The sequence below is a fragment of the Triturus cristatus genome, chromosome 10, assembly GCF_964204655.1.
Source record: "Triturus cristatus chromosome 10, aTriCri1.1, whole genome shotgun sequence".
NCBI classification, from domain to species: domain Eukaryota; kingdom Metazoa; phylum Chordata; class Amphibia; order Caudata; family Salamandridae; genus Triturus; species Triturus cristatus.
The window spans coordinates 386,349,956-386,638,313 of NC_140593.1; the positions used below are offsets into that span (position 1 = coordinate 386,349,956).

General features: G+C 43.5%; 1 protein-coding gene across 2 annotated transcripts; it reads right to left on the reverse strand.

Annotated features, from left to right (window-relative positions):
• Positions 1 to 11,455: 11,455 nt before the first annotated feature.
• Positions 11,456 to 219,796, reverse strand: SNX10 (sorting nexin 10). Of its 2 annotated transcripts, none has more exons than XM_085631647.1 (8): positions 219,679 to 219,796; positions 134,156 to 134,235; positions 44,178 to 44,226; positions 37,695 to 37,781; positions 36,534 to 36,634; positions 34,214 to 34,312; positions 13,603 to 13,815; positions 11,456 to 13,231 (listed from the first exon to the last, which is right to left on the reverse strand). In XM_085631647.1, the coding sequence occupies exons 3-8, from the start codon at positions 44,199 to 44,201 to the stop codon at positions 13,087 to 13,089; spliced, it is 669 nt and encodes a 222-aa protein (XP_085487773.1). In that variant the 5' UTR covers positions 44,202 to 44,226; positions 134,156 to 134,235; positions 219,679 to 219,796; the 3' UTR covers positions 11,456 to 13,086. The 2 variants fall into 2 exon arrangements, with proteins under 2 accessions (XP_085487773.1, XP_085487772.1); XM_085631646.1 differs by having other exon boundaries at positions 13,558 to 13,815.
• Between the last annotated feature and the right edge of the window lie 68,562 nt (positions 219,797 to 288,358).

A 288,358-nucleotide genomic window follows, 5' to 3' on the forward strand; every position in this document is an offset into this window, starting at 1 on the left:
TTGTACAGCCTGCGCCAGGCACCCTAGTGAATCACTAAACCGCGCCTTAAACGAACAGAACATGTTCTCAATTTATAAAATAGATCGATAGAAAGAAAGCGCTTTTAGAGCGCGAGAAGGAGTGCAACTCCGCAAAGAACGGAATATGCTTGTGCTCGGAAATGATGTTATTTCCCTTGTTGTGGGTTCTGTTGCAACTCTTTATTCCAATGCATTATTCATAAGAAGGCGGGGTTCCTTTCAATTCATTGGCCCTGCCTGTCAGTCCGAGGAAGGAGGCGGGCGTGACGCATTAGAACAAAGGTTCCGCATGCATAAACACAACCTGATACTCTGACAATAATCATTAGAAAACAGCGGCATTGTTCGATAAATGTTAAAACAAAACCATGCTTTTACAATCACAAGAAAGAGCAAAGAAAGCAGAATGACTTGAGAGATGCACTAACATGCATATAGAAGAAATGTCTCTTGTGTGCACAGGAGAAATCAAGAAACCTTTGAATTCCCAAAAAATAAAATGAACGTGTGCTAAAGTATTACAAAATCAGCTAGGCACGTAAAATCTGGGCAAGCAAAAACAGCGTGTGGCCCAGCTCATAGGTGAAACTGGCTCGTCTCCCTCCTTCCTTCATTATGCATTTCCTGAGACATGGCCACCATAACTCACCCACCCCACGTACAAAGGCCAGTTCATTGCCTCCTTTCATAAAAGGGACCACTTCTTTAGAGCTGGTGGCTTGAACGAGGTCTTAGTGAACATTCTTCAACCCACCCTCATACAGCAAAGCACGTAAAGCATATATAGATGATGCAGTTTGAGGTGAAAGTGAAAACGCGTGGAGGCGTGCACTACCATGCAAACCATGGTACTAGCACTAAGACCATGGCCCTTGGCCGAGGCCCACATCTACTACCCCTGTTCCTATATACCTTCTTCCAATCATGCCATGCCCTGACCTCTTGACAGGGACCTTCTGGGAAGTCCTCACAATGTCGCATCAATTCCATACTTCGATTGACACAAAGCCTCCTATGACTAGTATGTGTTCTACAAGAGAGTAGTAATTAGGGGTACATCAATCAAACCTCTGACTCCATAGTAGGTCACAAAGATCAAGATGGTCATGCTATGAGGGGCATTCGGAAGACATTCATATCTGTCCCTTTATCAAGAAGTGCGGTGGACAACCGTCCAAACGAGGTTTGTCCTTTTCCCAAGATCTGACCACCCCCCCCCACCCCCGCCCCCAGTATTCTCAGTGGTTCCAGTCGCTCTGTGTCCTTGAAGTTACCATCAGCCTATGCACCTAGTGAGGGGTGCGCTTGTTGTGTCTTGCTGAGAAACCATTAGTTAAAGGACCGGCTGCTGCTGCTCCTTCCACTCCAAGCATGCCGAAAGTGTTGCTTGTTTTTCCTACTAATCCTAGTTCCAACCCAGTGACATTGCAGACTACAGGGATGAATAGGAATCCCTGGTAAGCACCGAGGATTTCTTTGAGCGCATTCTCACCACCTCCCATTTATGACATCACACTGCACATAGTGGTGCAAATTCATAAAACTGGCAAAGAATTGTAGACTTACATCACAGTGCTAGTGCCTTTGATTTGCATGATATGACTCATTTTTGAGATTCATAAACAGACACCAATACACGTGGAAAACTACTACTGGTGTATCAGTTGTATGCTTACCAGCTGGGACCCCATTGCCAGTACTTAATTTGACCCAGTGTTTACCATTGCTGACAAATGGGGGTCATTTTTGCTTTTACTGTGGTAGTATATGCTGTCTCAGGTAAGTGCTTAATGTACACACTTGCACTTACATGAACACAGCAGTTCACAATAAAAAAGCTAAACAGTTGTTGAGATTACTGCGTTACCACACAAGGATGAACAATTAGTAGCTGCGTGCCTCCCAGGTCTCAAAAAAAGCCACACCCCCCAAAGCCCTCCCACTGGCTGATCTGGGCAGCTCGTGCACTTTCTTTTCCTAATTCAAAGCGGGAGGTGTGCCTAAACAAGGACACTCCTACTCGTGTGCATCATCGAGCACCACAGCACATTAGTGGCCCATCCTAAGGAAAATCCTTTGTCCACGGCCTCAGCTGAGGAGAGGTGGCTAGAATCATCCTAAGGAAGTGGCTGTCAAGTGGCGGAAGTCCCCCGAGGAAGTGCTTGCACCTCCCTGGATAAAGCCACTACGTGTTCCATCAAAAGTGGCGATGGCAATTTACTGCTTAATAGAATGCTAAAAAAACCAAAGATGGATTACTCAAGTGTTGATTGCACACAGTGGCGGCTCCTCCGCTAAGGAGGAGGAGCATCGCCCCACTGCTCTGTGAGCAGTAGTTAAAAAACTACAATGATAATAACTAGAGTTATTATAATTTCAGTTTGCCTTTTCTGGTGCAGGGTGGGACTGGGCTGCCAGAGCAGGGGAAGAGAGGTTTGTCCACTCCAAAGTGCGTAATGAGATTTTGACTGGCCCTATCGAGTCGGCCAAACCGTCATGCGCACTTTGCATGTTCTGCACCCAGGCTGCACAACAGCCTGGGTGCAGAACATGCCCCAGGCTCTCATTCCCAGTCGGAGTGCCGATCCACTGCACTCAGACCAGCAGCGCTGTGATTGGCTAGGGGAATCAGGAGCCTGGGTGTTTCCTGTTCCTGCTTCCAGGAGCAAGAGATGGCAGCGGCAGTGAGCAGACCAAGAGGTGGCGGCCTGCCGGGTGGCTGGACTGAAGGCAAGTGTGTTTTTTTTTTTTTTCATTGGAACCCTCCCATCCACCCGCCACACCCCGCCACCCCCTGTAAATAGCACCCGCCACTGTTTGCACATCTTGCCAGATGCAGTGAAGCAGCGCGGTTACTAGTTTCTTTATACTTGGTGGTAAAAGTATGTGGAGAAAAAAGCAGCCTACATGGATCTGGTTCCTCTCTTGCGGAGCCATGAATGTTTTATCCAGAAATTAGCTGGAAACAGAGTTGTTTAAACTTTGCCTTAATTAACCTTAGTCCCTCCAATCTTTGTACCAGCACTGACCACAGCTTTTCACCTTCTACGCGGATAATCTACCATGCACACTTAACTCTCCTTGCACCACTACTGAAAATCCCCATTCACGACACCCCAGCACAAACGACATGGACTTCCTTTAGCGCCCTGTCACACTGTGACGCTACTTTCACACCAACCCTACCACATCCACACTAACCCTACCACTCTCGCCCTTTAGACTTCCTTCACCACCGTGTCAATGTTGACACTACTTCCACACTAACCCTGCTATAACCACACTAACTCTACCACTCTCCCCCTCTAGACTTCCTTCACCACCATGACACACTTTTACACTACTTTCACACTAAGCCATCTACACTAACCTCAGGGCTTTAAGTGGGATGTTATAACTGGGGGTCTCTCAAAGGGTCGTAGCCGATGTAATTAAGGGCATGGCTTAACAACACCTAAGATAAAAATCTCTGCTTAGCATAGTTTGCTGCCCGGCTGGTATTTTGTTGTTTCTGTCACTGCATCCAAATATATAATACAAGTAACATTATACCTACAGCAATCCAGGACTATTGACTTGGTCAATGGTTGTTAGTGGCATAAGATAAATAAGGAACAACTATTATGAGGATGTAAAAGAGCTATAACGAGTCTCTTTGAAGTTACATCAAAGGCAGTGAAGTGTGGTACTGCTGCAGAGCTAAAAAAAAGTCCTCCTGGGAGGAGGGCAAAAATAGCGAGCCCGATAGGAACCTGTCTCAGCACGTGCTTTTTAGAACTGCCAGTGCTGAGCACCGGTGGGACCCGGCCCACTTAAAGCCCTGACTAACCATAATACGTTCACCCTCTAGACTTCCTTCACCACCATGGCACACAAAGATGCCAACTTTGGAGCTAGGAAACCAGGTTCGAGTCTCAACGTGGGCTCAACAGCCTGTGTTTCTGGGCAAGTCACGTAATCTCGTGCCTAAAAATGAATGTGTCCTTGTGTAACGTAACTGGTGTTCATGCAAAGTGCTCCAATACCTTCGGGTCGAGCTCGCGCTATATAAAACTGCAAAAAAAAACTAGAATTACCTCCACGCTTTGTTCGAGCGTGCATCATCTCTTATCTACTCTAACAGTACTGTTTGAACTGTGTTTATTCTTTGATAAATTGAATCGGAAGTTGTATTACACACTGTTCACTACTGTAAACTGTTCTGTGTAAGAGAAACCTTACATCTCACTGCTGTTGCTTGCACAGCGTCATTACACCCTTTGGTTACGTGCACTCTGTAAGAGGAACCGCCAGGTAGCCAGCGGGGAAACCAGCCCTGAGGGAACACACACGTATTGCTTGTAGTTTCCCCGGCCTCTTGCACGAAGACTCGCGGAGAAAGTAAAGATCGCGTGCTACAAACACTTCGGACACTAGGGGGCAGTAGAAAGCACCAGCTACTTTGAGTTCCCGGTGCATCGAGCCACACTGCATCCGTTGCCAGAATTGCTGCTGCTCCAATCAACGTGCAGTGTGACTGCCGAGGGTTCTGGATGCACGAAATGAGGAAAAGGCCACATTATTAGAAGTATGTTAGCGCCAAGGTTTTAAGGCCACCTCGAGTCATGCTCCAGGGTCGAAGACACCGACCTTGCCGTCCTACCGATTTGAGAAGGTCTAAGATTTTAACCCAAAAAAAGCAGCTGAATGCAGAGCATTCAACCCCTTGCACACAATCATATCTCCGATCATTCCCCGAAAACGATCAAATGCCTCAAAACGACAAACATTCTCCTGTGTGTCTTCTAGTCTCCTGGCTTCTAGTCCTTCACGGGAGGCTAAATTCCATAGCAGAGATTTGTAAAGGAAAGAACACGCCATGATTCACAGGGATCACCTAATGTGCACTGATAAAAGAAGCCTTGTTAAAGTGGCCTGCCCAAGATCACACATTTGGTCCAGGTGGATCCAGCAAAAGTAATTCACCTGACAAAAATCTAGCAGCTAACTAGATCACGTCTTCTAAATGCAGTTTTATTCGAAAAGCATCACGACTATGTTAAAAGAAAAGGAAACTATTTCAGAATCAAGAGATCGGGGTGAGTTGAAGGAGTTCAATAGTGCTATAAGTTTAGTAGTCCACTTTTCTAATGAGGGACTTCTAGTCAGTGTCAGAAAGGAGATAAGTGTGGGCTCTGGCACTTATTTGGTTACTAATTATTTTCTGCCCAGTATTGCATATTGCTAAGCTAACAAATGTTGCATTTGTCACTCCAAGTGGGACGGGTATGTACAAACATGGGTCACGTTCTCTCCATGCCACAGGAGTCGTTAGCCTGGCTGATCAGGCATGAAACCCCGAAACCGGTCCCAGGATGCTTATTTCCAGTCCAGGGAGGTGCTGGCCTGGCAGTTCGGGCTGGACATGGGGAACAGGGTCAAGACTCATTTGCATATGGCTGGATTTAAACTGGAATGCCATGGGCAGCAAAACAACGATGGATTTAGGCCCAAATCTCTGTACTCGTGTGAATGTTTGACATTGTTCAGCATTCTGTCCATCACTTGTTCTTTTTGCAATATTGCATATTGTCCGTAGAATGGAAAATCATCAGTCCTAGATTAGGATACATATACATGCAAATGCACCTTTTTTCTATTTTGTTCTCCACAGTGAAAACTTTTCCATGACAAAAAACCCTTAGCCTACATCAACAGAACCCTCGGGTATCCACGCCCTTTTCCACCGTTGCTCGTCACATATGCTTAACACACAACTTTAGGTGTAAAATGGAGGGTTCAGTTAGGGTGAGAAATTAATTGCAAATGTTAGAGAAAACCAAGTTCTGAATGTGTGCACTTTCTCGCCATTTGCATTGGTGCTTCTTAGGCAAAGTCAGAGTTCTCACCACTATTTCTCGAGAGAGTGGCATACTGCAGCGGAATAGTACACCAGCATGGAATATTGCCCAATATTACACCAACATGGAATACTTTCCCCAGTCTCGCTCTGTGCACCTATACGAATCACTATATCCTAGTGCGTAAGTGTCACTAAGGAACACAAAACTGGCACCACACGGTTTCCTCAAAAGTCATGTAAAACTTACCGCTGCAGTGATACATTATTTGTAAATGTTAATAAATAACCACTTTGTACATACACCAAGAAGTACAAAAGGGTAGGAATTTGAACAACAGTATTCGACTTTAGTCGCAGCCAATGCAAACAATACTTCACTGATTATATTAGGATTTAGGAAGGGAGGGCTCAACAGGTCAGTGGTGGCTTCTGCAAGTGGGCTCAATTTGTGCCCTGGCCCGGTGTTGTAATGTGTATCCCAGACCTCTACACAATTTGCTGGCAGCACGGGGTTCATTATTTCACGTCTACGCAAATAACACTCTGGCACTGTTCTGAATGTGGAGTTTGAGATGGCCTCTCGGGTAGGGACTCAAGTGGTTAGGGAGGTGGACCAGCTATCTTGCCTTGAATATAACCAAGACAGAATTAATTTTGGAAGGCTGGCTTGCTCTGGTTAGGAAACTTAACTAGTAGTAAGTGATAACCTAAGGGTTGCTCGAACATCGATTTAGAGGTGAAACCTACAATGGTCTCTTTTCACAGGTTGATAAACATGGAGGGCTAAACTCCAGCTGTTACAATATTCCTCTGCTATCAATACCACACGCTTGGCTGGCTGAAGAAAATAAGTTGCAATCACCAGAGCTATATCCAGGCTTGAGTACTGCCCTACTTTGTACGCGACGCCAAAAAGTCATAAAATGGCTTAAGAGTATTCAGAACTACGCAGCGAGAGTTGTAATTGGGCATCATGGTCGAGACCACATAAGTCCAAACCTTTAACTGGGCCAATGGCGAGCCATAGTAAATGCTGTATTCAATTCTGAACCTTGGCAATGGTATTTAAGATACTCCATCAGTGTGCTCACAGCCAAGCACACCTCCAGCCCCACGCCCCAACTAGGACCCTAACATCCTCAGGAAAAGGGTGGCATGATCAATCAGAAAGGTTGCATGGGGGGGGCATAAAAGGCAGGTTGGAGACTCAGTTCCTCTAGTCCTGGGTATGCTCTCTTTGATGGCCATTTCGGGAAAAACTTTGGCGACCATCGGGTCTGGTGTGACTTACAAAGGTTAAGAAAGGGTATCGGGTTGGTGCATCTCATGGATGTTTGTGGCCAATGTATGTATAAAAATGTATTGATAACCTTGAGTCCTCAAAGACAAGGTACAAGTAGCAGTGCACTTGCTGTCTGTTAGCAGTAGTGAGTGTGGGACGTTTCCCTACAATGCTAATCTGCCATGTGCCTTTTCTACTGGAGATCTCACATTTTTCAGTTGACATGCTAAAATATTTGGAAATTATACAGCTTTCAAGGTCCTAGCTGAGCTTTCATAAACACTGCTTAAGCAAATAGATGATATTTGGGTACTGTTTTCCTTTGTTGCCAAATCTCGTGTTTCTTTGGTGGGCGTGTGTGGTGTATCAGATCTAGAATTGATACTGAAAAAAGATGATCAAATAACAGGACAAGAAAGTGAATGGTGTAAAAGTGCCATTCCTGGTTGACACAGGAACAACCTCATTACTCCTGACTGACGAGGAATTTGATAGGCTACCCGAATGCACTCTACACAAGCCATCTGGCAGAAAGATTGTGATTATACTTCCGCTGTGCTAAGCTGGACATCAACTAAATGCGTAGTCTCCACCAGCCAGTATTGAAACATGTGATAAGCACGTGCTATAATATCTCCCGTGCAGGGCCGGCTTTGGGGTTGTGCGACATGTGCCACTGCACTGGGTGCCGAGCTCGAGGAGGGGCTGAATTTTGAAATATCCAATGGAATTATAGGCACCTGCTACATAGTTCCTTGTATGGCCAGTAAATTTTAAGGTAGTGATAACAATGTCAAGATAACTCCGGTGATTAATGCATCTCCTGGAGGGATCTGAGTTTTGTCTAGTTGCAGTTTTGACTGATCATAAAGTTGTGCAAAGGGTTGATATGCTTGCTGCAAAGCACATGTGCCATGCAGATCACAGAATGTTACCTTTATGCATATAGCTCATTGGATTACTGCTTCTCTCACAGAGATCCTTCGGTTACTTGCAGTTCATAAATTGCAATCCTACTATAGTGCAGTGAGCTATGAACCATCATCAAATAGCAGCATACAAACCACAAGGCATGGGTTTATCACCTTATGTTTCAGTCGCGGCTGCTCCCATGAATCAGCAATGGGGCGGCGAGGAGGGTAAGGGGGAGAAAATTAAAATTAAAAGAAATCACTTGCCTGCAGGCTGGCCAGCCGCAGCCTCTCTTCTGTCCTCTGCCTAGCTTCTGCATGAGCAGGAAACATGATAGGCTCCCCTAAGCCAATGACAACGCTGCAATGCAGCGTTGTAATTGGTCTGAGCGCCATGGTTCAGAGCTCAGATGGGGAATGGAAGCCTGGGTATGTTCTCCCCCAGGCTGTAAAGCAGTCTGGGTGAACATGCAAAGTGTGCATGAATGTTTGCCGGCCCAAGTGGGCCTGCCAAACATTAATGCACACTTAGGAGGGTGCCACCACTCCTCCCTCCTGCACAGCCTAGCCCCGCCCCACACAACTGCCCCAGCACAGAAAAATAAATGAAAATAACATCTCGTTATTATCATTTTATTTCTACTTGTTTGCCATCATAAAAAAAGCCAGCGGGGCAACGCTCTTCCGCCTTAGCGGAGGAGCTGCCCCTGTATGTTTTGTTCCCCAGTCTTTTGTTGCTAAAAATGGTTTATTTGGGTAGAAAGAAATTCTTATTAGAAAAGAAAACTTCTGATTTACGTTTCAAATACGAAGTTTGTGCTTCCGGATCAAACACTCTTAAAATATACTGCCTACTATTATGGATAATATATGGCACCTACACCTTGTAGTCCTCATGGTCTTATGTGACATTTCCTATATATCGATTCACACACTTGTATGATTTGTTGTCTTTGTGCAATGGGTGTGATATAAAATTCTCTGAAACCCTACATTGGTACGAGAAGAAGGCAATTGGGGGCGCCATCAAAGATTGTTGCAGTGGGCGCCACCAGCACTAAAGACGGCCCTGCTCCAGTGGAACAAAGCCCAGTGAGTTAAAAAGTCAAAAATCACCAATTTTGAGTTCAGTCTACTCTATACCGAACTATCAAGAAATATATGCAATCAGTGAACCACTCTTTTGGAGGGGTGAGCATGAACACATCTCTGTGAGTGGCAAACTGGATTTAAAATATGGTTAGTTGCATTCACCCATTTCGTTTTTATGTGTGGTGTTTTAAAACCATTTGGGCAACGAAATGTGATAGTGCAATTTTAATGGTTATTAAACGAAAAATGTGCAACAACCTGCGAATAGGAGTATCGATAAAATGGGGAAATATTCTAGTACGTTCCTGCTTCCAAAAACAGACGAACTGCTTCATTTTTCTCCGTTTATTTGTAAAACGGTTATTGTTCTACACGCCTTCAATGGTTCAGGCAAAAGTAAAAACTTTGTAAACCAAAACATTTGTTAACATCTGCTAGAAATTATCAGCCTGCTGAAACATTCAACACGTTCACAATAAGAAGCAATATAACAGCACACAAAAACGTGGTGAGATCACGTAGCTCTGGGATCTGCTGCTTTTGTCTGAAAAGAGGCGTGGCTTATTTTCCGAAGACAGTCGAAAATCAAGAACTACACACATTCCACGGGATCCCAGAATATTGTACAACGCCGGCGTCTGCTGCTCTTCAGGTTTGTGTATTTTTTTTTATTGTATTTGAAAAAGATGTGTTTGCACTTTGAAGAAACGCAGAATGCACCCTGTGTGATGGTTGTGTAAACGTTGCATGTTCAGAAAAGGTGGCAAACATAGCAATGCATGGTTTTAGCTCTTCTCTAGCAATCCGTAGTCGTGTATTAAAAAAAAAAAAAATCTTTCCACGAAGCACAAAGCTCTGCGCGCCATGACAATATATTCATGACAAAAATACGTTACGCCGTTTTAAATATAGCAGTGCGATGCATTCAAATACACATTTGTAAAAAGAGTAAGACTTGATCCACTTTGTTTCCTGGTTAGTGGCAGGAGTACTTTGTGGGCAAGTAAGAGGAAAGGGGCTTGGCTAGTTATTGACAGAGGAGTAGACACTAGACCACATTTATTAGTTGAGCTTTTTCATTTCCTGATAAATTAAATGTGTCTGCTAAAAATGGTGAACAGCTGATACTTCCCTTAAACCCTCCAATTTAAAGTTTTGGACGTTTTTTCCCCCAATTCACAGAGTAGCATTCAGTTTTAAATTATGCATGAACTTTTAGCCACAATTCAGTTCTCGCCATGTCTCATTCAGTGTTATTAAGCCTAATTCACTGCTCACCTTCATTGCAAAGCACAGTGGACAGCTATACATATACTGCAATAGCTCTTGTAGTTGCACGGGGTTTTAAATGGAATTGTTTTTTCTATTTGTTTGCTCAGATATGTAAAACACGGTGTATCATTATTGTACATTAACATGGGTCAAAACCTGATCGTTGACATGCTCGCTCTTTGGAAGTTTACAATGATAACATTGCATTACTTTCCTCAAAACGAAAAAAAAACCTGACTTAGTATGTCCCTGTGGGTCGCTCAAAATGTCCTTTAGTAGCACGTTGATTAATAGTGTTCTGAGCAATAGCATGTGAGGGAATACTTGGGAACACTGGCAATATTTGTGGCTTAAAGGAAACGTTTTTGCACCCCCCCTCCTCCCCCCACCCCCCCCCCCCAAAAAAACAAAAAAACATTGGAAATATACCAAGTTGGGTGCAAGAAACATGCTGGAAAGGAAACTAAACAAGGCAACTCTGTGGCTGAGTCAAATTCAGAGGTAACATGGACAGCAGCAGACAGCATCTGAAGCTGGTTTCCCTGTGGGCTAAAAATTCTCCTAAAAAAACGGAGCTACAAATGTTCGCACTAACACAGGGTATCATGGACCCCAGCACTATCATATAGATACCTCTGTCTCGCAATCTTCTCCTCTGCATACCAAGCTTTTCTAAGGCATAGGCTACTAAAGGCTCACGGTGGGAACACGTTTTAGTAGCACAATTGAAAATCCAAATTTTCTGGTTTGTTGGCACTTCTATGAAGTGCATTTATCTAATATACTTCTATATACTCCATCATAAAACCACTAACAGCAGCCAGACGTGGCTTGCTCCTCGGGTCTGAACAGGCTCGAGTTAGATGTACATTCTGCGGCTTTGTGTGGGGATTTGCATTCAGTTGCAGGCGTTGCATAACAAGCTCCTCCAGACACCGCTTAAACTTGCACTTCAATACAATTATTGTGTTCACTAGAGAAACGAGCTTCGATAGCAAACAAACGTATATGAACGAATACAGGTGCACACACTAGCACTGTACAAAAAAATACTTTATTTTTGCCTAATGTACATATCAAAAAATACCCAACATTGAAATTAGGCGGTACTGTAGTACATGCTTGGTTGGAGTGGTTGGGTACAAAGGCTTCAGAGCGAAAACATCTTTTGAAGCAGCAGTTAAGAAAATGCACATTTAGCCACAGCGCAATGCACATCACTTTAGGGCACTCCATACCCCTCCGTCCCACGCACACACCCACCCCATTTAAAATCTGTTGTATTTTGTCTTGACAACAACAATCCCCATTTTCAGTCACATTAACTTAAACCTAGTGCACACAGTGAAATGAGTGCGTGCAAAGGCAGCACTTTAAAAAAAAAAAAAAACGTATTTGCAATTTCGGCCCTTCGGCAATTCTACGCTTATCTGCTGTTCTGCGTAGCAGTGTGTGCTACAGTCAGCTATGCAAGTTAAGGTCCAGTGTTGTATATTAGACATGGTATGGGGTTATCCTGTCTATAAGACAACCCCTTACTGGCAGACATGGGACAGCAGGAATTGAGGCATAGGGAGAGAATGCTCACACAATTTGCAGAAGCGAGGTAGGTGCAATAAGTAACCAGATATACCGACCTCGCAACCAATTTTAGAACCAGCTGACACCTGGCAGTGTCTTTACACACAGCTAAATAGATTTCAAGGTGTGTGTTAGGTAGAAACCACATCTTTACCAATAAAGGATGCGGCACAGAGCAGCAGGCTTGGTCCCTCACCGCAAGCAATGCAGCGTGAGTGTGAACCCGGCTTATTCTGTTGCCCTTCGTTGAAAGGCCAATCTTACTAGCTGTTTATTTTTCCAAAGGGCAACTTTTAAGATTGCTTACTTCATGTAACAGGTCCAAGTGGCCCCTGGGAGTTTAACCATTTCACATTATGTGGGGAGGTAGGATCCTACTTCCTATATCTCAAAGTACACTCGCAAAGGCAACTACAGGTGAAATGCACCTATGACAATATGTAGTCAATTTCACCTGATCAAACTGGACAGGTTCACGCATTCAAAAGCCTCAAAACCCAATCACCACCGCAGTTAAGCATTTACTTTAACATCTAAAACCTTCTAGTCTTAGAATTGTGATCCCTCCTTTCTTTACAGTGTCTGGTAATTGTCATAGTAGGTCCATTTTATGGTGGTTGCTTGGACGTCTCACCCCTTAATATTGCAAAGAATCTGATTCTGCTAAAAATATGGAAAACAAGCTATATATATATATATATTTTACACACAAACACACACACACATACAGGCACATACACACAGAGCTAAATCTAAAAGACATTTGCAAATGAAAATGAAGAGACAGTGGTATTCCACCTCGATTCTGCATTACCAAAAAAAACACCAGGTACTAAAACATGAAAAACAGTAGTACAACGTGGTATTTCGCCTCCATCTTACATTCAGCAAACAAGAGATAAGGTTCCGCGCCAGGCTGTCTGGACATCCGTATTACAAAGTGTTCCGGCTGAAAGCCTGTAGTGCAAACATATGAGCCCAAAATATAGGCGAACCTATTCTAGAGTGTACTGTAACTGGCAAAACGAACCAGCCAGAAACTAAATCATTTTGCAGTGGCTATTTTTTTTTTTTTAGCAAACAGTTCACCATTCTGTACTGCTTTTGTCTCCTCGTGGCTGATTTACTGGGGCGGGAAGGCTGGAATTATTCTTCAGTTCTTCGTGACCTTTGTCTGAGCTGCGTCCCTGGGAAATGCTGTCATCGCCGTGCCCGAGCCCGGAGGATGAACTGCAGAAAGGAAGGGGGAAAAAAAGGAAATTGGTTTTCACAACACACTCAAAGCCTGAGTAGCAGAGGAGAACTTTAATTATCTTTAGTCACAAAGACAGGAAATTTGGACTTTTAATTAGCCATTTGGAGTGAAGTTGGCTATTTTTTTAGCTCGATAATTTAAACGCAAATAATTCAAGTCTGACTAAATGAAATTCACGTAATCAGAATGCAGATAATTGAATTTCCACGGCATTCATTAATTCGGTGTGGAGGTGTGTGAAGAACTCTGTGATGAGCTGTCACAGCTCAATAAAGTCCCAGTCAATTATTTTTTTCATTACCACATCTGCACACTGCGAGGGCATGCGCATGGCTCGGCGCAGTACCTTTCCGAATCGGAGTCCGAATAATTCTTTATTGGGCCTTCCCCGTTTTCCGCAGGAAACCGTCGATTCGAGTAGGCGAACTTGCGAATGGCCTGGGCGACCGTGTATTTGGTGTGTCCCGAGACGCAGGCCTCGATGTCATCGGTGCTCAGCTGGCTTTGCAGGAAGAGATGGAGCCTGCTGTCCGAGAGGAGCAGAGGGCTCTGCAGGACCCTGGGAGGGGAGAGGCAGCGTAAGGAAGAGGCAGGTACACGCAATAACTTTACAGCACACATGCAGTTTTTAGTAGGCCCTGCAATTACCCATTTTACACAGTCACAATGATACTTATGGCTAATACCACCTAATTGCTTTCGGATTGTATCAGCTAAGCCAAAGAGGGAATATTTACATCCCACTTCAGATAATGAACTGATAAAAAAAAAAAAAGGAGGATTAGGAAGGCGTGCAGTCACCTCAATTTAACGCTAGTATTAGCCAAAATGAAACACAATTTTACAGAAAAAAACATAAGATAGAGTAAACGTCAGAATATGTGTGATAGGGCTAAAAAAAAAATGCAATCTATTAAAGACCAATATTTTAACTGTGTGCTTTCGTCTCGTGTTTTTTTTCCCTACAGGCTCCATGGGTACGACGGCAACAAGTCATCTTGTACATTCAATTTGTGAAAACAACACTTCCTTAGTGGTGCTTATTTATGGCATTTTAGGGACCTATGCATCAATCTCGGGGGCACGTACAGTAACAACACCAACTAGGAGAGCCTGGCGAATCCGCACATCAGCTGCCCAGGTCCATGTGGGGCCTACATGGGTGGGTGGGTGGGGAACCCCCTCAACATTACATCCTTAAGAGGTGCTATAAAGGTGGGTAACATACGCTGTTGTCAGCACCTACATAACATTCTCTTGGCAGAGCACACTTGCGTAGCGACACTGAACACACATGTGATGCTGGCATCCAGCTGTCAATCAATCCGCCATCCAACAGAAGATGTCTGCTTGAACTGAAGGGGAACGCAAAATCAGGCGTTGGCAAGGAGTAGTCGCCACGGCATGTAGGATTCCAAACGATGAAGCTCCTGAAACCTCCATTTCAAAGCCCTGCTTTCTACATCTGTCCATGCCACACATCGCATCCCAAAGCACTTCCTTCGACTTCCCGTAAACTTGTGCTATGTTTATTTGTAAAACGCACTATCACCGGTGAGGCTATCCTGGTGCGAAGCAGGTGGGTAAGCTTGCATTACATTTTTTTTCACTAAAACAAGACTTTCACATAAAGGCTTATTAAGGATGCTCTTTTGCACAGCATATTCAGACCTGCAGCGAATGGCAATTGGATCAGCTCTGAGGCCCGGCATGACGCCGTCAATGGTCCCGGCAGCAGTGCGCTCGGCATTTATTTTAGGCCAAAGTCAATCTTACATAGAATCAAGGCAGGGAAATCACTGGGGATGCGCTGAATGAAGTGCAATCTGGGGGAATATAATTCCAGCTAGCATGCCAAACATACCTCTCTAATCTACACAATTGCATAAAAGGGGCTGCCATACAATTCTTGAAAAAAGCATACAATGACTTTAAAATCATTAGTAGTCATAGAAAGTGTAATATTGGCTGCAATTTGTAGAGAAAGTATTTAGGATTAGGTAACAAAGTTTTTAGGTCTTGCCCACAGACAAAAGTCAGCTGTTTGTTGTTGGAAGGACTCAATGTGGACAACACCAATACTTACAGTGGGCTTTAGGTCAGCCCGCTGCTAATCACTGGTTGTTTTTTTTTTTTACAATCTCTCATGCTTGCTTTTATTTGATGGCTTTTCTTCCACTTCATGTATTTGTCCCTCTCTGGAGCATAGCATCTTTACCATCATTTTGGTTGCACGACTTGTATCCTTAAACTGGTTGCATTCAGGAATTATTTTTATTTTGCTGTTTGCACTCCTTGGCAGTGCATGTGCTTTCTTGCTCTGGGAGTCTTTCCTCTCTGTGCTACTTCTCCCTTCACCCAGTCTCTCCTTTGCTCAACATGTTTCTTTCCATCCCGAGCTTGTTGTTGAATCCTTCACCTCTTTTACTCCGCTTTTTGGTATAACTCCCCAGGCCCTCTGTAGCTCCCAGCTCACAGCTGCAGCTCATTGGCAGCGTTGACTTGCTCCCCCATGCCCTTTTCCAAGGTCTGTCATTTTGTACGAGTGCCACTTCTTTTTGAAAATGCACTTTCACATCCCCTTATTTATTTTTTAACAATGTACTGCTCCAAAAGCATTACCCATTCTAGATCAGCAAATAATAAAAAAAAAAAAGGCCACAGCATCAGGATGTTTGCATACAATCGGGACCATTAAACGGACATGCATAATGATGCTTACAAGTATCAACATCACACTTTTTTGCCAATGCTGTTCAGCATTGACAATAACCATTTTGATTTTTACATGTATCCGATGCTAAACAGGATCATCAGAACACATTTACAAAGGCAAGGGCCTGCGCATTGGCACAACTACAAGGCAAAAGCTATTGGCTTTGCCAGTGTTTGTTAGAAACTGTAATGTTTGCTTTTTACAGCGCCTCTTGGAGCGCAGAGGGCTGTATCGGTAAGTACAGGGTCACCTGCTGATTAAGAGTTTCCCTACGAAGGAGGGCTCATAGGGATGTCCGAATGGGATTTACTTTGAGTTGGTGTTTACTGTTGGGCCCACTACCTCTAATTTTTGGGGACAGGACTTATTTCTAATTCATGAGACTTTGACCCAGAACAGGAAAGAAAGGCAGAAAAGGGGAAAGCAGGAGGAAGAAAATGACGGAAAAACAGGGATGAAAAAAACCTGCAGGAGTGAGACACTAAGATACAGGGGAAAGGGGTGCAGGATGGCGGACGAAAGAGGCATGGGATCGAATGAAGGTTTGACCGCATTGGGTATTCAGCATTCCAGACAATCAGCATACACGCCTGGGGGCTTCTGAGGAAAAAACTTGGGCACCGGTACTTGTTCCTCTACACATGAAACACTGCAGCGTATGATTTGGAGCGGCGACCACCCTCAGCTTGACAGCAAGGGAAGTCAGAGGTTAGCAGTGCTAGCATTGGGGGCTTCCACACTGTTGCGTCTGGTGATTACATCCGAGTCTGTGTCTCCTTTTCTCCAGTGTCTGCCATGAATATCCCTTCCATGTCCGCACATTTTAGAAGTCAATTTCTTCAGCCTCTTGCATGTCTTTTGGCCACAGTGGCAGAGTTTGCGTCTTTTTGACCCAGAGTCTCTGGTGCCCATCTCCCAGCATCTGTGTCTCCCTGCTGCAGTGTGGGAAGCTTGTGCTTTTATGCACACAAGCCATCGTCCCACTTGTTGCTAGAGAGGTGGCTTGTGTGAGGGGAAACGTGCTGTCCGCTGGCAGCGACTGGGAGTGGAATTACAGTTTTTAGTGGGAGAGTGGCTTACGCGAGGCGGGAGAGCACTGGGATCCAAGAGAGATGGGAGATTTGTAGACTGCCAAGGTCTAGGCCGGCTGCTTCTCCAGCCACGCCAGAAAACAGATGATCAGTGGTAAGAGGTGATAAAAGTAAGGTAATGATAGCAGGAGAACTGCAACACAGCAGGGACTGGGGCGCGCACAGTCAGTTCATAGCTGGGGGGGTTGTGAGATGTGGTTCAGGTTGCGTCAGTGGGCGTTTGCCAAGGTGTGGGGATGAGAGGTGGGCTGGCCAGTGGCTATACAGCTCACCCATGTGATAAGCAGCACAGCTGTGGGACTTTTTACTTCTAGGCCAAAATCTTAAAAATCACACTGTCAAAGGTTTGTATCCCTTGAAGGGATCCTTACAGAAGGAATTCCGCCAAGGTCACGTGACTTCATCTCGAGCACGAACCACTTTCTGGCATGGGACATCTTCGTGAATGGTGGAAGAGGTAGGTGCAATAAAGTAACGACCTCTAGCCTTGGGAGAGCAGACCATGTTTGTGAATGACCCCAGCCTCATTTCATAAGACCACCCTCACAAAACTTCATGACTCGCTGTTCTGTACATAGGATTACAAGTCCCAGATTCTAAGTGTTGCATATCCTGAATTTAAAGTGACTTGATTCATATGTACACCTCTGAGAGAACACATTTCCCAGAATGCACTCCATCTCTCCCAGTGCATGAATCCACACAGGTCTACATGCCGCAGAATGCTCCCTCTTCCTGCATTACAGGTGCCGCACAAGGGCACCCATCTCGGAAAGGACACCATCTTGCTCGGAGTATACCCTCTTCTTACCCTGCCCCCTTCAGCCTCAGGTGAACATGTGAAGGAGGCGGTCTTACAGAGTCCTACACCATCACCCGTTGGAGCCAAAATAAAGAGACAATTTTACCTTTGTCACGCTTTGAATAACTAGACTCAAAATGAACAAAACAGGTTGCATCTCAATTATTTGGAAACCTACGGAAGTTCTTTAATTCAGATTGTATACCAACGTAACTAGAATGAAGTGTGCGTGCTGATATTTAAATGTGTACTTTGACCCCCACCCGAAGAATGCAACTGCTGCGAGGCTTGGGGGGGCAAAAGCTAAGAAACCCTTGTGTTTAAAAAGACCATCACACGTTTTCAGACAGCACAGATTCAGACAATACCAGTAGGATTTACAAAATCAAATGTATTACACCAGATGGTTCAAGTGCTTATTTGCTAACTGTACACGTTCACAGATTTTTTTTTTTTTTTTTTTTACACATTTTTCCCCAGCCAAAGGTTAAACACCAGAATGACAGGGGGGAAAAAGGGTAATCGCCACTAAGGATATTATTAAAATCGTTCCGTAATCTAATGGATTCCGTAACTGAAGGCACCATCAGGATTACAGGTGATGCATGAACACCATGGCATGAACAGCTCATGGAAGGAAGGGAGAAGGGTTCATCGCAGAGAATGCCCAAATCAGTGAGGACACTCCGATGTGCAAGTTTCTGCAACTCCAGAGACCCCGAAACTCATTTGTGAAAGGTTACTTGTTGACATCTGTGGAAGTGTGTTTTACATAAGTTAATACCTTGCAAATTTTTATATTTTAAGTATACCTGGCAAATTTGTATATTTCAAGTGATTTTCGTAACCTTTACATACAATAATATGTTTTACAGCACGCGTGTATGTACCTACCTAGTTCAAATCACATATTTCAGTGCAAACATAATTGTTTGAACTAAAAACAAAACAAAAAAACCCACAGAAATTCAGCAATTATAGTTAGCTGAGCCAACTATAAATTGAGCACCCCTCATGTGGTCCGCTCTTCCCCAAGCCTTATTAGGCCCCACAACACCATCCCGCAGGGTTGATTTGCATAATTAAGGGGAGGGGTGTGCATTCCCCGTCCCTGAGCCTTCTTGGGCACCTGGGACCAGGGGTAGGTGCCCAAGCGGGGTATCCACAAACCACAAGTCGGGGGGCGCCCCATGGCTCCAGGCTTCCCTGCACAGTGCGGGAGCCGGCATTGCTCTGGCCCAAGGGTAACAACTTTCTGCTTACTCCCTGCGGGCGGGAGCAATATGTGTTTACTTACCAGCACTGTTCCCACCTAACAGCAGCATGTTTACATTTCCTGCCAGGTGAGAGCAGACATGCCTTTCCTGCACGCTCTGCTGAAGGCTGGAAGGCATGTTTGCCCCGCCTATCGGGAGATTTAAAAATGCTCCCACAAGGCAGAAGCAAACATATGTTCACTGCCCTCACTGATGTGAGCAAGGAATCTACTGTCTCTGTCAGAACAGGGGGAAAAATTCACCGAGTCCTGTAATGGCTGCCAGCAAAACCTTTCTTCATGTTGCTGGCAGCCAATCAAAGCTCTCGCAGGATCGAAGCGCCCCAAGGGAAAAAAGCTCCCTGGGCCAATCAGAATGCTCAATTTTTAACACTTGGGTTCAACCGACTTTCACGAGAGGCCCTCGAACCAAACAGCCCAGATATACAAATATTTTTAACCTTCATTTCTCAAAAACTACTGAACAGATTTACACCAAATCACAAAAAGCATGCTTTCTGGCCCAAAATCTAGCTTCCTGCTAAATTTGGTACATTCCATTCAGCAGTTTTTCAATAGTGCTTCTTAAAAAAGTCTATGATAAATGCATGGGGTTTTCCGTTTTGGGACCCTCATATTTTCTTGGTGCCGCATGACGGATCCCCCCGTAACTTTCTATTCAAGAACTACGCAACAAGCAGCCCTTTTTTTGGATAGTGAAGATTAGTCAAACGGTGCTAAAGTTATAAGCAAAGCACAGATGTCATTTCCTATAGAAATGCAGGTCTAATTATAAATACCCAGCAGCAACTGCCACCGATTAATAGTGCATAAAAAAACACCAGGCCAGAAAAAAACACGGTTAAAGGGATGTTATAGTCAGGTGAAAATGTCAGTTAAAACATACCGTTTTAAACTACCAAGAAGAGGAAATAATTTTGGGCGATTGATGTGTTAGACTGCTAAACAAATTAATACACACCCCGGATTGGATTTGTGGTGAGTTTGGTTACCTCCAGACCATTTGAGTCACAATGTAGTATTCAGGGCACTGTGACCTTCCCTTTAAGGTCTACCTTTTGGAGCGGTATGATTGTTAACAACGATGACCTACCAGTCATGTGCACAGCTAGAGATTTGGCCGTTCCAAAATGGTCCGGAGGCAGACCCTCTTGAATGATATCTCACAATATTACTGGAGTCAAAACATCGACAAATTAAGTATCTGTGCTTACATCAGCTGGCAGCTAATACAAGAACTAATCAAAGCTTGCCTAGCAAAAAACTTTTTACAAATGTTTGGAGATGGACAGACTTCAGAAAAAGTAGACAATTTAAAAAACGCTGTACACATTGGATAATGCGCACTCTATTACAACGAGCACGTTTGCACTTCAAATGTAGCACCCTACTTTGTTGTAGTGATTACGTAGTGAATTTAACTACTATACGGCAATATTCATATAACTTATTTCTTTCCAACCATTCTTAAGTGTCTGATATATTCAAGTGGAACAATTATCATCCGTATAGGGAGACCGGATTCAGCCAGCACAAATGTAACAGATGCAAATGTGGCCACCATGCACAATATGGAAACACTTTCCACATAATTTCAAAGGAAAGACACCTTTCCTCCAACCATATACCGGTGTAGCGTGGACAAGCACTTCAGTACTTCACATACTGCTTGTATTGCAAAAATACCGGTCATTTTGGAATCCATAACTCAAGGGCATATCATACCTGTGAGGCTCTGAATTATTTGCCATAATGCAAAGAAATGACTTAACCTCAATTAATGATTTCAATCGTTGTACAGTCAAGATTTCTTTTACAAAAACTATGAAACAGCAAATAAAATTGCTAGTCAATAATTGTGACTTGGAATTATGGTGACATCACAAACAACTTTACCTTTGGTTTTATTGTGTTATCCAGTCATAACAAGTACTAAATGGTCTCATAAACCAATAACACAATGTAACCGTCACGCGGCCACTCTCCCTCGTAATCTCTTTCCTACCTAGTCTCACTCGCTCTCTCCCTTTCCCACACTGCGCTCTCGCTCTCTCTTTGCCCTTCCTTTAATCCCCTTCTAAAGTCTGAGTTTCTGAATGAAAAAAATATATATATTGGACACATTTCACTTTGTTTATATTTTTCCCAGGCTATTTTACTAATCACTACAATACCACAACAGCATTTGTTTGCTGAGAACCCATCGCACCGGAAGAACATAACAGGTGGAAGTACAGCAGGCTCTTCAGAACCTCAAAGGCGCTACAATTCATACATGCATCCCTCACCAAACCCTCCCACAGTAGTGAGAACCTGGCTTGGTAGTTCGGCTGGACTGTTCCCGTTGGGCGCAGGGTCAAGACTGATTTGCATATGGCTGGGTTCAAACTGGGAACGGCATGGTGAGCAAAAAAAACGATGGATTTAGGCCCAGATCTCTGTACTGGGGTGAATGTATGACATTGTTCTGCATTCTGTCCATCAACTGTTGTTTTTGCATTTGTCACCCCGAGTGGGAAGGGTATGCCCAGATGTGGGTCCCGTGCTCTCCATGCCACTGGAAGTCAAGCTATCCTGGCTGATGAGGGTTGGAAACCCGAAACCTGTCCTAGGATGCTTGTTTCCAGTCCAGGGAGAACCTGGCTTGGCAGTTCGGGTTAGACTCTTCCCATGAGGCACAGGGTCAAGACTGATTTGCATATGGCTGGGTTCAAACTGGAACGGCACAGGGAGAAAAAAAACGATGGATTTAGGCCCAGATCTCTGTACTGGGTGTATGTATGACATTGTTCTGCATTCTGTCCATCAACTGTTGTTTTTGCATTTGTCATATAAAGGCTACCTTACGATGTGCAGGAAATTCTTGCATATAGAATACCAAAAGGCAACCTGAACAAACCAAGAGGAGCAGAGTGGCTGTGACCATGTTTAGCAGCAGTAAGGATTACACGGTGGAATATAATGTCGCCATTCCAGAACCAATGCATCATGGAGCACTGGCCACCCCACAATATTATGCAGCAGAAAAAGAATATGGCTCACTTAAAATGAGCATTGATTTTGATTTGTATTCTACAAACCTTTTGTGTCCAAGAAAGAACTCCAGTCCATCAGAAGAAGACAAAAGAAGGAATTTGCTTCCAACAAACTACTTCAACTGCAATATGTTCAGTAAATTATTTTTAGAATGGGGCGTGTCAGGCTTTTCTCCTGTCCCTGAAGCTGCATGGACAATCAATACAGTGCATGAGGATACCGGTCTTCCCCACTAACAAGACTCTGGGTACTGAAAGTGTATCAGAAACTTGGTACTCCAAGCCCAGTGCCACTGGAATTATGCGGCAGGAAAAGGGCCCAATCATGCGTCAGGGTCGAGTAAATTATGCGGCAAGAAAAGGCAACTTATGCAGTATAATGTGTTGCATTTTGTAATAGCATTAATTCATTATTTACTCATTTTTAAACTCTGTAACGCTGTCTGGGCATTTGCTGCACCTTATTGGGACCAGTTTAACAACTAAATATAGCACTAAGCAACAGAAAGGTGACCAGTCCAGCTTTGCAAATGGCTTTCCGCCACAAGGCAACATGTGTTGCTGCATTTTTAGTAATTTTTAAACCGTTTGAGCTAGAAACACATTTGTTCTGTTAAAATCTGCAGATTATGCGGCAGATGGTGGAGTATGTGGCAAATTTATAATCATGCGATCATCACCGTGGCCACACAATCACATAATTCCAGTGGCCCTGCCCAAGCCCCTTTGACTTGCAAGTAGCTGTAGAAAAGAAGTCAATGCTTTGGTGAAAGGAAGTTGAGTTGAGTACAACGCTACATGGTTATTACATATATAATAAAGATGTGAATGTCCAGCCAGGATTATGATGTTTTGGTAAGGACCCACTTTAATAAGATCTAAAAATATATAAATTCATGTACAGAAAAGATGAAGGTCACAAACTGGAGCACACTCAAGTACATCTTCGAGTTTTCTAGGTCTCATGGCACATTGGCACCAGAGTGCAAAACCTCTGCACGAAAGGCACAGTCACAGTATTCCAAAAACAACAAAAGGTGGGCCGTGGGGCGAGTGTGCTGGTCAGGCAGTCCGCACCCCGCTCGTATGCACTTAGCGATGTTGATTCTTGCTGCAGCCCGGCAAACAGTTTCAAAATGTGAGGGTACAGACTTGGTATCGAACACAATTTTAGTCTTGAAAACAAGTATTTAAGAATCTAGGAAACGTTAAAAATGTGTGAATGTCCAAAACCATACTATTTATGGACAAGCTTCTGGCCCAGTTCTGAAATGCCCCCTCATTTGAGATCTCCTCCATGGAGATCCAACAACAATGGCGTGGAAGTATTCTCGCTAACTAATCTGTAGGGATTAAGGTTCTACAATGGCCCCGCCAATTTCAAATCAAGCAAGGAGGAGTTGCATTTCGGGGGGAAAGATTTGATTGCATACTTGAACATTAAGGTTACAAAATGACAGTGTCCTGGGTTTTCATATAGCCAACAAAATGCCTTCTGGGCGTTGTAGTACTGGTACACTTCAGCTGATGCAATTGAATGAACACACCTAGGAACAATGATTTGTAAAAGAAATGACCAGGTCATAACAAACTGTCTATGGTGAAGTAGAGTCATCTGGTGACCTTAATTAACAAGGTATCCTGAGGATTCTTTTACTCTAGTTACACAGTTTTCTTCAACAAGAAATTTAAAAATAATTGTTTCCTAAAAATGGAGGATGCGCCTCGTCAGCCATTTTTGTGTGTACCCAGACCAACTTAACCCTTCAACTCTGTTCCATTTTAAAATCAACTTTGTTTTCAGATTTCATTTCCCTTCAAGACATTTCTCAATTTTTCGCTCTCTTAATCTGTCTACACCTCCTTCGCGCCCCTCTCAATCTGGTCTTCCTAGGGTTCCCGACCAGGTCAATCGATGCTTCCATTTTCTCCTTGAAAACCAGATCCTGTTTGTGACTCTGTTTAGCCCTGCTTTCCCTTCTAGGGTCTCACCTTGGCATCCCTCTCCTTTGTGGCAATTTCCACTCTATTACCCCCTCCTTCACGTTCCTAGTTTTTGGCACCACCCTGATCGATAGCCCTTCAAATCGGTGTCCTATCTTTTCCTCAGTTTTATTTTCTCCACTATATTTCACTTCAGAGAGCCATTTAGGTGCCAGCGAATAAGTACTACGCTCTACCCTTCGGAGACTTCCAAAGACGAGTTGAATGAGATACTGGTACCCAACTCAAAAAGTGACACAGATTGGTCAATCTGCTTAGGAGACATGAAGCCTCCTGGTTATGGCAGTTGTGACACCTATCTTTGATCAGACAGTGTTAATATTTTGGCTATTTTAAGATGCCACTGAGAAGGACATTGATCCGAAGCAATGGCTACTTAACGGACATAACCACAGTTACTTTACAGATCTGTCTTGAGAAAAAAGGAGCAATGAGTGGTCAATTACAGCCAACTGTATAAGGTGAACTGCTGAGAAGGTGAAGAGGTAGAGGCAGACATCCACAAATGAATATCTTTTGACTTTCTGTATTTGCTTTAAACATCCTTTTGGCTACTCTTATGTCAACACTAAGAGTTTCAGCATTGAACAAGTGCGCCCTTCTTCGAAGGTGGAAATCTTGGTGTCGAAGATATTAATCTTGGCCTCTTGATCATCATATTTCTCAGGGCAATCAATCATGGCAGGAATATGGCTGCGTGTGTTCTATGTTTACTTTAACCGCTTCGACGCGGCTGGAATTCCCCCGCTGTGTGTGAGAATTCCCCGCATGTGCGGAACGGACGGATCGTGACTGTCCTCCACACACGCACACCGTGACGTCAGACTGTCCGACGCATGGAAGAGGTTATTTGAACCCGTTATGGAGGTTGGTGGTAACAAATGGTCGCAGGGTATGCAGCCAGAGTCGCCAGCTCCTGTAGGTTTTTGTTTCGACCGAGACCCAGCAGCAGACTCCTAGGAGGCTCTTGGGCAAGGTTTCTGACCTATGAGGGAGGTTTCCTCTCTTCTCATGGGGTTACTTTCTCCGAGTTATTTCCTTAAATGGAAGGCACTGCACATAGAGTGAAGGCATGAAATAATGTGAAACTGGAATACAAATCTGGCTGAAATTTAGTCTAAATAATATGAACATGGGCACGGAAAAGGAACTGGCTCATCAACTACCAAAGAAGTGTCTGTGGCGGGGGAAGGTTAGTCTGGCAGCTCAAAGGTACAGTGCGCTTCCCTTTGTAAAGCTTGGTTGGCTATTTGTCCACTCCCTTTCATTACAAAACAATTCGGAGGTTCCGGAGTATAAAAAGTGTCATTTTAAAGATTTGACGGATTTGTTTTTAATTAAAAACAAAAGGAAAGAAAACTGCACCTCTAGATAAGCAAGTGCTGAGTGAAAAGATCTCTCTTGAAAAGTGTTCCTTTATCTCATACACTGGCACAACTATCAAGTGTTCCAGAAAGTATCAATTATTGTGGTCCTGTGTGTAAAGCTGATATTTAACTACGTAAATTGTTAGTTTACCTTGTAACCTTGGTAACTGTTCGCATGTAAACTGCTTGCGTGCAGTAGTAGCCGTTCCTGTGTAAAGCGCTCAGATACCCTTTTGGATCTCGTTTGCGCTATATAAAATTGCAAATAAAAAAAATAATAAAGCTGCCGGAAACTCAGCTGTGGCCCTGGAAGAGCGCGCTTTGTTACCAAATGGGTCCTTAAGCTATAAAAAGGTCAGTTTGATTTGATGAGTGTCCGTGAAAACCCTCGATGGCGAGACATGCGGACCATTAACATGTTGCTTTTTAACTGCTGCTACAACCTCTTTTACAGGACTACCTTATGCAGACCTGCCTTGGCAGGGAAGAGTTTGCAGCACGGGGAATGCAGGGCATCCATTCTACTTTTGCAGTAAGATCAGGTATTCTATCCCTCGAGAGTGACCTCTCCGAACGCCAACTGCCCAGGAAATAAAGTGTCCGCTCTCCCGTCGCCTGCATGGCACCTTCAGACATACTTCATCAGTCTTTTATCATTTGAAGACCTTCTCAAGAACAGAATAAAACCGCAACAAACTGCAGTTTTTTATTTTACCCTTCCTAAGTGCTGTAAACAACAGGGGTCACTGTTAACCAATTTAAGAAAACGCAGTTATCGACCTCAAAAGCATGAATGGCTGAGTTGGCCTTGACTTGATTGCCCATATTAGCCTGCGTTTAACACCGGATGCATACAGTGGGCCCTTACATTACAGATCCTTCATGAAAGCAAAACAGCGAACTGAGGTTTCGTCTAATGCTTATGATAAAAAAAATCTTTTAATGTTTATATTTTTTTTATAAACGGTTGTTCAAAATGTTTAAACTCATAAAAGGCAAGGTTACAGATTTTAAAAAATGTATTTGCAACTGGTATTAATGCACGCATATGAGTATACACACAGCATGTTGTATGGCAAGAAGCAAACTGCTGGCCAATTTCTCATATTAGCCAAATCATTAAACTGTGTCTCTCATTGTCCTACCGAATAAGGATTTCTATGTGTGCTGTGGCTTATACTTTGATCACCTGCATGCTGGAAAATAAAGCCTGCAGCAGTGTTCTGGTGCCCTCTGTTGAACACACACTGAATCCCACGATGTTTTCTGTTGATACTGTAATGGTCCGGATCTGTGCAAACTCGGGAAGGTATAAAGCAAGACTGTCTCTCAATTACGAATCGCATTCATTCCTTTGCAAAGTACTACCTGAAATTCTGATAAAGCGGCTAGGTTACAAGTCGCCCCCCATCCATAGAGCCAGAATGAATGAAACCTACTCCACTACTCTTTCGCTACCTCAACTGTACCCTGGCACAGCCATGATTCAGACCCTATGCAGTGCCTGCAGACTGGCTCAGTGGGGTCGGTGCTCGCCCGAGTGATGCAGTGATCTCAAGGTCACAAGTTCGAATCCGAGTAAGGAAGACTCGACCTCTGAAACGATAGGGCGTTTTTGAAGCTGGAAAGTCTGACGTAAAAATACCAGAGTCTGATAGACATTTAATGGTGCCATGTAGGAGTCTGCCCCTCAAAGTCCACTCAGTGATTGAAACTGTTTTTCGTTCGGTATTTAAATGCATAAAGAAAATTTAAAGTTTGCAAAAGTGCATAGTTGCATTGATAACGTCTAGTATTCTAATTTACATAGCGAGCAGCTTGACTTCCATAATTGGACTAATCCTGGCCAATGCCATATCCATTCTGAATTGTAACTGCACCCAGTGCTTAATTTGTAAAAGAAGAAGGGCCGGGCCCAAAGTCTGGCTCAGAAGCCCACGGCCGGCACTATCTAATATCGGGGCTGCTGAATACCAAGGTTTCCTAGTCTTGATTCCACCTCATGCCTCTTTAATCCAACACCAGGCGCTCCTGCCTCTATCTCATCCTTTCAAGGTCTTTTCCATCCCTACTTTCACCCTTTGTTTGTTTTTTCATCTTTCTCTACCGCCTTTAGTGTTTTTCTATCTCTTGCTCTGGGTCAAAGTCTGTTGAGCTAAGTAAGTGACAAATGCCAGCCCCTTCAGCCACAGTTCTGCGTCACCCACCTCCTTAAAGTATTACAACTACTGACACTGTGGGCCACTCGGTTCTGAAACAACGACTGGCCGAGACAGGAATTGGGGGCTCTGCTCTCAACCCGCTATGCTCCTTCCTCAGTGAAAGGGAGCACGCAGTCTCTCTTGGGGATTCCACGCCTGAGCCTGTTCACTACCTTATCACTTCCAACAAGTGTCTTCCTTAAGTCCCACGTTATTTAACATTTATGGGCTCCTCTTTGGAAACTCATCAGGACTTTTGGATTCTCGACAACCTCCTATGGCAAGGTCTTGCCACCAAAAAGCCATACATTGGAATTCAGTGTACACCTGCCCAATTTCCAAAAGTACAGAAAGGGACTACTTTTGAATCCTATAAATCAAATTAGGTTTATTGGTGTATTATGCAATCACTTGTGTACAGGACACCCCACGTTTTTCGTTCTTTACAGATCATGAGGATATTTTTTTTAAAACAGAACCATGGATTGTAGGGCATTATTAAAGTGTTCAGATCGTTTTGAGGAAAACCTTAAGTCTCAAACAAGGCTTTTAACCCTGGTCTAGTTCTACTTCCTGGATCCTGATCTAACAATGAATAAAAGCAAGCAGTTTAAACACACACTGAAATGGAGATATGTAAATAATACCCTTGTAGAGTGCCCACAGTCCACAAGAGCGTCTGTAAATACGATTAACTTACGCAATCTGACAGTGACCGTTCCCCTACTTGGGGACTGACTTAATGATTGAAATTCATCATACATTAAATGGCATCCGGAAAAAAAAATGATAAATGTAAACGTAAGTTATAGGTGCGTACACGTTGAAATGTTCCTGCAGGACTCTTCCAATTTGTCAAATGAATGCCACCATGTGCTGCAACAACCTTTCCGCAGCATTAGGCAGGATCCGTCACGGGCACCAGAGTCTATGTACTTTTGATATGTGTGTCAGTCGTTAATATTTACAAGTGTGCTTGTTAAACATAAAAGTTCCTTCATGGGACATACTATTGAATCCAATTATTAAACCCTTTGAAGAGGTTATTAAATGTCTCTTCAAAGGGGTTCATTTAATTGGTGTATTTTTAGTCCAGGTTTGTGATTCTTCTAAATGCAACTCTGAATGCGACTTCTGTTCCTCGATTAATCATCCAGATATTTTTTCATGGTCCATGTCGGATTCAGGTTCTGGTCTCAGCAGCTCCTTTGACTGAGGTTTTCTAAAAATCTGCAGATTTGGTTGGCTTCTCAAACGCAACGGTATTTGGTTCCACAGCTGGGAAGTAACAAATAAAACTTCTGCCTCCCAAAGAAGTTTTAAGAAGTTTTTTCGCTATTGTGGCTAGAAGGCATTTTTTAGAATGGTACCATGAAAAATCTGTGTTGAGAAGTCGGGATCCGTGTGGTTAAGGGCTTTATGTGCTGTACAGAGCACCTTAGATGCTACTCTCTTATTAATGAGAAGCTGATGTAGTTCCTCCATTACTTTCAAAACTGGTTCACACTTCCTAATGTTCGTAAGAAGGCGGACACAGCTGCATTCTGAAGTTTTTTCAAAATGCCTTCTTGCACCCAGATATAAAGGGTGTTGCAGTAGTCTAGCCTCAATAGAAACAAAGGTGTTTTTTGCAGGTCGTAATGAATAAACCAAAATACTTTCTTCCTTTTAAAAACATTGAAGAAGCAAGAAGACGACAATCTGTTAGTCTGATCTATTAAAGTAAGTTTGGAATCAAAGATGATACCCAAATTCCTTACTTTCAATACTGGCTTTGGGTGGATCTGTGGTCACCAAAAAGGAAGTCTCGCTTCCAAAAAAGAGCACCTCCATCTTTTCGGAATTAAGTTTGAGACAATAGCTACTCATCCAGCTGAATATCGCTGTCATACAGTTGTTTAAATTAGAGGCCACCCCCTTCATGCTACTAATAATCGACACCACAATTTGGGTATCGTCCGCATAAGTTGTTTAGGTGGGGAAACGGCCACTACAACGCAGCAGTTTCCATTCCTAACAATAACCACGCATGCATTACAACGCATGCGTGGTTACAACGAATAGCCTTTACCACGCATACCTTTACTACGAGATACGCAGTAAAAGCATGTGTGTTAAAGGTTAAAAAAAAAAGGGGGAGGGCTTGGGGGGTCACCCCCCCCCCCCCCAAAAAAGAAAATAAAACATGGGTTAAAAAAAAGGGGGCTTGGGGGGTCTCCCCCCACAAAAAAAAAAAACGCACCTGAATTACGTTATTTTCAGAAATTGAAGAAAAAAGATGAGGAGGCAATCGGCGTGGTAAGAAGAAACGGAAAGACACTTCTGCTTCCTCTTTACGAAGTGAAACGTAAATAGGAAGTGCTTGGAGTGAAGAGAACGTAGAGAGGTAAGGGGGAAAGAGGGGGTGGTGTCGCACAGGGGTTAATTATAAAGGTTAAATTTAAAGGTTAATTAGTAGTGATGGAAGATATCCTATAAAATGAAAACGCCATTAACATGCATAGTTTAACAACGAATATCGTAGTAAAAATGTGCGTGTAAAAGGCATTTCCGTGGTAAAGGATATGCGTGGAGAAAGCATTCGCATTGTAACGCATGCATGGTATAGGCATGCGTTCCAACGGAATGCGTAGTAACGTCATACAACCGTTTAGGTGGAGAAAAGGAGGCCATGAGTAGGCTTTTACAGTGATCTGATTTTCTAGAAGTGAATGAGTGAGCGGCTCGGCCTGCGAAACTGGGGCAGAGTGTGCATTTTCTTAATACTGAGAATCTAGCTGCTCTAGCTGTGGTAGAAATAAAATAATCTAGAAACCTCCTTAAATTGAACATCCCCAAACTGTCAGAGAGAGTAAGTATGTGGCACAGAATTGCATGAAGGTCCTGGAGTTCATAGACTAACCTTGTTGGGGAGAATTTCTCTTAAAATGATAACCTTTACGCTTATAACATTTAGATCACATGAAACAGGTATTTCAGAAAGACAAAGGCATTGTTAGCATGACCCAAGACCATGCTTAAAACTGACAGAGGTCTGTTTCTGCAAAGTATACCTGCTATGGTAATACGTTTGAAGAGCACCAGGCGCCCTACGGTGAACACTCAATGTAAAGTCACAACAATGTTTAGATCTCAGGGAGGAGGTACGCAACTCGATGTCTTATTTTACACAGTCTGCCCACCACACCGTCTGACATTAAGGGGCACTGTACAATAACAATGCATCACTATTTCTCATTCTATTGATGTTGAAGGTTGAAAGGCGGAGCCAGCAATGTTAGATCTCAAACGTTTGATCTCCTGGTTATGTGTCAGTCTCAGCAGCAAGGACCCAAGCACTTGTTCACACGGCATCAACCACCTCAGCAGCATTTCCGTAAGCACCAACATCTCGGAACAAACTCCAACAGGTACAATTTGTAATCTTTTTTTGCTACTGATCATCTTATTAAAATCAAGGCAATAAAGGGGGTGTTTCACATACAGACAGATGCATGACACTTAAATATGCATCTTACTCATGAGTCTCGACAGCACATTAGAATGCATTTTAAGGCAGAGTTAGTAAGGTAACCATGTGGCTCCTGGTCACCGCCACATCACAAGTCTAATCCTGGGGTTTTCAGAACTAATCATTCCTGTTAGGTACATCCGTCATAGTGGATCAATGCAGAAAATCAAGAGAACGGCTTGCAGGTTCTGTTTTTATGAAAGCCTAGTCCTAGGAAGATGCACTACCACTGAGAAGATGGTTCAACTTTAGTGTGAATTACACAAAGACAATACATTCATTACTAAAATAATTGCAGGAACATTCATCAACACGTCATCCTGCTTAAATTCACCCACTAGCCTCTTGATGACGGTTTTATTCTTCCAAGGATTGAGGATTTACACATTTCAAATTTCTCATTGACAGGCAGCCTGTATTTCGAGGAATCCTCCCTATATCAAGGCAATAACATTTTATTCCATCATGAATATTTATCCTTAGGACTCTAATTCCTGACTACACATATCTGTGATGACACCTACATGAGGCGTTTAAATTTGCTCCCCGCTTCCAACGTATAATCTTCTAAACAAGTTCCTGGTTTTAGTTGGAGGAAGCAGTGAGGCTACGATTCTCGAGTAAATAAACTAAAACTTGCTAACAATTATATCAATAACCTTGTATGGACAGAACTCTGCTTATTCTCAACGGTGCCCTGAAAGACACTGTCAGTGCTAGTAAGGTAAGCATTCTTTTGCCCAACTTTTCATGTTAAAAACAATTAAACACAGACTTCAACCTTCTTAAGAAGCTGGTAGAAGGCCCACTCTGTTAAAGTTCAATCCTTTGCCTCAGCAGAATCTATCAAACTCCGTGCCAGCTGTGACAGAGAGGTTTAGACTCTTGCATAATAGCAGTGCTTAATTTGTGCTGTGGGTGCAGATGGTGGACACTGGCACTCAATTTTGGGGACCACAAGGTTTTTTTCATCATCAGGCTGTCTATTTGTTGCGTCTGTTTTTCTTGCTTTGGGCCAAGGAAAGCGGTTGAGAGAGATGAGAGATCAGTGCCAAAGGGGAGAAAGCAGTGGAGAAAAAAAACATGCAACAGTGAGGTAAAGCGTGTCGGGTGATGAAGGAAGGAGGCATCGAGTGAAATCAAGATTAGGTGCCCTTTACAGTTGGTAAACCTTTTGAAGCCTGTCCTTATTTCATATTATTATTAATACACAAATTAAGCGATGGATAAGTGGGTCAATGCTCTTACACGTTTTCCCTTGTTTTGAGGCATCTTAAACCCAACTGTGATCACTTTAAAAAGAGTCCAGTGTGAACAAGCGGCGAAGAGGTTACACTGTTACCTTTTGTTTTTTTAAGGCTGCAGGTATGCAGCACGTTGATTCAGTTTATCACACAGTACCAAGAAAGTGCACTCCATTCTGGTGACATCATCTGCGGCACTGTGGAGTTTTCTGCCAGCATAGGTCGAGAACCTCCACCACCTTATCATATCAGTCTGGTGAAAAGTTTACCAGCAATGCACTAAGGGGCAACCACTTTTTTTCTAGAGGTGGGACAGATACTGAAAACTCAGGCCAGTCTTAAGCCAGATTCCTAGATCTGACTTAGTTTACGGTCTTCTTGGACCCTCAAGCCACAAACAAGCCGAGCTCACGTGTGGTTTCCTTCTGCTGCCATTTTCTAACCTTGTGCACCAATAATTTAAGAGAAAGCAATAACCTTTGATGTAAAATGGAATGCAGGACAAGATAGTGGCTGAACTGCACAGGGTTGAAACTAAAAATCTGTGAGCAATCCTGGCTTCCCTGCTTGCAAACTGTGTGACCCTGCCTACTTTATTTCACTGAACCTCCGTTTTCTTCATTGTCACATATGAGGGCACTTTCAAATATGGGAGTTCAGGATGAGAGCTGTACAAAAAACTCACGTTTGATTTAAAAGTATATAATGCTACGTATCATAAGAATCTAGGAACAATTTACATTACACATGACGACTGACTTGCCTCTTAGTTCACTTGTGGCACTGTCGGCAAAAGCCGGGGGGCATGAATGTTCTAGGTTTCAGTTTAAAAACGGTCACTTTTAATATAAATACCTATCAATGCGGTCATTTAATCAGATATACTAAGGGTAAATGCTCTGCACGTTAATGATATACACTTCGTTTGCATTTTGAAGAGACTATCATATTTGTTCACATTTGTTGCATGATTTACATGCCAAATATTTTCACGCCTCGGCTCGTTCACAGGCTCTTTGGACCTCCTCTCCCCGTTAATGTTGTGGCTCGCTCACCTCTACTTTCTCCCACTGCGGTTTGTATCCTACTGCGTGACCCACACTGCACTATTGGGCATGACCCAATAAGATGACGGTTCAACTAGCGCCGAGTCACAAACCACAGTACAGTCAGTAACCACCCTACATCTCCCTAGAAATGGCTCCAACTTGCTTTTGGTGCCCTGAAGGATTTGCAATCTGGCATTTCCGTGTATAAACATATGAGGAATTGTAGCACAGGCGTTTTACGTAATCTAGCGCCTGCTCCCCACACCCCCAAAACTTTCAGTCCACCACTTTCAACGGGATGGCAGATTTTTACAAAAAATGCCACTAAATCACGTTATCAAATCACAGGAATGCTTTGCTTTAACAAAAACAAGAAGCTAAAACGCTTTTCGAAACACTACGTGAATGACTTTTAGATCTGGCTCACGTTAAAACTGAAGAGGGGTGAACTGTGGGTAAAATGTGTCCAGAAACGATCAGAAGTGTCCGAATCGGTTTGCAAAACGGTCTTTTTAACCGCCGAGGCAGCGTCAAAAGGAATGAAAAGAATGCGGGTTTTATTTTTCAATACATGCTTTTAGCCACAAGATGGCTCTCCCATACAAGACAAGGCATGGTTTGTAGCGCCCCAGTTGTCTTCCTGAATGTCATGCACACTTACTTCTCAAGGAAGCTTTGCAAGCCTTGCCGTCGCTCGTCCATCTGTTGTGCATTTCCGGGTTTAAAAAACGGTGACTTGGGAGGAAGTTCTGGTAATTCGCTTTAAAAAAGAAAAAGAAAAAAGCTACTGATCAGAAAGAAGCAAGTCAATTACTAAATGTAGCCAAATACGTTATAATTGTTAACCGATTTCATAAACGTTCTTCACACTGACGTCTGTAAACATATTGCTAAAGGCATTTCAGAGGTCTGTACATGAAGGATTACTTGTCAATCTGCTAAAGTATGCATTCCCAACTGTTCAATCTTTTGAAATGAATATGATTTCATGATAACTGTTTGCAGAGCACCAGGAGTACCCCCATTCCAATATGGCTGCTGCTGTTGGACTGTAGTTAGGACCTCCCCATAACACATCCAAAAGTTGTTTCATTCATTCTAGGAGAGTGAACCTTCAGCCTAGGTCAGAATGCGAGTGAAAGGATCCCGAGTGACCTGGAATTGCTGTTCATGAAGCAAACCTACGTGTGATTGGCACTGCACGGAGGACCCCTCGCATCAACAAGCCTTGGCATCCAAGCTCAGAGTTCCAAACGTACCGGAAAACACCCATTGTGAATGTGTTTAACAGTATATTTGCCACTGTTGAACATGTCAAATATGCACATATAATTCTTAGGTGACCTAGAAAATAAAACCGACTTATTCAGGACTGTCGCCATGTAGGAACAAATTACTCTTATTAACTACAATGTCGGCGCCAAGTGCAGTGCTGTGTAAACAAAGCAAACACAAGGAGATGATGGACGGAGTGTTGAAACTTTTCAAACACTCACCCCCAGTCACAGATCTGGGTTGAATCCATCATCATTCTTTAGCTCACTTTGCCACCCCAGTTCAAACACAGCTATATGCAAATCAGTCTTGATCCTGTGCCTCATGGGAACAGTCCAGCCCGAACTGCCAAGCCATGTCTTCCCCGGACCGGAAACAGTCATCCTGGGACCAGTTTTGGGCTAACAGCCCTCTTCCGCCAGGCTAGCTTGAATCCAATGGCAAAGTGAGCAAGGGACCCACGTCTGGGAATACCCTGCCAACTTAGGGCGAACAAAGCAAACACAAGGAGATGATGGACGGAGTGCTCCCATGAGGCACAGGGTCAAGACTGATTTGCATATGGCCAGGTCTAAACTGGGGTGGCATGGTGAGCAAAAGAATGATGGATTTAACCCAGATCTCTTGACTGGGGGTGAATGTTTTGATTTGTTCTGCATTCCGTCCATCAATTGTGTCTTGTGCTGTGTAAACAGGCATAGGGCACAGATTTGACACAACCTGTTAGAGGAGAATACATATATCACAGGATCTGGAAACATGCCCATGCTTACAGAAGACACAAATAATCCAAGCTACAGACTTCACACCAATGATACAGCAACGGCTGAGGAACATCATATATCGCTTTGCACACGCAGGGGAAAGATCACACTTAGGCAGAGATAACGTTTCCTACAACTTTTAGTTTAACTATTTCACGTTTGTCTCCAAAAGAGCAATACCAATAAGATGCAATAGAGAATCGAAAGTACTATAAACTTAAATGGGGCAGTGGTACAGAGCACCAGATGGTCAATGACCTCCAATGAGGGTTTAAAGGTAAAAGAGTAAACGCTAAATGTAAGTGAAGCAAAACAATAAACAAAACTAATCAAGGTTTTTCATAGGGAATTAAAACTCTAAGAATTAATTTTGAAGGCAACGGCCCCCCACTACACACCGAAAGTGCGGCACAAAAAAACCACCAGGGCGGAGAATTCCTGCTGCTCCTGAAGGCCACGGGTTTAAGACAATATTAAGCGGAGAGCAGATACCAGGGCTTTAGAACCACCTTGAATTAAAAGCAAAATCTGACCAACCGCCACAGCGCGTCGCAGGAATAACATTCATAGGCAGACGACACGCTGCATGGATCTAACGCTTTAATATAAAAGTCAAATGCGCACTTGAAATCAAGCACGCATGGGTCAGAACCCTTGTCATGGCAAAGAGTTGCGATTGTGCACCCTAGGAACACATGAGGTCAAGGCCGAGATTGGCTACTTGTTCTTATTTTCAGTGAGCACACCACTGGCAAAAATGGCCTCCAAAAAGGTGATGAAGTTCACCTGCACATTATTTTGGACAAATCACTGTTGAGCAACCCACATCTACTGGCGGCAAGTGTGTTAAGGTCAAGTGGATGTGACCAAAACACAAGTGTGGAGACCAGGACGTGTTTCTGTGAAGTACCAAATTAAGCCAGAAATTGTAAAACTACTCACATAAGTCGAGCATTGTTTTGAAGTCTTTCCTTCAGCCACACAAATTCTCTGAACCGCCTCCTAACACGAGAGGTCTTTTGCGTAAAGCACATGCTGTTCGTCTGCAGAGAGGATTCAGAAACAAGATTCAATATTAAAAATAAGTCAATGGAAAAAAGCAATGGATCTGAGCATGCATGCAGGCACACCACAACGACACACTCTGTTTTAACGACACAAAACACCTTTGTGAGTTGTTCTTTACATATAGGACACAACTGAAATAGCTATAAGCATGAGCAAGGTTGGTCTACTCTACACACACCCAAATGGCATCGTTTTGCTTTGCAAGAGTTGACAGTCTACTCCTCAAGAGTAAATCTCTTTCCAGGCTGCGAAATTGAAAAGCACACCTGTAAAACTGGCAGGTGTGTTCGCGGAAAGGGTTCTCCAGAGAGGAAAACTCACCGAGAAAAGAAAAAAGAAAAGTTAGGAAGTACATTGGCAAATGGGCACCATTCTGCTTGCATATCTGCTCATACGAGAATGCAATTCTCACGTTTTCCAGCAGTGTGCCCTGGAAACCTGGATTGCCACTTATTTCCAGACATAACCTGGAAACCTTTGAATTGTAAAAGGATGAGTAAACACACCCACGCAAACTCGTAAAACCATGTGGTGCAGATGGACTCATTTTTTGAGCATAAGTCTTCAAATGCTTCAAACCCATTATAGAGGAGACTGTTTTTCAAAAATAACTTTAAAAAGCAATTTAAAAACTCTGCAGCAGTAAGCCTTTATACCCATGAAATCCTTATCTTAAAAATGTACACTCTTTAAGGGAGTTTACTTGGGGTAAATGTAATGGATTAGAGGTCTGCACCTCCAAATGAAGGTACTAAACGTGTCTGCTACATCTGCACGCATGCGAGATCACCCCTCACCTGCAAGAAAAGCCTTCTATTAGGCGATGACATACAAGTGATATTACCCAGGTCCTAAAGCCATGCCCAGCCTGGACTTCAATATGCATATGGGATATTGTTTCCTTTCCCCTAAACCTTCCAGTGAATTTATTGTGGACAAGTGCCACACAAAATTGTAAAAAAAAATAAAAAAAATACACATTCATTACGTAGTCAAAATAGTTTAATTGTGAATTGAAACGTGCAGTCTACTCACGTGAACACAAATCTCGTAGTCTATGTACGAGTGCCAGTAATCTTCCTTCTGTAGCTGCGGATCTCGCACCCAGACTCGGATCTCTTCCTGTAACGGCATGACAGACAGACACTTCAGGGTCCGAGCTGCTCCCCAGAGACGTGACTGAAGGGCGCAGTGAGCGGTTCTGCTGCCCCGGATTTGTAATGGTGAAAGCGGAAGTAAGCTCGCAAGCAAAGAAGCTTAAATAGCCTGTCTGTAACCCAGGCCCCTCCCTCCACCGCTGGTTTTGCCGCAGGTTACAAGTGCGGTCTCACAATGGAATGGAATTTCTCAATTTAGGCAATGCGGAACTTCCCGATAGAAATACGGGGTTTGCCCTTCCAGAGACAGACTTCAGATATCACAAAGCTAAGAACAAATATGGACACAGCGAATTAACTGCTATCAACTTACCGTAAACAAATGAACACATTGCCAAAACATTACTTTTTTCACATTATTTTTCTGTATAGCGCTTGTGTTGTCATTTGGCCGCTCCAAAAGACGTTGGTTACACGGGGCCTGATTAAAGAGAAAATAACGAGAGAAAAGAAAGCAGAGGACAGGACCGCAGCTCGGGGGCCTTTACGCCTGCACGCATGGAGACATTTGCGATGTTTCACTCTGTAATGGCACTTTTGAACTCTGCCTCCAGGGAAACGGGGAGTTCTAGGCAGTTCCATAGAGTTACGCTTTGTGACTGAAGGGGTCAAGTGGATCTCATATATAAAACTTAGAAGTTTTATCTAGCGCTCCTGCATTGGAGAGAGTAGTCAATGACTCTACTGAGAACTTAGTAATGCACACGATGATGGCAGTAGAACACTGGGTAAATAAGGCTGTAACAGAAGGTCATGGTTACACACACCCTCCCCCACTGAGTTTCTAATGACAATCTTCTTTGGATTTGCTTATAACGCCAGTGAAGCTTGATGAATCAGCACAACATTAGGTACACAGTTTGTCCACTAATGTTCCCATGGCAAGGTGCGTGCGGATCCGTGTGGGAGTGGGGAGGGGAGAGTTATAGAGGCGGAACAAACCCCCCACAGGAAAGTATGCCCGAAACAACAGCTTAACAGAATTACACCAAACTCGCCGCGGCACTAGCCCTTTACTCACAGTAGTGCCTTTAAGTGGCATGGTGTACATCTGTTCAGTAGTGTTTGAGCTATTTGTATCACAAAAAGGTGTTAGGAGGGCATCAAAGGGATAATCAGCTGGAGACTTTGGGCCAAATGCAAAGGGTTTTGCCCATTCTGTGTCTATGGGAAGATGTGTTGATGCATATGGCCCTTTGCATCTCTTGATCACATCTCTTGCTAGTTCGAGGACACAGATGCAAGGGAAGTTTAAGGAACAAAACCTGCGTTTTATTTATTTATTCATTTAAACAGACGCCCTCCCCCTTTAAAAGGGGGCCCGGAACCCACACTCATGCCCATGAACCCGAGGACTCTGAATGGAAGTAATACACAATTGTGGCTGAAGTGCCTACATCAGGATACCAAGTGTACCAAACCCTTCCTCCTGCGAAGGAAGGGTTAATGGATGTCTGGGGACTGGATAGGAATTTCAGAACACAAAAAAAATCCCCCAAAAATAAAAAGATCCTGGTTTTATCACCTGGTTTAAAGATTAGGTGGCCGATGACCTAGACTATGATTGTTTTGTGTGAACCGTTGATGGAGCACAGATGTTATCATGCATCCATCTTCACTAATTCCCACCTGTGACAAGTCGATTTACGACTTGTTTAAATGGATGAGGCATACTAAATGATATCTTGAACTGCTGAGAGAAATTTCATCTGTACACTCATGTTTAGACACTGCATCGTAAAAGCATGCAGAATGTTAGAATAAATAATCATGTGGCAATGACAAACTATGGTACGAAAACAACAATGTTATGCTGAAGCATTCACATATTTTATGAGAAAAGATGGAAAAACCAAACTGCAACTTTGAGAATTTAGAACGTCACAATATTAGAGTGTAATGAAATAACGTATTTTGTTTTACTGTATTAGTACATGTGTATTGACATTAAATGAACGTAAAGAATGCATTTAATAGAGAACTGAAATAAGATTTGTAGAAGGTTTGACTGTAATGAGAATAAATGAAACACGCATTTTAAGGTAACCAGTTGAAATAAGCTTACATGGCAACGTATAGAAAATACTGACCTGCTACTGAAAAGAAAGACCATTTTAAGTACTTAATATTGACATTAATTTAATGTGAAACCATGCTCCTGATTAGTTCGACAAACTAAAATGTTTAGAAATGTGTAATGTTTAAATATTGAAATTCTCTAATTTGGCTGTTCCCTGCTTAGGCCTCAAAGGCTTTCTGTACTTAGCCAGCGTTGAATCATGTGAAAGCGGTTACCCAAGTCCTATGAAAACTTTCTGTAAAGTTTCCATTTGCGTTCTAGTTTTGAATAGTCTCCCTTCACACTCGTAGCATATTCGATAGAAATTGTGGCAAAGTTTTGAAACATCCCAGCGAAATGCGCTTGGGAACTGACTGACGGCAGATGACTAAAGGTACCGCCTACTTCCAAGAGTGTTACTAGACTCCAACCAAAGGGAATAGAACGATTCTAAAGAAAACGTGAGAAATGGATTACTTCATTCTTCCGGATTTGTACAATTTACCGATCACCACATAACAGCCCATCGTATACGACCAATTTAATCCATGGACTGATGGAACAGATACTTTAAGGGGTGTGAACTTGAACATATTGGATAAAATTGCCCAAATTAAGGCGTCGCCGCGGGCTGTCTGTCGGATTTACCTTGCTTTCCCTGCCTGGCATGCGGTTGGTTTTTCCTTTGATCCACGCATGTTGCTATCACAAGTTTTTCCTTTGCTTGCCCCTTACCACTCACTTGGAGTGGTATAGACTCTAACAAACTGAACTCTTGCGAACTGAGACTTCATCCTGCGTCATTGCGGCTGGCAAGCGTGTGTGGGAAATAGCCTTTCGGCTGAGAGGTTATCTGACTCCTGATGTGGTAAGATCAACGCTGCATAACGGACACAAACCGATTACTTGAGGACAGATTGTGGAAAACAACAATTGGTTTGTATGAGCATCACAACCTGTAATTTCATGTACTGTGTGGTTTTCTTTGCATTAACCCCGTTATTAAATCTGATTTTTAACTGTATTTCTGTCACTATCTGTATTCTTGAGGCATTAGATAAAGGTTTTTACTGAATTATCTTTATCGATTCGGTCTCGTTGTCTCAAGGATTTTATACTAATAGCTGATAAAGGTGCTAAATTCTGCTGAGTCATTAGTGTGAAGTTAAGAATTCTCTATTCCAGGTCCCCCTAGGATAATTGTTCATTTCCGGACTATTCTAGTCCCTTTTAGCTCAAAACAAGATCCATCGGAGGACCTAAGAAATGGCACATGGTAGCAGCTTTGTAAGGTGATCCAAAGGAGAAGGGACACAAAACGAGAACGATTGGGTTATGGGACTAATAGTTTGAGTACATGCTAAAGAAGTTGGGAAAATTAATTATTTATGAAAAAGTCCCCCCACAAGTTTCTGCTGGATCACATTGAAAAATAAATAAATCAAAAAACGTAAATTCAAATAATGTGGGCATGACGGCTGGTAAAGGGTCTGTGGACAGAGTCCCCTGTGTGATTGCACCAAGCAATTAGGTGCTCAGAAGTTGTGAGCAGGGAATGACGGAAGCCCTGAGGACAACACAGCCCTGAGGACAACACTGCTGTGCACAGGTAAAGGTGGAACGGGGCTGGGCATATGCCCAGAGACCAATTTCCACCGCGCACCACCAAAGTTTGTGCATTACAGGGGCTTGGTGCATGGGCCATTAGATACAGTGTTTAGCCGTAGCAGCTACGCCTAATCTCTTGCATGCATGGCCGAAAGTCGCGAGCAACAGAGATTGATTGTAAAGGAGGTTGAGCATATCCCCCAAAATGAAATAACTATTGGCCGTAAAAAAACAGGCTGTTTCTGCATTTCATATGTATGTGTCTGTGGTGTTTCTGGACAAACAAGAGACTTGCTGCCAACTTATGAGGCCCTGAGAATATCTATAAACTGACAAGGAGTGGCTTAATGAATTTTCTCAGTGTCTCCAGCTATTCTCCAACATCTAGCTTAAACATTACACACTCACGTCACCGAGTGCGTCCCCATATTGGGTGGGACAAACTAATTTCTGCTGAAAATCTTGGCTTAAAAGTTGCTGAATTTCTTTTTACTTTTAAAGTGTTTTCCCACCAGCAGCAACTGTAACAGTCACCACAAGTAACAAGTCCATTCTCAGGTGGTGGGCACTACTAGCAATTGACTGCCTGCTGATTTCATTTAATATCTTGGCCTTTATAAGACTGAGTTGAGGTAAAAGTCCTCGTGGGCAAGAACCTGGATGCCTAAACCACAAGGAGTTAATGGAGTGTAAAAGGTTCCCATTCCGTTGGCGTTGTCCACTGAGTAGGGATTGTTCCAGAGCCTAAAATGTCTCCATCCACATTTGACAAACCATGTTCAAGAGTTAAATCCCCAAAATAAAATAAAAAATGTGTTACTCAGGTGGGGTGCACCCTATCTCAATATCCAAAGCAGAAGCAGACCCTTCCAGGGGCATTCAAGGTTTGTCGTCATCAGGTGGAAGGACGACTGGCCACTCCAAAATACTGCCATTCAAACAAACAAGTCCTCAAGAGCTGAATATAAAAGTGCCTACAGTAAATATAGATTTCCATGACTGGGCTAGCAACAGTCTTATGAAACACACAGCTAAATTCACAATGGGATGACCAGCCTCTTCGAAGCAGTATCTTGCAACCAACATGAAGTTGAAATGCTCAACAAGAAAAGATTTGTAAGCTGCCAGCCTAAACCTGGACTGTGGGGTCAAGACCAGAAATGTGGCTGTCAATGGATGGCAGCCTACACCATCTGCTGACCCAGACATGGAACAACACGTGCCTAAACGGACACGTGACAGCTGTAAAGACAAAAGGGCTTGGTCTGAATTCTAAAGATTTCACCAGCGAGAAAATTATAATTTCATTAATATATCACATATCAAGAACACGGGCCTCTGGAAACGTAGAATTCCCAGTACTGCCTTTCTTCCGGGCATAATGAGAAATTCGCTTGGCCAGGGTCTTGTGGATTTCTTGAAACTGAAGGAGGCCTCTCTATTAATGGTAACTTACCCGTCCTCTCCAACAACGAGGCTGAAGGGGTTTGTCGGATATTGCGTTCTCTCCGTTTGGTTTTCTGTGTTTCAAAGAAAATGATCTTTGAATTTATCTAACAAATTATCTATTTAAGGAGGGTGATGAGAATATTTACAAAGGAACCTGGAAAGACTTCTTAGATTAGCATAGCTAATGTGTCATGCACATATGGCCCGCTTATAAGTAACATGATACAATAAGTGCCTTGTGATTTTATGAATTATTTCTACCAGGTTTGTTTTCTCCATAATAAAAAACCCCAAAAGAATACAATCTTTTGTGCCAGAGTTTAAACCCTCTGTTCACACCTATGTCTTTTATAGTCGTAATATTTGCATAGGCCACAAGAAAGGGCTTAGTACTTGGCAATAAATATTTAAGGCTGTACTTGCCTGGCATTTTAGGGTGTGACACAGACACACACACACACACACACACACACACACAGAGACACAGACACAGACACAGACACAGACACCCCCCCCCCAGAAAAAACAGTGGGATGAAAGAAACGCCTCTGCACCCTTCTGTGATACGAATGGACATAATATATGGGTTAACAGTGCTTGGGAAAAGTATACTCCGGGCGTTGGATTTCGGAATTGCACAATAACGCTAAGAACACAATTGTTTGATAGTGGAGTTAATCTGAAGCAACTGAAGTGCAATTAATACATCTCAAGTAATATCAAACTGCAGTTAGCATTCTTACACAGGTTTAATGGCATATTTCGATCAAAAGTTTTTGTTTTTTTCAATCTATAGTTAGAGGTTCATGTAGAAACATGGAAGTGGTTTGTCAGTAAACTAGGAATTGGGCCCTCCCATATTGGAACCCATTCGACATTATCTAAAATGAATATTTTCTTGTGCAGGTACAGCAGCAGCTGTGATCACGATTTACTACACCGGCCCAACCATGAACATCAATGCTTCCGACAAAAGTTGCAAATAAACTGGCCATTACCAGTTGTTGCATCATTCTGCATGCATTAAGAGGGGCACGGTCTGGTTCTTTGTGCAACTTTCAGCTCCCTTTATAGAACCTCTTAAATACACTGTGGAGCGTTCACTTGCTTATCCACTCTAACATAGTGAGCCAGGAGTATTTCAAATAATTATATTTTCTTCCATTTAAACTAAAAATCTAGGTTCACATAGTACTACAGTCTTTTAACGCTCTGTTGACAGGACTAGTTTCTGCAATTACATACCTTTGCAAGCTCTCTGGGGAGCATCTTCACACTTGTGTGGGTCGACGATCTAGAAGATAAAGACAAGCCCAAAATGAAGAACATTTTTTTGTAATTCTCTTACACAATGAAAAAGCTCGCTCATCTATATTTTACAAAGTGGAAGTCTTCTTGGGAAACAGTGTAAATATCGAAACTTCCGATAATAGCCCCTAATGCATGTTTATCCTTAAATGTAAAGACAGAGGAACTTCTTGTTTACAGTTTGCAACTGATAATTCTGTGGTCCAAACCCGCCATGGCTTAAGAAAACCACTTTCAGGTGACGTGAAAGAAGGGTACCTTCAAAACAAAAGCTGTGTTTTTGCATAAACATTCCATTCACTGAATCTGCTTAAAACATTTGATAAAATACACACTAAAATACAGAGACTAAAATGTGTAAACCAAGAAGGAGAGGCAGAAAGAGTTGTCAGAATTTAGCAATATATTTTTTTTAAATTTTGCTCCAGATAATTAAAACTGAGGGTCTTCTCCAAGCAGATGTAGCCGCAAGAAGCCACTGCGCCTCTCCGGCTTCGAGACTACGCCCCATGGTCTGAGGCCAAAAGTGTATGGTGGGGTGTGTTTGGGTGGTTCACATCTCAAACAGATCCAATACTGTGCGTTCAAGCCCAATTCATCTGGAGAATAAATTAGATATACTGAGAAATGAGACCAAGGCCACCAAATTGCGAATTACAGGTGTTCTTCTCCTCTCTGAAGTAACCTGAAAACAAAGGTTCAGCAGTTTCTGAAGTCATTGGTTTATGCGGACAATCCAGTTTAACCGATCTTGGATGCAAGAAGTTCAGTGGGTGAAAAAAACAGACCATGCTGGCATGGTTTTTGTGGATCAAAAGAACAAAGGCCTGAACAGAGGTCAAGAACAAAGACCTGACGCTGGATGGCTCCAAAATGCAAGGATCTTTTGCCAGTAGGGATTGAGGTCTGAATGTGCATCACAGCCACAGTCGTGGACTGTGACAATGGGTGGGAGGGAGAGTAGGGTATTTACACTTGCAAACCATATTTACAACAAACAGGGGAAAGGAGAAATTAAATGAGACTCGACACCTCACAAATTGTTAGATATACCGCATGAAAAGAGATAAGATGCCTGCTCATTAAAGGATAGTGGGGGAGTGGTCCTATCTAGTTCCAAAAACCTTGCTAGGGGAAATCCTTTTTAGGCTTTTATAGGGAATTTCACCCACGGATTATTCAAGGCAAGTACTCTTTATTTGGATTTTCAGTGTGTGTAAAAACCTACTAAAACATTCATACACACTTACATACATTCCTTCTAAGGGAACCAGTGAATTGTCCATGATTAGGTCAATTCATTGCCCCATACAATGCATGAGAGGACCGTCTACGGGTCACACATTCTTCAAAAGTCATTGTAGGTAGGCACGCCTAATTTCATTTTCGTTACAGGGATGTTCTCTTCGTAAAAATCTCCAAATAGTGAATCACTACCAGATTTAAGTATTGTTGATCGGGATCTTCTTGGTCCTGACAAAGGCAAACTGACCTGTACTGCCAATGAACGGCCATAACATGTAGACCAGCGAATCAGAAGCACCAAGTAGCTCCCAGAACCCACCAGCACCACCCTTTTTTACTCTTAGGGGTAAACCCCTTATAAAGCAAGAACATGGGTATACTCTAGATAATTTTATTTTCACCTGAACCTCACAATATCAACAGCTCCCTCAAGCAGGTTGAGGCCATTCAGATGCACAGTCATTCTGGATGAGAGACTAGATGATGAAGTATGCAACCAATAATCTGTGGATGAGAGTCCAAATAAAACCTTAGAAGGGTTATCTACTTCAAACATAGGGGTGCTTTCCCGTTATCCTTTAAACATCAGACCATATTTTATTTGAAGAGCACATTCTCAAAACATAAGACTACCAAAACGTTTCTTAAGTCAGTTAAAGGAGTGGAGTGTAGTCCCAAGTAGGGTTACACATAGAAGTGAGTGTAGAGGTAGCAGGAATCTTGGCAACTTCTTCCTGCAGGACACAGTTTAAACTTTCTCCCGATAGGAAGACAAAGCCAATCTGATTCAAGCGTACTTCTACTCGATTATGATGCATCACTACTCTGAAGGTTTCCAAGCAGAACATTTTGAGCTCTATTGGTTGAGCTGCTTGTGTCTTTTTCTTTACTCAAGCCCCCTTTATCAGAAGAAAAGCCTTTTTGGTGGGGCAGAATACTAATAAACTTTGGGTATAGCATGAAGAACAAAAATTAATTATTTCATCTCTACTCTTGAGAGATGGCAGTATGCTTACAGAGAATGTAAGTGGTGTATGGTTTCCAGGTATTTTTTTGAAATTCTGAAGTGTGTTGAATCAATGATGTAAACCTAAAAATACCAAACATGTCAAAAGGAGTAGAAAAGGAAAAGTTTAAAAAAAGCAAGCAAAACAAGAACATGAAAGCATGACTTTCACATTGTAACTAGACTTTTCCTTAATCCAGTCTAGTTCCAATGTTCCCAACAGTAAAGTTGGCATTTCCTCAAGCACAGTGTTCTATACAACAAGACAAAGTGCTGTACTGAATGTTCCCAAGCTATAGGGAACATTCTATTGTGAGGTGTCGGATTTTGGATGGAGTGTTACAGGGATTTTGGGTTGATCAGTTGGTGGCGGATTGGTTCTCTGCTCGCTTGGGTTATCCCTGTTAACTTAATAAAGAAGTAACTCTGCAGAAAGAATTCCTGTTAAACGCTAGCGACAAGCAGAGCCCCAGCAAAGGACCCCACATACATATTTATTTATATGGGAAAGCTACAATTTTCCAGCAAGCAAGACCTCACTTATTTAGAGATCGTTTGGTCAGCAGCCACCCAATCAGCTTCGATCACAATCCTTGGGAGTATCGTTCTGCTCCCTCCTGGGACCATAAAGGGAAATCTCTATTGAAGCAACGTTGAAGAACCGTTACTGCTTCACACGGCCACAACAGTAAGGGTAACGCTGTGGCTCGCATACTTCCATTATCACAATTCTTTGACAATGTCATTCTAAATGATGAGGCATGCATGTGCTGGAGTCACAGTGAAAATATTTGTGTCATTTTTCCTCCACTTGTCTTATTTTTGGGGTACAATGTGAGCAGCGCAGGCTTGATCATTAATTCTACTGCAAACACCCTTTTTCATTTCCTGAAGAACCACAAATAAAGTAGCAAGAATGAATATCTTAGGAAATGTAACTCCGCTACTTAGGATAACACCAGTGCAAAGTTCAATCCCATCAGGGGAAAAAGACCCTTACATACCCTTGGTCTTGAAGGTCTAAGAATGTACAACCGGATGGAGAAAAAAACATTAGATGAATCATTGAAAAGGATGCGTTTTTCAAGGCATTCGGTGACTTGGGCAATAATTCAATGCTTTCAATCGGTGTTGCTGTGGATCGCTATAATGGTTTTCAAAAGCATCCAAGACAATCTGCATCTGTAGATCAAGATGTTGCTGCATTTACAAAGTTTGCTTTTTCATGCCAATTTGCCAACTGCCAATCATCCAAGACCAAATAGTCATGCACCAGTAACTCTGGAGTACAAGACAGTTTGAGGTGGAAGGTGACTTGTTGAAAAGATGCTGTAGCTATAGTCAAGAAGGCAAAACTGACAAAGATGTGATAAAGCTGCACTGGGTAATGCTTCTAAGGATTCCTTAATACAAAGTGACCCATGCAACATCTTACTCTACTAAGAAAAAGGACAGAAACCTTTTTGGTGTTTAACAGTGGCTTGGCTCAAATCTCATAGGCAGAATAACATGCAGAGTCATCGTTCAATATGCTATAGATGTGGCAGCAAGGATCATTAGCTCCAAGTCAACGATGTACCAACTGGGACATTGTGGGACACTTTTTGAAGGTGTCTAGGTAGGGGAAAAAGGAATGAGATTCAAATTGAAAGTGCTGAAGAGAATTCAAGCTCCTCTTCTGAGTGTGTTGAGATTAATGAAGTGTGTTGTGTCCTAAGTGTAGATACAAAGCAAACAAAAGGAGATGATGGAAGGAGCGCTGACACTTTTCAGACATATGGCTGGGTCCAAACTGGGGTGGGACAGTGAGCAAAAGAACTATGGATTAAACCCAGATCTGTGACTGGGGGTGAGGGGTTGAAAAGTTCCAGCACTCCGTCTATCATCTTGCTGTGTTTGCTATGTTCGCCCTAAGTGGCCAAAGGTATGCCCAGACGTGGGTACCATGCTTGTGTGCCACTGAATTCAAGCTAGCCTGGCTGATGAGAGGTGATACCCAGAAACTGCTACCAGGATGCTTTCTTTCGGTACAAGGAGGACCTGGCTGGGCAGTCCGGGGTGGACTGTTCCAATGAGAAACAGGGTGAAGACTGATTTGCATATGGCTGGGTCAAAACTGGGGCAGTATAGGTAGCAAAAGAACAATGGATTAAACCCAGATCCGTGACTGCGGGCGAGTGGTTGAAAAGTTTGCATAATCTTGTTGGCACTGTTTGTTACTCCCTGCTGATCTAAGATCTGTTATGGGAATCTACCAACTAACTTCGGATTTCAGTAATGTAAGCCGATCCCATATAGGGCCATGTGCATGATGAGAAGGGCCTTATACATGGATCACTTATGAACCCGCAGTCGATGCAAACCTTTCAGTGCTTCTGAAATAGATTGATGTTTTGAAATTCTCAGAATGTCTTGCCGCCACATTCTGAGACACTTGCAGTCTTGCACCAAATGTTTTAACTTTCAAATAAAGGGAGTTAGAAAATCCAGGCGTGAGGCTAAATTCTGTGCGCTTGCGACCACATGTTAGGAGAGTTGTCATATATAAGGACTTCTGTCTTCTCTCTGTTAAGTTTTAGACAGTTAGCCCTGATCCAGTATACACCTCATTCATGCAGCCCTAAAACTTAAGGCTACCAGCATGAATCCTTAGAGATGTTAATCACAATCTGTGTGTCATCAGTGTAGGATGAAACTATGACGCCGTATCATCGCATCAGCTCTGTCAACAGTACCATGTAGAGATTGAACAGTGTTGGACTGAGAGATGAACCTTGCGGTTCACCACAAGGAAGAGAGATTGATCTAAATAGCTTAATTAAAACTGATTGAGCTCTGCCTGTAAGAAAGGAGTAGGGAAGCCTTATCTTTGGGGACCACTAACGCATTGGTGGCCACAGTGCCGAAAGCTGCACACAGGTCCAACAGGATCAAGGCAGCCTAGCTTTCCTTATACAGACTCACTCTTCACTAATCAGCTACAGTCACCAGTACTGATTCTGTACTATGTCCTTCCCTTGAACGAGCATAGGAAGTATCTAAAAGATTGTGACTCCCTCTTCTCTCAGGAAATGTTGTTGTAGTGGACAGTATCCACTACAGAATTATGTGAATGGAGTGTTTCAAACCGTGGCACACAAGATGTGTAACATTCCTCTTGTAGTACTAGATGAGATTGTTGAGGAATTAGAAAAGCTGGAAAAAGAAGGCATAATTTACACTATAGAGGATCTGGTCGGGGCCAGAGAGGCTAATGACAAATTTAGGCTTTGCAAAGATTTGAGAAATCCGAACAATGGCATTCTTGTTAAAATGATTCTTCTGCCCGAAATCAGTGAAATGCGGACAATGACAAATGGAGTTAAATGGTCCTCCTATGTCGACCTAACTTCGGCCTATCTCCAGATTATGTTTCATCCAGATAGTAAGAGCTAGACAGCATTCATCACACTCTTTGGGCGTTATCCATTTGTACGGATGCTCTATGGGCTAACTTCGTCAGCAGCCGTTTTCGAGCAATTAATGTACCAACTTTTTCAATGATCAAGTTGAGGTCATTTTTTTTCAAGATTACTTTTTACTCATGGGACGAAATGGGGAAGAGCATGATTGTTGATTAAAGTGTTGGGTGCGTTAAGCAAAAAGGAGTCGACTGCTTAATTTAAAATATGCAAGTTTGCTGTGGTTTCAGAGAGCTACCCTGTGGTGAGGTAGGTAAAAATGGCGCGTTTCACAAAAGAAAGATTGTGGAAGCAATTAACAATGCTCAGCTCTCCCCCAATCCCCCCACACCTACCCCCACTTCCAAGGATGTGAGCTCCTTCCGTGGATTAGAGTTTCACGCCAAGTTTGTACAAAAGTTTTCTTCAAAAACCTATAGTCAGACAACTACAAAAATATGCAGAAAGGTTTGTAAAGCAAAGATCTACAGTAGGTTTTGAGAGTGTTAAGAGTAACAGGTGCAAAGAAGTTTCCTTTCAAGATTTTGACCCGAATGTTAGGAGCATTATTATTAAAAGCGGGAATTGGTTAGGAGCTGTAGGCAATGGTCGTGAAAACTTATCTCCTTCTCATCAGGCTCTCTTACTCCACCAGAAGAAACATTTTCTATGCTAAACAGAGATAGATAGATAGATAGACAGACAGACAGACAGACAGACAGACAGACAGACAGACAGACAGACAGACAGACAGACAGACAGACAGACAGACAGACAGACAGACAGACGTTGGCCAACGTATGTGGCATGGATAGATTCATGAAGTATGTGTGGGGTTCTGAGTTTTTAATTCGTACTGATAACAAATGACTCACCAATATTTTAATGACCAGTGGTATGTTGAGAGCCACTCCACACACTGCCAAGATGTCTCCAAGATTACTGGATTCCAACTATCGGGTTCAGTATTTTCTAGGAGCCAACAACAAGGTTGTTAATTTCATAATCGACCCCTATTGTTTGCGAGTGGCCATAACCCTGATGTATGGGAAGAGCTTTCTGTGGCTGTTGTGGAAGTTGACAGTATGGAGGCTACTACGAAGGCGCAGTGGGGTTATGGCTGTAGCATGGATGCGTTTTTTGTGTAGTGAGCATGAGTTTACATGGCCTTGCAAAAAGATTTTGAGGCAACTGTGAAGAACGTTTGAGAAATTAAGGATACATTATCTGTGGACAGTAGAGGATTCTTGTTACAAGGTGCCAGAGTTCTTGTTTGAAAGCCAGAGTTCTGGAAATTAGCATAGAGGATTACATAGGCATTGTAAGAAGCACAAGACGGGTTAAAGCATTTTACTGGTGGCCTGCTGAATGTCGAGCGATTTGGTGGAAATTCAAGACTGACAAAACACAGCTAATCTCTAGGCCCCCTTTATGTCTGTTAGAATGCCCAAAGAACCTGTGGGAGGAGTTGGCCACATCCCTTAATAATTCCCTTACAATACCCAGAGAATCTGTGGGAGGAGTTGGCCACATCCCTTAATAATTCCCTTACAATACCCAGAGAATCTGTGGGAGGAGTTGGCTACAGAAATTTTAGGGCTTGATTTGGATCACGATGGTGTGGCGAAATGAGTCAGTGCGATGTTGGATTTATTTTCAAAGTGGCCAGAAATGTCTATTGTTGAGGAGCAGTCTGTCCGCTATTGTCAAGTTTTTGGATGAGTTATTCCTGCATGAAGAAATACAGAACCCTATTCTCGGTAACTAAGGACCACAATTTGTATCAGAGTTAGTCAAACGTACTTGTTCGCTAATGGTGTTAAGCAAAAACACATCTTTATATCATCCTTCTGGGAATGGTGCTGTTGGGTATTTTAACAGGGTTATTTGGGGAATTGTACAAATGGCCATCAATAGTAGCAATAGAAGGAATTATGAGGTGATCTGGACATTGTGTCTCATTCCCAAATTAACAAGATATATACTCTTTAGATTATTGAAGGGGATACAGCCTTTTACTGAGGATAATATCGCATGGGTGTTTGGAAAGAGACATGTAGATTGGTCCCCCAGTGTCAACGCCACGAAAACTCAGGTACTCTACAAGGAGAACTTTGCCCGGAAACATGACTCCAGAGAATCAAAATTGGAGATAGGTTGAATGAGTCAAAGTGAGAAGGCAAGTTGGGTGTAGGAAGGACAGTAGAACGTTTTGTTAGCCTTCAAAAGTTGAGCAATTGTTTACTAAATGTGTCAAGTTGAGTGATGCAAACAGTGGCATCTCAGAAAGACTTCCAGATTGGGGTGTGGATTTGTGCAATGTAATAGGCAGTTATATCAGGCGATGGCTAGAAGAGGAGGCAGATGTTGTGGAAGATACTAGAGAGGGTTTTGGTGCTCATCGGGAATAGGGGTTGGTTGAGTGAGTCTATGTCTACTGAGGAGGTGTTTCAGTCGAGCCTACTTCCTGATGGAGGACATTTCACAATTAAGTAAACGTTAAATTCTACAATGATCCAAGAACACGCCTTTCCAAAACGCAACACTGACGTGTCCACAGTTAAATTTTTGTCTGGTACTAAACAGTTAAGTAACAGCAATGCGAGTGTTTAAGCAAAGCAAGCAAAATCTGTCCAAGCACTCTTCAAAACAAAGTGAAACAGTAAAAAAAAAAAAAAAAATCTGTTTGGCACCATAAAAGCAGAAAGCAGATAACAACCGTTCAAGATAAAGAACAAGCTAGGGCTAGAGAAATTGCTCACAAAGCAGGAAGTAATAATGCCCATTTGAACTTGAAAGCGCAGCTACAGCAAATTATGTATACCCAAGACTATACCAACTGTGAAAACAAATGGAGAGGAAGCAAACATTCAGAGTTGGAGTGTAAACGCTGGGGTTTTTGTACCATGTGCACAACTCCTACACTGCTAGGGGCATTGCCCAGGAGGTTGCCTCCCCCTTCAACTAGAGTAAAAACTAAGACAGACACTCGGTTTTTCCCGAATGAAGCAACCGAAAAGGTGAAATTAACACCCAAACTAAAAAATAACCTCAACGAGGCTGATTTAGCCGGCCACCACCCACCGTAGTAGGTTATTAAAGCAACATTTAAAAAATTAATCTAAATCCTTCCCTCTTCTATGAAGGAAATTGTGAAACAATATGACAGTAAATTTATTCATTTATCCGAAAATGCAATACCCAAGAAGTGACCAAGGAAACGAGTAAGGTTTCAAAGCATGTAAGGAAATTCCAGGGTCAAGAGGATATTACCAGGGCTTTCTTTGACTGTCCTGCTAAAAGCATCAAGGAGGATTGGGAATCTGAAAATGAGATGCCGCTCATCCCTCACATTTAGTTAGGGAACCATGTACAGATCCCCCTGGAGTCATTTGCACCACACCTTTTCTATGGTACCTCTTGGTCACTCCCCGAGAGACCGGGGAACTGTTCACGTCCCAGTGTATCGAGGTTATGCCAACTACTCGCTAAACACGCCTCTGATTTCATTGGACATTTGCACCAAGTCCTTCCTTTACAGGGCTTTCCACTTCCACCTCTCTATAGTTTGCAGAAATGAATAACTAGTCCTCCGCGGCAGCTGCTAAAAGAATCGGAAATTGGGCTTTACAAGAAACTCCTTTGATTTGTAGAACGCAGTGGCAGTCCCTCGGTTTTACAGCTCTGAAACCTAATGATAGGTTAGCTATGCAAAGTGTTATGTCACTGGGTATTTGTACAGCACATCATTTGCGTGGGGATTTTTCCCAGCAGAGGTTCTCCACAAGGCAATTCATTTCAGAGCTTCCTTTGAAGTGGGTATGTGGGTTGTCGGTGTGAAAACCACGTTTCTATGATATGGACATGATGTTTGATTGGATACGCTGATCATCATTACCTGTTGATTAGTAAAGATGCTGTACTTTCCCAGTCTTTTTTTGTTGCAAAAAGAGAACTTTGCAATGTCTTAATCTTGAAATCCTAATCAAGCAAAACCTTTACTGAGTGACTTAACTCCAAACAGGAGCCTGCAGTGACCAGTGCGGCTCTGCAACCCTTGGGAGTTTTTAGAGAAACTCATGATCATATGGGGCACGGGAAGTTCTTTGACTGGAATTGATGAAAATAGCTCCCCGAATGGAAAACTGATGAGTGTTTCTCTGAGACACATCCATGTGAAGGGTTTTCCATGGGAATAAAGGCGACAGGCTACCATAGCAGTTCTGCAGTGAGATGCTTTCTCTGGTCTGGTCCTAGTTCAGTGAGGCTTGATCACGTCTGCGGTTGGAACATGCTTCACCGGGGAGTGAGCGGCTTGCCAGTGCCTGCGCAGATAGAGCCGTGCCTGAATAGTAGCACTAGGGTCTTTACCTAGCAGAAGCGAAGCATACAGATCTAGTGGTTGAATTGCACAAATGCGAAACCAGAAAATCTGGGAAAGCCAGCTTCCCCACTTGACCAAATTGTAGATCCATAGCAATTTTTGATTTCACTTTCCCTCCTTTTTCCATCACATATAAGAGGGCCTCAAAAAACATTACTTCAGGATGTGCGCTGTACGAAACCTTCTCCTGTGTTTGATATAATCAACTATAATATTGTTCTTGTATAATAAGAACCTAGGCCACCCTAAAGAATACATTACAACTGACTTGCCTCTTAGTTCACCATCAGCATTGTTGTCCGGGGGGGGGGGATGAATGATTCTAAATTAATATTTGAAAACTATCACTTTAGAAAATACTTCTCAATGCACTGTTAAGTTGTGATATACAAAGGTGAAATGGTTCTGCATGTTAATAAAATACACTTTTTAAATTTTGAAGAGACCTTGTCACATTTTTGCACTTTTGGTGCAAGATGGCTTTGAAAATTAAGGTGTTCCTAAAATTAAGTGGTGCTGGACAACCTAGTTACCTCTTTTCTTTCACTTCAATTAACCTCCACATACAGGCTTTCCTGTATATTTAACATCATTTTAATGTTAGTGCTGAGTCGAGTCAACGGCAGCCCAGTGCTGCTGTTGATCAGGGGGCCACATGTAAAGGTCAGGGGAGCCAAATATGACCTCAGGGATGTTCATTGAGTATCACTGGTGTATAGAAACCAGAGGGCATATACATGTATTGCCCCAGAACTCTAAGTGTATGCATGCAGTGCCTGTGGAAGCACACGTCAGTCAGCAGCAGACATGCCAACCTCCTAAAACAAGTAAAAGTAATTCCCAGATATGTACCTGGGGATACCCAATGCACTACAAAAGACACTATCCAGTGTGACTATATAACATACATTGACATTGAGTTAACATACAGTACAAATGAAACACATTAAACAATGAAAAACAACAAATGTGCGCTGAATCACAAAGAATCCAGTGGACGTTGAGTGTTGTTTGAGAGCAATTCTTCTTTAATTACTGAAAAGCACCAATGTTCAAGGTGACTGTAGCCAAAACTGGCTTTTCTTGTGAATGAAAATCAAAGGCGAGAATTCAAAGTGAAATAAATGTCCAAATTTACAAGTCTCCCAATGCATTTCGGGCTATAAAACAAAAGCCCTTCGTCAGGGGAATCTGCAGAAAACAGATAACAATGATATGTATACAATAAGAAATACAACATAGGTTTATGCAACATGGCTCATAGAGGACAAGAACCGAATTGACCAAAGATTGCTTAAGGGTCGAAAAGAAACCATACACAAAAGGAAATAAAAATATGCCCACAGGAGAAAATAAAGAAACCATACACGAAAGGAAATAAAGATGTGCCCACAGAAGAAAAAGCCATCACCCAAAATGATAGCGACCTATAAATGTGTCCGCGAAAGATGAACCAACACCAAAATTCTAACCACCTGTGAATCTGTGTGTCTTTAAGTAACCAAAAGACTATCATACCTTAAAGTGAACAAAGTGGCCATATCGGGTATAATCGAAAATATACCAAACAACTAAGCGAGGTGAAACCTCCTAAAACAAGCATTGGTAGTAGGGTAAGTGGACTAGAGTAGAGGGGAGTAGAGTGGAGAAGGCATGTTTTAGAATGGAGTAGCGTGGTATATAGAGCAGTGGCATGTTGTAGAGTGGCGTGGAGTGGCACAGAGCGGCATAGAGTAGAGTGGAGTGCTGAAGTGTGGAGTAGGCATAGTGTGGTAGTGAACTGCCATTACAGATAACACATTTCAATTGAAATGGCCATTGCATTTGCACAGACATACAGTTTTACAGCACAGAAATAATGTGTGGAAATATCATCACTTAGTCTAGTGATGAGCTTTGAGACCATTCTAATATCTGTTTCCACCACATGTCAAAATTACTGCTTCATTTGTACTTTTCAGATTCAGATATATTCTAAAATATCAGCACAGTTCATTTACAGGCATTTACGTTTTGTTGTGTGTTAGAGAAAAGACTTTCCTTATACAGTAAGACTGTCACATAAATTCTCTCACTTTGAAGTCCGAGAAAGAAAAGGAAACACCAAGCTCTCTCGGAAAACAGAGCCTGCATTTAACCTCGGTCTTTGAAAGCACAGCATATGACACAAGATGAGAACAAGATTTAAAGGCCTGTTTACAGAAAGCGAGCACTCAAATGAATACAGTAAAGAGGCACTGCTCCATGGGAGAGACAAAGAAAGAAATAAGAAATAGGAAGGAAAGAAGGGATAGAAAGCAAGCAACTGTGAGATACAAACCACAAAGCAAATGGTAAGCAATGGGCAGAATGCATTCCCATGAAAGCCTTCAGAATATCCACAAGTTGTCATTAGCAAACCAGACAGCTGCACTGTCCAGTAGACTTTGAACTAAAAATTCACCATGTGAAACGTAGGAACAGGAGGGATGGGGCCTTAAGCCTATTATCTTCCAAGTCCTGAAAGGGTTTCTGAGGGGGTATGGCTATCGTGGTAGGTGCGGGGCTTAGGATAGTCACTGCTTCCGCTGATGCCTTTGAGAAGGTTGCAAAGCTCTGAAGACATCAGCTGTGCTCAACCTTGCAGACAATGTGAGTTGGAAATGCTCTCTGTAGGACAAGTGTCACCAACCAGTTGATCAGCCCTTAGTTCCTTTTTTAAAAGAACTGAAATAATTAAGTGTTGCATTTTCCTTTTAAAGGAAAGGCTTGGTTTATTTTACATTATCAGCCTGCAAATAGCAGAGCCTGATAATGAGAAGTGATCCACTCAGATTTATGACCCATGTGGGTCACAGAGGTTCAGAACTGAAGTATTTAACTCTCAAATAATAAAGGCTCACAATTCAATATTGGAGCATGACACCAAAATGATATTTCTGAATGGTTTTAAATGAGAGAAAATTAAAATGAAGAGTTAACTTAATGATTTAGTTCTTCATTTTTAATTTCTGTCCTTTCAAAGCTGTCCTTATAACTGAAAAATAGTCAATTTCTTTTAAATTCGAGGAATTAAAAGTGAAGAAAAACGTTTTGATGAAACATTGTCTTAATGTGTTTCTCTATTTTAAATTAAGCCAATTAAGTCCTAATGTTTTATGAAGCATGTTTCTTCACTTTAAATTCCTCATATTTAAACATATGACTATTTTATCTTATAAACATGGCATCATGTACACAGGACACTAGGAGTAATATGCCTGCTGTCAGTAAATACACTTTGACATGGGAGAAAATTAGAAAGAGGAGTTTTATGTAATGCATCTAATCATAAAGTTAACTCTTCAGTTGAAATGTCTCCCATTTCAAAGTGTTGCATTTACACACAGCTGACATCTTGCTCCCAGTGGCTGGTAGGTACGTTGCCATATTTATAACTGAGAAATAGTGTTTTTTTGGGTTATTTAAATGGGAGAAATGTAAAGTGCAGGCAAATGTTCCCTCAAGTGCAGACATTTTTTTCCTTAATATGAACATTTTTGCATAACATTTTTCTGCACTTTAAGTTCTCCCAATTAAAAAAATGGTTGAATGTTTGTATTGCACATGTAACAGTGCCTTATATGGCAAAAGTATGTTCTGTGCTGCAAGTACATATGACACAGGCTCTCAGTCACCCACACATATATACCCCATTCATTCACAAACATGTTTATACATCCCCACAGACTATGCACTCAATTACGCAATGGCAGCCCTATCATAGTCCCCCAAGTCACAGTATTTTTTTCAAACCATGGACATTAGGTTATAGTCATAGAAGCTGGGTGAGGAGATGTCTGATAACAATGAGCGAGTAAATTGGCCTTCAGTAGCTCATGACGATTTTCAGTGATCAGCAGCAGTAGCTCTCATTACAGAAAGGTCGGAGACCCCTGCTGTAGGTTTTTTCAATTCACATTGTCTACCACCAAGTGAGATCAGCTCCTCACTGGCTGGGTGACAGTGTGAAAGGCGCAGATATTGTGTGACACATGGTATGTTGGCGCCGCACGGGTGAGCAGTGTGCAGCAGTAAACACGAGAAGGCGCCGGCCTGGAGCAACCGAGAGCACTCGGCAAAGAGAAAATAAGCAGCCACTCACACGGGAAACCCAAAGTTCTCTGCTTGCGCATACAACAACACCCAGAGCTCACAGCATGAACATTCAGCAGGCCAAGAATCAGGTTTCAAGCAGCAGAGGCCACGCGGGGTTCACAAGCATGTGGTCTAACCCTAAAGTAATTCAAACTTCGCAAATGGGTTTAAAAGTCTCAAATTATAGTTGTGGAGATATGGTTTTCATAAACTTCACTGCGCGCTCCAATATTTTAAACCTGAGAGCCCAAAGACTGGAGTGGGGATAAGGGTTCAATAATAGACACAGAATAAATAATAATACAAGTGTGAAGAGTAATGCAGAATGGAGAGAGCCCGGGGATATGGTGAGGGAGGATGCAGTACAGGAATGGAAAAGGAAAGCAGATCACAGAGGATTAGGGTTTTTTGAAAAACAAATGACTGTTCCCATTATTTTTTTAACCTAGGCAGTTGAAGTCAGATTTACAGAATGATACATGGGTGGTCTGTGGAGAAATGGTGGCGTGGGTAGAGGGAGTAACAAGCATTGGTAAAACCAATAGGTCTCACCCATACAAGAGCTTTTGGCTTTGCCAATATGTTTTAGCCATGCTGTACACTAGCGTGGCTGCTGTTCAGCATGACTTGAAGTGAGTGGCGTGGAGTGTCGTAGAGTGGAATTGCGAAGAGTGCCTCAGAGTACAGGTGCATAGAGTGATGTTGAGTAGACTATAGTGCCATAGAGTGCAGTGGCATAAAGTGCAAAGGTATAGAGTGGAGTGCTGCAGAGTACAGTGGCGTAGAGTGGAGTGATGCAGAGTAGAGTAGGGTAGAGTGCATTGGCGTAGAGTGCAGTGTTGCAGATTAGAATGCTATAGAGTGCAGTGGTGTAAAGTAGCGTATAGTGTATTGGCCTAAAGTGCAGTGGCGTAGAATGGATCAGCATAGAATGCAGTGGTGTATAGTAGAATGCAGTGGCATAGTGTGCAGTGGCATAGTGTGGAGTGGTGCAGGGCGCATAGGCATAGAGTGCAGTAGTGCCGAGGAGAGTAACCTAGAGTCTAGTGACTTAGAGTGCAGTATAGCAGAGTAGTGTGTCGTGGAGTGCAATGGCGTAGAGATGTGTTGAGTGCAGTTGAGTGCAGTAGAGTAGGGTGGCGTAGATAACAGTGGTGCATAGTAGAGTGCAGTGGCGTAGAGCACAGTGGCGTACAGCGCAGTGGCATAGAAAGCAGTAGCGAAAAGCGCAGTGGTTTATAATAGAGTGGAGCAGAGTGCTGCGGCGTAGAGTAGATTGTTTCAGAGTAGAGGGAAGTGGCACAGAGTGCAGTGGCATAGAGTAGAAAGGCACAGAGTGCGATGACAAAGTGGTGTAGAGTTCAGTGGCATAGAGTGCAGTGGTGCAGAGTAGATTAGAGTGGTGCAGAAGGGATTGGCTTAGAGTGCTGGGGTGTAGAATTGAGGGATACAGAGTAAAGTGTATTGGCGTAGAGTGAATTGGCATATAGTGCAGTAGTGCAGCATTGCAGAGTGGCGTGGATGGGAGGTGTGCAAAGCAGTGACGGCCCGTGTAGGGTGTTTTACTGGGGCGGTGACGTGGCACAGAGGAGGGGCAGGGTGGGGGGTTGCAAAATGCAGCAACTGGCCGATTTCAGGTAAGTTACGAAAAGAATTAATAAAACGAATTTCGTTGCGAGCGCTGCATCGCATTTGGCGATGCAGCGCGCACAACGAAATTCGTTTTATTAACTTTTTTTCGTAACTTACCTGAAATCGGCCATTTGCCGCATTTCGCAACCCCCCACCCTGCCCCTCCTCTGCGCCACGTCACCGCCCCGGTAAAACGCCCTACACGGGCCGTCACTGGTCCAGAGTAGACTGGAGTGGCCTAGATCAGGGGCGTAACGCAGGCCCCTGCAGCCCCAAGCTCCAGGGGGCCCCATCAGCAGATCATTTTGCACAGAATTACCAACCTTTCCAGCCCATGTCAAGTCAATAAATGGCCTCGAGGTGTCACTGTGCTATGCACCGTATCCGACATCGTGAAACCTAATCCTGTGGTCCGGATATAAACACCGAGGTGAAAGAAGATGGGAAACAGACCATAGGTTTCACACACCACTTAACCTTTTCGGGGTTACTGATTTTGCAACCAGTACTAGTCACCCCAGTTCAATATTTGAGATAGTTTACTCTTCAGCCATTTCCAATGTATCATAGTAGATAACTTGCATTTTCATAAAGATAGTAGTGTAACAAAAATACCCGTCCCTGGGGGTACTCGAACCACCAACCTTTTGGTTACAGCCGAACGTGCTAACCCATTGCGCCACAGATACCAAATATGATTCTTTGAGTGTAGGGGTGTCAAGGTGTTTTGGAGTTGCTGTGGGCCGTGTTTTAACAATACCAAATATTGTTAAGTGCTGATTGGTGCACAGGGATGTCTTAATCTAAAAGGGCTCTTGCTCCGGATATGTTCGTGTCACATCCTGTTCTGGATGCTGCGAAAGCACTGCCTCGTAAGTGATCTTATGTTTGTTGTGTCCGGGAGGGGAATTGGTGTTGGGATAAAAAAATACAAATAGGCAACACATAATGCACCTTTTATTTAGAATCTTTCCTGTGCTCAAACACCTACAGGGATAACAAATATATCACAATGTATTACCCGAATGAAAGATTGTTAGCAATGCATACATTGTAAAGTCGTGTTGAAACCAAAATGTGTGCATATTTTTGTACTTGTAGTTTGCAATAATTGCTACGGTTTCACAATGCAGACTATTTTGAAAAGTGGGTCCTTCCTACTTATCAAGTACCGATGGGTGTGAGAAACACTCAGCCCTTTTATACAGTCCCTGCTACCCTAACTGCACTTTGAATTCAATCACCCGAAGGCACTTCCATAGTATACTCTGGCAGATATGAGTGAGATATGCCACAGGCAATGCTTTTCTATGGCAGACATTAGGCTGACATCTACAAGTCAACAAAGGGCAAAGCAAATTCATCTGTCAGATCTGGTGAAATGCAAATGTGCAGTAATCATGATCCAACATATGTATTAAAGTATAGAGGAATGCCCAATCACAAATCAAAACACTCCTTGGCTCTTTTAATCGAACTAATGTTGTCTCTGTGGGCGAAGGGCGGAAAAGGAAATAGACTCATTTCAAAAGACCCCAAAGCTGCAAACAGTGGATGCTATGTTTTTTCGGCTGTATTTCTCAAGGTTCAAAAACCTATAGTACAAATGGAAATACAAAGAATCCCAAACTCGATATTATCCAATTTACCAAATTGGCGCAACATAATAATTTTAAAGTGATAATATGGATTATCAAAAGTTACCAGGATGTATTGGATCTATATAAATTGAGCAAGCATTGAAAGTAAAATTTTGACAAAGCCTTGATAACACTTCACATTTGTATGGAACACACAGTACACATCGAGAACATGTACATGGAGGAAAATATTTCAGCAGACCAAACTAGTAGGCGCATAAAATAAATAAGATACATGTTCAGCTGGAAATTGATCAGGCAGACATGGACACAGCAGAGACAGCATTACCACATAAAATTCATTTTACCGTGTGTACACTTCCAATAATTAAGGAAAGTAATTGAAACTGAAATATGCTTTATTGTCCGGGTATCAGATACAGTGCTAATGCATGTTTGACTATATGGGAAAGGGAGGAAACGTGTGAATATTCGCGGCACCCTACGCAGTTATTCCATTCAGAAAATTAGAAACAGGTATGTTCACAAGTAAAAGAACATGATTTATTTTAGTTCAGAACTTCTATTGTTTTAGAACTGCTATAAAGTGTGACACCTCGCATTAAAATCCCAACGCACAAGAAAAAACCATGGGTGACACATCCTTCTCTGCTCAAGTAGCCAAACTATGGAACTCTTTACCCCCAACATAAGATCCACGGATAACCACCTTATCTTCAGAAAACTACTGAAGAATTAGCACTTCCCCACATAACCACCATACGCAAACAGAAATATACAGCATATCCCTCTGTATATAAGCTTTTATTTGGACTATAGATATGTACCTATATATGTGTATTGCTTTGTATAAACCAGTGGCGTAACACAGGTGCCCGCAGTCCCCGGTGTGCAGGGGAGCCCCGAGCTGCTGGGGCCCCCATGGCACAGTACTCAGGCCTGACAGCTCTAGATTAAATACAGAGCGGGACCCCTCCATGTACTTTGCAGGGGGGCCCCCTCAACTTTTGTTACGCCACTGGCCTAGACTAGAGTGGTGTAGTGAAGAAGAGTTCAGTTGTGTAGAGTGTCAAAGAGTGGAATTAGCACAGAGTAGAATAGAGAAGCGGATAGTGAAGTGGTCCAGAGATGAGTGGTGCCAAGTACCATAGATTGCAGTGGCATGGAGTGGTGTAAAGTGGAGTGGTGCAGAGTAGAATGCAGCAGCGAGTGTGAAGTGTGCATGGTGTGGTAGCACATTGCCATTACAGGCAACACATTTTCAATTGAAAGGAACATTACATTTGCCCAGATATAAAGCTTTACTAATAATGCTACACAGTGCACAAATGATATTGTGTGGAAACTGATCACCTAGTGTATTGATTTTTTTTATCATATTAAAATATTCGTTTCCAACATACTTTAGAACTAACATAAAATGTGCTCTATTGGTGCATTGCTAATTCTGGTATTCACTGAAATACTTGCACAGTTAATTAAAATGTTGTTCTGTGCTAGAAAACAATTATTTCCTAACCCCGGTATCCAGCATGATTGTCACATAAATCCTCTGACTTTGAAGTCAGACAAAGAAAAGTAAATACCAAGCTCCCTCAGGAGACAAAGCCTGATATTTGACCTTGGTCCTTGAATACAGAGCATATGTGATAAGATAACAAGATAAACAGGCCTGTTTACAGAAAGGAGCACTTGTGGAAGAATACATGGGGAGTTGGTGGGAAAAGGCTATGCTCCTTGGGAGGGACAAACTCGCCCTAGACAGCCTAAAACAATTAAAGCCAGCATAGAGAAAGCCAGAAAGTTGGAGCTACAAACCACAAGGCCAATGGTAAGCAACGGGTGGAATGCATTCCCAGGGAAACTTTATGAATGTCCCTAAGATGTCTTTGCAAACCAGACAGCTGCACTGCCTGGTAGGCTTCGACCTAAAAATAAATTCTGTTGACCTGCAGCAAGAAGGGGTAGTGCAGAGGGGGGAATAATTCATACAAAACTGGGCAGTTTTGCTCTCATTCATGCTGCAGGGGATGAGGGAAGGGAAAGGCTTCTTTAATCCTCAATTGCATCTGCAGGAAGTTGATGAGATTAGCAGGGTTAGAGGAGACTCTGGACAGGAAGTGAGAGCAAATGTACCCTGCACATGGAGGAAGCAGAGAGAACCACAAGGGCAAGAGAGAGCAAAATGAGATCAGGTGAGGAGGGGGGATGGGGAGAAAAACACGGGGGAGACAGTTGGAAAAACACACACTCTTGTGGAGCAAAATGAAAACAAGTATTTCCCTAAAAGTGAGCAGTGAAAGGACAGCAGTAAAGAGGCTATACTCCGGGGAGAGACAGCCAATATGGGCAATACAAGCCACTGAATGAGCAAGTAAATGAGAGGGACAGTAATGCCAACAATTAGAAAGTAATGGTCAGGCTTTAGATCCACTGCAAGGTATGATAGATAAACTATCAATAACCTAATGAACTGGGGGTCTAGCATCAAAGTACCAACAAGTGCCTAGGGCTACATGGGACAGAGGTAAAGAAACAAAAAGAAAAGAATATTGTGAAAGCATAGGGACCCTTGAGCAGAGCTTGGATTCCCATCAATTGTCTACGTGATCAATCTTATCATCTGGTCATCCACCCAATCGAATGATATGTCTCTTGATCATAGAGACTATCTTCAAGGGAAAGCTCTCTCGTTAGAGTCAGCGAGGGAGCGCCAGACAGTGAAATAAATAGCAGTTATTTGTTAATACTGCTTTTAGCACTGTTTTTGGTTTTATTTAGAGTGTGAGGCGATATCTTTAATAAACTGTGTTTCTCTCCTTACAACTCTATTTTAAATACTGCACTCACTTTTTTATGCACTGCACGATGTTTCCATGTGATCATTAACTAAAGATGCATATAATCTGTTTTTTCACTGTCTGGCGCTCCCTCGATGACTCTAACAAGAGAGCTTTCCCTTGAAGATAGTCTCTATGATCCAGATTATATCATTCGACTGGGTGGATGACCAGATTATAAGATTGATCACGTAGACAATTGATGGGAATTCAAGCTCTGCTCAAGGGTCCCTATGCTTTCACAATATTCTTCTTTTTGATTCTTTACCTCTGTCCCTTGTAGCCCTAGGCACTTGTCGGTACTTTGATGCAAGACCCCCAGTTCATTAGGTTATTGATATTGTATAGATTGGGGAACAGAACTGTGGCAGGTCGTTAAAACTTTCCCTTTGACCCTACTATTCTCTGCGTGTTTGGTTATGCTAGATAAGCTGACAATAGGTCTTGTGAAAGCTGTGCTGTCTCGAAGGCTTGACCTAAAAAGTTAGAAATTGCAACAACCTCTTTACCACATCATCTGAAGCAGAAGTGAACACTGCAGCATTAGGAAAAGCTGACGTACTGGGGCCACAATAATGATCAGGTCTGCAAAAATGAAGCACGTGTTTTGAGATATATTCTTCATCCTGCTGAAAGAAGGATTCTAACCACTAAAGTTGTCTCTCCAAATAAGCATTCTCTAATGACATTCCTACCCAATGGAGTTATATTCTTGGTCTTCATAACCGTTATGGCTTTAACTTGCAACGTTTGGCTACTTCTGCACCCACCAAGAACATTAGCATATTGTCGTTTCTGAAACTGAAAAAGAAAATGAGTGAAAGAGATTGTCAGAAGAAGTCTCCGATAGTGTTGCGGTCTTTGGGTTAGGAGAAAGGCTGGAACGTTATGGAAATAGAAACTTGCAAGCAAAAAGCAAGTGAGAGCGATAGTCTTTCTTGAGACGATGGGGAAAGGTAAATACAATCGTAGGAAGCAGAGGAGTTTAAAGGAGGATGAGGCTCCTAAGAAGAGGGTGGGAAGTGGGTGAAGAAAAGGAAAAAAATTAAAGATTGGAGTAGAGAGGGAGAGACAAAAGCTAAAAAGAAACTCATGGTGCAAAAAGCATCATGTTAGAGGGAAAGAAACTAAGAGACAAGGAGGCTTGAGAAAAATGTGATGGGAGAAGAGAGACAAAAGAAGTAGGAAGACAAAAAGACGGGATGGGATACAAGGGTAGTAATAGTAACAAAGATGAATAGACAACATGAGAGAGAGGAAAGAGACAGAGGGATAATAAGAATACAAGTGGGAGAAACTAAAGGGAAAAGAAATACTGAGTGGGGAGGAGGGGGAGAGCTTGTCAGTCCGAGCGTGAAATAAGGGAGAGAAAGTGGGGAGGAGGGAGACAACAAAAGGGGAGAGAGAGAGAGAGAGAGAGAGAGAGAGAGAGAGAGAGAGAGAGAGAGAGAGAGAGAGAGAGAGAGAGAGAGAGAGAGAGAGAGAGAGAGAGAGAAATGGGACATTTAAAGATGGAGACAGAAGAGGAAGAGAAGTTGATGTCAAGACCGTCCTAGTGTGGAAAAATAAAAATAAAAAAGGAATACTGGATTGTATCTTACATCTTAGATCCGCTGTGGTCCACCAGTCTAGAAACCTGATTTAGTGGTGGATCCTAATGCAGAATCCTCATACCCGGAAGATGTGATGAATCTTGTAGATGACCCACTAGTTAATTTTGCTTCCCCACAGGAATACTAATGCAAAGGAAATACCAGTGGATTCTGCTAATTTTAACACACTCCACGGACATCTGGGGATTTCCCATTAACAGACAATTCCAAATCAGGACCTAGTCCTGCCTACAGACAAAGATAAAAAACAGTCCCCTTCACTTCCTTGTCTCACTTCAGGCAGGATGAGGAACTCAAGTCGCTTGTAATACAAAAACAAGCATTGGCAAAGCCAACAGGTTGTGCCTATGCATAATCTTTTCGCTTTCTCAATGATTTTTTACATGTTGAACAGCAGCGCGACCTGCTAAGCAACATGACTAAAAGTTTAAAAAACACAAAAAACACTATGACGAGGCCAGCACTGACGTGTCATATCACTTTTTAAAATTTTACTTTAAGCCATGCTGCACCGCAGCATGTGTAGCTGTGCAACATGAAAGCAACATGTGGGTGGGGAGGGTGTTTGATGGGGTCAAGCTACACGAGAGAGGAGGGTGGGAAAAACATGGGAGAGGGGGAGGAGGGGTTGGGTGAAGCCATGGGGGGAGGGGGTTAAAAATGGAAAAAAAGGGGGGTTTTGTAGGCTTAAGCAGCACCAGGGAGGAGGGTGGGAAAGACATCAGAAAGCGGAGGGGCTTGTATCAAATCAATAAAAAAGTAAAAACAGTTCCTCTTTTTAATTTTTGCAAGTACACAATAAAATTACAGATGGGAGAAATCATTGCTTAAAGCCATTTTACATTATATTTTTAACTTTTTCCTCAAATGAACAGGCTAACTGCTAGGTGAGCTTTCTAAGGAGGGAATACTTTGCTCTTGGCTCTGTTCCGGAAACCACACCATACAGATGGAAAGAGGATGTGGCGTAATGGCCATAGCTGCCCACTTTGGACCTGGGGAACCAGGTTCGAGTCTCGGAGTCTGCTCAAAATCCTGTGATTCAGGGCAAATCACTTAATCTCCCCGTGCCTACAAACAATGAATAGCTGGTGCTCGTGTAACATTCAATCAAAGCTCTGCCATCAGAGGATGCTTAGTACACCCCTATGCAATACGCTGCCTTCAAACAAATCACCAACAGAGCAGAAAATCTTTCCTCACACAACACAGACAAGGCTGCATTTGCTTGCAAACGGCATAAATGGGCAGTCATGTCATCGTACACGGCCTGGGGCACACAGCACTACTTGTCCTCTTACTTTTCTGCGGCAGGAAACATTATTTGATGCTTGGCGTCTTCCCATCCAAGGACCTAGTCCCTTCCTGGAAGCAGTCTTGGCCCAACAACCAGTGCCTCCTTTGCAAGGATACCAACAAAACGCTGCCCTACCCACTATGGGCGTGTCCGGCCTAGCTACAGCACAGGCGAAATCTCTTATGTCCTACCTTAAGATCATTACAAGTTAGAGCATGTCACCCAGCAGTAATAGCCCTGCTCAAGGGAATCCTCCGGTCCAATCATCATGCAAGGCTGTGCGGTGTCTCAACTAAGTTTCCAAAACGCTGGAAGGGCACAACAACTATATTATTGTGTTACACATAACTGCCTTGCTGTGTTACACAAATCTGATTTGCCACTTGTCATTCTGAGGGGCTATCTTAGCTGAACTTTATCATTTTGGCAGAAACACAGCCCGGTTTCAACCTCACCTTAGGTTGTCACAGTAACACATTAAACACTTTATCTCGGGACTGGTCAAGTGCCGTTATATTGATGCAAAAAGTATTAAGCACTATATACTAGACTGTCCTTCACAAGCTCCAGCACTTCTCCCTTCAACGAGTACTTATTCTAATACTGCTGGTCTATTTTATGTGAATTATTTATGCAATGGATATAGCGGTCCGTGACTGGCTCCACTTTAACCCTCAAATAAGTTTCACCCTTATTAGGTCTCGCCTAGCGATGCAGCGCATGCGCTGCTCGCCTTGGCGAGATCTATTGTCGTCGACTTGGTTCATCCTTTCTAGTTTATTTTAGGTAGCGCTTGATTGGCCAGGTCAGAATATGGACATGCTGCTCTTTCAGGCGCCGTCTTCCCTCAGGCAGCATCAGCCAGGGCATCTATCACACACACACAGGTGACTGTTAGCCTGCCTCCGTCTCCCTGACAGCAAACACTTCCGGCGGGAGAGCATAGTGGCATTTAACAGGTTTCATTTTCAGTTGTTCTCAGCAGTGTGTGCAACCAAGGATACAGCTGAGATTTAAAGTTGATGCAGGAGAGATGTTTTGTGTTCTGTACTGCTTTAGGTGCCCTTGCATTGTAGCCTATTTGACTTCATCCGCTACCCTGCACCCACCTCATCTTACTGGGATGTCTGCACCCCTCGTATCTCCTAGCAGTCCTTGCTGTTGAAGCTGTGTGCGCTCTGAGGGGGCAGCTGTCACGGCTACCTATCCGATACCAGTTGTGGGTGTACCATTGGCACTGCTGATTAAACAATGTATGCTATGTTTTTGTGGGGGGGGGGCATTTTTCACTGCTACAGCCTATTACTACTATGTATAAGTTTACATTGCTGTGCAAGGTGAGTGCAGATGTTGCTGATACCCGTTGTGTGTATACAGTTTGCGCTGTTGTCCAAGCTGTGTGCTTTGAGGTCAGTGCTCCTTCCTGTCCCTCCGTGTTTCCATCAGGCCCCTTCTGCATTCATTTGCTACCCGTTTGCTCATACAGTACTGCGCCTTTAATCCTGCTTTTGATAGATCAGGCTAATTTTTACTGCCTTAATACACAATAGTGCCTTACCATACAGACTTTTGTTAGACCTTTGTTCGCTCTCTGTTTCCCTTCCCATAGAGTCTCTCCACCCTCCATTCTGTGACAAGGCTGGCCAAAGCCAAACGTTGCTATGCACGGACACTATGTGTTTCAAGCCACTATTAAAAAAAAATACATTAATATGCATAGCACGCGTTCAGTTACTGTGTCTAGCCACAGTGCTGCCATAATCGTCTTGCAACACAGCATTATCCTACTGGGCGCTCCCTCCCTGTCTCCATCAGTCCCCTTCTGATTTCATTATATGCCGCTGCTACAACTCTTGCTCTCTCGCTCTCTCCCTGTCTCCATCAGGCCCCTTCTGCTTTTATTATATACCGCTGCTTTTCGCTTTCCCATTTGCTCGCTCACTCCCTCCTTCCCTTCCCATACAGTCTCTCCACCCTCCATTCTGTGCCAAGGCTGGCCCAAGGCAAACGTTGTTATACACGGACACTGTATGTGTTTTAAGCCACTATTAACAAGCATTTGCAATGCAATAGGTCTCGCATTTACGCAAGTTTGAGCTATTGACATTGCAAATAACAATGCCTTTTATATTTGTTTTCGTTTCAAAAAAATAAATAAAAGGCATTGTCATTTACAATGCCAATAGCTTTAACTCGTGTAACCGCGAGACCTATTGCATTGCAAATGCTTGTTAATTGCCTGTTCATGTTTATTAATGTATGTTGAAAAGATTTTGATTAATCAATCATAAATCATCTTCATAAAAATGACCCCTCTCTCAAACGACAAACCACAAAAACGTGGTGCAATCAAACTACTTGCTGCAGGCTGTAAATTGTGTTTTTTAAGCAATGACGGGCTGTGTTTTGCGTTGTATCCCTTGGTGGTTAGAACTTTTTAGCGCTGTGTAAAAGCTTGGGTGGACGGGTAAACAGAATGAAATAAGTGCGATTTGGTTCGAAGCAGTGCTGCATGATAAAGCAGCCTTTTCTTGGCACTCGCAGCAAGATCCTGCTGCTGCTGAAAGCAAAAATTCCAAATGGGTTGAGTTTCATTTTGGAAGGAGGGGGCGGCAGAGGCCATAGAGGGGTCCGTGTGAGAGCAGTGCAAGATCCAAGGATGAGGATGCAAAGATGATGGGGAAGCAAAAAGAAAAAGCATTGGCATAGCCAATAGGTCTCGCCTTTGGGACCTTAAGTGTTTAGCCATGCAACGGTTTATGTTGTTGTGCCCAGGGTATTGTGCTGCATAACAAAATACTTATAAGGTCACAAAAGCGAGACCTCAAACCCAATAGTAACTTTTCTATGCACCTATAAGAATCCTATTTTTCTATGATCTTTATTAAAACTAAGAAAGGTTTCTATGGATGTTTTATGCACAGTTGCCTAATAAAAAGTACCCATAATGTTATATTAAAAATATATGTGATAGTTAATTAAGATATATATATATATATATATATATTACCTACTGGCGGTCGCCAGTAGGTAGTTATAGTTAGGACCACGTTTCCATAGGAAATTCGCAACATTCTATTTTGAATAACTTTGGCGCCGGTCGACGAATCCTCGCAAATTTTTCAAAATAGGTGGGGCGCTACGCTCCGCTCCTACCCTGAAAGTCTCGGGGGGATTCGTCAAGCGGGGGCTGAGATAAAAGGGGGGTCCCAAAACGCGTTTTTCCCATGCATTTTTCCATAGGACCTTTAGACAGGGCTACAGCCCGAACGGCTGAACAGAATTTAATGAAATTTGGCAGAGAGGTAGTCCCTAGGTCAAGGAAGTGCCTTTTGTAGGTTTGGTGTAAATCTGTTCAGTAGATTCTGAGAAAATAGCCTTTAAATCAATATATATATCTGTGGCAGCTTACGGTGTGCTTACCGTGCGCTTACCGTAAGCTTACCGTACGCGTACGGTGGCGTGCGCGAGCGCGATTCTGATTGGCTCTTAGATCTTAGTAAACATTCGAATCGGTCGAAACCAGGAAGCGGCGGCCGCCATTTTCTCTCTCGCTTCCTGAGTTGGGCAGCAAAAACGAACCCCCAAAATGTGTAAAGAGGCAGTTTCATGAGATCCTAACCACCCAGCATTGATACAGGGGTCCCCAAACCACCCCCAAGCCCAAAAAAAAAATAAAAAAATTTTTCGGAAAATCGCCGATTACGCTTACCGTACGCGTACGGTAAAAAATTGTAAAAAAAAAAACAATTATCCACATTCTCCCCACCCCGTGTGCAAATGGTGCCCGAAGGGCACCATTTGTGCATGGCATATAACATCTAAGAAGTTAACAAAGAATACATTTCACAAAGATGCGCAAAATATGTCCCCCATGTGCGCACGGTGCGCGAAGCGCATCGTGCGTACATGGCCCATCCCGCTTAATGTGGGCACGCGGTGCGCGCTGCGCACCGCGTGACCACTGTGCGTGCACGGCACTAACTGCGTAAAGTGGGCGCGCGGTGCGCGAAGCGCACCGCGTGCTCACTGTGCGCGCACGGTGCGCGAAGCGCACCGTGCGCGCACGGAACGAACTGCGTTAACTGGGCGCGCACGCCATGAATGGCGTAAAGTAACTTAGCATTTAAAAAACCTTGCAAATTCACTGAAAAAACCATAGGTTTCACACATGTTATAGTTAGCTGGACATTTTACTGATAAAAAACCAATGAAATTCCCCCGTTATAGTTACTGCAGGCAACTATAACTCACGCGACCGCAATCTTCTGCTGATGACATATGTGTCTTTATGAAAAAAAAATATTTGTAATATATGTAAAGCTAAAATTTAATGGAAGAAGACATGGGCAAATAAGTGTCTAAATACAGTATTAGCATCAGCAGAGGATTGCGGTCGCGTGAGTTATAGTTGCCTGCAGTAACTATAACGGGGGAAATTTCATTGGTTTTTTATCAGTAAAATGTCCAGCTAACTATAACATGTGTGAAACCTATGGTTTTTTCAGTGAATATATATATATACATATATATTATCTACTGGCGGTCGCCCGTAGATAGTTATAGTTAGGACCGTGTTTCCATAGGAAATCCGCAACATTCTATTTGGAATAACTTTGGCGCCGGTTAACGAATCCTCGCGAAATTTTCAAAATAGGTGGGGCGCTCCGCTCCGCTCCTACCCTGAATGTCTCGAGGGGATTCGTCAAGCGGGGGCTGAGAAAAAAGGGGGGTCCCAAAACGCGTTTTCCCGATGCAATTTTCCATAGGGACCTTTAGTCCAAGGTACAGCCCGAATGGCTGAACAGAATTACTTGAAATTTGGCAGACAGGTAGTCCTCAGCTCAGGGATGTGCCTTTTGCATATATGGAGTCAATCTGTTCAGTAGTTCCTGAGAAAATTGCAGTTAAAAGCACATACATATCTATAGCCGCGCACCGTGCGCGCACCGTGCGAGCATCGTGCGAGCACCCTAACGTGCGCGAGCGTAATTCTGATTGGTGGTTACATGTTAGTCAACGTTCGAATCGGTCGAAATCAGGAAGTGTCGGCCGCCATTTTGTTTGTTTTCAGTGCGAGCGTGAAAAAGGAAGGTGGCGAACGTGAAAAGGGGGCAGGGTGGAGAGTTCCTGACCCCCTAGCCTTTGTCATGTGGTCCCTGAAGGACCCCGAAGGACCCCGAAGGCAGAAAAAAACAATAAATTATTATTTAATTTTTTTTTAATCGCGGGGGTGAGCGCACCGTGCGCGCACGGTGAAAAACCAAAATATATATATATATATATTCAATGAAAAAACCAAAGGTTTCACACACGTTATAGTTAGCTGGACATTTTACTCGTAAAAAACCATTGAAATTCCCCCGTTATAGTTAGTTAAGCTAACTATAACTCGCGCGCCCGCAATGCACTGCTGATGACGTCACATATTACATCACTCATGACATGGTCAGTGACATCACTCATGACATCACTGATGACATCTCAAATGACATCACTGATGACATCATCCCGTGAATGTGTGTTTTTCTGAAAATTAAATATGTTTTATATATGTATATCTCAAGGTCGATGGAAGAATAAATGGGTATATAAGTGTCTAAATGGATGATTTGTTTTTGAAAAATTGATTGTGTAACTGACTGATTAAGTGTATCTTAGTGAATACATGGCTTAGTGAGTAATGTTTAAATATGTAAATATCTGTGTCAGTCTCTCACTTTGTGTATAAGTGGCTGCATGGGTTGGTGAGTAGCTACTTGAGTGTCTATATAGGTTATTAGTTGGTTTTTTGAGTATCAGTATAAGTGTCTGATGTCTGTATGGTTCGATGGGGGGTATTACGTAGTGCATAGGTGCATGAATGAGTGACTCACTGTTTGTATGTGTTGAAGATAGTATGTGTGCAGGACTGCATGGGTGGATGAGTGTGTGTATGGGTGTGTTAGTGAGTGAATGACTGTCTCTACAGTGTCTTTATGAGTAACTACATATGTTTTTAACTAGTATATGTGACTATTGGTGTATATAAGTGAGTATATGTGAGAGTGAGAGATTGAAAGAGTTCCTGTGTGAATAAGTATGTGTTTCTATAAGTGATTGTTTAAAAGACTAAGTATGTGCAAGTTTCCGTAGAAGTAAGTGTGGTGGTGTGTGTATAACTGTATATGCAAGTAAATGGATGTTTGATTCTTTATTAGCATGAGTGACTATGTGTGTGAGTAACTCTACGGATGAGTGGCATTGTGTAACAGGATGTATAGGTGTATGAGTACATATGATGAGTGAGTACATGTATGAGTGACTGTATAGGACTGTTGGTGAATGAGTGGATGTGTATGTGGATCTTAGAATTACTGAAGAGGTTGTTGTAACTGGTATTGGTATGTCCATTGTTTTGAAAAGTTTAGTCTCTATTTATGAATGTGTGTATCAAAGGTTATATTAGGGTGAGAGGAGGTCTGCCACTCTATCACAAGGATGATGTCATCAGTGATGTCATCAGTGATGTCATTTGAGATGTCATCAGTGATGTCATGAGTGATGTCACTGACCATGTCATGAGTGATGTAATATGTGACGTCATCAGCAGTGCATTGCGGGCGCGCGAGTTATAGTTAGCTTAACTAACTATAACGGGGGAATTTCAATGGTTTTTTACGAGTAAAATGTCCAGCTAACTATAACGTGTGTGAAACCTTTGGTTTTTTCATTGAATTTCTAAGGTTTTTTAAATGCTAATCCCTAACTATAACGTGTGTGAAACCTATGGTTTTTTCATTGAATTAGCAAGGTTTTTTAAATGCTAATTCCTAACTATAACGTGTGTGAAACCCATGGTTTTTTCAGTGAATTTGCAAGGTTTTTTAAATGCAAATTTTTTTTTTTCTTCTATTTTTTTAAACATATTTTTAATTTAATGTTCTAACCTTTTATAAAGACTATGATTAAATTTTTAAAATTCTTTAATATGTTTTTTTAAATATATTTCATAAAATAAACATGTTATAATTTTTTCCAGTACATTTTTTCCTTTTTTTTTTTGTACGCGTACCGTAAGCTTACGGTAAGCGTACGGTTAACGCAACGCCCGTAATTTATCTACGCTGTTTGCGTATAGTTACGCAATTTGCGTAGCCGCGCGTACTCCGCGTGGGACGCGTACGCGTGTACGCTACACGCGCACGTTACGCGGAAGTGTCGGGTAGTGACTTATGCGCATGCGCGCAAGCGCGTGTCTTTTTTACGCGCATGCGCACTTTTGCCGTAAGCGTACCGTAAGCGTACCGTAAGCGTACCGTAGGTCATGTGATCATGAAACACAACTTTTGATTGGTTGAAACTACTTTCAGTTCTAGAACTCTCCTACACCACACCCATTCCCCTCATTTCTGCTTGTGATCCCTTAGGAGAAGGAGCTGGGTTGTCTTTGTGATACGATGGCAGAACAGCAGAGCTCTTCTGAGAGTGAGGCTAGCACTAGCAGCACTACCTTGAGGCAGAGAGCGAGGAAACAAAAGACCTCTTATGTATGGGATTATTTTACTTTTCCTGAAGGCCAGCTAAAGGTAAATGCACCCTTAGTGACTTGCAAGCTGTGTCAGCGTGTACTTTCAAGAGGTAATCCTGACAGGAAGTATTCCTTTGGGAATCATACCATGATGAGGCACCTCAGGGATGTACACAGAAGGACACATGCTCGACTTTTTGGAGGTAACCCTTCAGAAAGTCAACCAAGCACATCCACAGCAGCTCAGCCTGGACCATCATCTGCAGGGCTGACTCCTTCTTCTGCAGGTCAGGTGAGCCCTTCATCTGTGGGGGGAGCATCTCCTTTTGCTGGCCCTCTGGAAATTAACCCTCGATTTCTGAGGGTTGATATTTGATGTGCCTCTTGTCATGATCTAATTTGTCATAGGGAGACCAATGTTTCCCTAGTGAACCTCAAAATAGATCAGCACACTTGTCACAGAGACTAATTTTCCCATTCTTTCTTTCCTCTCTCCCTGCATGAACACAACGGCTCTTTTAAGAGCCAACCTTATCTTTCATCTTTTTTTTATAGATGTTTTTAAAAAATTTTTTTTTTTTTTACCGTACGCGTACGGTGCGCGTAATTTTTTTTTTTTTTTTTTTAAAAACACTAAAAATCAATAATCACATTACAAGGACTTTGAAACACTACAATTATTATTATTGACTTACCATACCCACTCAAAAAAATATTTATTCATTTGTTTTTTTTAAAAAAAATTGCTTTAAAAATGGTTCTAGTTTTCGAAAATTTTCTATATCAATCTGAAAAAAAAGAAAAAAGTATTAATATTTTTTAAACATTTTAAAATACAGTACACGTATTTACATATTTACCAAAAAATATTTTTGCCTTATTTTTGCTGTTTTCAGAATATATTGCATTTCACTTTAAATTGTGAAAGCAATTGCATTCATCAATTAACAGCGGGCAAAAAAAAAATAACAATCTCAAAGATTGTATTAAAAAAGCCCAGAATCTCTTCTCACTTAAACTTAACATTACAGAAATGCATAATATTCTTAAAAAATATAATCAAAAATCAATACTTATTTCTTTAAAATACCGTCTGATATTTTTGTTTCAGAAGTATAATCACAATATTATATCTCAAATAACTCCACAATACATCTGATTCCATTTCCTTTAGGCCAAATAGTAATTTTAAAATTTTTTTTGGATTAAATTTCCAATGGTAATCCAATAAAATTCTAAAGTTTAATTTGTCCAGATCTCACCGATTCTCTGTAACATTTTGGTTCACGAAATTTTTTTAAATAATTTATTAAGTCCACAATAGAATTGGTTACTTTTCCGCATGGCCAAATAGTAATTTTTAAAATCTTTTTTGAAAAAATTTCCAATGGCACTCCAATAACATTCCAAAATTTAAATTGTGCAGATGTTACCGATTATCTCTAAATTATTGGTTTTTGAAAGTTTCATTAAAAATTTAAAAAGTCCACATTACAATTGGTTATCTTTCCATTAGGCCAAATGATAATTTAAAAAATCTTTTTTTTAGAAAATTCCAATGGTAATCCAGTAAAATGGTAAAATTATTTTGTCCAGATCTTGCCAAGTCTCTCTAAAATTTAGGTTTCAGGAAGATTAGATAGGAATTTGCTAAATCAAAAGGCAAACGTTGTTTGAAAATCAATTGGGAATCATTACACAGTGTCCAGCCTTTTTCACATTTAAGATAAACTGTGTAATGTCCAGAAGTAACAGTAGGTCCATCATGGAAAATTATTGCAACAGTTACAAAAGTTTTTCCTGAAATTGATAATTGCTGTCCTGTAAACTTCTTTATTAAAGTATCCAATTTTGAACCATCAGCTCTACATCGTTGCATCATTAAAATTACATACTGTCCGTATTCCTTTAAAATTAATGTTGAAAACATGTCAGATTTACACTCACCGCATTTCATGCTATGATTAGCATCTTTAACTAATTTTGCAAAAGTGACTGTTTTACTCTCTGGCAATGTCAAATAAATAAACCTTTCATTATCAACATTAGAGCCACATATATTATAACAGTTTTCACAACTATGTTCCCATTTATAAGAGAGACCAAATAAAATATCAATTGCAACTTCTTCTACTTCCAGTACTTGAAGAAAATACATCAAAAATTCGTGTGCAGGGGGGAGGAGCCAAGATGGCGACCGGAGCAGACGCTTGAGCGCCCGGCTCCGTCGGCCCTTGGCCCCGGACTATCATCCTGATTCCTATCCTTGCCGATTCTCGAGGTGAAACGTGTGCGACGACGCGCTGTCCCCGCCGCCGCTTCCCCGAAGTCTCAGCCCGCCCGGATGCCGGAGTTCTTGGTGCCTTTGTTCTCCGCCCTGGACCCCTGCCGGCCCCCTGGAAGCTCCGCAGTCACCGGACCCGCTAGCGCAAACCCGAGCCCCGCGGTCCCGACCTCACCTAACACCACGGACTGTCGCCAGATGAGCCTGGGGAGGGACGGCCAGACACCTCCTGCACCCTGCGCCTGAAGGGCTGGGGCTGTAAGGTCTCCTGCCCCGATCTGTGGACCGCGCTGTGGGAGGCTGCCGACCCCCTTCTTCTATTGCCTAGTCGGCTGCAAAGAGAATCCGAGGGAAGGGAGGCGACTGTTGGCTTTCCCAGTTGCGGCGCAGACCTGAGGGGAACTGACTCCTTGCTACGACCCCCCCCCTGGCCATTGTACCGTCCGGCGGTAAAACATGGCGTTGTTTGCCTGCTCGCGGCTGGGGGGTGATACTCCGGTCTTGCCCGCTGCCCGCTTCGCCCTCCCTCCACCAGACACCAGCTTCACAGTGCCGTCCCGGATTGCTGCCGATGTGGGGGTGCAGCCTCCGCTGACATGCGGCTCCGTTCTGGCCGTCCTGCGGGACTTTCGTCTACAAATGTGTGCTCGCTTTCAGGCGCTGAGTGAGCAGTTTGACTCCATGCTGTCGGCTGCGGGCCGTGAGCGCTCCGTTTGTCACCAACACGGCGTGGGTCTGCCAGTGCTTTTGTCCTCTTGCGGGGACGCAACGGCTGTGTGTGATCGTGCTACACCGGTGCCTGCATCTGGCTTTCCCGGCACCCAGGATCAATTGCTCTCCAGCTCAACAGCGGATACTTTGTTTCCCCGTTCATTGCTGCCTGCTTCATTGTTGCCTGCCTCACCGCGTCTGCAAGAGTATCCAGCTGAGCAACACCTAACATCCTCGAGGACTCGTTCACGGTGGCCTACTGCTTCTTTTCTGTGGAACTCCTGTACTCTACATGCCATGTCTGGACTTCATGTGGTGCACAAAGGGACCTCTACAGATGGTCGGCGGCCATTTTGTGATTCTACTTCACCATCTTCTCCCAAGCGGCCATATTGTCTTTGTCTGCACGGGATGCGGGGCCTTCATGTAGGGGCTGGCTTAATCTCAAGCCCGCGATCGGGCCAGGGCTAGACTGATTTATATTGCCATGGTTTCACGGATGGGCTGGACTGGGACTGGAACTGTATGTATACTTTGTGCGCACTCGTCGCGATCTGTCTTCCTTCAATTAAATTGTTGTGACAATTCATTTTCACATGACTGCTTTTGGTGTAGTGGGTTCTCAGTGTGTGGAAGCCATAGATGGCCGATGGTTTAGGGCGCTCTGATGATACGTAGGCTCCTCCCCACTTTCTTCTTTTTGGGAGTTTAGATTAGAATAGTCCTATTCTTTTCTCACCCCCTTTATCATAGGTGTACTGTTTTCTTATCTTTCTTTACTCTATTCTTACTCTCTTTCTTGTCTATATTTCGGGTTTATTGGGCGACAGGCACTATGCTGGGGGGGGGGGCAGGCCGTAGCCTCCGCATTGGTGTAGGGTGGGGGGGTAATTTACTGTTTCTAATTAGTTCTATGGGCCTTTTTTTTCTTTTTATGTTTCTGCGCTATACTTGTTTCGATTCTGGGTCCGGGTGTGGGGTTGACTGAGTGGGGGCGGCACAGGAGGGGTGCGTAATTGCTCATGTGACTATCCTGTTATATAACTGCATTGCCTCACTGCCTGAGATTTGACTTCCATTGCTGTTTTAATGATGCTGCTGCTCTCCCGTGTGGTGAAGATATCGTGCGGACTCGAATCTCCTTGGTTCTTATTCTTCACTGACTTTTTCCCTGATAACATTATTTTGAAAAACTTTAAAATTAACCTTCACTTCTCCTTTCCCTGGGGTCAAGGATCTCTCCAGTGTATAATTCATAAATCGTTGCTAATCTTGACCGTTGAAGCACAGGGCCGTAATGTCTGTATCAGTGCTTAACCGTATCGTGGCCGGCCTGAAGGTTGTAGGCCCGTATTTGTTCTTTTAATATGCACGAATAAAGGTTTTTAAAAAAATAAATAAATAAATAAATAAATAAATAAATAAATTCGTGTGCATCTTGCTGTTCATTTTGAGAAAACTGTGTTCGTCCTGAACATATATCTAAAAGTTTTCTAATTTCAGTAGCACTTTCTATTTGAGTTTTATCTTTACTCAGCTTTTGAAAAAGGAGACTCAGCTCAGAACAGAATCTTTTTCCCTGATTTACTATTATCTGCTCTTGCAAACTTTCCAGATAAAATGCAACATTCAGCACTACATTTGCGTAGCAGTTGACACCAGAGCTATTTTCAAAATGACATCCTACAACCTGTTCTTCATTTTCCTTTTTCTTTTTGCTTGCAATTACATCACTCCTCTTTTTTTTCCTCTTCTCTACATCTTCATTACAGATATTCTCATTTTTTCTTTTACGAGAAACTACACGTTTCTCCAACACAGGATACTGACCTAAATGAGGAGCATAGCTTCTTCTTAATCTATTATACTCCTTTACACAGTTTGTATCAGCACTAACTTTTGAATCATCAAAGTCTATCATGAATAAACCTGATAATGTTTTCACTCGTGACAAAGCAACATATGCCATACCTTCTTTGAACACAGTTGAACCAATGTTCACAAATGCACAATCTACAGTCAATCCTTGAGACTTGTGAATAGTTACAGCATATGCTAGAGAAAACGGAAACTGCTTCCTACGTACATATAAGTCTTTCACAAGCATGAAACGAACTGTACAACGACAAATATCTTTAACTTCTTCTATCTGATCAAATTTTATTTTTAAACATTCAATTCCATCTTTTTTCTGATAATTAATAAAACCCACAACTCTTCCCATAGCTCCATTAACTAAACCTTTTTCAACATCCAAATTTCTTCTTAAAAATACTCTACAGTTCATGCAAACATATAGATTTTTTTCTAATCCAGCTGTTTTGGAGATGTTCTTCTCTAGTGAATCCAATTTATTTTTCAGTTTGCCTGTTACTGTGACAGTAATTCTTCCATCCTCAATTTTGTCCACTGCTTCCAATTTCCTGATCTCCTCATTAAATATTGAGCATTCACGTAGAGTTGGCATTAAGCAGATGACACTTTTCTTTTCTGCAATGTTCTTGTATATTCTCTCTGCAACTATTTCTTCCTTTGGAAATAAATTATGTAGCAGCCGACTCTAATGCTTTTTTGCCAACTTTTGTGAGTAGTCCAATTCTGATATCTTTCAGAATACTTCCATATTCTTCATTGCTTGCTTGCCTCATATTAGTAGTAAGTTCCTTGTACTCAAAGAAGGACCAAATATTTGTATTTCCGATGCTTCCCAATGACTTCTTCGTGTCTTCATGTGTGACAGTATTAAACACTGGTTGTCCTTTAACTGGAGTAAGTTGCAAAAGATCTCCAAAAACTATGACGTGTTTTCCACCAAATAACATGTCATAGTCTGTCTTCAAAATTTGCTGCATTCTTAAATGCACAAATGCAAGCATTAAGTTTGATACCATGCTCACCTCATCAATAATGAGAACTTGCATCTTCTTCAATACTCTTGAAACTTCCAAGGATGCTTCTCCAGTTAGCTTGTTGTATTGTATTTTGTTCTCATGCTCCACTGGTAACATTAGCAAACGATGTAAAGTGATTCCTTTTATGTTATATGCTGCTAACCCAGTTGGAGCAGTAACCACACAAGACAAAGTAGAATCTGTTTTTTGCTGTAGGTAGCTTCTGATGACTTTTATAAGGAAACTTTTTCCAGTTCCAGCTTGTCCGCTTACATACATCCTGATTGGATGAAATGATGTGCATGAGCACTCTTTTTTTTCATGTAGAAATCCGTGATCAATTTTGTTTCTGATCTCTTCATAAATTTGTTGCTGCTCTTGATTCAGTTGTCTTTCCAAATTTTCTAAGTCTATAAATTCTTCTTGAGCTTGATTCATAGCCGTTTCCACTTCATTCATGGCTATTGATGCTTCATTTTCAACGATTGGTTGTCCTAGGGGATCTTGACTGAGTGTTCCTGAACTTTGGCTGTCCTGAGAACTGTCTCTAGCTATTTCTGCTGCAATTGTAGTTTCCTGTTCAATTTCTTCATTTAACATTTGCAGATAACTTGAGAATGTACTGCATTGTATGCTGTCTTTGCAAGCATTAAAAGAATCTTCATAGCTTTGAAATTCTCCCAGTAGTTCATCCTCTGTACGCCATGGTTTAAACAACTGTAAAAGAGCCAAGTAGTAAAATTCCTTCTTGTCAGTAGTGTCGCAACTCAGCTTCCTGTGATTTATCAAACTTCCTTTTGTTTGCTTCACCAAACATCCTTCCTCACCAACGACTTTATATTTTCCATTGTTGCTGTCTTCTGCGGCTTTCCGTGAATAAATGTAGTTCTGCAGCACTTCATAGAGACACATGTTCTCCAGATGTTGACTTCTCTTGGGATAATATGTGTCCAACATGTTTGATTTCAAAATATCTGTACTTTCTGGGTCATTCGCGGCCAAATATTCAATTTCTCCAACAGATTTCAGTACCCGATTTCTCATTGCTGCAAGGCCTAAAGTTGCCCAAATTATTCTTCTTGACTTCGAGTAGAGACTTGCAGAAGATAACCTATCTGAACATTCGTAGGATCCAATTTCTCGATGCGATAACATCTTCAAACTGAAACTGTACAGCTTCTTACTGACAGTCTTCTCGTGAGAAATCTCTTCCCACATTTCCTTCAATTCTGTTTTTTCTGATTTCGTAATGTAAGACGTTACATATCGAGCAACAGCAATGGAATTGTCAGCTACATACTGTATATCCATGTTAGCGTTCCACATGGATAAAATGACTGGGTTGTAGTCATTTATATTTTTTGATTCTTCTTTTCTTTTTAGGTTGTAGGTATTCTTAGGTGATTTTCTTGTGATAGTAGGTCTCACAGCTGACATAAAACTGTTGACTCTTCCATTTGAAAGAACAGGTCTAGGAAATCCAAATCGACATTTAGTGTAGTATTTATCTTTGCTCTTGTATTTCCGTCGACAGTATTTTCCACACCGATGACTTTGGAAACGTAAAACTTGCTCCTTTAACTTTTTCTCTTCTGTGCTTTTTGGTATAGCACATGTTGCATATTCTTCAATGAAAGATAACACTGCTTCATCAGTATCTGTTCCAAACTTTGGGGCATCCTTGATCCACAACAGCATATGAATATGAGGAGCACCTCTTGCCTGGTACTCTTTTCTCCAAAAGAAATCTACTACTTCTCCAAGAGGTGGATTTTTTTTATTGCAGATGAAGGACATCATAGCCTCAAATCTATGATTGAAATATCTGCAAACATTAACCGGATCCAATGAGCACAGTTCTCCTGCTGTCTTGTATTCAATGTTTTTAATGTTTGAATTTGCCTCTCGTAGAAAATCCAGTAAATCATCCCAAGCGTACTCCGCACAGCTTAGGGTAACGAACCATGTTGGTGTTCCTAAATTCCGTAACATGCATTTTAATTCACCATGGCGTCGGTACCAATATTCATTTGTCCCACGCTGACAAGCCATCAGATTGATCAGTTGTGTTTCCAAATGATCATCTCGGTGCTGCACTTTCTCCATAAAATCCTTAGCAGACACATTTTGTAAATGTACTCCACTTTTTAAAATGTGATTTACTGCATAAGACAGTGCAGACAAGTCGCTTTCAAATAAAAGATGGAACAAATAAGGAATACTTTGTCGAAATCTGGGATCTTCAGCATATATCCACAAAATCTCGACAAGAGGGTCTGGAGGGTACCAGTTTACCGACTATACTACCTTCAGTCCCCAGAGCATATCTACAAACACTACATGAAGGTCCTAAGTCGAAAAATAAACAAAATGCCGCATGATGCTGTATGTGCTGTCCCTTACATCAAAACATTAAAGCATTACTGCATCACCAGGCAGGGAGATTAAAGGGTCTATCGGGCCACCCTTAATGGCGGAGCTTCGTCATGTACGACCCTCGGGGATCAGAGTCAGGGCCCCTACTCTCTTGAGCCACCCGGCTCTACTGGGTACCCGTCCCAATGATCCCTAACAAAGGAAATCTCCTGCCAAAAGTGTGCAACAATATTTCAAAGAATACAAAAAAGTGCAGTGCGATAATGTGATAGTGTACTAAAAATGACTACGTGGTCAAAAAATATGTTTAATGTGAATTGACCAGGTGTCATGTCTAAAAAACCAAATTAGTCAAAAAACTTATAAATGACTACTTCCTGACTTGGTCTGTCTAGGTCGACATGTTTCAGCCGATCTGGTTGTTTTACCCGGCTTTCTTCAGGACCTATTAATTGATGTTAAAAAAAGGGCTACTGCAGGATCAATTTGGTAAACAATGGTGTAAATCAAATTCAAAGGATTCTCGTGAAAAAATATTATGTGGCCAAAGCCACCCTACCAGACTAGCATAGTTTATGCTTTGATTAGGTATAGTCACCTCTTCTTCTTTCCTAAAAGAGAAGATAGTAGGGGTCACAAATGATTTATGATGGGGTTTACACAGAACAAAACAGCATCAGCGACTAATGTTTAATAGTGCCTCTCTTGGGCACTACTTAGTTTATGGTATGGCCACCAAATGGTCCACATAAAAAGAGAACATTCTCTCAAAACATGCAGGATTGTAACTCACCCAGCGTTCTGTGGGAGAAAAGCCTCACCTCACCCGGCAGATTGCTCGGTATAGGAGGCACCGCTCTGTTAAAAATAATAAGGACACAAGAGAACGGGTTGTATAAACATATGCCAGTACTCAATGGTCCCTACATACAAGTTAACAATAAACCAATCAACTCTTGACTCACAGACCAACACACCCAATGCCTGACAAAACTGTGCCATGCACATTATTTCACTTAGAGTTTGCTTGCTGGTAATATCTTCCAAAGCATTATTCAAATAAAATCTAAACATATCACCATCTTATATGGTCATTTCAAATCAACAGCATACACCTCTGTTTAATGCTCAAAGTGTACAGGTTGGGATGGTAGAAAAAACCGAGGGTAATGCTGTAACAAAGACCCAATCACAGAGGTTCAAAGTTCACCCATGCTGATAATCTCGCATGTATTATCTTCAAAACAATCCTAAATCAAGGTACACAGTTACTCAATGCCTTACCTATCCGTCGAGACCTCAAACTGGACCTCGAGCAGTCTGGGAGGTAGTGACGTCTAGGCAAAGGCTCCTTAAATAGCGGCTCCAGTTAATTAGGATTCGCGCCAAACCGCAGGTGTTGTGTTTCAAACTCTGCTGAAGGTAAATCATTACAGCGACGCGCATGCGTGAATACAGCGTCGCCACTCCCAATAAACAGGGTTGGCCACAGCAAGCATGCGTCGCATAGTGTATGTTGCGCGTGTATTGAGACACTAACGCCGTTCTGACTGCGCATGCGCAGCCCGAAATGTCACCAACAGCTGCGCATGCGCAGTAACTCCAAACAATCACGGCAGTGGTTCGTGAAAACAACATAATGTCCACTAATACTCCCATAGGAACTACTACAGAGTACGCGCCAGTGTTGACACAATCCCGGAATCACGAGTTCCAGGACGGAAACATAAAGAGAACAAGGCAGAAAAAACCAGGCAGTAATCATCTTGGTCGTTATTATACAATGTATAACCACCCTCATACAAGCCAAAAAGCCACTACACACCGCGCATGCGTAGTGATACAAGCCAAGCAGAGCATACAGTGTGTCGACACTGTTCAATCATGCAACGTACATTCAAGAAATCTCAGTGCATGTAGTACCAAACAATGGGCAGCACGCGATGTTTTCACTGTTGGCAAGCACATCGTGTTGTTTATTTTGACACTATGCCATAATATATCTCCTGAACATTGTGACTTGTACGCTAGTCTGAACCTGGTGTAAGACTTGGAGGGGAAGCCTGCCCAATAACTTCTCCAAATTCTAGATCGGAGGTTATACTACCTCAGTCCGTATTAGGTAAGCGAGACTAATGTCGAGGTATTATTTTGAAAAATAGGGTACAACATCTCAGTTAAATTACCCAGGTCTATTGGTGGAACAGGGCCAAACGGGGCTAAAATATTAATGTAAGTATCCTACCTCTTAGGGTAAATGTACTAAATCCCAGAGCAGTATCGATACCTATCAGGAACAACATAAAGTTATTTGAAGCAGGATTAGGGAACTGTAACGTATGTTTTCTCCCTAAGTAGGTATACAAGTCCAAATCTCTCTACTGGTGTAGTCCTAGTTGTAGTCAATCTAGTTGGTCTCATCTAGATCTGTTAAAAGTGGGTATTTTCATGTTGTAATTAGAAATAGACCAGGTCATCATAGATGTCCCAATCCATTTAGTCCTACGTGTCACACTGCCCAATGGCCCTCCAAAATCTCTGTGGCAGAATGGCAATGTATAAGGTAGTCTATTCACTGGTAATCAGTTACAGAACGAAGCCATTTTATATGTCTCGTGGAGTTGTACACATACAGTGGCCATTCGGAAGGCGAGAGGTTGACAATCAAATGGATGTCCACGGAATGTTGTCGTGGAGTCCATGTGTGTCCGTTTTCATTTTAAAAATCCATTTCTGCTCTTTCACAAATAGAAATTTTGAGATGTCACTCACATGTGAGGGAATGAGCGGTCGTTCAAGCACAATCCATCTCATGTCGTCTGCTCTATGATGCTTTACAAGAAAGTGGTCTGTCAGACATGTAGACTGTTTTCTGCACCGGATCGTGCTCTTGTGCTCGCTGATACGGAGCTTAATCTTCCTTGTTGTGTGGCCAATGTAATGCAGAGAGCAAGGGCACGTGATCATATAGATCACGCTCTCTGAATTACAGTTCGTATGGCTGGTCAGAATCCAAGGCCGTGCCGTACCTATATCAACGGAGGTGGTTTTAGAAGTCTGAGGGCAGACACTACATGACCCACATGGGTAGTGTCCCCTTACTGGTGGTAATGACCACAACGTTTTTTCACCCCCTATGTGTTCAGTCCGTGGTCGTGTGTGGACTAGACTGTTGCGCAGACTGGGACCTTTTCTGAAAGCGAACAGAGGAGACGGAATGTTCTCTGCGGCCACGTTCAAAATGTGCCAGTGCTTCCGTATCATCTTCTGCAGATTGTTTGAAAGGGTGCAGAAGGTAGTCACAAAAGTGAGCCTCTCATTAGGTGTCCTCATTGTGCTATTATCCAAGAGGGCATCACGATGGTTATTGGACGCTCTTTTCCAAGCCTGTCGTACAAGTCTCCTGGGGTACTGGCGTGATTGCAAGTGATTAGCCAATACTTCTGCATGCTTGTGAAAGAGGTCTTTAGTGGAACAGTTCCGTCTGACACGCAGAAACTGACCCACCGGGAGGTTCTCTCTTAAGGCCCTCGGATGGTGACTATTGAATGACAAGAGAGAATTCCTGGACATTGGTTTTTTAAACAGCTCACAGTGTAACGAGTTGCCAATAGGGAAGATTGATATGTCAAGAAAAGACAAGCGTTGTTTGTTAAACTCTATCGTAAATTTCAGGAAAGTGTTTTGCTCATTAAGCCAGGCATGAAAGGCCTGAATCTCAAGGCTGGAGCCCCGCCACACCACCAAAATATCATCTATGTACCTCTTCCACAACACCAGATGTTCAAAAAAAGGGTTGTTGTGGTTCAATACATGTTGTTGTTCAAAGAGGTGTACATAGAGGTTGGCGAGGCTCGGCGCAAAAACACTCCCCATCGATGTACCAGAAATTTGTAAAAAGATCTGGTCCTCGAAACGAAAAAAGTTTTCGGTCATCGCTATTCTAGCGCACTGCATGATGAAAGGGACCGGTGTTATGCTGTCAAGATCCCGTCTTTCCAGGAGCCCTCTGATGGACTCAAGGGTCTCCATTTGCGGGATGCATGTGTAGAGCGACTCTACATCAAAGCTCGCCAGAATGTCAGTTTCAGGATGGAAATCAATATCTGGCAGCAATCTTAAGACATCTGACGTGTCTTTTAGATAAGTTGGCATTTCTGACACCACGGCCTATGGTGTCAGAAATGCCAATTTTACAAATTTCTGGTACATCGATGGGGAGTGTTTTTGCGCCGAGCCTCGCGGTGTGGCGGGGCTCCAGCCTTGAGATTCAGGCCTTTCAAGCCTGGCTTAATGAGCAAAACACTTTCCTGAAATTTACGATAGAGTTTAACCCCTTCAGTGCCCGCCCCTTTCCCCGCCCAGTGCCGGCCGTTGCATTAGCGGGCGGGGTCTATGACGAGCTGGACTCGTCATGGGCACAGCGCCACCGCGGCCCATGACGAGTCCAGCTCGTCATGGGCACTGAAGGGGTTAACAAACAACGCTTGTCTTTTCTTGACATATCAATCTTCCCTATTGGCAACTCGTTACACTGTGAGCTGTTTAAAAAACCAATGTCCAGGAATTCTCTCTTGTCATTCAATAGTCACCATCCGAGGGCCTTAAGAGAGAACCTCCCGGTGGGTCAGTTTCTGCGTGTCAGACGGAACTGTTCCACTAAAGACCTCTTTCACAAGCATGCAGAAGTATTGGCTAATCACTTGCAATCACGCCAGTACCCCAGGAGACTTGTACGACAGGCTTGGAAAAGAGCGTCCAATAACCATCGTGATGCCCTCTTGGATAATAGCACAATGAGGACACCTAATGAGAGGCTCACTTTTGTGACTACCTTCTGCACCCTTTCAAACAATCTGCAGAAGATGATACGGAAGCACTGGCACATTTTGAACGTGGCCGCAGAGAACATTCCGTCTCCTCTGTTCGCTTTCAGAAAAGGTCCCAGTCTGCGCAACAGTCTAGTCCACACACGACCACGGACTGAACACATACGGGGTGAAAAAACGTTGTGGTCATTACCACCAGTAAGGGGACACTACCCATGTGGGTCATGTAGTGTCTGCCCTCAGACTTCTAAAACCACCTCCGTTGATATAGGTACGGCACGGCCTTGGATTCTGACCAGCCATACGAACTGTAATTCAGAGAGCGTGATCTATATGATCACGTGCCCTTGCTCTCTGCATTACATTGGCCACACAACAAGGAAGATTAAGCTCCGTATCAGCGAGCACAAGAGCACGATCCGGTGCAGAAAACAGTCTACATGTCTGACAGACCACTTTCTTGTAAAGCATCATAGAGCAGACGACATGAGATGGATTGTGCTTGAACGACCGCTCACTCCCTCACATGTGAGTGACATCTCAAAATTTCTATTTGTGAAAGAGCAGAAATGGATTTTTAAAATGAAAACGGACACACATGGACTCAACGACAACATTCCGTGGACATCCATTTGATTGTCAACCTCTCGCCTTCCGAATGGCCACTGTATGTGTACAACTCCACGAGACATATAAAATGGCTTCGTTCTGTAACTGATTACCAGTGAATAGACTACCTTATACATTGCCATTCTGCCACAGAGATTTTGGAGGGCCATTGGGCAGTGTGACACGTAGGACTAAATGGATTGGGACATCTATGATGACCTGGTCTATTTCTAATTACAACATGAAAATACCCACTTTTAACAGATCTAGATGAGACCAACTAGATTGACTACAACTAGGACTACACCAGTAGAGAGATTTGGACTTGTATACCTACTTAGGGAGAAAACATACGTTACAGTTCCCTAATCCTGCTTCAAATAACATTATGTTGTTCCTGATAGGTATCGATACTGCTCTGGGATTTAGTACATTTACCCTAAGAGGTAGGATACTTACATTAATATTTTAGCCCCGTTTGGCCCTGTTCCACCAATAGACCTGGGTAATTTAACTGAGATGTTGTACCCTATTTTTCAAAATAATACCTCGACATTAGTCTCGCTTACCTAATACGGACTGAGGTAGTATAACCTCCGATCTAGAATTTGGAGAAGTTATTGGGCAGGCTTCCCCTCCAAGTCTTACACCAGGTTCAGACTAGCGTACAAGTCACAATGTTCAGGAGATATATTATGGCATAGTGTCAAAATAAACAACACGATGTGCTTGCCAACAGTGAAAACATCGCGTGCTGCCCATTGTTTGGTACTACATGCACTGAGATTTCTTGAATGTACGTTGCATGATTGAACAGTGTCGACACACTGTATGCTCTGCTTGGCTTGTATCACTACGCATGCGCGGTGTGTAGTGGCTTTTTGGCTTGTATGAGGGTGGTTATACATTGTATAATAACGACCAAGATGATTACTGCCTGGTTTTTTCTGCCTTGTTCTCTTTATGTTTCCGTCCTGGAACTCGTGATTCCGGGATTGTGTCAACACTGGCGCGTACTCTGTAGTAGTTCCTATGGGAGTATTAGTGGACATTATGTTGTTTTCACGAACCACTGCCGTGATTGTTTGGAGTTACTGCGCATGCGCAGCTGTTGGTGACATTTCGGGCTGCGCATGCGCAGTCAGAACGGCGTTAGTGTCTCAATACACGCGCAACATACACTATGCGACGCATGCTTGCTGTGGCCAACCCTGTTTATTGGGAGTGGCGACGCTGTATTCACGCATGCGCGTCGCTGTAATGATTTACCTTCAGCAGAGTTTGAAACACAACACCTGCGGTTTGGCGCGAATCCTAATTAACTGGAGCCGCTATTTAAGGAGCCTTTGCCTAGACGTCACTACCTCCCAGACTGCTCGAGGTCCAGTTTGAGGTCTCGACGGATAGGTAAGGCATTGAGTAACTGTGTACCTTGATTTAGGATTGTTTTGAAGATAATACATGCGAGATTATCAGCATGGGTGAACTTTGAACCTCTGTGATTGGGTCTTTGTTACAGCATTACCCTCGGTTTTTTCTACCATCCCAACCTGTACACTTTGAGCATTAAACAGAGGTGTATGCTGTTGATTTGAAATGACCATATAAGATGGTGATATGTTTAGATTTTATTTGAATAATGCTTTGGAAGATATTACCAGCAAGCAAACTCTAAGTGAAATAATGTGCATGGCACAGTTTTGTCAGGCATTGGGTGTGTTGGTCTGTGAGTCAAGAGTTGATTGGTTTATTGTTAACTTGTATGTAGGGACCATTGAGTACTGGCATATGTTTATACAACCCGTTCTCTTGTGTCCTTATTATTTTTAACAGAGCGGTGCCTCCTATACCGAGCAATCTGCCGGGTGAGGTGAGGCTTTTCTCCCACAGAACGCTGGGTGAGTTACAATCCTGCATGTTTTGAGAGAATGTTCTCTTTTTATGTGGACCATTTGGTGGCCATACCATAAACTAAGTAGTGCCCAAGAGAGGCACTATTAAACATTAGTCGCTGATGCTGTTTTGTTCTGTGTAAACCCCATCATAAATCATTTGTGACCCCTACTATCTTCTCTTTTAGGAAAGAAGAAGAGGTGACTATACCTAATCAAAGCATAAACTATGCTAGTCTGGTAGGGTGGCTTTGGCCACATAATATTTTTTCACGAGAATCCTTTGAATTTGATTTACACCATTGTTTACCAAATTGATCCTGCAGTAGCCCTTTTTTTAACATCAATTAATAGGTCCTGAAGAAAGCCGGGTAAAACAACCAGATCGGCTGAAACATGTCGACCTAGACAGACCAAGTCAGGAAGTAGTCATTTATAAGTTTTTTGACTAATTTGGTTTTTTAGACATGACACCTGGTCAATTCACATTAAACATATTTTTTGACCACGTAGTCATTTTTAGTACACTATCACATTATCGCACTGCACTTTTTTGTATTCTTTGAAATATTGTTGCACACTTTTGGCAGGAGATTTCCTTTGTTAGGGATCATTGGGACGGGTACCCAGTAGAGCCGGGTGGCTCAAGAGAGTAGGGGCCCTGACTCTGATCCCCGAGGGTCGTACATGACGAAGCTCCGCCATTAAGGGTGGCCCGATAGACCCTTTAATCTCCCTGCCTGGTGATGCAGTAATGCTTTAATGTTTTGATGTAAGGGACAGCACATACAGCATCATGCGGCATTTTGTTTATTTTTCGACTTAGGACCTTCATGTAGTGTTTGTAGATCTTCAGCATATAGTCTTGTAGTCCGATACTCAGAAGCTGGAATCTGTTCTGGACGTTCATCGTATCGTCCTCCTTTTCCTTTAGGAAACAGCTGGGGAAAACATCGAGCTTCCAAGCTCTCCTCCCATACACTCACGGGAGTTCCTTTTGCTTTCTTCATCTGAAAGAGATCAATATTATCTCCCATAACTTCTTTTGAATGAAGAGGATGTATGCTAAAATGTTCATAAATTTCTTCTTCCTTTGACTTGTCCACTTTTTCAATTTGTCCAGTTGGTGTTTGTGTGTCTTCTTGTAAATCTTCTTCTTCTTCTTCTTCTATATAAATTGATTCATACCATTTGTTATTCCTTTTCAAATACAAATTTGCTCTTTGTACTTTCCGCACATCTACCAGCTCCTGCCAAATCTTCTTATTCTTTGTAGGTACACCATTAACCAGAATAACTAATGGTTCAGTTTCCAAAGTATCCGCATCAATAGTTTCCATATTTTTTTTCAAATCCAAGGGCAAATACACCACTCTTCCTTTTAAACCTCTCAGTAAATCAGAAGGAGGTAATTTACCAGTTTTGGGCTCCATACGTACTATGGTCTGGAACGGATGAACACATTGAATGAGTATAGACTCATATGTATTTAATTCAGAAAGTTCGGCAGGAATAGCATCCAATTCTAAATTATTATGTACAGCTCTGGTCGGCATTCTATTTTCCTCTAACTTGTTGTAACAGTATTTACAAATACGCTGATCTTCACCCAAATCAAAACAATTTTCTAGAAATATATATGTGGCAAAATCCTTCCACTTATAATTATCTTCATTTTCACTCTTTCTGTAGAGATCAACATTCCTAGTTTGTTTTCCATAATGAGTTCTGCGGCAACAAATACAAGTAAAATTTGGTCTTTCATTAGAGACTATTGCAAATTTTGTTATGTGATCATTAAATGTGTTACTTACAGAGGGTTCTACATTCTCTTCCACTTCTTCCTCATTTACTGTGTCCTTCTCAGCACTGTTTTGTTCAGGACCAAAGTAACAAAACTGAATTTCATCAACAACCTTCTCTACATCTGATACCGTTCCTCGGAACAGAGCCCTATTCAATTCATTTAACTTTATTGCTGGACTTTTGGCAAAATACAACCGTCTCACAAACTTTCTCATTTCAGTATGATGAACAGCCAGCATCCTAAAATGATGGAAAACACTATTGCACACTTTTCTAGATAGACAAGCCAGAGAATGACCCTGCAAACCAGTATTCTCTCTCACTCTGCATGGATCCAGACTTTGAAGCACCTTAATCTTCTGTTTTATACTTTTTTTACTATATTCTCTTAGAAACTCTCGAAATTTGTCAATAGATTCCTGACGCACAGTGCAAATACTACTACAATTCCAAGTGTACACTGGGGCTTTAGGACGTCTCCCCATAGCCTCATCTGCCATCACTTGTACCTCATCTCTTGGAACCATTATCTCCTTCTCCATTATGCAACCATTTTTTACTTCGTAAGAACGACCTCTGGTGTCAACTGCATGCAGCAAACTATTACTTTGAAAATAGCTCTCTTCATTAAAAAAAGGTTCACTACTTGAACTATGCATCCACTTTCCTAAAAACACTTTACAAAAGTTTGTTCTGTTCACTACTCTTTTCCTTTTGCTATGTGATTTCAGTACATTAACCATTTTGTCTAATGTACGCATCCTATTCAAAATTAAAATGAATAGTTTCCTTTTTAATTCTAATGCCTTTGCTGCAATGGCTTCTATTTCTTTTTTTGCTTTTATAAAACTTTGTCTTTTTCTTATATTTCTTCACATCCTTCATCAAATTGGACATAACTCTTCTCTGAAACATTTTTCTACGTATCTCTTTAAACACTGTTTTTCTATTTATATAAATCTTTTCAGTTGCTGAAGGTATATTTGCATTAACTAAATTGTCAATTTTTTCCTCTCCTTTTTTGTTCAAAACATCCTTTCGAGTACAGACATTTTGTACATTTTTCATTCTTTTGAATATATTTTTTAGAAATTGTTTTTTCTGCTTACCAGAAGATTTTTTCTTTTTCCCAACATGAGCATCTTCTACTAACTTTGGTCCTCTAGTTGTCTTCAAATATAGGTTTTTTTGTGCGTTTTTTGAACTCTGGATTTTGTAGGCATCTTAAATTTTGTCCACTGCTCTTCAGCAATACCTGAAAAAAACTAAAAAAAAATTCCTTTATTTTATTTAAATATATTACTACATTTCTTTTCACAATAGTCACAAAACGTAATTTCTTTGCCAATTTGAATGCACACTTACTGCTCTTTTTTTTTGGCAAGTTAAAATCACTTTTACAGACTGACACATTATGAAACCACTTTTCAGTTTTTTTAAAAAGCCCATGTCCAGACTGCTTTTTCAGACCACCACCATGTGTATCCTCGGTGACTGCCTACACTCCAGCAAGGGCAACCAGCCTTAGTGATGCTGAATGTATTTGCATTACAGACTGAAACCTCAAAACCCCACTCGCTTCTAAATACTGTGCATGATTATACATGGAAAGGAGCTGGGTGTGTGCTAAGAGTCTGCTTCTTCCCCCAAAAAATCGCTCCCCCTTTTTCCTACTAATGCAACTGTGAAATCACCACAGCAAAACGCAATAAATCTCTGCCTGTAAATCCTATTTGCACACAGAGTCATGTTTTCACATTAGTCACAAAACGAAATTTCTTTGCCAATTTGAATGCACACTTACTGCTCTTTTTTTTTGGCAAGTGAAAATCACTTTTACAGACTGACACATTATGAAACCACTTTTCAGATTTTTTTTAAAAAGCCCATGTCCAGACTGCTTTTTCAGACCACCACCATGTGTATCCTCGGTGACTGCCTACACTCCAGCAAGGGCAACCAGCCTTAGTGATGCTGAATGTATTTGCATTACAGACTGAAACCTCAAAACCCCACTCGCTTCTAAATACTGTGCATGATTCCACATGGTAAGCAGCTGGGTGTGTGCTAAGAGTCTGCTTCTTCCCCCAAAAAAATCGCTCCCCCTTTTTCCTACTAATGCAACTGTGAAATCACCAGAGCAAAACGCAATAAATCTCTGCCTGTAATTCCTATTTGCACACAGAGTCATGTTTTCACATTAGTCCCAAAACGAAATTTCTTTGCCAATTTGAATGCACACTTACTGCTCTTTTTTTTTGGCAAGTGAAAATCACTTTTACAGACTGACACATTATGAAACCACTTTTCAGATGTTTTTAAAAAAGCCCATGTCCAGACTGCTTTTTCAGACCACCACCATGTGTATCCTCGGTGACTGCCTACACTCCAGCAAGGGCAACCAGCCTTAGTGATGCTGAATGTATTTGCATTACAGACTGAAACCTGAAAACCCCACTCGCTTGTAAATACTGTGCATGATTATACATGGAAAGGAGCTGGGTGTGTGCTAAGAGTCTGCTTCTTCCCCCAAAAAATCGCTCCCCCTTTTTCCTACTAATGCAACTGTGAAATCACCAGAGCAAAACGCAATAAATCTCTGCCTGTAAATCCTATTTGCACACAGAGTCATGTTTTCACATTAGTCACAAAACGAAATTTCTTTGCCAATTTGAATGCACACTTACTGCTCTTTTTTTTTGGCAAGTGAAAATCACTTTTACAGACTGACACATTATGAAACCACTTTTCAGTTTTTTTAAAAAGCCCATGTCCAGACTGCTTTTTCAGACCACCACCATGTGTATCCTCGGTGACTGCCTACACTCCAGCAAGGGCAACCAGCCTTAGTGATGCTGAATGTATTTGCATTACAGACTGAAACCTGAAAACCCCACTCGCTTCTAAATACTGTGCATGATTCCACATGGTAAGCAGCTGGGTGTGTGCTAAGAGTCTGCTTCTTCCCCCAAAAAATCGCTCCCCCTTTTTCCTACTAATGCAACTGTGAAATCACCAGAGCAAAACGCAATAAATCTCTGCCTGTAATTCCTATTTGCACACAGAGTCATGTTTTCACATTAGTCACAAAACGAAATTTATTTGCCAATTTGAATGCACACTTACTGCTCTTTTTTTTTGGCAAGTGAAAATCACTTTTACAGACTGACACATTATGAATCCACTTTTTAGATTTTTTTTAAAAAGCCCATGTCCAGACTGCTTTTTCAGACCACCACCATGTGTATCCTCGGTGACTGCCTACACTCCAGCAAGGGCAACCAGCCTTAGTGATGCTGAATGTATTTGCATTACAGACTGAAACCTCAAAACCCCATTCGCTTGTAAATACTGTGCATGATTATACATGGAAAGGAGCTGGGTGTGTGCTAAGAGTCTGCTTCTTCCCCCAAAAAATCGCTCCCCCTTTTTCCTACTAATGCAACTGTGAAATCACCACAGCAAAACGCAATAAATCTCTGCCTGTAAATCCTATTTGCACACAGAGTCATGTTTTCACATTAGTCACAAAACGAAATTTCTTTGCCAATTTGAATGCACACTTACTGCTCTTTTTTTTTGGCAAGTGAAAATCACTTTTACAGACTGACACATTATGAAACCACTTTTCAGATTTTTTTAAAAAAGCCCATGTCCAGACTGCTTTTTCAGACCACCACCATGTGTATCCTCGGTGACTGCCTACACTCCAGCAAGGGCAACCAGCCTTAGTGATGCTGAATGTATTTGCATTACAGACTGAAACCTCAAAACCCCACTCGCTTCTAAATACTGTGCATGATTCCACATGGTAAGCAGCTGGGTGTGTGCTAAGAGTCTGCTTCTTCCCCCAAAAAATCGCTCCCCCTTTTTCCTACTAATGCAACTGTGAAATCACCAGAGCAAAACGCACTAAATCTCTGCCTGTAATTCCTATTTGCACACAGAGTCATGTTTTCACATTAGTCCCAAAACGAAATTTCTTTGCCAATTTGAATGCACACTTACTGCTCTTTTTTTTTGGCAAGTGAAAATCACTTTTACAGACTGACACATTATGAAACCACTTTTCAGATTTTTTTAAAAAAGCCCATGTCCAGACTGCTTTTTCAGACCACCACCATGTGTATCCTCGGTGACTGCCTACACTCCAGCAAGGGCAACCAGCCTTAGTGATGCTGAATGTATTTGCATTACAGACTGAAACCTCAAAACCCCACTCGCTTCTAAATACTGTGCATGATTATACATGGAAAGGAGCTGGGTGTGTGCTAAGAGTCTGCTTCTTCCCCCAAAAAATCGCTCCCCCTTTTTCCTACTAATGCAACTGTGAAATCACCAGAGCAAAACGCAATAAATCTCTGCCTGTAATTCCTATTTGCACACAGAGTCATGTTTTCACATTAGTCACAAAACGAAATTTCTTTGCCAATTTAAATGCACACTTACTGCTCTTTTTTTTTGGCAAGTGAAAATCACTTTTACAGACTGACACGTTATGAATCCACTTTTTAGATTTTTTTAAAAAGCCCATGTCCAAACTGCTTTTTCAGACCACCACCATGTGTATCCTCGGTGACTGCCTACACTCCAGCAAGGGCAACCAGCCTTAGTGATGCTGAATGTATTTGCATTACTGACTGCAACCTCAAACCCTTAAAGTATTCCTTATTTTTACCAGTACACCTTAATTTATCATGAAAAAATAGTCCATATTATTTTACATGTTCCTCACATTTAAATTTCTCCCAAAACAGAAAATAATAAACACAACTTCTACAAAAGGAATTCCAATTCTATTATTCATTTCTTAATTTACCATATACATCCCCTCTCAAACTCATAACTCACCTTTAAAATTAGTTAGTTGTGAAAGAAATGTGGCACTCAAACAGCAGATTATCAGAGCCAGGATCTCTGTTCTCTACACCTCTCTCCTCTCAGCAGAACCAGAAAATGGCAAAGTTTCCCTCTATTTTTCCACACATATACATGTAAGTTTCAAATCTCAGTGCTTCCCCCTTTTTTTCAAATGTAATCACACATTTCTATTGGTTGAAAACCAACCCTTTTCTTAAAGTACCCTTCCCCCAACTTGACTTCTGCCTGCTACCATAGCAACACCTCATGGAACACTGCTGTGTGGAGTTAGGTCAGAAGTTCGCCCAACAATGTTTCAATTCCACAGAGCAAGAGTGCTTGACTTTTCAAACCTTACAGCAAATCCATAGTACTGTTCTTTGGTAACACATTTTTCTGTACCAATACAAAACATGCTTCTATCAATTTACACATACAGCCTAGTTTTTAGTGTAGAATGGTATGAAACAGCCAATCAGTTCTTTTTTAAAAAAAAAAAAATATGTATGCCTCCATTTCCAAACTGTTTTTCATTTCTTTTTCCCATTCTACTGAATTACACCTCCTGAGTGCATCCAGATCTCCTTTGAAGATGTTCACAGTGTGGATTGTAGGGCACAGCTATGTCTTCTGGAGTGAAAGGTTTGCAGAGAAAACAGGTATGGTGAGAGACCTTGCTTTGCCAAATGTAGACATTAAATGGATTGGTCAGAGAGGGTTAAAGTGGCACCAATTGATGCCATTGGTGAAATCCTTCATGCAAATCCAACACCCTGACCTCATAATAGTGCACTGTGGTGGCAATGACCTAGGCACTTTGACTGGGGTAGGTCTGGAAATGCTTATGAAGGACACCTTTGCACAACTGTTTTCTCTTTTCCCTAAAACTGCCTTTGTGTTTTCCAACATATGCCAAAGGCAAAAATGGAACTGGTCCAATCATTTCTGTCCGCAAATTGACAAAGCAAGGAAGCACGTCAACAAATCTGTTTCTGCTTTCCTCCGTGACTATGGTATGGGTGCCATTTACCACAACAACTTGCGTTATGACATGCAAGACATTTATAGAGGAGATGGTGTGCACTTCAATGATGAAGGGAACAGAGTCTTCCTCTTGAACCTTAGACTCTGCATCGGTACTTACTTGTAGGTACCACTTAAAAAATCACTTCATAAACACAACGGCTCTTTTTAGAGCCCCCTAATATCTAAACTCTTAAATCTGCATTTCATTTCTTTTTTTATTTTTTTTTTCTTCCGTACGCTTACCGTAAGCTTACCGTACGCGTACCCCGTGATTTTTTTAAAAATCAATAAATGTTTTCTTTGTACTTTTCTGTCCTTCTTTGACCCCCTCACAAATGTAAGGGGGTCTGTAACTCTCCTCCTTGCCCCCTTTTCTTGTTTTCACTTTTTTTTCCTGAGTGAAACACACAAAATGGCGGCCGCCGCTTCCTGGTTTCGGCCGATTCGAATGTTTACTAAGATCTAACAACCAATCAGAATCGCGCTCGCGCACGCCACCGTACGCGTACGGTAAGCTTACGGTGAGCGTACCGTAAGCTGGCTCAGATATATATATTGATTTAAAGGCTATTTTCTCAGAATCTACTGAACAGATTTACACCAAACATACAAAAGGCACTTCCTTGACCTAGGGACTACCTCTCTGCCAAATTTCTAGTAATTCTGTTCAGCCGTTCGGGCTGTAGCCCTGTCTAAAGGTCCTATGGAAAAATGCATGGGAAAAACGCGTTTTGGGACCCCCCTTTTATCTCAGCCCCCGCTTGACGAATCCCCCCGAGACTTTCAGGGTAGGAGCGGAGCGTAGCGCCCCACCTATTTTGAGAAAGTCGCGAGGATTCGTCGACCGGCGCCAAAGTTATTCAAAATAGAATGTTGCGGATTTCCTATGGAAAAGGGGTCCTAACTATAACTACCTACTGGCGACCGCCAGTAGGTAATATATATATATATATAAATAAGACTGGTATCTGTTTGCTGGCATTTCATTCTGGAGCAGATAAGCCTTTGAAAAAGGGAGGATTCCTGAAACGCGTCAGGCTCTGCTGATGCTGGTGGCACCTTGGTTCTCCCCTGAAATTTGAACGCGCTGATCGTGAGTGCTCCCCGCACCTTGGGTGAATGTGGACTTTGATAAATACGGCCGACCCGGCCGGGGGATGCACCGCCGCGGACTTTGGCGGTTCCGCTGCTGGTCTCTGATCGGCGCTGTGAAACTTTCTGGCGTTATTTGGAAAGGGGGAGTAACAGAAGGGTGCACCCGTGATGTAACTTTATTTTCCGGATGTTTGCCATCAGCCCACTAGGGTAGTATTTTGCACAGACTACCAGTCCCATAATTCTTTGCTGATTTGCTACTCACCTGAGAGTTATCGAGTTGAATGAAAAGGGAAATAAGACTGGTATCTGTTTGCTGGCATTTCATTCTGGAGCAGATAAGCCTTTGAAAAAGGGAGGATTCCTGAAACGCGTCAGGCTCTGCTGATGCTGGTGGCACCTTGGTTCTCCCCTGAAATTTGAACGCGCTGATCGTGAGTGCTCCCCGCACCTTGGGTGAATGTGGACTTTGATAAATACGGCCGACCCGGCCGGGGGATGCACCGCCGCGGACTTTGGCGGTTCCGCTGCTGGTCTCTGATCGGCGCTGTGGAACTTTCTGGCGTTATTTGGAAAGGGGGAGTAACAGAAGGGTGCACCCGTGATGTAACTTTATTTTCCGGATGTTTGCCATCAGCCCACTAGGGTAGTATTTTGCACAGACTACCAGTCCCATAATTCTTTGCTGATTTGCTACTCACCTGAGAGTTATCGAGTTGAATAAAAAGGGAAATAAGACTGGTATCTGTTTGCTGGCATTTCATTCTGGAGCAGATAAGCCTTTGGAAAAAGGGAGGATTCCTGAAACGCGTCAGGCTCTGCTGATGCTGGTGGCACCTTGGTTCTCCCCTGAAATTTGAACGCGCTGATCGTGAGTGCTCCCCGCACCTTGGGTGAATGTGGACTTTGATAAATACGGCCGACCCGGCCGGGGGATGCACCGCCGCGGACTTTGGCGGTTCCGCTGCTGGTCTCTGATCGGCGCTGTGGAACTTTCTGGCGTTATTTGGAAAGGGGGAGTAACAGAAGGGTGCACCCGTGATGTAACTTTATTTTCCGGATGTTTGCCATCAGCCCACTAGGGTAGTATTTTGCACAGACTACCAGTCCCATAATTCTTTGCTGATTTGCTACTCACCTGAGAGTTATCGAGTTGAATAAAAAGGGAAATAAGACTGGTATCTGTTTGCTGGCATTTCATTCTGGAGCAGATAAGCCTTTGAAAAAGGGAGGATTCCTGAAACGCGTCAGGCTCTGCTGATGCTGGTGGCACCTTGGTTCTCCCCTGAAATTTGAACGCGCTGATCGTGAGTGCTCCCCGCACCTTGGGTGAATGTGTACTTTGATAAATACGGCCGACCCGGCCGGGGGATGCACCGCCGCGGACTTTGGCGGTTCCGCTGCTGGTCTCTGATCGGCGCTGTGGAACTTTCTGGCGTTATTTGGAAAGGGGGAGTAACAGAAGGGTGCACCCGTGATGTAACTTTATTTTCCGGATGTTTGCCATCAGCCCACTAGGGTAGTATTTTGCACAGACTACCAGTCCCATAATTTTTTGCTGATTTGCTACTCACCTGAGAGTTATCAAGTTGAATAAAAAGGGAAATAAGACTGGTATCTGTTTGCTGGCATTTCATTCTGGAGCAGATAAGCCTTTGGAAAAAGGGAGGATTCCTGAAACGCGTCAGGCTCTGCTGATGCTGGTGGCACCTTGGTTCTCCCCTGAAATTTGAACGCGCTGATCGTGAGTGCTCCCCGCACCTTGGGTGAATGTGGACTTTGATAAATACGGCCGACCCGGCCGGGGGATGCACCGCCGCGGACTTTGGCGGTTCCGCTGCTGGTCTCTGATCGGCGCTGTGGAACTTTCTGGCGTTATTTGGAAAGGGGGAGTAACAGAAGGGTGCACCCGTGATGTAACTTTATTTTCCGGATGTTTGCCATCAGCCCACTAGGGTAGTATTTTGCACAGACTACCAGTCCCATAATTCTTTGCTGATTTGCTACTCACCTGAGAGTTATCGAGTTGAATGAAAAGGGAAATAAGACTGGTATCTGTTTGCTGGCATTTCATTCTGGAGCAGATAAGCCTTTGAAAAAGGGAGGATTCCTGAAACGCGTCAGGCTCTGCTGATGCTGGTGGCACCTTGGTTCTCCCCTGAAATTTGAACGCGCTGATCGTGAGTGCTCCCCGCACCTTGGGTGAATGTGGACTTTGATAAATACGGCCGACCCGGCCGGGGGATGCACCGCCGCGGACTTTGGCGGTTCCGCTGCTGGTCTCTGATCGGCGCTGTGGAACTTTCTGGCGTTATTTGGAAAGGGGGAGTAACAGAAGGGTGCACCCGTGATGTAACTTTATTTTCCGGATGTTTGCCATCAGCCCACTAGGGTAGTATTTTGCACAGACTACCAGTCCCATAATTCTTTGCTGATTTGCTACTCACCTGAGAGTTATCGAGTTGAATAAAAAGGGAAATAAGACTGGTATCTGTTTGCTGGCATTTCATTCTGGAGCAGATAAGCCTTTGAAAAAGGGAGGATTCCTGAAACGCGTCAGGCTCTGCTGATGCTGGTGGCACCTTGGTTCTCCCCTGAAATTTGAACGCGCTGATCGTGAGTGCTCCCCGCACCTTGGGTGAATGTGGACTTTGATAAATACGGCCGACCCGGCCGGGGGATGCACCGCCGCGGACTTTTGCGGTTCCGCTGCTGGTCTCTGATCGGCGCTGTGGAACTTTCTGGCGTTATTTGGAAAGGGGGAGTAACAGAAGGGTGCACCCGTGATGTAACTTTATTTTCCGGATGTTTGCCATCAGCCCACTAGGGTAGTATTTTGCACAGACTACCAGTCCCATAATTCTTTGCTGATTTGCTACTCACCTGAGAGTTATCGAGTTGAATAAAAAGGGAAATAAGACTGGTATCTGTTTGCTGGCATTTCATTCTGGAGCAGATAAGCCTTTGAAAAAGGGAGGATTCCTGAAACGCGTCAGGCTCTGCTGATGCTGGTGGCACCTTGGTTCTCCCCTGAAATTTGAACGCGCTGATCGTGAGTGCTCCCCGCACCTTGGGTGAATGTGGACTTTGATATATATATATATATATATATATATATATATATATATATATATATATATAGAGAGAGAGAGAGATAGATATATATATATAGATATATATATATATATATATATATATATATATATATATATTATTGCAGTCATATGGCTATCAGGTTTCGATGTCAGCATGTTTTCTGGCTGCATTTAATCGGGCAGCATTGTTGGTTTGGTTGCACGGGCACTGTGAGAAATGAACATTTGCTTGGAAAGTTCTCGGGCACACAAGCCTCACAGGAGAGACTAAAGAAGATGCTTGGGTGTTGCCATGAGCAGCAGCAATTAAGATGTCCTTGTTTGCAGTCAAGGCTGTGCTACTGTCAGAGCTACTACGACTCCCCTGCCCAGTGTTTGCAGACACTCAGTTCAGAAGAGCACTGAGTAACGTTCTGCTTCACAGCTGGGTGAAGTTCTCGTCCTGTTGATTTAACGCGCAGTTTACTGTCTATTAAAAGTTGCTCACCGTTTGCCTTGCCATTAACCGGAGGTCGGGACTGCCCTTCCACCCGGTGCAACCACCGTGTGTCACCGGTCGCTCTGCAACATTGAGGAATAGCTCAGACCCCACATGCACTTTAAACATTTCCCTTCCTTTTGCTAGAAAACACGTGGCTTTTGCAAGCAGCTGTCGCGGACTGTGCGCCCGTTTCCTGCCCTCTGAACTCGTCCGATAAACAAAGAAATAAAAATGCGTCTGTGTGTTACCTGTAAAGCCATCGCGGGAGGGGGAGGTGCAAGGAACAGGCACCCTGGGAATGCGTCTGATGAGCAGGAAACGTGTGTTAGCTCAAAAGCGAAAGCTAAAAAAAAAAAACATTGTAAGAAAAAAAAAAAAAAAAAAGAAGATCGTTGGCGCGTTCTGTTCAATTACTTAGAGAAAAGGCGGGACATACACCCACCTTTGGCCAATTGCGTGCTTTCAATTTTGAAAGCCACACGCAAAGGCCAATAGAATGTGTGGAAGTTGAAAAACCACACTGACAAGTTTTGAGAAAGTCTGGATTGACTCCAAGAGGCCTCTCCATAGAGCAACGCATGCGCGCTGCGCTAGGCTCGACCTAAAAAGCCCTTGTTGATGGATGCATTTCAAAGGGAACCAAGCTTTAACCTAATTTTCCCAAACTCACATTACGCCACAACTCAGAGTTGTTTTCAAGTTTCAAAAGTCACCAGCTATAGCCATTGTAGAAGCCACTGTAGAAGTCTTGTTTTGGTGACACATATTATAAACGCTTGAAAATAAAATAATGCTTGCTTGTTAGGCAAATGGTTAGGTAATTTGCAAATTCATTGAGATGAAAGGGCTTCCTATGATGCAGTTGGACGGGGAGTATTTAGGTGACAGGTTCTTGTTACGCCTCTGCATGATTTGTTTAAAGCGCCCTCCATTCAGACAGCTGAAGGAAGCAAGGCTCTGAGAGAGGGGCGAGGATGTGGAGTAACGTCCAGAGCTGGAGATTTTGGAGCTGGGAAACAAGGTTCGAGTCTCAGTGTCAGCTCAACATCCTGCAATTCTGGGCAAAACGCTTAATTTCCCTGTGCCCACAAAAATGAATGTGACTTGGTGTAATATAATCAGTGCCCACATAAATAGCTCCAAGGCCTTCCACACGAGTTTGCGCTATATAAAAGTGAAAAAAAGGGGAAATGATTTGTCTAAAACAAAAAAAATGCCCAAAACCGCACATCTACAAAAACGTATGCAGTCAAAAAAGACCTTGGTACCAAAGAAAAAAGTAGCTCCAGCAACAAAAAAGCAGATAAAAGTCTTCAAAACGAAGGAATGCTTTGTCCAAGTGCCACAGAAAAGAAAACCACATGAGGGCAGATATAGAGAAACCAGGAAATTACACACGATAACCAATAACAAGAAAAACAAGCATTTACAATGCAATAAGTCTCGCATTTACGCGAGGTTAAGCTATTGGCATTGTAAATGATGCCTTTTATTTATGTTTTAAAAACCAAAAGATAAAAGGCAGTGTCATTTACAATGCCAATAGCGTAAACTCGCATAAATGTGAGACGTATTGCATTGCAAATGCTTGTTAAAGGATTGATGTGGTCTATGGCTGCTAAACCCTTTCCAGAACTTTCAGTCATAAACCAGCACCTTGTCGACTCAATCAGCAACACTCCCTCAAAAAGATGTTTCAAACCTGTGCCCATCATTTCATAGTATGGTAGGAGCTGAGACGCATCACAAGGATGGCACTAGGCAATACATAAACTTGCATTCGTCAACAATAGAGCTCCCTTCCTCTCAACCCGTTGCAGGGTGGCAAAAAGGTTAGAGGTCAGTCTGTACAAAAGCTACAGAAGACAGTCATGGAAGAAAGAGAAACAGCAAACCAGATGTTACGAAATCGAATTGAAATGACGTCATACTGGGCTGGGTGGGCAGACGTCAAGATACCGAGCAGGAAGAAGTGAGTCACTAACAGTAACTTACTGCACGGCAGCTCGTGCAGACGGAATGAACACGTGTCAGTGCAGAGTGCCTACACCTCACCTTCTGCCGGACACAGATCACACTGGCTGTCAGTAGAGCACCCTCGCCCCCATGCACACTGGTCATCATGGCCATTTACTGATTGCCACCCCTTCCAGTGCACCCTCCACCCATTAGCAGTGGTGACCGAATTAGAACAGACCCCACAGACCTGGAAGGGGGCAATAGGGACCCAAAGTCCTTAAAGAAACACTGGCAAAGTCAAAATGTTTGGCTACTGTACTGTGCAGACACACAACATACATGCACACAGTCCAACTTACAAAGGCACGAATGTACGCAGGACAAAAGAAGGATGCATACAAGTGGTCATGAAAACAGATCAGTAGACATCTCTAAACAGATCAATATTCATCCAACCACCCATGTACACAGAACACACACACACACACAATATGTATGATTGGACAGACACGAATAATGGGGCAGACTGACACGTTGATAAAAACCCAGTACCAGGGAGATGCAAGTCTGAGCTTTATCTCCTCCTCAGTGGGAATCAAGGGGGAAAAAAAAGAGTAAAGTGCAAATCCATTCGATCATTGGCCACTCCTTGGAGGTCTTCTGTGTGACAAAATAATTGAGGTTCAATCCCCATCCAAACCCTTGGTTTTTTGGAAGGCTCCCCTCCACATAAGAATGAAGTGCCACGCGCATGACTCTTCCATGGCTGTCTTCTATACAGTGAAATGCAGAGCACGCCCCTGTCTGGAGTCAGCACACACACGGTTCAAGATGGTTCCATGTAAGCCACACAGCTCTCATAATTCCTTCCACGAATCATTGTGTCGTGGTAACATTGTTCAGATATTTTTGGCTGCTAAAAAAAAAAAAAAAAAAATTGCAATGCAATCGGCCTAGCTAGCATTTGCGTCAGTTTAAGCTATTGGCATTGTAAATGACAATGCCTTTTATTTATGCTTTAAAAACGAACAACAAAAATGAAAGGCATTGTCATTTGCAATGTCAATAGCTCAAACTCGCGTAAATGCGAGACCTATTGCATTGCAAATGCTTGTTTAGTTAAAAGTGCCTGCCTTTCACCACAACAGAACCAAGCCTCGCGTGACGTGCCTGGCTCTAGCCCTGCCTGTGCCCCTCATCTGCAGGGGGGGAGGGGGGGCGACAGGGGGGGGGGGTTGGGCCGTGGAAGCTGCCGACCTTAATTCATGCACATCCAGTCCCTGGCCTCTCTCCAGACAGAGCGATGGTCAGTTATGCCCGCAGAAGAAAACAGCAAACTAATTAAATATCCAAGCACAGCTGCTAAAGCGAGCGGCCCACGCTGCACATTAATTAAATAAACAAGTGTGGCCGCTAAAGTGAAAGCGGACCGCGCTGCAAATAAAAAAATAAATTAAAAAAATTGTGCTCTTAGCCATGATAAAGCAGACCGTGTAGCATGACCAGTAAAAGGCCCAGTCCTTATGGGAGGTAACACATGGAGACAAGACTGTACCAAGGAGGGACCAAAAAGCCTATTTACCAATCAGAAGAACAAATATGGGTGGAGTGTGGATGAGGTTTTCACAGCATACCCTACTACAGCATGCCTCGCAGAGCAGCACATGCACGCTGCCACTAGGCTCGACCTTAAAACCAAGGAAATCAGAGTGACAAGCAAGCCAACAAATGGTATTAATCGGCGGGCTATAATTCCCCTTTAACATATTTTTCTTTGTTACAAGAGATTTTGCAAGCACAGCACAAGTGCTTTGAATGGAAAATCTAACAACTAGCCACTAAAAGTATAAGGGGAATTGTTCACTTCTACAAAGGTGCATGTCTGTTAATGCAGGCAGTCACTGACTGCTGCTGTGTATGTTTATTTTAGACAGCTTGTCACTAATCATCGATCCTGGTCTAAAATCCTTAATTGGCGCAGGGCCCAGAACTGCACAGTGGAAAGACAATTTTGATACCATAGGTTCCAGGTGACCTATATCCAGTAAGGAAAGAGTTAGTTGGTGATCTCAAAACTTCAGGAGCATTGTATCGGTTTTAAATCAGTTACTAGTTGGTCACAATTTACACAAATTGACCCTTTTTGATGTTACCTCATTACATGAAAATAACTGCTTTCTTGAACTCACTATAAAGTGTCACTGAAAGTGTCACACAATACTCCTGAAAGCACTAAAATTTGTAAATGTCACACATAAGCAAACTGAAAAAGTGGCAAGCTAGTTCACGCTGCATAACACCGCAAAAATAGCTACAATGATTATAAAATGGCCGATATGAGAGCTGCCCTCAGCTGTGGTACAGGTGGTCTACTAATCTGCAAGGCTAGCTGTGCTAACGCCCATGTGTGAGGTTGTGACTAAGCAGTAATAGAGGCCGTGGTAAGACTGTTCAGATAACACTGGCACAGGCCGTATGTGAGGTTGTCATTTAGCTGTTGCTCACTTGTATTTGGAAGTGGTGATTAGGATGTGAATTGTTTTCACAGAATATACTGGCACATGCATCAACAATACCATTTGCGATTCCTTATTAGCGAAAAATAAGGATTCGCTAATAAGGAATAGCAAAAGGCTATGCATGTAGAAATCGCTTAAAAAATTGCGACTTGCAATTAAGGAATACCTCCCCATTCATTCCTATGGGCCTAGACGCCCATAGGAAAGAATGGGAAGACATTCTCAATTTGCGATTCTCAATTAGAGAATCGCAAATTGAGAATGCAATTTCAAGGGTGCCAGGGTGTCAAAAGGACACCCTGTTGCACCCCTGAAATCTGCATACGAGTACATCTTGCACACACACATGCCCCAAGGGCGTAAAATGGAACTTTGAAAAATGCACTTAAGTGCATTTTTCAAAGTTTTGCAAATTACCATGGAGTTCAACTCCATGATAATTTGCTCCCCCTATTAGCGAAATCGCTAATTTTTGTACTTTAATGCATTGCATTTAAGGAATCACAATTTGAGAATCCTTAAATGCAATCGCAATTTAAGTAATCGCAATTTAGAGATAACTTCAATTGCGATTTTTGCATTTGGGATTATGCATCCCAAATGCAAAAATACAGGTCGCAAAGGGGCAGATTCTGAGAATCTGCCAGTTTGCGACCGGTTTTTGCTTTGATGCACGTGGGCCATAGACTTTAAAGTAACAAACATTATGCGTTGAACAGCCTTACTTCAACTACAGACCAGAGAGGCTACAACTAGTACGCACAACTGACAATGAAATGGTCGCACAGCTAACGCGCAGCAAAAACATCGGAAATTCACATCCTTTGCAAAGTCATCAGGATATCAACAGTCAAATCACCTCTGTAGCCCCAAACTACCACATAGTTTCAGTGTAATTGAATTATTTTGCTATCAGAGGAAAGTCAATGGCTTTTTCCTATACACTATGAACCGGCTTAAATTGCAATAAAGCGAGCATCTAAATCGAACATCCCCATAAAATGTCACAGTATAAGACAACTGCTGATAAGGCCTATAAAGAAAGGGGGGGGGGAGGAGGGGTAACGTACCTGGAACTGGAGGGAAGACGTATTTCAAGGATGGTCTGTAAGCTGCATTACATATCAGGTAATGCAGCTTACAGACCATCAGAGCAGAAATCCAGGTCAACTCTTTTGGGCTGTACAATTTTATTACAACAAACACCACATAATGAGCAAGCATTAATCACCAAAATGAGCAAGGAAACCTAAACACTCCATATATAAGCTGCAGTTCTACTAAAAATAATTACATCTCCAAGTACTTTGAATAGTGCAAACCAGCAATTTTGTGTACCCGGCAGAAACGCCTATCAGCAGCCTCATGATACAAGAATCTGCTTGGGATTTCCTGGAATTTATGAAGGCCATAGGTTACCAGCCTGTAAACAACGACCTACCCTTTGTGAAGGTTCAGAGTTCAAAATTAGCAGCAGTAATTGAGGCCTAGGTTGAGCACCTTGCTTTGTATCTACCAGTAGGTCTCTGAGCGTTTTACATTTTTTAATTTTCCGAGGTTCACCAACGCTGAAAAAACAGCACGGTGAGTGATTTCCTACAAAGCTTCTGTGACTGTGTCTCAGTGACCACAGCCAGTGATGCGCTTTTGAGCAGGTGTGCATTTCCCTCACTAAGTGCTCTACACCACCCCCTCTGTGGCACAACGCATAATTGATCTAATTTATATTTCTACCTGCATAGGAGTAGGCACACTAGCTAGCCTGCCTATTCACAATTCTATTCACATTACCAAAGGGATGTGTAAATCCAAGGGTCTTCATTTTGATATGTTGATACAGAAATCCCCTCTCGGTATTTTCCATATGAACACCCTTACAAGATGGCTCCATGCCATACTCTTCATTTATCCATGGTGTGACATGCTTTATCTCAGTGAAACATAGAAAAACGACGGAATTCCTTTAGGAACATGAGTACTCTAAAACCCTTTTTAAACAATAACTTACAATAAAATGACTACTTTCTGTTCAGCCACCCCACAAAACTGTTCAATTCGTTTTTCCATTGGAGGAAAACACCCTCTACCCGTTTACAAAACTGATCCCTTCCATTCATCAGCAGAAACTTATCCTAACAAAGCTACTGTTGAAGAGGTAGTCACATCCACATGCTTAGAAACGCACCTACAAACAGAGCTGCAATGAACCTTAATGAGCTCAGAAGACCTGTGGGTGTGGTGGGAATGGAGAAATGAAGGCACAGACAGAAATATCCACATGTATTGAATACGCACTGTAAATAGAGGAGTTGTTTTAAAGCATGCACTGAGAACTAAAACACCGCAACTGTGGAGGACCAGAACTGAAAATCTTATCTGAAATGCCTAAAGTACCTGCTGAAATCCTACACAAATAAATGTATGCTCATGTATTAGTTCCTTGACCTAACAAAACCAGGAGCACGTGTGGGTGTCTACATTAAATGCTTTATGAAAAGACCTGATCATATAGGTCCACCATGAAGGCAATGAAAATTATGTAATTTATTGTGTTGCACCACTTACATTGTGCGCAACGTTGAACTCAATCCACCATACAGATATTATGAGACCATGGATTCTCTTTATGTTCAATTACTAAACGCTTGAGTACTCTAGCCTTTCAGTCATTCCAGAACGGACACACACAGGCAGCAAGATTGTGTTTAATTTGAAATAACCTAGAGTTCAAGTGACCAGCAAGAAGACTTCTGGTGTACAGACAGGAAGTTCAATCCCCGTCATGTATTTGTACTGTTGCGGGGATTCTGCACCTACACAGAACTATGCGCAGGAAAACTGGACCTCGGTCCTCGGTGTATAGGGGTGTACCAACCTACCACCTTAGAGCACAAAATCCCCAAACTGACTAGCTATAGTGTCTCATTTGGTCTCCTCCAAAATCACGAAGCTACAAATGATTAGAGAACCCAAAACATAACACTCCCGACTCTCTCAGGAATCGCGGTAGCAAGACATACCCTTTCACTCACTCACTCATACTTGTCCACAATAAGAATTGGCAGAGTCACTGTAATAGTTTAAAATATTTATTTTAATTATCGTGCTCTATAATGCAGTATACGAGCCACTACCAGCAGCGAAATGCATAAACTCAAAACAATTAGCATTGGTACAATTCCATAGAATATGAAGGGGGATGTCATTATATATAAACAGTGGAAAAAGGACTATAAGGCCTAACCACCCTCCCCTTGACTGGAAGAAGTTTATTATATAAAATAAGATCTCTGTGCTTTGTCAGCAGACCCCATACCTTAAAGCCTAGATGTAAGGTTTACATCATAGAACAGCTTCTCTATGGAAAGGCCTCTCTCCAACTGTGTGTTAAAATAACATGCATCCCCATAATATCAAAGCACGAGTCTCCAGCAGTGCAGCTGTGTTTAGAATGTTTTGTCTAAGTGCTTGGGACTAACCAGAAAAGAATAACAAGGGGCTTTGTTCATCGACCTTGCACATCGTGTTCAGACTAAACTCCAGGAACTTAGCAGAGAACGCGAAAAGCAGACAGTTCTCATGTGAAAGGTATAAACAGAGTCTTGCAAAATAAAGAGCATGTAGTAACGTGAACAAAAGCAGTATCATGGCAGCAAAACTCATGCTAACTTAGCAATGTCGACAATGACCCCAACGGCCATATAACAGTACATACCGGAAACAATCATATAGTACACCTGCACATCATTTTTTTAGGGCCCAAGTGTTCATCGGGTTATGAATGTTGCTTATTTCTCTACTTCACAATAATTTGAACATGACAAGATGTGTTATGCGTTCACTCCGAGTACCCTCAATATGATTTTGGAACACAAGGAGATGATGGAGGAAGCGCCGAAACTTTTCAGACACTCACCCCCAGTCACAGATCTGGGTTGAATCCATCATCATTCTTTAGCTCACTTTGCCACCCCAGTTCAGACACAGCTATATGCAAATCAGTCTTGAACTTGTGCCTCATGGGAACAGTCCAGCCCGAACAGCCAAGCCATATCTTCCCTAGACCGGAAACAAGCATACTGGGACCGGTTTCGGGCTAACAGCCCTCATCAGCCGAGCTAGCTTGAAACCAGAGGCAAAGTGAGCAAGGGACCTACGTCTGGGCATACCCTGCCAACTTAGGGCGAACAAAGCAAACACAAGGAGATGATGGAAGGAACATTGAACATTCAACATAACTTGTGTATTCATTTTATTATCAATGGATTGCCTTACTCACCTAGTCATTTTGTCTTCTTAATAGGAAAAAGGAATTTTTAACAACGATACATGCAGTGAGTAATGGCCCGCTTCAAGTATCCGACCGCCAGAATTAAGGAAATTAGGCAACTCTCCTGAAAATTAAAGGTTAAAAGATCACAGGGACACAAGACAGGGTTGTTCTATTTGTTAAAAGTTTGTCCTGTTGATGGAGCCTTTAGCTCAGCAGATTCGGGAGCAATCCTTGGTAGAAGGTGTAAAACTGGAGAGCGACCTCTTCAAATATTTGGGGATGACATCTTAGCAGCACTTACCATTCCTGTTATTTCACTGCCTGCTTTAATTACATATATTCAAAGTAGTCTCAGGATCCAAAGTCAACATGAACAATCCAGAAACCTTGAAATTGACCCTACAGAGGAACTGGCTCTATGCCCAGAAACAAAACAAAAATAATTCAACTGGACAAACAAAGCTCTTCTATATCTAGGTGTACAAATAACCTCCGGCATCTAAAATACTTCAGCAATAAATTACAAGAGCCAACTCAATACAATTAAGAAAAAGCTGAGAAAATGGCAAAACCTATCTCTTTAATGAATAGGTAGGGTAGTAGCAATTAAATGATAGTCCTTTTAAACAACATCTATTTTCTCAAGCATCACCTATTCCACTTCAACAACCCCAGGTTCAAAAGCTCTAAAGGTAATGTTAAAATTTATTTTGGGACATACAAAAATACTGTATGATTAAACGGACAGAGGGAGGTCTCGATATTCCAAATTGGAAGTTGTAGTGTCAAGCCATACAGTTCTGATTTATGGTGGAATGGGTCAAAATGTACAGTGGTAAAGCTTCTTGCTTTTTGTTTACAACACTATGACAGAGCAGCCACTCTAGGAGAGCCTGCAGATCAGGGGAATAGCAGAGAGCTGCTTTCATGTTCCACTAGTGGTTAACACGAAACTGAAGATATGGGATAACGTGGTGGATTAAGCAGGAGATTACAAACTTCCCTTCCCCCACCACACCTCGATTTGGAGCTCCAAATTGTCCTCTTGAGTGATTAGGGGTTGGTTTAGTGAAAAGAAACATTTAGTAACATTAGGACTTTCCTAGATACAGCTATATGTGTTTAACCCCTTCGGTGCTGATGACGGCTGGGAGCTGTCTTGGCACACGGTGGGCGTGTGCTCATGACGGCCCCCAGCCGTCGTGACACCCACCCACGGGGGGAGCGCTGGCGCTCCCCCCATGGGACACCGATCTTTGTTCCGGCACCGGGGAAGGCAGGGGAAGGGCTTCCCCTGCCTCCCCCCGCCCCCCCTCCACGTCATCAATGACGTTAGCGCGCGAGGCGCGCTGACGTCATTGGAGGCTTCCCTTAGTTTCCCAACGCGCTGGAAGCCATTTGTTTTCAGCGTGTTGGGAAAGTAAGAGGTAAGTTTTGCCTCGTGGAGGGTGGGGGGTGTATTTCCAAAGGCATCGGAGGAAAGGAAAGGGTTTTCCTTTCCTCTGATGTCTTTTGAAAAATGCATTCCTGCTGCTCGATCGCGCCTGGCGCGCGATCGTGCCGCAGGAATGCATTTTTTGTGTGTTTGTGGGGTTCGGGCTGGTGTTCTAGGCCTTAGGGTTCAAATTTGATAGGGTTCCCGGAGTCTAGGGCTCAGGGCCCGATTCAGGTTTGTGCACAATGGTGTTGGGAAGGTTTTAGGGTGGTTTGGCAAAATTCCATCCAGATTTGGCTGATTTTGGGGTGTTTTTGTGGGTTTGTGGGGGGCGCGTGTTTGGGTGAAAAGTCGTACCCGCTCCAGTGGATGGATTTGTGTAATTCTTGCTGAGATTCTTGGGAATCGCTGGAACTAGTGTCCCAGTGAGTTTGAAGATGATCGAAGCAGTGGAAGTGCCAAAAAAGAGCATTTTTTGGGAAGGCCTGGTTTGCAATGTTATCCAATGGGCGGTATTGGGGTGCGAGGAGAAGTGGTTTTTAGGGGGTTCCAGTTGATCGACAGGAACGGGGCTGCAGTGAGTGGTAGGGAGGGGCAATTGATGGGTGTGCAGGAAGTTTGGGAGGAATCTATCGATGGGAAGGGTGTTTTTTGTGTGTTTGGGGCGCCTTTTGGGGGTAACATTTTAAGTTGGATCTGCCCCCTTTGGAGGGGGGCAGATCCGTTTAGAAAAAGGCCAGAAAAATATTTTTTTTAAAAATTGTGTGTGGCCCAACCGGGCCAGAAAAATATAAAAAAATAATTTGTGTGTGGCCCAACCGGGCCTTTTGGGCAATTTGTTTTGGGGAGCGGCCCCTTGGGCAAGGGTCGCTCCCCTGTGGGGGTAAAATTAAAAGTTGGATCTGCCCCCCTTGGAGGGGAGTAGATCTGTTTGAATAAATAAAAATAAAAAAAAGGTGTGTGGCCCAACTGTGCCTTTGTAAAAAAAATTCACCATTTGTGGCCAATCTGTTTTGGGGAGCGGCCCCTTGGGCAAGGGTCGCTCCCCTTGGGGGGGGAACATGTAGGGTTTCCTTTTTTTGTTTTAAATCTGTGTGTGTGGCCCTTCTGGGCCAGTATGATTTTTTTTTTTTTTAAATGCCCTAGCTGTTTTAGGGAGTGGCCCCTTGGGCAAGGGTTGCTCTCCTTGGGGGGAGCAAAATGTTTTTGGGGAGTGGCCCCTTCGGCAAGGGTCGCTCCATTCTGGGGAGCATTTTTCTTGGCCGTTTCTAACCCCTTGAAGGGAAGATTCAACAATTAATTTTATTGTATGCCCACTAGGCCACCAGGGATTGTTTTTTTGTTGTTGGGAGCAGCCCCTTGCGCAAGGGTCGCTCCCCTTTATGGTTAGTTTGTGGACTAGTGCATTATTTGTATATGTGATTGTAATGTTTTATTTCTCCTTTTTATTCTAGTGTAAAGCTTTTGATTCCTATTTGCGGTTTCGGCAGTGGTTGTTTTGCAGTTTTACGTAGTTGACTTGTTTTGGTAAGAAAAACCTTTTGTTGTATTTACTCCAAATCAGTGTTATTGTCATGCATGAATGAATTTTTTTGTAAGTGGTTTCGTAATGGCAGCATATTTTGTTAGTGTTTTGAGCATGTGTTTTGTAATGTCTTATGTGTAATTTTCTTTTCTTTTTCTTTTTTAGTGGGATATTGTTGATCCTTACTGCGTCTGTGCAGAGTAGGTGGTGGTGAGTCTAGCTGCTTCTGGCACGTGAGTGGTATCGTTTTGGAGTATTTAGGTCTTTGTGATAAAGAGGCATTTTGTTTATAACTTATTTTTCAAAGTGTTTGTTGTTGACTGGTTTGACAAGTTACCTTTATTAGTAAGGATTATGGCTAACCGTAGAATGACCGCTCAGCAGGTTGTTGGTATGCTGCTTGAATCTTCCTCTGAGCAGGATTATGAGACTGACAGTGCGTCTGAGGGAGAGGAGGGAGGGGAAGATTCAGGCAGTGAGTTTTCTCTCCACATGGAATCATCGGATGATGAAGATACTCTCAGTGCAGATGAAGCTACTCTCAGTGCGCATGAAGTGCCTGTTTTAGAGGAGGATACTGCTGTGCCGATGGTGCAAGAGGCTTCTGGATAGCAGCCTGAGGTTGCTAGGCTTCCTACTGGAAGTGCTGGACTGTGGGTTGATCCAAACATGGTGCAGCCGGTGTTGCCTGCCTTTAGTGGTGATGCAGGGTGTAGAGTGGTTTGTGAAAATATTTTGCTTATACATTTCTTTCAGTTGTTTATGGATGATGTATTTTTGGCTGAGATTGTTGAGCAGACTAATTTGTATGCTGAACAGTTTTTGAGGGACCACAGTGCCACACTTAAGCACCACTCTAGAGCTACCCGGTGGACTCCCACAAATCTGGATGCGATGAAGAAGTTTTTGGGTTTGACTTTTTTGACGAGCTTGATGAGGAAACCGTCCATGGCTTAATATTGGTCTACCAGTCCCTTGATGGCAACAGCCATATTTCCTGCAATTATGTCCCGTGATCAGTATTTACTTTTGCTTCGGATGCTGCATTTTGTTGATAATACTTTGGCATTGCCACGAGATCACCCTGACTGTGACCGTCTTTTTAAGATTCGGCCTGTACTTGATCACTTTGTAGATCGATTTTCAGAGATCTATACTCCTGGGAAAGAAATATCTATTGATGAGTCTTTGGTCCTGTTCAAGGGCCGTTTGGTTTTTAGGCAGTACATCCCTAGCAAGAGGGAACGGTATGGAATTAAGTTGTATATGTTGTCTGGGAGTAGAACAGGATATGTTTTTAATTTCCGTGTGTACACTGGGAGGGATTCCACTATTGACCCCCCTGGTTGTCCGTCTACTTTTGGAGTTTCAGAGAAAATTGTGTGGGATCTTGCTAGAAAACTGTTTTAACAGAGGCCACCATTTGTACCTTGATAACTTCTACACTGCTGTGCAATTGTTTAAGGAATTGTTCAAAGTTGACACTTTTGCTTGTGGCACGATCCCCTCTAACCGTAAAGGTTATCCAAAAGAGCTTGTTTCCAAAAAAACTTCAAAGGGGGCAGAGTAGTTCCTTGCGTAGTGATGAACTGCTTGCTGTGAAATTTGCGGACAGGAGGGATGTGTACATGCTGACTACCATCCATGATGAGAGTACTTCACCTGTGGCTGTTTGGGGTCAGTTTGCTGAACTACGCAAACCGGTGTGCATTTTAGACTACAATAAGCACATGGGTGGTGTTGATGGAGTAGATCAGAGGTTGGAACCTTACACTGCTATTCGTAAGGCGTACATTTGGTACAAAAAGTTGGCCATCCATCTCTTCAATTTAGCAACTTTCAATGCTTTTGTTGTGTACAAGGAGTGTTCACCTGAGTCAAAGTTGACTTTTGTACAGTTTCAGGAGTCTGTGACAGGCAGCCTTGTTGTTGTGGAACAGGCAAGTGTTCCTAGAGTTTGAGTGGTGGAGGATGTGGCCTGCCGCGGGTACTTGGGCCTCCCACACAAGTGAGGCACCATTTTTACCGGGAGACCTGGGGGAACGCTGGGTGGTGGGAAATTTGTGTGAGCCCGGTGATGCCACAACTTTCCCACACCAAAATGTGTGAAAAAAGTGATTTCTTTCATCTAAAATTGAGGTTTGCAGGGGATTCTGGGTAACACACCCTGGTGGGAGGCACTCAAGTCACCCCATCCTGGATTCCCCTGGGTGTCTAGTTTTCAAAAATATATAGGTTTGCTAGGTTTCCCTAGGTGCTGGCAGAGCTAGGGTTCAAAAACTACAGCTAGTCACTTTGCCAAAAAAGGGTCATTTTTCACTACAAAATTGAGGTGTGACCACGTTGCGTTTTGCGCCGTTTCCTGTCGCGGGCACTAGGCCGACCCGCACAAGTGAGGTACCATTTTTCTAGTAGGACTTTGGGGAACGCGGGGTGGGTGGAAATTTGTGGATCCACGCAGTTTCCATAACTTTCCATCACAGAAATGTGGGGAAAATGTGTTTTTTTTGTCAATTTTTAGGTTTGCAAGGGATTCTGGGTAACAGATCATGGTGGGAGGCAGTCAAGTCACCCCATCCTGGATTCCCCTGGGTGTCTAGTTTTAAAAAACGTATAGGTTTGCTAGGTTTCCCTAGGTGCCGGCAGAGCTAGGGTTCAAAACTACAGCTAGACTCTTCGCAAACAATGTGTAAATTTTCATTGTGAAAATGTGGTGTGTTCACGTTAGGTTTTGAGCCACTTCCTGTCGTGGGCACTATGCCTACCCACACAAGTGAGGTACCATTTTTATCGGGAGACTTAGGGTAGTTCAGTTTTGTAAAGCAACTGTTATTACCTATTGATTTTTGATGCATTTCTCACTTCCAAATGAAAGTCATTGTGTAAAAAAAAAGTCATTTTGAAAAATTACCAATAATTCTCATGCTAGTATGAGTATTCCCAATTTCGAAAATGTGCAAATATGCACTGTTTCTAAACTCTGTAATTTGTTCCCATTTCAGAAATACATAGGTGTCTTTCATACCGATTTTTCCATGTACTCATTTTCCCACAATAAGTGCTATATACCCGGAACATAATAAAAAACCATTACAAAATGCTGCTCAGTTTTTTACTCTGGGTTCGTTGGCCTCTTGGTGAACCTACAAGTCCTATATATCCCCATAACCAGGAAGGTCCAGCGGACGTAACGATACATTGCTTTCAAAGAGATGTCATAATTAAAAGAAGTTACAGGTGAAAATGTTGACACAAAAGGCTGCTTTTTTCAACAAATTTTTAATTTTTCCTATATTTAACTGGTAGTTTCTATAAAGAAACCTTGATGGATCTACACAAATCACCCCTTGCTGAATTCAGAATTTTATCTACTTTCCAAAAATGTATAGCTTTCCAGGATCCATTATTGCTTTTGTACCCATTTCTACCATTAACTGGAAGGAGGTTGAAAGCACAAAAAATAACAAAAATAGGGTGTGTGCCAGAAAAATGCCAAAACTGTGTAAAAAATGTTGGGTTTCTGACAAAAATCTGTCACTCCCTAAGGCTGGAGAAATGGTGATTTCAGCCCCACAAACCCTTTTTTGATACCATTTGCAGAGAAAAACCCAGACGCTTTCATTTGCAGCCAGTTTTTCCCATTTTTCAAAAAAAAAAAAAAAAAAAAAGAATTTTGCTGTATTTTGACTAATTTCTGGGAACCCTCTAGGAGAATCCACAAACCCTGGGTACCTTTAGAATCCCCATGATGTTGGAAGAAAAGGACACAAATTTGGCGTGGATACCTAATGTGGTCAAAAAGTTACAGGGGCCTAAGCGCGCACTACCCCAAATAGCCCATAAAAGGCTTAGCACAGGAGGGGAAAAGGCCTAGCAGCGAAGAGGTTAAAGTTTCTATTAAGCAGGGCTCAAAAGGACTCGTTATGTGTTCACAAAAATTAATGGCGGTGACAGAGTAGATTTCCTAAACCTCAAAAGAAAACTGCAACCTTTACGAAGAAAAGGGGATAATGGTAGGGGTCTCTCACCCCTTCCGAGTTATACTTGTGCAGTATGGACATTGGGAGTTGGACCAACTTGTGAGAGAATCTCTCATTTGCAGGTGATAAGGCACAGTCCAGTCCCAGTTAGTCCCAGAAATTAAACAACAAAATAAGAAACTCGTACACGTATGCTAAAAACGAATATGCATTCTGTGCTATTCTTCTACAAATCATATGAGCAAGAAATAAAATATGTAAAAATGTGAACACAATTAAAATAGTACATAGTAGTCTACTTTTATCCATAAGTCCCAAGGGGGCCCAAGTCCAGTATTCTTGGGTGAATCAAGTGAACACAATGATTCCTCGTTCTCTCACACCAGACATGATCTGTAGTACTCAATCCAGACATTTTATATAAAAAGATGCCTGGACTACCTCTCCTACAATACTATGGGGCCTTACTGAAAATTGCCATACTGAAGGAGCTGTTTTGATCACCTGCTTCCTCAAACTGTGTGTTTGAACAACTAGTTCCTAGTCAGCAGGGTCGACTGAAACCAACTTTAAAATGATAGTATAAAAATATATTGAGAGTAATATGTATGCATTGGTATGAGTTAAGAGGAAGGGACCATGTTTCCCATAATTAGCGAGGCTACCCGGACACAACATCAACACACTTGAAGCAGTGGGGCTAATTTTATTTCCCCCCAAATCCCAGGGGGTCCAGGAAGGTCAAAGTTCTTGGACGAACAGTGCTCTAGAACATCCTCAAACTCATTTCCTGAAACCTTACATACTATGGTTACTTATCAGTGCCCTCCGGCAGTCATGTCTCTGTCACTCATGGGAGAACCCTGGACAGTATATACCATGGTTGTCTAACAAAACCTCCAGTTGCTGAGTCTCAGCCTCTTCTGGCTGTACTTCTTGCAAAATACTTCCTGAATGACCTCTGATATCCATATAGTATAAACAACAGGGTAGTCTAAATTTTAGAAAGCAAACTCCTCATAAAAGGAAGGTATGCACTGGTGTCTGTTCTCTCACTCGCCACAACACTTCACACTTATGTGCAGCGTCTCGCACCAAAATGAAGCAACTCTTTGAACATTACGCACCTCACTCAACACTTCTTATATAGGTTAACTGCATTCAAAACCCTATACTATGAAGGATGGTCCAGAAAACATTGCAAAATGGAGTGATTAATGGTCTCATCGGGGAAATGAAGCTGTATATAAATGCTACAACACAGTGCCAGTCATTAAAATGTGTCCAACAACTGAGAATTTACTTTGGGTTTTCGGAGCAGGAGAGATTTTGCTATAGAAAGTTAAGATACTGGGTAATACATGCACGACAAAGAGCATTAGTGAAAACTGCCCTAGTTTGAGAATTACCTCCAAGGGAAAAAAGAATATCAAACAGAATCCAAGATTTGTGGAATAGTAGCTATTCACCAGGTGAAATACAAAGGGCAATTGAAAAAGGCATGGGTAAGAGAACTGGGAATAAACCTGTTTGAGGAGTAACGGGATGATATGCTGGCTAGCTGGTTAAGTAACTACATACAAGAATAGGATACCATGTACAAAATGTTACAAAAAGGTGTTAAAAGGTAGCTCATCTGTGCAAATTAAAGTAATGGAAAGGAACAAACAGGTGAAGGGGCGATTAGCCCGAGACCGCAAGATGTTTATACTTAGCAAACCCTATACTGGGATGTACTCATGGCCTTGAAAAACGGTAAATTAATTTCATGTATACTACTATCATCAAAGCAAGCTATCCTTGAATAATTGGGGATCAGAACAGATATAATCAATTGAAAATTGGCAAGAATGATTATTGTACTGATTGGGTATGGAAAAAATAACTTGTCACAAGCACGGAGATGTTAGAAGCTTTGGGAGGGTTGAAGGCATCTCCCTGAAATAATGCTGGAAGATTTTAAGGAGACCACTTGCCCAAAGATGTTTGGCACTTTCAACATTCTAGAAGGTACAGCTAAAACCAAGGAGGCTTTGGAAAGTATATTTGATCATATTGAACTTTCGGGGCAATGTCATTTTTGTCTCAGCCATGGCAGTCAAGACACACACATTTTCAAAATCCTATGATAAACTATGTAAAGGGTAGAGTGTAAGAGGTCTTGAAGAGACCTTCAAGTCTGGTTGTTCAAGTTGGGGTGTGGCACTTGGTAGCTGTAAGGGATTGTGACATTATTGCCCAGCCTAGGAAAGGATGAAGATTGTTTATGTAATAGCAGCTGTTGGTGAATCAAATCAGCACAAACATCACCTCAGCCATGGGCTGACTTAGTTTATTGTTGGTTGTTGTACCACCATAAAATGCTAAATGAAATTTAATAAAAATCTCCTCAGCCCCAAAGTCTCTCCTGTGGCTCTCTCTGGGGAAAATAACTTGAGTTCCGTGCAAGCCCTGCAATAAAATCCTTGAATGCGCAACAACAAATACCTTGCAGCAACCTATACACCCTCTAGTAACGTACACACAAGCCAAGTACACTTGCTCTGCTGGAAGAGAGACAGAAGGAATTGACATGGATGCAAATAGTTAAGAGTCCAGAGCCTGAAACTCTAGCACAATCTGTCCAGCAGCACTAAATTGCCAACAAAGGGACAAGCCTTTCTAGAATGAGCTGAAAAATGTCCTGTTGAATGAAGATTTTCCTTCTAGTTGTAGATCACAGGAAACCATACACCTATGTCTCTGGGGATAAAAAGAGGGCCTCTTCACAACAGTAGCTCTTCCTCCTCGTTGTCTATATCCTGTAAGGTGGTGCATCTCTGTCCCGTAAGCCTGCTCTAGCATGCCAAACAGAACTGAGGTCTCACATCATTACCACATGCTGAGCAGGCAAGGATATATCCCCCTGTATCCCAGCCATCACAGCAAAGTTCTCAAGACAAGCGCAAATAAGAAGAAGGGCTATGGCTGTAACCAGAATTAAACTAGACATGGTAGGTTGATAAATACTATGCTGCACACTTGATATTCACTTTTGCTTATGTATTTAGCCATAAGAATCTTTTAGTCACAAATTACCCAATAATGTCAAAACTTCTCGTTAAAATTGGTGACAATTTTAATTTTAAATGTCATTTTACAGGTTATGATAAACAGAGGGAATATATTTTTTTTAAATTTAAACTAAGCATTCAAATGTATTGAAACAAATCCAGTCATATATTTTTGCCCTAGATCCACTCATATCCAAGTTAAATGGCTTTGAATACTCTAAACCTCAGTTTAAAAAACTCTCCGATATCCACCTATTAACACTGTACCAGTTTCTTGCAAACTCTTCTGGAAGAACCTGTAGTTTAAGAAGACAAAATGAAGGATTTGCAATCTTCAATATATTATTTTCAATATATATGCCATTAAGGCGAACACACCATTTCATACATTATGTGCTGAAGGTTGAAGCTTAGCCTATACTCCTGATTTGTAGTGACAATATGTCACAATGGTGTGGCTACAGCTCACCAACAATTGGAAAACTGTTTTAACAGTCTGCAACCATCCCCTTCAAAAGCCAAGCTCTAATTAAGGGCCCAGCATATGCCTTTTATGCCACTGGTGGCCCTGCCTAGGCTAAGGCTTCCTGAACTGTCTAGAGAGGGAGGAATGAGAGCTGAAGGGGTGTTTCTGCGTCAACACGAATGAGCAGCAAAGAAACTAAACCAGCTGCATCCTGAGGCTGCCATGGCTAAAGCAAAAGAAGGAGGAGGTTGTGCAGCAGATACTGGCTTCCTCTCTCAAGTACACAAAACTTGCCCTTTTTAATCTAGATCACATAAAGCACTGTATTCAGGCAGCTGAAGCAGACCTTTGCCAGCTGCACTGACTGGTTACCATGCTTTTCTACTTCCACCCCCCTGCAACCACCTGTTGAGGCTACTAACTTGCCTTAGCTATTCATCTACAAACCACATGAACAGTTGAGAACCCCAACTTCATATTCCCCCTCTTTCAATGCAGGATCCAAAGTGTGTTTCAAGTCTTTTATTTCCCAATAACCAAAGCGAATCTTGATAGAAAACGACCAGTAAAGGTCAGTAGAATACCAGAATTGCTTTCTGCTTGTTCAACTGCCTCTATTTAACGGTCTTGACAGAAAACGACCAGTAGAGGTCAGTAAAATAACAGTACTGCTCTCTGCTGAGGGACTTTTTTCTGGCAACTGCCTCTATTTAAGTTTGATAGAAAACGAATAGCAGAGGTCAGTCAAATACCAAAATCACTTTAGCATTCGCTAGATTCCAGTCCATACAAATTTTCTTCCACGAGCACCCGTAGACTATATCATTTTTCAAATCTTGTATTTTCAGTGATATGACAACAGTAGGCCCTGATTATTTTGCAAAATGCTTGTTATTTTGACACCGTGAGACTACCGCCTCAACGACTGGATGATTCAAGCACGTGAAACTATGAAAAATCCAATACTGGAGAATAGGAGAATCTAATTTAAGATCCTTAGTGAAGCCTGTGCAGGTTTCCTACAGTGGCTCTTTGCCACTTCAAAACAAGAAGCAGTGGCAAGGCCAAAAGTCTGGCATTAGCAAGAGCTTGATTGTATTGTATTACTTTGTTATGACAAGCTTATGGAACAAAATAATAAAAATTAGAAACCAAAAAAGCAACATGCTGCTTCCTAAATGTGGTGGCTATGTGCTTGCAATAAAATAATCCTAGTATATCTTTAGTAAACTTAATGGTGCATTAGGAAGGCAGATGTACTCAGAACAGGTATGCAAACGGTTTACAATTTTAATGCACATTACACAAAAACAAGACTGCTATTGGCACAAAGAGAAAATACTACCAGTTATGAATTACCCTCGCCTGAAGATATAATTAAACACATAGGGATGACTAAAAAAAAATTAAACGATAAAAAGGAAAGAAAAAACATTGTCAAAGTCAAGTATTTACCAATCAACCTTAGCACGAACGTAGACTTCTTTTTTAAATGCAGGAGCACACAATCTCAGGCAAAATGTTGCCACTCACAATGCAAGAGTGGAAATGGCTGAAGTGGGCTCACCCACTGCCCAAGGTTGTCTGCTGTAGTGGGCACTTAGTTGTAGATATGAAAAAGATTGGGTTAGACAATCTAAATCCTCCACTTCAAAACCAAATTCAGCCCGAGGTTGTTAATGCCCATCAAAACGAGTATCTTACGTCATCAGAACAAATAGATGTATATTTTCTTGACCTATTAAGGCAATGCCCCCGTTATTAGCTTCAACTTGTGGCATAAGATGAACAACATCAGTCTTACCATTTGAGTTCAAGTCCAAGCTGACATCTTTGTCACACAAGAGGTTGATGAAAGGGCTGTGGGTTGCCCACCTACATCAGCATGAGAATTCCTAGATGCCACATGTAGTTGGCGATGATGCTGGAATAATCCACGAAATGTAGAGTGAGATAAGGACTGACCCGGTTTGTTTCCTGATAAATTTGAAGACATTCTACCTACTCAGTTTAAGACCAATTCAACACTTGAGCAAGACTGAAAACTCAGACAGGTGTGTTTTTACCAGATGAGTGGGCAGTGATAATCAGAGAGCTACTGACAACTTCTTTGACAGCAGGATGCTACAGAGCAAGGCCTGCAGATCCATAGACAGATAGCCTTCATAACGTTTGTGGTTCAATAGCCAGTTACATTTCAGGCCATTGATCTAGCAATTGCATGTGCACCAGGGGCAAGAGCTAAGCCTCTTGTCCAGTATAGCAGAGGGTAAAGAGGAATGTGGGTTGACGGCCGACACTCACAATCTAGCAAGAATCATTCCCACAAAGACTCAACCTCTCATAACTATTATTATAGTTGTGAGGAGTTTAGGTTGACCTTATAGTGCCACTTGGCACAAGGTTGGTGGGTTCAGAAGAGGGAAAATTGTGTGTGAATTTGCTAATAACAAAATATGTTTACTCTTTGCATTTATAACTGCTTCTCCGTAAACACCCTCTGAATGGTTAGTATGGGCGGGGAGCAGTCCGCTCTACGGCTGCTTGGTAGCCATATCTCAAGTGTGATGCGCACAGCCAGTTCTGGTTGAGCAGCAAACAACAATTCACATTTAATAGAAAGCTTTATAAAAGAAACAACCAGTGGCAAGCCAATAGGTCTCGCTTTAAAAAATATTGCATGGTAATGTGAAGCATTACTAGTAGAAGCATGGGATTGGATATGTACATGCGTGGAAGCAAAAGGCTGTAGAATAATATTGGTATATGTTAAAAGGTCAAGTGGCAGTTGCACTGTCAAGCCTGAACCAAACATCCATGTAGGTTAAGGATTGCTTGCTTTGCCTGTGCCCACATCGATTGTCCAAGTTTGGCACTTTCTGCACCATCCTCCTCCAGTTCAAGGGAATGCTTTCAACATTACGGCTGCTGAGTCAGTGTGGAGACTGAGTTGGCAAGCTATTCTCTGAACCACAACTATCTTTAGATCTGGTGAGAGTCTCTAGAGAGTGTTAGCCTGTTAAGTGTGGCTGTATTTATTAACCATTCTTTTGACATATGTTTTTGAGCTGGTGTACCCTCCTTATGGTCTTGACGGGCCTTATGGTTACGGTCTTCAAAGCTCCTTTTGAATGCGGCTTTCAGATGGAAAAATATTTTTATATTGATGCACAGTTTCTGTTACAAGATTTGAGATTAATTCTCTTATGCCAGCACTGGATTAACCTTTTGTTCTGGAAACAGTGAACAATCCCACTCCATCAAGCCCTTGATTCTGGCATAGTTTTCCTTCGCCACATCGCAATGTTTGGACGTGAGGCAGGGCCAATTTTTCATAGGTTAATGTCATTTTGTGAACCTGACAGCCTATTATGTTTGTGCTGTCCTTTGCCCCCTGTTCTGAAGCACTAGTCTCCTTGTGCATGTAGATCAGAAGAACAACTACCATGACCTGCATTGTCAAATGTGTGGCAAGACTGCAATACTTCCAGGAAGCTAATCTCAGCCTTGCGTGTAGTATTGCAGCGTGTGCCCAGACCTGCTGCTTCTAGGTCAGCCACAGTGGAATCTCCACACACCTTCATCCATCATTACCAATTGTGGGTCGAAGAAACGTCAGATCCCAGTTTTGGTATAGGAATTTTGTGGTTTGTGCAGAAGTGAATTGTTTTTAAAACACAATTTACTGTTATTGCAGCATCGCGTGGTTGGTCAGAAGCTAATAGTGATGTAGCATGTCTCACTTGGAAGGATTGGAAAAAGGAAAAGGGCATGGCTATCTACACATAAGTTGCATAAGCAGTGTCCTTGGTGTGCCCTTATCGCTCATAAGACATTGAAAATATATAGATTAGTCGCATAAAATTTGAATGCTGGTCAGTTCAATTGTACATATAAGAGACAAACCAAGAGATCTGACTAGATTTAGATGGTTTTATGATGACTTGCAGAGTGTATATTCTTATAACGAAAACACAATTAGCACTCAAAAAAGTGGCCTAGCAAAGATTTTAAACAATGTGTAATTTAATAACTGTGTCCACGTACGAGTGGATTATCTACAATAAAGAATTTTTAAAATGAAATGAAAAAAACGTAAAAAGGTCGTGTATAAATCCAGGGGACGCATACAGAAATAAAATATGGGGTGCTTGGCTGAAATAGTTGTAAGGCCGAGAAAGTACTTTGTATCACAATGTTCCTTTCATAACTCAATATTGTTATTGCTATTTACGACATCATTAAAAACGACTACGGTGTGCCGTACATTGTTAATGTGTTATAAACACAAAAAAATTGTATTTGAAAGAATAATAAATAAACGAGACACAACTGCAATAGTACAAAAACGGGGTGGGTGGGTGAGGAATGTAAGGAAAACGGGTATGGCTTCGACTACTTACAGGTAATCTAGTCTTTCACACCACAATCCGTATGACCCGTCCCCCCTGCTGCAATGCATGTCGATTCGAGCGCCAAGGGTCAGAATCTAATGTGCACTAGTGGGAAGCCTTATTCCTCTCTCGGTGGGTGGCCCAATGAAAAATAAGCAACCGTAGTCCCTTAAGAGCAAGGATTTCACATCACTAGTAAGGACTGTGCCTAGGAAAAGTAGAACTTGGAAAAAAGGGGGTTACAAGGAAGTTATTTAGACATTACAATAACAACCTCTAAATCCATCTTGCATGGTTTTATCTGTCACAAACGTTAACTGCACGTCTTATTGGATACATACAATCAGGCAAAATAGGCTTTTAAACAAAAAGGCTAAGGCAATGCGTTTTAAACACTGACCAATTTTAAAAAGTTGTGTGACCAATGCTGAGAAGTGTCCTATTTACAGGCTTCAAATGAATAGCCCATAAATCACTGAGGGGTGCATGCTTTTAAAAAACAAATTGTAAACTCCTATGAGCTTGGCTGCTTTTAACATTCCGGAGAATCCAAATGTATTGTTAATTCAGTTTTGTTACCGTCAAAGCTTTTATTTCTTGCAACATTAACGCACAATAGGCACTTTGTTTCTCCCCAACCTGCAGATAAAACAGGGTCACAAAAAGGCCTAAAGGCCTTCTCTTGTTTACAGGAAATTAGATGCTTTACTCTTGGAACCAGAAATAACAATGCAATTCTTGAATTAAGTCCAAAAAAAAGATCTGATGGTCAGCTCGCGAGGACGGATGAGTATAAGATGGCCGAAGACCAATCAGTAAAACGAATATGAATACGAGAGGAATAGGCAAGAGCTACCAACCATACGTAGAATTAGCATCGAGAACTGTACTGTTCACAGCCGAAATGGAAGCTTTAGAATCCAAGAAGTGACTTTTAGCCAAGTGTGATGGGCCAACCATCATAAACATGGGATTGGCAACACTAGCCGAGTATATGGACACTTCTGTAACAAGCAAGTGCAAGATCCTTTCAAATTTCCCTGGGGGCGAGAGATTCCTGAACTCAGTGGAAACCACATAGGCCCAAGATCTAGAGGGAGATGCTGCGAAAACCAGCTGCCCACTATGGAAAACCGCTTCCAGGAGTAGGGGTTAGAAGAGACGTGGTGATGGGAGAGAGCAGCAGACGCTGAGGAGACATTGGAGCTGGAGAGAGGAGATCAAGAGGCGTGGAGACGAAGGAGAGCAGAGGAGCGGACACCTGGATACAAGGAGACATAAGGGAGTTGCAAAGCAACAAACGGAAATACCAGAGCCGTGGACGACAAAAGTCCCAGTACTGCACACATTACAACCAGACCACAGAGAGGAAGATGCAGAAGTTCCAGGATGCCATCGCCTCGTTCTGGGGTTGGGTTGGGACTTGATACATCCCACATACATTCATACTGGCCTCTCCCGGTCTTCAGTAAGAAAAAGGGAGCATGAAGTTTTGGAGGAGTATATAACATAAGAAAAGTAGTGTCCAAGCCCACTGCTGCTTAAATACTAAGTTTATGACATGACATCCAACACACTGCCATATTTGTGTATGGTGCTAACAGGGCACTACAACAACAGTTTATCTAGCTTGTCTAAAATGGAGCTATTACAGTCAGCTTTTCTTCCTAATGGTCTCCAGACACTAATGATAGCAGAGAAAAAGCAAAAACAAATAACAAAAAGACCAGATAGAAACTGTTACACAATATGGCCTAAGAAATGCCAGAATGACCCTTTCCTCTCCGAGTCGAATAAAGAATCTAAATACAAAAGCAGCAAGTATTATGGAAAGCACGTTCACGCACACCTACAATTCCATTTTTGTTTCCAATTGATTTATTACACTGTATCAAAGGCATTGTAAATATTGTTCTCTAATTACTTCCCTAAATTCACCCTTTATTGTGAACAGTTAGTTGGTAAAGAAGTACAAAATTCAAAATGCAAAATGCGTTAAATCCTCCAGCCCACTGATTGCAAATGTGAGAATTTACTGCCATAACACTATTATTGGCAGTCAGGGGCGGCTGGTGACATTTTAAAGTGGTAGGGCGTAAGATGATTGGTATACTTCACTGTTGCGAGCGAGCGCAGCGAGCGAGCCCGAACCCCTATAAGGAGGGTTCGGGGGGGTTCTCCCCCCGAGAAAATTTTGAAAAAAGAGAAGAAAAATGGTGCATTTTCAAGCAAATTTGAGAAAGCAGGAAGGTTAATAAAGCAATTGTGAAAGTGCAGGTATAACATTAATAAAGAGATGTCATATAACATAGGTAGCTGCTTATTCAGTGTACAACCACAGAGCTTCATAACAGACTTCGAGATACAATGCATTTCTGAGTACCTCACTCACAGATGTTTTTTATTTAACAAATAAACTGGTTGCAAAGTAGCAGCATTCAAAATTGTTTACTTTTTGTAAATGAAATCAGCACGTCTCTCTCTAAGAGCAGCAAACTTTTCAATAACTTTTGTGTTAAAGTCCGGGATTTTCTGAACTAGCTTGCTCTCTACAGAGAGCATTGCCAAAGCATTGAGTCTTTCCTCAAGCATGGTGTTTCTCAGGAATGTCTTAATCCTCTTTAAGGCTGAAAAACATCGTTCTGCCTCGACTGTTGTCATAGGAGTGGTTATGACAATTTTAAGTAAAGCCACTGTCTCTCCAAGTGACTTTTCCATATTAAGTTTATGAATTAAAGCCAGCAAAGACAAGGCACTGAAAGGTGATAAAAAAACACGTGAATTTGCGTTTCAAATGTCCGATCCTGCTGCAGCACACTTACAAAGCCCACACATGACAGTAACTCGATTCAAGGCCCCATTCTCCCGATTTTTTTTTTTTACAATCTCCCACTTTGCTCTTCTGAAATGGTGGCATGTACGTTTCAATCAAATGTCCGATCCTGCAGCAGGTTTTATGACAAACAGCAGAGTAAAAATCTTACAGTCAGCAGAAAAGGACAAAAAAGTTTCATAAACTCAGCAAAGCACAATACAGAATAAAACTCCACCACATCCAACACCACAGCCGAGCCACCCCCATCCATTGAGCACTGAAGCCTGCGCTGCTGATACTTACTTGGGCGCTTCACACTGGGCCTTGGCTAAAGTTATTTCTAGATTGGACCACAGAAATGATGCGACTCTGTCGCTTTTAACAGACTTGACACACTCTCAAACACTTAATGCATCATTTTCTGCAGTTCTAAAGGCTCACGTTAATTTTATTTTTTGCATATTTATATAGCGCAAACTCGACCCGAAGGTATTGGAGCGCTTTACATAATTAGCACCTATTTACATTGCACATTCAGGCATGGGGAGATTAAGTGATTTGCCCAGAATCACAGGACGCGACCCCGAGGTTTCCAGCACCAAAGTCGGCAGTCTAGTTGACGGACCACATCCTCTCCCAACTGAAGAAAGTGCCACCTTTTAAGTCCTGCACAGGAAAACATAACACCCTAGGATCGTGGTGGTAATACAGTGAGTGCTTCTGTGTCCAGTTGGGGTGGTATGTAGATGCATAGGATATTATCATGTTTCCCCTCTACCGATCCCTCAATTCCCACATAGTCACCATGTGACTCCTGGAAGGTTCACATCCCCACGAGCCGGACATGTTTGTGAAGGGGTATGTACAACCCCCCTAGATCCCCTAGTGAAACCAGTGTGAAAGACCTGGTCATAGCCAAATCTATGTAGGAAGTGGCAGTTGGAGACTAGTAGGTGGGTGCCCTACATTAGCAGTACTTCTGGTGTGAATCATTTGGCAAAGCTAGGGACTGCCATGAGTTTGATGTGGTCAAAGAGGCCGTTAATATTTCAAGACATGACTTGAAAGTCAGCCAGGGCTGGTGGTCCTACGCGAGGCAATATTTGAAAATCAAGAGACTCTCAATCACAGTTGTTGTAACTGACTTTTGGGGAGCGTGGGGTGAACCACGCGTGAGCAGCAGGAGTGTAGAGGGCTGGTGAGACGGGGGCTCGTGGAGGTGGGCTCGCGCAGCCCAGAACACAAGGGATGATGGCGAAGAACATTTACAAAGTGTGACAATATTTCTTGGTAATAGTATTCTGTATTTGAGGGTGTCAGTAGGTACTGCATATCCCAGGTGGCGGCAGATTCCAGCGCACTCTGAATACATCCCCTAGGACTCCCTCCCTCTGTGGCAGTCCTGCAGTCAGTCACCCACTCCTGACCGCAGCCTTCCCCGCCCCAAGTACACGCTCTGACCTTATCCTACGTCTACCGCTGCCCCCACCCTCCTTTCCCGTAGAAGAGGCACGGCTCGCTTGTCGCCCCAGGATCGTCACATCCAGGCATGCGGCCGGCTCTCATCCGGTTTCACAGCCGCTAAAAGCCTCAATTAACCGCGCATTAATTATTCAGTACGTGGAAGGCGCGAGCCGCTGGCTGAGGTCTGGTTACAGTTTACACCTCTGCTTCTGGGGGAACAGTAGAGACACTAGTACTAGTCTGATCCGGAGAGGATGCAGACAGTGTAGGCACTCCTCAGACTCCTTGGACACCGATCACAGCCTCCCCCAAAAGACAGGGTCCCTGTGCAGCGCCCCTGGGGCCTTACATTGACCAGAAAAGTCCCATTGGTAGCTGAAGTAAAGTAAAACACCATCGCATTACAAATGCTGGGGAAACCACATCGAAAACGACAGTACTCACCAAGTCAGGGCCCAGGGGGACAACAGTAGAGACTCAGCACTGCAGTGTAGTACTACACAACAGAAAAAATTGTCACCACCACCACCACGACGAGTCGGTCGGTCGGAGTCAACCCACGAGGTGTGTACGCAGAGGCAGTGGCACCACCGCGTGCATGATGACGTGACAGATTGATGCATTGAGTGCGCAGCGCACCTCATGGCCAATCACTGTCACTGTGTTCAGACTAAGCCACAGTGATTGGCCATAGTTGCGCGGCACCCAATCCAGTTACTCCTAGGCTGCCGAGACAGTCTCAGGCTCTCTCAGCCAATCCAGAGACGCTGCATTAGCAGCGCCTGCCCTGGATTGGCGAAAGAGCACGGATAGGGCTCGCCCGGAGGGGCTGCTGCAGAGGCAACCCTCAGCCTCTCGACCCCCTCCTCTCACTTAGTAGTACACATGGCTACAGTGCGGCGAATGCGCATGCTCGTGCTTGTCGTGAGACAAACTCGAGCATGCGCAGATAAATTGCGAGCCGCCCGCTGCCGCTGTCAATCAACTCACTGTGTCACTGTCAGTGCTCGCCTCGCCCCCTGGCCCCACCCCCTTCATTGTCCGACGCTCGCATTCATTGCCTTGCAATAATAATATATTATTGCATTGCTGGTCTCAGTCTGCGACTCTGCGTGCGTTCGTTCGCGGTAAGTGGGGCTCCGCCCCTGCGCCCCAATGGACGCACCGCCACTGTTGGCAGTACATTTGACGAGATGGACAGCAATTAATAGGCATAATCCAGCGGCAGGTTGATTTATCTGCATAAACATGAACTGTACCCAACCTCTGAGCATATCACATAGGGACACTTCCATGTGTTAAATGAAGGAAGCATCGCCCTCTTTAGAATGCCAGCATTATGATTTCTTGGACTCAAAAACCTGTGTTTAAATTTTTGACGGGGAACATTACTTTTTACTTTATCTTTAGGTTTTACTGTAGAAACAAGTTACTAAACGTTGTCATTCGTACATAGTGTCAGTGCTAATGTCAACTGTGTTCCTGGACTAGATTACTGCTACAGTCTAGACTGCGGCTGTGTAGGCCCAGAGAAAGCATAGAGAGAAAAGAAGTACCAGGCTTCGGACGAAGATGCGCCTGGCACCTACAGTTTAACCAGTGCCTTAGGTAAACCCTTTAAGTGTCTAGGAGAAGGCCTAGTAGCACATGAAGGCATACTAGGAAGGAGCACAAATTTAAGTTTCATACAGCGGTCCCTTTGTCATTTGGAGCCCTCCATACAACTGACCTGGTTTGGAGATTCCCCTTGCCTCTGCAAATTCAGAGATGGGCTATGCCGCCCTGTGATACAGGTAAGGCAGATATCTTTCTTTCTCCTACTTTCTTGCCACACACGAAGGACCGAGCCAACCATTATAATTTGCCCATTCTTTGGTTGGCCTCATGATCCCAGCATAACATGGCTGACAAATGTAGAAGAAAAGAAAAATTATTTAAAACCCACTCTACACGACACAGGAAAGGCAGGGGATGTACTTGAAGGATCTCCTGATAAGTCAGCCATGGACGTCGATTCATCAAAATGCCAGGGGTAGCGGACGTGACATCACATGCCATGTGACCCCCCACCTGATGTCACAGGAAGTAGCATCATACAAACTTTGACCTGGTAACATCACAGGAAGTGACATCACCTGCCCTTTGGAACCCATGAAATCAAAAGAAGCGACATTGCATGACCTTTCGCTTGGTGCGATCGCAGGAAGTGATGCATCTTATTTTTGGTTACTTACATCACGCACGGAGGCTGGAAAATCTCTACAGATACAAAAGAAGTACCCTATAAACAGAAATACTTCAAATCCTAATGAAAATGCAGCTACATATATTGTTTCAGGTAGTATCTTCAGATATACAACTAAGAAAGTAGCATTGATTAAGAACCTATCAAATAGTGTACAACAACGGCAAATATGGTAGTCAAGTTGAAATCAGCCATTATCAATATCAAATAACTTATAAAATTGGAAGGTTGATAAGCCTATAATGTTCAAAAGAAGTTCACATTATCATTTGTTTTAGAAACTAAGAGTATCATGTAATTAAATCTCAGTCTTGGAATGTAGAGAACAGTGCTATGTAATGCAGGTCAAGTTCTACGCAGCAACCTTCCTTTCCGTGACAAGGTATACATAATTCTAAACCGGGGGAGCCCACTGAACTTTCCAGGTTTACGATCATTCATTTCTTTTACAGAAAACATGCACATCTCTGGCTCATTCCACCAACACATGTGACAAGCACAGCTGCTCCTAGAGGTGGGCAAACCAACAAAGTAACAGGGTCTGGCTTGGCTCCTAGAGCCCAAGCACGAGCCAATCCTTGAAACGGTTTGTTTTGAAAATCATACAAAAACATCACATAAAATATGATACAGCCTCTTCAAAATTCAGAAAGTGTAATACATCACATTATAGCACAGCACTGAGAAGTGCTTATTAAGTGATAGCGTTTAAATACGAGCCATCAGTGAACCACAATGCAAGACAGCTGTCATGTAAACCCTATAGGTGGCCCAGATTATAGAGCAACTTTATAGACTAATAAATTAAACACAATAAGTTTTATTACAACTGATATTCTGAACTCACATATTTTAAAGTGCTTTCATATGCAATACTGAAGAAAAACAGGTTTTGGTCAATTACAATATTTGCCTACTGCCTAGGATTACACAATTTAAGAGGGGAAGTCTTGATTATCCAGGTTTTCTGGTTTCACTTTTATTTTGTACAAAATAAGCCAGTAAAAGGCTCGGTGTATTACTGCTTATGGCCCCAACACTCACAGTAGTGCCCATAAAAACAACAGCAGCTGTTGGTGACGTACCTTCCTGCCACAGGCTGCCTTTAGAAAGAGTCAATAGCGAATTAACATGGACTCTGGACTCACCTACACCCAAGGCGACTCCTGCAGTCCTCGAGCTATCCGTGTGAGGTGCGGATCTCTGCGTCTGGGTGAAGCAACACTGCCTGCAGAGAACAAATACCAAAAGAAAGCACAATTAATAACCGGAAACAATAATCCAGCACAGTTTCTAGCAGATAATTCACAGGCAACCACAAAGAGTACAAAAAAAGAGACACATAGCTAGTTAGGCGGGCTACTGAGCAGCGACGAAAGAGGAGTGTGTGCACGGTACTGGGTTAGAGCTCGTACTCTAATGCTGCTTGTTTAATGTTCTCATGTTTGGAAAACGTGTCTTTAATGTCACATCTATGTATTGTCAGCTTTGTTAACAAAGTGAAGCAAGTTGCGCATATACTAACCTCTCCTACATGACAGAATTTTCAACTCAGAGAGTGTACTAGTAGTGCACATCATATTTCATTCGCATAATGCCTACTATTTTAGAAAAGAAAGCAAGCACTACTTTAATTCTCCAATTACAAAATAACGCGAAAACGAGATAGTGGTCAGTAAAATTATAACTGTCCTGGGAGGGGGGGGGGGGGGAGGGGGGCGCAGTGGCGGCTCGCCCATTGGGGCGTGGGGGCGTCACCCCACTGCTTTCTCGCGGTGCGAGCAGGCAGAAACGTAAACGGTAAAAATTACCATTTATGTTTCTGCCTTCTCGCATTGCGAGAAAGCAAAAGTGCCGCTGTGTCTGGTTGGGGGCGGGAGGGTGGGCGGTCCTGCTCGAGGGCAGGGGGGAGTGGCTTACCCACTGTTGTGGGTACTGACTGTTTGGTCGGCCCTGGAGCCGACCAAACAGTCAGTACCCACAACAGTGGGCAAGCCACTCCCCCCCTGCCCTCGAGCAGGACCGCCCATTTTCCCTTGTTCTCTACACAGAGAAAATGTCCCGGCTGGGGCGCTCGTCTGCTGCGCCTACTAGCCTTGTGATTGGCTTGAGTTGCATTGTGTAGGGGAGGAAAGCTGCCTCCTGGCTGCTTCCTGCAGCAGGAACACGCAGACCCACCAGTACAGCGTGGCCGGCCTGGAGCGGACTCAGGTACGTACATTTTTTTTTGTTGATTTTTGTATTCCCCACCCGCGACTCCCCCTCCCTCGAGTATGCCGGCCGCCACTGTGCACATTGCTCTGTTGCCTGAATGTTTTAGGTTCACCCTGCACAAATACCACTTACGTGCATAAAGTTGCCTTTAAATCCTAGTGAGTTCAGGGCTGTTACTAAATTAATAGGCTTACAAGCACGCCGTTTGCTTTTACAGTGCGAAGCAGCTGCAGCAGCACTATTAACGCCATATTTGCAAATGTAGACCCGGGCATGCAGACTGCGGCAACGCCTGTCCTCCGAGAAAGCTTCTGCTGGTTTACATCACATTGGGTCCTCACATCTAGGCCGCGAACTCCAGACAAAAGCCCTCGGGCCCCTACTGTCGCGGTTTCTCGTGTGAATTCACTTAGAACAGCTGGCTGGGACAAACAATTAGAAATGTGACTTTTGGGCAGGTGGCCATCGGGGAACCATACTCCCTCACCCCACTCCATTGACACTGCAGGGCGGTTGTTTGAGCCCTGAATCCTCTGACACTCATGGTATTTTTTTAGGACGAGACTTCACTATGCGTGCCAGCTGGGGAAACTCGTGTGGGCAAAAGCACATGATTTTTGATTTCTCAGCTGACACGCAGGGGTCCGTGAGAGCTGCCGGCCCGGGCAGAGCTGCGTGGCCACATTTAAAGACACTTTCCCTGTTCGGTACAAAGCATCTGTAGGGGGATTTCAAAATCTAATTTGAAGCCAGAGGACTTTCCAAAAGACCATTGATGAATCCTGAGCATGAGACCTCATGAAAGACAGTTGTAGAAATGGGGACTAACATGGTACCACGTTACCTCAGCGCTAAGAAGGGTGAAAACTGGATGTAAGGGAAACGTTATCTCTGTGGCCCTGCCAGGGGCTGCTGCTGGCGCCCTCCCCGCACCTCCCGGAGCACATTGACATGCGGTAGCACTAGCAGCCTTTCAAGTGCTGGTCTCGTCACGAAGCGCGTGATGAATCGATGCCCTCTTCTGGCGCCCTTGACACGCATTAATGTGGCTTTTTAGGATATGAAGAACGCGCGCACTCGGTGTGCTGTGGACACACACCTTCTTTGAACACCGCCTCGAAAAGCATTCCTTACTGTGCGTTTCATGGCTGCAGAGCTCTGGCACAGTGCCGTGGCGCTGGCCAAGGTCACACAGCGAGGAGGAAGCAAGTCAGTGACACGAGAACAACATCTTGAATAGCGCCGATTACTGCTGCCTTGTGGCTTTGAGGCACAACGCACAAAAAACTGTTATCATTACCCAGACACTAAAGAAACTCGTTTGGGGATACCATCATGTGTTTAATGAGTAGTGGGTGGGCCTTTTCCCGATGATTTTCATTAATAACCTATATTTTGCACGAAGTGAACTTGCAAGTTTCAAAACCTGGGTTTTCCAGAAATTTCCTGAAGTACATGCACTTTTAATCACTGTACAGCCCAAGACACTGCTCTCTTGATAGAGCGTCTACCAGCGTATGCTTACACTGATGGTGTTTGCTATCGAAGGAGGCACCACTGCACCAGATAACCGGAACGAGGCCTGCAGCTCTAGCCATGTGAGACACAAAATATGACGCCATCAGATTTTGATCACGGCTGCCTGAGTTACTACTGACTCTGTCCCAGTGGCGTAGTGAGGGTCCTAATTAAGCCTGGGCAAAGCACTACGCTACGCTCGCGTAGTTTGCGAAGTTTGCGGTACTTCGCACTACGAAAATTGCACGTAGCACAGTGCAAACATGCGTAGCGTAGCATTGCGTAGTGCAGCGGTCATTTTTTGCTTGCTCGCGGTCCTCAAAATCAAGTTGCCGATCGCGAGCATGGAAAATAAACATCCCGGCGAGATTCTCAACGCGAGGAGGTCAGGTTTCTCATTGCGAGTGGTCGCGTATGCTCGCGGCCGCTCGCGATGAGAAACTACCAGTCCGCGTTGAGAAACCTATTGCATTGCAAATTATTTTTTTGGTAGGCACGGGGAAATTAAGGGATTCCCCAGAATCACAGGCTGTTGAGCGTCCCTGCCGAGACTCGAACCCGGTTCCCTAGCTTCCAGGTCGACCGCTCTGCCGTTAGGCCATATCCTCTCATCTACTTCAAAGCTTTCTCGAAGTTGCAACAGAATGTTTCTAGCTATGGTACCATAAATGCCTGTTCAGCGTGGCTCCATGGAGCACCTACCAGCATGATATGCTTACATCCGTACGTCAAAGTGAAATAATTTTTGTAGCCGCCCAGTGAGCCACAAAAGTACATTTCAATGGGCCCGACATCACAGGAACTATGAAGGGCGGGGATCACACCCCCACCTACCGGTCATACTGACTCACCAGCGTGTAATCGAATGTTAATTTGCAAATCGATTTTTGTAGCACTATTTTAAAAAGCACCGCATTTGGCAAACATTATAAGTAACGTATAAGGATATGGTAATTGTCATTGTATAGGGATTACCCTCATATCAGCTTGCAAGCACTAATAAGCTGCAAAGCCAGCATTTACACATAAATAACAAAATACAATGCATTTCTTTTGTACGGTTCAAAAGTGCACCAGATTAACAACCTCGGCTAAGGGTTTCTGGTTTCTTGCGGTCCAAGTAGGCCCTAATGTGGGCTTTCCAGCTCGTCTCCCACCACTACTGTCCAATGAACCCGCCACTGGCCATGAAGTGTGAACAGCTGATGCAGCACTGCACATCACAAAAACATGAACATTGTGTGTGGACGAAAAGCCCGTCAGTGCTGCATTTTCAGCGAGGAAAAAGTGGCCCACTAAATAAAACCTTTAACTTTTTAGAAAAAGACACACATTTACTACTAAAACAAACCTTGCAATAACTGTACAGCTTTGAGTGAAATGAAATAATGCCACAGCTGTAAGATCTGGCAGCGGCACGCGCTGCTGGCTGGAGTCACGGGTGGGGTGTAGCAATGGCCCCCTCGAGTATCAAAGCAGCCATGCTCTCTCCTGCATTCAGAGAAAACTTAAGCAATGCCTCGTATAAGCCCCGAGCCAGAGCCCTGGTGGCAATTAACAATGCACTCCAGGCCACAAGTAACTGGGCTAGAGGCGACAGATCCCAGTTTGCTATGGCCCTATTAGGATGCCTAAAGTGAGCTTAGCGCTCGCCCCTGAAACATACGGTGCTCTGCTTCTATATTTGCTTTACAGACAGAGTGAAAAATTGTCCGTCCCCTATCCCCGCGCTCTGACCTTGCTGCTGCGCCCCTGTTTGGCGGAGTCCGTGCAGGAGCTGGAGGGTGCCCAACAAACAGCAGTAGGTTGGGGGCTGTATGGCCGTGGCGGGAGCTGCCCTGTTGCAGCTGGCCCGCCATGCTGCTTCTTCCCCTCCCGCCTTCCTCCAAGACTACTTCTCAGTGCCGCCACGTTTTCAGCTTCCTCAGCTGGCCTCCTCGCTCCCCGCAGGCAGCTGCTCATATGCTGACCGACTACATTACATGATAAACAAGCCATTCAGCTGGCGCAAATAAACAAGCGCGTTGCCCCTGAAGCGGGCGCCGCGCTCAGTCTTGAAGTTAAAAAATAAAAATAAACGCGCGTGGTGTCCCTGAAGCGGGAGCTGCGCTCAGCAGCGTTGCAAACCCAAAACAAGCGCATCTGAAGCGGATCGTGCTGAAAATGAAAATAAAAGAGTGCTTACAGACTTCTGAAGGAAATCGTGTAACGCTGCAAGTAAAAGATCCAGTCCGGGTGGGCGGGGCCAAACAGAGACAGGGCAGTAACAAGGAGGGACTAAGAAGCCTCATTCACAATGGAAAGCCAGCGTTTAGCATGAACTACGACGCAAGCCAATGGAAAGAAGGGGCGGGGCTTTAAGTACACTTCTGAAATCTGCTCGATTTCAAGAAGCCTCGCAGCGCAAGCATTGCATGCGCGCTGCAACGCAGGTCTACGAGACCTAAAAAAAACAGGCCGCCGATAACTCACGCTGCTGCATCAGATTGGTCCTCTATAGGCAAACCTGCCAAATCTGAATCAACCATGACCTCATGGCTACAGTTCTAGGTGTTCAGTTGATTGTCATGCCCTGTGTGGAATGCCAAGAAGTTTGTGAGGCACCTGTCAAAGCAAATCAGACTTGACCCCAGTTTCACGGTGGTGCTCGATGCATGTTGGTCATCGCGTTACCACAACTTTGGAACTAGTAATATCTGGTCAAGTGCACTAGGGAGATCGCAAGCCTCAGTCCAAGGCCTGTTGATGGACTTTGTGGGATCGATTTTTCTTAAACTATGGTGTTTAACACAGTGCTAACATGTAGGGGGAATGTCACCACCGTACATGCACAGAAGACAAGTGAATGTTGCAGGTTCATGCGGTTTATCGATGACGCAGGCCTGCAATTCCATAAGTTGTAAGAAAATATGTCCAAACATAAATAGAATGTATTTTTTTATCTCTGTGCCAAAACATAAAGGCTGTGTACGTTCAAAGAGTAAATAGGAGCGAAGAGTCGCAGGCAAAGCAGCAAGGGTCATAATAGGGGTCTTAAAGTTTGCAGTTGCGACCCTTGTCGAACCCCAATTCACGTCCATGAATTCCGTGATGACAAATGGTGAAAAACTACTATTAAAATCGATAAATCACCTTAACAACGAGCTTAACCAAAAGACTTCAGAGACTGAGAATGCGGTGAAGGCAGCAGCAGAGAAAATAGTAGACTTGTCAATGCTCGTGTTGGGCCTGAGAAATAAATGATAAACTAGGCAACTAAAATTGAAGTGATTGAAGGGCCATGCTGAGACACCAAAGAGTCACTGGAAGGTTTAACAACTTTCATAAAAATCGGGAAAATTAAATTCTGGGAAACTAGACTTGAAAAGAGGCCTGCATAACAATATCAGAAGAGGCTCCCATTTGGGGGTACACCGCAATTGAGGACAAGCCGACGGTGCCAAAGTGATGATCAGTCTGTCATCGGTTGACTTCAGACACTACATAGAACAAGAGTCAATGTGATAAAACTGTGTCACTCGAAGAAGGTCAACTTCTGATGTTTATAGACCCAAGTCCAGACACCTTTATGAGAAAGGCAAACACAAGGAGATGATGGCCGGAGTACTGAAACTTTTCAGACCCCCAGTCACAGATATGGGTTTAATCCATCAATGTTCAGTAGCTCACTTCGCCACCCCAATTCAGACCCAGCCAAATGCAAATCAGTCTTGACCCTGTTCCTTGTGTCTACCTTTGTGAGAAAGGCAGCACTGTTGGAATTCAGGAAAGACTCGATATCCAGAGGCCTGGTGACTTTGGGTGCCCTGCCTGTTAAGCTGAAAGTGACTCATCAAGGTAAAATACGTGTTCTCTCAACTTGAGGCTGCCACAGCCTGCCTATAGAGAGACTTGGAAGTCAGGAGGCATTCATCTTCTCAAGAGTAGCTTTTTCTAATACTATGGCCGTGGTTTCATCTTATTTCCTCCTGCCACTACTGAAGCATCTTTATTTGGGCAAGCGGACTGTGCCCTAGCCGACAACCTGACTACGATCTCAAGGAAATCCTCTCCCTCTAGAGGGTGCAAGTGGTATGGGGGCTGGCTTCCTGCTAGCTTGGTTTCATTATCCAGAGATGGATTCCTCTGTTACTTATCTTCCTCCCCATATTTTGTTTTTGAGGCTCTGGGGGTAAGAAAAGATTGTATTCGTCTTAGAGAGGCCATAACATTTGAAGTAGCAATTGGTTTATTGTTTATTTTCCTTGTTGTATGGGTTAAGACACAAACACCAGACTAAAAACGTATAGTGTGCTTTTTAGAGCAACTCATTGTTCACCACTGGTTGGATTGCCTGTTCACTCATTTGCTGGCTTATTAATTGATGGCTTTCCTTCCTCTTCTTGCATCTGTCCCTCACCTGAAACAGCTTCTTTACCACTGCATGGTTTCTCATTTTAGCACCCCATGTTTTCTGCTCTATCCGCATGTGCTACTCCCCCATGCTTTCTGTATTACTTCCGCCCTCCCAGAGAAACTGTTGCTTCACGCACCCCATATGATTTTAATTTTTTTATAACCCAAACCTTCTCATTGTTCTCCAGCTCTCTGTTGCTTTCCAGTGAAATGTGCACCTTCCCTCTCCTCCCCCAATTAACCCTGCTGCTTGGCAGCATTTACTTTTTTACTCCAGCCCCCACCCCCCTCTACCGCTCCCCATTGCTATATAAACATTTTAGGGGGGCCCAGAAGCTGCAAACTGTTGTGCTGTCAGTCAGTCAGTCAGTCAAAAGTCTTTATTCGGTTTAAGTGCAAACCATAAAAGCATACTACAATATAATGGATAAAAAACGGATTTCATTTTAAATGATCTATAGCACCTATAAACATATAAAAACAGCTAAATATCCAATTTAAAAAGGAAGAACAATACCAATTAAAAAACATTTAAAAGAGGACACAATTCATTTAATCAAATCTAATGACAACAGATAAAAAATTTGCAATATTAAAAGTTTCCCAAACATCGGTTAACATTTGAAGGTGGAGAAGAGCAGGTCTCACCTGCACAAAACTTTTTTTTAAAAAAAAATAGGGTGTAAGAAGCGTTTCCTAATATCAATAAAGTGCTCACAAAAGAAAAGAAAGTGTGTGATATCCTGTTGCGAAAAATTATCACAGGAACAAGGGCCGAGATCCTCTACCCTTTTCCAACCTTTCTTATCTCCAAACAATAGGTGTAATTGATTTAGTCTGAATCTAGTCAATAAAAAACGGTGATTTGCATTTGTGACATATCCTAGGTATGGTTCCATAGATGGTGTGGTTTTACATAGCTGGTGAGCCCTGACAGTAACCTTTGTCAGCTCATTTCCTTCCCGATCCATAGTAGCTATGTTCATAAAGGTTTCCTTACACCATTTTATGTCTCCCTTTACTAGGGCTTCTGGTGAATGGTATAATTCAGGTCGACCCAACTTTTTTGCCAGATTCTGAATATATTTCAGCCAGGGTATAGATGACCCATGATCTAGTAACATACAATCTCTCATGATCGTACGATTGAACTGTAGGTCCGGGTTTAACCAAATGCTGATCCATTTCAATAATGGGGCCAAGGCAATAGAGTCTTCTACAAAACCAATTCCAAGCTCCTGATGGGTATTATAATTTGCAGTTGAGATCGGAACTGAAAGGAGGTTTTTTAAAAACCTATCCTCAACAATCTGTATACTTTTAACATTTTTAATACCCCATACCTCGGCTACATACATTGCTAGAGAGAAGCATTTTGCTCTATATACTTGAATAAGAGCCTTCATTGGCCTGGCACCTAACTTCCTAGCAAAACCTAAAACAGCCACAGTCGCTCTAGATAAGACAATCTTTTTGGCTGTTATTTGGGTTACCCAGGAACCTTGGTCATCAAAAAGAACGCCCAAGTAGGGAAATGATGATACCCTGGATAATGGATGGCCCCCACATTTAAAGGTTTTAATCTTTGAGGATTTTGGTCCAATGGCCATTACATGCGATTTTGAGAAATTGACAGTAAGATCCAACGCCTTCATAAAACCCGCGAATGAATCTAACAATAGCTGAAGGCCCACCCCCGTTCTTGCAAGTAAGGCGGCATCATCCGCATATAAAAGTGCGGGAATTAGACATTTCCCTGCACGCGGAATATCATTACATGAGGTGATTAAAGCATTATCTAATTTGTTTATATATAGGGTAAAGAGCAGGGGTGCCAAGATGCACCCCTGTCTAACTCCATTAGATATGGGTATGTCTTCTGTACAGTTGCCCAATTGGTCATACCGAACCGTGGCCGATAAATCCCTATGTAAATCAGCTAAGAAGTAGACGATGTTTTTGTCTACTCCATAGGATAGGAGCAAGGACCACAATTTTGACCTATTTACACGGTCAAAGGCCGATGACAGGTCCATAAAAGCTACCAATAGGACTCCCTTCTTGGCCACCGTATATTTGCCTATTAATAATTGCAAATTTATACATTGATCTATGGTGCCCATCCCTTTTCTGAATCCGTACTGAGCCATAGAGAGTGTTCCTGATTCCTCTAACCAACCAGTCAGTTGGGCAAGGACCACCCTACCCAGTACTTTCACTGAGGAATCTATTAGGGATATTGGGCGATAGCAACTCGGGTCACCTCTGTCGCCTTTTTTATATATAGGTATTGTTAGAAATGGGATTTCTGGTTGGCTAGGGCTTGCGCCAAAGCCAGACAGAAACCACCACTCTAGTCAGGGCAAGGAAGTTACACGCCAAAGATAACCCCTGCTCACCCCCTTGGTAGCTTGGCACGAGCAGTCAGGCTTATCCCTGAGGCGATGTGTAAAGCGTTTGCGCGCGCACCCAGCAACAACACCCAAGGCCCACCACAAAGGAAACTCCACACAAGGTATTCTATAAAAATAACCTTTGTATTATACACAACACATTAGATAAAAACACACACTTTACAATGTGCCAACAGGCACGGGCAGAATTTACAAGGGATTATATATACAGGGGACAGGGCCACATGGACCACTGTCAGGAATTAGCACTTTGTAGAAATAGCACTTAGAACGTAGGAATAATATTTTAGAACATAGTACATACCATCACTGTAGCACTAAAAATAGAACATATAGCACACAACCAGTAACTACTGGTAACCAGAAAGTACCACCTACGCAACCCTAACCACCTTTAGGAATATCACGCAGGGAACTAGGACCTTACTAGTATCACCTGTACTAAGGAGAAAACAACCACCTAAGTATCACTCTACCTGTAGGGGTCTAAGCACATAAACACAGGATGCATAAAATACATTTAGAGGTGTAAGGAAATAAAACACATGATGCATAAAAACATAACCTACACTAGGAAAGACCTTCCCCTATGCATAGGTACAGCTAGCAATCAACATAGCATAAGGGCATTGCGCAGGCGCAAAAGTACATATGTAAACATCAACAGGTACCCTAGGTGAGGGCACGACACAGCAAAACTGTCCCCAGGCCAACTGGCCTCTCAGGGGTGCAGAAATGACCAATAGCCGATAATGTCAGGGCGCGACTGCGCAGGCTGCGCAAGCCAGGCGCACAATGCACAACCTAAACGTTGCAGCTGCCCACTAAGTGCTGGGCAGCTGGAGAACATGAGCGTGGGCACTAAACAAACAATGTGCCCCGTCGTGGGAGCCTCCTAGACTCTAAACAAATATGCCCCCAATGATGGAGTCTCGTGGGCTCGAGACAAGAAATGCCCCAACGTTGGAGCGACTCGCGCTCAAGAAATAATGCCCCCGCATGTGGTGGAGCCTCGTGGGCTCTCAAAGAATGCCCTCGCAACGTTGGAGCGACTCGCGCTCAAGGAATAATGCCCCCGCATGTGGTGGAGCCTCGTGGGCTCTCAAAGAATGCCCTCGCAACGTTGGAGCCCTCACGGCTCTTTATCCACGAAGAACAATGCCCCCAAACGTTTAGAGCCTCCAAGCGCTCTACAGTAGAGACTGCCGACACCACGGAGCCCCCAGGGCCCTCCCCTACTCACCGGGCTGCTCGCAGGGGGACTCCGTTCTTCTCGCTGCCGGTCTGCTTCGTGTAGGGAGCCTCCGGCGCTCCCGTCACACCGGACTCTTCCACCGGGGCAGTGCGAGGCGGCACCAGAGAGCTCCCGCTCCTCGGGGCTCTCTCACTCTCTCTCGGGTTCTTCCTGCTTTGCCCGGGACAGCGCGGGGTAGGCTCCCGGCTGCTTCCGGGTCAAGTCCCGCCCACGTCTCAGCGAAGGCTGCCTGACTTCCGGGATTTCGGCCCGGGCTGCAGCGGTGATTATCTCTGCGGCGATAATGAGGGGTGGGCTCCCTCAATAAAAACGGCCATAAGCGGGGTGGGCACCCGCGCCAGAAATACTTGATTATGCGGGGTGGGCACCCGCCGATGTCCACGGCAATGTCCCTGGCAGGGTGGGCACCTGCCAGGGGACTTTCAGGTCGGCAAAGACGGGGCAAACGCCGGGTGGGCACCGGCTTGGAGAAATAAAGCGCTCTGAGCGCTAAAAGGCAATTACAAGCGCTTCCAGGCGCTTGAGGGACAAATAAAGCGCTCCCAGCGCTTTGGCAAATTAAAGCGCTCCCAGGTGCTTTGGGGAGCAGGAAAGTAAAAGAGAAAGTCCAGCAACAAAAGTCCTGGCAGCAAAGTTCTCCCCTTCGTGCAGCAAGGCAGGGGGGGGCAAGGCTGGACCCAGAGCCAGCTCACTGGGCCTCCAGGCAGGGAGGTAGTCCAAGTGGCGGTCCTCTGGTCCAGCTACAGCAGCAGCCCCCCTCAGATAGGATCCTTGAAGAGAACAGTTTCTGTGGGGACACAGCCCCATTTTTATACAGGCAAACCCTTTGTTCTGGGTTCAGGGTGAGGGGGAAAACCAGTCGCAGCTGGTTGGGGAGCACCCTTGATGTGCTCAGCCCCTCACTCTATTCACTGGAAGGGCTAGGGTCGTCAGTCGCACCACAGGGGGCGGGGACAGCATTGTGTTTGGAAAACCCTGTCCTATTCAGGACCCAGGTGGACTCCTCCCACCCATCTAGCTGCTGATCTCCCCATTCACCACTGGGTGACTCATCCTGACACTGGGGAATCCCTAGCCCGTCACATGACATGACCAGCCAATCACGCGACAGACACACTGCACACAGAAGTGCCCACTTCTAGAAGTGGCACTTCCACACTAGGTACATACACGCCGCACACATCATCGCGCAGCATTCACTCCCACGAGTCCGCACATACCAAACTCGGGCCTGCACACCCCACGCATCAGGAACTACTAGGGACACATACATTCCCCATGCATTCCTATGGGAGGGCAGGCCTATCTCACCACATGCACTCAGAGCACGCACGCACTTTACCCTGGGACACAGGGAAAGTGCGCAGAAACCAAACAATCACCACACCAAGTCACCAGTAAAAATCAAAAAAGTTCAGGGGTGAACCTGCCAGAAGGGCCAAGTCCAACACAACCCCCTTCCAGCCAAAACGCAGGGCAGCCCAATCACCACCGTGATGGACTTCCCTGCTTGGGGCGATAGAACACGGACGCGGGCCCGCAACTGCAGGGACACCCTCCGGTTCTACGCCACGGCGAACCCATGGAATTCTTTCTAACACCACTGTCTGGACCAACTGGGCTACCCCACTGGTACTCCCAAGTTGTCCGCGGCCAAGACCAGGCCCTAGGCCACCCAGGTGCCACTGGTCGTTGCCTAACCACAGAGTGGGGGGTAGTAACCCCTGGCACATAGCGGCCATTCTCCACTCTTCCTCTCTGAAAGACAGGACTAGACTGCCACTGGTTCTCCAGCCTAGGGTCTACACCCTCAGGCGGACCAGGAGTCTCAGGGAAGGCTCTCCTCCCCCTACCTCTTCTCCTAGGGTTCCTCCTCCTCTGGCGAGGGGTACACCTAGAACGCCATTCCAACCCAGGGTTTAGCCCCTCAGGTTGTACCGGGGGCAGAGGTGGGCTCTCCCACCCTCTGCACCCCCTTCCAGAACCCTGCTCCCTACCAACTGGGGCGGTAACTCTGGAAGAAGAACTGGTCGGGACGCTGATTACAGACGTCCCACCCTTCAGGTCAGGCTGATCCCGAACCTGGCCTTCCAACCTCCGGCCTAGAACCTTTGGTGGAATAATTGCCTGGCACTCCAGGACTTCTGGGGATCTCCACTCCATCCCCCTGAGGCTATCAAATGACACGTATGTCGAGCGACTGTCTGTCTGGCGCTGATCTCCCGTCCCCTGTCCACCTGACAGTGCGCGGAGATCCCCCAGAACAGAAGTGGTGTCACCCTGGTCACTACACGGGATCCTAGCCCAACTGGGAAGTCCCTGACCCACCGGCTCTTCCACTGGGGAACTCATCCCCCAATCACTCACGCTGGACTCCTGTACCCTCCCTACCGGAGCGGTACTGCCAGACTCCAGAACCACAGGAGCCCTGTTTACAGGCGCTCCAGGTCCTCCACTCACTAAGAGATCTTCCTCAAGTGGACTAACAGGACAGCCTAGGTCCCCAACTTGGTGTTCCCTCATGAAACCATCCAAGTCCTGAGGCAGGGTTTCGGGCGTCTGGGGACCCTCGGTCACCCCCTCACTCCTGCTCCACTGAGCCAGGCAGTGAGCCCCTACACCCTCCTCGCTATCCTGGGACCTAGCTGGGCTACACTGAGCCTCCTCCACCACGCTGGGCTGGAGGATCTCTGACCCACTATTGTTGGAATCACTCACTAATGACACTAGAGAACCTCTGGCCCTTTCCCAGCGCTCTGCTTCCTCTGCAAGTTTCCATGGACAAAAAGAGTTATACCTCAACAGGTGTTGGCGCAACCCTGGAGAACAACTACTGAGCATCTGCTCTTTGATAATCATATTTAGTACTCCATCCAAATCCTGCTCCGGGTTAAACACCAGCCAGTCCACCAGTGCATCATGACATTCCTCCACAGCCTCCTCCCAAGACTGGTGAGACAGCTTCTTACTGCCCCTGAACTTCAACCTACATTCCTCCTCTCGGGAACAAGGTACCACACTCGGGGAACTGGGACTGGGACTCTCTGTACTGCACTTTATATCGCTGCCCCCCCTGGACTTCACCCTCACTGGGGAATCCAGAAAACTACCACTGCGCTCAGGGGACAGGGAAAGGGATGAGCCGCTATCTTCTACGCTGGACCCAGCAAGGGACTCCCTACCTACGGGGTCCTCACTCTCTACTGGCGTCCAGGTACTGTCATCTCCTTCTGAATCTTCAGGGCTCCCCACAGACCCACCACCCTCCAGGTGCGAGGCCCGGGCCCTGTCTTCCTCACTGCGCTCACGTTTCCATTCATCTGCTTGCCATCCAATCATGTAGTTCCTCAATTCGTACACAGTGTCTGACTCTCTCACCCCTATGTTTCTTTCTCTACAGAACCTTTCCAACTCCTGCATACTGCAATAAACTAGATCACTGAGATCAAAAGCAGGCTCCATTCTGGCAGACGTTCTAGAGAAAAGATCACACAGGGAACCTAGAGGTCTGAGTTTAACACAGGAGTACACAATTCACAAAGGATTCGGCAAGCTCTCTATCCCAGAGAACTCACACTCACTTGCCTAGTGCCACACACCATTCATCCACACACAACCCTCCCCTCGGACTGGTAAGGCAGTTTCTACCACCCCTGATTCCTCAACCTGACCACCACGTGACACAGGTACCAACTCTGGGCGCAGGGCGGGGGACAAATGTACTGGACACTATTACGCTGCCACCACTGGATCCCACCCTCTGGTGAATCCAGAAAACACAATGCACTAAGGGGGATGATCTACCCTCCCGAGCTAGGGACACCTAACTCACAGTGCACAAAAACACATTTCCAAAGAAATGACAATTAAAAACAAACTTAGAACAATAATCCCTATACCATGTGATTTATCTAAATGCAGAGTTTTGTAGTGCGGCCAGTTGCCGCTGCGGTACAGCGCAAACGCAAGTCCAAATCCCACCGCTGATCACCAATGTTAGAAATGGGATTTCTGGTTGGCTAGGGCTTGCGCCAAAGCCAGACAGAAACCACCACTCTAGTCAGGGCAAGGAAGTTACACGCCAAAGATAACCCCTGCTCACCCCCTTGGTAGCTTGGCACGAGCAGTCAGGCTTATCCCTGAGGCGATGTGTAAAGCGTTTGCGCGCGCACCCAGCAACAACACCCAAGGCCCACCACAAAGGAAACTCCACACAAGGTATTCTATAACAATAACCTTTGTATTATACACAACACATTAGATAAAAACACACACTTTACAATGTGCCAACAGGCACGGGCAGAATTTACAAGGGATTATATATACAGGGGACAGGGCCACATGGACCACTGTCAGGAATTAGCACTTTGTAGAAATAGCACTTAGAACGTAGGAATAATATTTTAGAACATAGCACATACCATCACTGTAGCACTAAAAATAGAACATATAGCACACAACCAGTAACTACTGGTAACCAGAAAGTACCACCTACGCAACCCTAACCACCTTTAGGAATATCACGCAGGGAACTAGGACCTTACTAGTACCACCTGTACTAAGGAGAAAACAACCACCTAAGTATCACTCTACCTGTAGGGGTCTAAGCACATAAACACAGGATGCATAAAATACATTTAGAGGTGTAAGGAAATAAAACACATGATGCATAAAAACATAACCTACACTAGGAAAGACCTTCCCCTATGCATAGGTACAGCTAGCAATCAACATAGCATAAGGGCATTGCGCAGGCGCAAAAGTACATATGTAAACATCAACAGGTACCCTAGGTGAGGGCACGACACAGCAAAACTGTCCCCAGGCCAACTGGCCTCTCAGGGGTGCAGAAATGACCAATAGCCGATAATGTCAGGGCGCGACTGCGCAGGCTGCGCAAGCCAGGCGCACAATGCACAACCTAAACGTTGCAGCTGCCCACTAAGTGCTGGGCAGCTGGAGAACATGAGCGTGGGCACTAAACAAACAATGTGCCCCGTCGTGGGAGCCTCCTAGACTCTAAACAAATATGCCCCCAATGATGGAGTCTCGTGGGCTCGAGACAAGAAATGCCCCAACGTTGGAGCGACTCGCGCTCAAGAAATAATGCCCCCGCATGTGGTGGAGCCTCGTGGGCTCTCAAAGAATGCCCTCGCAACGTTGGAGCGACTCGCGCTCAAGGAATAATGCCCCCGCATGTGGTGGAGCCTCGTGGGCTCTCAAAGAATGCCCTCTCAACGTTGGAGCGACTCGCGCTCAAGGAATAATGCCCCCGCATGTGGTGGAGCCTCGTGGGCTCTCAAAGAATGCCCTCGCAACGTTGGAGCCCTCACGGCTCTTTATCCACGAAGAACAATGCCCCCAAACGTTTAGAGCCTCCAAGCGCTCTACAGTAGAGACTGCCGACACCACGGAGCCCCCAGGGCCCTCCCCTACTCACCGGGCTGCTCGCAGGGGGACTCCGTTCTTCTCGCTGCCGGTCTGCTTCGTGTAGGGAGCCTCCGGCGCTCCCGTCACACCGGACTCTTCCACCGGGGCAGTGCGAGGCGGCACCAGAGAGCTCCCGCTCCTCGGGGCTCTCTCACTCTCTCTCGGGTTCTTCCTGCTTTGCCCGGGACAGCGCGGGGTAGGCTCCCGGCTGCTTCCGGGTCAAGTCCCGCCCACGTCTCAGCGAAGGCTGCCTGACTTCCGGGATTTCGGCCCGGGCTGCAGCGGTGATTATCTCTGCGGCGATAATGAGGGGTGGGCTCCCTCAATAAAAACGGCCATAAGCGGGGTGGGCACCCGCGCCAGAAATACTTGATTATGCGGGGTGGGCACCCGCCGATGTCCACGGCAATGTCCCTGGCAGGGTGGGCACCTGCCAGGGGACTTTCAGGTCGGCAAAGACGGGGCAAACGCCGGGTGGGCACCGGCTTGGAGAAATAAAGCGCTCTGAGCGCTAAAAGGCAATTACAAGCGCTTCCAGGCGCTTGAGGGACAAATAAAGCGCTCCCAGCGCTTTGGCAAATTAAAGCGCTCCCAGGTGCTTTGGGGAGCAGGAAAGTAAAAGAGAAAGTCCAGCAACAAAAGTCCTGGCAGCAAAGTTCTCCCCTTCGTGCAGCAAGGCAGGGGGGGGCAAGGCTGGACCCAGAGCCAACTCACTGGGCCTCCAGGCAGGGAGGTAGTCCAAGTGGCGGTCCTCTGGTCCAGCTACAGCAGCAGCCCCCCTCAGATAGGATCCTTGAAGAGAACAGTTTCTGTGGGGACACAGCCCCATTTTTATACAGGCAAACCCTTTGTTCTGGGTTCAGGGTGAGGGGGAAAACCAGTCGCAGCTGGTTGGGGAGCACCCTTGATGTGCTCAGCCCCTCACTCTATTCACTGGAAGGGCTAGGGTCGTCAGTCGCACCACAGGGGGCGGGGCCAGCATTGTGTTTGGAAAACCCTGTCCTATTCAGGACCCAGGTGGACTCCTCCCACCCATCTAGCTGCTGATCTCCCCATTCACCACTGGGTGACTCATCCTGACACTGGGGAATCCCTAGCCCGTCACATGACATGACCAGCCAATCACGCGACAGACACACTGCACACAGAAGTGCCCACTTCTAGAAGTGGCACTTCCACACTAGGTACATACACGCCGCACACATCATCGCGCAGCATTCACTCCCACGAGTCCGCACATACCAAACTCGGGCCTGCACACCCCACGCATCAGGAACTACTAGGGACACATACATTCCCCATGCATTCCTATGGGAGGGCAGGCCTATCTCACCACATGCACTCAGAGCACGCACGCACTTTACCCTGGGACACAGGGAAAGTGCGCAGAAACCAAACAATCACCACACCAAGTCACCAGTAAAAATCAAAAAAGTTCAGGGGTGAACCTGCCAGAAGGGCCAAGTCCAACAGGTATTATAACCGATTTCGCCCAAGTGGGAGGAAGACCCAGTTGACAGGCATTACCATGACATTGTATAAAATTTTGGACCAAGTTTTTATGTCTGATTTAAAAAGTTCTGCCGGGACTCCATCGGGTCCCGGTGCCTTATTGCTTGTCATTTGCATGATGGCATGTGTAACCTCTAGTTCTGTAAAAGACAGAGTATAATTCTCAAAGTTTAGTGTAGGGGCCACCCTTGTACCTTCTCCATCATACACCTGTTTAAAATGACTAAACCATTTTTTTTCTTGAATACCGCAGTCAAGCTCATTATTATTTTTGCCATGAAAAAAAGGCTTATTGACCACGGACCAAAATTTGGCACTATTTTTATTTACATCTATAGATAAAAGTTCATTCCATGCTTCCTCCCTAATTTCATTTTTATGCTTACTCTCAGCCTTTTTATAAGCTTTCCTAAGTACAGCGATTTCTGTTTTGTCAGATGGCACAGCTTTCAATGCGCTCATTAACTTCCGTTGGTCTATTGAGCAATTATGATCAAACCATTTCTCCCCGTTCATGGGTTGCCCCTTCCATACTTTTTTCAGGTCACTATTGACCTGTAAGCAAATTTTACCATAGGCTACCAGGACCTCATCGCCAGTAATCCCATCTTTCATGCAGGTAGACATTTCCTCCCCAACCTTTCCCAACAAATTTTCGTTAAAGTCCTTTGGTACCACTCGGCACCATTTCAGACGACGTGTTTGGTCAATGGGCCTTATATCCAAAATTCCAGCAGCAAGAGTGTCATATTCTCTTTTCCTTAAGTCGTCAGACAAGGTCAACAGGACAGAATTATGGTCACCATAGATAGACCAGTTGACCTTGTACTGACTCACACTATCTACTAGAATTGTACTAACAAAAATATAATCAATGGTAGAGCCCAAGCCACTTCCTTTGTATGTTGGGATATCATCTGTATGATTAGCGGGATAAACCAAAGCATTTCCAGCGAGGAGATCCTCTAAATATATACCCTGCGGGGTATGTTAAAAATGAATATTTTCTTGGTTTGATGGACCTAAACTGTCCCACACAAAACAATTGCTTAAACAACGATGAACATTAAAATCTCCAAGCACTATAACCGAATAGGGATTCTTATTATTATCATTATACGTTTCCAAGAAATCATGAAGACTGACTAAATGTTCCTTTTGCGTACTCTTAGCAAAAGAGTTATAAAAATTAACAATAAGCCAGTTGCCGTTTGAGTTAGTTTGAATTTCTACAGCAAGGCAATAAGGCGAACCTGTCTCCACTTTACTATAAGTACCCTCGAGTTTCAATGAGATGAGGGTTAAGAGTCCGCCTTTTGCCCTCCCCCTGCAAGAGGCCACCGCAGCTGACCAGAAAGCAGAATACCCATCCAACAAAAAGGTACTTTCCGTGTCCCAGGTCTCTTGTAGCCCAATAATTTCACAGCCTAATAAGCAGTCCCTCCACAGGGGATCTTGCGCTTTACTATTAAGCCTGGCTATATTCCAGCTAAGGACCCTCGTACCTACAAACTAGGATGGCACACCAGCTGAGCTATCCATATTTCCATCATTAGTATTCATCTCTACAGTCATGACATTTGGGGTGCCCTCCAACCCCATACATAATTGAATTTCGTTTATCCCCTGGTCCTCCTCCATGGTCAGAGTGGGAGCTTCCATAATAGATATAGAAGGATCCCAATCAAAATCGAGTCAATCATTTGAGTCTAAATCACTCAAAGGTTGAAAACGATTAAATGTAGCGACACCATGGAATGACTGCCCTTCGGACATAAATACTCTGCCCCTCGAGGGATCATTAATAGGTTGCTTTGTTTGATGCCTATAAAAGTATCCCAGTGGGCGGAGAGTGATACCCTGGTCAGTGTGAGGGAGCAAAGAAGCTCTTAATAGGGTATTATTAACCAGGAATGGATTTCTGAAATTTATTATGACACAATCCCCCTTAGTGTTCTTACGTGAGTGCCCTATCCACGAGACTCTCCTGGTAGTTAATATCTGATGTGATAATTGTACAGGGAACCCACACTGTTTATTTAGCCACGAAACAGATTTATTCTTAAGAGATTCGTGGGATTCTGATTTGTCAGGTCACCATCCGGCAAAGGTGGGACATTTGTCAATACTGCCACAAAAGGGGCACACTCAGGGGGTAAATCTGGTTGTGCACCCGCCATACGCGTAAACCTGGTTTCCCTCTTGCTCTTTGGACAAATGTCTAAAGGTGTGGTATTATTAACTTGTGTCATAGGTACAACATCTGGGGATTCAAAAGGATTTAATGCTTCCTTTGTGAACTTGTGTGGCTCAATGGTTCCGCAGGTACCCCCAGCTGCAATACTAGCTTTTACAGATGAACTACTGCGAGGACACAGAAGGGTTACTAGGGGTTCGACTATCTTAAGAATTTTAGCCTCCATAATGCCAACCAGACAGTCTAATTGATCGGGATCTATTTTTGTTTTGGGGTTATTAGGTGGAACTTCCCTCAAAATATCCCCGGTTATAGGCACGGGGCCTGTTTTTTTGTGACTGCTTCGACCACCTCCCCGTTTAGATTGTATATGTTTACGGGGTCTCAGGACTCTCTGCATTGCCGGAACCAAAGACCCCTCTGATGGAGCCTCATTAATGTCTTTTGGGACGTCCATATTGGCTTCGATCAGCTCTAAATCAGAAGAAAGAGGGGTTGGATCTACCAGAGTTACCGGGTCGTGTTTTTCAGTGCTACAACTCACACCATGAAATGGCGGAGATGATGTAGTGGGCGCGCTGATCAATAAAGGGGAAATGGTGGTGGGAGTGGAACCCTGGCCTAATGATTTGCGTCTTTCACTATTTATTTTAGTGACCACTTTTACTAAATAATTATCTAGTGTAGTAGCAGTGGAAGATTTATTTCCTAACGTGGATTTCGACATGTTCATGGATACCTCGGGATTTGTTAAAAATGAATTAAACAATAGCAGGATGTGAATACACCTACACAAAATAAGAGTTAGCCACAATAGTTCAGTTAAAAAACATCAAGCAGTTTCTTATCCTGCACAATAACGCCTTCGTTCGTGGGACAATACAGTTCACCAAGTCCAGCTAATCTCGGATGAATACCCGACACCTTAATGACGTGGCCCGTCCCGGCCTCACTCGGTCCTCTGAGGGCCACAGAGGGCCCGCCCTTTGCCCGGGCTTAGCCCGGCGCCACCCGCGCGCGTCCCGCGACGCGGAGGGAGCCTCTCGTTTATGTAGCGCCTCCGGGCGCGCTGGTGACAGGAAGGAAAGCGGAAGGCGGAAGCCAAGAGCAGAGGATGACGGGAGCTGTAGTCTCCCCCGACTGCGGCCAACGAAGGTGAGTGGCGGCAAGGGAGACACACAGCGTGGACGTCCCGTGAACAGTCCGCTGCGTTATGCCAGGTGAGTCAGCTTCAAGAGGAAATGTCTGGCAGCTGCAAAGCGACTTTGTGCACATTTAACCTCTTTTTTATTTACCACTCCAAGATTGGCATCCAATATAATGGAATGGTAAATAAAAAAATAATGGCCATTTCATGATGCATACGAACCATTGCAGCTTTTTCTTTATGCTAAAGCTGCCAAAATGTGAGCTCTATTGGCTTTGCAGCATGTAAAAAAACAGATGTTTACAAAATCAAATCAAGCTGTTAACACGGAGATGATATCGGGATTAGGTATTTTTCCTCCATTTTCTATACACCTTTAATAGTGCTACAGCATCACAAGTGGGATCAGGCTACCAAAAATAAATCATCTAGTTTTAATCCCCAATATATTTGGTGCAAGAAGAAACTTTTTCCTAAACGAACCTATTGAAGGCTTCAGAAATGTACATTTTTTTCCTTTAATAATTAATTAGTGTCCACAGAAACATGTAACCACCAGGAGGTCTAGAATACCAAACCACAGCGGTCTTCTGTAGTCCATATAGAAACGTGTGGGTGTCCAGATCCACACGATTTAACCCGCTATCAGTCTTTTTTTATCCATTAAGGGTCATCACTCTCTTCTAGTCACTAATGGCACTTAGACACTCAAAGAAAAACATGAGATTATTTTTTAGTACACATCACAGACGTGGAGGATCACACTAAACAGCGATTTAGAAAGATTTTGCAAAGTATGTTATATATGCATGTAAACTAAGCCAGGGTGGCAAATTCCGCCCCGCCAGCGGAGTTTTGCCAACTCCACGCTCTATTGGAACCGCAGAGTTCAGGTAAAACTCCGACTCGGCTGCGGAGCGGAGTTAGCCCCTGCCCACGCCAAAAAACAGGAATAAAAATTACTAACCTGCTTCTCCAGGCTGCCCTCCTCGCCATGGTCTCTCCTCCTCACCATCCTCGTCAGTCGTAAACCCCTATGTTGTACATCTTGGAGGACGGTGAGGAGGAGAGACCACGGCGAGGAGGAGAGCAGCCAGGAGACGTCAAAGCAGTTAAGTGTTTTTTTTTCCTGTTTTTTGTTGGTGAGGATGGAGCGGAGTTCCAAGGAGGTTTTTTACCATCTCCGCGTGGTGGCATTCCGCCCAAGGTTAATGTAAACATTGTGTGTGTGTATATAGAGATCTCTCTCTCTCGCTCTATGTGTGTGTGTGTGTATATATAGATATATATATATATATACACACACACACATTTATTATAGAATGGATATAGCCACCTTGTAATTATGGCTATGGTTACAAGAAGTAGGAATTTCCGTAGCAGCCAAAGGCACAGTTGCATTTCCATGACATTCGGCGTGCTTACACATTAGTGTGCCAATGATTAATGTTCTGGTTACTACAGGTAAGTACTATAAGTATATATATATATATTCACTGAAAAAACCATAGGTTTCACACATGTTATAGTTAGCGGAAATTTTACTGATAAAAAACCAATGAAATTCCCCCGTTATAGTTAGTGCAGGCAACTATAACTCACGCGACCGCAATCCTCTGCTGATGCTAATACTGTATTTAGACACTTATTTGCCCATGTCTTCTTCCATACATTTTTAGCTATACATATATTACAAATATTTTTTTTTCATAAAGACACATATGTCATCAGCAGAAGATTGCGGTCGCGTGAGTTATAGTTGCCTGCACTAACTATAACGGGGGAATTTCATTGGTTTTTTATCAGTAAAATTTCCGCTAACTATAACATGTGTGAAACCTATGGTTTTTTCAGTGAATTTGCAAGGTTTTTTAAATGCTAATTCCTAACTATAACGTGTGTGAAACCTATGGTTTTTTCAGTGAATTTGTACGGTTTTTTAAATGCTAAGTTACTTTACGCCATTCGTGGCGTGCGCGCCCACTTAACGCAGTTCGTTCCGCACCGTGCGCGCACAGTGAGCACGCGGTGCGCTTCGCGCACCGCGCGCCCACTTTACGCAGTTAGTGCCGTGCACGCACGGTGGGCACGCGGTGCGCTACGCGCACCGCGTGCCCACGTTACGCTAGATGGGCCATGTACGCACGATGCGCTTCGCGCACCGTGCGCACATGGAGGACATATGATGCACTTCGTTTTGAAAGGTAATATTGTAATTTTTCGTATATTTTATAAGCCATGCACAAATGGTGCCCTTCGGGCACCATTTGCACACGGGGTGGAGAGAGTGTGGATAATTTTTTTTTTTTTTAATTTTTTACCGTACGCGTACGGTAAGCGTAATCGGCGAAATTACCGAAAAAATAAAAATTCAGTTTTTGGCCTTGGGGGATCTTTGGGGACTCCCTCAACATGGCTATGTGTGTGGGAGCTGTCTAAACAGCCCCTTTACATGTTTTTGGGCTTTATATTTTAAAAATCTCTCAGTGCGAGAGAGAAAATGGCGGCCGCCGCTTCCTGGTTTCGGCCGATTCGAATGTTTACTTAGATCTAAGAGCCAATCAGAATCGCGCTCGCACACGCCACCGTACGAGTACGGTAAGCGCACCGTAAGCTGGCTCAGATATATATATTGATTTAAAGGCTATTTTCTCAGAATCTACTGAACAGATTTACACCAAACCTACAAAAGGCACTTCCTTGACCTGAGGACTACCTCTCTGCCAAATTTCTAGTAATTCTGTTCAGCCGTTCGGGCTGTAGCCCTGTCTAAAGGTCCTGTGGAAAAATGCATGGGAAAAACGCGTTTTGGGACCCCCCTTTTATCTCAGCCCCTGCTTGACGAATCCCCCCGAGACTTTCAGGGTAGGAGCGGAGCGTAGCGCCCCACCTATTTTGAAAAATTCGCGAGGATTCGTCAACCGGCGCCAAAGTTATTCAAAATAGAATGTTGCGGATTTCCTATGGAAACGTGGTCCTAACTATAACTACCTACTATATATATATATATATATATTTAGATATATTTTTTTTTTTTTACTTATTAGGCATTTTAACCTAGTGAGATGTCTGGTCGCTTTCAAAAAAAGTTGCAGAAGCACTGTGGTACATAGCGATTACAAGGCATTATGTGATTGGTTAATGATCAACTTAGAGGCAACCATGTTGTTTTTATGTACACTTTGGCTGTGTTCGGAGTTAAGCTGTTCAATATAGGTAAGTATTAGATTTGATATTTTTCCCTGCATATTACCACTTTATTAGAGTGGTAATAGATAATGAAAAATATTTATACGTTTCTATATATATATTTTTTAAAACTATACGCAGTACCGCGGTACTTCTTCAGGTACACAGCAGTACTTAAAAGAAATTTTTTTAAAATGTAAACATTTAACATACACCGTATTTTACTACTATAGTGTACTACAGTGTATTTTCAATTTTTAACAAATTTAAATGTTCCCAAAAAAGTCTACAGTGTACTGCAGTAATCCCTACAAATTACTGTGCTACTTAAAAAGTTTTCTTAATGCGCATTTCTACTTAAAATGCTGCAAAAATATGTATGTATGTATACAACTCTACTCCACGGCACTCTATACCATCAGACTCTACAACACTCTATGCAACGCCACTGTACCACACTCTAGTCTACTCTACCTTACTCCAGTGTACAACACCGTACTCCACTCTATTACACTCCACTGTATAACAGTTTTCCCAGACTCTATGACACGGCATACCACTCCACTGTACAACACTCCACTCCACTGTATAGCAATTTACTCCAATATACGCAACACCACTTCACTCCACTCTATTCCACTCTACAACACTAGACTGAATGACACTGTCCTTCACTATACTCTATGGCACTGTCATTAAATGACACTGGACACTGAGTAGAAACACTTTTATTAAAAAATAAAAATTTAATTAACAAACCAAAAGGTTAAAGCGAAGTTATTGTTAGGAAAACTTTATTCTTTCTATTCAAACCCAACTTAAACTATACAAACTTTAGAAATTGTAAAGATATAGTTATAACTTACATTTCTAATTTACGTATTCACCAGTTACGACTTGCAATTATAATTTATGCACCACCATTAATTTACTATACGTCGAGCACTTCCATACACAGTCTTCTCGCATCACTCGCCACACTACTTTAACTATAACATTCCCCATGCACTGGTTATACCCTTGCATTTTATACGACTTCTAGCATGTGAAATCATAGCAGTCATAATAACACTTATGACATCTCAAATTATAACATTGCATGGTTGAGTGGTGAGTTATAGATAACGTAAAGGCGAGTGATGCGAGAAGACTGTGTATGGAGGTGAGTGGCGTAGAGTAAATTGAAGAAGGTGTGTAAATTATAAACGTAAGTTATAACTGGTGATGCATAAATTATAAATTTAAGTGATAACTAAACTTTTGAATTTCCAAAGTTTTTTAGTTTAAGTTGGGTTTGCATAGAAAGAATAAATAAACTTTTCTTATCTATAACTTAGCTTTAACCTTTGCGTTTTCATTATATATATATTGCGCCCAATGAATCGTGATGAAGTACTATACAATGATTTTCTCTTAACTGCACGATCAATTAATTTTATAATCACTTCCTCCACTTATGCTAGGGAATTATGATTAAATACAACAAATAAATTAACAAATGTTGTTTTGAACGTAATTAATAATTTCAACTGAACAAACACATGTGGTTGTGTACAAGTATTTCTTTTATGTTCATTTTGCACGCTGCGTCGTGTGTGTATACTGCACCTTCAAATATATGTGAAACTCACCTAAGGTCATGTGACCAAGATCTCGGCTGAGATCGAAACGCTTCGTTTGTCTGCCAAATAAACCCACAATACTGAGAACACAGAACTGGAGTGGCTCGTTTTTTCTGCAATATTTGTGGAAATCTCTACACACCTACACACCTACACACACACACACCTACACACACACACCTACACACACACCTACACACACACCTACACACACACCTACACACACACCTACACACACACCTACACACACACCTACACACACACCTACACACACACCTACACACACACCTACACACACACACACACACACACACACACACACACACACACACACACACACACACACACACACACACACACACACACACACACACACACACACACACACACACACACACACACACACACACACACACACACACACACACACACACACACACACTTCAGTCACAGTACAGACACTTCAATGAAGTGCATGAGGGAGATTGGACAAAAGGCAAATACTTTGGTCTTGCTACGATTCCAAAGCACCCAAGAGGAGGGAATCGAGAACTAGCACTGCGCAGACTTGAGTCTAGACTAATCTTACTGTCAGGCAGCATGTTCCCTACAGGATTGAATAACGATGAGGAATTATATGTACACTTATAAATTAGACTGACGCTTCCCCTCACCCTACTCACTCAGTTCCTTTTAAGTGAGACCATGCAGTCTTGGTTTTAATTTCACCCGACAGTATGTGAATACTATTGAGTTTATGTTTCTTTATGATGTCTGCTCTGAGTAAACTACTGCCACCGTGAAGTACGAAGCACTAAATGAAATCTTTTAAATATTTGATGTATTGCAACACTGGTACCAGAATTGGTTAATCTTGTGGTTATGATATGAAATGTATTGACATGTACTACTTTAGGATGAATCAATGGGTTGTTGGAATTGTGATAGTAGCATTCTCCGTCTCTCATATCTATTAACAGATCGCTCAAACTTGAGAGAAGGAGGATAGCCACCAGGATATTGCTAAGAGCACAAGAGATTGAAGTATGTTCCTTGGAACGGCCATTTCTCCATATATTTTGGTCACGATATAGGTAGCTATGCAAAGCACCTCACATAGATCAGAGCACAACTCCACAATATGTCTCTTATCCGGACAGGGCATGAGGATCAATACATTATGACGATAGGGATTCAGACAAGCACCGAGTGCATTATTGATAAAAGTCACTACCAATCACGATAGCTTCCCTTTCTGCCTGCCCATACAGGTATAATCTAACCACATGTCTAACATGTCACTTGCCATCAATCAATTGCAATTCACTGTTGTGAGCATCCTCAAAGGGATGGGGCACTTGACCCAAGGCGACTGACATTTCATTTCACGGGGTAGGGGGTACTATACCCAGGAGGCACAACCTAACGGTCTGCACATTATGGAGACAGACATCAGATTCACAATTGAACATTGTTTTGTATATATTACTTTATACATTAAAATACGTTATTATCAAGTATTTGTGAAATAACAATAATACTTTTTTCATTTGAACTCACCGAAGTATTTTGTTTGCGTCATTCACTGCACGCTGCATCGTGCGAGTCACTGTATCTTTAAATGTACTTGGAACTGGCAAGTCATGTGACCAAGACCTTGCCAAAGGTCGAAACGCGTCTTATTTGCCAAAATAAACCCGTAATATTTCACCTCAAAACGGGAGTGGCTTGCTGTTTCCTGCCGCCAAGAAACGCAGGGATTCTTGTGTGTGTGTACATATATATATATATATATATATACACATATACATATACACACATATACATATACATATACATATACACACACACAGAAACACACACACACACACACACACACAGAAACACACACACACTCCCCACCACCCCATCACTGCAGTAAATATTTGAGGCAATATAAAGCATGCATTTAAATATAATGCATTCACTTGTTAAATACATTGATAGCTTCAAGGCGATATAATTCAAAATAAGGACTGCAAATGTTGCTTTAGAAAGCAAAGCGCTACTGTTATACGTCATATTTAGAAACTAGTATCAAGTTAAAATCAGAGATGACATTTAATATCAAATGCACTTATTTGAGATACATTATAGAAAACGTACCATGCGACATAAGTCTGATCTAGTAAGCAGAAATCTCAGAGGCATGTAATCATGTTATATATTTTATTAGGGCTCTGACACTGCCACCAGACTGTGTGAGCACGATATAAAAATAAACCAGATATATTCAAAAACATATATTTTATTTTACCTACAGTAAATTGTATGCGTGTTTTGCATCAATGGGCATTTGACCGTGTAAATAAATCAAAATTCAAAGCAGAGGAGGGGTAAGCTTGGTTGGCGCACTTAAGAGGGCTGTTTTCAGGTCTTGCCAGGCGATAGCGCATCTATTGTCGGTGCAAGGGTACTGTTTATTGTAAAGGTTTTGGAGCCAACCTATTGCTTACCATTCGTGGGCATCATTGTCACTCTTCTTTGCTGTCACCTAATTGGCCAGCACGTGCCAGGCATCACTTCCTTTTCTGTGTATGGAGCATGGACGAAGCACAGATTGATTCATCTTAATTAGTGTCCGTCCACTGCTTGCGCTGTGATTGAGAAGGGGATTGGAGGGCGAAGAAGAAATAGTACCTCAATGTTGCTTGTTCCCCTCCACCTACCAAACCCCAATTTCTGAGAAAGTTGTCATAGAGCTTCCTGATTGTCAACTCGGGAACAACTTTGGTTTAAACCTCTAACAGTCTGTTCTCCCTCACCCTTTAGCCCATCCCGGTCATAAACACACTTATTTGTAAACAAACCTGTTCTCCCAGAAACACTGTACATACTAAGAAGCTCCTTCATCTGATCAAAGGCATCAGATGTTTACGTAGATAGTAGGTCAAGATAATTGGTAACATATTGGATTATAATTGGATTTGTATATCGCAAGTCTTCGAACTGCTATGGGGCAATTCATTAGAAACTCAGGCAACTTTCTATACCACAGTACCACATCCTGCCAGAGCATTTCAATCCATGCCACACAAATCCAATCCATGCCACACATTTCCACTCCTCGCCACACATTTCCACTCCACTCTGTCAGGGACTGTCCGGGACTATGTCGGGAACACAGTCAGGGACTTGGGCAAGGACTGAGGACTAGGTAGAACAAGTACACAGAAAGAGCAGTACAGCGCTGCCTACGATCACACAGGAAGTCAGAGGAGTAAAAGAGATCCAAAGGGGAAGCCTGTACAAGCGAACAAGATGGCTAAGACCCAGAAAGGACAGGTACTTATGAGGTAATTTAGCATTCAGAAAAACTACACCCAAGACGAATGTGCAAGACATATATATGAAACAACATTGTGGAGTGTAGAGTAAAGCACTCAGGAGCTCCACACGGTAAGACTGAAGCTCAGTAAGTTCCTCACCCACAATTGCGGTTGCAGATACTGACTGCAAATACCCACATATAGGATATGCATGGTCTGTGGAGCTTATACCTATGGTGATGTTATAAATGTAACTCAAAGACCATACTCACAGTTAACAAGAAACACCACCTAGGTAGTCAGCTGTGCCCTCGGACCCTGGCGATCAAACAGGAACACACAAGACAGCAACAGCAAGGGGGTAGAACTAAACACATGCACAATAGGCAAGGATCTAGGAAGGAGCAGTGCTTAAAAGGAAAGGAAGGAAATCACAGGGCACACTTGGCAGAAAGCAGGTAACAAACATACAAGGTAATGGAAGCAAGACAGCAAAATAGAAAGATAGCAAACTAGGAACTGGAACCAAGAAAATGGGAAGAAAGGCAGGGACTGGAAAAGGATATACAGTAGGGGAGGCTACAAAGGTATACTAGAATAGTGCAGGTTCAGGGATCAAGAAAACAAAGTAGCATTGAATGCAGTGCTGGGGCAGGAAAGAATTGAGCTAAGGCTCAGGAGTCAAGGTAGCACTGCAGGCAGTGCTAGTTCAGGAACAGGGAATAACTAAAGCCCAGGAGTCAAGGTAGCACTGCAGGCAGTGCTATTTCAGGAACAGGGAAATTACTAATACTCAGGAGTCAAGGTAGCACTGCAGGCAGTGCTAGTTCAGGAACATGGAATAACTAAAGCCCAGGAGTCAAGGTAGCACTGCAGGCAGTGCTATTTCAGGAACAGGGAAATGACTAATACTCAGGAGTCAAGGTAGCACTGCAGACAAGTGCTAGTTCAGGAGAAGGGAAACTGCTGCAGTTCAGAAACCAGAAATGCCAAGGCTCAGAAGTCAAGGTAGAACTGCAGGCAGTGCAGGTTGAAGAGGAGGGAAACTGCTGCAGTTCAGGAACAAGGAATGCTAATGCTCAGAAGTCAAGGTAGCACTGCAGGCAGTGCTAATTGAGGAATAAGGAAAAGGAAAACAGCAGGAGCTCAGGAACAAGGAATACATAAATCTCAGGAAACACTGGAAACAAGGATATCAAAGACTCAGGAAACACTGGAACAAGGATCGGTCTCACCGGCAAACAGCTACAATGACTAACCCTGGACTGAAGGGAGAGGAGGCTTAAAAGAGCTCACAGCAATTACATGCATCAGGTGTGAGCAAGCTAGCAGCAGCCAGCCACAGGTGAGCTGAACTCCTCCACCCATCCTTGGCCTGCAGGGGTGGAGACAAAGCAGTAAGCAGAGGATTATAGGTAATGGAGTTTCAGCATGGCAGACTGGCTTCCACAAAACCCGGAATGGATGTCAATTCCTAAATGGTGTCGAAATGCCTGGAAGTCAGGATATGCATGCAGGGGAGTGTCTGGAAGCATATTAGAACACTGGAAAGCCCCACAATTCGTCCCCCTGGTGGTGGGCACCATAGCACAGGGAGTGAATGGTGACACACAATTTCACTTTATGCCAAATTCAACTCCACCCTCCCAAATCCCACTTCACCCTGCCCAACAAAATTTTCACCCCGCCCACTCCACACAATGCCACTCCACTCAATGCTACTCAACACCACTCCACATATGCCACTCCATGCCACAGAATGCCACTCCACGCCACACAATGCCACTTAACGCAACAGAACTCCAACAAAGCCTATAGATCTCACATTGGTATGGTCTACTGGCTTTGCCAATGCTTATTAACAAGTGTAAAACAAATGTTCTAGATGAAAGGCCCGGCTGCTAAGGATCTAATAAAAGCAAGACTTCTTGTAAGTGCAGTCTTAAAGTATGTCTCCATCTCCAATCCCAATTCCCCCCCCCCCCACACTCTCCTTAAGATACACTAATCACCTGTAACACATCTTTAAAGGGATCTTGCTACACCTTAAGCTTCAGGTAGGTTCTAAAAGTATAATGAAAATTAAGGTCTAAGCTTGACCCAGGTGTATTTCCCTTAATAGACCCTGTAACTTCACATCCATGATTATGTTCAAGCTACTTACACATTAATAGGCATCGAATCTGAAACTTCCGACACAAAATGCCAACTTGCACAAAGCAAACAAATACACCTCAAAATATCATGAAACAGGTACAACTTCAAACAATAATAAGGCTAATAAGGAGAATTCTGTACATAACTACTTACCGTCTACAGCAAAGAATTACAACACACTCTACAGAGGGAATCAATATTAAATATTGATCATTCGTTACCAGCTGTTACCGAAATATGAATGTAAATATCAAATCTCAAACTATTCTACACATGAATAAAGCTACACAAACATCTCATATTACATATATGCCAAAAATGTATAACAGGAAAGTGGGAGATGTTGCACAAAAAAAGTCAGAGGAATCTATTTTTCCACTGATTACTTCTTAAGTAGAGGCAGGAGATATAAAAAATTAGGCAATTTTTTGGCTTAAAAAAACTGGAGTCTACTGCCTTAATCGGGTCTGTTAGCATGTAGAATATTAAAAGGCATTGTCCTGCTGCCAGGAAGCCCTATAGGAATGAATTTGGTAACCCACTATTTACTAACTGTGGTAGAGCAGAGGTTTTTATGACAATTTACAAAGAAAACTATTTGTGACACACACTTTACATGGATAATGACAAAACAAGTGTTAAGCTCCACGTTTCTAGAAATGACAAAACGTAATTCCGATTTAGATACTAAATCGTAAAAGCATGCAGAACGTTAGAATGAGCTTATGTTACATTTTATATTTACTGAATGGATGTGAATTTTAACAATTTAATGACATTTGATCGTGTGATTAGATAGTGTGATAACAATAATAATTGAGAAATTTAGATGCAAAAATTAAACGTTAATGTGTTAGAGATGAATAGTATCATATGTTTAACGTGTACACTGAAAATGACAAAAGAAAAGTAAGTGTTGCACGAGTTTAAGTTGTGCTAACCATTGTGAATCCTTTATCAGACATACTTATAAATGTATGTGTACTTTAACAACATAAATACCAAGGAGCTATCTATGTTCAATTTCGATATGCAACAGTGACAATTTAAAAAAAATGGACGGGTACCCTATACTCACATGAACTATTACGAGTTGCTTGAAGTGTACATTAATGCAGTTAGTCAAAAGATTAATATTTCAAGCTATGCAATGTGAGATTCATATTTTAGCATAATTTCATTGTGAACAAGCCATATTTCATGTAGGCCTCTAAATTGTGCCTCTTGTCCCAAATGTGAACTCAATCTCAATGGTCTGAAGCCCATGGTAACTTTTCGTAAAATTGCAACTTGTGCTCTAACTTTCAATTGCTTTCTTTGACATCCACAGCACAGCTCGACTAAACTTGCAACAGAAACTGTTACATGCTAGAACAGATGCTGGAGAACTCGCTCTCGGAAGTTTCGAAAGCATGATTTTGCTTACTCTTTGAAATGATCTTATTGTTCATATGACTAAAACTTGCAGTAGCTGAAGGAAGCTACGTAACCGGCATTACTAAATTGTTCTGGATTGTATACTTTTACCTACTACATCATCCTCATCCTATCAAAGACGACCAATAGGACAGAGTGGTCTGATATACCTCGATGATGTCAAGGGGTGTTAACCTGGAACTGAACCGGAAAGGAGGGCGTTTGTTCAAATAGTTTGCTTGCTCACCCGGGTTGCAGCAGTTCAGACTGACAGCTTGGATATCTAGAAACAAGGAGCACTGTGACGTAATACTGCGATCCGTTGTAGGCTGGTATGCTAGCGTAGGGGAACCTTTTTAGCTGTAAGGGTTCACGTAAGGCTGCTGTGGCTTTGACTACTGAGACAGATTTTCCGGTCTTTAATGAACTGGAACTGGTCACTTGGAACTATCTGAACATTCCCAAGGGTTTGTATGAGGCTTACCAGATTTCATAATTGAGCCCAATACTATATATCCCTCAGCTGAGGAAGATTTTACCCTTCATCTTTGAATCTCACAGTTTGATATTCCTCTTTATTAAACCTAAATTAGTTTAATAGGATTGTATGTCATTTAATTAAATGTGACTTCATTTTCATTGAAATACTAATCTTTGAGATATAACTGAACTCTGCTGATTTTGAATCACCATTTGGTTGTGGGTATAATCAATGTTTGATATACTTTATCTGCACATAGTTTCTTTAATCTTTGAAAGATAAATAAATTAGTGTAGCAATTATAATATTCCTGGTCCACATTTGGATAATTGCTCATCCTCCAATATTCCAGTCCCTTTCAGCACAAAGCAGTCCCTTTCAGCACAAAACAAGATCCAAAGGACCAACTAAAATTAACGGTAGCCAAAAGTTAAAGATCAAAGACAAAACCCTAGTCCTATAGTAAGGGGTTTTATGAGTCAGTGCGTAAACACCACAACACTGGTAACAGCACACTGATGTAGACGCCAGAGCCGCGTGAGACACCATAAGCGTGCCCGCCCATCACAGCTTTTACAGTCTTCACTCCCAGCGTTCCCAACCCTCCGTCCGAGAAATCGATACAGACTGCCAGCATTGATCAGTCTAGCAGCACCACGAAGCCAGGTGTGTGCAACGCAAGAGTGTGGTGAACATTCAAGGAGGAGAGTGGGAAAAGGACCTCAAAAAAGAGCCTACTGATAGGAAAGACTCCCTTGAGGAGACTACCAGCCATACTAGCAAGGATTCACTGTGCTTCTTAACTCCATAGCCTTGATTCAGAACCTGCTAGTAAACCAGGCGCAGAGGATGACAGATGGATTTTAAGGTACAAATTTAGAGTCTGTGGCACTGAGCTCAGGGCCAAGTTCCTTGTCACTTTCTCCAACCCACTGGGGAGGCAGGTGGGACCGAGCATGCGGAAGGGCGAGGTGTAATGTCTTCCATGGCAGATGCCCCAGAACAGAGTCTGGAAAAGAGAAAGGGTGAAAAAAAGGCAAACTTACTTATGCACTTAAGCCCATATGCTGAAGAAAAGGCAAACTGTGGTTTAGGTCTATGCTTGAAAAAGAAAACAAGAAGCGTAGAGGAAAGAGGAACCGACTAATAAATTAAATGGACAAAAAGTCAACATAAGATTAGTCGGCTTGATACTTTAGAAAAGTTCCATTTAATGCAGCTGTTGCTGGGTGGAGGTGGCGGTGCTGAAGTGAAAACAGAGGCACTTTGGGAAGGAAGCAAGTACTTGTTTGAACAGGAGTGATTAATTATGACTGTATTGTCAGTCCTATTATGATTTTACTGAAAGTAACGTAGTGTAATGTGCTACATGCCAAGTGTGGTTCCCATGCTTTTTACAAGCAAGTAGCAGACACCCATCAGCTTTCTGGTAACAAATCAATAGATTATGCTGTTTTAGATAATTTAATTTAGAGATAGTGCGAGTAAGTAAATAAGGAACAAGAAGCAGAGCACAATACGGCTTTACAGACCTGCTTTGACCCATTTGACAAACTAGGATCAGTGTGAGGGAATGCTGTTGTAGCTTTCGCACCACTAATAGATGAAGACCCTGTGGGTGAAGTTCCCACTCGTGGATCTGCTGCGTCTGTCTGCTGAGCAGATCTGCCATGGTGTTTTGGACTCCTGGTACATGCTGGGCCAGGAGAAAGATTTTGTGTGGAATTGCCCATCTCCATATGCTCTGTGCTAGTTGAGAGAGCTGTGGAGAGTGTGTGCCGCCTTGTTTTTGAATGTAGTACATGGCCGTCATATTGTCTGTGCGAATGAGGACTGCCTTGCCTAAAATCTGTATTTGAAAGGATTTTAGGGCTAGAAAGATTGCCAGTAACTCCAGATGGTTGATATGGAGTGACTTTTGTTGCGGCGTCCATGTGCCCTGCACTGTGAGATGTAATAGATGAGCTCCCCAGCCGGAGAGCGATGCGTCTGTTAGTATTATTTGTGGAACCGGGTCCAGGAACGGTCGACCTCTGGAAAGATTTGTGGTGTTCCACCACTGCAGAGAGCGATGGGTGCGACCGTCTACCAACACCAGATCTGTCAGTTGCCCCTGGGCCTGGTTCCATTGGCGCGCTAAGCACTCTTGGAGTGGACGCATCTGGAATCTTGCGTGAGGCACTATGAAAATGCAAGAGGCCATCATCCCGATCAGTTGCATAAACACTCTTGCTGGAAGGGAGTGTTGAGGTATGAATCTTTGACGCAAAGCCTGAATGCTTGCAATCCTGGCCGGATTGGGGTAGGCTATGGCTTTTGAGGTGTCTATGGTGACACCGAGGTATTGCTTTATGTGGGATGGTGTTAGCTGGGACTTTTGGTTGTTCACCGTGAAGCCTAGCTGGTGAAGTAGTTGGATTGTAGTGGCGGTGTGGTGTACACATTGGTTGTAGGACGTGGCTTTTATCAGCCAGTCGTCCAAATATGGGAAGACGTGAATGTGCTGTCTTCTGAGGTGTGCCGCCACTACCGCTAGGCACTTGGTGAATACCCTTGGTGCTGCTGTGACCCCGAATGGGAGCACCTTGAACTGGTAGTGTTGCCTGTCCACTACAAATCTGAGGTACTTTCTGTGAGCATGGTGTGCCGGATTGTGAAAGTATGCGTCTTTCAAGTCCAGTGTGGTGAGGAAGTCGTTCTGGGAGAGGAGCGGAAGTACCTGCTGAAGCGTTACCATGTGAAAATGGTCTGAATGTATGTATGTGTTTAGGGGCCGGAGATCTAGAATAGGTCGTAGAGTCTCGTCCCTTTTTGGTATTAAAAAATATAGGGAGTAGACCCCTAAATTTTGCTGATTGACGGGAACTTGTTCTATTGCCTGTTTTTGTAGGAGGGAGATTACCTCCTGTTTTAGTAATGTGGAATGTTCTTGTGACATTGGGCGTTGCCTGGGTTGAATGTTTGGGGGCGGGGTAGATGTCAATTCTAGGCCGTACCCTGAGCGAATAATTTGGGTCACCCATTTGTCTGAGGTGATGGTCTCCCAGACCTGAAGGAAATTTTATAGTCTGCCCCCGACTGGAGTGGGATGGTCTGGAGGGAGTGGGGGGGAAGTCATTGTGTAGGCGGTGTGGCAGAGCGGGCGGTATTTGTTTTGCCTCTGCCTTTATTGTTATTGCCCCTATAGCCGCCTCCTTGATAACCCCTTGTGAAGGTGGACTGAGCAGGGGATTTGTAGGAAGTGGACGCGCTATCTGAGGAGTAGCCTCTAGCCGTACCCCGAAAGGAAGAGCGGCGAAAGGAGCGCCTAGGAGGGTGTGACTGCAGGGCTCCCATAGATTTTGCCGTATCAGTGTCCTTCTTCATTTTCTCGAGGGCCTCATCTACCTTTGGGCCGAATAGGTGTTCTTGGTCAAAGGGATGATTTAGGATGGAGGCCTGTACCTCAGGTTTGAAACCTGATACTCTCAGCCAAGCATGGCGACGGAGGAGGACGCTAGTGTTAATGGCCCTGGAGGCTGTGTCTGCTGCATCTAAGGCACAGCGTATGGAGGTGTTAGTTATAGTCTTACCCTCTTGAATTAATTAATTGGCCCTATTTTTGTATCTTTCTGGGAGGTGGTGCATTATGGTTTCTAATTCATCATAATGCGCCCTATCGTATCTGGCCAATAGCGCTGGAGTGTTGGCGATACACCATATATTGGCTGCCTGTGACGCAGTGCGCTTTCCTGACGAGTCTAGTAGCTTTGACTCCTTGTCAGGTGGTGGTGCTTCGCCTGACGCCTGGTAGTTTGACCTCTTCCGTGCAGTGGAAACCACTAGGGAATGTAGTGGTGCTGGCCCTTTGATATAGGCAGGATCTGTGGGGGCAGCTTTGTACTTTTTTTTCTATGCGTGGGTTAATGACCCTAGCCCTGACTGGGTCCTTAAAAACCTCTGGCGCATGTTTTATCACCCCCTTGAGCATAGGTAGTATGGAGGTAGACCTATGTGCGGTATCAAAGGTGTCGAGGAGGAAATCCTCCACTGGGTCAGTGTGTAGCTCTACCATGTGATAATGTGCCGCCCTCTGAAGTAGGTGGTGGAAACCTAATGAGTCTTCCGGTGGAGATGGCCTGGAAGGGTATAGGTCATCTTGTGGGACGTCTGGAATATCTGGATTATTGTAGTTGTCCCATGGGTCTGGGGATCCTGTAGGGGTGGGGTCTTGGGGCACATCCCCTGGATCGTAATATGGGTCCCCCTGATCATCATCGTCTGGAGACGGGGTCGGAGAGCGATGAGGTGGGGGTGGAGAAGGTGGAGGGGGCGGAGGTGGAGAGGGTGGAGGAGGTGGGGAAGGCATTCTGAAAGGGGAGGTAGCAGAGTCCTTCCTCTTTGGAGGTGGAGGCGGAGCAGGTTTGTCCAAATGTCTCTTTTTGGAAGAGAGTGCCAAATGTCCAGTTTTTGGATCCTTGTTAAGAGTCTTTTGCAAGGGATCCGGTGTAAACAGTTCCTGTGACAATGATTGTTCCGTCGGCGCCGAAGGTTTCGGGGCTGATGACTTTTTAGGCTTATCCGTGCCGTGCTTAGCACTGGGCTTGGGAACCTCTGTTTTCTTGGTGGGCGCCGAGGTGGGCTTCGGCGTGGAAGTGTCGGTGCCGAGGGCCTTATGGGGTTTGGTCGGTATCGAAGATGGCGTCGGCACGGAAAGGCTGGGTTTCGACACCAAGGGTTTCGGTGCGGAGCTCAGTGTCGAGGTAGAGGCCGGTTTCTTTTTCGGTGCCGAAGTGTGTTTCTCGGCACCGCTGGAGGGCTGGCTCGAGCCCGAGCCGCCGGAAAGCTTATTTGGCTTCTTCACTGGGCCCGAAGGTGGGGTGTGTGAAGCAGTCTCTCTGGTCTTGCCTAGGCCCGGAGGCAAAGGCGTGACCGAAGCCTTTTTGGGTGTGGGCGCGGGTGTGGGAGGGGGTATAGTACTCACGACCCTCTGCACCGGGGTGATGTCCTCCACATCCGAGTCGTCAGCTTCGGAAGCACTGACGAGGTCCTCTTCGGTGTGCTGCTGTCCCGGATCTTCGACGTCGTCACCGAAGATGTCGACTGGAACGGAGGTCGAGGAGTGCGCCATGTTTCGTCTGGCTCTTCAATCTCGAATAGTCTTTTTCGATCTCAAAGACTTGCAGGCCGGACAGTCTCGAGCCTCGTGTTCAGGGGAGAGGCAGAGGTTGCACACCTCATGAAGATCGGTGTAGGGGAATTCGGACCCACATCGAGGGCACTTCTTGAAAGGAGTGCTTTCCATCAGCCGGGACCGGAGATTGGGTAGGCCCGAAGGCCGCCGTTGACGACTGGAATCGAAGATGTGTCGAAGAGAAGGTGATTGAGGAGATCTGGATCTGAACAATACCGCGTTAAGCGAGGATTCCGCTTCGATCGTCGAACTGGAAATGTTCGGAACCGGAGCGCGAAGTATTACATCTGAGCCCGATGGCGGAAAAAAACAATCTGAGGATGGAGCCGAAGCCCATGCGCAATACGATCCAAGGGAGGAGTCACCGACCTCGTGACTTCCAAAGACTTTCCAAGAGGAAAAACAAACTGCAAACATCCGGGCCCAACACCAGATGGCGAACTATGCAAAAGTGTGTAATCTGCAGCTCATATGCCTCGAACACTTATTTATCTCATAGATGCGTAACATTTTTTGTTTGTTTTTCCACTCTAGCAAACGTGTTTAAATGTTTTAGTAAGGACTCAAATTGGAGAACGGTTATCTTTTCCAATGCTTGTTATGTCCACTCCGTGATGTTCTTTCTATCGACCTGCAAAGTAAGGCATGCCTGACAGCCAGTGACTCTGTACCAGCTCTTCTATCCTCTCAGACACACGGTTCTGTATGTTATGAATAGCCTCTCCACTTCAGGGAGTTGAAAGGCTAATTAAGGTGCTCCTGCCCCAGCAGAGTGCCCTGAGCTAGACGGCCTGGCCTCACCTCAATCCCCCCTCCCACAGTGGGTGTGCCTGCGCGTGAGCACCTGTGTGCACAAGACAGCTGAAACGAGCCTCCTGCAGCCCTTTACCAGCCGCACCCTCCACAAGCTGAGCCAGGAAGCGGTAGGCATTGTTTCCAACAAGTTATACACATCGTGACCTTGAACCTGAATATTAAATTGCGCTGTTTGCATCTGATTTTTCTAGGATTCATTAGCTAGGACAGGCCCGGCTACAGGAATTTTTATTTGGGTGGGCCACGGGTGCATTCGAGTGGTTCACAGCAGGCCCTAATTGTCGCTTATATATCTAGCCAGGCCTGCTTCAGGGCCCTCCTTTATCTCTCCTTAGTCTTACAAGGCTCAGTAAAAAGCACTCTTTTCCAAATCTCTTTCTAAATGTTATCACTCTCAATGAAGTGTTTTTTTCCATGTAATTGATAGAAAGAGGAGGTTTCTGAGGTGGGAATATCAGGCAAGTTACACTACTCAGGCTCCTTCTTTGCGAGCCTTCTGGGAGAATCCCTTTTCATTACTACCTCCACCTGAGCCCGGACTCTGCAGTGCACTCCCTTCCAGGCCCGATTATCCACTTTTCTACCATGCCTTTCTAGTGCACCTTATCTCACAGCTGAGCCTGGGCCCCGGCCCCATATGGGCCAACATCTGGTTCCACTTTCATAATTCCCGGTAAAAAACATTAGGAAAATCACCTTCAAACTTAAAACATTGAATATAGCAGTAAATCTAATCAGCACGCATTTTAAAATATGTTCCACCGTTGCCCTAATGACCTGATTGCTAATTAAATAAACAAAAATAGAAAGGCCATAATAGGGCCGGCTTTAGCGCTGGTGCCCTACCAATGACCTCTTTCTCCGTAGATACCTTCACTACCACCCTCCAACAGTGCCCCTCATCTCACCGTAGCCTCTCCCCCCTCATGACCTCCTCCTCAGACTCCCTCACTACCACCCTCCACAAGTGCCCCTCATCTCTCCGTAGCTACCCCCCATGACCTCCACCTTGGATTCCCTCACTGCCACCCTCCACCACTGCCCCGCATCTCTCCGTAGCACCCTCTCATATGCATTGCATTTGTTGTATAGCGCTACTCATATCAGTGTAGGGTGTCACAGTACTTTACATCACACACACATTACACAGAGACAATGAATCACACAAGTATGTAAATCAGTCTACAGGGAATGTCACATAAGCCAATGAGGATTACAAGGTGTAGGAATCACGTCATCCATACTGGTGGGCAGGATATTTTAAAAGGGTTTGGTCTGGGGGAACACACACTCAGGATTTAAAGAGTACTCCATTGGTTGGGTGTCAGCTTTACTGATAAAAATGTATATCTGCCCGAACAAACTCTTTTTATCAACATTAGAATAATGAAAGACTTGGGACGTTCTAACTATATCACAGCACAAAAAAAGCAAAGTTCTAACTATACCAGTCAGGTTTGTATGCAGCTCTTTGATAACAGTTCATAGGTCACTGTCCTAGGTTAGAATTGTAACTTCTTAACTGCAAGTACCACAGGGATCTCTGTGACAAAGGCAGTAACCCACTGAGCTATCAACATAAAATACAGTTCATCTGCATTTCAAAACTACCAACAGACAAAGGATTGCTCTCCAGCAGGATCATTAATCACCAGAGTTATCTGAACATTTTTAGGTCTAGCCTGGCGTAGGTTGCGCACATGCACAGTCTCGCTGGCGAGATTTAATGATTTGGGGTATTTTGCCTTGGCATTAAGCCCCGCCCCTCTTTTCCATTGGCTGGCGTCACCGTTTATGCTAAACGGTGGCCAGCCATTGGAAAAAAATTGGCAGTGACGTTTTCGTCCGGCTTTTTCTGCCGTCCCACTTGGACGGCCTCGTCCGCTTTCCTTCTCAAGTAAAAGGTTTCTTATCTTTATGGGCCCAAACACATGGCCCCATAAAGATAAGAAGCCTTTTAGCAGGCGAGGCCGTCCAAGTGGGACGGCAGAAAAAGAGAAAAATATACGGCATGGCAAGCACTTGTTGGGTTACTCGCCACTTAGTTGTGCAGGGTTCAGAGCATTCGGGTTTATAATGTGACTTGTGCATCGAGCTTGCTTCCTGGGGCTTCATTAAAGCCAAGGGGCCTCGAGAATGCACGCTTTACTTGGAGCTGCTTAGCCAATCTTTTCCTCGCCTAGTTGAACTCGTGATCCCAACCCGCTAAACCAACAGCCGCCCCCTCCTACAAAAATATGAGTGGTGTTGTGCCCGGGGAAGGACAGCGTTTAGCAAGAACACAATGTGTTTGGAGACATTTTTATTAAGTTAGTATTATCTGCTGTGATTTCTCGGTCCTCAGTTCCAGCCCATCTCTTTTGCCATGTCTTGTGCAGCAGCGGAGAACCAGTAGCTCCCCAGTGCTTACTCCCCCCGCTCTTTGCATTTATTTATCTGCCGAGCCCCTGTGTGCAGAAGAAGCTGCCTCCTCCCCGCCTCCGGGTCCCCAGCAGCAGCTGCCGCGTGCTGCCTGTTTCTGCTGCCGATCGGGCCCTGGCTGCCTGACTGTCTGTCACTGGAGCTCTCCTTGGCCTTCTGTGGAGGGAGGAAGGAGGGGTGGTGGATGGGACGGGAGCTGAGGGCGGGGGCGGAGGAGGAATGAGGGAGGGAAAGGAGGTGGGAGGAGGGAGAATGTCTTGTTTGTGGCTTGTCAGCAATTGCTTGAGACAAGCTTCCATGTGTGAAAGCTACTTGGCATGAATGCCTGGGCCGTACCAAGTCTGGCGCGAGGGGGGGAGCCGACAGGCAGGCGGCACGGACCACGGCAGACAATAGGCCCCTAAAGTGTCCCCCCGGCCAAGTTGCTTTGATGCGTCGCGGGTGCCAGGCCGCCAGGGGCCCATGGATTGCAGGACGGAGGTCTCTCTCGGGCGGTGCGTACTTCTACCCTCAGTTTCTGGAAAGAAATCTGGAGGCGCGCTCTTGGTGACACAAAGGTAAGCGAGGCTGCATTCCTGCTGCCTTGTTAACCTTTCTTTTGGTCGTTCAGTATCTCAAGTGCAGTGTATTGTGCGCAGACTGACAAAGTTGCGGAGCTTGTCTGCATGACAGTTTTTTGTTTGAAGAGACGGTTTTGTACATTACGCAGTATGACGAAAATGTGATGTAGTCTGGTAGGGGGAGAAGGCAAATTAGTTTTGAGTTAGGGCTATAAGGTCAAAGTTCCTTTGATAGCTAAAGAGGCAGGCAGCTATGAACGCAACAGCTTTCATAATGCTAAAATGGTTAAAGGAAAGCCACTCTGCACAGCAGTGGCTCTGCCATGAGACAGGACAAGATCTTAGTAAGGGAGCCCAATGGCAGAATTAAGTACAAGCGGCACAGGGATACAAAGCTTGGGATTGGGCAGAGATGTGGGGTTGGACATGTACATCGTCCGTATGGGACAGATTATCATTTAGATGGAAGACAACTTGGCTTGGCTCAGGTGGTAATAAAAGTAGGATAGTCACTGTGGTTCATATTGGGAAAAAGCTGAAACCTGCAGCTACTGAAGAGCATGAAATCTTTTTGGTTAAGTTGAGCTTTTGTTAGACGGCACACATCAAAGTTTGGATGGGTTCTGGGCAGCATCTGGATGTTGAGGACAAATGATTGTGAGATACAGCTGTGTGTCAAAAGCATATTGATGGAGAGAAGTCAATGGGCAAGCAGGGCTCACGTGCTTTATGTAACAGCTGATCATCATGGCTCTGATTATGCTGTTAGCCACTGCAGTTGACCAACAGGGGATCTAGAGAAGTGGTTTTAACAAATTGATATCGGTCAGAAAATAACTGAACCAACCCAAGACAGTGCTGGAAATACCCACAAACAATACGATTGCTAGCAAGTGCTAATGAACAGTGCCAGAATTCAACAGCTGGGCTTTGCTTTATGTGTGGACTTATGGAAAATTGAAAACACAGAGGTGGGTTTTAGCAATGGCAACCAGAGATGTGAATTCTGAGAATGTTTTGAGAAGATTGTTTTTATTTTTTTAAGACCAGTCTAAGGTGATGGACTAGAAAGTACATGAAACAAGCATTGGCATAGCCAATAGGTCTCGCCTTTGGGATCTTATAACTGTTTAGCCATACAACAGTTAATGTTGTTGCACCGAGGATATTGTGCTGCATAACTAAATACTTATAAGGTCCCAAAGGCGAGACCTATTGGCTATGCCAATGCTTGTTTATTGTTGTCTTGCATGAGTCCACTATGAAACAAATCTCTTACCTGCTCTGGTTCCTCTTCACAGCCCGATCTGATAAGCAGCTGCAGGGGCGTGATTGGGGGTGCCAGTGAGAGAGAGCCCAGGCCCAATCACACAACAGGAACAAAAACAACGTTCGGAGGAACATTTTAAATTAAAGTGGCCATTTTCTACTGGCCTTCATGCAGTCACTGCGAGGGCCAGTGCTCATCTTTGAGTGGGCCAGGCTCATGTTTGGGTGGGCCTGGCCCAACCGGCCCACCCTCTAGAACCAGGCCGGCGATAGGATCTGGATTGTGATAACTGGGTGAGTACGCATGCGCCCTCCGAGCAGATTCAACACATTTCACATAGTTATTGGCAAGTGCCCCCCACGCTTGATGTTTGAGTCACGACGGGGCAAACTCGGACGGTCATCCTTACGAGTTCAAATAAATCAAAGGACATTGGTAATGAGAGTATTCAAGCGCCAAGACACAAACCCACTCTTAAGCACTTTGTCAAGGATTACTTAATTACTTAGTCAATGTGAGATAAACTCTGAAATGTTTGTGCCAAGTGAGTGAAAATGCAGAGTGTTATTAATTCACCGGTTTAGAGTTAAACCTTCACTCACCAGTAATAAACTCGTTAAAAGGGGGCAATGTTTACTTTGTGTTAAGGCTTCGCCTTCATTCCTCATCCCTGGGCAGGCCTGTTAGGGACACACAGGTGTGCCTCACCGCTCATCTAATCTTACTCACTTGCCAATACTCACTCTCTGGGAGGGCTCCGAGCCATACGCCTGGGGTCTCCCTCATCTACTCTCACTTACTTGCCTATACTCACGTTTGCTAGAAGGCCTCCAAACCCTCCACAGGGGGAGGGGGTTATTGCATACATCTCAGCGGATCTCACTCACCTGCCTACACTCCATCACTCTCACTGGGAGGACTACAAGTCCTACACTTGGGGGTCTCACAGTAGCACCCCATGCGTACCCCCAAGCACAATTCTCACACTCTATCTTTAGTATGCACATACCCTCGCCCATCAGCCTCTCTCACTTTCGTGAAACCACACTTATGATCACAGTAGTGCCTCACACCCATGGATGCCGCTCACCTCCCAGCCCCAAATCTGCACGAGACTTGCATCTCTGATGGGCCTCCAAGCTCACTCCCTTCCTCGGAGAGGCGCTACAATTCACTATTTTCCTAGGAGGCGTACAGCGCTTAACCTCGCTTACTTCCCCACACTGCAACAAAATCTACTTTGATTTTTAGTCAAAGTCCACGTTTTAAAGCACAGAGCTTTACACTTTTATGGTTCATATTTATTATGACTGAATAAAGTTTATTGAACTGAAGTGCAGAGCTCTGGGCAGCCCCAGCCAGTTCGAGGCAAACCCCAGTGACAGATTGTGAAACACGATGAGTGCAGGTGCAACCGCCCTCTCCAAACGTTCAAGGAGAAGGGAGAGCATTTTCAACTTTCATGCCATGAAACTAAATAGTGCTCACCCACTAGATAAAGCATGCCGTGGAACGAGCGAACTAAAAGGTCCACTCCTTATGGGCGGTAACAAATGGAGACAGGGCGGTATCAAGCCGGGACTAACAAGCCTCATAATGAATTGGAAGCCAGCATTTACCAAGGACAATGACACAAGCCAATTACAAATATGGGAGGGGAGAGTGTGCGGGGCTTCCACAGCACTTCTACAGCATACTCGATTACAGCATGCCTCGCAGAGCGAGCAGCGCATGCGTGTTGCCGCTAGCTAGACGCGACCTAAAAAGTCAGAAGTGCTTCTGTGTCACATGTAACAAGAACTATAAAACACAGCATCCCTTCTGTGGTGGATTGGTCTATAGATGCATGTACCGATGGTCATTAAAATCCATCTTTGAGTCGGAATGATACACATACGCTCTAATCCAAGATTATATACAATGAAACAAACATTTATATGAGATTCCTTCCATTCTGGAAATCAGTCATTATAGATATAGGCTACAACAAAGAGAAGTCCTGAAATTTAAAATCATAAAAATACACCCTATTGAAAAGACTAGAGCAAAAACTATCTCTGACCTCAGGAACAAAATGTCAAACAGTACTAATTCATTTTTGCCAAAATCAATACACATAGGTAGTTTGTGTAAAAATATAGGGTTACTCTAAATAGTTTCACTGCATCCCACATTGTGCCTCCCATCTATAAATTGCACTGAGCTGTATATATTTAAAATGTACCTCTTGTAGAGGATTACATATAGTTGAAGAACATATAGTGCTATGGGTTGGAAGAGTCTCATTTTTGTGATGAAAAAGAGAGCAGAACCATCAGTAAGTAAATTACTCTATCACAGTCTAGGTGTAAAAAGTACACAATCTCCTAGGCAGCCTCTTTCTAGTTCTGCAACTGGGATTCAACTTCGGGACAGTCCTGTTTAATCTTTAAAGTTGACCATCATAAATGGAAAAGCACATGTATGCTGCCCTGTATGGAGAAATGGGAAATCAACATACATCCAATACATCAATGCTGCCTCCTTTGTTGTTGCCCAAAAGCCCTTTAAGAAACAACTCGCATACAGCCTCTTCAGGAAGCACTAACTACTAAGTCAACATGCCTGCTTCTGCTGCGATGCAGATTGTTAACCAGGGTTTCATAAACTTTTCGCCCAGTAACCTATTTCGACTAGTGTACTCCTGGTCTCTCCAATTTTCAACATTATGTTGGGGAGGGGGGGGGGTTACCAATTGATCAACGTCATTCACACATCCTAGGTCAACCAACCCATCGCAGCCTCCTCCAACCATACATAGAAGCTATACATTAGGTTTTTCAACAGCACCTACTACCATTGTTCACATAACGTTCTTATGTGCAGAAAATGTTTTACCAGTTCTTTCAGCGAGGAATACAACTCACATTCCTGTCTGCTTATTTTCATAAAAAGGAACTTACAGACAAATCTATATCTACACACAGAGCTCGCTCCTCAAGTCCATTTCTATATGTTTTGCTAAATACGTGTTTCCAATGCCAGTAATTGAAAGGCTGTTCTGGTCGCCTGCCAGGATCCCACATTCAAATACTTAACAACTTTAGTTCCATTCAAATTCGGTGAAAAAACAATTGGTAAATGGTAATTTGCATGCACAGCAAGGCGTGAAAACACAGCTCTGATGATGCGTTCAGCCTTCATCTTATAGTTGGGCACTCTTCTCCCCAACATGCCATATTATAGCAATAGCTACATTTTGAATATGATTTCGTTAAAGGTTCTATACTGCAGACCTGGGCGCTGCCTTGAAGGTGCCAATTTAGTTACACCAAGGCTGGGCAGAGTGCGTCTCCCCACCTTGTAGTATGCAGATGACATTGCAATCTTAGACCACACCAGAGCACACACACAGAAAGCCCCCAATGCCCTTCATCCCTACAATCAGGAGAACAAACTGCAGGTGAATCAGAGTAAAACTAAGGTTGTCTGTTTTGGCAAGTACCCCCACAAAAAACAAATCCACTGGCAGCTTGGAGATCTACAAATTATGACATCTCCAGCCTATAAATGACCTTGAGGTCTGGTTCATGGTTGTCCACTTGATGCACCTCAAAACTAAGTCTACCAGTGTCATCCACTCTCTGAAGTACCTAAGCAATCTACAAAGCTCAACCTCGGAGCCTATGCTGACAGTTTTGAGAGCAAAACTGGTTCTGGCCCTCAACACGTCTCTAATAAACTCCCAGGTCACAGCGTATAAGAAAGTCCTGCTTGCTCCCCACTAAGCCAGAAGAACAAGGCTGAGGCTAGAGTTGGGCTTCTGGAGCACAGATCTTGTGTGCCAGGGGGACCTAAAAGAATACTATCTCAAAGTCCTGCAGGCCCCAGAATCCTACCTCAAATATCATCTGAAACCAATTTTTGAAAAGGGAGGCACAGCCATTCGCAGATTAACTCCTTCCGTGCTCATGACGGAACCACGCCGTCATGAGCCACGGTTGCCGTGTGCTCAACGGCCGCGGCGCTAATTCCCCGCCTGTGCGGGCAATTAGCGCTGTGGGCGGAGTCATGACGGAACCACTCCGTCATGAGCACAGCCCAACCGTGGCTCATGACGGCGTGGCTCCGTCATGAGCACCGGGCCACCGCGCTGCCCCCCCGCACCCCCCAGCGCTGCGGCGGAATTTCCGCCGCAGCGAAGGGGTTAAAGATCATGGCAGACATCCTGCGCACCCAAGATATTCAATTCTCAGCCTGAAAAAAAGTAGTGAAGGAGGGCGTGGGCAACAAAGATGGCCAAGCGGACTTAATCCATGAGGGCTCCATGGTAACCACATAAGAAAATTGGGAAACTGCACCTTTCCACGACAACAACATGCTTTAATTACCTGTTCACACCCATGTTCGGCAATCTGACACGTGAAGAAGAACCTGGGGCTCTACAGAGCGCTTGGATGCTGAGAGATAGCGAAGGCACCGAGCGTAGACGCCAACCATGCCCCGGACTTCAGTGAGTCACCAATCCACAAGGATCAGCGGGAGCGCCAGGGAAGTTACCGGCAGCTGGTTACTGTGGCACCTGGGGGCTTTCTAGCTCTGAAGGAGCACCGGGGACAGAGATTCTCACAGGGCCAGTCACCTGCTGCGGAGGCACGGAAGAGGCGCAAGCTGACTGCCACGGTGAGCCGAGGAAATCAGCGGAGGTCCTCCTTGACGGAGCTGGCATGCCGAGTTGGCAAAGGTTAACAGCACACAGCCCTATAGGTCCAATACAGGGAATTTTCCGCCTGCACTAAAGAATGCATTTGGGGAATTAGAACTCAACAAAACCTGGCGGAAGCTACACCGAGAGATCGGGACTACACATTCTTTTCACACTCACACAGAAGCTACTCCCGCCTGGATTATATTTTTGTTAGCAACGCCTTGACTCTGGAATTGCAATTGGTCACTTTTCACCATATCGCGCTCTCTGATCATGCTCCTGTGTCCCTGATAATGGACTGGGAAGTACCCCCACCCTGGCACCATAGGTTGTTCTTTCCCAACTCATTGATTAGAGAACGCCTTGTGAGAGATGGCCCAAGGAAGTCAATTAGGGACTATTTTCAGACCTATGCGCCACAGGACACCTACCCTTCTACCAACTGGGACACATTTAAGGCAGTTTTCGGGGACAGTGTATAGCTCGGACGGCATCCCTGAATAAACAGAGTGAAAGAGGCAGATTCTGGAAGCAGAGTTAAAGGTTGCAGAGCAAGCACATAAGGAACACCCGACTTTGGCGCTCCAAAGACGAGTGACAGTTTTGAGGGGGAAACTCAACACCATCTATAGTAATAGGGCAGAACTCACCATATTATGGCTTCAATGTACGACATCTGAGCAAAGCAACAAGGTGGGCCCTCACTTAGCTAAACAGGTGCGAATTAAGAGGGAGAAGGATTTCAATGGGAATATTACTTGTGAGGGAGGAGGGGCAGTTGCCTCAGACGCCGAAAAAGCTCAGATCTTTAGAGGATGTGATAAAACTCTTTACAGGAATCTAATAAGCAGACTCAAAGGGTATATCTGGGAAAGGTGATTATACCCAAAGTCACAGATGCACAGAATGAGATTCTGGGCGGTCCCATTACAGATGAAGAGGTACGGACAGCAATTAAGAGCCTGAAACTAAATAAATATCCAGCGCCTGATAAGCGGACGGCCCAGTCCTATAAGACCTATGGAGCAGAAGTTATTCCACACCTAGTGTTCTTCTTTAATTCAATGGCCAAAGCCAGAGCAGTCACACAGTCAATGGGCGAGGCCCTCATCTCTTTCATACCAAAACCTAGTAAGGACACCACAGTCTATGGCTCTTTTCGCCCTATAGCACTCTTAAACAGACGTGAAGTTATACTCAAAGATATTAGCTACCAGACTAGAAGCCTTCCTTCCTGACTTAATCCACCCAGACCAATCAGGATTTATCAAATGTAGGAAAAAGCATGACAATATTAGGAGGGTTATCCATCTTATTGAAAAAACACTAAACGGGCAGCAATCTAATGGACACTGGATGCCGAAAAGGCCTTTGACCAGGTAGATTGGTCTTTCTTGTTCAACACTCTCCGCAGCTTTGGTTTTTGTGAGAAATTTATCACCATGATCAAGGCCAACTATGTGTCACAAAGTGCCAGTGTGCTGGTGAATGGGGAGAATTCAGAGCCGTTCTGACTTGCAAGGGGGACGAGACTTGGGTATCCCAGGTCGGCGTTACTATTTGCCTTAGGCATTGAACCATTAGCAGCCCCGATCCGGGTGACCCACCCAGAGATTAAAGGCATACCATTTGACTTCATAGAGCACAAGATGTCGCTCTTCGCAGACTATGTTCTTTTGTTCCGGACAGCACCTCATCAATTGCTGGCGGCGCTCTTGACAGAACTGGAGCAACTGAATGGGTAGCAGGCTTCCGGGTTAACCTAACCAAATTATTTTTACTGCATCGGATGTGGCTATGATCTGGAGGACACACCATTTCAATCGGCTAGGAAGGACGTCATGTACGTCGGTATTAAAATCACTCCCAGTGTTTCGGACCTCTTTTGTTGTAATTATCCCCCCTTGCTGCAGTAGTTAAAGACCGATCTGCGCAGATGGGCCCCTTTGTACCGATCATGGTTGGGGAGAATTCATGTTAAAATGACCATACTGTCCAAGTTGTTTTATCTGTGTCAGGCTCTTCCAGTTGAACTACAGAGTAGCTACCTCCCAACATTGCGCACCTTAATAACGTGGTTTGTTCGGCAAAACCGTAGAGCTAGTCTGCGATATAGTCTGCTACGCTTGCCCAGATCGGCCGGTGGGGTGACCCTACCAGACTTCGATTTCTACTAAAAAGCTGCCCAGTTGAGGGTGATTACAGAGTGGTCAGCAAGGGAGTCAGATAAACATTGGCTCGATAGGGCTATTGTGGGAAAATATATCTGGGACCTGCTGTAGAAACCCAAGACAGACAGGCCTCGAAACGCATATCTAAGCACTCTGACTAACACCACACTTCTAGTATGGGATGAGGTGCTTAGACAATTCTCTTGGACGACCTCTCCTCACATCCTACACCTGTACACTTAATTAGCACATTTCCTCCGGCATTGTAGTTGGGTCCATTTGAAGCCTGGAGGGAGGGAGGATGCTTGACGATATCTGAATTATTCCACAGCAGGGAGATTTTAACTTTTGAGAACTGCAGACGGGAGTTCCACCTACCACCTACAGAACACTTCCACTACACTGAATTAGCCCATTGGGTACTGCAGCCGGCCATGCGGGAAGCAGCCACTAAACTTTGCCCGACGGGGGGGGGGGGGGGCACAAAGGATGCATTTCCACTCTCTAAACTCTCCCGCTCAATTCACTGACTACTTCACGAACGAGGCATGTGGAACTTTGAGTACAAACGTTGGGGGGCACCATCTCGGAGACCAATTGGTCTAACCTTTGGCGGGATATTCCTAGATTTAATTACTCTATGGGCATGAGGGAGGCCCATTATAAACTCCTGTTCGAAAAAATCTTCACAGGTGTCTGACCTTTGTTGGGAGGGGGAGGGGCGGTGGGAAACTGTCCGAGTATTAGGCCCTTTTGGGAGGAGATCCTGGCTCAACTTAAGGAGATCTTGGGATATCCAACACCTTCTGATCCGGTATTTGTATTGCTGGATCCATGCAGTGAATCTTGAAATATCAAACCACTGGGGATCAAACAATTATTTGGCTTTGTTTGGGGGCCGCAAAACTGGCAGTGGCAGCAGGGTGGAAGAGCAAAGAGGCGCCCCCCCTGACACAATAGTACGCAAGGCTCTAGTGAGTGCTCACTATGGAGTGCATGGCAGATATTCTGTCAGATACAATTAAAAAATGTGCATCCATTTGGGGTCCACTGGTCCAATATCTCCTATGGGGTCGCCCACTGTGTGCTTGCCACACGAGGACGAGGGCCATACATCTGTTCCATTTCCAACAGGGGGCATTGAACTGGCATGGAGAGAGGTATGCGGAGAACGCCACCTGGAATGTGTAGGCCGTCTCCTCATTCGGAGTTAAGAATCTCATTTGTACAACAGCTAGAGCCCCATTGTACCGCAGTCAATTTAAGACAGGTTTTGGGGTGAGGAGGAGAAAAGGGGGTGGGGGAAGCAGGGTTGTTATTCTTTCGGTTCTGCCTGTTGAGGGCAATATGCATGGTATTGATAATAGCCGGTTCCACAAAAGACAATGATTCCATCTTTAGCTATGTACTTAAAATAGGAACTGTGTTGTACGATTTGACCTACGGTTATACATCTGAAACTAATAAAAACAGTTTTGACAAAAAAAAAAGTAGTGAAAAGCCAGTGATACTTACCTTGTTCAAACGGGACACTGAAAGGCTATGTGCCAACCCCACAACCAAGTTGTTGGATGCATCTTACATACCAGGGAAGACCCAGTCTTATTTTCAACATGCTCACTCAGTGCAAGCACGCAGGAAAATCCACTATGAGGCTCAACACTTTGCCAGTCTGGGAATTCAAACCCGTCTGGGCCCGTCGAGAGGAGGCAAACGCATGCAGGTTATGCAATTACCGCCAAGAATCCTGGCTTCACCCGCTTTGTTGCTGCCCCAAATTTGCAGACGAGAGACTTCGTCTGCTTCTTACTCTGTTTCGGGCCATAAACAAAAGACACAGTTGATGGACGGAATGCAGAACAAATCAACACATTCATCCCCAGTCAAGAGATTTGGGTTAAATCCATTATTCTTTTGCTTGTCATGCCACCCCAGTTTAAACCTGGTCATATGCAAATCAGCCTTGACCCTGTGCCTCATGGGAACAGTCCAGCCCTCTGTGCTTCATGGGAACAGTCCAGCCCGAACTGCCAAGCCAGGTACTCCCTGGACCAGAAACAAGCATCCTAGGACCGGTTTCAGAGTTTCACCACTCATCAGCAAGGACAGCTTGAATCCAGTGGCACAGTGAGCCTGGGACCCACGTCTGGGCATACCCAGCGCACTTAGGGCGAGAAAGCAAAAGACACACAGTTGATGGACGGAATACAGAACAAATCAAAACATTCATCCCCAGTCAAGAGATCTGGGTTAAATCCATTATTCTTTTGCTCACCATGCCACCTCAGTTTAGACCTGGCCATATGCAAATCAGTCTTGACCCTGTGCCACATGGGAAAAGTCAAGCCGTAACTGCCAAGCCAGGTCCTCCCTGGACCGGAAACAAGCATCCTATGACCAGCAAACGATGGACTAAGGCCCAGATCTCTGTAGTGGGGTGAATGTATGACATTGTTCTGCATTCTGTCCACCAATTGTTCTTTTTGCATATGTCACCCCGAGTGGGAAGGGTATGCCCAGACGTGGGTCCCATGCTCTCCATGCCACTGGAGTCAAGCTATCCTGGCTGATGAGGGTTGAAACACTGAAACCGGTCCTAGGATGCTTGTTTGCAGTCCAGGGAGGACCTGAACTGGCAGTTCGGGCTGGACTGTTCCCATTCGACGTAGGGTCAACTCTGATTTGCATATGGCTGGGTTCAAACCGGAATGGCATGGTGAGCAAATAGACGATGGATTTAGGGCCATATCTCTGTACTGGGGTGAATGTATCACATTGTTCTGCATTCTGTCCATTAATTCTTCTTTTTGCAGCCGTTTCGAACTATGGGCATTAGGCGCTGCAGGGAGGCCTCAGATCTGTGCTTCATTGAAAACACACAAAGCACTCTAGCCAGACTGGAGTAATTCACAAACTCTATCTGACGCGCAATTACTAACGTCGCCACAGGCTGACACTAGCTCCCCAAGTGCTTACCACATTTCTTCATTTTGCTACTAGGAAAGGTAGTTAGCCCACATCAACAACTGCAAAGGCCATTCGTAATGCGCCCCATGGCTCTGAGCCTCTGCACACCGCAGGCTGTCAGCACTGCACCATCTTTGCGAGTCTTAACCAGTGGGGGCCAGGACGCTAAAACATTCCAAATTAACACTCCGATATGCCCATTTGCTAAGCAACATGGACCCAAAGCAGCTTTAGGTCCCACTAGTTTGCACTGTGCACTTTATGCCCTCCTCCCACAATCCTGGGCGCTTTCGCCAACGCACAAAGCTGCTAAATCCATCCGAACTCCCTTTTACTCTGTTTTAATCAATTTTAACAGTGTCCATAGGGCGCTGTTTCCCTTTCCAAGGTATGTTTTTGATTGTATTCTTTCAAAAGTTTTACCAATAATTCGCTGGTCGCATTTATTGTTTTACTGTATAATTGCAACGCAGTTTCAGACATGTAATGATTTTAATTTATCAAACATGAATAAAATACTTACAGATACGGAACGACTTTCCTTCCATTCAACTTCAGTGAAAAAACAGTTTGAAATAAATGGTAATTGGCATGCACAGCGAGGCGCGAGCACACAGCTCTGATGACGAGTTCAGCCTTTCCTTTACCATGGAGCACCCTTCTCCCCAACATGCCATATTATAGCAATAGCTACATTTTGAAGATGGTGTAGTTAAAGGATCGATCCCTCCCAGGATATTTCAACTTGAAGTTTGTAAAGCATAGAAGATTGAAGCATTGTTCAGACTGGCCATAGCATAAGGCCTTCAGCAAAGAGTTCATTCATGCACTCAAAGTCAAGAATGTACAGTCGGACTGTGCTGCACTGTGGTGCTCCCCATTACTGACTCAGTTACTTTTGAACAATTAAGGCATGGTTGGTCAAATTACCCCAGATGTAGTAATGAGAAGCCTTGCGGTGCAAAGTAGTCAGCTGGTTGACTGCATTAATTTGGGTGTGGTGCCAGTTTTCTCCGTTTTGGATGGTAAAACTATGAAATCCAATTAGGAATCACGAGTTGTCAACTATGAAGAACATCTGATTTTGTGGACCTATACATTATTTAAGCAATTGGGATGATGCATTTTCTCATAAAATATTAAATAAAAATAAGTTTTGAAAAAAGGGAGTAAAACATCATTAGCGCAAGAACATATACGGACCAATTAACCAACCTCTTATAAAGTCGAAGTTGTTAAGCTGCTGAACAGTAGGCACAAATTTCCACAGTGGCTCGGTCCACGGCAAATTAGGTTCAATCAGATTTGCAAAAGAAATTACAAAGTTATGGTGAGGCGGCATTCTCCATTCACAAAGAAAAACAATAAGTTTCAATGGTAAAATGACTGCTTAAAAACCATTGGGTGTGTCTTGCAGAAAAAGACAATGCGACTGCTTGATTTCCTTTCACCACCTGGAGAACTATAAGCCAATGGAGCCTCTCAAACATTCTGCATTTCGCTTTAGCGCACCTGGTTAAAAGTGGGAACTCCTGTTGAGCAAATGTTTGAAATGGCCGCCATAAATTGGCACCTGGAAGCAGTACCTGAAAAGCATTCCTGAATGGTATTTCCATAACACCAATGTAAGATGGCCTGATCTGTCCAGTGGGCCTACTTCTCTAGGTAGCACCACTGTCACGTCCCTGCGACAACCAGGCTGCTAAGTCGAATTTCAAAAAGTCAGATGCATTCAGACTACCTTTCTACAAAGAAAGCACTACAATGCCACACAGCCCCTAATGGTTTGTGGGACACAGACTCTTTATATTAAGAATGTAAAAATAATTCTTGACATCACAACCTCAACCAGAGATAGGGTGAATTAAGAACAACCTAAAATGAGGAGACTACAGTGAGCTCCCATCTTCTAGATGCCACCACTGTTGTGCCCCTGAAACAACTTGACAGACTAGAGTAGTCACCTATTTGAAATTGGGCTCTAGTTGGCAGAGGTATGCACCCTGTCCAAGTATGGACCACAATCCTTGTCAGGGTAAGTCAGATACACACCATAAATTAACCTGTGCTCACACTCTGGTAAATATGCAAATTATGAATAAGCCAATGTTACCATATTTTTAGGGAAAGAGCATATGCACTTTAGCATTGGTCAGCAGTAGTAAAAGTGCACAAAATCCTAAAGCCAGTAAAAATGAAGTCAGCAATACAGGAGGTCAGAATGCAAAATGTCAGATGAAACCACGCCAAGGATGCCAGGCCTAACACCTACCTCCCTTATAGTAATTGCAGGTCCCGCGTCGTGTAGAGCTTTGTAGGCGTGCATGAGGAGCTAGAAGGGGATTCTTTTGTTGACTGGGAGCCAATGGAGATCTCTCAGATGTCCGGTGATGTGGCTGTGGCGGGAGATGTGGAGTATGAGTCTAGCGAACGCATTCTGAATATTCTGCAGTTACTTAAGGAGTTTCGGGGTGATGCCGGCGTAGAGTGCTTTGAAATAGTCAATTCTGCTGCTGATGAGCGCTTTGGAGACAGTCTTTCTAGCCTCGGTGGAGATCCACTTGAAGATCTTTCGAAGCAGGCGTAGCATGTGGAAAGATGATGGTGAGATGGCGTTGATCAGGTGGTTCATGGTGAGCAAGGAGTCAGAGATGACGTCAAGGTTGGGTGTGTGGTCTGTGGGTGTGCGGGGTTCCAAGGTCTGCGGGCCACCAGGAGTCATCCCAGGGGTAGGGGTGGAGCCCATTATGAGGCCTTTGGTCTTCTCTAAGTTGAGCTTGAGGCAGCTGTTCTTCATCCAGGTGGCGACAGCCTTCATGCCGTCGTGGAAGTTGGTCTTGGGTACTGTGGGTTCGTTGGTGATGGGGAGAATCAGCTGGGTGTCATTGGCGTAGGAGACACTGTTGAGTCGTGGTTCCTGATGGCAGAGAGCGGGCCATGTAGAAGTTGAAGAGAGTGGGGCTCAGGGAGGATCCCAGAGGCACACCGCAGCTGATCTATGTGGGTTTGGAGAGGAACAGTGGTACTCTGACTCTCTGTGCTCGGCCTGTGAGGAAGGAGTGAATCCATTGCAAGGTTTTTTTGCGGATGCCGGCATCATGGAGTCTTGCGCATAGGGTGCAGTGAGAGACCGTATCGAAGTCGTACGAGAGGCCCAGGAAGATAAGGGCTGCAGTTTTGCCTCGGTCAAGTAGAGTGTGGACGTCGTCTGTGACTGCGAAGAGGGCGGTCTCGGTGCTGTGGTTGCTTGGGAAGCCAGATTGGGAGAAATCCTGGATGTGATTTGCTTTGATGAACTCGGAGAGTTGGGCGTTGATAGCCTTCTCGATGACCTTGGCTGGGAAAGGGAGAAGAGAGATCGAGCTGCAGTTCTTGAGGTCCGTCGGGTTGGCAGAGGGTTTCTTCAGTAAGGGGTTGATCTCTGCGTATTTCCAGTTTTCCGGGAAGGTGGCGGTGGTGATGAACCAGTTGATGGAGCAGCTAAGTTCGGAGGCGATGGTGGTGCTGGTTCTGTTAAAGATTTGCCGTGGGCAGGGATCCGAGGGTGCTCCTGAGTGGATCATGATCTTGAGGGTGGTGTCCGCAGTGAGCGGAGTCCAGCTGAGGAGGGTCTGCTGGGGTCCAGTGTCGTTGGGTGTGCTGGTTGCGGGTGAAGTGGGAGGGTCCTGGGCATCGAGGCTGTCGAAGCGGTCGTATATCTCCTTAATCTTGCGGTGGAAGAAGGTGCCTAGGTTGTTGCAGAGCTTTTGGGAGGGATGTCTGCTGTCTCTGTGCTGGGTCTGGCAAATTCTTTGATCATGGCGAAGAGTTCTTTACTGTTGATTGTGCTGGCATTGATCCTTTGTTGTAGGGCCGCTTTCTTTGATGTTCTAATGAGGTGGTAGTGTGCGGTGATGGTGGTTTTGAAGGCGAAGTGATCTTCAAGGGATCTTCTGCTTCTCCATCTCCTCTCGAGCGGTCTACAGGTATGTCAGGACTCCTGAAGGGTGGAAGAGAACCAGCTGGCTTTCTTGGGGTGTCGCATGGCCTGAGGCTTTCTTCAGGGGAGCCTGGGTGTAGATGCAGTTGAAGATCAATCGGTGATGGCTGCGTGCTGAGGTACTGGCATCCGTGGATGTCAGTGGGGGGGGATTTTGCTGAGGCAGGTGGTGAGCTGTTCTTCTGTGACCTTGTTCCAACATCTGCGAGAGTAGCGGTGGGCGTGGTGGTGTACATGGGTTTGGTGAAGGAGAAGTGGACACAGTGGTGGTCGGTCGACAGGAGCTCAGTGGTGTGGCTGAACGTGATATTGTCACTGGTGGAGAAGATTGAGTCGAGCGTGGCCCGGCTAAGTGGGTTGGGGAGGTGACCCGTTGTTTGAGTCAGATGGTGGAGAGTTCCTCCAGCAGAGACGAGGTGTTTTTGTCGTTGGAGTTGTCCAGGTGGAAGTTGAGGTCGCCGTGGAGGATGTAGTCTGTGGAGGCAAGAGCGTGAGGTGCGATGAATTCGATGATGAAATCACTGAAGGGTGGGCGGGGTCCCGGGGGTCTGTAGAGGATGGTACCACGGAGGGTGGTGTTCGGGTTCGTCTGGACCTGGAAGTGGAGGTGCTCCATGTTGGTCGAATGGTCCTCCGCGCGACTGGTGAGGCGGAGGGTGCTTTTGTGTACGATGATGATGCCTCCCCATCGGTTTGTTGATGCGGTTCTTGTGGATGATATCGTAGCCATCCGGGATGTCGGGGGCTGAAGTGGAAGATGATTAATAATGCCGCAACATCATATGTGTAGGACATGACCTTTCTTGCATCCAACAAAGAATTTGTCTGTGTACTTCAAAGTGTTAGGCTAAGCACTGCACACATCCACATCAAAAGGAATATGGTTTGCTGCACCAAAAACTTCAGGAACTATTAGAAGTCTTTTGTTGCCCTGCAACTTACCTAACAATGAAACAAATATAATCATAGTAAACCCCATTGGCTCAAAATTAAAACAAACTTAGCCAGCCCACTACACTACGAGCTAGTGGCCTGGAGCTATAATTTGCAGAAAACTACCACACAAAACGACTATCGGACACACTGAAAGCAATAACCAAAATATTGATCCTTGCCCATCTAGAATAACGGACATTTTTAACTATCTATGGAACTATCTGTGATCTGCTTCCTAAATAAAAACTCAAAAGTGGCAATCTTTCAACTCCAGGCCCTGAAAAAATAAAGCTACTTCAGTCCCCATTTCTTCTAAAACCTACAGCTCATGCACGGATTCGCTCAAGTCTGGAATTCGGTGACGCGGTTGTTGCAGTTATTCAAATCCGCACTATTGCCTTTCAAATCTGTCTTGCATGCCACTGTCAGACTTATCTCATGTTTGAGGGAATTTGAAACCACCCTGATCACTGATGACATCAGAACCCTCCTCGACCAGGGAGAAACAGCGACCCTGATCCTCCTCGATCTCTCAGCAGCATTCAACACCATATCCTACCACACCCTTATCAAGAGGCTACATCAGAATACAAGTAAACACACTCAAGTGTAATAGTAGTAGTACTTAATCACTCACACAAGTAGATCGCCCTATTCTTTACCGGAAAAAACAGAGAATCTGCGTACCTCCTTTCACCTCAGGACCTAAAGACATCTGTGGTGTCCCTCAAGGCTCGCTCCTCAACCCCACAGTGTTCAACATATACATGACCCCTAGGCCAACATTGTTAGATACCACAGAATAAACATTGTAACCCACCTGCTATCCGGGAACCCTTCCATTACCACGTCGGACGCCTGTACCAGCCGGAGGGGAATTTGATTTCTATACTCCTGAAGCTAGGGTCCATCAGCACCCTACCCATGGATTATTAGCCCACTTACATTTTCCTTCCGCCCTGGAGAGGGCAAGCGGCCCCTCCATGGTATCTTTCATGTCCCTGGACCCTCTAGTGTCTTACTTTGTGTTATGCTCCTGAGGACTGCGATATTATCACCACCCGACTCGGGGATTCCGTTAAATGCATTTTTTTGGCTCTAGTCACGAGCCTATTCATCGCCCCTTGACCCGCCATGTTGGTTGCCATCTTTTGTCTTTTACCAGGCACTTCCTCCCTTGCTTGTAATTCACCACTGCGCCCTGAAGAAGGTTAAGACCCATATCAGGGTCACCCACCGAATCGCACGTCGGCACTGGAGCTTCTGTGTTAATTTGGTTTTTCTCCCCCTATATTCACCAACTTGCCAATAAGAAATTGAATCACAACTATGAATTTTATCATTCTTTGCCCCTCATTTGTTGATTAACTCTGGAATTGGATGATTTGTCTAATCTTTGGGGTTTTGACAAAGTCATGTATTGTCTCTTGTAAATAAAAAAAAAGGTGGGGATTTTTTGTCTCCATGTATACATTGATACACTGAAAGTTTTGAACCCTCATTTTGTAGGACGTATGAGTATGTGTGGGTTGTATGAACGTTTGTGTGTGTGTGTGTGTGTGGTTTAGGATGCGCCTGGGTGACTTATGGTGCATTAATGTATTGTGTTCATATAAATGCAATGTTATATTTATTAAATAAATTTGATATTTTTTGTATCGAATGCACCCGTGTATTATATTCTGGTAGGCCATCGTCTCATTTTGGCAGCATCTATATCAGTGACGATTAGCACTCTTGATTATGTACACAGGCAGATAAATCTTGTTCTGATTGTATTGTAACCTACGCAGACAACACCCAGCTGATCAGCTCACTATCAGAAAAACCTCCACAACAAAGGCCAACTTCTGCAGGTGTATGGCAGGCGTCACCGACTGAATGAAAAATAACTGCCTGAAACTAAATACTGACCTTTGGGAACAAAACCTCCACGTGGGGCGACTCCTGGTGGCCTTCAGAACTTGTATCAGCACCCACCCCAACAGACCACGCACATAACTTCAGCATAATCGTGGACAGAAAGCTCACCAAAACCAGATCAATGCAGTTTTGTCCGCCTTCTTCCTTGCTCTTTGCATGCTCCGTAAGATCTTCAAATGGCCAGCCGGCTGGTGACTAACTTGTGTGATGGTTTGTCTGGTGTCGAACCATCACACAAGCTAGTCACCAGCCAGCTGGACTGCAGCAACAGGCTCTACGTAGGAATTACCACACACCGCCTGCAGACCATTCAGAACCCCACAACCATACTCATCCTCAACCTCCCCATACGGATTCACATCACCCCCCACCTCAAGAAGCTCCACTGGACCCCCATTCAGGATAAATGTCAATTCAAGAAGCTGATCCACACCTACAAAGCCTTTGACAAGCATGGACCAGCATACATGAATCACTGCCTGAACTTCCCCCAAACCTCCAGATACCTGAGCTCTGGCTCCCTTTATCTCGCGCACCCCCCACCTGCATCCACAGGAGCAACAGTGAAGGGCACTCCTCCTCCTACCATGCAGCGAAATCCTGAAACAACCTCTCCCTTCACCTGCAAACCTAATCTTCTCTACTGGAATTCAGGAAAGGACTCAAGACCAGCCTGTTCAACTGAACTTCACAGCTTGGTCTCAGCACCTGGATACCTTCACAGGCGATTCTCCGCAATCTATAAATCTGATTCGATTTTATATTACTCCAATTCTCATCGAGTTACACTGGCTCTCTATTGAGGCTAGAATACAATTTAAACAAGGCCTGAGGGATATTTTAATTATGCAGATTTAATTTGCGTAAATTCAGAAATTCGTGTTCTTCCTGTTATGTGAAATTCCTGAAATTACACTATTACATAACATTACGTAATTAAGCACCATTTGCAGTACAAAATTACAGAGAATGGTGTCATTCGCTGTAAAACACGAGAGCAGATGCTGTTTGCAGAGCTTTTGTTTAAATGTGTCCTCGTCCAAAAATTGACAAGACGATGCAAACCTAGCTAAAATAAAGCACGAAAGGACAGATTTGCATTTCACGTAATTACATGTCATTTTGCTTAGCTATTGAAAGCAAATTGCGTGAATTTGGTAAAACTCCAATATAAACTGAGATGCCTAGTCTATAAAGCAGAAACCTTACAGATAGCGGAGAATGATTTTTTTGAAACGCTTACTATGTGTTCCCCGTGGCACATCTAATTTAGCGGTTCACGAGGAACTGGGGGTTCCCTATTTAAGTGATGCACTTGCCCTGCGACCTCGGATTTTCTGGCTCAAATGTTGGTTAAACAAAGATCTTCCTCTCACCCACCTGATCCTAACAGAATGCATGACTCTGGACAACTCGGCTCGTATTTATTGGCTGAGATATATTAAAAAAAGTCTTGATGAGTTAGGGCGGGGGGACTTATTTGCCAACCCTGATGTCATTACAAAGAAAGATGTGGAATCAACCAAATTAGCCTTTTTGTCACTGAGGAAAATGGAAAGGGAAGCTAAGGAGGTGCTAAAACCTAGTGTGCGGACGTATATAATGCTCAAAACAACCCCCATGATGGAACCCTATCTCATGGGTTTGTTAACCAGGTTGCGGTTGAACTTTTTTCATCTTTTGCTCGCCATACCCAAGGGTTTTAATAGAGGTCAAGATATAGTGCCCTGCGACTGCGATGGACAATCTCCGCAGGATACGTTACACTTCCTGTTTTTATGTAAAGTATATGAAATTCCGTGTAAACGCTTTCTGGTTCCTATTTTAAAAAGAATTAATTTTAGACAGGCTCGACCGGCCCTGATGTACCTTCAATTATTGAAAGAGGACTGTATATTTCTTATAGTAGGGTCTTTAAAAGCCACTGTTAAATCTAGGAGTTATATGGATGTGTAAAGAGTATCTCCTCAGGCTTTTTCTATCCATTCATTACATGTAATTTTATTGTTGTATTGGTTGTTATCATAATTGGTGCACTTTTGAAACTGTTTTATGTCAATGCAACCTTTATGGTTTAAAAGCAAAAACCGAATAAAGTTTTTCTGACTGACTATAAAGCAGTCCACAAAATCTCAAACCCAAACTCGTCGATTTCCTCAATCTATCTAGCAGTATGAGAGGTCTCAGAGGCAAAAACAATCTTCTTCTGGAAACTGCAGCTATACAACTTTCCATGAACTGCACCGGTTCTCCCCAGGAGCAGCTACTCTCTTTTGGAACTTTCTTATCATAGACCTCAGGGTCAAACCTACCCAGCAGTCCTTCTGCCAACACCCGAAGATGCATCTCTTCAGTTTGTATCGGACTCATAAGGCCGAACCGTATTTCACTACATGTGTTCTTATGCTATATTTTCTATTTAACTATCACTGAATTTAATTCACTCAGTCCCGTCACCCCGTCCTATCACATCCATCCTGCTCCCTCTCCCCCATCTTCTCCAACACTCTTTATGCCTTCACCTATTCCCTACAGTCACATTCTGCTGGTCATCCCCGCCCAAACCACTGTTCCCTGATCCTGTGTCCCGCTCCTTCCCCCTCACACTCGCTCTAATTCTTCACCCTTTCCTGACAGCCTCTTTCTTCTGGTCTACCAAAGTCCCTGTTTACTCCTCCTATCCATGTCATTACCCCAGCTCCTCCTCGACCTTCCCTACCCTACCTCTAAATCCATCCAACTCCTCCACCATTCATTGGTTCTTCTGCCCACTCTCTCCTTACCTGTCCTGCTCTTTCTCCCCCTTTCCCCCTTCTTGTTCCCTTCAACTACCTCTCCTGCCCCGCTAACCCTCCTGTTCCTCTTTTCCCCTCTTCATTTCTTTCCCACTCACAGTTTCATTCCTTTTGTCCCTCTGCTGTGGTGCCACTCCCTCTTCTCTTGTTCTCTCTCATGGATACCTCTTAACCGTACTCCTTCCTGTTACCTCTTGTTCACCTCCTATATCTTCTCACATTTGTACCATTTCTTGTTCGGTGTAAGAGCTTTGCATGCTTGTGTGTATTAAATGAAAATGATAGCTAAGCAGAACATAATCATAACAGATGGCCAGGAAAATGCAGGTATATATTTTGGAGATCTACGATATGGTAATTACCCACTATCAAATGTTTTTGCCCCGGTGAAACACAAATACAATGACCCCAACGTGAAAGTTGGGACGTTCTAATCAACTCTTGTGCTCTGGATGTGGACTTTACTCTCCTGTCCCCTAATTAAGGTAAGTCTTATATATCTATGTCACAGTATAAGTTTCCAACTTGTGTCCACATTTCACTTGACTTGCCCTGCTCTGAAATGATCATTCCAGACAGCTCTAACTGATTATAATGAAAATCACCTCAACCTATGTCATTGTTGAAGGCCTCTTTCTCGCCGCATGCTGCCGATTTGCAATCCTCTTCCTCTTTTAGGTTTCAGTATGCTCTAGTAGAGAGAGGGTTCACTTAAGTAGGCTGTTCTTACTTACCCATCAAGGTAAGAAGGTCTGTTGTTGGAAAACAGCTACATAAAATCACAAGAGCAGATCGTAAAGATCCCCATTCGCCAAATATTTTCTGTTGCTTTGAAATAGATTTTTGGACTCTACTCGGTTTGATAACATCCTTACACAAAGGAAAATAAACTATTTGTTAAATAAATGTAGTAATTTTCTTGCAAAAATATTTAACTTATAAATATTCAGCTAAACAGAAAATCAAGTTCTGCTTTTATTCGTTAAATTATTTTTTTAACATTATATTATATGGTGCACATACTTAATTAGGCAATGGCAAAGCCAATAGCTCTGGTGTTGGCTGCCAGCCTTTTGGCTTGGTCAATGCTTGTTTTGTTATGATGTTTTTAAGGAGCTGGTGGTTCCTCACCAATATAAAAGTAAACATTGGCTAAAGAAAAAATATTTTTGGCCTCACAAAGCACACTTTCCATAGCAGTCCCTGGTACTAAAGGGAACTCTTTGTGTGGACATACTCTTCGTGAAATAACAGAATGCCGTCACTAACAACCTGAAGTGGGAGGAAGAAAAATGTGAATCACACGACAATAGACCAATGGATGAAGAGGGCTGGCTGAAAACCATTATAATTAAGTATATTAAAATTAAAAGGTCTGGGGGAAGGGAGGAGAGGTGAAGAGGGTTAGATCTGGACGACTAACTTCTTTACAACCTGAGATTGCCATAAAAATGGATTGACTGTTGGAATCTGCTAAGGGGGGTGGGAGGGAAGGAGTTTGTTTGTTGAAGTTAATAAATAAATGTGTAGTAACAATAGGGATGTGTAAAGTAACTCGGAACTAGAATAAGAATGAAGCGTATTTGCGAGAGGACTTTAACGATTGAAAAAAACTTACACAGCTAAGTAACGAAATATAGGTCAATATGATGCTTGAAATTACAATAAAATATATTTACAAAAAATAAAATTAAAAGGTCTTGGCCAACGCAAAACCAGAAGACTTGAATATGCGAACTCAGTCTGCACATATCAACCTCGAAATTTAGTCTCAAAGTAGGCCCTTAATGCATCATTTTATTTGCCTTATAGTCCCAAGAAACTCAAATTATTACATCATTTAGACTTGAGGAAGAATTGAAAGAACCTAAACTGATACAATGCACTAATTTGCGGATAATTGTTTTTGACTATATTTATTTTTTGCAACAGTAAACATTTGATTTCTGTCGTGCATTTGCCAATTATAAACAGTTGCATTAAAGATCCTGATACAGATACTCCCAGTCCCTCCTTGAGTACTTCCGTCACATCTCTACACGTCCCCTCTCATCTGTGGTGCCGAGTTCTAAGGGCAAGGTGTCTGATGTGCAGTTGCAGAGAAGAATTTCCGTTTTTATCTTGTAGCCACCCACAGATTGAAATTCTCGACAAATCGCCAGTACCCTCCCCTGGGACATCAGACCGGGTTTTAAGACCAGTGCAATGTCATAAGAATATAACTTGATTTTTGACATTCCACTCACTGGGTGTTCTATGCAGCTATCTTCTCTCATTCCAATAGCCAATGCCTCTATTAGAATTGCAAATAAGATGGGTTAAAAAGGGCACACCTGTCATGTGCCCCAATTTATCTTAGAGGTGCCTATACCACCGAAATATATGTATAAAGATGCCTTTGCGCCCTCATACAGTCTAGAAATAACCTGAATACAATTCGTAGGGAAATCAAATTTCTCAAGTGTAACAAAAGGGCTCTTGCAGCAGACCAGGACGAATGCCTTTTTCGCATCGAGTAATAACAACTGATCTGAAATCAGTTTTTGTTTGTACTAAAACTACTTGTACTTATTTGTACTAAATTATCTACCTCTGGAGAGGAAGATTCAGTCACTTTTTTCAAGGTGGATAGGTTTCTCTATATCTTTAATGGGACGAAACGCGTATGTCATATGTCGGTGTTACCTTTGTTTAACTTTTTATTCACTGCTTTATCCTGTGTCCTGCAGAGGATTTATATATTTTTTTGGGGGGAGAAATCGAGGGACTATTCTCCGCTTTTATTTGGGCCGACAAAACACCACAGACACACTGCACTGAGCACTTTATATATACCAGCAATAGAAGGAGGTCTTGCTTTGCCTAATTTAAAAGAGAATTATTTTGTCAGCGTTGCACATTTTGCATACAACTTTTTTAACACCCACGGTCCTGATAAACCATGTGACAATTTTTGTTTAATTACAAAACAATAATAAACAACTTTTTACGCCTGACCAAATCACAAGAAAAAGTCTGCTACAAATTGTTATAATGGCTGTTAAAACGCAAAGAACAATTGTTTAAATATTTCAATATACCGTTTATTAATGGGTCAACTCGACTTACTGATATTTTTAAAGGATCGCATCCCTTACTTGATAAGAATGCCACTCATAAATGAGGGATTCATGGCTATTGTAATATTGGGGATTTTTTTAAATGTGGATACATGGAAAGAGTAGCCTGACATTGTGGCCACTATTAGATATTGGAAGACCTCCCTTCAATGGTCCACTATTCATATTAGATATTTTTTAAAGAATAGGGTTTTAAAAAAAATTAAAGGTAAGTCTCGAATTAACAAAAGAACTGGTCGAGTCAAGTGTGCAGGCAGACCGGTTAGGTACTGGATAGCCTCATTTTGAAAATTTAGGGAGGGTTATCCGTTTAGTAAAGCCAGACAGAAATGGCAGTTAAGAGAGGGAATGCAAATTTTGGTGGAGGTCTGGAACAAGAAAAATTTGCTTAACTTCTCCCTGTTGAAAGATCCGATTCAGAAGATATGATCCTGTGTTTCTGGACCTAACTGATACGACGGATTTACCTCCTTTACTGGATTATTTACTACCACTTACTTACTTGACAGCTTGGTCCTCCAATAGACCTTTTCCATTGGACTAACTTGACAGCTTGGTCCTCCAATAGACCTTTTCCATTGGACTAAGGGAAAGAGAGTTGGCATTATCTTGTCCAATCAAATTCCACTGACAGTGCAACCAATTTGGCTACACAATGAGAACCAGGAATCGGTAGACAATTTTAGGGGTGTTTATTACAAATTTGTTATCAAATTAAAGTTTATCTCTCTTAAGATCAGACCATGTAGGTACAAAATGGCAACAGGGGGGCCAAGCCTTCTAAAAAAAAGTTAAGGCAAACAAGAATCAGACATCCAAGCAGCTATGAAGCTGCAATGCAAAACAACAACTTAAGTATTTGAAACTCAGAATACAATTTAGCTTGATCCTTCCTAGGCATTAGCAATCTAATTTTCTCAGACACAGATTAATGCACTTAAACACTCATAATACAAATCTACAAAAGATAATAGGAATCAGGCAAAACAGTATGCATAGTACTAGAAATAGCATTGCGGAAGCTCTGTCATAAGTCTTCAAGGGGTCGGGAAAAGTGTTGGTCTAAACAAAACTTGGGGAAATTAACCAATCATGGTAAAGATCTGTAAAAGTCCATTTAAAGGGGAAATGGAATTTGGGAACATGGTGCAGATCGGAGTCCAAGGAAGTTTCTACAAAGAAACTGCAGAAAGGGTTCAGCATAGCAGTTCAGCAAGAAAGTCCGCAGTCATCTATGATCAAAGTCACCAGGTCTGTTGCACCCTCAACTAGGGTAAAGATAAGTTATAATCGACATGGTCTGCAACTCCCTTTTGGTTGCATAATTAAAAGGAGTCCATTGGATTGTTTTCAGTATCTGTATGGAATCACATGGTATCATAATGAAACACTGGAAAAAAATACCACACTGGACATGGGAAGACCATCTTGATCACACACTCCGTGTTTAATTCAACAGTCAACTGTTAGTCTACAGGTTTCTCAAGTGCTTGTCGTTGAAATCCATTCCCAGACATGTATCTATTGCTTGTATCTAGATTAAACTAACAATCTGTGGGAACAGCTGCAAAGAGAGCAAGTCAGCAGAAATGCAAAAATGTAATAGGTTCCCATGGGACAAATATTCAGGCCTTTCAGGTGAAACCCTGCCAACTTAAGACATTAAATCCATAATGCACAATTGATATGTGTGTGTACATTTAAACATGTATGTATATAATATGTCTTTAGTATTTTGTCCCATGTTACATAAATCAAATAGCAAGCAATGAATTTGCACAACAGTAAGTATACTTGGGAACTACATTTGAAAGTACATTCATGTAACTTTAATGCATAGACTGTTGAAATGTTATTGTTCAACCTATCATAACATTCTACACGTGCAAGGATCATTCAAAGTTAAGAACAACATTTCTAGCAGTTACACAGACGAATTAGCACACATTCATGATTCAAGTACAAAGCGGATGGTTTGTACAATAAACTATACATTGCAAACGTCTAATTATTCAATATATCATGTAATACAATTGTTAATCCTTTTAGTTCTAACAAAGCACAAGAATGCATTTAAATCATTCATTTTAGAACATCTCTTATTAATCAAGAGAGGCTCTACGTTTAAGTCTCACATGCATTGCTCTCTGCATTAGTCAAACATTCGATGAGAATCCAAACGTTAAAGTAAAGGCTCTCTGCATCCGCAGTGTCAGGTGTAACATGTGTAACAATTATAAGGACACATAGGACTCATGTGCAAAGTGCACACTCATTTTGTGTGTTCAGTATTAGTCGTATTTAGGTTTTATTGATGCTTAAAGAGTAGGCAACATTGCTTTGCACCAGGTGCAAACCTCCGCCAGATGCAATTTTACACTGAATGGCTGCTATATAGAATATCGGATTTTTAAAACTAAGATCAACCCCAAATACAGATCAAACTTGTAGATGTTTAAAAGAGGGTGTGGGCAATTGGCAACATTATTTAGGACTGTACAAAGATTGTGAGATATTGGGCATCTATCACAGATTATTGCACATGAATGTAAAACATACATTTTTCTTAGGATGCTTTAGCGATTCTTCTTGGTGCTCTTCAATTGTTAGCATCAGTATGAATGATAAGAATCAGCCTCTCTTAGTTACTTTGATTGCTAGGTCCATAATCCTAAAAAAATTGGTGGACTGAGGTTGTTCCCACCTTTGAACACTGGTGGACTAAAATGTTGAAAATAAAAGGTCTGGAACGCGGTTTCTTAGGCTGTGGGAGGGTCTGTGAATGTAGAGATTTCGTCTATAATAGAAATTATGCTGATAAAGTCCAATTCTGTGAGTGGGTTGAAGAAATTTTGACAATTTTGCACTTTGGGTTTCATAAGGGGCAGTAAGGCAGATGATGCATGAGGGCGTTACTGTGTGCCGACTCTATATTTTGCGCTTTCTTGTCAAATGATGAATTTGTGGGAAGTCTTCCAATAAAAATTAAAAAAAATAGACAATCATATACCTCAGACACCCAACATTTATATTTATGAAGTAAAATACAGAGCATTTTGCTAACATTAGAACATAATTTGTACGTCTAATTTTGCAAAACCAGCTGAAATCCTAAAAACGAAATATTGTGAGTTGAAGTTGTAGATCAGAAAAATATTTTAGGATCTTTAATAAAATGAAGATTCACGGTGTGTTTTGATTCGTGGTATGAGACCCTCTTATACAGAGGTGCGAATAGCAGCCAAAGAAATGGCACAAACGTTTTTAGAATAGTGATTGCTTTATAAGTAAATTGTGTGCATCTAAAAACACAGTTTATTAACATCATTTGGTGTTGAGAACCTTCAGAGTCCATAGGAGTCTTAGTAAGCCCTAGAACTTCAAGATACATGACTGGCCATGGTTTGATGTACAAACAGGACTGCAACCGGTACTTCTAAACATCATTATATTTGAGCCTGACTTGCCTTGTTCTGCTGCTCGCTTGTGGCTGTAATGTGACCAGATCCCTTATTTTGTACTGCCATTGGTGGACGCTGCTAACCGCTGCGAGTACAAAAACCTCAAGAAACTCCAGTGGAGTCACTTCCTATTTGCAACAATCAAAAAGACGGTTCTGGTTGTCACTTCAGCTGGCCTAAGGCCCAAAAAGAATAACAGAAAAATATTGTTTCCTATTTACAGGGTTCTTACTCATCCAAAGGCTTCATGGAAAGAAGTCCAAAATTAGCACACAAAAACAGAATTGTTCATAGAATAAATGACTATTAAAACAGACTAGTTTATTGCTTTTGGGAAAGACTGGTAATTAGAGCAGATTGAATGTTAGCAGGAGAGAATTCTAGATCTTAGGTGTCATAAGAAAAACAATTGCTCCTCTAGTTTGCACTTCTGAATCTTGGCACTCTAAGAAACCTAGATTCAGAGAGAAGGAAATGAGAAGGATGATAAGATTGAAGCTTTTACTAACAGAAAAGAGGCACAACTCTTTGAAAGTTCTGGTGGGCAATGCAGACACACATATGGGAACCTGTGACTTATAATGCAGACAATGCATTTGATGCAGTCTATGTCAGGGATGACTGGTTGTGAGAAGCCTCAGAATAATTAAACAATTATCAATCTGGATTTCTGTACAATATTGAGATGTGAACCCAAGGTAAGGTATGGCAGAGGATTTCAATTCAAATAATCCTCTTGTGGTTATGCTATTACCAATTCCAAGCAATCCTACATTAATACTGCTGGTTTGACATCATACTGAGTGAAACTATCTATTAATAGAACCCAACAACAGTTTTGGATCACTTGTCTTTGGAGGCTGCATTGATTTGTTTACCATTGATAATGCAGCTTCTATATTTAGTTTTACTGAAGAATTAACTTTAGAAGGGGACACAAACATTTGAGGGACATACACAGACGATCAATAGTCAAGGATATTGCGTTATGTATCGACCATATCAATGGATTGATCTCTACAAGGTTAGATGAAGCAATAATCGCATCAAATGTGTCGCTCATGCCCAGAGTGGTAGAGGGAAAAATATGCTAGACACCTAAAAGTCCTAAATGAGATGATGCTTTTTGAAGAGGCTGAAAGGGAGAAGTTAATTTGCCTGTAGGTTAAAATCAGCTAGAGGTGCTGTTTTTGCAGCAGACTAAGTAACCAGACTTACACGCATAAAAGCTAAAACAAAATGAATGCCACAGGAAAAGTGGAAGCAAATAGCACCAGACGTGTGAGGGAGAAGGAGGCATACAATCAGCAAGTAGTGCAGTGCATATAGTGGAGTCCAAGACTGAGAAACAAAACACACCCATGATTTTGTGTCAATACCTTAAGAGGAAAAGTCTGCGGATTAGACTGTCCAATCCTTTTCCCAAATACTGCGATACTGTCCCATGTTAGCACCTGAATATCAAAGTATTTCAAATGACATTGTTTTGCTAAGAGCCTATGCACAAATCGCCAATGTACTGAATTCCATTTCTGTAAACGAAAGATTGTAGGAAGGTCTGTCCACATGACATGGATGTACATTAGAGTTTGAGCTGGGACGTGCCTGACCACCATGGGATGAGATTCTCTAGAACATACAGTAAGTCTTGCAAAGCTGCTCAAGTCTGAACCAGACATCATCAATCACAAAGATGTTTTGGGTGCTAAGATTCATCTCATGACTAGCCTTGGCTCAGCTCCATTTGTTGCCTATTCGCAAGTGCATCTATGTTAAAGCACTTTGTATTGTTTTTAAAGCGCTGAATGGCCTCGGCCCAGGATATCTGCAGCAGAACCCTGCGGTCTTCCTCTGCTCTCAATGTGATGGTTCCGAAAGTGAGGAGAGTTCACTGGGTAGGCAGGAGCTTATATACTGTACACCTAATAGATGGAATTATCTTATTAATTCTCGAAAGAACTGTACAGATCTTCACGCATTCAGGTATACCTTCAAAACATGATTTTTTTAGTAATTTTTTTTAAATTATTATTTTAAAAGGGATGCATAAATTCTGAGTGTTCGATCTGTTTCTATCATTTTCCTTGTACATTTTTTTAATGTCAAATTTGTTTATTGAACATTAGAGAGATAAACAGTCATCCCCTCATACATTAGAAAACTTGTTTTTTTTAATCAATAGCGTTCATTTGCTTCTTCGTTTCTCAGGATCTTTCTTTCTAACCCATATATCTTTCTCGTTTCCTTTCTTGTGTGCAGTTGAAAGCACCTAGACGCCTTCAGGAAGTAGTGCGCTATATAGCAAATAATTTTCATTTCATTTGAGGACTCGCAGGTGTTATTACTTTTCCTAGTAATGTTAGATAACCAAAAAATGTAAAGGAATCCTGCATATGCAAAACACAGTAGCACAAACATAGTCTGCCTTTTATATGTTGAGACAATAAATACACTGGGATTCAGCCAGTCACTCATTAGAGGATTATAGTACACTTACGAAAATTTCCACTGAGGGCAACTGTCATGCAGGTAAATCTGCATGCCTGTGGCATCTTTGTAGTTAGAGGCATTTTAAAAAGTAAGAAGTCAGTGTGATATTTGAGGGCAAGGAAAGGGGTGGTACGGTTCATCAGGGTTACAGATGATGAAAAGTGACTTTTGCACTTGAGCTGATGAGGCCTGTCAATTAACTCAAGGCCGAAATGCACCGACATGATTGGAAGAAACTGCTAAATACATGGAATTGCAAAACTGAGGTTTACACAAGAACTTTGGCAATATCCTCCTCCTAACACAATTAAAACGAGTACAAAAGGTTCTATGTGGTGTCATCCAAATATAAAACTGGGTTATGTATATATAATAGATGCAGTTTTTTATGCTGAAAGATATTGAATGTAAATGAAATTGCAATAAACGTTTTACATTAATAATGAAAGTCATTGCTACTGGATCAAGTTTGTGTCAAAATTTATTGAGATGAAGTAAACAAAACATATGAATAAATAGCCAGTGAGGGATTAGAACACTACATTAATGTAGAATTACAAGAAGAAAAGTAATGTGCTGATGACTTTTTACTTCTATAACTTACTTTGGGAATAAGAGGGTTCCCTAAGCATTGTCCCTTCCCTAAGCATGGTCGCTAGAGAGGGAACCAGCTGCACTTCCTGCTGCCAACCAAACAAATGCAGTATATCAAACAAAAACCTCCATGGATACATTAGGAACCACCAACTGGAACCTCTCCCCCCCCCCCCCCCCTAAAAAAAAATTAGGAACCACCAGCAGGTATGTCAACAGCGAGTGTTTTGGAGCTGCTCCGTCATTCGAGTTTTCTGGCAGCACATTCACTCTGCTCTGGGTGACCTTACAGGGATTACCTGCATGAACACATGGGAAGCCAGCGCCCTAGGGATCTTTCGAACACGCAAGCAACACAAGGTGCGGACTCGCTTTCTCTCCCTCGCGGTGCTATTGGCCAAACGCATCATCGCCATGCACTGGCGTTACCCCGCCGGCCCTCCACTGGCAGCTTGGGTGGGAGCTACACACAAATGGGCGGCGGCGGAGGAGGAGACATTGCGGGAGGAGGAGGAGGTGAGAGGGGTCCGCAAGAACCCTATATCCATGGAATGGGCCATGTTATTATTTCGTTTCAGGCAGTTGACCCCTGGTGATGACCCTAAAGACGACGCACCCCCACTACCAGCTCCGCAAGAGCAGTCTCAAACCCTAAACGTCAAAACCCTTAATATACTGAGGACATGATCACATACAAAGCAGCCTTATAGTGCATACTATTGCAGTTGCCAGTCGACCCTTAGAGGAGGTCAAAGCGCGATCCATTGAGGCGCCACACCCACACGACAGTTCGAGCACTCGTCTGCGAGGTCCGGAGGTGAACTTCCATGCCCTTCCCCTAGTTTAAACCTGTGTTACACCCCAGTTCAAGTGACATATTATCTATTAGAACCCATGGGGTACACACATTGTTTCGTATTTGATCAGTTCAGTTCCTTGCTGATCCTACATCAGTTTCTGCCGACGAAGTGTGATACCACATACTGTACTATGTGCCATAATTGCCGAAAGATCTGTATAATGTACAGTATATAATCTCTGAAAATGCCAATAAAAATAGGTTACAAAAAAAGGTGTCAACAGTAAGCCATGGGGCTACCATGACGAACGTTGCAGAGAGATGAAGGAGAGAGAGGGAGAGAGGGGGAGGGAGAGGGAGAAGGAGAGAGAGAGGGAGAGAGACCGCAGACTGTACCACGGTGGTTTTCCCCTGGCGTGGGGAAAAGGCATTCAGACAATTACCTAGCAAGGATTCCCTCTAAATAAATGTTTGCCCTTCTGCTACCTTTGCAAGCAATTTGAACCACCCAGTGAGGCCAGCGATGAGACGGATCTTGTTCAAAATAGAATTTTGCATTATATATTTTTAAATCACCGGAGCGTGAAACATACTTTTTCTCATTTTAGTAGATAGCAGCCTATTAACCATTAACTTTTATTAACCATTATATCAGTATACTGCAGGCCAGCACATCTCAGAAAAAGTGTCCGGATTAGCAAGTAGCTACGTTTAGAGCAGGAAACTCTCCCTCTTAAGGGAAATACTATATCAATCTTGTCCTGAACATGGTTAGCACAAGACTGATAACAATGTTATTTGTAAGGATAACACTTTGCAGTGAAGGGAAATTATAAATATATAAACAAATGAATAAATATATCACAGCATTCAGCTAAGGGAAAATCCACTGAATGGGTTACAACGTTCTGGATAATTACATATAGGTTTACTTGCGGGTTCAGCGATCCCAAAAAATCGAGAATTTGTTTTTAGCCACAAGGAGTTTTAGGTAGCTGCTTGCAGTTTCATTCTGATTACTAACATCCGCATTACTACCTGAACACTGCAATGCTTTTGCTTTGCGTTCTAATTGCTGCTGGCTGGCTCCTTCATTACAATTAGCTGCATCTGCACTGATACCCAAGCACTTCAATTATTATTTTAGGAAGACAGTTCAGAATTCATCACACGAGTACTTTGTGAAATGCCTTTTTATTTTTTTAAACGGGGAGTTTTAGTTAAAAATAATACATTAACTGTGACCAGAACTGGAAACCAGCCCGCTGTGTGGGTGACAATTTGCAAGTGCTGAAAAGTATGCTGGGAAATAGAAAATGGGATGGCACTGGTATAGCCACATGGCTGACATCTGAGGGTAGGATCCACCGAAACCATTTACATTACCCAAACAAGAGTCTAGACTAGCAAACTCTGATTTCCTTAAAATACATGCAACTCAGCCGCATCATAAGTGCACTCATACTCAAGCGCATGATCTTGTCAGATCAATGCTTTAACTGGGAAGAAAGTAGTGCAGGTACTACCCAAACTGAGTATGGGAATGAGCGGGCTAGAGGCAGGGATAAAGGTGGGGCATGTGTCCCGCTAAGAAGGAGGTATACTGGAATAGTGCTAGGTGATACTGGACATGGCTGTATGATATTACCACTTTGTGCTGTACTATATTGGCCACTGCTCTTCAATTCGATGCATCTGGAGTGGGACGGCAGAGTACATTGAGGCAGATGATTCTAATATTTACTAGAAAAGACCATTCAGTCCTATCTGGATTACATACAAAATTTAGATATATTCGTTCATGATGAACACAGAGTTATTATAGGTAATATGTGTGTTTCTCTCTCCTCCAAGGGTATTCTATTGATACCAATAATTTTCATCAATAAATAACTATGGGTACATAGTTCGATTAACACAAGTAATTCTTGCAACAGACGTAGAGTAACGTTTATTCTCAAGGTTCAAAAGGTTCTCTTAATTAGAAAGATTAGTTGACCCACTCAGGCCAATACCCGTGCTGTTCCGCAGCATGGGGATTTGATGGGAGTCTGTCCCTGGGGCTGCTGGGACCAGGCAGGACGAGGAGAGGCGGTGTGATGAGAGGCTGGAGGCATAAAGATATCATTTTTTAATTAACGTATTACTAACCCATTGGAGCGGCCCCTTCCGCGTTCCCTTCACCCGCCAACCACCCTTTGTTTATGGCAGCCGCCGCTGAAGTGCTGTACAGTGGAGTGCAGGGACGCAGAGTGCAGGGAGCAGAGATGTGGAGTACAGTGGTGTAGAGTAGAATGGAGTGCAGTGGCATCAAGTGCAGTGGTGTAGAGTGACATAGCGTGCAGTGGAGTAGAGTGCAAGTAGCATAAAGTAGAATGCAGTAGAGTACAGGATCATAAAATGCAGTTGTGCAAAGAAGTAGGTGCAGCGGCATAGGTTGCATTGGTTTTGAGTAAAGTGGTATAGAGCGTAGTGGTTTAGAGTAGTGACAGCATAGATAGACTGTAGTGGCATAGAACGGAGTAGAGTGACATAGAGCAGACTGCTTCAGAGCATAGCAGAGTGGTGCAGGATAGCGTATAGTGGTGCACTGTAGAGCTCAGTGGCATAAAGTAGAATGGTACAGAGTGACACCGCATTGATTGCAGTGGTGTAGAGTGAAGTAGTGCAGGGTATATTGGCGTAGAGTGAAGTGGCACAGAGTACAATGGCGTAGAGTGAAGTGGCATAGAGTGCACAGTGTAGAGCAGATCTTTGAGAGTAGAGTGAAATGGTGTAGAGTGGAGTGGTGCAGGGAAGAGTGCAGTGGTATAGAGTAGTGGCGTACAGTGCAGTGTTGCAGAGCCGAGAGGTGCAGAGTGAAGTGGCCTAAACTGGAGTGGTGTAGAGTGCAGTGTCAGAGTGCAGTGGTGCACAGTAGATTTGAATGCACAGCAAATGTGACAAGATAAGAACAAGATTTAAGGGCCTGTTTACAGAAAGCGAGTTTGTGGAAGAATAAAGTAAACAAGGTTTGGCAACAGGAGATACAAATTAACCCTGCAGAGCCTAAAGCAAATAAAACCAGCAAACAAAACACAAAGCCAACGGTACACAACAGGTGAAACACTGTAAGAGAAGGTGCCCCCTATTTAATTATGGGTTGTAGAGGAGGGGGAAGAAACAAACTATGAAAAGACCTCCAAACTAACCCACTTAATTTCGCTACTAGCTAGAAGCTCTCATGAGAAGACATATCCCCAAAAAGAAATTGCATTCCTACAAACTAGTTAATTCATACAAAAGTATTTTATTATTCATAAAAATACATTTTTTTTTATTTCTTTATCTTTTTTTCCTTTTTTCACATTTGTTTTTATGTTATCACAATTAAATAGACATACAAATATTTACAAGTTTAGTGTAAACATGGACTTAAAACGCAATTTAAACAATTATTTATAACCCCACAAAAACACCAATCAAGACTACATTCACACCTCACAGAAATCCTACAGTCACACTACCATTCAGACAGCATAAACAATATCACAGATAGGTGTGAATGTAGTCTTGATGGGTGTTTTTGTGGGGTTATAAATAATTGTTTACATTGTGTTTTAAGTCAGTCTTTTGGGGGATATGTCTTCTCATGAGAGCTTCTAGCCAGTAGCTAAATTAAGTGGGTTAGTTTAAAGGTCTTTTAACAGACTCAACAGGTGAAATGCATTCCTAGGTCAACTTTCTGAAATTTCCCCAAGATGTCTTTATCAAACGCAGACAGCGTCGCTGTCTGGTAGGCTGCGACCTAAAAAAAACATGAACAGTCACTGAGCTTGTATTATGTCACTTCATGTCTTATCTTGGTGAATGAAGCTTTGGTACTAAGTATAAATCAAGTCAATTTCCACTGCATGCCAACCAAATAGAACGTTAGGACTCCTACAGGAGTATGACGAACATGACACAATGTATCAATGTCCACTTAAAACACAAAAAGGACATGATTCGTCATTACCAGGGACACTGGGTGTATGAGATTCAGGGACTGTGGCATCTTCCGCACTTCCCAGTAAATACTTAATCTGTTACATAATTTCAGATTTTAACAAAAAATAGTTTCTAACTCAAACCGATCAAAAGTTATTAAAACACGTGATGTCATGCAGTGGAGGGGCCACTACAAGGTTAACTGATCACCTTTAACTTGCTGAGCTCTGTATTCAGGTGTTCAACAGATACCGAGTTGAAACCTTTGCCCAGGGCGTGTTTACTTGTGTAACAGAAATCCAAAACAATACGGTCACAAAATGTGCTGCTTTCTGCCACATAATTTAAGTTTTCTTCCCACGTATTTGAGTTATCCCTGCCACATAATGTAGTCCTCCTCTGCTGGATAATTCGAGCGGCCTTGGTCTGACCTAGAGATAAAATGTATAAACAATACTTAGTGTAAATATTTTTACAAAATGAGGCTGAAGGGAAATATATGCATCCACACTTTTAGAAAGCCTGAATTGTCTATTCCATATCTTTCCAGCGTTTAATAACCTTTATTCGAAAACCAGCATATTACCAGAGTGAGGAGCGGTGGGCACAACAAATACACCGATGCACTCACATACACACAATCACATTGACAGAGTCGCACAAAGACAGCCATGCACACGCAGCATTCGAGCCATTTTTCCACCTAATACTTTGCATCTCGTCCTAGTTTCTGCCTACCTCACCTCGCCTGGATTTTCAGCCTGTGCATGACAAGGCAGGGTCCCACCAATGGTTATGGCCATTCGCTGTCAATCACTGTGTCCCGCAGGGTCTCCAACCCGCTTGGCTCTGATACCTTCTCAGCACTGAGCTACCGTGGTGTCCGGATCTCCAAGTGGTGGCAGCTTCATTTTTAGCAAAACCCATATTTTCAGCTGCTCTTGCTAAAAGTTCATGAGTACTATGACTCTCCTTGGCCAAGGAGAAGTACAGGTACTCTAGGAGAAAAGAAATTAAGAAGTGCGGGTACTCCGTGTTTTACAATGGCTGGTATGCAACTGTACTGTGCCAGACAGATCTCCCGAAGGAACACAGAGTCCTCTTGGAATTAATATCCAAGAAGGCAATCTCGAAGATCTACAGAACCATATTAAACAATATGATATCACCGTTGACGAATTTAAGATTAACATGGGTAGGGGACCTCAGTGACCAGAAGTGGGATGAGGCACTGCAGTGTTCCAATAAGTGGCCATTTGGGTAGGATTTAGACTAGTGCATAGGTTGTAATATTCCCATACAAGACTACATCTGGTAGACTACAATCAGAGGTTGCTGGTTGGGGGGAGATTTATATTACACAGTAGGGGCATGCCCTAGACTATTCCCTTTTTGGGATAAAAAGAGCAATATATTGGGTAGGATTACTGAGACTGATGAACACACAACGCTTCTGGGTACCTGGATTGAGGGCAACATACCCATCCACAATTATGAAAAATTGTTCTGTTAGTTACATAGGTCTGGTGGTGGCCGGACGAGATGTGGCAAGAAAGTGAGGAGGGACAACCTCCAAAGGTGGTTATATGAGAGGCCCACATGGATTGGTGTATGACAGCAGAGAAGTTAGTCTACAAAGTTTAAGGACTTCACAAAAAGTTTGGGAAAGGAAGTGGACCCTTATTACATTTCTGTGGCATGTCATACAGGGAGCTGGGTCAGGGAGACCTTTAAAAGTGTTGTTTACCACCCCACTGAGACCACCTCCATACACATTAAGCAATTAAAGCTGTAATTCTTGGATCTGTTGATATCCAAGTGAGATCTGGATGGCTGCTGTGGCACGCGGTCCATTGTGGCCAAATGGTATGGAGAAATAAAGGTGAATGGAGTTGGACCCTTTCTTGAAGAGGGATGTAAAACAGTCTTCATCTGGCCTTGTTTGTTATAATGAAACTCAATAAAACTGTTTTAAAAACAATAAGTTGAACAGTAAGAACAAGAAAGCTCAAGGTAGAAAGAGCATGTTAACAGCCAATTCGAGAGATCGTTGGTATAGGCCAGTCTTTGATGGGGATTAACCCACTTTTATTTGGCACAGGAATTAGGGCATAGCCGATAATTCTCACAAAGGCAAGTTGCACTGAGTACTTATCAAAAATATTACTAAGGAGAATCAGCTTTGTAGACTGGTAGCAAAGCTCTTAATAAGAGGAAAGATTGCACTGAGTAAACAAAACTGGACAGTTTAGACCAGGGCGAGGACTAAGTAAGTAGTTCCCCTTACATCTCCCCGTACGTTTTCTTTTGGTGATCAGTTATGGCCCAATAATTGAGTAACCAGTTTTGAGAAAATGACTATTATTGATGTAGTCCCAAATTTCGACCATGCCTTAACGCTTAGTATCTCTATACCCAGGCATCACTCCAGTTGATTTCAAGGGTGTGCCACTGACTCAATTCCTTTGTCTTTAGGACTCCCATAGAGGATTACCACAAGGGTCAAACTTCGACTCCTATACCACGGGACGGAATCTCTGAATGCCTATTGAGGAGTCCATGGAACAGCCTGTTCATCAGTTTACATTGTATTCCAATTTGATTCAACCCTGGTCTCCTCTCGTCTTATACACCAATCATCACACGTTTCTATTGTAATCCACCAACACCTTTTTTATGTTCCGCACACTATATTTTGATTGTGACTGTATTGCATTACATCAGAAACATCGTTTTGTGTTTGTATATTGCTGTTGGTGCTCCATATTAAATTGTGTTTGTGTCTGTAGGATTAAAAGCATTGAATTGTATGGTTTGTCGCCTTCGCATTGTTTTGTACATCGGATTGCTGTACCTCGTCTAATAAGAGTCATTGACACCAACTGGTTAACAAATGCAGTCCTTGTGCTTTCAATGGTAGTGAGTGGCACGGACTACCAAACATCACTCCACAGCAAAAACACACTTCATTAGAAACTTCACATCTATGCACATCTTTGGAAGCCTGGGGCATGTGTGCAGCGACATCAGGGGAGTGCCCCAAAAACGCAGCTCCGGGGAGCAGTCTCACTCCTCAACCGAAGGCACATTATTTCATACTACTGACAGTTCTATCAAAGCAGGTAGACAAGTAACAATGCAGCAAAGCAACAGGTCTAACAAACAAGTTTAGCAAATGTCAGAGTGCTGGCACAAACAACGTGCCTATGTGAGTCTTATGACACGCAGGTGCGCTAATGTTGATACTGGATGTGTGCACAGGGAAGGAGGACAAAGAAGTATCTATTCACTGCTCCAGGCCGCTGCAGCACATCCTAGGCTATGTGATAATGTCAAAGCAGGCAACTCAGTAACAAGTAGGCTAGCAACAAGCCCACACCATCCAACATGAGCGCCTGTGCACGGTGTAATCCTTCAGAAAGAAAGTCAGAACCAAGAACAGACTGGTTATGGCATATCCTTGTAGGCATCCTGTAGGTGCCACCAGGGCAGATAGGACCCTAGCCCACCTGCCCAGAAGCTGAAACTCATGAAGAGCAGATGGTGCCCCATCTTTAGGGTATGGTGAAGGTCCCCATGCCTGTCTCTCTGTCATTCAAGACCAAAACAGAGTCCACAAGCTCTTGGAACCAACCAGCAACCAGAGGCTAAAAAGGGTCTGGCGCCTACTCTGACAGAATAGTCTTAGAAGGAAATTTAGAGGAATAACAATGGATGGAATAAAGAGCAGACAAATATATAAAGCCACCCCCTACTGCTCCAACCTTCTACTTCCCCAAACTATTAGAGGTACATTGAGGCAGATATGGTGTACAGAGATCCCTGCCAACTCTTCCAAAGGAGGTGAGAAAACGAAATGGTCCTCTAGAAGACACCAAGAGATGATTAAAGCTCTCCAGTTCATGGCCCTCATAGAGCCCTCGTGAAAACGTGCATGCAGACCAAAGGACCTATCACCACTGACTTGTAAGCACTGTAACAATTTCACTTCAAGTCACTTTCAGAGATAGGACTGGCATGTGATCTGGGAATTGGACACAGTAAAAGGGTGAGGAATAGGAACAAAACCCTGAAGACAAAACAAACAATAACAGTCTGGGTGAACATCAAAAAGGGAGTGCAGTTTGGCTTACGGTCTGTTATGCAGGGCCTCAGAGGCAGTGGCCATCTCCTCTTGTGTTACCAATGTGCAAGGTCTGTGTCCCATATTCTTCATGTTGGGATTGTCTGGAGATCTGGTAAGCTTATCAAAACCAAACATTTGTGCTTAACCCTTGTCTACAGTCATCACTGCACTGTGCAACCACTCAACAATATGCATCTTACAAAATAAATGTATATAAAAGGAGCACTCAAAAAAAACACAAAAACCCCAGACAACCAACAAAGATAAAGGTTGCCAATAAAAGTGAAAAAGCTAACTAAAAACTTGAGTCTGTCCCTTAAATCTCGATATAGAGGCAACTGTCACATTAATTAGCTCACTGTTCTATAATAGCTGGCACACAGGAGCTACTTTTTCATAACCGTGGGTAAGTCAGGGGCAATGGAATAGGGAAATAACTGCACATTGTCGTTTTCTACTTGCCCAGTTCTCCGGTCCTTCCCCAATAGTCCTGTGCCGCTGGGCAGCCTGACTCTGGGTCAGACAAATGAACCAGCATCTCTGGGTCGATTTGGCAGTTGGGCATGTGCACTTCATAAAAGCTTGATCCGCATGCAGCACTTAACAGTAGCCTGTTTAACACCTTCATGGCTCTAACAACTGTGCAAAGGTTGTGTGTTACTGATGCAGTTTAACATGTGAAGAACTTTTATGTTTAGTTATACTAAACCATCAAGTTAATACACAATAAATAAACTCCAAATACAACAATTAATTATTAAATACTTAAAAATGCATTAATCTTATTCATTTCGACACAGGTTAGCGACACATTAATATAGGTCTCACAAATAAGTTTATTTATTTATTTTATTTATTTAGTGCATTTTTATAAAGCGCGGACATTACCCAAAGGTGTCAGAGCGCTGTACAATAGAGCTAGTTACGTTACAAGAGAAAAGTGGTACAGAATATAACATTACACAGACTAAAAATGAAGGGTACACAAACACAAAATCCAACACAGCACACAGGGGAGAGGAATGTACAGGAAAAAATACAAATTTACAACGAAGAGCGAACTTCCAAGAGGGGCCTGAGAATAAAGGGTACACAAACACAAAATCCAACACAACACGCAGGGGTGAGGGATGCACAGGAAAAAATACAAATTTACAATGAAGAGCGAACTTCCAAGAGGGGCCAGAGTATGAAAGTATTAGTTCTGAAAGTGTCTTTGGAAGAGAAGAGTTTTGAGTTCAGCTTTGAAGATCCGGGTAGAGGAGGTGGCACGGAGCAATGGGGGAAGTGAGTTCCATATTCTCACCGCTTTGCCTGAGAAGGATTGCGCAGCATTATGAGAGGGTCGAGAGCCTCCGGACAATTTTAATTTATTTGCCAGGTAACGAGGGCAGGACGTGTGCAAGGCTTTGTGTGTGATGCAGGCAGTTTTGTAAATAGATCTTGCCTCAATCGGAAGCCATCGAAGAGAGGACAGGATAGGAGTAATGTTGTCGCTTCGTTTAGACCCTGAAATGAAGCGAGCTGCTGAATGGATTTGAAAGGGAAGAGATGGGATTTGGGTAGGCCAGTCAGAAGAGAATTGCAATAATCTTGAGAGAACCAGCGATTGTACCAAGGTTTTTAAGTCTTTCTCCGGGAAGAACCGACGGATCCCCCATAGAAGGCACAACTGGTACCGTGCGTTCTTGGCAATAGAGTTGATGTGGGAGATTAAGTTGAGTCTTTTGTCAAGAATGACACCTAGAGATTTAGCGCTGTCGACAAGGATGGGTTTGTTGTTGAGCAGGTTCAGCTGATCCATCTACGATTGAACAGGGGGAGGTGAGAGAGAGGTCGAAAGGAGGAGGAATTCAGTTTTGGCGGGATTTAGAATGTGTTGGTGAGCTAACATCCAGTTGTGGATGGAGTTGAGAGTAGAGTCGAGTAAAGAGAGATCGTGTGCGGAAGACACCTTGAGGTAGATTTGAGTGTCATCCGCATAAAGATGGTAATGGATCCCAGATTTGCTTAGGAGGTTCCCTAAAGGTTCCAGGTAGAGATTAAACAGAGTGGGTGCCAGGATAGAACCTTGAGGGACACCTTGACCTACAGCCAATGGAGATGAAAGACTGTTCGCTATCTTAATCATTTGGGATCTGTCTGAGAGGAAAGAGGCAAACCATTTAAGCACTGTGCCATCCAATCCCATTCTCTGTTGAAGAGTGTTGAGGAGGGTGCTATGATTAAGTGTCAAAGGCTGCAGAGAGGTCTAGAAGAATCAGAAGACACGATCCCCCGGAGTCGAGTATATGCAACGCATCATCAATCACTTGCAGCAGGGCTGTTTCAGTGCTGCAATTTTGGATGAAGCCAGATTGGAAAACATCGAGGAGATTATTGTCCATAATATGTAGGGAAAGTTGTTTCGCAACACATTTTTCAGTGATTTTCGAAAGAAAAGGGAGGTTGGTGATAGGGCGGAAGTTGTTGAGGTCGGTTGCATCAGCGGAGGGTTTTTTTTTTTTTTTTTTTTTTTTTTTAGAAGAGGGGTAACCTGTCCTGATTTAAGGGCAACAGGGAGGAAGCCTTGACTGAGGAAGAGATTAACTAGCCCGGTCCAGTAAGAGAGAGTATGGGTGTAGAAATCGATGACGATGATGCTAGGGATGGGGTCAGAAGAGTGGTTGGATGGTTTGGTTTCAAGGATGCATTTGAGGAGGTCATCTTCCGAGATAACGTCAAAGTATTGCCAGGTGACTAAGGATTTCTGCTCCTCAAAGGGGGTGGGGTGGGCGACTTGCTCCACCAGTGCTTTGACCTTTTCATCAAAGAAAATGACAAAATCGGCTACTTTCTTTGTGGAGTCCTCGGGCTTAGTAGTTAGGGGAAAACAGTTTGGGTTTTTGATGAGGTCAAAGAGTTTTTTGGGTCTGTTTTTGGCAGAGTCAAGGAGGGATCTGAAATGGGATGCTTTTACATGGAAGATGTGGTTGTGGTATTTGGATCTTTCTGAACGTAGCAGAGAGAGATTGAAGGTAGAAGGAGATTTTCACCAATGTTTCTCCAGGATTCTAAGGTTTTTCCTTTCATTGTAGAGAGCTTTATTGAACCAAGGTGCTGAGGGGGCGTGTCTTTTCCTTTTGCTTTTGAGTGGAGCGACATTGTCGATTTCAACTGCTAGGACTGAGAGGCACTGAGTGGTGAGAGTGTTGACATCCACGTTAGGGTCAAGTCTAGGATGTGACCGCATAGCAGAGTCACAAAAAGTGTCAAAATCAATGTTTTTAGTGTTGCGGAACCAGGTGGTAGCTCTTTTAGGTTGGCCGAGAGTTATAAGGTGCAAGAGATTAAAACGGAAGGGAACGAGGAAGTGGTCAGACCAGTCTACATGGATGGGGGGGGGGGGGGAGCAGTAGTCAGCAGATCTGCTTTGGATATAACAAGTTAATCAAGTAGTCTAAAATTCGAGCATTTCTCGACCTCATAACACACATTAATAAAAAAGAAAATTAGTCACAGGAATCCTCTGATTTAACACAGGTGCCATGAGACGGCCCTGATCACTTGTCAGTGGGCCGACCGAAGGGGGTGGGGGGACTGGCAGCTGGCCAGTGTGCCCGTGCCTTAAAACATCCGTCTACTTCAACACACATAAAAACCCAGAGGAGTGTAAAACGGAGCATATATTGAATGTATTTGCAGTACTTCCCTCCGAATAACTGATAACAAGCTCATCTAAAAATCCCCTGTTCACAGGCGTAGAATACTTCAAACAAGCACAATATTATAATAATGGCCAACAGCGACAAAATATAGGTCGGAGAATATGCAAAAAACCGAGAATAGTTTTCGCCGAATATGCTTGAATAAAGAGATGCTGCTGTAATTCCGAATCACGTCTACAGTCAAAATATGAATTATTCTAAACCATCATAGGCTTTTTTGTAATAAACATCTTATTGATATTGCAGATAGAGAACATGTGACTGGATACAAATAACACAACAAACTTAGAGACTATACAGCATCAGTCACCTCGGAAACGGCTGAACCAGCATAGGCTTTTAAACTAAGGGTCCCCAAATAGCTGCCTTAAACAGCGTTGTGAACCACTGAGACACGTGTAGAGAAAGCAACATGTTTCATACAGGATACATTTTGAAAAACGAGGGGCTTACCTCCGACTTCCACACGGAGAAGCCTGAGAAACTGAACCCGATCACTGCCTTCCTTCCCACTCCATCCAACTTCAATAAACGAAAGCGATCTGAAAACCAGTGTAGTGATTGACACTCAGAGGGGCGGTACTACAAAGAGTGCGTGAAAATACTGCCGCACCAAAATCTTACCATTGGTTAGAATAAAATGATGACACACCCCCAGCAAAAGACGCCTCCAACCGGAAATGGACGCAATGTCCCTCCGGAAGACTTTTAATGTTCCGGAAAATACTGCCCCTTGAGCTCCGGAAAAGGTTGTACAGCACATGCGAGCCGCTAAACCAGGCAAATCTCCCTGTCGCTGAATAGTTAAGCTGTGTGTGGTCCGTGCTGAAGCTTGAGTCTGAGGCTCATGTGGAAACATTGATCCTCAGGGAGGACGATCTCGGGCACAGACAGACCATCTCCTTTTTTACTCGAAAAAAGAGCGTAGCTGTTGGATGCAGTCACACAGCACATCTCAATTCAGGTGTGGTTCAGGGTTGCCAGATTTTTTAGGTCGAATCTAGCTGCTCTGCGAGACTTCTTGTAAGGGGCTTCAGAAAGCTCACCACACGCTCGTGCATGTGTTTTTGTTTTCTCACAGGCTATTGGCGTTTGCGTACGTCTTTCTAATAAAGACAGCACGCAATTGGGAAAAAGGCGGTTGCATGTCCCGCCTTTGCTCCGCCCACAGCCTATTGCTTGCAGTTACCCACATGGGCGACATCTGTTTTGAAATATCGTGCCCAGACGCGTGCGCGATAATGCAAAACAGATGTCTCGCTGTGGCGCGAGCGTGCGGACCACTCGCGTGCTTGTTCTTTGGAGGTACATTGTTTTCCATTTCTAGCGCTGCCCCACTTGGCCCTTTTGGTCACACTTAAAGCACTGCAGTCTGACTTCTGACTACCCGGGGCTCTTTTTGAGGCTCTGTAGCGCCTCCAGCCACATGCTCATCACCTGACATATAACTGGCATTCCTGCCAACTCATGGGCTTCTGCCGGCCGTTCATGTGCCCCAAAACACACTGACGTCTTCTCAGACATTGATACTGCACAGGCCTCTGCACTACTCTGCAGCTGTAGCGCTGCTTCTTATTCTTCCAGCATGCGGAATTCAAATCCCTCGTTCATGCTGGAGTTGTATCTTCCTGGGCCAGCCAGCTCTTTTTGCCAGCAGACGCAGCTGGTAGCAGGTTTCCAGCTTGCAAAGTTTCGGGACACACAGTTTTTTGGGGTGTCGGTCCCCTTGTGGCTGAGCAATCTTTTCCTGGGCAGTTCAGCGACCGCTTCCGGTGCAGCGAGAGTCGATTTCTTCAGTATTGGATAGCCGTGCTGCTCGATGCAACCAATCGCAGGAGTTAGCTGGAGGTGCAGCCAGACAGTCACTCCCAACGAGGCGCCCTGACCTGTCTGTAGGAAGGTGGAATCTGACTGCATGGTTACCCCCACTTTTTTCTGGTGTTTTGATGGTTTTTGACTAGTCTGGCTGGGATCCTGCTATTCAGAACCCCAGCCTATCTACTTACTCCCTTAAACAACTTGGAGTGCATACAAGATGCACTAGTGATTGGATACTGTGGTACCTTATGAGCCCCTAGTATATGGTACCAAGGGCATAGGTACTTCACAGGCCTACCAGGGGCTGAAGCATGTATTATGCCACCCCTGGGAAGCAGACTAAATCTGACACCACAGGCCTGCTACTGCAGCCTGGGTGAGGTAGTGTTAGCACTCCTCACTGAGGTATAGGTTCCCTATATCTCACCTTACACACACATATAAACCTATCAGTCATCCATAAGGCAGGCTCTAACAATCCTGGGGGCAGGGTGCTTGGTTTCCATGTGAGGGGGTGCCTCTGCCTGAGCAGGGCCCCTCTGCAGCTCTCAGAGTATATTCTCTGTAGATGTTTGTGGATGCGGTTACACCATATATCTTAAGTGCATTATAACCTAGCTGTAAATGCTAACTTTGGAGTGGCTGCATCAAAACATGTCGTGTTTGGTGTCAAACGCTTTGAATCATACCCCCATACCAGTAACTGGTGTGGGAGTATGATCCCACCCTTCTAGAGGGATAGACATGTACCCACTGTGGAAACACAGTAGAATCCCGAAGAGCGCTGGCATCACAAAATGGATGCCACCAGCACAGACACTGGGCTGCCCTCCTGCTGCTGACCGAAACTCGCAGTGGAGGAGGCCCAACAATAGGCATCCTGTCACAGGGAGGTGTAACCACCTTCCAGACAGTATTTAGTGTATTGGGGCTGGGTGGGTTCACTCCTAGAGTGCTTTGAAGTCCTGCACTGGGGGAGCAGTAGGCTCCTCTGTGCATATGCCAGCTCAAACCGGTTCAGGGGCTACCAGCCCCTGCTCTGGCGCGAAACTGTACAAAGGGAAGTGGGTCTAGCCACCCACTCCCCTAACCCTCCCATAGGAGTGGTCATAGAGCTAGTCCCTCCCTTCCTTGTAGTATAAGTTAGGGAACCCTTGCCATTGCAAACTAGATATCCCTGGACGACGCTCTGAAGAAGAATCCTGGACCTTCGATGTTCCACTACCTTTGGAAGACTGAAGAATCTCCCTTGGAGTCAAGGAGTGAATCCCCTGCCTGGCAGGCACCAAAACTTTCCATCAACGGTCACAAACTTTCCCGTTCCCGCCAGAGTCCGAAGTCCCTGCAGCCCCGTAAGTGGATTTCCTGACTTCTCCAAGGCCATCGTGAGTCCTCAGCGAAGCTGAGGCAAGTGGACCCCACGAGTGACAAGGAACAGCAATACCCGGGTACTGTGCACCATTGTCGAGTGCAACCCCTTCACGACGTTCTACGAACTTGTGCTTTGGACCACGTGTGGTCCAAGCCTCCAGCAGGATTTTCACCGAAGATCAGAGGCCTACCTCGTCCCGAGTGACCGTGGGATCCTGGTGAGTGATTCCTCCTGAAGCGTCTTCGCGATCCCTTGCCAGTTGGGTTGTGGGTCCCCAAAAGACTTTTCTACAGAACCAAAGGGCTTGCCTGGTTGCTCCAGGCCTGCCCTGGCTTACCCTCGCTTTGCGAGTCCCTCAGACCTTGCTGGTCTGCACCGCTGACTTTCTTCACTTTCCACGAGACTTGCTGTTGCCAAGTCTTGTTGGCTCCAATCCGGTAGCCAACACCTCAGTAAGCTGCAGACTTCGTGGGACACGCCGAATCCAGCTCCTGGTCGTCGTCTATGCCTCATGGCCCTCGTGGCTGAAGAGTCAAGACACCCGTGATCACCTGAAATCACCCGACTACTGTGGGCATCCAGCTTCCTGGCCCCGGGTCACTGGCAAGTGACTTTGAACACTATCTCCTCTGCTTTCAGGTCTTCTTACTTCTGAATTCAGCCTTGGATTCCACCGGACACTTCTCCTGTCTTCACAAGCAGCAAGTCTTGTTTGGCTCCCATTGAAAACGACGCCGCGACCCGACACCAAAAGACACCTATGCACCCGGCTTCCCTGGGTGAGGTAACTCCAGCACTACGGTGCTCCTGTGGGTGTTGGCTCTAGAACTTCTTACCCTGTAAGTGACTTGCTTGTAGACTCTCCCGAAGTATCCTAAAACTTTAAAATTCCAACCGCGACTTGCTCCATTCAAGTCTATTGGGATCCGCAGCTGTGTTCTCACACTGCATGCGTCTCCCGTGGGTCTGTGGAAATATGGATTTTTCTGGTCAGTTATGTCCCCTATCTTGGACCCCAACGGTTCTATGTGCATGTTACAAGTACATGTATGTTCCCTCCAGTTCCAGTTATGAAGACGCAAACACATGTGCGTCCACCGTCAACATGTCCTCTGTCAGATCCGCCATGAATAAGCCGGATATTCCATTCCTAAGTATGAAAAGCCACCGTCTTTATATGGTTCACCTATGCCATTTTACAGTCCAGGCAAGTAGGCCCTGATTCTGTCATCGAACTCTTCTTGCCTTCTGCCTCTGAAAGCTCCAGTCTGAGCCTGCATCTGTGACCATGAACTTTGTCTCATTCTCTGCGCGGCTCACGAAGCCTGACATCAGCCTATTCTCTGCCAAGAACTGTATTTCACCCTCGAGTTATCTGCTTCACCCCTCAGCCGATGCATTCCTGTCTAGTAGTTTAAATAAACATTCTTCCAGCTACCGAGCAATGGCTCGGCTTCTCTGTCTTATGCAAGTAATTCATAGTCCTGTTACCATGGAATATTCTTACCCCCTCGCATTTAGTGTAGACACTTAGACGCTTGTACACGCACGCACAGTCAGTATAGAATAGATTCTGTCCGAGAGTCCTTCTTTTGTGGATAACACAGTTCTTTAAACATAGGATGTTAGATATGATTTGGGATTAGGTTGACTTGACCCCCCAGACTTTTCGTCTCCACATGTAGAGCTAAATGTCAAGTCCCCTTCACCCCCTAGTTGCACGTCAATCACACGTCATGCTGCTGCGCGCGCATCTATGCCAAGTATTATCTTATAGATCCACCTATATATGACATCATAACCAATTATGTTCCTTTTTACTCCTTATTACACCCATTTTCGGTTACGCATATGAATCGTCATTTTCCTTATCAATTGTTACGCCTACTGTATTCGCTTCATTGTAATGTATGTACTATAAAAGTCATTTCTTGTCAATAAAGTATGTACTTCACTTCCTGAACCTCCGTGGTGATGGAACTTGGAGCAACCGATTATAATCGTTCATTGGAATAAAGCCCATTCCGAACCTCTGATACCACGGATTCTGCCTCTCATTTTACTGAGCTATATTTATTATGTTTCCGTATCAAATTAAGTCCCGGTAAAGAATTTTATTTACCACATGAATGGCGCCCGAACAGGGACACTTTCTCATCTCACGCGCCGGCGGTGAGTTGCAGGCCCGGTCTCCTGCCACAGCTGGACGGACAATAACGCGTACCAGCAGGATTTCCTGTATCTCCCTCCGGTCAAGCGGGGGCGACTGAGGCTGCGATCAACACCCAGACGAGGCGGTGAGAAGTGCGAAGTATCCCGACCAGAGCCTAGCTGAGAGAGCAAGATCCGAGGTATACAGAGGCCCACCAGTTTCCGAAGTCCCAAGTCGAGTCCAGTTTCCGACGAGTCGAGTCGAGTCCAGTCCGGTCCAAGTCCAGTTTCCGAGGCCTTCCGTTTCCGAAGCTACCCGGTGAGTACCATTACTGGGGAGGCATTTCTGACGTGCACATAGGTTGTGCCGGTCAAGACGGGTTTGGGTACACAAATCCGGTCTGCACTGTTTTAGCAGTGTATATGTACTGTTTAGCAGTATATCAAGTATTCCGAAGTATCTAGTTATTGTCAAAGAATTATGCCTGGTGATTAGTTATGCAGACGATCATCATTGTCGGTTATTTTAAAGGTTAAAAAAAAAATGTGTTTAATGTTTAATGTGTTAAACGTCCTGCATATTGTGGTATGAATGGTTGTTCATTATTGTGCTTTTGTACTAAGTGTGTTCAAAATCAAGTATCAGATCAGTTCTCAATATGCCGCTCTTTTCGAAACTAAGACAGATCACTACAAGAAAAGGGGTACTCGAAGAAGCCGTTCCTATTCCTCCTAGGGACACTCCAGGGTACTTCATGTATCATAAACATGGCTTAGACGCTATATTATTTCTTGATTTATGGGTAGACTACACCAAGGAATTACCAGAAAGTCAGAGGTGGCCCACAGCGGGAACCTGGGATGCAGAGTGCATCATGAAAGTCGAGGAAGAGTTATGGAAAAAGAAAGCTAGACAATCACAGAAAGACGCCATTAAATTATGGCGTAAAGAATCACATAGACGAACAGAAAAAGCACGTAGACAGGAAGAGAAGAGTAAAGAGAATTCTAATGAAGTCCGAGAAAATCTATTAATTGAGGAAGGTATCCGAGTGAAATCAGAACAAGTAGACAGACAAAGAAATGCCCTTATGAATGGTATGTATCCCCTTCTGGCCGAAGGATTACCTAAGGCTACTCCAGAAATACCGAAAGACTTGCCAACCCCATTGTTCCCGATAAAGGTACATCCTAAGGGGCATCCTAGAACCGCAGAAGATGTTTTTCTTTCCTCATATTTAGATGACGCAGCTCCCGAGTATGCTAATTCCGCCCCACATAGACCGCCTGTCAGGGAGGTTCAACGCCAAGATCCGGTACCCGTATCTCTACAGCAACGAGTTCCGACAAGCACATCTGTTTCTACATCTGTTCCTACAGCTGCTTCTATAGCTGTGTCCACACCTATAGTTGCTGTGTCACGTTCAACGAATCCTTTCACACCCGACACCCCAGATGGGGCTACGGGAGGTGCTAGTAACATTTTTTCTACGCCACCCAGAATAAATAAACTTACTTTTCAAGAGTCAGGACATTCACGTACACCCAAACTCATTAATGCCCGTACGCTTAAGGAACTTCTTATAGATTGCAGATATGACCCTGTGCCCGGAAAAGAGGACGAAATGACCCTAGCATCATTGCGTATCAGACGAGCCGCAGTGTATTTAGGGAAATTACCAGGAATGACTGCGCATCTAGATAAAATATACCATTTTGTCCAAACAGGGCGAGATCCAGAATGTATTAACAGAGCTATGGAATACCAGAAAGTGGAGATACAGGGGGAACTGTTACGTTTCCTCATAAATTGTGTGATCAGAAATGAAGACCGACCGGGGGTAGACCCGGAAGCAATGCAAATTCTTACCCGATGGAGCCAGAATATATCAGAAGGTAGACATGATAAACAAAATTGTATAATAGCCATGTGCCGAAAGATCCGTAAAGAAATAGAACGCCTACACGAAGAAAGATTAGCGGTAGATCAGTTCGAACAAAGCGAGGAAGAAGCATCAGGACTGCCCACAGGACAGTCAGAAACTATAGCCTATGTAGGTAGAAGAAGATCTTGTAATAGTACTAGACGTCCTATTGACCCGATACGTCCGATATGTCCAGATAATAACAGGAATTTCCAAATACCTATAATTAAAATCAGGTCTAACGAGCATTCGTTCCAAGCCGCCGACAAACTACTCCGAGAACGAAGGGGTTATCATTTCCTCGATTCTATGGATGAACAAGATTTAGCTAGGGCAGCTGTCCATTGGGTGGACAGTCCCGGAAAATATAGTGATGATACAGTAGCACGCGCATTTTCGAATCTCACCCCAGATGAACAGCGTTTAGCTGGGATTTATATGATTCAACAACTTCTTATACTATATAAAAGCCAACATTCAGATCCTGGTCCCTTATCTGATATATTGACCGAATTACTCACGAATAGATGGAGAGGTTCAGGTACTAAGCTAATTAAAGAAATACTAGAATCAAGAAAGCAGTACATTCTTTTTATATGCCCAGAACATGTCTCACTGCCCATCAAGGAAAGAACCACGTATTACATGGATAGACAGAATCCCTTACGAGAAGTGCACCCAATAAAGGGCGAGGACAACGAGTTTAAGCGCGTATTTGTATATACGCCCATATCAAAAATAGAATTGTTAGAAATGAAGAAAGTGGTACCCAGTCATGACAAAGACCCAGCGGGTTTTCACCGAGAAATTAAAGACATGTTACTCATGGGAGAGTATACCTATCCCGACATTATGACAATATTAAAGGTATTAATGCCTGCTGGCATTTATGAGAAACTCAGGGAAAAAGAGTGGGAGGTAGGAGACCAAAAGATAGAATGGTCAGTATTAGAAGCAGAAGAAAAGGCCCGAACTGCAGGAGCAGGACTCGGGGATAAAACTAAAGCACTACCAGGTTTATTAGTACAGGTACTGCCACGTTTATTAACTACGAAAAAGGAAGATTGGGGTACAATTTCAGCCTGTAAACAGAAGCAAGATGAAGACACTAGTGATTACTATGCCCGATTTGAAAAATGTTTTGGTATAAATAGTGGCATAAAAGCAAGTAGCGAATCATACCCACATCTGTTTGTAACAAAATTAGTAGAAAATGCCCTGCCCCAAGTAAAGAATAGAGTATTAAAATTCGAGAGTACCTGGCAAGGTAACACTCCATCACAAATGTTACAAATGTTACAGTACCATCACAATAGAATTAGAGAGGAACAAGAACATGAACACAGACGCATGAAAGACACGAAAATGAAAATGCTAGTTTCTCAGACAGTTCCAGCTGAAGGACATAAAAAGGGTATGACACATTCCGGTGATTCAGCAGGACCTGTAAAAGGGACATGCAATTATTGTAAAAAGCCAGGTCATTACGTACACGATTGTCCAGTTTTGAAACATAATATCACCATAGGTAAGACACAAGAAAGACCACGGCCACCTAGACAGGACCAGAATGAACAAGGAGCTCCGCAGCATGCACAGTCCATGCCAGCTTCACAACAGTCTATACAGTTTGTGCCAGCTGCACCAGCGCTGCCCGTTGCTGCCACACAAACCACGACACGACAACTGTACCAGACCGCACAGTATGACTATCCTGATTATCAACGATACTCATGAACCAGCCTAGAGAGGGAAGTTGACTTACCCCTTATCGAGATCCCTGTAGATCAAGAAGGACCTTATGTACATAGTGAATTGTTAGGCCAAGACAGAAAATTTTTACTCGATACAGGGGCAAGTCGAACGACCATAAAACGTAGTGAAGTTCCAGGGGCACCCCTCTCAGGCTCACAGAATATTTCCCTTGGTTTTTCAGGAAAACCTATTGTTAATGAAGTGTCACAACCTCTTCCACTTACGATAGGACCTTTGACCCGAACTACCGATTTATTGCTTACTAAATCATGTCCAGAAAATCTGTTAGGAATAAAAACACTGAAAGCTCTAGGAGCTATAATATGTTGTTCTCCGGAAGGAGTAAGATTGTTTTTACGTGATTTTAAAGGTCATTATGTGTCTAGAGACATGGATCCCCGACTGCAGACTTTACCTACACATCTATGGGCACAAGGCCCTACTGATGTTGGATGCATGAATATTACACCATATCGAGTCACATTAAAGGCAGGAGTGGTGCTACCACGAATGCGACAATACAAGTTACCACCAGATGCTGTAGTGGCTTTACTACAAATCATTGATGAGCTCATTGCCCAAGGAGTAGTTGTAGAAACCGACTCCAACATATGTAATTCACCAATAATTCCGATTCTTAAACGAACAGATCCAAAGGCCCCGCCAGTATATCGATTGGTTATTGATCTGCGCGAATTAAACAAATGCATTGTGCCACAATTTCCTGTGGTCCCAGATATCTCGTCATTACTGACAGCTATTGATTCCGAAGCGACATTCTTTACTGTAATCGATCTCAAGAATGCCTTTTTCAGCGTCCCAATAGATCCGGAAAGCCAATATTTGTTCGGATTTAGTTTAAATGGACGTAGCTTTAAATTCTCACGCGCACCTCAAGGATTTACAGAAAGCCCCAGCATCTATAGCCAAGCACTGAAACGAGAACTTGACAGTATCCACATGCCGGTTAACACTGCCTTACTTCAATACGTCGATGATCTGTTGATCACCGCGAGAAGTGAACCGGAATGTGAAAAAGCATCACTGACAGTTTTACAATTTCTAGCCGAAAAGGGGCACAAGGTGTCCCCTTCTAAGCTGCAATTCTGTATCCAGCGAGTTATTTATCTTGGACACTCGCTGTCCAAGGAGGGAAGGCAGCTTACACCCGACCGCATTCAGTTAATAGCTAACATGCCAATACCTAAGACACAAAAGGAAGTACGGGCTTTCATAGGCCTCACTTCATACTGTAGACAGTGGATCCCTCAATATGCATTTCTAGCAAAACCACTCATTCAGTTGACAACACAGGAGGCAGCCACATCGACTGTTCTCCCTTGGACTCAGGAACATACACAAGCTTTTGAAAGCCTAAAGAAAGCTTTATGTCAAGCACCTGTTTTAGCAACGCCATGTTACAGAAAGCATTTTACACTCTTTGTTACAGAACGCGAAGGTACTGCCTTGTCAGTACTCACACAGGAACAAGCAGGAGCACACAAACCATGTGCTTATTTTTCTAGTACATTAGATCCCGTAGCTCAGGCTTTGCCTGCATGCCTAAAATCAGTAGCAGCGACAGCTTTAGCAATCAGACAAAGCGATGCCATAGTGTTAGGACATCCATTGACAGTTCAAGTACCACATGCAGTAGAGGTTCTTGTAAATAGAACGCAAACACAACACTTGACTATAGCGCGACTTACAGGGTACGAACTTACATTGTTTCAGCCACACATAGAAATCAGACGCTGTAACACATTGAATCCTGCCACACTTTTGCCAGTAACCGGAACAGACCCACTAGCCCATGACTGTATTGATGTTATTACAATCATGACGAAACCTAGACAAGACTTAACCGATGTCCCATTGTCAGATCCGGACCTGACATTATATGTAGATGGTTCATGTATGAGAACAAATACAGGAGAGTTGGTGGCTGCTTACGCAGTCACAACAGATACTGAAGTCATTGAAACTAATCGTATAAATACTTTGTCAGCTCAAGCCGCAGAGCTTATTGCTTTGACACAAGCCTGTATTCAAGCCACAAGTAAAAAAGTCAACATATACACTGATTCACGTTATGCATTCGGAGTTGTACATGACTTCGGCGTGCTGTGGCGAGAGAGAGGTTATTTAACTTCCCACGGTGCCCACATTCAGCACGGACCCCTCATTCATGCCTTATTAGATGCAATACATCTACCTACTGCAATATCAATTATGAAATGTAAGGCTCATACGAAGGTTACTGATATCATTTCTCAAGGCAATGATCTAGCCGACAGAACAGCTAAACAGACTGCTCAAACCCAAACATCCGACATGACAAAGACAATAGTCCCGATGCCGACACATTGTATGACAGTTAAAGATCCTACTTTTGACGTAATTGACATACAGACACATGCTACGCCAGACGAAATAAAGAAATGGACTGAATTAGGAGGGATCCAAACGGACCAAGGATGGATGATGAAGGAAAAGTCTGTGTGGTTCCTTCCTGATTCAATGGTCCAAGTTATAGTTAACACTATACATAGTCCAGCACATCTAGGAGAAAAAGCTATGCTAGACAGCATTCAACACATTTGGTTCAATAAACATTTACGAGCAGCAGCCAAACAAAAGGTCCGTACCTGTATGATCTGTTGCCAGTTCAACCCAGGAAAAAGCGTTCCCGTAGAACAAGGTGGATTTCATCCTCCTAATCACCCTTTTGAAGTCCTCCAGATGGATTATATCCAGATGGAACGATGTCGAGGATTCAAATATGTTCTCGTAGTTGTCTGTGCTCTTTCCCGTTGGACGGAGGCATACCCGGTTTCAGATTACACTGCCCCGACTACTGCCAAACAGTTAGTTCGAGAATTCTTCCCAGGCTACGGTTTACCACGTGTTGTTCACTCAGATAACGGCCAGCCGTTCTCATCCGAATTAATGAAACATGTTTCACTTTTGTTAGGTTATCAGTGGAAATTCCACTGTGTCCGACACCCCGAAGCCGCAGGTCTCGTAGAAAGACATAATCAGACCCTGAAAATTAGATTGTCCAAAATATGCAGGGAGAAAGGTGTCGACTGGGTAGTAGCACTACCAGTTGCACTCTTTTTCACAAGAATGGTAGCACACTCTCGAACAGGGCTATCCCCGTATGAGGTGATCTTCGGCAGACCACCAAATATGTGGGGGACGCCTATACCACGCAAAATAACTGATATTGACTGTAATATGCTGACAGATTACTTGGCTTCCTTGATGTCTGCACTACAATCTTGTCGTTCACAGGTAGCTGCAGCCTTTCCCGACAACACTGAGGTGAAACCCCATGACGTAATTCCGGGGGACCTCGTCCTTGTGAGGAATTTCGACCGAAAGACTCAGCTGGAGCCCAGGTGGAAGACACCCAAGTTGGTCCTGCTGACCACAAGGACAGCCGTGAAGATCGAAGGCAGAAAGGGATGGATTCATTCAAGTCATATCAAGAAATTTCATGGACTAAAATCAGATGTGAATACCTCACCTTGTGTGTCTTCACCCATTGACTCAAAACTTCCTTTTGTGGAAAAAAGTGACTCTGAACACTATAAACTAAAGCTTAGGCCCAATCAGTCGAGCAATTTGATTGTTTAAGTCCTCTCCAAGGTGAAGCGGTTGAATTGTCTCTGACATGTATCCCTTGGACCTGAATAGAGAAAACACCCGGAAAATGTTGAAACGACAGGCGTACTGTAAATCACTGCGTAGTCACTGCATAGTGACATTATTAATTTTGTTTTTCTCAAGTCTTTTAATAATTACTGCAAGTATATTGTTGCACATATATTATCCTATTTCTAGACATGCTTACAATGTTACTGCTGAACATTCTTTTAGTGACCTACCGCCACATGAATTGTCTTATAGACTTGCGCTGCGCAATAACACTTTCATTAGTATGTTACATCATTCCCATCAGACTAGTAATGCAACTAATTGTTGGGTGTGTGGCCGGCTCCCTCCCTATCAGAATTATGAAGGAGTCCTGCCTTTCTTTCCACATCCGTTTACACATAATGGCTCCTGTGGAGCATGGTTTAGTTTAATTAATTCCATAGACTCAGATACAGCCGTTTACCAAGACCAGTGGGTATGGGGAAATCTGAACCTAGTTTTATTCAAAATCTGTTACCCTGACAAGGAGGGTCGCCCCAAAGGAACAGGAACTGATCTAGAAAATGAAGTATATGGATTAGGTAACTTTACTCCTAATCTCATGGTTCTAAATGTCGAATCCGAAGTTGAACTAGTTTTACCAACCATGTCAGTATTCCCAGCGAAAGGTGAATTGTGTGTAAGAAAAGTTGGTTCCATACATATGGGCCATAGTAAATGCACTACTACAGTAGAATTCAGTGATCAAGGCAAATCTTCATTTAGAGCTTATCGCCATTCCTACTTTATATGTGGTAAGACTGCATATATGCGTCTACCCCTAGATTGGGATGGTACCTGCTACATTGCATTCCTTTTGCCACCTGTTTTCCTAGCTCCTCCTGATTATTATAGAAATATTCATTTAGTACACAACAGAGAGCGGAGAGATCTCCCAATTGTCGATTACACTGAAACAGCATGGGAAAAATACACAGATTTCAATAAAGGCATCTTTCCCTATATAGGTACTGTTACTAATAGTAAGCTGATACGTAGATTAACTAGAACCCTTGAAGCAGTAGTGAATGAAACTATTTCCGCTTTAGGCAATTTAACAGAAGAGCAGTCTGCTATGCGGATTGTTGTGCTTCAAAATCGTCTTGTCCTTGACGTCATCCTGGCTGATAGGGGCGGAGCTTGTAGGGTCATCGGATCAAGCTGCTGCGTATTCATACCAGAAAATTCGCCATCTGTATATAAAGCTATAACTCGCCTTCATGAGATTGTAAGCCAGATACACCAGAACCCAGGCACTTGGACTTGGTCCGTTTGGTTTTGGAGTGTGATATCAGCCTGGGGATGGAGAGTTCTATCATTCCTAGGTATTGGCCTTCTCATACTATTCAGTTGCTGTCTATGTCTACAATGTGGACCAGCGATCTGTGGTCTGTGTGCCACATCGTGTATTCCACCACCAAGATCTCATTCGTCACGGAAGAAGAAAGAAGAACAAATGATGTTATATGAACGGATCAATGGATTGATGAAAATTGATATCTCTTGACGGGCAAGTAGGGGACAAGGAGGGAATGTGGAAATATGGATTTTTCTGGTCAGTTATGTCCCCTATCTTGGACCCCAACGGTTCTATGTGCATGTTACAAGTACATGTATGTTCCCTCCAGTTCCAGTTATGAAGACGCAAACACATGTGCGTCCACCGTCAACATGTCCTCTGTCAGATCCGCCATGAATAAGCCGGATATTCCATTCCTAAGTATGAAAAGCCACCGGCTTTATATGGTTCACCTATGCCATTTTACAGTCCAGGCAAGTAGGCCCTGATTCTGTCATCGAACTCTTCTTGCCTTCTGCCTCTGAAAGCTCCAGTCTGAGCCTGCATCTGTGACCATGAACTTTGTCTCATTCTCTGCGCGGCTCACGAAGCCTGACATCAGCCTATTCTCTGCCAAGAACTGTATTTCACCCTCGAGTTATCTGCTTCACCCCTCAGCCGATGCATTCCTGTCTAGTAGTTTAAATAAACATTCTTCCAGCTACCGAGCAATGGCTCGGCTTCTCTGTCTTATGCAAGTAATTCATAGTCCTGTTACCATGGAATATTCTTACCCCCTCGCATTTAGTGTAGACACTTAGACGCTTGTACACGCACGCACAGTCAGTATAGAATAGATTCTGTCCGAGAGTCCTTCTTTTGTGGATAACACAGTTCTTTAAACATAGGATGTTAGATATGATTTGGGATTAGGTTGACTTGAACCCCCAGACTTTTCGTCTCCACATGTAGAGCTAAATGTCAAGTCCCCTTCACCCCCTAGTTGCACGTCAATCACACGTCATGCTGCTGCGCGCGCATCTATGCCAAGTATTATCTTATAGATCCACCTATATATGACATCATAACCAATTATGTTCCTTTTTACTCCTTATTACACCCATTTTCGGTTACGCATATGAATCGTCATTTTCCTTATCAATTGTTACGCCTACTGTATTCGCTTCATTGTAATGTATGTACTATAAAAGTCATTTCTTGTCAATAAAGTATGTACTTCACTTCCTGAACCTCCGTGGTGATGGAACTTGGAGCAACCGATTATAATCGTTCATTGGAATAAAGCCCATTCCGAACCTCTGATACCACGGATTCTGCCTCTCATTTTACTGAGCTATATTTATTATGTTTCCGTATCAAATTAAGTCCCGGTAAAGAATTTTATTTACCACAGGTCCTTTACCTACCTGTCTTGGGTGGATTAGTGAGTCCCCAGTGCTTCTGAAGGCCCTAGGCCTTGTCTCTTCCCAAGTCGATATTTTTATACCTTTTTTAGTATATGGTCTGGTACGCCCCTAGGGCCCCAGCCATATAAGTGCTTAATTTGTTGTGAAACGTTGATTTGTGCATATGTCCTTGACTTCTAATCTCATAAAGAGATTAGTAGAGTGTGTTAGAAATAAATACATATATATTTTATATATATACCTGTGTGGTGTTCTTTCATTTAGTGATTCAAGAGATTATAAGGTAAAACAGGATGCTTTACATTCCTCTAACGACTTAGCCTGAAGGCTGCTCTCCACAGCTACCACTAGGATAGCTTTCTTTAAAAGGTTGTCTTAAACATATCTACCATAAGAGTCGAATTGTACTGGTGCAAGGAGGCCACTTTAACTAGTGACCAGCATATACCAGGCCAACTTCTCTCACTGTCCATCACAACAAACCCAGCTTTCCCAATTATCTCGATGGTTAGAGTTGGAAGCGATGCAAAAGAAGCCTGGTGTTCTTGGGGCGGTAGGTAAAGTGCACGCTCGGGTTTCTTCAGATTGTGAGGCTAACATCAGTGTTTCCTCTAAACAAACTCAATAGAAATTAGAGCAAAATAATTTCACGGTGTCGCTTTGGGCACTTAACTTTCTTATTATTTCAAAGTTGAAGCTTGTACTTCAGTTTGTCAAACGTATGTTTGACGCTGTGCGTGTAAGTTCCACAATGCTGCTTGCGAGTGAAAGTATTAGGTAATGTGATTCTGAGGTTCCGTGAAATCTGAATCTGCGTAATAAATATCATGGTTCCGTTACGATTTTGGTAACAGCGAACCGTAACTAGTGAGTTCAGCTAGTACGTGTGTTTTCGTCACATTACACCAATGGATTCACTGCGTATTTAGGGTTTTCGTTCCGAACCCTGGGTTCCATTTTGCGCATGGTAGCCATTTTGTGGTTGCCCTCACATAGGCCGATGACTGTGGTTAAACGAGCTCTTAGCTCGAGTTTGTGCTGACTCCTACATGACTCGAGTGAACTGACCTCGTTGCCTGAGGCCGACCCTGCCAAACCCGTTCCCGCCCGCTAGCTGATCTTGATTAAGGGTCAAAGCACGGGATCTCGTAAAGTTTTATTGCATACAAACATGCCCCATCCTACCTCTATCTGTTTCTGTTTCTTCTTTTATGGTCCATTTACGATATGGGTTGTGGTCTCTTTATTATGGGTCTGTCCGGCTTGTCTAAAGAAGAATGTTGGGATTGTTCGATGATTGATCATGGGCCGGACAACTGAAAAGTGGGTTTTACCGTCATGCGATACTTTTGGTGTGGTTACATGCGATTGGACAATTTGTAAAATAATGGGTGTTTGTCTGGAATGTGATGTTTCTGGCATAAAAAGGGATGATTTGCTTTGTAAATTTGATCAGTCTCCTGAGAACTCATACCGTGATGACTTCTAGGACTTCTGTTACTGGCTGCAGCCAATAAATTCGATCTCTGACGCCACCAAGAAGTATCCTGTGTCTCTGTATTCTAAGACAGGTGAACCCGAAGACTTTGGGCGTGCCCCTGGTGCCGCTGGGTTCTAAAAACCCGGTTCTTCAGTTGGCGCCCGACGTGGGGCGACATCAAGCGGTACCGGTCCAAGCCCGAGGATCGAGAGGAACTTCGTGAGGAAACTCTGGAGGAGGGCCCCCACTTCAGCGACCCCTGATTGTTGAAAACGTGGACCGAAGGTCTTTTCCACGAGATTTCCCCCTTCTGACGGCTACGTAAGGACCGCTGCCCTGACTGTCGCCCTGTCTTGGACACCCCCCCCCTTTTTGTGAAACTTCATAAGGCGAGACGATCGACGGATCTTCTGGGTGGCGTAGCAGACGACTTGGTTAAGTATAAGTGGGTCGCTCCCACTAATTTGTTTGGTTCTTAGTTTTACTCGGTCCTTAGTTTGAGCAGTTCTTGGTTTTGCTTGGTTCTTAGTTTGGTTCTTAGTTTGTTTGGTCCTTAGTTTTGATTTGAAAATTGCAATTTCCAAAGCCGAGGGTCTCGTATATTTACGAGTGTATCGGTAGAGATAGCCCCTTGAAGTTTGAAGCTCGATTAGTGAGCGAAGATGCCTAATCGTAGCAAATTTGGTACTTGGTTTTGTTGTGGTTATAACAGGAAGTTCCGAAGTACAGACTGGCAGATCTCCGCAATATTATGTTGATGATTGCTACGTTGAGAGTGAGAGTACTGGCTATAATGATTGCTAGGACAGCCAAGGACAAAGAGAGGGAGTAGTGTCAGTTCCAGTAGACCAGGATGGACCTTATGTTGCAGTGGTTACATCGGGTGTAGTAGAGCCTTTTCTTTTGGATACTGATGCAGCGAAGAGTTCTATCATGCACTCTAAACTCCCAGGCGCACCTTTGTCTGGCTTAACGAATATTTCAGTGGGATTTTCTGGCGCCCCGGTTCGTAATCCAGTTTCTAGTCCCTTGTCTCTTTCTATTGGGCCTTGTGAATTGGAAGCACCCCTTATTTTAACGACAGGTTGTGGTGAGAATTTGTTGGGTCTGGATTTGTTAAAGAGACTGCACGCGACATTGTATTGTTCTCCTTCGGGAGTACACCTTACATTGGGTAAGCGAGTGACCTCTCCGATGTATCTGTCTAGAGATCAGCTTCCACTGGAATTGCGTTGTCTCCCTGATACTCTTTGGGCTACTGGTCCTAATGATGTGGGTCTTTTGGGGATTCCACCATATGTTGTGATGCTCAAATCGAATGTTAGATTGCCACGTATTCCCCAATATCGGATTTCGAGTGATGGTGAAAGAGCGCTTTTAGCGATCATCTATGATTTAATTGAGAAAGGTGTGATCGAAGAGACGAGAGGTAACGTGTGTAACAGTCCTGTTCTGCCTGTCTTGAAGCGTACTGATTCTTCTCAGCAGCCTGAGTATCGGTTTGTGATTGACCTTCGAGAGGTTAATAAGATTGTGGTGCCCCAGTTTCCTGTTGTTCCGGACATTACTGCTTTGTTGACTTTGATTCCAGCTTCAGCTGCCTGGTTCTCCGTCATAGACTTGAAGAACGCTTTCTTTAGTATTCCAATCGCCGAAGAAAGTAGAGATATTTTTGGCTTCTCTTTGGGAGGACGAAGTTTCCGGTTTAAGCGCACTCCTCAAGGCTATTGCGAAAGTCCGTCCATCTATAGTCAGGCTTTGAAAACTCAGCTTGATACTTTTGTGTTGCCTGCGGGTGCTGCTCTTATTCAGTATGTTGACGATCTGTTAGGGGCTGCTGATGATAAGGAAACTTGTAAAGAAACTACTCTTTCGTTGTTACAACATTTGTCTGATTTGCATCATAAAGTGTCACCTTCAAAGTTACAGTACTCTCGCCAAGAAGTGACCTACTTAGGTCATCTCTTGTCGAAGGAGGGAAGAAGGTTGACCCCAGAATGAATCCAAGCGATTGCTCAAATGACTGTGCCTAGTACGCAGAGAGAGGTACGCGCTTTCTTAGGTATCACGTCGTACTGTAGACAGTGGATCCCGAATTTCTCCTTGTTGGCAAAACCTTTGTTGGCTTTGACTTGTAAGGATACACCGAGTCCTCTTCCCTGGTCTGACGATTGTCATAAAAGTTTTTCTGAATTGCGTGACGTGTTGTGTTCTGCTCCAGTGTTGGGTACTCCTGACTACAGTAAGCCTTTTACACTCTACGTTCATGAGAGAGAGGGATGTGAATTGTCAGTTTTGACGCAGCAGTTTGGTGAGAAGCAGCGTCCATGTGCGTATTTCTCGTCGACTTTGGATCTGGTAGCTAGAGCATTGCCGAGTTGCTTGAGAGCTACAGCAGCAGCGGCTGTTTCCATCCAACAGTCTGCTGGGTTGGTGATGGATAATACGTTGGTGGTGATGGTTCCACATGCAGTGGATACTTTATTGAACAGAACAAAGACTCAGCATCTTACTAGTGCAAGGTTGTCGGGTTATGAGTTGACGTTTTTGGCCAGTCACGTGCACATTAAACGGTGTAACGTATTGAATCCAGCGACATTGTTGCCGATTTCTGTGGATAGGGATGGTCAGGAAGAGCATGATTGCTTTCTTAGGACAGAAGAGGAAACGAAGGGTAGAGTTGATCTAAAAGATACTCCTCTTTCAAATCCAGATAGTACGCTATGGGTTGATGGGTCATGCTACAAGCTCCCGAATGGTGATACGACTGCGGCATATGCCGTGACGACATTGTGTACGATTGTTGAAACTGCACGAGTGAGCTATAATTCAGCACAAGCAGCGGAATTGATCGCATTAACAAGAGCGTGTGTCTTATCTGAAGGAAAGAGAGTGAATGTATATACCGATAGTCAGTATGCGTTTGGTGTAGCACACAGTTTTGGACGCTTGTGGAGAGAGAGAGGATTTCTTACGTCGCATGGGACTAAAATCCAACATGGACAGTTGGTGAATGAGCTTCTTGAGTCACTTACTCTGCCGAAGCAAGTTGCGATTGTGAAGTGTAGTGCTCACCGAAAGGTTACGGACGATGTTGGCCGTGGTAACGCATTTGCGGACGAAGTTACAAAAGAAACAGCGAAAAATATGATGGGTCGAATGTATGTTGCAGGCCCTGCGAGATGGATTGGCGTGGCTGGAATGTGTGAGGATACGATTGAGAGTGTGAAATCGATTCAGGCCGAAGCTAAGGAGAGTGAAAAAAACGTGTGGAGAGAAACTACGGGTAGATTGGATTCGACTGGTTGTTGGGTTGAGTTGTCGGAACACCAAAGATGGATGTTACCCGATGCGTATGTGCTTGCAGTGGTTACGATGGCACATGGAATGTCTCACATCAGTGCGAAAGGGATTTGTAAGCTGTTGGCTCCAGTGTGGGAGAATGGAGGAATTCCCAAGTGTGCGGAGAATGTGGTCAAAAACTGTATGGTGTGTCTGATGTATAATCCTGGTAAGGGAACTCCAACTCCAGCTGGTCACTTTGCGCCTCCGACGTATCCGTTCGAGGTTTTGCAATTGGATTTTATCCACATGGAAAGATGCAACAATTTGAAATACGTCCTTGTAGTGGTTTGTGCCTTTTCTAGATGGGTAGAGGCATACCCCCTAAAAGATAATACTGCCTTGTCCACAGCTAAAGTCTTGCTCAAAGAATATTTCCCTAGGTTCGGGTTGCCAAAGATGGTGTGGAGTGATAACGGAAGTGAGTTTGTGGGCAGGATCATGAAGAGAGTATGTGAGGGTTTGGGCATAAAACAGAAATTCCACGCTGCAAATCATCCCCAATCAGCTGGTTTAGTGGAGTGCTATAATGGCACTCTGAAGCTGAAGTTAGCCAAGATTCATGCGAGTTCTGGTCTCCAATGGCCCGATGCCTTGCCATTGGCACTTTTGTCAACTAGAACTACAGTGCATTCCCGAATTGGACTTAGTCCGTATGAAATTGTTTTTGGTCGACCGGCAAATGTGTGGAGAGTGCCGAGACCAACGAAATTCAGTGACATCGATTATCCTGTGTTGGTGGACTATTTGTATGACCTGACGGCTAAATTGCGTGTCTTGCATCAACAGGTTCATGATAGCTTGCCACCAGCATCTGTGGACCCAGGTCATACTATCAATCCTGGTGATTGGATCCTGGTAAAGAATTTTCAGAGGACTAAGAACGATCAGCCCCGTTGGACGGGCCCTTACCAGGTGTTGTTGTCTACAAGGACATCTGTAAAAGTCTTCGGAAAAAGAAATTGGATCCACGACGTACACTGTAAGAGGGTACCTTTACCACTGCCATACGACCAGTGGATCCGCGAAGGCATCGCAGACACCGAAACTGAGAGATTACCGAAATTCACACCGTTTAGCGACGCTGAATTGGTATGGACAAGGTCTGAGAAAGGAGATGACGATGTCTTGCAAGCAGCTGTGCCTTCACCTTTAAGGTTGGACACCACTGAACCTGAACTGTTATTCCAAAGTCAGACAGAGCCTGGAAAAAGTTGTTATAACCTGCGGTCTAGAGACAATGGACTAATAAAGAACAAATAATTCCTTTCATTTTGAGAACAGCACTCTCTTAGCCGAGAAACTGTTTTGATCCTTTTTTCGAACCACCATCCGGGTTCAGCTGTAAGGTCGCGGTGTAAAGACTTGGGATTGCAGCCATGTAGACACAAGGTCAATGATTCTGGTTGGTCCTAGGGCGTTCCCTGGACTGACAGACGCACTCCTTAGCAGAAGAAAACCAACCGCCGCGAACAGCACGGTGAGAGGATGGAATTTCTTTGAGGTCAAGAGAGCTGTTGAGAAAACGAACTTTAAGATCAAACTATGCAGGATAATGCATCTCAAATGTTTTCCGATTACATGAATTATGATGTTTCTTAGCATGACGTTAGCTTTGGTGGGTTGGATTGTTTTTTCTACCCAATTGACTTCTGCACCCACTTCCCAACCTACGTCTTTTCTTATTACTACTTCTTTGCATTCCTTTCATATCTTACCCGAACACGAGCAGATTAGAAGGTCAGAATTTGTAAATAACTCATTTGTACAGCTTCTGCATCAACATCAGTTGGTGGTGAACGTCACTAACTGTTGGGTGTGTGGTCTTATGCCACATACTACGGATAGAGGTATTCCCTATCTGGTACTGCCGTTTAGTCAGAATGGGTCTTTATGGGCTTTCCAGGCGATGTTCATTTATGCTATCGAAGTCTATCCCCTGCGTTCCATAAGAGATAACTCAAGTAATGTTATATGGGTTAGTCACTCCCTATTTACAACACTAAGTTAGCATAACCGAGTCAACTGTTAGAAAGCCAGCTTGCCGTTTCTGCTGCTTTGCACGCGACACTGTTGTTATATGTTATTCATTTTAGAAATGCTTACTCGACTTTGCCTTGCAGGATAACAGTTTATTATTTAACATTCTTAACAGTGTGCTGCGACCTTCGTCTGTACATCATGTAAAGAACAAGGCTAGGACACTAGACGGTGCAGAGTGTTGTGTTCAGATTGATCGTACCACTTTTTAGACATATCATACATGCAGCTGCCAATATCTGAAGGACAAGTGCCTTTAATATTACAGTACAGAATGTTTTAGAATGCATTCGAACAGAAGAGCTGATGCATGAGAGAGCTGATCCTTTGATGTGATTCTACTAAGCTGATCTATACGGTATGGGGTCCCCCTTGTTAGCCTAGGAGACCTTCTAATAGTCTAATAATAATAATTTATTAGTTGCTAGAGAAAGGAGTGTGGCTGCATACCACTGTCATTATTATTATGATTGCTCCTTTTATTCTGTATGGTATTGTAACAATGCTGATGGTTTTGATCTTAACCATTTGTCTGCTAGTGTTAGCCAAAGTACTGCATCTTAGGACGCGAGGTTTATAAAATAAACTCTTTAAACTTTACCGTGTCTGTATTATTCTGTTGTGGACTGATAAATAAGTACAAACTGGTATTTCGGATGCACACCACTCCTGAGAAATATCTAAGTCGCATGTTCTGGTTTGTCTATACATTGGGACCGCCTAGCTAGATCTAGGCTAACGAATGGGACACTAAGCTAGTCGGATATGGGGTTCTTGGTTCTGAGGGGAGTTTCTGGTACAACACAATTCTCTGAGGTCCTGGTTTCCTGCGCATAGTTCTGTGCATACGCAGAATCCCTGCAACATGGCGCCCAACGTGGTTAGGTTCTGATACGCCTTAGTAGTACTTTTATTAGTCCACAACGCCCTCACTCTGGTTTCCGGATAGCGGGAGTGACGGCTTAATCTACCTGAGTTTCGACTAGAGGTTCGTTCAAGCTTGACAATTAAAAAGATTAGTTTTTACTGAACCCAAGTGCTACTGTAAGACTTGTCGTTATTCTTTAGTGTGTCCTAATGGCGGTCAATATAGCCGCACATAGTAGGGTTCCTCTACGTAAGCATTTGCGGACGTATGGGGTGCCTGATGACGGGCTGGCTTTGGTCTTTGTGGTAGCTGCTGACGCAGCACACCCTTATGAGTTGTTTTACTCTTGGGTGACTTTTCCAGAAGTGGATGAAGATGATACGTTCCACAACTATACTGCCACACAAGTACCAGCAGCTTATGCTCCGTATAGGACACTAGAAATACCTATTTCTGCCTGGCAGCATACAATTTGGTTTAATGGCGCCCTTCCCCATACGGTAGCACCGCCAAGACTTGGCCCTTTGTCAATTGCAGGGGCTGATTGGCCGGTGCTGGCCGGTTTTACACCCCATCCAAACTACATGACAGTTGGGGTGGCAGACTTAAGTGTACTGCACACTGCCCTGATTACGGTCCATAGGGCGTTAGTACAGTACGTGTCTCGCAACGTACAGGTGGGGGCACCTGCTGTTGCGGGTCACACGACTGACCACCGAGCTGTGGTCATTAGTCCCGTGATGGTTAATGCGGTTGTAGGCAAGCGCCCCCAAAATAAGGATGAATTTCCTTACTGGCTTGCTGAAAAGTTTGATCAACTGGAAGCCGTGTTTCCAAACACTTCTCCTGTGGATAAACACAGGATACTCACCATTACTTTACCGAAAGATCTGGTACCTGATTTTGTCGATTGTAACAATTGGGGCACGGTCTTTGCTGCAACCTATTCGAAGTGCTATGGCACTCCGTCTATGTCAGTACTACCCTCTGTCATCAAGAAAGTTCAGGAAAATCATGGTGCCTAGGCGGCCATTGAATTGGGAATGAGGCTTGTCGACAGCTTCGATGTGGTTTCTTCTATGGTGATGGGGAACCTAAAAGGAGATGCACTGCAGTTCCAAGTAGGCAATATGCTGGAACTTGTGGCTCCTGCCGACAAGCCCAGGGAATTTGCAAAAATTATTGCAAAAGCCTACAGAATGGTGGGACATAGCGCCTTAGGCGTGAAACCCACTGTTAAGATTCCTGATGTAGTACAGCAGACTAAGGTGAGTTCGTCTACAAAAGACGAAAAGCCCAAGTTTCCGAAGGAAAGTTGGCGTAACAAAAAACAGGGATAGCAGCAACAGAAGCGTAGGTCACGTTCTGCCTCGCCAGTTCAGTCGACTACTGAACGCAAATATGATTTGCGCGATCGTTCTAATATTAAGTCACCTGACAGATTTCAGGTTTCTGAACGCTCTCCTTGTTCTTCACAGGAAACATCGGCTTCACAATCCGGTGGCGGGGATCGTGGAAGAGGAAGGGGTGCTCAAGGTCGTGAGCAGCCCCGTCAGACTGACGTAAAAGGCAAGCAGGACGACGCTGCGCGTCAAAGACCTCCATTTCAGAAAAAGAAGGTTGCTGCTCTAACTGCGAGATATGCCTCAGATGGTACGGACACTGCTTCAGAACCGGACATGGGCTCTAACGGTGTTAGACAGCGCGGCGGAAGTTACAGTAGTGCGGCAAGCACTGCGTCCGTATCTGGAGGTGACAGCAACTGATACATATGTGAGTGTTGAAACTGCTGATACTCGCGAAAAAACCCCTGAAAGGATGTTTGACATAATCCTTAAGATAGAGGGTGACATACATCGTAGAATTAGAGTAGTTTTTTGGGATAATTTGTCCTCCTCTTATGACATTCTGTTAGCGGAAGAGGATTGGCCTCCGGCTTTCATTTTAGATGCTCCTAGAGGGGAGGTGGTGATCCTCCCCTCCTTTGGACACACAGTGCCTATGGAACATACTAACAGGTTGGCCGGGGAGTGGGCGCAGGTGCAAGCGCCTGCGTTGTATCGCAATCAAGTGGGCTGGGATAAAATTTCTCCCGACCATACGATTCCTTTGCGGTCCGATCCCCAGCCACAACCCCAATATCCCATGCGTTGCGAGGCTAGAACTCACGTCGCGACTATCCTTGAACAATTGGAATATCAGGGAGTTATTGAAACTTGTGTGTCACCTATGAATAACCCTTTATTCACTGTGACGAAGCCTGACGGGTCGTACCGCCTAGTTTTGGATTACCGGCACTTAAACTCTCACTGCCGGACGTGCGCGGTACAGAATACTCACAGTTCGGCTCTCGTCGATAGTCTTGTGAGAAAACGGTTTAAAACCACACTTGACATTTCTAATGGCTTTTACAGCCATAATCTGTCCCCTCAGAGTAGTGAGTGGACGGCTTTTACCTCGGGCGGTAAACAAAGAAAATTCAAAAGGCTACCTATGGGCTATAAGAACAGCCCTGGGGTCTTTGCTGCTCGAGTGGTCTCGCTCCTAGAGTATATAGACCCGGATGCATACTCGTATGTCGATGACATCTATCTAACAGACGACGAGTTGCTCCCACACCTTGCTCGCGTGGATGGCATAATTACTGCGTTTGCAGACTTCGGATACAAATTCAATTTTGCGAAGTGCCACATTGCCGAGCTCACAGTGTTGTTCTAGGGGTACGAACTCAACAGTGAGGGTCGCGGCTTGGCTCCGCACTTCCTTGAGAAGTGCGCACGCCTTTGTACTCCTACGACGCTGAAAAAATTACAATCATTGCTGGGTTTTCTGAATTTCGGTCGTACCTACATTCCTGATTATGCCCATCGTATCAAGACGCTTTATGCCTTGGTACAACCTACTTTTACCAAATCATGCTGGCTGCCGGGGCATACAGCTGCATTACAAACTTTGCAGTCTGATCTTCTTGCTTCTAAATACTTACAAACTCGTGATAACCACACTAACCTGGTCATTAGAATTGTACCAGGCGCGGTGGGTTTCACGTACTTAACGTTCAATGAGGGCGACACCGTTCCCATTGCTTACAAATCACATCTGTACACATCAGCTGAGCTGCGCTTTTCCGCTGTCGAAAAAGTACTGACAGCAGTTCAGATGGCGATCTTGAAAGAACAAGCTCTATCACAGGGTAAGCACATGCTGGTGGTAACACCGTACCCTGCCCTCGAGGCAGTCACTAAAGCTAGTGTACCAAATTCTAAGGCTTTGCATCCAAGGTGGATACAATGGGCGACTTCCTTGGCTTCGCACGACGTCACATATATCTTTGATGCGGCGTTGCAGTCTCAGGAGTTCTTGGATTATGAATTCGTTCATCCGACTCCTTCGACATTGCGCCCACTTGAGGAGTACCGTTGTGTCATTTACACTGATGGGTCTGCGCAACCCGCTACTGGATCAAAGCACGCCTATTCAGCTGCCTGCGCAATTGTTGTGGGTACCTTCGTGAATGGAGAGTTTCAATCTGAAGCTGTGCATACACAGACTTTGGGTGATTGTACCGCGCAGTTGGCTGAAGTACGTGCTCTGGTGCTTGCACTGGAGTACGCTGATCTTCGAATCCCCACTCTTGTGGTGTGTGATTCATTCTATTGTGTTCAATCTTACAATGACAATCTACATTTTTGGATTCAGAATGATTTTCATGATTCCAAAGGTAGCACAATAAAGCATAAAACGCTTTGGGTTCGAGTGGCAGCACTTAAAGAAACTCTACCACTCGTGAATGTAATTCACACTCTTGGTCACCAACGAGTTGGTGTCCATGCTGTCGGTAACAGTTTGGCTGACGAGGCAGCAAAAAAAAGCAGTGGCAACATATCTAGTAGCAGCAGTTACAAGATCCAAAAGTAAGATCGATGATGACATCTTGGCAGCTATTGCTGCTTCCGAAAAAGGGACGACTTTTCCGAAAGGCTTCCCTTCACGATACCATTATCGCTTAAATCCTGATAACGTCCCGTTAGTGAGGATTAACGACGTTGGTGACAGGGTGATTCCCAACGCGGACCGTAGATGGGCTTTGATATCAGCAGCTCACGAAGGTGTTGCGTCTGCGCATGCCGGAGTGTCGGCTACTGTATCTTTGTTGCAACAACGTTACTGGTGGTACCGTTTATACAAACAAGCGCGGGCATATGTTCTTACTTGTGACATTTGCCAGCAGATTAAACCTTCCTCTGCAGCGCGTCCACCACAAACACAGTTGCATATATCTAATCAACCACTAGCGTGCGTTTATTTAGATCACTGCGGTCCTTTTACCTCTGATACTGCGTACAAATACATCTTGGTTGCAGTTGATTCGTGCACACGTTTCCTGTGGGTATGGCCACAAAGGAGTGCTGATGCCAGAACTGTCATCAAGGATTTGCGTGTCTTTGTAGGGAGTTTTGCATGTGGTACCCTTCATTCTGATCAGGGTCGTGCGTTCGCCTCACAGGCGTACAAGGAGGCCATGAGAGATCTGGGGGTCCAAGTCAAATTTTCGTCTCCATACCGGCCTGAGGGCAACAGTGTTGTGGAGCGGATGAACCGTGACCTAAAGCAATCTTTGGCAGCGAGGGTATTAGGTACAGGCCGGAACTGGCTCTCCCACTTGTATGACGTACAACGTGCACTTAATAATCTCCCTAGAAGGTCTCTGGGTGGGAGGACCCCGTACATGATGCTCTATGGTGTAAGAATGTGTGTTCCGGACCTTGCTGGTCTAGACATGGCGGCAGCAGCCGCCCCTTTTGACCTAGATGACCACTGTGCTGTATTGCAGAATCTACAAGAAGCCAGAGACACTCTAGCGAAAGGACATGTACCCTCTACATCAGAAGCTGCGCTCCAGATTCCGGTAGTCGGCTGGCTACCTCGAGTTGGTGACCTGGTCCGTGAGAAGGTGGAGAATAAGAAGGAGTTCGGCCCCTCTTATCGTGCACCGGTCCCGGTGCTTGGAGTCCTGGGTACGCGTACAGTTGTTTTACCTCCACTTCCTGGTCGCAAGGATAACAGGTACATCTCGATTGACAATGTCAAGCTACAGCGGGTGGCCGTTTCTCCATAGTATGACACCTTCAGTTTCTTGCCCTTCAATGCTGAGAAACTCTGTTGTGGTGCCACCCTCTAACATCTTGCCTGAAGTTTCCATTGAGCTTGCAGTTACTGGTCCTTCTGTGCCATCTAATGCTGGTGGTCTACCTGATGATCCTGAGTATGCTTATCCAACAGAAGTACCTTTGCCTCTATTACATTCAACAACAATTGCCCAGTCACATTCTTCCTTTGAAACTGAATCATTGACTTCCACTGCCCCTTCCAAAATTTCTAAATTTTTTGCCTGGTTCAAGAGACATTTTTTGGTTGCACCTTGGACTTACATCTGGCTGGTGCTATTAAGTATTTCTTTGTTCGTGTCCATTGGCTTTGTGGTAGTGTTTTTTAAATTGATAAATGGACACTACCTGAATGAACGATCTACAATACGATTAATTGATGGAACTTTAGCCCCCCATTCCTCATCACACATCATGAAAAGGGACCAGACTTTTGTGAACATCACCGCCTGGCCTGTACGTGATGGAATTGCGTGGGATGCTGTGAACTTTCAAATTCATGGTCCCACCAAAGTGATTAATGTGCCTACTGTTTTTCGTGTTTCTATGGGTGATGTAGTTAAACAGAACATCCGATCAGATGATTGGGATGTGCAAGCGATAGAAACACTGTTTTCTGATTTGAAATATTATGCTGCATTTGATGCTGAGGATTTGTATTTAAATATTGCAAATTACGATGAACAATTTTGCTATCAACATTATGGCACACATTTCCTACACAGGGCAAATACCTTTCGGAATTTTGTTAATTTCACTCAGTGGGAACATTGTCCTGTCCCTATGAGTGTCAGTTCTGCCACTTTAGTGAAAAAATTCACTTACTTTTCGGATTTTAGTGTGTCTGACCCTAATTCTTTTTATTTCAAAGTAGCGGTAGAAACAGCTTCTAAGGTTAGACTGACACACACCAAATTATTATATTCCAAATCCTTTATGGATGAATTGGCTATTGGAGGTTATGACCTCTGGAAAGCTACTATCAATCTTAAATCGGTTTGGGGAACTAAACCGTGGCAGGTACAGGGAACAGAAGCTTTGCATCGTGCCTGTCTTATCCCAAATCTTATGTTATTTTTGAATTCAACTATTTTTCAGACCACCTGTTTTGGATTGGCTATATCTAAAAAATTGAATTCCCCCACAATCCCGGATCTGGGTGCTTATCCTAATTGGGCGAATCACACAGATCTGTCCCTTACTATGTTGCAGTCCCTCGTCTCCAACACTACCTTCAATATTTCAGTAATTAATCCTGAGGGATGGTTGGTGTGGCAGACGGGTTCAGATTCCTGTCAACGTCGGTTTCTGAATTTGACGCCAGGGTATACACAATTGAGAGTAGACCCTCGTTTTCAATCAACACACACGGTAACTACCTACTCGGTAGGTAAGTTATGCCAGTCATGGTTGCAACATTCCACATTAGCTTCAGTTAAGCTACATTTATTACTATTAAATGACAAAATAGATTTGAATGATTTTGTTAAGGGTCCTGCGAGTGACAGGTCCAAGAGATGGGTTTATGCTATTTACAATGAAGTTTGGAAATTGTCGCAAATTGAAGCTGCTTCCAGGTTACGTGCTATTGACCAGGCCAATATGGAGAAAGTATTGGCTGTTATAGATAATAGTATTAACACCTTGTCTTCTAGAATTTATACATTAGATAATATTGTTTCATCTGTCGTAGACATTGTGCAAGATGAAGTATCTGTGTTATATCATGGTCAAAATCAGTTGCGTTCAATTATGCAGTTTGCATGGACCTTGCAAACGTTAAAGGCAGGGAAAGTCCCTTGGGATTACATGAATACGTCATCGATATTCCTTCCTTTTAATTTGACCAATAAACAGCAGTTTATGTCCATGAAAGACGCAACTTACGCATTGTTGCACATTGAAAAACTAGAACCATTACCTTTTTCTGTTGCTGAATTGAATTCAGCTGTGTGGCTCGTACACAGATTGATCATGTTGCCTTTCAGTAGGTTTAAGTTCAGTTCGTGCATGAAGCATTATGCCATGGGCAGATATGAACAGCTTGGTAATGCCTTCCTGCACGAAGTTTGGTCACTTCCTTTCACATATAGATGCGTGAGAGATGGCAAGGAAGTGTACTTGAAAGGTGAAGAATGTACTTCAGCTCCTGATCATTCTGTGGTTTGTAGACATATACAATTACATGGCGATTGCAATATATACGCTCCTAATTTAGCTTGCGTACTAAAAGGCTTTCCGGTGCAAGTTATAGCGTCTTCTTTTAAGCTGCTTGCAAACGGTAGTTATTTGCTTTTAAATAATGAAGCTTGCTGTGGGATGCTCATGGGTATTCCGTACATAGTCACTGTTTCACAAAGGGTGGTTTGCTGTAATAACGTCCTTTTCCCACCCCCGCATGGCAGGCTCGATATATCCATCTGGCCGGCGATTCCAACCTTGAACGCAGAGTTCAACAGGATGAGTAGAATAAGAGCTCTTTTGTCTCAAAGAGAAGTTTCTTTGACTTCGTCCCGTGAAACATTTCTCCTTCACATAGCAAACACACGCACTGAAGTACAAGCTCTTTTAAATACTGACCTCCCCCTACATTTTGGAACATTGATACAGACTATCTTTAATGCTTCGTCTACGACTGGCCTTGTTCATTTTTTTAAAATTGTCGGCTCAGGCCTCGTGACTTCTTTCCAAACTATTTTTGGTGTGATCCCCGCGTTTTTACATTCTATTTTTTCAAGTATCTTCGGAGGGTTTCCCTTGCTACTGGCTCTTGGGGCCGGGATCCTCTTGTTGATCTGCGCTTTTCGTTATGGCTGCACGCATGGGGTTTCAAGACAAAATGCTCCGCCTGCTACATCTTCGTAGCCAGATGCTTGATTACTATGGCACTTTACCGCTGGCGACCTTAAGCGTCAAGTATGGATTGTCATTCCAGTTTGCTTATTTTACCTGTGTATAGCCTGTTTTTCATTGCCTAGATTGTCCCTTCCAATGGGCTCTGGACTTGTGTCTGTCAAACTTGGTGTCACCTGACCCGGATTTTGATGAACTGATGTGTCCATTACTGGATCATGAGTTTGCTTGTTCTGGAATTGGGTTCATGGCTTTGGGTGCTACACAAGGAGTCCTTGGTAACTGGGATATCGGAGAGGCGGCTATTGAATTCCTTGAACGATGTTTTCTCGAGGAGACTGACAGTTGTCCTGTTATGGTGCTGGATGCTCCGATATTTGAGGAACACGTGTGTTCTTTTCCACTATTGAATTGGATGGCAGATACTTTTGCGGAACGCTCCAATGATTTCCTCTTGGAAGCTGTTGCAACTTATGGTGCATATACCTTGATGGATTGACTGTTTCACATAGTCACGACAGGATGCATCCATAGATATCAATTTTTTTTAATCGAATTTTTTTTTTTTTTTTGATGGTTATTTCTATAGTACATCGTTTCTGTTTTTAAACACGATTTTTTCTTTTTTTCTCGAACTTTACACTTACCTTATATGGACTTATAGTTCATGCTCTTGGTTCTGTTCTATATCACTTGAACTCTGCGTTCTTGCTAAGTGCGCCCCTAGTGGTTAGTGATTCGATCAAAGGGGGGTGTTATATGGGTTAGCCACTCCCTATTTACAACACTAATTTAGCATAACCGAGTCAACTGTTAGAAAGCCAGCTTGCCGTTTCTGCTGCTTTGCACGCGACACTGTTGTTATATGTTATTCATTTTAGAAATGCTTACTCGACTTTGCCTTGCAGGATAACAGTTTATTATTTAACATTCTTAACAGTGTGCTGCGACCTTCGTCTGTACATCATGTAAAGAACAAGGCTAGGACACTAGACGGTGCAGAGTGTTGTGTTCAGATTGATCGTACCACTTTTTAGACATATCATACATGCAGCTGCCAATATCTGAAGGACAAGTGCCTTTAATATTACAGTACAGAATGTTTTAGAATGCATTTGAACACAAGAGCTGATGCATGAGAGAGCTGATCCTTTGAAGTGATTCTACTAAGCTGATCTATACGGTATGGGGTCCCCCCTGTTAGCCTAGGAGACCTTCTAATAGTCTAATAATAATTTATTAGTTGCTAGAGAAAGGAGTGTGGCTGCATACCACTGTCATTATTATTATGATGATAGTATATGTGGCAAGTTATTCTTGTGTGCTCTCCAGCTTTTTAGCATATGGAATTTGGCATTCTTGAACCTGTATGTGTGCATCTGCCGGTTTCCCATTGTGAGTATAGGCCTAAAATTCACAGAAAACAATGTGCTGTTGATAAACAGCCCTATCCTTTGCCACAAATGTTAATGAAATTACTAAAACCGCCTTCAAACAGTGCAAACACTAAAACGTATCATCCACTGAATGACCATTAGCCAAGTGGGTGAGGGTAATAACATACCTCCGGAATGCTGGCTTCTCACCCTTCCAGAAAAACTCCATGACATAATATGCATTGCATGATTAGTGCAGAATACCACAGGCATCATGATAAACCGCAGGCCAGTTTCACCCTCGTAATATTGAGGGTTGATTTCTCTACAAGCCTGTTCCTTGGTGCCCTGTGCTCAATACGATTAAAAATTCAAAGGATCAAGAACACAGCAAGGAGATTACTACTTCACCTCTACCCAAGAAAACACAATACCACAGTGTTTTAAGGACTGCACCAGAGTTCTCTTACCTTTTCTGTAGTGAAAGCTACTTCTGATTAGTAAAAATCCTTGTGAGCTACTGAGGACTAAACAACTTGTGCATTGTTATCAGACATCCAAACACCAATCTTTACTGACTTTAAGCCTAATGTCTATAGAGCCAGATACTATGGTTTGAAGAAAATACTTTGACTAGGGGCACTATTGACAGGGCTGCCATGTGTGTCAATGAGAACGTGGCCTTTGAGGATGTTTGAAAATGTGTGCGATAGAATATGATATATGTGTATGGATGACTGAGAGTCTGTTGTATGTACTTGTGGCACGGGACATACCTTTCACCATATTTGGCACTGTTAAATGTATGACACAAACATACAACCATTTTTTTATTAAATGGGAGACATTTAAAGAGCAGAAAAATGATCTGGAACATTTTTCTGCACTTTGAATGTCTCCCATTTAAAAAAATGAAAAATGTTCAGTTATACACATGGCACAGGGTCTACTGGCCACTGGGAGCAAGAAACCTGCTGTTTGTAAATGTGACACTATGAAATGGGAGGAAATTTAAATAATTTAAGTAACTTTTCATTTTCTCTCATTTAAGAGTATTCAGAAACATCATTTTGATCTCAGTCTTCAATACTGAGTAGAAAATGACTTTTATTTCAGAAATAAATACCTCAGTGCTTCAGTTCTTCACCTCTGTGCCTCAGCCCTAGTCTAGGTTTTAAATCTGACTGAGAGCGGCTTATTATCAGGCCCTGCTATCTGCAGCCTGATGATAATGTAAAATAAACACACCCTTCCCTTAACTTTAAAATGAAAATGTGACCCTGTGATTATTTAAATATGAACTCAAGGCTGTGAGCTGCTCTGAAGGTGTCTGGGAGCTACTGGTACCTCACGACCGACTGGTTGGAGACGCTAGCCTTAATCTGTGATAAGCCCTAATCATTGTATTGGATCTGACTCTGTTTGACTTCCTTGTAGTGGCAGGAGTCCCGTAGGAACCTGCTCATGCCCTCATCTCAAGCTTGTTACCTGGGTGTAAGTATTAATAAAATAAAAGACTCTCTTTTGTGCACCCACTTTATATGCATAAATTGTCAAACTGTATTAAAAACCCAGTCAGACTGCACTAAATCAAACAGTCCATATATATTATCAGTAGTACATGAACCCAAATATGACTATGTCTCCTTATTGTGAAAACATATATATATATATTCATTACCATTATTCAGTAGAATTTAATACTGTTCCCTGTTCACATATACAAAACAATACACAATTAAAAAAACATTCTTTAAAAACATAGGGATGATGAGAATATTGTCGCATCAATATAGTCTATGTGTCTTTCAAAATACAGATTTCAGTTTATATGTCAAATCATCATATTTATTTGTAGTATTGCATAGACCAACAACCCTTTCTTCATAAACACTGTTTATCTAACCCACACTGTAAATAGAAATATAAGAATATTCAGATCAGTAATAAATTCCTATACATTAAAATGCAATCACATCAAATCCTTTTATGAAAGAATTCTGTCGATGCGGCGTTTTGGCGGTTCTTGAAATCAATCCCCCTCCTTCCTCAGAACAAATTTATTTATATATAAAAATTCATATAGTAAAACAAATGTTTCTTAATCATTATTGCACCCATCTATCATGGTTGATCTTGCAGTGGTCTACATGTAGTTGCTTCCGGAAACGTATACATCTGTTTTAGATTACTTTTATATCATATCACACTATTTTAATGATATATCGCCCCTTCATAAGAACTATTAAGAGCCGCCAAAATAGTAAGGGTACCTCGTAGATCAATTCTTGCTACGTTGCTGTATCACTGGTCATTTTTAATCCAATATGTACATAACAGCAGTATCACTGTCATTCGATTTCCATCAATAAATGTAGAGCTGGGTGTAATCATTGCACAATCACAGCTTCATTTTGAAACAGATTTTATTAAAGGTTGCTGAAAAGAGGACACACAAAAATTTGAAAGGTAATTATCTGGCAAGCAAATGTCCAGTACATGAAAAGACAGGAGTCATGACAACCATATAGTTTTGAACGAAAATTGAGCGATAACTGAGGACATCTGCAAAACAATGACAAAATAATTGGCAAAGGAGATACCTTCAACATATGAGACATGCATGAATAAAACCAAGGCATCCTAAGGGAAAGGAGGGAGAGGACAAGGAAGACGAAAACAACAATTAACCAATGAAATAAAACCGTAACAAACGGTCAATGGGTGAACTTAGCCCTAATCGGGAAAATGAATGCTGGAAGGGGCGTACAGGTCACCAGAGTTTCACCATCATTATCTGCCTAAGTCTCTCTCCAGATCTAGACCCTAGCCCTGACCCCTAAATCCAACTAAACTCTAGGTATCAAATCGGCAGTGTCCTGCTCCAGGGGGAGTAGCAATCAACCTTAGAGATATATACTTGGGCAATCCTGGGGGATTAATATCCATACTCACAAAAGGTAACCGGATGGTGTATCTGAACAACTCAACCAAAAAGCTAAGGAGAGGGAGAAAGGGACAGACACACTCATGAGTTAAGACGAAAACCCTCACTCACCCTAGGGTGACATGCTTCATCATTGAGTTCCCTCTTACACACTGGGACCGCAAGGTACCCAGTGTGGGCTACAACTTCCCAGTAGGAGAGGAGCGCGAGGTGTTTTGTGTCATCCCTATAGGGCAGAGTGAGGGGCAGTGTGCAAACAAAAATAGAGTTAAATGTGAGTTAAAACTATCTCCTGGTGGGCAAGATTAATCGTTATTAGTGTCCCCCAGTGGATAGATTAAAATAAGTTCAGTGAGAATAGGGATATGGACATTCCCTATAAGGATCAGGCCGACATGTTTCTGCCTTAGTAGACCGGAAAGGTTCTTGGCATTCCCCAGAACCATTGACTATGTCACTCTGCTTAGGTTGTGCAAAAATAATAATATTAAAAATAGGTTACTATACTTTTACCTGTATGGGAATAATCAGTGGTACCAGCTTGTAGTCAGGCCCACATTCTGTAAGGATATAAGCACACGTCAAAACACAATATGGATATTATAAGGTCCCAATCAATGTACCCTCTAATTTAATTTCTCTGTGTGCAGTAAGAAACCCTCTATGTGCACACTTACCATGGCCGTGTGCAAAACACCTCCTGGGTAAGCTAGCTGTAGGGTTGAGAGAAAGCTAGGAGTGGTCCATTTTTATTTTCATACAAAACGGTACCCTTATAAAGTACTTTTAGCAAAATGTTTGCCAAAACAGATTTTATTGCACACAAATAACATTACACATCATAAAAGAAGCAATTTTCCTTCTAAATGGAAAACTGTTTCTCAGCGTCCTACCAAATAAACACTTATCCACATAGCACTCTTACCAAAAAGATCAAATTCCAAATATGGCTTGCTCCAGGATACAGAAATACAATAAATGCTGAGAATAAAACCAAACACAGCAAAGATAACAAAGTATATTTTATATAGCACACACAGTGAAGTGAATTCTAAGCTGTTTTGCTCTGGGGCTCATAATGGTGATGTATTAAAGGGAATTGACCATCATGCCATCGTGACGTGGCTAGAGATTAACTCAGCCAATTAAAAGGTTGTGGACCTAGGCTTGACAAAGCAATCCAAGGACATACAGTTGGCAATGCAGTTCTAAGCATGTCTCTTTTACAATAACATGACATAACAGAAGGAAGGATTGCCTCGTGGAAGAGGGATTAGGGGGAAGTTTCAGAAATTGGCAAATGGGCGCTTAAATCCCAATTCTCTCTGACTACAACAGTTTACCTTGTTAAAAACATTTAATCTCAACCGGGAGGAGGGGGCAGGGGGTTGGGAGGGGGAGAGGAGTGTGGGGGGATAGTTCAGGTTTGAAAGTAGGTGTAGTATGTTCTTCGTTTAACAGTAAAACAAAATGGATTGTGCTGTTGTTATTGTGATACATCTGCCTGGCTGACGTACCTGGAGGTCAGGGCTCAGCAACTGTAATGCAATCATTTAATAAAATTTGTTTTAAAAAAAAAAAAACATTTAATCTCCTTGCAGATGAACACTATATTCCTAAATCTCGTTTAAATAATTACAATTTAAATACCAGAAAAATATAAACATTATCATTTGTGGGATCCTTAAAATGATTGATATTAGCACTAAAAATAAGTGAAAGAATATACTCTTGATAAATAAACTGTAAATAATCTCTAAACTCTTATCTAACAGTGTTAACTTGCAATTTGTTGTTCTGTAAATACTAACTCACTGCAACAGATCTATCAAATGAGTAGGGGCATGAAGAAACATGCTCAAGAGTTTGCAGGGTAACCCCTTGTGACATGTGACACTACTCACAGAGCCTGGCCTCGCAACACCATCATAAAAACAAATTATTTGTTTTACATAAACGATGCCACAGTATTTATAATTCTGGGGAATTCATTTCAACCCTGACAGAGTTTCATTACAAGTTGCCTGTTATTTTATGAAGTAATGTTTTAGATGGTAAATACAGATACCACCGGCTGCAGTATTTACTAGGACTTGTATTACCTTCCTGTTACGGAGTTCCGTCCTGCAGAACTGGGGATACCGCTGTACTATTCCATGTTTCCCCATGTTTCCCCATATATGAGCTACAAAACTAGGAATGTTCTGCATTTTCCCTGAACACATTTTGTTACGCTTTACCCAGCAAAAGTTGAGAGGGAAACGCTCTGAATTTCTTCATCAATTTGGACACTAATTCCTGTACATTAGACAGCAAATGTTTCTCTGTTGGGAAATGTAAATCTTACATTTTTCATTTGTTACCAAAGGCACAGCAACATTTGGATTATGAGTTAGATAAATTATGATGAATTATTAATCTCAAACTTGCCAGCAGCCTACATTCACACAATCAATCAATCAATGAACCATAGCATTTATAAAGCGCACTACATACCCGTGAGGTTCTCAAAGCGCTAGGGGTGGGGGGCTGCTACTGTTCGAAGAGCCAGGTCTTGAGAAGTCTCCTGAAGGTTAGGAGGTCTTCGGTCTGCCGCAGGCAGATGGGGAGGGTGTTCCATGTCTTGGCGGCGAGGTGGGAGAATGATCTGCCGGCGGCAGTCACTCTTCGGATGCGGGGGACAGTGGCAAGGGTTTGGTCTGCGGAGCGGAGCTGGCGGGTGGGGGCTCTTTCACTGCTCCTCAGTCTTAGGACTTCCAGCTGTTTGTGTTCACATAGCTTTGACAATGTACTTCACTCACAATGCTCAATTTAGGCAGCATTCACACTGCTCCACCAATGTCTAATTGCTTGTTTTAAATTGCATCCTCACACCTATGACATGCATCTCAGTCACAGGGCTGACTTCAGTTTGCACTCACATAGCTCCAGTGATGCATCATTGTCAGGGGGTTGCCTTTATTTGATGTTACACTGCTACACTAACACAGCTTTGACAGTGCACTGTTTTCACAGAGTTGCCAGTCCATGTGCACACAACTTTGAAAATACACCGTAGTTATACAACTGCATTCAATCAGAATTCATGCAGCTCTAAGAAACCTGTTGCAAGACATATTGCAGACTATCACATTTCTCTGTGATGCTACTGTGGCACAAGGAAGCACATTTCCCCACGTATGCCAAGTTGACTGAGCAAGACCGATTCACCAATGGTACGCTATTAATGTGTTTTTACATAGCATTTCATAACACTACTTCTGCCATTTCTAAGCACTGTAAATGTGGGTATTACTATTAACTAAGTTATAGTTCTCAGTATATTGACCTCAGAAGGATGAAATGCTGAGTGCGCCGTGGGGCTGAAACTCATGATCTCCAGAACATTGCATATGTCTGCAACAATTGTTTAGCTCAGTGAGCCATCATTCTGGCTACTAGATGCAAGAATGCTGTACACTCCCTAATGTGCAATAGCATTCCGGAAAGCACATGCTCCATGCATCAGGAGTGATGAAAGGGACGATCAGTGGATTTGTGAGGCTCCTGTGCAGATCTGAAACTGCAGATGAATGTTAGCACTGAATTTGGATACTACATAGAAGCCGGACTGAATTATGTGCCCTTGGGCCAGATTTAGCAGCTTCTCACGCAGCACAGTGCAGAAGCCGCAAATGCTGCGCTGCGCGAGAAGGAGAGAGCAGGAGAGAGCCATAGTTACATACATTTGGCACTCTCCTACCCTCTCCCTAATGCTGGCACAGAACGTGTGGCCATGCAAGTGTTATCTCTGTGAGTCTAGCATAAGGTTTGTACTGGAAGGTTCCCTTCCAGTACAAAATACTATGCTTAGACTAACTAAATCTTTTCACACTTTGTATGTGTGCTGTACAAAGCAGCACACATGCAAAGTCAGAAAACAAAGGAGAAATAAAAGCATCTCTCCTTCATAGCGCCTACTTGAAATGGGTGCTATTTTCTGATGCTAAACCTTGTCTGCTTTTTTAACTAAATAGGGCTTAGCGTCAGAAACTTTGAGTGGTTGCATGGGAATGCTCATGCACCACCCATAGTATGCTTCCTTGGTGCAAAGCAAAGCAGCGCGATGCGATACTTTGCGTTACTTTCAAGTTATTTTCCAGCATGAAACAGGCACTGGCATAACAAAAACTGAAGGGGCCTCCCTGCAAGGAACGTTTAGGGGCTCAAGCAAGAGCTCTCCGGCAAGAGTGTTGTGCTGAGGGGGCCCCCTGGAGCTTGGCCCCACCTGAACCGCGGGGGCCTGTGTTACGCCCCTGGACAGGTTTTAGGCTGAAAAGTAAATAGGGGAAAACGATTTAGCGTTGTTTTGCATCGCATTTGTAAAGCAAACACAGAGTTAAATCTTAGTAAATAGACCCCCTTATGTTCTTACTCAAAAGACATATTGTGTGAACTTGCAAAGAAAAGGTTGACTAAATGCTTTCGTTTGTCATTATCTCTATTCTTCCTAAACACCGAGAGCGCCTGGCCACAAATATCACCAATTTCTGAAAGGAGTAATGATGGCCTATTGCATGCTTTGGGATGCTTGTGGTTCAGGGTATGTCTCCTGCAAGAGTTGAAATTCCTCTTTTTTAGCCCCTCAAAGCTGAAAAATAGTTTCAAAAGCTGCCATTGAGAAAGACACCTTCTGTGCTCTAACACCTTCTCATAATGCACCTTGTAAACAATGGGCCTGCTCTGAGGCCTTTCCGCACAGATCATCTTCACACCGTGAAAGGTGAAAAGGGAATCCCGCCAGGCAGCTCAAGTATCCCTATTTAGTCCCTCCATTCAACACCATTGTTGAAGCCTCGCCTGCTGACCCCTCCCATACTTCACAAGTAAGATGTAGCAGTGGTGAGGGGAGGAAGAGAGACGCCTTTCAGGCAGCGCCAGGGTTAAGACGGAAAGCACACAGTGCATGTGTTTCATTTGCCTTTTTACGCAGGCCTGATTGTATTTTAGGAGTGTGCGCACTCCTAATATTGAAATGCGCAGGAGTTAAAGTGGAGCTGCGCGGCCGCACAGAGGCGCACCTTAAAGGGAACATAGGTCCCAATATTTATAAACCACCAGTGTCCCACACCAGCACTGCAAACGTGTGTTAATACAAATAATATAATGTATACAGTCTCACCAATTCGAGACTATTAGTCAACATCCACCTTCATAAGTCCTTTCGTAGCAGGTATCAGGACTCTATAGGTATAAAATTTACAGTAACACATTGTCAGACAAAACAAAAGCTTCCTAGTCATCTCCACCTTTTAACCTGAATACCACTCCACTCAAGATACGGGTAATCTGTTATGAATGACAGGTTACGCGTTATAGACCATAATTATATGTCAATCTCTAGATAACTATATATTGTGAACTTATGTCACATAGCATGACAGGGCATTGTTAATATTGCCACTTAGCACATCATGTACATCTATCACAGCATTTAGCGAGCACGTTATTAAGCATTGAGATCTGGGTTGGTATACTGCATTTGCAGCATTTAAAACGTTGTGCCCTGCTCATTATCTACCTACTGTGAGCCCGTTACCAAGTTTTGAGCTCATGGTGGATATTCAACAATGCGGAGTTGTGCATAGTTAACAGCAGTCTCCCCATGCGTAACATGCTAACCATGTAGTGTGAACAGGCAGGGCATCGTTACTAATACATCTTGCACATGTAACGTGGTATTCAGAAGCAATACAACCACGCGCTATCTGCCTTAGAGAGTACGTTATCAATGAGCAGCAATTTCGTCTCTGCTCACTGTCTGCATCTTGTGAGCGCGTTTACAACCGTAGCACTCCAAATGAAGTAGCTGAACTTAGCTCCATTACCGGTTATATCAGTAATGCGTGGCCACGTTCCGCTACGAATCACTTCTAACTCAGAACATGGGCCACACACCGAGTGGTGCCTTACCTTGCGCCCTGTCTCCTCCCAAGTCTATGAAAGGTTATAGGGGAAAAGCAGGTTCCCGGCACTTCGGATTTAGCGTGGTTAGGCGGAAATGATCACATGATCCATTTCTGGTCACGGTGTAGTGTAGTTCTTATATCCCTGATAGGCTCTGCGCATTGGAATAACATACACTATATATTTGACATAGGACTAAGGTCAGGATGTCTCTATCGAGCATATTAAACTTAAATACTTGTGTGTGCCAGCTAACTCAGAGGTCACTGGAAACTTCTTGAATATACAAGAAGGGATTCGTCTCTGACAACCGCATAAACATGACAACTTTGTTTCCTTTTAGAATCGGAACAGTCTCAAAATCGTGGAAACAATAGATAACAGTTTCACTCAGTCAATCGTGCATGCTTCGTTTCTACAGAGTTGCACAGAAACAGAGAGACGGGTGTTTCAATAAAAGGGATTATTGAGCAGTCTTATTTCTCATGCAAGAGATATGAATTGCTTCAATCGTAAGACAGACTGCGAAGTACAATATGTACAAGCTTAGCAGTAAGATAAAATAATACTGCAACAGCATGGTTTGTTGCTAGGACATATATTAATCAAAATACATACATAAATAACATAAGCTAAAATGTGATACTCATTTGATGCTTCTAAATTTTTCTACCCCAGTGTACCTAACCTAAGTGTAGTACGAGGTTTGAAGTAGGGGCCATTACTAAAGTATAGCTAGCTATATTTTAGTTTAGCCGAGAGTTGCCAAAAGTTTCTCTAAGTTCTAGCCAGCTCCATACCTTAGAATGAGAGAGGTTGGAATCTCTTTTCTGGACTCGATAGTCTAACCCCCCACAAGGGAAGTCAGAGAGCACCTGAGCTGCATTCTCTGCGAGGAGGATGACAGCGTCAGGTCAGTGCATCAGGCTGGAACTCGATCTCATTCCGAACTTGCCGAGGCGAACCGCGTAGTCTGGGTTGGATCGAATCCTCCGGGAACCGCCATTTGCCAGGGCAAGTGCTGGTATATTTATACCTTGAAGGTGTCTAGGAATGCCAGTATTGACGTAAAAGTCGGGTAGAGGAATGTCATGAATGAAGCCCTAAGGAATAGATGTTCATGCATACTTAATGAGTTCTTGGACCAATCAATATTAAAGCTGAGGGAAATTCCTAAAGGCTTAAGGGTCTGGTTTTCCAAGAATTCGTTGTGACGTGGATGGACGGATGTAGGTGGCCATGCCTGTATTTGGTTTGTACGGACAATGTCTAAATAAGGGACGGATTTCTATGTCCAAATAAGGGCAATGTGAATTGTACCTATATAAGGGCATAAATCGGGAAACCTATATACGGAATCTAAATCTGCACACAACACCCACTCCAGTTTCGTATGAACGACGTTACTAAATCCTAAACGTTCTAAACATATCTTAAAACAGAGTATCGCATGGGTTTGCTAAAATAAGCTAAAAACATATCTAAAACATATGTTCTAAAAATACATTACAAAACCATTGCTATGCATAAAGTGTTGTACATATTAAAGGCAATGTTCCATTCTAAGCATAGGATCACAATGGAATGCTTAATGAATGAACCAAACTATATACATGTGATGAAATGGCTCGAATGTCCCTGGAAGTGTTATCAAAGAACTATTTTCTCTATGAATAGTTCTACTATAAGCAGATTACTGTGCCAAAAAATGAAAAATACAATTTTGGGACGGGAAGAGAAAAAAATATAATAATAGAAAAAGTTCCAAAGTCAGTATCACGTTTGAAAAAGAATAAAGGCCAAATTCAGAGTCTCTCCGGAACACTGTGTGCTTCAATCAAAAGTCAGTGTGTGGGGATGGAGAAAACAACATTTTCTAATCCTGTAGACAACAAGTTGTCTACCGTTGTGGGTGAGAGTTGGAATACCTCGTGTAGAAGATCAACAGCACGTAGATGCGAACTATCGCCTTCAGCATGGGAAGCATCAGCAATGTCCGGATTGGATATTACCTGCGCGCCTGGTGTTTCCTCTCGTACCTCAGCAGTAGCATGTTGCGTCTGTGAGATCTCAATGAATGCCGCCATCAGGATTGGTAGCCGCTGGGGATAACACATAGCATATGCCGTTATCGGGTCCAGCAGAGTATCAATATCTGTAGGATGGGAGGGTCAGACAAATGTCAAAAACATGTCCAGCACGCATTCTTCACCGCATAGCAGGCAGCGTAGAACAGGTAAGATGCAATCTTGCCAAATTGGTCTGAATGACAGAAACCAAGTGGTGTTTAATTCTCGTAGACGAGGTAAACCCAGAATTTGGACGATGCGCTCACAACACTTCATCTCCAATAGAGTTCTTTCCATGGTGAACTGGGTGTCGCTGGTGATTTGGCTTGCCATTTCGTAGCAAAAATAGTATCCCTGCAACGAGTGCTAAAAGGAGCGGCAGTCCACCAAACACAGAGTGCACGAAGTTTGGAAAAATTCAGAGGACTGCTTGAAAAGGTGCTAACAGTCCTGCACACACGTTCTTAAATACATGTACAATACCGCTCGTATCAGACATGTTTAAGATACGACCTAACATTTCTGAGAAATGCACAGGGCAGTTTGTATACAAAAGGGTATGTATCTCTGCAGAAGTCCTTGCGACTTGGAGTTAATAGGTTTCTTTGGCAGAGGTCAAAGGCACAGTTTTTTGTAAAAGAATGGCTTTCATTCTGCTTAGAGTATCAACTCGTATAGAAGAGATATTCAGTGAAGGCCATAAAGGCAACTCCCTGACTATGTCTATTTGGGGAAACAAGACTTGCATACAGCAAGTGACCCTGGATGTAACCGTTACTAGATATGGGATACCTGGCAGCATGCAACAGCAGCTGTGATCATTCAACATAATGTAACTCCCATTTGAAAGTTGACCAAAGATTGGATTAATCACTGCTGCCGGTGAACCCTGCAGATGGCAGGATAAGTTTGTAGTGGAACCTTCACAGGCCCCGTGTAAGTTAATACCCTGACAAAGGAGAGAACCGCTTAGTGCGTGTTCACAGTTTTCACCGCTAATAAACACTTCACGTCCCCCACTCCAACATCTGTGTGTGTAAGGTAAATCCCAGGATGTCTTGATGTATTCTTTACCCAACCTTTTATATTTGCCTGCTGGTATATTTTTTAGGCAATACTGAAAATGAAAAGTCGTAACAGGCAGAGTAATCTTACCAGGTATAATCCACTCAGTAGCTGGTTTTTCTGCCACTGTGAATAGTAATTTCTCCAGTTTTTCAATGCTCAGCACCGTATAGTCTGCTCCCCTTTGTGCCAGTTTGATCTGTCTATCAGTGAGATTCAATTCTGCAAACAGTGACGTAGTATTGATTAAACGCCAAGGCACATAGCCAGAACGCAGCTTTTGAAGCGTCCTGCCTAATAGCATGATAGAACGTAGCTGTGACTGACCATGTTGCAACATGACCAAGTCGTGTTCCATGATGCCTATTAATTTGCATCCAGAACTGGAAAGGAGCAACACGGGTGGAGAACTGATCCATCTTCAAATCCTAAGTACAAAAAGGATACACCCTGAGGCAACAGTGTCTTAAAAATAAGGTGCACAGACAGCGGTAGTTCATTGGATACCGGCCCACCCTAGGAAAATAATACAATAAGTTTTATGAAGATCTGTCAATCTACTGGTGGAACGTGGGCCAACCTACTGGTGAACTTTAAAGTCTGCTAGAGACAACAACTCCTGGCTTACAGTTTGCTTTATGTTTCAGACCTTCTTCATATGAATTAAAAATAGTTCGACCTTAACAGAGGGAGGCAGAGGTCCCCTAATTACTTGCCGGACCCTCCAAAATTCAAATTCATCCTGGATCACAATCTAAGGCGGTTCAATTTGTTCTAGGTTTTATTTTTCACTTGAGAGAGTCACGAAGGTTTTAGTCTTGAAAAAGATGGCTACTGGCTAATAAGAACATAATCTGTGAGAAAACTGGGACCACTGAATGCTCATTTTATGTATGGTATCAAGTCTCGGCTTTTAAATGAAACAATCATGGATATGTTCTCCCAATGACACAGTCTTTTGTTTTTTATGTGTACTCTCTCTGATTTTTATATGAATCTTTTTTTAATGTGCAATTGTACTGTATTTCTGATGTGATCTTGTTGCAATAGCGATAGTGTATATTGATGTATTGTTAAGTGAAAGCTTTTTTTAAACTAAGTAATTCATTGTTATACTTTTGATATAAATTTTGTTTTGTAATCACTAGTTAAATGGTTGCAATTATACTGTTCCCTCCACGTGTGTTGATAGATTGAATGCAGGTGTGAGTGTGCCGTAAAGAGAATATTTAGCCAACAAACATTTAAACAGTATCTTCTCCAAAGGAAACATTTTTTCATGACTCTCCATGATGTCTATGACAGAGGATACAATGCTGTCCAAAGAATACATCCTGGACGACAGAGTCGTTAACCCATTGTCTACTACAGAGAGAGATTTCTCTAAATTAATGCGATCAATTTCTTGTATTTGCTCTGCAGTCTCTGCTTGGGTGACCTTCCATGCTTCATTATAAGCAGCGTAGATACCGGCATATATGAAACGTTTTTGACGCGGTTTTCTTGGTCCTAGCAAGAATTCCCTAAGGTCTGCGCCTTCTTGAAGTAAAGTTGTGTTGTTTTACATCCTCTAGTGTAGCTTTCTGTAGCCAATCAAGGCAACGTTTCCCTACACTGTAAGTTGTTACCTCCCCTGGATGCTGTCTTTGGACATAACGTTGGTCTGGCTAATGAAAGGTAAAACCTTGTGCTTTGTTCAGGAATCTATCTTGACAGTTGTTTGTGTCTAAGGGCCAGAGCAACCATTTTTTCCATTCAGGATCTGATCTGTTATTTTTCAAAATAGTATGTACGTCGACCTCCCCCTGTGTAGTGCTTTCACTTGTACTTGCAGGTATAGACTGAGTGTTCATGTCTTTTATCTTGGCTATCCAATGATGTTTGTTGGACAGTGTCGTTCAAAAACATAATTTGCTCAGGGATAATACAGGCTCTAAACAAAGCTTCTATATCCTGTACTTGCCAATCTTTAGTACCCCAGACAGTTTTCGTCTCAATGTTGTCTTTCCAAAAGTCATAACCCTGTCTAGACAGTTGAGCAATAAAGGCTGTAGAATAAATCGGTTTGGTATTCGTTAACATATTTTTCATTCTTGTCTTGTTGACATTCTTAAAGTAAAGTGTCTCTGCATTCGAGATATTAAACCCTGAAAAATATGGAAATTTCATTGCAAATGTTTTCGAGATATCCTTTGGTGGCGTAGGACAATGTTCCCATTGGTTATACATAAATACATCTCTAGGTGTTGCAGATTTATGCAAGAAATGATGACAATAGTGGTTATAACAATACAGTTGTTCATAGTCTGATGAACCTTGTAAATATTCATTATTAGTAAATGCAGTTGACATCTCTAGATCAGACATCATATTATTAACAGTCTCGAAGTCCCAATCATCAGAAAAGGTACTGGAGGTAATAAAGTCACTTAATGAAATTTTAAATAAATGTGGAATCTTCAAAAACTCCGACGGGCCAAAAATGTCATATTCGGTTTTGTCCCAAACTATACCATCAGGTATAGGAATCGCTGTGATGTTCACCGCTGACAAGTCTCTTGCTTCACGATGGGATGATTTGTGTGGCTGGAAAAGTAAGTTCACTCTTTTACTTGCTGTGTCCATTTGAATATATCTTCCATTAATCAGCATAATCAGAGTTATTACCAGAGCTAACCAAAGTAGAAAGAAGAATATTCCCAAAACAATCCATACTTCAATCCATGGTGAAACCAGATAAGTTTTTTCCAGTAGATGAAAAAAGTCTGTTGCTTGCTCTTTGAAAGTTCTTTGTACTGGCCGTTTCAGACTCGCTGGGATCCTCAGAAAACGTATCAAAGTTCATGAAATAGCCAGAAGCAGTTCTGTCAATGGTTGGAATTGCATCCGTATTTGATGAAATTGCTGGAACCAGTTGATCACTTGTTACTTTGTTGTAAACAGGTGTATCTGGACGAACTGTTATTTGGGTCTCAAGAGGTACAAGGTCCATAGCATTGTTGCTTAGTCCTCTATTTCTTACTGTTGAATCTTCAAAGGTGATGAGTCTCTCGGTTTGAACCTTTTGGATTGTAGCTAGAGGAGTGCGTCTGCTACATTGGCGGTGTCCACTTGGCCTACTGTTCAGTATCGGCCACATAGTGTGGTTTGATCAGGTCAATGGACACAAATCTTTTCTCCTTTTTACCAGCAAGGGGCGGCAAAAGTACTGTTCTTGATCCGTGGATTGCTAGGACAGGTACTGGTTGTCTGTATGAAGGCCCAAATTCCTTCTTATCCTCGATCTTATCTCTGACTAGATCCCAAGCTTTGGGATCCAGACAGGCCTTGCTGGGACGGCCGGATTTTTCTCAGTGGTGGTTGGCTTCAGGACCACGTTGCTTTGTTGCTTTCTTAGTTCATTTAAGTCCTGTAAAACAGCCAAATGATCTTTGATATCAAATTGTTTTGTTTTCCACCACTGTGCCTTTCATATCGAAGTCCGTAACCAACATTCTAGTCCCAAACAGGACCTCATATGGAGTGACACCACCTAGAGAACTTCTTGGCAAGTTGTTTATTGCACGCTGGACCCCATATAAATGTTTGACCCACCCATCACCCGAACCTAATACCCTAGCTGTTATAGACTGCTTTATGTCCCGTTTTTTTCTTTCCACAACAGAATTTCCCTCAGGATGGAATGGAGAAGAATACCGCAATGCTACGCCCAGACTGCCCATGGCTTCTTTGTAAGCCCTAGAGCTAAACACAGGACCCTGGTCAGAATGTAGTGTGCCTATTGCGTATGTGCCGATAAAGACTCGCAAATCTTTTATAACAGTTCGAGCGTCTGCCAAGCGCTGAGGCCGCATCCATAGGAATCTAGAGCACAAATCCACTGCGACCTTGATATATTTATAGTTCCCATCCCTTTGTAAGAGACCGCAGTGGTCCAGGTAAACACAAGCTAGTGGTTTATCTGAAATTAACAGGGGCGTCTGCGCAGGACGTTTCACAGTAGAGACTTTCATCTTTTGACATATCTCACAGTTCAAAACATAATTTCTAGACTGTTTCCTAATGCCGGGCCACCAGTCCCTTTGTTTTAATAAAGCCACTATGGCTGAAACACCTGCATGGGCAGAGGCGAGCCCTTCATGTGCTGCTAGGATTAGCCCTAGTCTATGTTCCATGTTTGGAATTACTCTATCCCCCACTCCAGGGATTCGAGCAAATGGAACACCATTCGCATCAATTATATATGAGTTTTTGAGTGGAAACCTTTTAGGTAATGCCAAACCGCTGCCTTTGCTTGATGCATTGACAGTCAGCATTATTTCGCTGTCTAGTTTAGTTTTTGAACAAGTGATTGCAGCTACGGAAGCCGTTTGCACAGCCCCTTTCGCGGCTTCATCAGCCAATGAATTCCCTTCAACGTGAACGCCATCACGTTGGTGACTCAGCGTGTGTATCACGTGAGTGTTCTGTAGTCCGTTTCGCAACTGAACTACTTGTTCCCAAAGCAGTTTGTGCTTGATTGTGCCACCTTTTGCATCTTTGAAACCATTTTGAATCCAATTCTGTAATTATTCATTGTAGGATTAAACACAGTAAAAAGAATCGCACACTATCAGTGTGGGGAATTCGCGACCTGTATTTTCAAGTGCCATCTTAAATGCTTGTAGCTCAGCTCGCTGAGCTGTACAATCTCCTAGAGATTGGGTTTTTGTGACCATTGGTCTGAATTTGCCATCTTGCATGTGACCTTTAACGATAGCACACGCTGCACTGCAAGCTTGTTTACTCCCCGTAGCGGGCTGTGCAGATCCGTCAGTATAAATTATAAATTCGTACTGGTCCAGAGGGAGAATTTCATTAGGCAGAGGACATTCGTGTTCATATTGCAGGAATGCTTGTGCTTTTAAATATGGATCAAAAACATATTCAACATCAGTTGCAGCAAGAGAATTAACCCATTGTATCCATCTCGGATATAAAGCTTTTGCATTTGGAATGCTAGCCTTTGTAAATGCCTCTAGGGCTGGTACAGGAGTCACAACCGTAATGCGTTTCCCCTGTGCTAGGGCTCTTTCTTTTGCTACAGCGGTTTGAACTACTGTCACAATTTTTTTCTGTGGAAGTGAATTTCATTTCTGCTTGTGTATACAAGTGGGATTTGTATGCAATTGGTGCTTTTTCACCTTTGTTAAAAGTTAAGTAGGTGAATCCGCATTGACCCGGAATGATTCGGATCACTAAGTTGCGTACATTTACGCGTGTTTGCAAGTGTTTAGTTGCTAACATGTCTGTTTGGAGTGAACGCAAAATTTCTGTGTGTTTTTGTGTCCAATGTGTGATTTTAAAATCCGGTTTGATTAATTCGTAGAGAGGTTTAACCCTTTATGCGTAATTTAAAATGTAAGTTCTTCCGAAATTCAGGAAACCTAGAATCGACTGTAAATTTTTCAGCGTTTTTGGCGGTTGGAGCAGCGCACACTTCTCTAAAAGTTGGCTGCCAAGCTTTTGCCTTCACTTGATAGTTCATATCCTAGGAAAAGAACGTTGAGGTGGGCAATTCTTGATTTTTTAAAGTTTAATTTGTAACCCTCTGAGGCGAAGCCCAATTTTATGGTGCTTACCCTGTTCAAGTGCCTATTCAGGTCATTGTCTGTCAGATATATATCATTGAAATATGACAATGCCTTGTCATCATAAGTTTGTAGTAACTCTGTTACCCTTGCTGAGAATAACCCCGGGCTGTTTTTGAATCCCTGGGGCAGTCAACAAAATTGACGCTTGGTCCCCATTATTGAGAAAGCGGTCAAATATCTGCTTTCTGGTGCAATATTTTGATAAAAGAAACCATTTGAAATGTCTAATGTGGTTTTATATTTTTCACACACAATGTTATTCATTAATGCTGTACTGTGTGCATTTTGCACTGCAAATGTTTTGCAACAAGAATTTAAGTGTCTGTAATCCAAAACTAGACAATATGTATTGTCTAGCTTGGAGACAGGAAACAAAGGATTGTACATTGATGAGGTGCATTTTTCAATCACCCCCTGATATTCAAGTTGATCTAAAATCTCCCTGACCTGTTTTTTAGCTTCTTGCTTAACTGGGTACTGCCTTTCTGCAGTCTGTTGATTTTTTAACTGGATTTTATGGTGAGGTGAGTCCTCACCCCATCCTACATGATTTTTATACAGTGCTAGGGATTGGGCTACTGCCTATTTCCTGGCTAATGTATATTTTAAATGAACTGGAATTAGGTTGGAGAAGGCAGGCATAATGATGGCCTCACCATGTGGGCACTCCCTGACAAATTCTGGTGGCCAGTCCTGTTCTGCTAGAAGTATATCATAACCCCTTGAAAGATGCTCCAAAAAGAGTGCTTTCACTTTTCTTGGTATGTCTCCCTCCATCCGGAGTGTTATTTCATATAACCTATGTGGAGAACTAATCCTGGTGTCTACAGTCTCAACTTGTATGTCTTCATTCAAGTCCACTGTCTCCAGAAGTCCCTTCAGGTCCTAGCGAGCTGTTGTAACTTCTGCTGCACTGTCCAGCGTGGTCTGGGCCCATTCTCCGTTCTTGAGTTGGGTTCTCAGTATTCTCGGCATGTCTGATCTTCAGACCTGCTACCTTTTTCTTGGAGAATTGAGGTTTTGCTTTATTTTTCTGAAGGTGTTGATCGTCTTTGGACTTCACGCGTTCTTCCTTGTTTTCTGACCGTCCTCTTCTTTCGGATGTCTGTGACGATATCTGAAAGGTACAAGAGGGACGTGTATCATTATCTTGATATCTGTCAGGTTTTCTCAAATTATCCCTATTCCTGAGGTTGTACCTCCTTTCAGAGGGCTCCTTCTGTGGAGGAGACCTGCCTCGGGAATGAGAACGCTTCTCTTTGGAATTCTGTTTACTATTTTCCCACTTCTTTTTAGAAGAGGTGGGAGTGTTTTTAGGAAAGACCTTAGCAGGACTTTCAGACAGTTGTGGTTTTACTGGTTTCCCTCCCAAACTGTCTATGCCTAATTTCTCATAGGATTTTTCAATTATTCTGGCTAGTTCTTGAGGTTGTTCTGTTACATCAAATTCCCTTCATTTCTGGCGGATCGCCACTGATGCTGCTTCTCCTTTAATATTAGATAATATTATTGCTGACACCTGGTCAAAATTTTTAAGTAACTCCATACCTAAATTCAGAGCAGGCTCTGCCCCGTATTCATTTTGAATCTGTTTCAGGACATCAGGTATTACCACCATTGACGGAACACCATGTGTTTTTGTGTAGATGGCAGCAAAGACTGTGCCCCGAGAGGTGCAGTCTTCCAGATGTGGTGTGATCCCCATTGGTAAACAAATTGTTAAAATTCTGTGTTTTTCAAAAGGGGTAGTATTAGGAAATACTGCTTCGATTTGAGTAATTGTTTGAGCTAACCAGAATGGAATTTGTTTGCGTTTTGCGTGTAATTTACTCATGACTGAGTGTAAAGTCTGTGGAGTAATTTTTAACGTATTCACCTGATGAGGTGCTGGATTTTGAATTGTTAATGGTTGTTGGACTGTGAAAGTCCGCATGACATATTGAACCAATTGTCTATATATCTTGATTAACTCCTTGAGTTGAGCAAGTAATTCTACGTCTGACATAGTTTCAATGTCAGGATGAGGTGTAGAGCCGGCTAAAATCGGCCATGTTGCTCCTGGTCTACCTAGTGGACCGAGCCTGGTAATGTCATTGTAATGTTTTAGGGCGCCTTTAAACCAGAGCTCATGATCCTGGTATTTGAGTGGAATTTCAATATCCTCGAAAGGAATATATTCCTCAGGTGGTTCATCTTCTTTGTAGAAGTGAAACATATGTGTTACTGGATTTGATTCTGGGAATACTATCCATGAATAGAATACCTCTGTATTGGTGAGATTCATGTTCCTCTATCACAAAAACTGCTCTACCACCTCTTGGTGTCAGAACATGTTTTATAAGTTTTAGAGTGATAGCTCTCCTTAAATTTGGTGGGATGTGTATAACACCCACCTCGTCTTCATTAAGACCTGTAAGATCAGTCGCAGCTGTACCGTTGTCGACGATAACATCTCCGGTGTCAGACATTGTTAAATGAAAAAAGGAAACAAAGATAAGGTGCACAATATTTTGGAACACTGTATCCTTCAATGTTGAACAAAACCAAACAGTTAATACATAGGACTTTCATCCTACTCAGCTATGGAGGATATTATCCATACCCACTCCAGACGTCTTATGGAGTATTATGAGTAGAGGGTCTCTGAGAAAAGCACAACTGAGTTACTTCAGTATCTAGCATTAAATTAGTACCTTACCAAACCGTTGGGCGCCATGTAGTGTAGTTCCTACATCCCTGATAGGATCTGCGCATTAGAATAACATACACTATAGATTTGACTTAGAACTAAGGTCAGTATGTCTCTATCGAGTATATTAAACTTAATTACTTATGTGTGCCAGCTAACTCAGAGGTCACTAGAAACTTCTCGAATATACAAGAAGGGATTAGTCTCTGACAACTGCATAAACATGACAACTTTGTATCCTTTTAGAATCGGAACAGTCTCAGAATCGTGGAAACAATAGATAACACTTTCACTTAGTCAATCGTGCATGCTTCGTTTCTACAGAGTTGCACAGAAATAGAGAGACGGGCGTTTCAATAAAAGGGTTTATTGAACAGTCTTATTTCTCATGCAAGAGATATGAATTGCTACAATCATAAGACAGACTGCGAAGTACAATATGTATGAGGTTAGCAGTATGATAAAATAATACTGCAATAGCATGGTTTGTAGCTATGACATATATTAATCAAAATACATACATAAATAACATAAGCTAAAATGTGATACTCATCTGATGCTTCTAAATGTTTCTACCCCAATGTACCTAACCTAAGTGCAGTACGAGGTTTGAAGTAGGAGCCATTTCTAAAGTATAGCTAGCTATATTTTAGTTTAGCCGAGAGTTGCCAAAGTTTCTCTAAGTTTTAGTCAGCTCCATACCTTAGAATGAGAGAGGTTGGAATCTCTTTTCTGTACTCGATAGTCTAACCCCCCGCAAGGGAAGTCAGAGAGCACTGGAGCTGGATTCTCTGTGAGGAGGATGGCAGCGTCAGGTCAGTGCATCAGGCTGGAACTCGATCTCCTTCTGAACTTGCCGTGACGAACCGCGTAGTCTGGGTTGGATCGAATCCTCTGGGAACCGCCATTTGCCAGGGCAAGTGCTGGTATATTTGTACCTTGAAGGTGTCTAGGAATGCCAGTATTGACGTAAAAGTCGGGCAGAGGAACGTCATGAATGAACCCCTAAGGAATAGATGTTCATGCATACTTAATGAGTTCTTGGAGAAATCAATATTCAAGCTGAGGGAAATTTCTAAAGGCTTAAGGGTCTGATTTTCGAAGAATTCGTTGTGACGTGGATGGACGGATGTAGGTGGCCATGCCTGTATTTGGTTTGTACGGACAATGTCTAAATAAGGGCCGGATTTCTATGTCCAAATAAGGGCAATGTGAATTGTACCTATAGAAGGGCATAAATCGGGAAACCTATATAAGGAATCTAAATCTGCACACAACAGCGGGGGTTGTGGTAATTGTAGTGTTTTCTATACTTCTATGATATTGGTGCCAATTACGCTTTCTGGCCCCCACTTCTGCGTGGTATGTCATCAATCTTTATGTTATATCCCACATAAAGACGGATAGTGATGTATTAAATACAACTTCATGAATAGCAGGTTTAGTACTTTGTGTGCAAGTCATATTGTGCATCTACTCACACAGTTGATAGGTCTATTATCATAAGTCTCTTGGCAGATCTCTAGTCATAAGTCTCTTGGTAGATACACTATGCAGGGAAAAAGATAAGGGTACAGCTTGCATATAGGGCACAACCATAACTTAAATATGAATTGCGGTCACGTCAGTGATCTGTATGTTGTTTAGTTACTACTCATGGTTAAGTCCACCATATGGTTAAGTCCACCATATCTACATCTACCAAATATATTATAGTGAACACCAAGGGATGTCATCATTAAGTCCTGTGGTGTGACTCTTAGTTCGGAACACCCAACATTGTACCCTCCTAAATAGGACTCTCTCTAAGGGACTCATTAGCGTATCATATTTTGGTTTGTCCAGGACCACCCAAGACAGATCGACCTCCGTGTGGCCCATTCCCAGGAAGTGTTTAGTCATCGTGTATTTGACTTTTTACATCTAATGGAGCTGCGATGCTCCACAAACCTGTGTTTAACTCTACGTGTGGCCAATATACCTGAGTGAACATGGGCACGTGATCATGTAAATAACTCCCCATGAATTGCAATTAGTATGGTTAGTCAAGTGCCAAGGTGTCTGTAAGCCCAGTTCTAGTTTTTAGTATGCAGTGTGAACGGACACACTGAACATGACCCACATGGGAAATGTCCTACTATAGGGGGTCTTCTCCACAATGATTGTTGTCTCTCTTGCATTTGTCTGCATCTTGGTCGTGTGTGAACCAATAGGTCCCTAAGGTTACTAATCCGTTTGAGAGCAAATAAAGGTCTGTCAAGAGACAGCTCTCCTATGTTTAGGATATGCCAGTTCCTGTTTATTGCTGTCTTGATGGTGTCCGTCAGATGGCTAAATGTGGTCACACACACCAATCTGTATGTCTTTTCTTTGTGGTGTGTCGCCAGAAGAGCCCCCCCTATTATTATTGCGTGCCCTCTTAGCAGCTCCACGTACGAGGTGATCAGGGTAATGGCGTGTCTGTAATTCACTGCTTAGAGTTCTGGCATGTTGCTTATACTTCTCTACCTCCATACAGTTTCTCCTCAACCTTAAGAATTGACCCACAGGGAGATTGTTCAACAGGGGGTGAAAGCTAGAGTAGCTCAGTAGAGAGTTGTGTGCCATAGGCTTCTGGAAGAGTTCAGTGTTAATTCTGCCATCTTTAGGACAAAGCTGAAGATCCAAAAAAGAGACCTCTGCAGCACTCGATTCACCAGTGAAAAGTAAGTTAAGGTCTTGAGTATTCCACCGACCTAAGAAGGCATTAGGGGGCATCTGGTCTCCTTCCCAGATGACAAGAATGTCATCTATATACCACCTCCACAACTTAAGATTCTGTTGGAATGGATTGGTGACAGAGAAGATGTTCTTGGTCTCGAACCCATACATGTATAAATTTGCCATGCTTGGGGCACATGTGCTGCCCATAGAAGTTCAGGTAGTTTGCCAGTACACCTGACCTTCAAACATGAAGAATATTTCTTTCAGTGCCAGCTTCGCACAATGCATGAAGAAGGAGTTAGGTGTCTGGTCCTGGAGAGGCTATCGTTCAAGAAGATGGTATATGGTGTCAAAGGTGTCGTCTTGAGGAATATTAGTATACAATGAATCAACATCATATGTAACCATCAGGTTGGAGTGTGAGTCAAAGGATAATGTATCCAAAAGCGATAACACATGCTTGGTGTCCTGAAGACAAGATGGCATGTCGGCCACTAGAGGCGTAAGAAGTGGTCTACAAATTGTGAGAGAGGTTCAAGGAGAGAACCTATTCCAGAGACAATAGGTCTCCCTGGTGGTGGTCTTTGATCCTTGTTGATCTTGGGTAAGATGTAAAACGTCAGTATTTGTGGATGTTTCTGAGTCAGAAACTCGGCTTCCCCTTTTGTGATCCAGTCTGAGCCTCTCCCATCATCGATTAAGGTCTTAATTTCTCGTTGCAATCTAGTGGTGGGATCCCGTTGGTTGATTTTGTAGAATTTGATGTCCTTCAACTGTCTAAGACATTCATTACGGTAGACCTCTGTATCCAAAATCACAGTGGCACCGCCCTTGTCAACTGGTTTGATGGTAATAGTGACATCATTGCCTAGCTCTTCAACACACTTCCTCTCCTCTCTGGAGATATTGCAGAACAGTCTTTTCGCTCGATCCTTGTTAGACTCATATTCCTTCATCACAGCCTTCGCAAAAGTGGAGACTTCCGGAGGTACCTGTTGTAGCGTAGGTAGAAAGGTCGATTTGTTTCTCAAACCTGTATTGGAATTGGAGATGGATGTTTCTCTCTCAGTGTTGGAGAAGAAAAAATGTAGGCGTACTTTGTGAAAGAACTCCGCAAGTTCCTCATGTGTCCTAAAATCGTTGCCCAATTTAGTGGGCACAAAGCCTAGACCTTTTGCTAGGACTTGATTCTCCAACGCTGTGAGTGTTTTGCTACTCAGGGTCACAATTAGGTTGTCAGGTCCCTTGTGGATGCCATGGGTTCTGCCGTCATGCTCCTGATCGCTCTCTGTTCCAAGGTGGGATCCCAATTCACATGTTGGTGGTTCCATGTTGACTGCCCTCTGTTGCCTCTTCTTCCTCTGTCCTGTCCAAAAATAGGTTGGAACGAAGGGCCTCCAAAAGGGGGGCATGTGTTAAAGGGCTGTGGTGGAAATACTCGAGGTTGTGATGGCCACCAAGTTGTTGCGGAGGAAAGAGCTGTGGTGTACCTCGACCTCTACCTCACCTAGTGTTGAACTTTAATGGGAGATCTGAATCTGAGTCGTTGGTGTCACTCCACTCATCTGAGTTAGACGTCCACTCATCTGTGTCTCGGCGCCAGCCCCTCGTTCCTCTCTTATTTGTTCTTTTGTTCAGTGTTGCTTGATAACCATCAGCTGTGTATGGATGAACTTTTTCCAGGGAAAATCCCTCCAAGTCTTTCTTTCATTTGGTAATCTTATATTTGATCAGTTCTTCTTTTGTCTCGTTTACATTTTTTATGATTTCCTCCAACTTCTTCTTATACACTGTTATTTGTATGGAGGTTTTCAGTTGGTTCTCCAGAGTCTGAATTTCTATAATCAAGAGATCAGCCGTTTCCTTTGCTGTATTTATCAGTAGAACCAGCCAGTCTCTAGTACATCGCCAAGCTATTTTAGACCAGTTGGTAGTAAACACCTTATTATCCAAAAAGAGTTGTGGTGCATTGGACACTATCAACCCTTGTGGGGCAATATTGCCTCTAAGGTATTCTGTTAGTATTGCTGCGTGTAGGATCGTTCTGACGTCTTGTTTTTTGATACTACTGAGTTTGGTCCGGTCTTCTGTTTGCGAGAGTGTTTGTGAAATGTGGGTATCTAACATACTAGGTGTTTGTAGGATCGCCTGTACCATCTCATCATCAAAGGCTAGTCCTGTAGTATCAGTCATGTCTAAATAAGTTGATATCTTAATAGTTTAGTTCTGCCGCAAGGATAAAATAACATAGAATCTGAATGCCTGACAATCACAACTGTGAATAATTGAAAATATTGATCACCCACAACTGTACTCAATATAATCTCACTATAGGGGTTCTAGAGGGAGGAATTATTACCATCTCTGGTACCACTCCATACAATCTATACTCACAAAAGGTAACCGGATGGTGTATCCGAACAACTCAACCAAAAAGCTAAAGAGAGGGAGAAAGGGACAGACGCACTCATATGTTAAGACGAGAACCCTCACTCACCCTAGGTTGACATGTTTCATAATTGGGTTCCCTCTTACAAACTGGAACCGCAAGGTACCCAGTGTGGGCTACAACTCCCCTGCAGGAGAGGCGAGCAAGGTGTTTTATGTCATTCAATGTAGGGCAGAGTGAGGGGCAGAGTGCAAACAAAAATAGAGTTAAATGTGATTAAAAACTATCTCCTGGTGGGCAAGATTAATCTTTATTAGTGTCCCCGTGGATAGAATAAGTTAAAGTTCAGTGAGAATAGGGATATGGATATTCCCTATTAGGATCAGGTCTACATGTTTCTGCCTTAGTAGACCGGAAAGCTTCTTGGCATTCCTCAGAACCGTTCACTATGTCACTCTGCTTAGGTTGTGCAAAAATGATAATATTAAAAATAGGTTACCATACTTTTACCGGTATGGGAATAATCAGGGGAACCAGCTTGTAGTCAGGTCCACATTCTGTAAGGATATAAGAACACACGTCATCAAAACACAGTATGCATATTATAAGGTCCCAATATTTATAAACCACCAGTGTCCCTCACCAGCACTGCAAAAGTGTGAGAATATAAATAATATAATGTATACAGTCTCACCAATTCGAGACTATTAGTCAACATCCACCTTCATAAGTCCTTTCGTAGCAGGTATCACAACACTATAGGTATAACATTTACAGTAACACATTGTCAGACAAAACAAAAGCTTCCTAGTCATCTCCACCTTTTTTTAAAAAAAACAACATTTATTGCGTCAAATAACGAATATTCTGCAGAACTCTGTAACCCAGAGAACTTCTGCCACATATATGATACAGTGAGGGCAGTGACATTTATGACATGCAAATTATAAGTCAACTGAAAAATAACAATGAGAAAGAGTAACAATCCCCCTCCCCCCACCCCCCTGATGCACAGTCAGTAAACCCTCCCCCGCAAGTTACTGCTCATCCCTCATGGAACAAAAAATAGAGAGAATAAAAAAGGAGAAAAGAAGAAGATCTCGGCTAAGCAGAGCCACTCCTGAACTACATTTCAACATACTATCCTCAGTGTGTGTCGACGTCAAGTGAGGCGGGTTCTAATGGAAGACCCTCCGTTTCTATATCTTTGTGTGCTTACGCAGACATCCCCTGGCCTTAAAAATAGGAAGCTCTAGGCCCATATTGAAGTCTAAGTCATTCTTCTATGCTGCAAAGGGGGGTGAGGTAGTAGCCTTCCAATTGCGTGCAATGTCACGTTTGGCTAACGTAAGGCCCAAAAACATTAGGTGGCGCTTGTATATATTGCCACCAATCTCTTCCATGATGTGCAGGAGTACCAGCTTGGGTGAGTAGGGAAGGTCCCATCCCAGGACATCCGACAGGCAAGCTAACACTCTTTGCCAGACTTGCACAATCACCTCACATTGCCATATCGTATGAAAAAATGTACCATCAACTCATCCACAACGTAGGCTGAGCGGAGAGGCTATCAAGCCGGTCCTGCAAAGGCAGGCACAGGTATAGTACACCCGATGTAGATAATTAAACTGAATTAAGCGAAGCCGCATAGCAATAGCAGCTTCTCTGGGGGAATAAAAAGCCTCTGTCCAATCTTCAATTTCTAATAGGCCCAGATCCCGCTCCCAGGACTCCCGGAGTCGATCCAATGTGGTGGGACTATTAGTCACCAGGGACTGGTAGATTTTGGAGATTTTGTGTTCCTGTAGATCCCCCATGATCAACTTGGCCTCAATGGGGCTGAAGTCTGGGAGGCACTCCAGGTTGGCAACACTGGGGAGAAGGGCATGTCGGAGCTGCAGATATTTATAGAATTGAGACTTGGACATCATGAAGTCCCGTTGGAGCTGCGCAAAGGACTTAAGGGTCGTACCCTGCATCACATCCCCAAGGGTGGAGATCCCTATGGCATATTAGTCTTGGAAGCCCGCCAGGCCCGCCAACTGGGGCTGCATCCCATTTGACCACAATGGGGTCTCCTTAGTGAGTCTACCCCACCATCCAATTTTACGCAAGGCCTGTTTCCAAACCTGGAACACTACTGTGGTATTAGAGGGAAGGGCCCGACGTAGCGGTGCAGAGAATAGTATAGTATGCGTCATCTCCACCTTTTAATCTGAATACCACTCCACTCAAGATGAGGGTAATCTGTTATCAATTTCCTGTTTCACGGTAATTTAAAAGTAATAGACCATAGTTATATGTCAATCTCTAGCTAACTATATATTGTGAATTTATGTCACATAGCATGACAGGGCATCATTAATATTGCTATTTAGCACATTATGTACATCTATCACAGCATTTAGCAGGCACGTCATTAAGCATTGAGATCTGGGTTGGCATGATTTCCATTTCCATTCCTAGCCAAAAAAAATTTGCATGACTGCTGCTGAGTCGCCCACAGAGTTGGATGGAGGATCATAATGTTCTTAGCCGTTCCAAGCTGGGTTTGGAGAAAATATGTCTACACTAGATAAAAATTTTAGGCTCCAATTATTACGCTGGAAGACTGTGTGTATAGAGGGTGGCAGTCTCTACTTAATATTTGTGGACCTAAAATCTGCTTTTGATCTAGTGCCAAGAGACAAACTTTGGGCAACCCTACTGGACCTGGGGGTCCCAGTGTACCTCTGCCAACTTCTGAGGCGATTACACGAAGGTAATTTTACCCAAATTAGGTTTGGCAAACACGGAGAACTTACTACGCCCATATCCGTAGACAAAGGTGTTTGCCAGGGCTGTGCCCTTGCCCAGACTCTCTTTTACCTATTCATAAAAGGATTAGTTGAAGCTTTAATGACAGGGAAGGACATAGACGCCCCCAAGTTGGCGAACCGTAAAATTCCAGCTATGAAGTTCGCTGACGACACTCTGCTACTTTCAAAAACATCTATGGGTATACAGAGGGTCCTTGATAAGTTTGATGTCTTTTGTAAGGAAAGGGGGTTTGAGATTAACTTATAGAAAACAACATTTATGGTGTTCAGCTCAGGTAATAGCACCCAGCCAAATCCGTGTTTGGAAGGCAGACCTCTGGAGAGAGTACCTGTTTTTGGAGAGGGTACTTGTTTTTGAGTATCTTGGCATCACGATTACAGAAAAAATTGACTGGGGGGCACTAATTAAAAAAGCCAGTCTAAAACTAACCGAGACAACGGGCGGCCTGACAAAGGTATTCCGAAATTCCATCTATAAAACTGTCGGCCCGGTAATAGAAATCTACAAAGTGCAATCTAGAGGTGCTGCCTTGGATGCGGCTGAAATTTGAGGTCACTGTCCCCCTGGCAGCTTAGTAAAAGTTGAGAACACCTTTGCCAGGCAATTATTTGGCCCCCCTTGTAGCTCCCCCTCACACTGCTTCGCCTAAACTTTGGGATCAGATCATTCTCAGAAGAAGCTGCCCTCAGACCACTTCTATTCTGGCGATGTCTGTGGGCCACCCCACAGCTGGTTGAGTACAGGGAAGAACTGAAAGCGGTGCTGAGTATACAAGGGGTGGGGAAACTACCATGGCTGGCTTCTATTCGGGACACCTTTTTGACTATGGGAAGGGGTAATTTGTGGCACAATCCAGAAGTAACTTGTCCTATAGTATCAAGGAAGGATTTGAAGGAGAGCTACTGGGAGAATAAACTGGCCTACCGGAGGACAGGGGAGCTCCACAACAGGCAAGCTTACCATAGTGTTTTTATCAATTAAAGAACAGTACAGATTAGAGCCCGTACTGGATGACATTAAACTGGCTGCTGCAAGGAAGCTATACCTGCAGTTTAGGCATGGTGTACTCCCACTGCGTGCTCTCACAAACAAATGGGCGGGGTTGTGGGAACTAACTGCAATGGCTATTAGCATCAGCTGAAGCCATTTTGTTTGTGGCAGCCATTTTAGTTAGCCATGTGCTCGTCATGTGCTTTCTCCCTCTTCACTATTGCCTGCCCTTGTATTCTGCTTGTGTCATCTGTTACAGTTAACTCTTTCAGCACTGAGCCAGGGCCTTGCACATGCTCAGAAAGACCTGTAGCTGCCAGAATGCACCTGCTCTTAGTATATAACTGTCAGGCTGTTCTTACTGATGTAAGGAGAAATGTCTCCCCTCCCACTTTGTTGAGCAAGCAATTCTTGTATACCCATATTAGTCAATAACTATTCTTGTATGTGCCAGTACCTCCCCTTAGTCTCATGCTGACTATGCAACAAATGTATCTATAAGACCCATGTTCTCTGTACTCCTTAGACTGTCTCATTACAGTGGCTTGAGGGTACCGTATTGATGCAGTCTCCCTCATGTGAGGTCAGTCTCCCTCATGTGAGGTTAATAAACGTGTGTTTTACTATTCCAGCTTCCGTGCCAAACTCTTCTTTGTTGGTTTAAGGACCAAAAAGGTTTTATTTTCTAAAAATTAGCGCCCAAACGTGGACCTCATCGGAGAAGCGGCTATTCAAGGGAGTGGTCATGACGGAAGGCAGGAACCCACTGAGGAAGGTACCCTGCATGAGGAGACTCTTTGACTTTGCAGACCAACGTGTCTTCCGGTTTTCCCGTTCTGACCCTCCAGGTGTTAGCCGCCTCCGACTGAGATTTTCTTTGGCGTGAGTATTTTAAAACGACCGTTAGGTCACTCAGAACTTGACAGAGGAGGCTGGAGACTTTGGTTTGGTAAGGTTGCTGTAGCAACACTTTTTGGAATGACTTGGCCAAGCTCTTGTTTGTTTGTTTGTTTGCTGCAGCAAATGAAGGCAGGTAATTTTGAAAATTTGAACGTCACACATTGTGTTAAGTGTCACTTGGTGAATAATATTGTACATGCTACAATATCCTTGGCATGCCTGTTTCTAGCACACTTCGTAGAAAGTGTTGCTGTCTTGGAGGTACCAATATGGATTTAGAAAGTACTCAGCTGATTCCCCTAGAGGGGATACCTAAATAGGTTTAGGTATATTAAAAAAGATATTTCTTCCATGATGGAATAAATATAATATATATATATATATATATATATATATATATATATATATATATATATATATATATATATAAAGGATCCGGATCTGCTCTGCGCACTTAGTAAAATTCATAAGTGGTGATATGGTTGCTTTTGAGTGTTCTACCAGCCCAATTGGTAATTTGGTGGCTTCTTGAACATGGAACAGTCTTTGGGCTGTTTTGGTGCAGTCTTTTGGACAACGTTTTAGAGCTCTTTTTGTAAGTTTGACTTACAATTGGTATTTACAAATGGTTTGGTTTGAGTACAGTCTCTGGGCTGTCTCTTGTTTTTGTCCTAAGTGTTGATTTGTGGGTTGATTGTTTTTTTTCTTGTATGTGGTTGTGGACTGACATACTTGTGAAGTACTTGTTTCAGTAGACTATGTTTTTTCTGTGAGAATGGCTTGCTTTAATCAAGCAGTATCGTGTGTTTTGAGTGTATGACCCCCATTTTGAAAATGTTTGGAATGAGCTCAATTTGTTTGTTGTTGTGATTCTGTTATGCAAATGTCATTGAAAGAACTACATTTTAAAATTCAAGGAATGAATTATGTAACATATGCTAAATAGCTACACGCTACCATTAAAAGTGAAAAAGTAAGAAACTATAGATGCGTGACAATTGCCACAATGGTAAAAACATTAGAATTAACACTCACGGGCCGATTCCGGTCAGAAGGACTCCGACCGATGGTCGGAGCCCTTCCGACCGATTCGGATCATATCGGACGGATTCCTTTCCGACCGAGCCATTCCGATGGGCTCGGTCGGAAAGGAATCCGACACGGATTTCCGGATTGCGGACGACAGGCTCGGAGAGACCGTCCGCCATCCGGAAATCTCCCAGTACTCCCCCGGCTGCCTCTTTGCGACTGAGGGAGTACGATGGCAGCTTTTCACTGCCTTTTCATGCTGTTTTTTCTGGCACGAAAAGGCAGTCGGAAACTGTCTTTGCCCCCAGTAGGGCCCCCATGGGTGCGAGGCTGCCGGATGGCAGCCTGGGGGCACCTATGGTGCCCCTCTGTGGATCCCTGCACCCGGTGGTAGGCACCTTGGGGTGCCGCCCACAGGGTGCAGGGATGAACTGCACCCCTGCTTTCAAGGATGCATGCATGCATTCCGCTCGGAATGCATGCCTGCATTGTCTTGTATACGAGTGCGACTGAACCCTGTTCGGTCGCATTGTACTAGCAGGGCCGTAACCGACGACAGCAGGTCAGTCGGTTACGGCTCCTGACCGATGTCGGATGGACCCGAGTCCGTCCGACATCGGAATCGGCCCCAATATAGGAAAAAAAAATAGGTCTCATAGAAAGGAAGAAAAAACGAAATTGTGTGCTTTACACACCTAGGACTCAATACAAAATGTTACAGCATTCTCCTTAGATACATTGTATTAGATATTAAAAGGCATTCACATTATTTGAGTAATTAGTTGCTGTAAAATAAAATTACAAAACGATAGATTTTGACTGGCTTGAAAGGCCTGAGTTTTAAATAGACTGAACCGTGCTCAAAATTCCAGCACCAGAAAGAGAGCCTTTCTTTTTGCAGCTGTTCATAGCTGTCTAAACCGAAGGAAGCTGTCTGAACAGCAGAGGTTAGAAATGGTTTGCAAACTTTTTCAGGACATTACAATCCAGCAAAAGAGGTTTTCTCCTGAAAAAGCTTAAGAAGTTGACGCCTGCTGGTCGTAAAAAGCACAGCTGGGTAAACAACACATGGCTGGCCACAACGCTACAGATTAGGCTGTGGGAACTAGGTTTTACCTTAATAACGCATGATATGAAGGCATCCGTTAAAAGGCTACTGATTTTGAAAAGTTAGAAATACAGTTTCATTATTTTGGATAAAAGAGAAAGGATTAAAAGTAAGGACTTTCTTTCTTGTTGCTTTTTACATAAGTACATCTGTGGATCTGATGGTAAAATTATTACTGCCCTTTAAAAAGTGGCGCAAGCTATTTTATGTTTCAGTAAAGCTTCTGTGCTTAGTGTTATAAATAAATGCATTTAAAGGCAAAAGGAAAGGAATGAGGCCTGCTTTTCATATGTGGAAACATCAAAAGGGTGAGTGATAATTATTAAAAAAGAATTGACTATATAAAAAAACACATTTTATTAAAAATAATTGCACTAAAATCGTTTTTGATCTTTGTAATATCTAATAATCATACTGTGAAAAATATAAGCTCCTAGCATGAAAGTTGAATTTGAGCAGCACTTTATCACAATGTGGGGAGTGACATGTGAAATTTCGCTTTACCGTGGCGTAAAAAAACAAATTTTTTAAGGGTGTACCTTATAAATGTCTGATCCCCCACCCCTGGGATATTTAGGGGAGACCCTGGGGGTCCCTAATATGCCAAAACATTGTAGGTTATCCATTTGTAAGTGCCCCTACCACCAAAGTCGAATTTAGGCACAATTTACTTTTTAAAAAGCAGTTCTGCCACTCAGGGCAGTTTTCAAACTGATCTCAGGCTTCAGCAATGCACACATGCAAGTATAGAACAAGCAGCTGACCTCTATACTGCTAGAAAGCACACCACACACTGCACACAAATGAAAATAAGTATTAAAAAAACCAGCAGAAGTTATTATCCTACCTTTAAAATTGTTAGCACACAGGTACGGAACAGGACTGCCTTTCAGCTGTGATTCTTCAGAGTTACTTTGAATTGGAAGGACCGCATGGAATAGCCTTGCTGACAGGGGACAACAGGTTTAAGGGTCAGAGGACAAGTTCTGCAATTAGAACCGACCAGCCCTGAATCTTAGACACAACAAAAACGTCAGAGGTCAAGCATCAGGTCTCAACTGTATGTTCTTCGAGGTAGATTACTGAAACTTAGATGTGTCCATCAAAACTGTCTACATTTTTTTTTTAGAGATGTGCCATCGCTGAAGAGGTGGGCCGTTCCGTGAGCAATAACACAGTATCTCGCAGGGCCAGCGAAGGAGTATTGAATGCCCAAGCCTTTCATTCTTGGGCGGAGCTCTAAGAAACTTTTCCTTGTTTCCACTGTCACTTTCAAATAGTCTTGTGCGATGAAGATTTTTTTAGAGTTCCAAAGCAGGTGATTTTGTTTCCTCATAAAAGCTAGTATTAGCTCCACATGCTGGTACCGTAGCTGTTTGCCGACAATGGGTCTAGGTTGAGCTTGAGTTTGGTTTCTACTCGCCGAGACTCTGTGGGCCCTGACAAATTCCAGCGGTTTGGCGAATTTTATTTTCGTCATAAGTGGCAGCCGTTTTTCTAGAAACAAAATGCAGGAACCAGCCTCATCCTCACTTCCTTCAGGGATTCCAAAAATGCAGAGATTCCCCCTTCTATTTCTATCCTCCAACTCTGCAATCTGTTTGTTAAGAGATTGAGATTTTAGATCCAGGTTCGTGACTGCTTTTTTCGTTATGACTGTTTCATCTTCCAGCTGACTGACTGTTTTCCACTTCTGCGATTTTGCTGTTTGCATCCCTTGTGTCTTTACGGATAGTGGAAATCTCGATTTGCATGGTGTCCATGTTTTCTTTAGTGGATTTTGCTATTTCATGCACTTCAGCAAGTTTCGATAAGATGATCTCCATGGTTGTGTTCATATCTTGCTTGGGTTTGAATGGTGAGTCTGGTGATGGTGGGTCTGCTTTCACTCACTTTAGACTCCCTTTTGGATCTTTCTCCACCATAATGGAATGCTTCCCTCCCTTTGTTTTTGATTTCTTATTTTGGTTCATACGTTGGTTGAGTCCGTTACACTATCCTTTGTATCCTTATGTTTTATTATTGTATCTCTTTGGTCTGAGAGCTTTATTAAAAGTAAGAAGGGTAGCTAGATAAATATGTTCTCTCGGGTCCCCCGGTTGTGTTTCACCAGCTCACTAGCTTGCGGCTCACTGGACACTGGCTCACTGGTTTGTGCTCTCTGAACCGCTAGCAGTAATGATAGTACTGATAGTACTGATAGTGATGAGGGTTAATAGTGTGTGGAAATATGGATTTTTCTGGTCAGTTATGTCCCCTATCTTGGACCCCAACGGTTTCATGAATAAATCACAAGTACATGTATGTTCCCTCCAGTTCCAGTTATGAAGACGCAAACGCATGTGCGTCCACCGCCAACATGTCCTCTTTCAGATCCGCCATGAATGGGCTGGATATTCCATTCCTAAGTATGAAAGGCCACTGGCTTTATATGGTTCACTTATCCCATTCTACAGTTCAGACGAGTAGGCCCTGATTCTGCCATCAAGCTTTTCCTGCCTTCTGCCTCTGAAAGCTTCAGTCTGAGCTCGCATCTGTATCCATGAACTTTGTCCTCATTCTCTGCGCAGCTAACGGTGCCTGACATCAGCCTGTTGCCTGCCAAAAACTGTATTTCACCTTCGAAATTATCTGCTCCGCTCCCTATCCAATGCATTCCTGTCTAGTAGTTTAAGTAAACATTCTTTCAGCTACCGAGCAAAGGGCCCGGCTTCTCTGTCTTCATGCAAATAATTAATAGCTCTATTACTATGGAAGATTTCTGCCCTCGCATCTAGTATAGACACTTAGACGCTTGTACACGCACTAACGGACAGTATAGTCAGTATAGAATAAGATTCTCTCCTAAGAAGACCTTTCTTTCTGGATAACACAGTTCTTTAAACATAGGATATTAGATATGATTTGGGATTAGGTTGACATAACCCCAGACTTCTGTCTCCACATGTAGAGCTAAATGTCAAGTCCCCTTCACCCCCTAGTTGCACGTCAATCACACGTCATGCTGCTGCGCGCGCATTTCTGCCAAGTATTTCTGCTGACATTGCGAAACTCTTTCATGGAACCACCCTATTATGACATCATACCTGATGACGTTCTTTAGTTACACCCAGTTACACCCATTTTTGCTACGCATGTATGTTTTATCTTTGCTATCAATTATTACGCCTCCTCCATCTGTTTCACTGTAATGCCTATTGTATAAAAATGATTACTTATCAATAAAGTGGGGTTCTTCACTTCCTGAACCTTCGTGGTGATGGAATATGGAGCTCCTCAATTTAAATTGATTCTGGAATAAAGCCCGTTCCGAACCTCTAATACCACGGATTCTGCCTCTTATTTTACTGAGCTATTGTTATAGATTTTCCGCATCAAATTAAGTCCCGGTAATTAAATTATTTACCACATAAATGGCGCCCGAACAGGGACACTTTCTCATCTCACGCGCCGGAGGTGCGTTGCAGGCCCGGTTTCCTGTCACAGCTGGACGGACAACAACGCGTACCCACAGGATTTCCTGTATCTCCCTCCTGCCGAGCGGGGGTAACTGAGGCTGCGATCAACACCCAGACGAGGCGGTGAGAAGTGCGAAGTATCCCGACCAGAGCCTAGCTGAGAGAGCCAGATCCGAGGTATACAGAGGCCCACCAGTTCCGAAGTTCCGAAGTATCGAGTCGAGTCCAGTCCGGTCCGAGTCGAGTCAGGTCAGTTCCGAGGCCTTCCGTTCCGAGCTACCCGGTGAGTACCATTGTCGGGGAGGCGTTCTGACGTGCACATAGGTTGTGCCGGTCAAGACGGGTTTGGGTACACAAATCCGGTCTGCACTGTTTCAGCAGTGTATCTGTACTGTTTAGCAGTATATCAAGTATGTCTAGTATATGAAGTCAGGATTATCTAGTTAGTATCGAGTATTATGCTTAAGTGAGCGGCCATCATTGTTGTTCATTAAATGTTAAATGTTAAAATGTTTTAAATACGTTCTGCATATTGTGGTGTGAATGACTGTTCATTATTGTGTTTCGTTGTATTAAACGTGTTCAAAATTAGGTATCAGATCAGATCAGTTCTCAAAATGCCGCTCTTTTCGAAATTAAGACAGATCAAAACTAGAAAAGGGTTACTCGAAGAAGCTGTTCCCATTCCTCCTAGGGACACTCCAGGGTACTTTATGTATCATAAACATGGCCTAGACGCCATATTATTTCTTGATTTATGGGTAGACTACACCAAGGAATTACCAGAAAGTCAGAGGTGGCCCGCAGCTGGGACCTGGGATGCAGAGTGCA

What these genes read in the sequence shown, in the direction of transcription:
- SNX10 (XM_085631646.1), bottom strand. Translation starts at nt 44,201, where the DNA reads ATGCTCCCCAGAGAGCTTGCAAAG. An exon ending in CAAAACAATGCTCGACTTAT is followed by an intron (nt 34,313 to 36,533) that starts GTGAGTAGTTTT and finishes TCTTTTTTAAAG; the next exon opens with CGAATTACCAGAACTTCCTC. An exon ending in CCTCGCAGTGTGCAGATGTG is followed by an intron (nt 13,232 to 13,557) that starts GTAATGAAAAAA and finishes TCCTTTCTGCAG; the next exon opens with TTCATCCTCCGGGCTCGGGC.